Source organism: Cyrtonyx montezumae, unplaced genomic scaffold, assembly GCF_038088225.1.
Source record: "Cyrtonyx montezumae isolate F1298 unplaced genomic scaffold, pur_monq_1.0 scaffold_2, whole genome shotgun sequence".
NCBI lineage: Eukaryota > Metazoa > Chordata > Aves > Galliformes > Odontophoridae > Cyrtonyx > Cyrtonyx montezumae.
In genome coordinates, this window is record NW_027071936.1 from 28091926 (window position 1) to 28359933 (window position 268008).

At 44.4% G+C, this 268008-nt stretch overlaps 7 protein-coding genes across 9 annotated transcripts; 4 read left to right on the top strand and 3 right to left on the bottom strand.

The window, feature by feature from the left end:
* The first annotated feature begins 35705 nt into the window (after positions 1–35705).
* On the top strand, positions 35706–40776 carry DUSP4 (dual specificity phosphatase 4). The gene is made up of 4 exons (XM_065736717.1): positions 35706–36140; positions 38477–38613; positions 38725–38944; positions 39247–40776. The coding sequence occupies exons 1-4, from the start codon at positions 35756–35758 to the stop codon at positions 39630–39632; spliced, it is 1128 nt and encodes a 375-aa protein (XP_065592789.1). The 5' UTR covers positions 35706–35755; the 3' UTR covers positions 39633–40776.
* Positions 40660–152126, bottom strand: TNKS (tankyrase). The gene is made up of 27 exons (XM_065736706.1): positions 151637–152126; positions 143402–143626; positions 127074–127169; positions 96077–96113; positions 95158–95233; positions 76734–76828; positions 74421–74487; positions 73809–73995; positions 71594–71715; positions 71011–71102; positions 70855–70933; positions 65014–65185; positions 63207–63286; positions 62748–62893; positions 61681–61846; positions 59433–59652; positions 58816–58925; positions 55620–55808; positions 54408–54645; positions 53654–53736; positions 51159–51279; positions 50466–50563; positions 49052–49126; positions 48277–48382; positions 47233–47419; positions 46374–46530; positions 40660–45469 (listed from the first exon to the last, which is right to left on the bottom strand). The coding sequence occupies exons 1-27, from the start codon at positions 152118–152120 to the stop codon at positions 45383–45385; spliced, it is 3795 nt and encodes a 1264-aa protein (XP_065592778.1). The 5' UTR covers positions 152121–152126; the 3' UTR covers positions 40660–45382.
* Positions 152127–154593: 2467 nt separating this feature from the next.
* MFHAS1 (multifunctional ROCO family signaling regulator 1) lies at positions 154594–179069 on the top strand. Of its 2 annotated transcripts, XR_010622231.1 has the most exons (4): positions 154594–157696; positions 174458–174584; positions 175801–176229; positions 177027–179069. XR_010622231.1 is itself a non-coding variant. In XM_065736709.1 (3 exons), exons 1-3 carry the CDS (start codon positions 154594–154596, stop codon positions 175802–175804), a joined length of 3234 nt encoding a protein of 1077 aa, XP_065592781.1. In that variant the 3' UTR covers positions 175805–176230. The 2 variants fall into 2 exon arrangements, 1 of the variants encoding a protein (XP_065592781.1); XM_065736709.1 differs by lacking the exon at positions 177027–179069 and having other exon boundaries at positions 175801–176230.
* Positions 179070–180120: 1051 nt separating this feature from the next.
* Positions 180121–188138, top strand: ERI1 (exoribonuclease 1). 2 transcript variants are annotated; one of them, XM_065736702.1, is made up of 7 exons: positions 180121–180258; positions 180795–180970; positions 182412–182622; positions 183065–183148; positions 183792–183901; positions 185487–185601; positions 187489–188138. In XM_065736702.1, exons 1-7 carry the CDS (start codon positions 180214–180216, stop codon positions 187729–187731), a joined length of 984 nt encoding a protein of 327 aa, XP_065592774.1. In that variant the 5' UTR covers positions 180121–180213; the 3' UTR covers positions 187732–188138. The 2 variants fall into 2 exon arrangements, with proteins under 2 accessions (XP_065592774.1, XP_065592775.1); XM_065736703.1 differs by lacking the exon at positions 180121–180258 and adding an exon at positions 180400–180419.
* A 30962-nt stretch (positions 188139–219100) lies between these two features.
* Positions 219101–220063, bottom strand: PPP1R3B (protein phosphatase 1 regulatory subunit 3B). The gene has a single exon (XM_065736094.1). It carries the CDS (start codon positions 220033–220035, stop codon positions 219175–219177), a length of 861 nt encoding a protein of 286 aa, XP_065592166.1. The 5' UTR covers positions 220036–220063; the 3' UTR covers positions 219101–219174.
* A 25556-nt stretch (positions 220064–245619) lies between these two features.
* On the top strand, positions 245620–252107 carry LOC136048536 (very low-density lipoprotein receptor-like). Its single transcript, XM_065736186.1, has 18 exons — positions 245620–245734; positions 245864–246079; positions 246213–246451; positions 246529–246658; positions 246957–247135; positions 247230–247416; positions 247648–247866; positions 248256–248439; positions 248712–248913; positions 248985–249149; positions 249382–249582; positions 249662–250205; positions 250311–250439; positions 250581–250688; positions 250771–251007; positions 251096–251513; positions 251678–251813; positions 252051–252107. Exons 1-18 carry the CDS (start codon positions 245620–245622, stop codon positions 252105–252107), a joined length of 3666 nt encoding a protein of 1221 aa, XP_065592258.1.
* A 428-nt stretch (positions 252108–252535) lies between these two features.
* CLDN23 (claudin 23) lies at positions 252536–253767 on the bottom strand. The gene is given in 2 exon segments (XM_065736095.1): positions 252536–253646; positions 253648–253767. Coding segments are annotated over 2 exon segments (891 nt in total). The 3' UTR covers positions 252536–252875.
* Positions 253768–268008: the final 14241 nt, after the last annotated feature.

Here is a 268008-nt window from a genome sequence, read left to right on the forward strand (position 1 = left end):
ATGCCTCCCACATAGGCACTACTTTAGAAGCAGCCCTCATAATTTGCAGGGGCAGATCACAAGAGCTTTGAAAGGAGCATGATCTGTCAAACTGGAGAGAAGGCCTGAAATCAATGAGTAAAATATGATAAATGACAGGTGTAGCACTTTTTGTCAGAGAAGTCAAATTCCCATTGCCAAGCTGGATGGATGGAATTAAACATCTTGTGAGAATGAAATCTATGATTTTTTATGAATGGAAAATAATTGTCTGAGCAGTACTGCAGAAAAGTATCGGGGGAGCTGCAGAGGAACTCAGACCAAATGTGAGCTGTCAGTGTGATTTTATAAACATCAAGGCAGGGCTTTGAAATGTACTGACAGCATCACTGTCTGTCTTATACCTAGCATTCCAGGAGAGGCAAAAGAAAAAGAAACTGTGATTCAAGAGGAAGAATTTGATATGCTATGTGGAAAATCTATCCTCTTGTCTCCATTAAATATTTAATTTCTCCCCTCCCAAGATTAGATGCTGACAGAATTTTTGGGGGTAACAGAGTCTGGACTAGGTAATGAAAGGACTAAATAATGTAAGGATGTCATCACATACCTCCAATCCTGTGAAATAAAATCATATAAAATCCTATGAATTAAATCTACATTCTTATTAGATAAATAAACATTACTAATGTATATTGTATGATGCGATATATGATATGATTAATGTAATGTAATAGAGTACAATATATATAATAAAAAGTAAATGTAAACCTGCATCTTTAATGCAACAGTCTGTTGTGCTGAGAGTTTCAGTGTTCTGGACAGATAGAGTGCAAGGAAGCCAAATAGAACAGATCAATTTGCACACACTCCTTCCTTTGGAGACAAGCACTATCTGGAAATCTCTGCAGTAATTTGAAATGACATTAGAAAAAGCTCTACCATTTATCTGCTGTGCACAATGCAAAACAAATGAAAGCAAAACATTCTTACAGTGGACCAGACAATATTCAGGACTGTATTGAGCAACTCCGAACAGGTAACTGTTTGCCTACAACTAACTGATGGGAAAAGGATGGTTGTGTATCTTGTGAACTGACCACAGCTAAGGTCTGTTTGCATCTGCTCTGTCTCAGTCCTTCAAGGTGGACCCAATGGAATGGTATGAAGCTGTGTCAGGGGAGGGTCAGGTTGGATATCAGGAAAATCTTTTCACCAGAGGGTGGTGGGTGTGGAACGGGCTCTCCAGGGTCATGGTCCCAAGCTGCCACAGTTGAAGAAGCATTTGGACAAAATCTCAGACATAGAGTGATTTTTGGGTGATCTGTGTGGAGCCAGAAGTTGGACTCCATGATTCTTATCAGTCCCTTCCAACCCGGGTTATTCTGTAATTCTATGAACAGTAAACTGTATTGAGTCTTGATGCAAGCATTGGGCAATCTGTGGCATAAACACTTCTACTCTGGCCAAACAGAGATACATCTGAGGTCAGCTTTCAGTTCAGACCTCGGTGTGCCATTGTAGCATAGCAAATCCCATCTAGAGCACCTCCCAGTGTCCACTTCTTTTTCAGGAAGGCAAGAACCTTCGCGTGGCTCTTCCTCATTGCCACCAGAGGGCTCTGGGAGAGCAGTCCAACAGCCTTCAACAAGCAGGGAAGTCCTCAAATTTGGACCTTCAAATGGACCTTTGAGTTACACAGTCACCAAACCCCTGCTGAGACTAGGTGAGCCCAGAAAATACATTATTAAGGGTATGGAATAGTCTGCCAGTTTTAAACCTTCTATGTGTCTACACAGATGCTGGTTTTCAATACAGTAGGAGAACTGGAGTAGTTTGTGTGAGATAGGAAGGTCAGCAGTGGTACTAGTGCCTGCAAGCAAGATCTTTGCACAGAAAACCTAGCAAAGACAATCCAGAGTGAAGACACAGATGGTTACAAATGCAAGCCTAGAATGAGGCATATTTGCTGCTGATGTAGGCTGGAGGTGAGAGGAGAAATTCCCCTCATAGTAGAAGTTCCTCTGCTCTACAGACTCAAATTATTCTTAACACTGTATTACAGATGCTCCTGGGGGAAAAATCAGTCAAACAGGGTGATGTGGCCAAAGATGACTGGATGCAGAGCTGCATAAGAAAAGCTCTCCTGTCAGAACCATGGAGGTGTGATACTTAGGGACATGGTTTAATGGGCAACATTGGTGGTAGCTGTATGGTTAAACAAGATGGTCTAAGAGGTCATTTTCCAACATGATTCTATGATCCTATGCCATATTAATGGTTCTATCATTCTATGCCATATCTTGAGTATAGCCATAGGAAGGTGGCAGGAGAAAGAAAGGAACAAGTCTAGAGAATTGTCTAAGGCAGCAGAGGTTATTTGAAGAAGTAGAGGGACAGACTGTGTCTCAGCAGAAGGTGACATCTTAGCAAGATCAGCAACAGAATGAGATTTGTTTTAGTTGCCACAGAAGCTGATGGGAAACCTTCCATTGAGTGACCCTGCTTGTTTTTGTTGCCTATTGATTAAAACTTGCGAAGTGGAAGGGAACTAGACTCACCACTCAGAAAACTAACCCCAAAATCACCATCTGTCCTGGAGCTGGGACCTTCCCCTTCAGAGAGGTGGTCTCTGGGATGCCTTGTTAAGGGGCAGGTTCGTGAGAAGGTTTAACTCTTCATCATTTCAGCATCCTGTGTCATTCTGAGAGCTATGTTAAGTTGCTCCCTTTTCTCTCCTCAGAGGTTTTCCTGTGGCTAATTAATTACAGAGAGCATTCAGAAGTCTGTGGGTAGTTTGTCAACTTTGTTTTATGAGTCAAGAGGAGCACACCTTAGCAAGGCCTGGAATTTGGGCTGGGCTCCATGAAGCATTCCCACATTCAGCAGTTGAGCTGGGTTTGTCTGGGACATTTTGCATCCTCTCTGTATTCCCAGTCCATATTGCTTTTAAGGCAACACATGGCATGGAGTGCACAGCAAGTGAAGAGGGTGATGACAGGCATAATGGAGCCCCAGGGACACTGAGTTGTTTTCACATTCACCAATCAGATGCAAGATTGCCAATTCTTTCCTTTGGTTTGGGGGGGCGGGGGGGTGGACGACATTAGGTGGGTGTTAGGAAAAGGTTCTTCACTAGAGGGCAGTGAGCATGGGACAGGTTACCCAGGGCAGTGGTCATGGTCTCAAGCAACCAGAATTCAAGGAGCATTTGGACATTGCTCTCAGACATATGGTCTGATTTTTGGGTAGTCCTGTATGGAGCCCGGAGTTGGATTGATGGTCCTTGTGACTCCCTTCCAAGACTATTCTATGATTCTGTGCAATACTTTATCCCCAGAAAAGGCTATGTATTTCCAAATGAATGAAGCATTTTTTGGCATGACATGAGATTCATCTTTTTATCATCTGTTCAGCATCCACTTCTCCAGGAAGGGTTTCTTCCTGCTTCTATTCATTCTTTTGGTTCCGGTTCATTGCTTTAGTGTTGTGGAAATTCAAAATAGTCATTGTTTGGCTTGCAAAGGTTTGTTCATAACTCATCAAATATCCCCTGGGTACAGGCTGTCTTGTTTGGAGAGACTCAGGTCTGTGGGCAAGCACAGGTAGTTTCAACAGGAACTGGTCTTATTTGTGGTTTGTTATTATGCAGTGAGCTGGAAGAAATGATAGGTGACTTCAGTGACCAGTCATACATCCCAAATAACAAATGCACTGACATTCAGATGAAGTTGGACATCTAGAGAAGCTGGAGAAAAAGATCTGACAGCAATTTGAAGGCAGTAAATTGGTGAAATTACAACAGAAAAGAATTCAACAAACCCCATTCCTTGTGTCCCTGACTTCTTAAATGTTACAGTTTGTGACATGTGATGAATTCCCTTCTGTGCTTTTACCGCTGCAAAAATCCAGCTGGGCTAAAGTCTCATAAAAGAAAGGGAAAAGGTTCATTAGAAACCCAAATGAACCAGTCCACCTATGAATCAGTGATTCATGGTTAAGGATCAGAATTAAGATTTCTGGTGCAATTGTCATTTGGAGGCTTCTATTTTATCAGTATTTGGCACTTCAATTTTTATCATTTATAATCTATGAGCTTTTTGGATATGCTCTCATATTACAATTGTGAATCTTGGTTTTCAGAATCACAGACAAGAAAAAGAGCTGATAATGGGAAAACCTTAATACTCACAGGCTTAACACAGGAAAGAAATTGAGCTTATTTACACCATCTGTCAGTTTCCAGGCTATCAGAGTCACATAGATGCAGCTAAACTGTGACTAGATATTCTGAGTAGACTTCAGTTCACTGTCACACCTGATCTGAGCCAATTGCAGCTGTAGTGCTTGTACAACTGCTAGTACACAACAGGGCTCCAGTGTAATCCCAGGTCTCTGTCCTTTTTGCCCTTTCCCTCTGCCTGATCTTTCTCTTGGGAAGGTAGTTCTTTTCTGTCTTCCCCAGACTTGACTCACAGTGTGATTCTGGAACCTGTAAGAAGGATTCCTGGGACTTTTAGCTTAAGAGTGCAAATGTGACAGGCAGTTGGGGAACATGAGCAAAAGACTTGGACTGAAACAGCAAGGGCTGCTGAGACTGGTGCACATGGATAGTGGCTATTATTTGACTGTACAAGCAGAGAAGCTCATGTCTGAACCTTGAACTTGCCATTACATTTCCTTTCAAGGATTTTCAAAAGCCTCTGAATTAAATGGCATAGTCACAGGGGCATGTCAGCAATGAGGCCCTGCATTTTGGATGCTTTTCCTAAGCTGCCAAGAATAATGAACTGGAACTTGAACCTGTAAACAACCCAGGTTGTGAACATGTGTTGTGCTTACTTTTCCTGGGGCATAATTATTACAAATACTTAGGTAGCAGAATGGTTGCACAATACCTTAATTACTATATTTAGATGAAGCCTGTTCATTGTAAGAGTCATATTCTGTGGCTCTACTTTCTCTTCAAGGTGTAATTTGAATGGTAATTGCTAAGATGCATGAGTGGTCAACATGCATTAATGTTTCCTACATGGTCTTTTTTATTTATAAATGGAAACTCTTTACCCTCTCATTCAAGGTGCAGTTCTTTGTAAGCTCCTGGACTGTGAAAATGGTCTGTTGGATAAAAAGTGCCAATTCTTTGATGTAAAAAAAAGGCAGACTAAAGTACATGTGTAATGGAGAGGTGGTGATTCCTCTCACAGACATCTCCTGGTTGTTTCCTTTTTGGATCTAAACCATATGTGCATCTGCACACATTTGTACTACTAAAGCTGATTGATATCCAAATTGCTATGCAAGCAGAAGGAAATTTTCAGATCAGTCTGAGCAAGATTCTGGGATTGTGTACTACAAATATATCTGGCAGCTGATGGTACACCTGAATCCATAGTCCATTATTTTATTGTTTTTGTTTTTTCTTTGAAAGCCTGAATAAACCCAATGGTGCAGATCTGGGAGGGAGATCATTCTATCTAGCTTCAAGAGGTCTGTGATTTGAGGTTGCATCTTAGTGCCAACATAACTAATGGCGAGAAGGGGGCATAATAAGTGGTGTCTTCCCTCTGTGTGGAGGCATGCCTCACCCCAGCAGCAAACCTACTGCCAAAGCAGGGGATCATTATAGTCCTTGTCCGTTCTCATCGCAGTCTTCAGTAAAATTAAAAGTGTAAACCAAGTATCCTCACCCACTTTTCAATCCCTGAACTCAGAACTAAGTGTGAAGTCGCAACTGAGGATTCTGGGAGAAGATATCTGAAAAAAAGGGAGATTTCAGGTGGTCTCTTATTCAGCTCTGTTGGAGAGCAACTTGCCAGAAGTAAGAAGAGATAAGGGAGATAAGGAGATGAGAAATTTGGGAAGGAACACCAGCAGACAAAAGAGAATGCAAATGGATTGTGGCCAGCAAATGTAAGTATCTAAGGCTGAGATGCCTCTGTTGTATATCAAGGACTTATTCCAACTTCTCTCAGTCACGTCAGTGCTGTCAGCCACAAACAGACACCCTCAGCCATCTTCTAGGCTCATTCGAAGCAGCTGAACCTCTACCCACTGAGGCCTGCTTAGAGATCCCAAATGGGCCATTAGACCAGAGATGGGAACGCTCCTTTTGGTTCCCCCCTCATTAGGAACGTCTTCTGAATTCTACTGCATGGCATAGGGCTCAACCAAATGTTACTGTCTCACCTCCTCTTCTCATTCTGTAAGCTCTGTTGGCTCTTCTCCAGATATTTTTTTCTGGCTCAATGAATAAACAAAGCCACCCAGTTTAAATGCTTGTGCTACAATTTTTATCTGAGCAAGAGAACATTTCCCAGTAGGTACGGCCACGTGCATGAGGGTAGGACCTGTGGCAATTAGCAGATGTGGGAGAGAGAATATTGGGTCATGTTGAGGCAGGTTTTTCAGTAATTGTACAGGGGTGACAATTAGAAGAGGCAGGAGAGTCATTAGATACGCTAATCCCCCAGAGTAGGCAGTGGATTGCAGAACAGCCATCCAGTCCAAATGATTGCTCATAGCTCACAGTGTACCCAAAGTGCAGGTAAAAACACCTCACCCTCTTTCTGAGTGATAGTTCTTATGGATGCATGTCAGAGATGGGGTGGGGGAAGCAGTGTGGATTCTCTGCCTCCTGCAGTCATGACCCTCAACTTCTGCAAAGCAAAGAGAGACTGATGCAAAGACTGCTGTCAGCGTTCTACTGATGATTTAATTTGTTCCTCTTCTCTCTTTCCCCAGACCCCAGCTCAGTGCTCTTTGCTCTATGGCATACACAACAGCAGGCCTGGCAGAACTCACAAGAATGACACACATAGTCAGCTGAGATATGAGGAGAAGCACTTGATGTACCAAGAGATTCTGTGGGAGCTGGGTATGCCCAGCCTTGAGAAGAGAAAGGTGTGTGTATATGGGGAGAATCTAGCTGCTGTCTGCCTCTACCAAATAGAATATTTGGTAGAGGCAGGCAAGGAAGATAGAATCTGACTCTTCTCCACAATGAACAAGCCTAGATCCTTCAGCCTATCTCCTCATATGCCATGTGCTCCAGCCCAATGTTCTCTGGTGGACTTGTTCCAGCTTACTGATAATTCTTCACAATGGAGGATCTCGGAACTCAACACAGCCCTCCAAATGCAGCCTCATCAGTGTGAAAAAGACAGGAGTGATCTTTTTTCTCATCCTGCTGGCTATGCTTGTCCTAATCCAAACCGTGATATGGTTGGGCTTAATTGTCTTGAAGGCATGCTGTTGAGAACCATTTAAAATCTTAATTGCCAGGACCTTCAGGATCTTTTCTGCAGGGCTACTTCTAGCCAGCCAGCCTCCAGTTTGCCCTAGTGCATGTGACTGTTTAATCCCAGATACAAGGAGTCTCCACTTAACTTGGTTAAGCTTCTTAAGACTCCTGCTGGCACAGAAGTCCCTCTGAGGGACAACCCTGCCTGCCACTGTATCAGCTGCTTCCTCCAGTTTGGTAAAATCCATGAAATGGGCAAGGATGTGATCTGTGTTATTGTCCAGCTGATGAACAACATGATTTATGTAACACTAGCCATCACAAAACCTAGAAGAGGCAATAAAAGCCTTCAGAACAATTCCAGCTTTTTCCATAAAGAAGGAGAGGAATTTCTGTCTTCTGGATATATTTTTAATGATTTTCTCAGAACCAAAGGATTCTGGGACCTCAATGCTTCAGAGATTACAGCAGATACCATAAGATCTCACTGCACACTAACACTTAGGCTTACTTAACTTCATACCTTCTTGTGCTTTGTAGTCACCTGTTCTTCATGGGATCACTGTATATCTGTAATATACTGCACGCGGGCTACAGTGATGAACAGTAGGGTCGTGGGGAGGTGAAAGTTGTTTCCTGTGACTCTGCCCTGCCCAAGACTGGTTCCTGTAATTTCACAGGACAGTCTGTGATGCGGGACAGAATTGCTCTCTGGGAAGAGTCAGTGCTGCTGTTTCAAAGCCCCAGTTTTCTAGGATGTTTGGTTTCTTTTTGTCCTGAAAGGAGGCTGGTACTCCAAATGGACTTGTTTATATCTCTCTGCAAGAGGAAGAGGTTGGTTTGTCATGAAGCCAATAAGGGGTATGGTATAAAGGACAATCCAAAAGGAACTATTTTTGCATGTCTTTATCAGTGTCTGGGGCAGTGGCCATGATTAAGATTGCCATGTGAAAGAGATAAGCAGAACTAATGCTTGTAAGAAGTATGAAAAACCTTGCTTGAATCTCAGATTGACCACAGCTAAGTATTGAGGGTGATGCTGTATCTATAGGTGCTTGAAAGCTTTCCAAGTGCCTTAGTGGTGTGTCCTGCCCAGCACTAGATCATCACAACTGGAGCCAAGAAGAAATTTCAGGTTAAATTAGCTAGCAAAAGCAGGGTTGGGGTAGTTGCTGATTTACTTTATATAGTAGGAGTGTGATCTGTTTCCTAGACACATACAGGAATTTCACTTGCCAGAAGCAGGTATGCCACCAAGCTCCCTGACCAATTTTTCCCAGGCTCACTATGCATCCTTGTTCCCACCCAAAAAGTGCAGATGCTTCTTTGAAAGGCAAGCAAATAAACAGCAGACTTCATTTTGTGTAATACCTAATAGAAAGTCTGAGCCACCTCCCCAAATATGTGTCACGTCTCTCCACCTTTGATAAAACATTGTTGACAAATAGCAGGTTTACCATAATTAGAAGCTTAATAACTAGGAAGTGCAGCTTGGAACCAATTCAGGCATCTAACTCTCTCCAGCTGCTATTAAAGCTGATGTCTAAGCCAATCAGCTGCAAATGGGTATTATTTTCTAATTGAATCCACAGCTCCCTACATGTGAGATATGAATGAATGAGGTAAACACACGTGCAGGCAGCAAAACTCACAGCTGGCTGTCATCCCTTCACTGCCTCTATTAATATGGCTTTCATTCATCCTGGAAGCTGTAAGGACCTTGGTACAATTTCCCAGAGGCCTCAGGGTCCAACACAGTTAGCTAGAGAAATTGCATCTGCTTTGCTTCTGACATTTTGATTAAGGGTCTACTTAATGCTGCTTAGATATTCTGCAGTCGTAGGGGACTTTCAAATATGCACTCAGAGAGATTTACTGGGGGAATATCTGCAAGCCATGTTAAAAGAGCTGAGCTAGAAAACATGGAATAGCTATTCCAGCAGAATAAATCACTCTATATGCTTTATCTGGTCTTGTCTGCAACTGTAATTCTGGTGAAGCCTGTCCAGTCTTGCCAAAACCCAGGACAGTGTAAGAGTCTCAGCCCAACTTCTCTGGGGAGATCAGCAGAACCAGATTGATTGTTCGTGGTTAAGGTGCCTCAAACATACCCCACGGGAAGTCTGGCAGTGTATTCTGTACATGTGAATAGACAAAAATCATTTTTCTTAGCTCATGCTAGGTTTGTGATGCCTTTCCTAAGGTGGGACTATAGCATTAGCACTCACAAGTGCTTCACCTTGCTGGTAGTAGCTCAGAACAAAGGTGCCATGTCTCTGGTACCCATCAGCATAATTCAGGGATGCTTCACCAGAACACAAGGAATGATGGAGACTTCATTGGAAGCATATGGCAGGGCTGCTCCTTAGAAGATCTCAAATATTACATGTCTTACTTCTGACAACTGCTTGCTTGAGATTAAATGATGGAGGGCTCCCCATACTACCCAGGTATTCCACTGCCTTCTTTAGAAAAAGCATCCGTGGCCGACCTCTAGGTCCTATTTTGTATTTGCTTATAAATTAGAAAACTCTATTGCCAGAAACCATGCTTCCATATGGATACATATAGAGGAATGAGGTGTCTTTCTAAGTTAACTGGATGAGCCTCCTCCACCTCCCCTTGGGAGACAGGCTATCCAGACTGCATCTTACTGTTCTTCCCACTTTTCACCTGAATGCTTTCTGTGAGTCAGCAAGCAGCGTGACTCAATGTAAGTACACACAGGGCAAAACAGTAATGAACTAAAAGCAGTTCTTGCTAAAGAATGTGCAGGTGTTATTCTGGAAATCAGCAAACCTTCTAATGATCATTCTGGCCAGAGAGGTATACTGTCCAGAAGGGGTATGAGAAGAGGGCCTGGAAGCAATGCAGCAGGATTTGAAAAGATTAGGTGACTCCACGGAGGAACGAGTTTACAAGACTGAGAGCAGAGGAACAAAAAGAGCTACTAGAGGAGAACAGGAGGCTGTGGGTAACCTGAACTGGAATGGCTGCATGCTGCAGAAGCACCAAACAGTACAGTAACTTGACCCTCTGTGTTGCCTTCTTCAATTGAGATGTGAGGTGCTACCATTGCTCTGAAACAGCCTGAGGCACCTAGAGGCAGGCTAGATCCCATGGGTAGGACAGTGCCTAAAAGGGTAGGTGAAGTCAGAGCACAAGGTATCCCACAAGCCAGAAGAAGGGCTAGAGAAATCCAATGGGAAACCTTCCTGATTTTAAGAGAAGCAAGTCAGAGTAGAGCACTATGTACTGAAATAGCTGGGATGGTGAGATACTGATGCAAAGGACCTGATGCAATCAGCCCAGCACAGTTCCTGTTCCTTCTGGCTTGTGTGAGTGTTTCCTCAATGTATGAGGCATACACTCAGAGGGCGACACCACTCCTTTCTCTACCCTTCCCATGCCCAGGAGCACTTCTGACCGTGAGAAAGTTCTGACATGCAAAGAAGACTCCTGTAGCAACGCCTTGCTTGCTGTCAGTTGAAAGCAGGTGACACCCTTGCTAATGATTAGTTTCAGAAAGAAAGAAAGCAAATGCACATGGATGTATTCACTTATCCCAGGTGATCACTGTTGTCTCCCACAGGTGGTATTTGTGGGGTTATTCGGCACATTCACTGGTAGCTGTATCACCAGTGTGACGATACCTCCCAACAGAGGGGATTGTTTATCCTGGCAGATGCTGCTCTGAACATCGTGTATCTGGGTAATGCTTGTGCAGCTAGGTAGAAGAGAAGGAGTACTTCCCAGAGACTTTCCAGTTTGCTGATACATCTCACATGCCTCTAGGTGCAAAGTCCCTCTGTGATACAGTGGGGACTGGAGCAAGAAGTAGCTCCAGACTTTCCTATCTCCATGGTTCTGTAAGCCAAATTAGAATCAATGCTCTTATTGAAGACCCTGTTGATACCTTTTCTTCTTGTCTCCACCTGTACCTGGCTAATCATAGAATGTCTTTAGTTGGAAGGGGTCCATGAGGATAATGGAGTCCAACTCCTGGCTCCACACAGCACCATCCAAAATTCAAACCCTATGTCTGAGAAGCAAATGAAGGGATCTCAACTGCACCTTTTTTTTTTTTTTTTTTGCCTTTTGGACCCTTCACCATCTTCATAACCATACTGCTATGAATCCCCTACACAGGAGCCTCTAGCTTGCAGAAGGTAACAGGGAGCTGTGATTGATTATGTGAGGATGGTTTGGAAGCCTGGCTGCAGCACTCAGAGGGAGTGTCTGCCACCAGTGTTTCCAAAGAAGGGAGCTAAAAGCCACCCACATGGGTCACAGAGACCATGTCTTTCTGTTACATCCTCCCTTTTGCCCAGCCCCATCAGAGACCTGTGGCTCCTCACGTGTTGTTCTGTGTGCCAAGGAGGCTGCCAAGGCATACCAGGCTCTGTGGCCCAATGTAACACCAGACAATACTCCTAAAGAGTTGCTGGCAGGAGGCTGGGCAAGGGAAAGGATGAGGAGAGACAAGAAGCAAGACCACCAGCCCCTGTATTTACTCAAACATGAAGTATTTCCCTCCCTTCCTCTTGCTGTAACTTGCTGATTATAATGTGCTTGTTGCCCTCGCTTTCTCCCTCCTCTGTTCACATACATAAACAGGCATATGCATGTTTAGCATGATTCATCTGGCTACCTTCCTTCTAATGACCCTCGCAAGAAGCCCATCATGGCCACCTTGTGCACAGGATGCTGCAAACTCCCCACAACCACGATGTATTAACAAATATCCTTCAAATAGCTTCATGTGCCAACACATTTTTCCAATCTGAACATTGCTGGGGAAGGACAGGGACTTGGACTTTGATACAGCTTGACAAGAGGAGTAAGAATTGTAAGGTCAATTGGAAATCCACAGATCTCCTTAATGCAATCATGAGGCTACTTATGACAAGCAACAAACAAACAGAGCAACAAACAAGCAACAAACCAACAGAGTAACATGTAGGCTTGTGATTGATGGAGTGTAAAATAGAAGGGGCGCTTTTTGTTCAGTTCTTTGAAGTTTTTTCTCATCCCCACCTGCCCGTTTGTTTCCCCATGACCAGAGCTTTGTGATTACCTGCAGAGGTAGTGGCACTGTTATTACAGCATCACCCCCCCCCCTCCAAGATGTGTCAGCCTTTGCTCTAGCCTCAGGGACAAGTAGGCTTCATAAGACACAGAGAGAGAGCCCAGCGTGTATCCCAGGCAGATAGCTTTTGTTGTTTAAAAGCCTCAGGTTTTAAAAAGAGAAATAAAAAGATCTCCCTACAACTCCACTCAAGACCAGTTGTCCTTCTGGAGGCCTCTCTGAGGTTTCCTCTTATTTGGGGTGTGAACCCTGAAGTCTCTTTTTAGGCAGGATGTATGTGGTTTTGAAGCTAATCTAATAATTACCTTAAATGTTTAAAGTGCTGGTTTGCTCTCTGCAGAGGGGGCCACGTGCATACAGAGGCAGCCAGGAGCATTAATAGGAACACAGACCATAAAACAGGCTAGGAAAAGCTACGGGATTCCTCAGAAATTTAGACCCTAATCCAACTCCGTGCTGAAATGTGAGCTTAAATGTAAGCATCTGGATCAATTAAAGGCAAGCCAATGTCCTGATGAGTGGTGAGATATGGCTCTTGGAGTGGCACTTTGCACTTTTCAGAGAAAGAGGTCTCAAACTTGAACACGTTCAGCATCACAACACAGAACTGCAGCACCATTATATACATATATATATTTTTTTTTTTGCTTAAATGTGACATATCAGTAAAGTGCTGAGGAGTGCACAGACATGGAGTTCATAGTCTTTGCCTGCTCAGTGCTTTCTGCTTTGGAATTTTGCTGCTTTCTCCACCTTCAGTACTTCTGCTATGATGGTAACTGGGAATAGTTCCTGAAGACTGGAAGACAGCAAGTACCACTTCTGTCTTTGGGAAAGAAAAAGGAAGGTATGAAGAATGACAAGGTAGGCAGCCTCACCTCAACTAATCCTGGAAATAACTTCCAGAAACATGAAGGACAGGAAGATGATTGTAAGTAGTGACCATGGACTTACTTATGAAAGGGAAATCATCCTTAACTGACTCAATAGATTTCTCACAAAGTGCAGCATAGCAAGGTGCCATGCCAGCCATGCTATGCTGCTCGTTGGTGTGACTTATTTTTAGTTCACAGAAGCAAACAAGGATGAACATTTCAGATTTCTCAGTGAATGGACATTTTTCAAAGAAATCAAGCAGTCCTCCATGTATATGTGAAGTGTCGTCAGCACTCAGAAACACACCCAGGCACACAGATTATGCATGAGTACTCAGAAAGTATTCATTAGACAAAGATAATTTCAGATTCACAGAGGCTTATTTGAACACTGTAAAATAAAATAAACAACTATTAAGAGCAACTTCATATAGCCCTATTAAGTCTGCAGGAAAGATTTGTCCTTTCCGACAGAAATTATGCTTTTATTTTAGTGCTTAAACTGGTCTGTTAATGCAATCATTTTGTTCCCACTGCTCATTTCCACAATAATTTTAGGGCTGAAGATTTGCTGCTTAGATTTCGTTTTCTGGCCTGCTCAAGTGGAAGCTCCTCCATCCTTTGAGGAAGATGTGGGATACTCACAGGTTTGCAAAATTATAGAAGGGTTCAGGTGGGAGGGGAGGTCTCAACACCTCTGTTCTCCAACACTGCCCCATTCTTTATGGGACCACCCTCACAGCCAGAACAGGTTTGCATCCAGGTGAAAACTGGCATTCCCCAAGGACAGATATGCCTCCAGTGGGTTCTGATTCAGAGCCACTCAGCACTTCTGGAGCTGATTTGTTTCCCCTATGCCATTTGTGCATGCCTTACTTCTCATCTCTGCCCAGTTCTCAACTGGCATCTCAAGCATCTTCCATGCTCTTCGAAACGGAGCACTTCTGGCTGAGCTTTCTCCTGCCTTTGGGGGGAGTTGCTGTGGGATTATCCTAGCACAAGGCCAAGTGCACTCAACTTTTGTCAGATAAAGGAAAAGCAAGAAACAGCAGAGAGACCACCACTGAAATCTTGTCATTGGTGGCAAGAGCTGAAGCCAAGACGCATTAAAACTTCCACTTCTATCTGAGCATGCTGCAGTTTCCCATTTGGATAGTTCTGTATGTAGCCTGGTTTTTCTAATACATGAATCATCTAGGTATGCTTGTTAAAAATGAGGTCATTTAATTGAAATGCTAAATACAGCCTCAGATTCCACTTCTATTTTTACCACAAATCACATTTCTCCCTCTTTTTCTGGTGAGCAGAAGCCTGCTCAGGGCAGGTACTGTGTGGGATTGTTTCTATCACTTAACAGAACAAGTGTTGATAGAAAATTCATCACTCCAATTTTTGCTAGCTCTCCACTACCACACAGCTTTTTGTTCTTTTTTTCCCCTCAATACTTCAAGACCAGATTTCACTTTCAGCTGCGAAAGACACCAAATGCTATTAAATCAAGCAGACAAACAAACCAACAAGCAAACTGCATGCAGTTTTGTACATTCAGGTCTATCTTCTCCAGTGGCTGCGACATATCTGGCAGTTTCTCTAGAGGAAATGATGACTGAGGACTCCGCAAAAACCATGTCAGGAAAGGAAGCTGAGTGAATGCTACCACTATTTTAGTATGACTGCTTTCTTACTCACCCACTGAAAACACTGCGTCCTCTTTATGCAGAAAAGCTGATTCCCCATTGGAAATGTATGGATGCGTGCTGCTCACGTTGCCCTTGGGACATGTCTAAAGGTGTAATGGACCCCAGTGCTGCTGCTCAGCCAGGCACAGAGCAGTGGTCAGATGGGCTCTGGAGAGGTGGACAACAGCCACACCAACATCTGACACACTTGGTTGTGTGGCACAGGTACCTGGAGAAAGAACAAACAGAGGTGATAAAAACAGTCACCTAACCCAAGCATGAGATAAACGGGGAGAGAAATTTCCCATTAAATTGAATGTGCCCAGCCCAGATGCTCAGCCCTATACTGAGACCTCTAGGATCCCCGAGTAGGTAGAAAGACTAAAGTGTTGTCAGTGCCTTTTCAGGACATAGAAGCAATGCATGGATACACAATATTGCCATGCCATACCTGAGATCTCGTGCAAGGCCATAATAAGCCTTATGTTTTGAAAAGAACCACTACAACTTTAGATCTTGGTGCATTATTTTCCTTATCTCCTGCTCTATGTACATTTGCCTCATATTTATATACCCTATATATAAACCCTACTGCTACGATCACAAGTGTCTGCCAACGTGCAGCTGCTGATGAACAGCAAACCCAGCCCTGCTGCAGGTAACAGGAATTTCCACCCCAGCAACAGCAGCTTGATTAATTCCCCAAATCACATTGGCTCGGGATTAATTACTCAACCATGATAACATGTACGGCTCTATGAGATTGTTAGTGATTCATTTGCATTTAAGCCTCTGGGGAGAAAAAAAAAAAAGAAAATCAACAGAAGGTAGGGGTGGTGCCTTCAAATCAAAGGGGCAGTTCTGGCAAAATGGTGTAGAGCTCTTCTTTGCCTCCTTGCATAAGCAATAAGTCTTGCTGTGAAGGACTTTTCCACAGGGATAACAGATATGCAAATAATCTAAAAGTTGGTTTTTTTTTTTTTTTTTGGGGGGGGGAGGATGGGGCGCAGGTACATGCAGGACTTGGGGTGGAAGGAGAGTGGTTTTGTTTGCAGTCTGACAACACTGCTACTTGGAGCTGGAGGACTTCCTTTATAGTTAGTACATCCTCTGTAGGTCTGTGGTGTTCCCAGGTCAACATCCCATGGCCCCAGGTTAATGGGAGACCAGCACCTCTCAATCTACTATCCATCCTCTCTTTAGTAAGGACCAGGAGAAATAAAAGCCTAGTGTGAAGTAAAAGCATGGGGCTAGCATGCTCTGATACTATCACAGACTACTGTTCTGGTCCCAAGGTATGTGGCACTGAGGGAATTACTGAAGCAAAGATGCTGTCTTCACAGTTAATGGCTGTTGACAGATATTTCAGTCATGAATTTGTCTAAGTACTCTTTGAACCTGCTTGAGCTTTTAACATGCACAACATCCTGTCGTTCTGTGTCCGTGCTTTAACTATGCACTGTGCATAGATGTCCCTTTTTGGAAACTGTTACCCCACTTCTTTCGCTGCTTTCAATCCCTGTAGTATCATGGCTAACTAACATACAAGGCAAGGAGCCTGGTATACTCACCTCTGTGATTCTCCTCCTACTTACTCTCCTTTAAGAAACTTTAAGACTCTTTTGGAGCCAATCTTAACTTTATATGGCACAGAAGGCCAACATATTGTTAAGACAAATGATCGATTTTGCCAGTTTGGTGCTGAGCAGTACCACGGGTCTTATTCAACCAAGCGCTACGAATGTGCATAACTCTGATTCTGAATTGTCTCCTTCTGTGATCCTGCTAAGGCAGCTTCAGGAGCAGCAATCAGCTTGTAGAATGACCTTATCTAGGATTGGATCACCAGAATATTTATAGATACAAGAGGAGACAGCCTTTGAGCCCTGAAGGCAATCAAATTGCAATGAAACATTTTATCAAGATCTATGCCTTCAAAAGGAAGCCTAACTGCTGGACCATACAGAGAGTCTTGGTAGGTCACTGCACTTGCAACCTCTCTAACCATAGCCATCATATTAGTCAGAGTCCTTACACACAATTTTTCTGACAGCAGATTGAAGAGATGAATGGAAGGTGCACTGAAATCAATGGCAAGGACTGTGGCTTAATCCTCAGGAGAGGATTAAGGCTAAATCTCACACCTTATCAGCACCATCAGCTACAAACCATCCCTGGACAGTAACCACAATGCACTGTGTGGTAGTGATGTGCTAAGTGCAAGGCTGAGCTGCTGCAGTACTCAGTCCTGTCCAGGTTAAGAGTAGTATCAGGCAAAGGACAAGATATACATTAGAAGGAGGTTTGTTAGTAAGGCTATATTTCTGTCCACACTGGAAAAAGTGGTTTTCTGGTATCATTAAAATCACCAGTCTGACTGATCTTTTGTTTGGTTTAGGTTTTATTTGCTTTTCTGGTTATGATCACAGGTAGACATCATTAAGTATATTGATGCCCTCCATGTCTCTGGCTACCTCTCCAGCTGGTTTCCTCTGTCCTTTCAGTACCTCTTAAGCTATCACATAGCTTTGCAGAAATCAACCTCTAATCTATTTCCACAATTCAGTAGAACTTTATCACTTATGCGAGAGGTGCTCTCACTCACCACAGAGCAAATGGCAGTCCTCGTGTGAGAACAACCCTTGGCCTTTGTGTTGCCTGAAGTTGGAGCCCTTGTAGAAGAAATGAGAAAAGGCAGGTGAAGAGATGCAGTTTGACTTACCTGAAATCACCCAACAAGGCAGACAGCTGTTCTCAAGCAAGCCAAGACTTCTTATTTTAGCCAGCTGTGGTCACTTATATTGGTGCCTGAGCCAAAGCAATGCAGATGGTAGATATAACCCAGCTGTAGCCAGTGAAGCTAGTTTAAATGCATTAGTAAAAAAACTTCAAAGAAAACTTGCACAGAAAGTCAAGTGTTGGTTATGTATGTGTTTTCTATTCATCTAAAGAGTGCTAAGTTAGCATCTCTTTTTGGCCTGTCTTCACTGGCAAGTCAATGTAGCTTGTCACTTGAGCTCCCAGAAATCATTGTCCCAGCCTAAGTCCTCTTTGAAACATCAAGTTCCAGTAGCTCCATGGATGCTCAGTAAATCTGGACCTGATCTTGCTAAAGGTCTCACATTGGATGAGTAATACCAAAAATTCAGTGTCTCAAAGAAGGACAACTGAGCTCCTGCTGTGGCTGACGTAGAGGAGCAGATATCTTCATCAGATGGGATGATGATGATTCATCTGAACTGTCTTAGAAAGGAGGAATCACTGTCTGGCAGTGATGACTTATTTCTGAGTACTGCCTTGAGGAGATCTCTGCTACTGCTGAGTTTTCCATCTTAGGATACAGAAGAATAGTACATGCCCATGTTTGAAGTGGAAGGAGGATAAAATGAGAGATGAATTGATCCCTACTCTTCATGATTTGGAGTGGGCTTTGTATCTCGCAGAAACCACAAGAGTCTGAACATCTCTATATAGGACTGGCTGACCCTCCATCTCATGCCAGTGATTTTTCTGCCCCACCTGAGAAAAGAAGGAGTCCCAAGTACTTGGAATGAAGGATGTACTTCTCAAAATACTGGTTGCTTGCCAGCAGTGAGTATTGTCTAGCAGCATTTCATATTGAGGCTGAGCCACTGCCTTCTTAAGAAAAAAGGAGCTGAGATCCTGACAGGTTATAGTGGTCCTTTCAATTTCACTTTCTTTAATAAGGTGGGTGACATGCTTCCAGTGCTTTATTCCCAGATGTCTGAATTAATTACCTGCCTGTGTGTAAAAAGAACGTCCTGCCTGAGTTTGATGAGTGGCTGGAGGCAAGGGATCATTGTAAGAATTTCTATCACAAAATCACAGAATCATATGGGTTGGAAGGGACCTCTAGATGTCTTCAAGTCCAACCTTCCTGCTAAAGCAGATCCCTACAGCAAGTTGCATAGGAAGGCATCCAGATGCCTCTTGAATATCTCCATTATAGGAGACTGCATAACTTCTCTGGGCAGCTGCTTCAGTGCTCTGTCACCCTGAAAGTAAAGAAGTTCTTCCGCATGTTTTTTTTGTAACTTTCCATTTTTGTGCCCAGTGCCCATTATTCTGCTGCTGGGCACCACCAAAAAAGAGCCTGGCCCCATCCACTTGGCAGCTGCCCTGTAGATATTTATAAACGTTAATAAGATTCCCTCTCAGTCTTCTCTTCTGCAGTCTGAGCAGTCCCAAGTCTCTCAGCCTTTTTTCACACAAGAGATGCTCCAGGCCCTGTTCATCTTTGTGGTTCTCTGCTGGTCTCTCTCTAGGACATTCCTACCTTTCTTTCTGGGGAGTCCAGAACAAGACACAGTGCTCAACACCAGGGCAGAATAGAGGAGAAGGATCACCTCCCTTCATGTCCTGACCATGGGTTTTTTTAATGTACCCTTGTTGGCCACAAGGGCACACTGCTGGCTCACAGCCAACTTGTCATCCACCATGACACACAGCTATGTCTCTTCAAATCTTTCCAGCAGGTCATCTTCTAGCCTGTACTGTGGTTATTCATCCCCAGGTGTGGAATTCTACACTTGCCTTTGTTGAACTTCATCAGGTTCCTTCCTATCCAACTCTCAGCCTGTCCAGGTCTCACTGAATGGCAGCACAGCCTTCTGGTATGTCAGCCTCTCCTCCCAGCTTTGTATCATCAGCAAACTTGCTGAGAGTGCACTCTGTCTAATCATTAAGGCCACTGATGAAAATCAACAGTACTGGACTCGTTGCCAGTCCCTGGGGAACACCACTAGCTACAGGTCTCCAACAAGATTCTGCACCACTAATTGCACCCCTATGAACACTGCCAGTCAGCTCTTCAGCCTGTCCCTCATACAGCTTTGAGGCAACACCATGCCAGGCTGTGCATGGCACTAGTCTGAATCAGCTCATTTGTTTTTTTCTTCATCTCTTCTTTTTTTTCCTCTTCTTCCACCTTTCTTTCTAGCTTCACATCTTCTCTCTGAAGGGCCATTCATCACTGTGTGGCTGTATGCTATGTAAGGAGCAATCCTGTTTCACTTGTCCTGTTATTTTATCATGGTGTTCTTTTATGGTATTGTATCAACTGTCTTACAGAGAAGCAGTCCCATCATCTTGATGAAACAAGATTCCAACAATTGGCATATAAAATATATCTATCACTACCCTTCAATTATTTTCCATTGAACAGGAAGAGATCTGGCAGCAAAGATCTCTGAACGTTTCATTTCCTCTCTGTGCACACATTTCTCTACTTACAGGCACACCAGAGCCTATTTTTCTGCATGTAGGTCTGGTGCTGGCACATACAAGAGAGCTGTGAGGCATGTGTGCTGCAGTATCTCAGGATGGCTGAAGTCTCTGGTGCATGTTGAAAGCCATAGTGATGCAAAGCCAAAGGAAAATAAAACTTAGATATCATACAGAGGATCAGCAGTATAAGGAGAAGGAACACATGGAAAAAGCGAGTATCACATTGCACTTTGGACTGCAGTCCAGACTGCTGCTAGAAGAGAAAAACAACCTAAATGCCATGGCACTCAGAAGTGAGTGTTTATTTCACATCTTAAGTGATTCTTGAATAATTTTACTAGCAAATTAGTACAAAGAAAACTAGAAGCCTCATCCAAGGGCTAGTGATGTGTTTTTATCATCTCTTGACAGTAGTGCAGAGCAGAGTGCTACACCATTCTGCAAACCCATGTTCCCTCCAACTTTCTCTCAATTCACCTCTATTCCTTCAAGTCGAGGTGGATCCTTTGGAAAAATAATCTAATTTGCATTGTTCTTCTGCACGCAAAAGATGCACCTATCTCCTTAGGTCAGAAAAGATCCTTGCATATTGAGAGGTCAGGGTTACAAACACACCTTGTGCATCAAGATTCGAAATGAGCAGGATGGCTCTACCTGACTTCAAAGTGGGGTTTACTTTTAAAGAGAAGTGATTACATGGGACACTTCCTTGGAAGACTGCAGTGCACAAGGACACAGCATCATGCGGGAATATGAGCGCCACACAGGTCTTCTCAATTCTCCCCTCTTCCCTGAACCTTTAAGTTGTTTGCACATATCAATTAAGTACACCTCACACGCCCTATGAGACAACTAAGTGCTATTTTACTTATTTTATTATGGATGGGGAAACAAACGTGTAGAAAGGCCTAATGACACGTGGCTGCAAAGCTTCTGGCAGAACATGGGGCTCATCTTTCTCTTCTGTGTTCTCTGAATCACATTCCATCTCCAAGTGAGATAGGCTCACTGCTGGACCTTTCTGCTGCAGTGGAGCTCCTACCTCTGGAGAAAGCTCCAGGTCTTTCTTACACGACTTCGTCTGGGCAAAAAAGAGCCCTGCAGGGTCTCAGTCACCCCACACAGCCCGCTTTTCTCTCTCAAACTGCATGCTCTGGCCATGCAGCCTGTTTGGAGGCCCATGCCTGACCACAGAGGGCTGGATGAACACCAGAGTTACAAGCAGGGGCAGAATCATTAGTTACACTGATTAATTTTGGGTGTAGTGGGAGTTACATATTAGCAATAAACTGAAAATGCCAATTAGGCTGTGTTCTAGCTTGGTTGATGTGGCATGATTTAATTAACCCAGGCTTACATTTCAGCATTGCCCATTAGCATCTAGTATTAAAAACTCTCTGAACTGTATGAGCCTTAGCAGCCATCTTAAGGAAGTCATTCAGTGTCTATTCAGGAGATTTAATTGTGCCATTATGTGCCTATGTATGGCACTGAGCACCATTTAACCGTTGCCCCTACTAACTGATTAATTACGAGGCCCAAGTGAATAAATCTTGGAGCTCACTGCCTTGATCTCCATGGCTGAAGCAAAGCCAATCCCACATCCAACACAAACACAAACCTCGTTATGGCATGCAGCGGATAAGTTAGGATCTGCAGGCAAAACCTGTTTGTTTTACTGGAGAGGCAGAAAGTATTAGGAATTGGCATAAGCCAGACAGGAGCGGCACATGAGGTAACCCAAGAAGCTTTCCAGCCCAAGGGCTTTTTGGAGAAAGAGACTGGCACTTAAAATAGCTAACACAAATTAATTTCAACAGCAACAAGCTATCTGCCGAGAGGGGGAATGTTTCAAGAAACTTATTTAAGACACCCATGAGCCTAGATTGCTAGGATATTCTTCTCCCTTTGCTCTCTTGTCCTGGGCTCCTGGCCACCACACAGATGGGTTTGTTCAGAGGGCACTGCTCAGGCTGAAGATTCTCTCTGTAGGGACACTGATGGACATCCATTTGGGGAGTCAGGCGGAGACTTGGTGTGCACAGGCCTGGCAGAGCGGCCATCTAGCCTGTCAGCTGAAGTTGTTGTTCCTGCAGGCAGCCCTGCTCGCAGTATTTTACCATGAAGTCATGCATCTGTAGGAGCCTTTTGAGGAGGTGGCCTGAGTCTCCTAGCACTGCCAACTCACACCCAGGGTAGGTCCAATGGCACCCAGCTGAGCGGGAGCAGGCCTGGCCCAGGCACTCACAGGGCCCGGGCTGTGGGTGATGGACCAGGCTGTGGGTGACCACAGAATCAGAGAATCACCAAGGTTGGAAAAGTCCTCCAAGATTGTCCTGTCTGACCATCTACCTACCACCAATGTTTCCCCCACTAAACCATGTCCCTTAGTACAATATCTAAATGTTTTTGGAGCACCTCCAAGATGGTGACTGCCTGGGCAGTGGGTGATGGATGGCAGCAGGCTGCAGTGCCTGGGACTGCTGGAGGGGCTGGTGTGGTGACTGACAGCCTCCTTCAACCCAAATTTTGTTCTGTCGCTCTTCGGTCTCCTTTTGGCTTGTCAGCTCACACCTACTGCAGTCCAAGACATGCTGAGCTAGAGGTTTCAGCCTGAGCTACTGATGTATAAAACAAGATGCAGAGAAGCAGGGAAACTGGCAAAGAGAATTATGATCATATTTTCAGATGAACCCTATTCTCTCCTGGCAGGTCCATATATCACTGAATACCACAGATTTCCTCTCATTGCAGTTCCAGCAGTGATATTTAACGGGGAAGCTAAAAGTCATCTGCAAAGGTTGATTTAAGGGCTTGATGGGATTCCTAAATTGAAGACCAGGGAAAAGCATACTCCTTGCTCATTTAATTGACTGTCAGTAGAAATTTTTGTTCTTCACCACTGAAAACTATCACCTTTCTTTGACACCCATTATATTTATGTGCGATTTCCTTGACTTCATTCTTCTTCTTTTTTCTTTTTTCTTTTTTTTTTTTTATTTTTAGGTCAAAGCAAATTATTCAAGGAAATAAAAATTAATCAAAGAGAATTTCCTTCTCTTTTATTCTGGTGCAAATTCAGGCCAGCTCTATTACTGCTCTGAGACTTGGCTTAACAGTGTATCTTGTGTGTCAATGACTCTGGATGTGCCTGTACCCTCCTGCAAATACTTTGCTATCTACTTTCAGGGTCTGAAATGAGGAATGGGTTTCCTCTTTGCAGGTTGTCCAAGGAGCATGTTTGTTTTCCAGGTGTAAATCCCAGCAACAGGGCACTGTGTTGGTCTGCAGCTGGGAGAGAGACCCATAGGATGAATTTGGCCAGAGTGTCACAGACTGCTCTCAGGTCAGAGAAAAGGACCTGAGAAGACCTGACACTTTTTATTTTACTAAGCTACAAGTAGCTACTTGTTAGAAGTATTATGGCTATGGATTCATATGAGCAAGTTATGGTATATATGAGAAATATCAAGCTAGATGTTATAGTTACTAATAAAAAAGTATCACTAATTTATCAGTGAATATCGTGGGAAGAGTTGAACAAGCTCTCAGTTTCTGAATGACTGTGGTCTCCCACTTTCTCTGGTGGAAGCAGTGGTTGTCATACCCCAAATCTTGATGTGGAGCAGGAGGGACCTAGAGAATGCCAAATATTTTAAGTATTTGTGGAGGAGTGCACCTTGGCCAGAGGATCCACCTCTTCGAAAGGGAGCCAGGGTGTGGCTGATTCTGGCACAGTGGCAGCTGGGAGGGTTCAGCCACAGCATGTGTCCATCCCAGGTAAAGCCCCTGCACCCTAAAGACATCCCAAATCCAGGAGATGGGGGCGGGAATGATCCTTGTGAGGGTTCCTGCTTCCTGTGGGGTAGCACTGCCCCAGAGACTGTCACACGTGGGACATGGGCACCTCGACATCCAGCCAGACCCTGCCAGCACTGGGCTGAGCAGTTGCACCCAGCCTCACCCCCTGTCTTGCCCGCAGAGCATGGATTAGTGCACAGGTGCCAGTAATTAGGGCCATGTGCACTGAGAACACAAACAAGCCATTTCATCAGTGCCCAGCCCGAGCCCTGCCATGATCAGATGCCCTGGAAGATGTTGGCTAAGATGTGTGGCCTCCTTCTGCCACGTTTTGCAGACCACGGGCAGGAACTACACGGCTTGTCTGAGACTGTAGATTGCTTCCAGTGTTTGCCAGGCACTATAGAAAGCTGAAGGGCAGTGGGGCTTTAAGGCTGCCCTGCTGCAGTGGGCTGAGAGCACATTTGGGGCACATGGCCACTTGTGTACATGGAGTTCTGCAGCTGCCAGCACACAGCTAGGGGAGGTTTTTAAGAATGACACCAAATTGCCTTTATTCGGCACATGTGGAGCTGGAAGCAGAACACTGCCCAGTGCGGGATGGGTCCTGGGCCTTATTTAGGATTCACACCTAATAAGCTGTTCTTACTGACTTCAGAAAAAGACACCCTGGGAGAGGGCTGCAGAGCAAAACTGTGAGCTGTGACAGCCTGGACCAACCTGGAGTGCAGCAGGTCTCTGAGCTTACTTTGTGTCGGGGACAGCCTGGGGAAGGAGCTGAAGGGCAGACAAGACCCATGGGGCCTGGATGTGAGATGATAGCTGGAGACATATGAACATCCCCCATGCTACCAACTAGTTAAGAGAGGTGATGGAAAGTTAAGATCTGGTGGCAAGGCATGTCCCTCGTGACATCCTCTGAAATGCAGTGGCTGGGAAAATAGGAAGTACAATGCCTTGGATGTGGAAAATAGAATTTGGATGGGCAGTTAACCGCTGGGAATTTTCCTTAGGCGATGGAAAAAACCTCATGCCACCACCACGCACAAAGCAGAGCGAGCATGAGTCTATTTATACTGCTGCCCAGGGCTGTTCCTGTGCCTAGGATGCCATTTATTCTTTCTGCCACTAATCTGTACTCCCATTTTAACGATGGTTCAAAGCAGTGCTGCTCCTGGGTTTGAAAAATGAGAAGCTCACACCGGACATGGCATTGAGGAGGTGAACAGCCAGTTGGTGGGCACAACCATCTAGGCATTTCTGAATGATGTTTCTCCTTCGGGCTGCACAAACACCCTGACTCGTGACGGTACCTTTCTGAAAGCAGGAGTAGTGCAAATTAGGAGCAGCCTGCTGAAACCCATTAGCAGGAGAGCAGAATGAGTGGTCCCATCTGCTGTTTATTCCTTTCAACTTCCCCAGGGGGAAAACTAACTGCGGGGTAACAGCTTTATAGCCCTGGACTCAGGGCTTATCTCAGGGCTGCCGATTGTAAACCTCATCAGCACAGCTGAATGAAGCTCAGGCAGCCCCTGGGACCTTTCCAGTGCAGCCTGGAGAGGGATGGTGTGGATATGGCCTGAGGATGCTCATTGCTTTCAGCCTTCAAGGGAAGCCCAGGGCTGAAAAGCTGCTCCCCTCTTTCCGGCTTATTTCACACAGGAGAAGCCCAAAGCATTGCAGCTCCATGGCTGTGCGTTTGTGCATCCTAGAAACAAAAGCTCTGCAGTCAGTCCTGATGAGCCAAAAGTGGGTCAGGTGGAAATGCAGGAGACCAGTGACTCATCGTTTGGTTGACTGGGCAATGTTGGGGGGAAAAATATTTTTCCGCCTATAGGAAATGTGTCCGCCTCTAGGAAACGGAGAACATTTCCAGGCCTTTCTTTCCTCTGGCCCTTGTCCTAGCATCTCAGCCACCAACAAAATTGTAATGCTAGAGACTCATCCTTAATGCTAAAGAGCTGCATCAATCAGATAGAGCACTGAAGGGCCCAAATATACCAGCAGACCCAATATTTGTTGGAGCCAGAGGGTGGATGGGTGGCTGAGCTTCAGCACACGCACTCCTACATCATCACTGTGCTGGAGATGCAACAGTGGTTTGGCCTGGATGCTGTGGGGCTGAGGAGAGAGCGCTCCATCTGCCCCTGTGAATGGAAAGGGGGAGGGTGCAGAGCTAGGAGACTGCAGCAGCTCATTAGTGATATTTGCTCATTGCAGAGTAAGCAGCAGCATTCATGAACCTGGCCAGCTTTCCCTGTTGGGGCTTTGTCCCAGCCACAGTAAATGCCTCCCGTCCGGCACCTGCAAACATAGCAGAAAGCTCCTGCCCAGCAGTGGGTGATGTGGGGAAAAAAAGGGACAAGAAGAGGTTTGCCTGCCAGAGATATCAAACTGAGCCAGTGATGCTGTGGGAAGCAGTACTGCTGGGCAGTGAGGAAGCAGGAGGATGGCTGCCTGTGGTTGTGAGATGAGGTTGAGCTGACAGGCAGCACTGACCCTGGGTGCTGGGATGTCAGGTTAAGGGCCGAGCCTGACGTGCTTCAAACGGATGCTGTGGTGAAGTGGCCTCCTCCTCTTCCCCCACATTGGCCCCAGGGCCTCTTCACTTATGGGGCGGCTTTCAGAGAAGGGGATGTGGCCACCACCCACTTCTTCCTTTCCAAGTGGGTAGGAAACAGCATGAATGCAAGACAAATTTCTCCTGTGTCGGAGAAGAGGAAATGGGCTAATACAAAGGCAAGACGTGAGGGCTGAGTGTGCCTCTGCTCACCATGCAACAGCCACCAGCAGCACTGAGACGTGTGTGCACCCAAAAATACTCTGAGCATGAATCAGCGGGACTGTCACAAAAACTGATGTGTACCACAAGTTCGAGTGTATAACCAGCTATCAGTCCCAGTCCTTAATCCCATGAGACCCAGACATAGGCACACACACTTCAGTGTTTGCTCTGCATCCTGGTTGCAATTCCCTGGAGAGGAAGGATGCTGTGCCCTGGCAGTTTCAGTGTTTCCAGGTTCCTCACCGTACCCCATGATTTGTTTTGTTCCAACAGACTCACTCTTCCTGATGTGCAGGAAAAAAAAAAGACAGTGGTGCAAGTGGACTCTTCCCTTATTGCATGTTTATGATGGATGGGACAGGATAGGATGAAGTAGGACATCTCTGTTCATGATGGATTGGACTGGATAGGAGGAAGTAGAACATTTCTGTGGTGCAGAGTGGGATTCCCTCATCCAACCATCAGCAGAGCCAATATGGGACAGGTATGACACAGGGAGGGAAGGATGAGAAACGACCACTGCAAGTTTGACATGAATTGGAAAGCTCTGCTTCTTGTTGAGACCTTTGTAGACTTTCACAAGTGCACAGAGGCATGGGACTCTTCACCCTTGTAAGGAAGCAAAAGCCGATCCTTGCCAACTATTTGCTCTACAAATACAGAGTGGGAAAGGCGAGCAGGTTTTCCCTCGGCCCAACAGTGTAGCCCTCAAATTTTGCAGAGCCAAACAAACACAACAAACAGCTCTGTTGGAAATTTCTCTTCCATCTTCAGTCTTCAATCCCAGGAAGAGTTTTGAGTGGAACTGAAACCAGTATACCACTCAGGGACTGTTGTGGGTTGGAGTTCTCTCTCTGGCTTTGTTGTTTGTGGAGATCCCATGTGCTGATGCTGATTAATGAGGTTCCCTCAGCATTCTGGTAACTTAGCAGAGGCCCTTGCTGCTGGGTAAATCATCTCCAAGTTTCTCATCTTCAACAAAACCTCCTTGGGGTATCATGATGCTGGCAGATGGGCTCCTGTGAGCCCCTATTTCTGCCAGGATAGTCTCAAAGTCACCTCTGAGAAAGCGTTGGGCCAGTTTTCAGGTACCATTCTAAAGCAGCACACTTGGGGGACGTGCTGTCACACACCTTGCCCAGAGGACCCCCAGTGGAGGGCTGGTTGTTCCTCATTTTTTCCTTTTACTTCCTCTTTCCTGCACTTTGTCACCATTGCCCTGCCCTTTGGGGCCTCACTGTCTGCATCCTTCCTCCTCCATGTTGCATTTTCCGATGTCATGGTGTGCTCAGCATCACTGCTCACCACACCTTCCCTCAGCCACTGAGTAATGGTGAATCAAGGATGCTGAAAGAAGTAGAGGAAATCCTTCATTTTCCAAAGTAAAATGAGAACTAAATCCAACGTGGGGAGAAAAGTCTATAGCAGCTTCTCCGTCCTAAGAGATATGGGTGGAAGGGGCATTTTTCCTGCCCCGAACCATGCAGCCTTGCAAGGAGAGGTTTGGTATGAGGCTGGGGGAGCCTGGTGCCCTGGAGCATCTGACCGGGGCTGCAGGTGGCTTGAGCACAGCTCAAATCGCTGTTCTGAGCGAGTCTGGCAGTATGCTGGGTCCAAAGCAGGAAGAGTATTTGTGCTGGCCTCTATCTGCCAGCTGTCATGGCAAAACAGATGGCTGGGGCCGTGTCACTGGGGCTGTGCACTGGGGACATATGGCAGTGATGCTGAAAATAGGTGAGAACCCCTCCTGGACTGGTATTTGTGTACATGTGTGTTTGTACATATCTTGTCCCACACATGTATATTGCCTTATATAGCTAGAAAGCTTGAAATGAGATGGGAATGCTGCTAGAATCTTTCTGTTCCTTCCTCTTTCCATCTGGAGGTGCTCATTTTCCCTCTTCTCACTTTACTACCACCCACCGGTGGAGGAACAGCAATCTATGAATGCTGAATACAAACCTATCCATGCATCCTTTGTGGCACAAAACCAAAAGGCTTCAAGAAAGCACAGTATATCCCTAGATCAGTTGGGCAGCATTAAACTTTGCTCCTATCACTTAGTCTAGATCAATACTGCCAGTGTCCCACATAGAGCAAGGTGGGTTTTTTCCTGTATTTTTCCTTTTCTTCTTTTCTTTTTTCTTTTCTTCTTTTCTTTTCTTTTCTTTTCTTTTCTTTTCTTTTCTTTTCTTTTCTTTTCTTTTCTTTTCTTTTCTTTTCTTTTCTTTTCTTTTCTTTTCTCTTCTCTTCTCTTCTCTTCTCTTCTCTTCTCTTCTCTTCTCTTCTCTTCTCTTCTCTTCTCTTCTCTTCTCTTCTCTTCTCTTCTCTTCTCTTCTCTTCTCTTCTCTTCTCTTCTCTTCTCTTTTTCCTTTCCTTTCCTTTCCTTTCCTTTCCTTTCCTTTCCTTTCCTTTCCTTTCCTTTCCTTTCCTTTCCTTTCCTTTCCTTTCCTTTCCTTTCCTTTCCTTTCCTTTCCTTTCCTTTCCTTTCCTTTCCTTTCCTTTCCTTTCCTTTCCTTTCCTTTCCTTTCCTTTCCTTTCCTTTCCTTCTCCTTCTCCTTCTCCTTCTCCTTCTCCTTCTCCTTCTCCTTCTCCTTCTCCTTCTCCTTCTCCTTCTCCTTCTCCTTCTCCTTCTCCTTCTCCTTCTCCTTCTCCTTCTCCTTATTTCTCCTTCCTTCTCTTTTCTCTTCCCCTCTCTTTCTCTTCTTTGTCTAATAGCTGGAGGGACAGGAGTTTGAAGTGATTTGTCACTTCCAGGACAGAGACAAGGAGAAGCAGCAAAGCAAGGAAGTGGCAAGTTCAAAGTGATCCCAAGGAAGTGGCTCTTGCCCAATAAAGCACTGGAACTCCTTGCTGCAGGATGCTAGGGATGCTGAACATTTGCATGAGTTCAAAAAGCAGCTGGGCCTATTCATGAAGGAAAAATCTCTTACAGGCTATTAGGGATGCAGATCCCAGGGCTGGCTCAGGAAGTCCCCAGGCAAAAATGGCACAAGGCCAGAAGATTGACCCATGGTGACTGCTGCTGGCTGCAGTCACAGCCAGGTCATCATTTGGGTGGGCTTTTCGCAGCCATATGGTATGGCTGGAGTTCAAGTGCCCCTTTTGGGCTCCCAGTGCTGTTTATAAGTTCATAAGTTCATAAGTTCATAAGGTTGGAAAGGACCTATAAGATCATCTAGTCCAACCATCCTCCTATCACTATCTCTACCCAACTACTAAATTAAGTCCTTAAGCACCTCATCTAAACGCTTCTTGAACAGCGCTAGGGATGGTGCCTCAACCACCTCCCTAGGCAGGCCATTCCAGTGCCTGACCACTCTTTCAGAAAAGAAATGCTTCCTGAGGTCTAATCTAAATCTTCCCTGGCGCAACTTGTGGCCATTCCCTCTCGTCCTGTCATTACTTATCAGGGAGAAGAGGCCTACCCCCTCCTCACCACAACCCCCCTTCAGGAAGTGGTAGAGTGCTATAAGGTCTCCTCTGAGCCTCCTCTTCTCCAGACTAAACAATCCCAGCTCCCTCAGCCGCTCCTCATAAGACTTGTGCTCCAGGCCCCTCACCAGTTTTGTTGCCCTTCTCTGAACACGCTCCAGGGCCTCAATGTCCTTCTTGTAGTGAGGGGCCCAAAACTGAACACAGTACTCGAGGTGCGGCCGCACCAGAGCTGAGTACAGGGGGATGATCACCTCCCTGCTCCTGCTGGCTACACTATTTCTAATACAGGCCAGGATGCTGTTGGCCTTCTTAGCCACCTGTGCACACTGCCGGCTCATGTTGAGCCGAGCATCAACCAACACCCCCAGGTCCTTTTCCTCTCTACATTCTTCAAGCCATTCTGCCCCAAGCCTATAGCATTGCATGGGGTTATTGTGGCCAAAGTGCAGGACCCGGCACTTGGTCTTATTGAACCTCATCCCATTTTGCTCAGCCCAGCTGTTCAGCCTATCCAAATCCCTCTGAAGGGCCTCCCTACCCTCAGGCAGTTTGACACATCCTCCCAGCTTTGTGTCATCTGCAAACTTACTGAGGGTACACTCAATTCCCTCATCTAGGTCATCAATAAAGATATTAAACAAGATGGGCCCCAAAACTGACCCTTGGGGGACACCACTCGTTACAGGACGCCAGCTGGACTTAACTCCATTAACCACTACCCTCTGGGCACGGCCCTCCAGCCAGTTCTCCACCCAGAGAAGAGTGAACCTGTCCACACCACGGGCTGCCAGTTTCCTTAGGAGAATACTGTGGGAGACCGTGTCAAAGGCCTTGCTGAAGTCCAGGTAGACTACATCAACAGCCTTTCCCTCATCTACCTGTCTGGTCACCCAGTCATAGAAGGAGATGAGGTTGGACAAGCACGACCTGCCCCTGGTGAACCCGTGCTGGCTGGGTCTGATCCCTTTATTGCCATGCACGTGTCGTGTGATCTCCCAATAGGCTGATAGTTTGATAGGCTGGAACACCTCCTAAAGGCATCATTTAGCAGACTGTCTTGCGGGGACAGTGAGGTGTGACAGACCAGGGCCTGAATCCCCTTTGGGTTTGTAGGAGCTGAGAGCACTTGTGATGCGGGGAAGGAGGCACAGAGGAGGCCCACCAGAACCCCAGAGCTTCTCCTCTTTCTTCTTGTTTAATAATTCTGTTAACCTGGTGCCTACCAGCTGGGCCCTGGAACCAGGGATGGGTGCAACACATGCCCCTGCATGACACTGCTGGACACCAAACCCACTGCCCCTCGGGACAGCACAGAGGGCAGTCTCAGTCCTCACTGGCATGGAATGACACTAGTGGTCACTTCTGTTCCGCAGCTCAGCTACAGACTGCTGTTATATTCATAGAAATTAGGAGAGGATTTGTCATTCATAGTCTGCCTGTGCGCCTGACACGATGTATAAATAGGTTATAGTCACACTTACATAACACTGTCTTATTCATGATCTTAAGCCCACGGGAAAAATGTCTCTTCCCTAACGCTTTCTTCTCAGCAAAAAGCATCATTCAAAGCCCAGCATCAATCCTATCACAGAGGCACGGTGCTTAACCAAACACTGAGAGATTCCAGTGAGGCATTTTTCTCTCAGTTTGCAAACAGCACTGTCCCCGAAAGAGGTACCTGCAGGGATTTGCATGCTTGCAATGAAACCCTGCACTGGGGACAGAGAGCTTTCTGCAGCAGCCCCTGGCTTCCCCACCAAAAGGCAAAACACCTCAGGTTGGGTTAATGTGCCACATGCCTTCCTGACTTCCACCTGAATAATTCCCAAAGCTGCTCCCTTACACTGAGGAGGAGAGCATCAACCCGCTTCCAGGCATTCTCTCCCCTAGCTCTGCTGTGCTGCTGAATTCAGCAGCCAAAAATATGAGTTTAATCCCCACAGCAAGCACTTGGAATTTTGGGATTAAGATCCCTTGTGCTTGTTCTCTCCACCTCACTCATACATCTGTTTTATAACCCATGGTAACCTCTCAGCACTGCAGTTGGATCTCCCAGCATCTCTCCACCAAAGAAATAGCACAGGGGCTTGGGGAGAGAGATCTCTGTTCCCACTGATGCAGACCCTCTCCTACCCAGCTCTAATTAACAGCCTGAGCTAATCACCCAGAAGAAGACATATTCTCTTCACACCCTGCTCCTGTTCACAGACCCTGCTGGCTTTGAGCTACTTGGACTTTGGCAGGAAGAGAGGAGGCAGCAGCAAAAGGCAGTGGGGAGAGAGGAAACCAAACCTGAAGCAGAAAATGGCCCGGGTTACTTTGCATCCAGCTCATTTGAGTGTATCCTGCCCTGATCAGATTTGCATGGGTACAAAACAGCTGTAAACCCCACTGCTGTAAGAAGGGCTCTTTTGCTCTCAGCCATAAATGCTGCTTTGTCGATCTCCTCATCTATATCAGATCAGGAGCACAGCAATTCATCTCCTCTCTGCCTGATTTACAGCTGATTTCTCTATGAATACAAACCCTCCATCAGCTATCACAGGGCAAACATGACGGTGCTTGCTCTTCCTGAGATAGCGTTTGTAGGGCAGTTTGCTGGAGTGGGGATTACAAACACCAGCACAGAAAGCAGACCTGGTGTTTTCTATGCTCTGTCAGAGGTTTTTAGGATTTTTGTTTGGGGGCTGAGGTAACAAAGGTCGTGGTACTTCAAGCAGCCATTTGCAGCCTGGTGTGGAGGAACAGGGACAGGAGGAGGCGGAAGGGTGAGGGGGGGGAGGGGTTGGGCGATCTGGGACATGCTTGCTGATATCTGCAGACCTGAGTTTCAATAAAGGCAGGGCCATCCATGCAGCAGGCATGACCTTGGCTGGGCAGGCCCATCCAGAGCCAGCACAAAGGTGAGCAGGTGGGGCCGGATGGTGACTTGTGCTCAGGTGCTCCCTCAGCCCCAGGTTATCCCACAGGCAGCAAGGCTCAGGCTGCTCAGTGCTTTTGCAGCTGAAAGAGGAAAGCGCTGGAAATGAGAATTATCCCCTCCTCCACCTCCTCATCCAACCTTGCATCATTTTCCCTTTAGCCTCCCTAGACAGGTTCATTACAATTCCCCTCCATTAATATGCAAATATGCCCCAAAGAAAAAGAGTGCGTGGATTTATTAACATGACTCCCTTAACTCTTCCACTACTGCACTGCCCTTTGCTGATGGGAGGAAACATTCCCTACCTGGAAAAGTTGCAGGAAAGAGAGGTGTCCTAGAAAGAGCCCAGTGCAGTGCTACACGAAGACCAAAGGGAGATGAGACATGGGGCATGAAGCAGCAGTCCGGGACCCCATGTGTCCAGAAGCCAGGGAAGAGCCATGGAGGCCGAGGCCACCTGGGGAATTGCATTTCTGCACCTCTCTGAACAGGAAAAGCACGGAGAAAGCCAAACAAATCGGTATCAATTGGCTGGCAAATTTACAGCCTGCCTCTAATTTGTTTTTTTTTTGTTTTGTTTTGTTTTTGCCAGCATGGTGAGACAAGGTGTAAATTCCTCTTCCTTAATTCCAGGTACATATTGACATTTAATCATTCAAATATCTTTGACAATTCATTTCCCTCGAGCTTCCTTCCACAATTGCCTCTTCTGGCTGGGGCACTGTAAAAGGTGATTCTTTGAATCTGCTGCGAAGGAAATGGAGGAATCCCTCCCCCTTTCCTTCTCCTCTCCCTTCTGTATTCTCCCTCCTCCCTCTCCCTTTTCCCTCTCTCCTCTTCTCCCTCTCTCGTTGTTTGTTTTCCAGCAGGATATATTCCAGTTTGCACCATAAGGATGTCCTTTGCTAGGAATATGAGCTTTCACAATCTTCCAAGGTTGCAAAGGCAGGAAATGAAGCTGTGTGGACTTTCCCCCTCCTTCCCTCCCTCATTCCCCAAGCCCTCCCTTCCCCTCTCCTCAGGTAGTTGCATTCCTTCTGTTTCATTGTGGTTTCAGCCTCACAAGCTTTTCTGATGGCTCTTGCTTGTCCCACTGCAGTGCCTCCACAGACAAAGTTAATTAACTAGATTTCCTCTCAAGCTAATTGCAGCAAGGGAGATCCCTGCGACAGTGGAATCCCCATTAGATGCACAGGCACATGTACATATATCAGTGCTCTATCCTGAAGCAGTATCTTCCACTGATGCTCATGTGAACGCCCAGAGATGGGCAGCCCCAATTCCCTCTCCCATGCTAATGCTTTCTTTCTCTCCCAGCTAAGAGCAGCTGGGCTCAGCTACATGGGAAAAAATGGGATGTTGGGCTCTGGCTCCAAGGACATCAGCTCTGTGTCCTTGGTTAGGCAATGTTAGTACAAGGAAGAATGCCTGTTGAGGTCTGTCTCGGCTCATTAGGAAGAGGTTTCTTTTTTCCTTTTGTCTGGTGCAGGTTGAAACAGGAGCAAACTGAGCTCCCATCCCTGTCCAAGCTCAAATATGTTTGTGGCACGGGGAGCAGGCAGCAGGCAACTAGCAGCAAGGCCTGCCCATAGCTGGGTTGGGGTGGCTTACTGGAGAAGGACTGGCACAGCACAAGAGAGCCATGGGCGGGTACACACAGAGGGGGAAATCTGGCAGAGAACACAGTGTAAAAAAGCAGCACCAGGCCATGGGGTTGGTACGAGTTTGAGGCTTCCAACACGTGCAGTAGGCTCGGTTCATCCCAGGCTGGGATGCATAGCATGGCGTCATCTGCCCTGCCCGAATAAACAGCCGCTGACATGCAGGGGAGGGGCAGGCTGTCCGTCGTTCTGGGTGCTGCCCTCTATGGACTGGGGCAGAAGGCCTTGAAGAAGCAGCAGGCCCTTCACTTGGCTCACCCCATTCCTAAGCTCTACATCAGCACATGCACATCTTCGGACGGAGACCACCACGGCCTGGCAGTGTCTCCTTTCAGGAAGTGTCACGGCTTGACATTGGGTTTTGCGGCATCGCTTTGGAGGGCGAGCCGCCTCAAAACAAAATGGCTGCGCGGTGCCTGGGAGGTCCTCTTGGGGTCACCTCAGGGCTGGAAATCTGCTTCTTTTTGCCTAACGTAGGGCTCCTCCGTAGGAGAAGCGGAACCAGAGAGCCCTCAGTGCTGTGCTTCCCTGACGGCTGCTGTTTCACCGCCGCTTTCTGCAAGGGGAGGAGGGGAGAAAGGGGAGAGGAGGGGAAGCGCGCTGGTGGCAGAGGTGCGCTGACGGGGAGGGTCTCGTGCTCGGGAGCAATGCGCGCGAAAGGACAAAGGGAGAAGGAGCACGAGCGTGCGCGCGTGCCCTGAGGCCGGGGTGTGTGCGTGTGTGTGTGTGTGCCACGTGGGGGTGACCCACCAAGGTGGGTGGGGGGGTATGCAGGGGGTGACCCCCTCGCAAACCGGAGCCGCCTTCCCCCATTCACAAAAAACAATTCAGCGAAGATGGCGGGCGGGCGGCAGCCCTCTTTTTTTTTATGAATGGAGGCGGTGACGTCGGCCGCGCCCGCGCGCCGCCTTCCCTCCATTCATTCCCTCGGCGCGGGCCGGAGGGGCGGGGCGGCGCGGCGGGGTAGTAAAGGTTGGGGCGGCGCGGGGCTGCGAGCGGCGGACGGAGCGGGGAGCGGGTAGCGGCGGCCCCGCCATGGTGGCCCCGGAGGGGCTGCGGGAGATGGAGGGCAGCGCGCTGCGGCGCCTGGTGGGACGGGAGGAGGCGAGCGGCGGGCGCTGCCTGCTGCTGGACTGCCGGCCCTTCCTGGCTCACAGCGCCGGCCACATCCGCGGGGCTCTCAACGTGCGCTGCAACACCATCGTCAGGCGGCGGGCCAAGGGGGCCGTCAGCCTGGAGCAGATCCTGCCGGCCGAGGGCGAGGTGCGGGCGCGGCTGCGCGCGGGGCTCTACACCGCCGTGGTGCTGTACGACGAGCGCAGCCCCCGCGCGGAGGCCCTGCGGGACGACAGCACCGTGGCCCTCGTGCTGCGCGCGCTCCGGCGCGACGTGGCGCGCGCCGACATCCGGCTGCTGGCAGGTACCCGCCGGGGAACGGGAGCGGAGACCCCGCGGGGACGGCCCCGGGTGAGGCTGAGGGTCAGGGCGGGGGTCGGGAGGAAGTCCTGCTTCCGGACAGCGGTGGTGCAGCCGCGGTCTCCGGAGGTGCTCGGGAGCCGTGGAGATGTGGCGTTGAGGGACGTGGTCAGCGGGAGTGTTGAGGTTGAGCTGGGGGTTGGACTGGGTGAGCTCTCTTCCTGCCATACTGATTCTGTTCTTTCGTGCTCTCGGCACGGGGGGCTGTCAGTGACCGGAGCTGCTGGGCTGGAGAACCCCTGCGAGGTTGTGTAGAAGGAAGGGTGGTCGGTGGTTTGGTTCCGACCCCCTGAGAGGGAGTCTGTTCCGTGGTTTACTCGCAGCAGTGGTGAGAACGCGTGTGCGCAGGGCAGCAAACCATTTGGAGGCTTTGATGGACGGAGCAGGAGCACAACCTGCTTTGGGCGCCCATCTGCGAGCTGTCACTGTGCTGGGAGCTGAGCACCTTGGAGGGTCCTGGGCAGCCTCATCCCGGGGCAGGGGGTTGGAACTGGATGGGCTCTGAGGTCCTTTCCTAAGCCCTGTGATTCTATGCTTCTGTGGTGTCCCTGTGGTTCTCAAGCAGGGCTTTTGGGGTTAGCAATCTCATATTCCTAAGAGTGACATCTCACTTATTTTGAAGTACAGGCTCTTAGCTGTAACACTAGAAGCCTCTTGCTTACCATGGAATTGCTAAAATGTTCCTGCTCTCTCCAGTTTTGTAAGAGCACCAAACCTGGCACCGCGTGCGTCTCCAAAGGCAAATTTATTGGGTAGCACTTTGCTAAACAGCCCTTGAATCTGATGAGGAACATTGAGGAAAAATCTTTCCCCTTTTTGAAGGGTCACTTTGTCTTTCCCTGTAGGAAGCTGTTTTCCACATTACCCTAGGAAGCTTTTCCATCTTATAGAATCACAGAACTGCTTGGGTTTAAAGCTTCCAACCTGCTGCCATGGGCTGGCTGCCCCCCACCAGATCAGGCTGCCCAGGACCCCCATCCAGCCTGTCCCTGATTGCCTCCAGGGATGGGGTATCCACAGTTTGTGATGGCAGTGAGAACGAGATCAGGGAGATTGGGATGTCTACTCAGCACACTAGTGTTTTGGGTGTTCCTTCAAATTCAACCAGCAAAGGGCTTTTAGGTTCTGGAAACACAGCCTCTGCAAACTGTCCTGCTCACACGTGAGAGGCGATGCACATTTATTGGTGTGTACATATTCCTGCTGTAAGGGGCAGGAATCCTTTCTTGTGGAGCAGAAGGAAACCATAAAGGATGTTGAGATGGCGGATCAGTCTCCAGCTGCCTAGGGGCTCCTGGGGTGCTTTGTCTGATAAGCTTGCCTCCACCTGAGAGCCAGACTTCTCGTTTCCATTGCTCTTGGGAACATCCAGCCTTATTCAGTGTCAACTTAGAGCTAAAGCTGGTGTAAGGAACATGTCCTGCTGCGTGTGTTCTGCCAGGCTCAGGTTGGTGAGCACTGGCCCTGCATTTAGGATGAATCTTCAGCTCTCCTGGGATGTAGGGCTCCATCTGGCTAGATTCATGGCCATAGTGAAGTCCCTGACTTATTTTGGCTTTAAGGCTCTATATCATCTGACAAGGGTGTCAGGCTTGTTGATTTGAGCGAGGACAGGAAATTTGCCCAGAGGTGTTTATCTGCTGTCCTGGGAAGTCAACAGGTGGCAGCTCTGTTGGATCTTCCTTGTGGGGAGGCACAAGGTCATCTCTGATATCTCCTTGGCAGCAGCTTAAAGCAGCGAGCAGCTCTTCCACAGGCACTCACCAGTCTGTTCAGCCCACCCTATGTCCTTGGGAGGCAGGGACAGCTCTCTGCAGAGCAGCTTTGCTGTGGGTTTAGCTTCCAGGGCCTCCTGCCTGTTGTTCTGTGGGCTCTGGGAAGGAGCGTTGGGCTGAGATCAAGGGAATCTCTGCATTTTGTATGAGAAAGCAGAGAATTGAACCATCTGTGGTGAAGGAAGGCACTGAAGTCACATAACACTGGCAACAAACCCTCTCTCCATTGTCTTAGACTACAACCTTGGGTTTTGGCTGGCTAAGCCCTGGAACAGAGGCTTTGGATAGCTAGAAGCATTGGAGAGCTGTGGCCCACAGGTATGGCCCGGCCCAGGGCTTCTCCACTTGCTGCCAGGAGCTGGGTGCCTCACCCCTGGGCAGCAGGCCGCTCTCCATCCCTGTAGCATCATCTAGTGGCCAAGGGCACATCAGGATTCATTGACTCCAGTTGTGTGCAGCACCGTGAGCGTGGCTGTAATGCGCCTCCGGGCCTCTCTTCTTACAGGAGGTTACGAGCGTTTTGCCTCTGAGTATCCTGAATTCTGTGCTAAAACCAAGACCCTGAGCAGCATTTCACCCCCCAGCAGCGCCGAGTCTCTGGATTTGGGCTTCAGTTCATGTGGGACCCCTTTTCATGACCAGGTAGGTCCACCTTGCAGTATGTTCTTCCTGCTGCCCCCTCCCCTGAGACTCACAGGGGCTTTTTACAAGCCATTTCTGTGCTCATAATCTGCTTCTTTTTCTCCATCATAGGGCGGCCCTGTGGAAATCCTTCCCTTCCTCTATCTCGGCAGCGCTTACCATGCGGCCCGGCGGGATATGCTGGATGCACTGGGCATCACAGCCCTGCTGAATGTCTCATCTGACTGCCCCAACCACTTCGAGGGGCACTACCAGTACAAGTGCATCCCTGTGGAAGATAACCACAAAGCTGACATAAGCTCCTGGTTCATGGAGGCCATTGAGTACATCGGTGAGTGTCCCTTTGGAGAAGCTAGGTTGTAGTTTGCACACAGCTGGAGAAGGCCATGAGATAAGTAGGCCTGGAGCTTTAGGCTCCATCCAAGGCCGGGTCAAATGAGCCCTGGGCTGCCTGATCTGGTAGGTGGCCACCAGCCCATGGCAGGGGGTTGGGCACAGCTGGACTTTGAGGTCCCCTCCAACCCCTGGAGGGATGTGCACAGGTGTGATGTCAGCTGTCATCTGGTGGGTTGGCCAGGGGCTGGGCCTTGTCAGAAGGGTACAGGTCTTATCTGTCACTCTGTTGTCCTCCAGACTCAGTGAAAGAGTGCTGTGGCCGAGTCCTCGTGCACTGCCAGGCCGGCATCTCTCGCTCGGCCACCATTTGCCTGGCCTACCTGATGATGAAGAAACGCGTCAAGCTGGAAGAGGCCTTCGAGTTCGTCAAGCAGCGCCGGAGCATCATCTCTCCTAACTTCAGCTTCATGGGGCAGCTGCTACAATTTGAATCGCAGGTCTTGGCCACCTCGTGCGCAGTGGAAGCTGCCAGCCCCTCAGGGACACTGCGGGAGCGGGGCAAGGCCACCTCCACCCCTACCTCCCAGTTTGTCTTCAGCTTCCCCGTCTCCGTTGGTGTCCACACCACCCCCAGCAGCCTCCCATACCTGCACAGCCCCATCACCACGTCACCCAGCTGTTAGCTTGGGGCTAAGGCCAGCCAGGCAGGTAGCACAGAGGGGCACAGAGCCCCAGGATGTTAAGCAATAGTGCCGGACACTGCCATTGACCCTGGACTCGATGTCTTTTTCCTAGAGCAATTTCTTACCTCATCTTGTCCTTATTTTTTTGTTTGTTTGCTTTTTATGTTGTGAAAGCCACAGGTCTTGATGTTGTCCAGGCTCTGTTTTGGGGGAGGAAAAAATAGCGTACTGGGTTTTCTGAAGTGCCTGGTCTGCATCTCTTCCCATCTCTACTTCATCATCTTGTTTTTCAGAAAAACACCTCCCTTTCCATCCTGTTTCTGCCCCCTGTTCATTTGGGTGTTGACTTAGGTTGAAAAGGGAGCATAAGCTATTTCTGTTGCACAACACTTTCCCCTCTGCACAGAGGGACACTGGTGTGTGCAGTAGGTGCTGCATACCTGAGCCAGTCACAGTGACCAGCAATGCTGCAGCAGGGCTTTGGGGTGGCTGCGGGTCACCCAGCTCCCTGGGGACAGCAGCCCATGGCTGGGAAGCAGCATGGATGGAGAGATGTAATCCTAAGTGATGCGTGTGTGTATGTGTATGTCACTGTCTGAGGTTCCCCGGTTCCCATGAAACGTGCCAAACCTGTAGTTTAAAGAAGAGAAAAGGGGTGAGGGCAGCAATTCAGGCTGCTGCTTACTCTTGACATGTTCCAGTTCCCTCCTTACCATCCTATAGCTGCTCTTCCCAAAGAAGCAGGGTGGGATGTGGCTGGACCATGACGTGAAAAGAAGCAGTGTGGTGGAGAAGAGGTGCAGAGGTGTCCTCCATCTCACTTTCTGCATTCCAGGACCAGTGTGTGCCACTACCTGGGCTCTGCAGAGCATTCACCCACCTCCCCTGCAAGATCCCACACACCCAGACACCTGCACTGCAGCCTTTGGCTCAAGCCCAGAAAATGCCTCATCTCCAATCCCTGTGTAGCGTTACCTCTTTCCTTCTCCCCAGCCCACACCAATACAAAATGCCTGTGTGGCTGATGTACATATGTATGGTTTTGTTCCTTTTTAATTTTTTTTTTTTTAAAGATCAACTTTTTATTTATTGTCCGAGGGAGAAAAATTGTTTGGAGAAAATAATAATAAAACACTTTTCAACAGTTGTGGCTGAGATCAGGTTTGTCTGAGGGCCCAGAGAATCACAGATCAGCTCAGGTTGGAAGGGACCTCAAAGCCCAGCCAGGGCCCCATCTAACCCGGCCTTGTCTACCTGCAGAGATGGGGCACCCATAGCTTCTCTCCCAAACAAGGGGTGGTGCAAACACTCAGCTTTTACAGAGCAACTGTTAAAAATGTATTTATTGAGTTTTAAACTATTACAAGTATTGCAGATCAGACATTTAGCCAAGCACGTTTATAGATCAAACTTGGTTGTTACAACGTTACCTAAAAGTCCACCAAGTAGATAGGCTGAGAACCTGCCCATCGTCTTCTTTCAGAGAGAGGGTAAAGGAGGAAATAAATAAATGCTATCCCAGCTCCAAGTGGTCAACCACCAAGAGAGGAACAAAGGACTGACTAGCTGTGAAGACAAGTTATATAAAAGTCTAAAATCTCAACCCCAGGTACGTTGCCTTTGGGGTGGCAGAGCAAGCAATCAGAAATGGAGGTGCACAAGCTCACAGGACCGTGGCACAGAAATCCCCGCTTCAATTTCCAAAGCTGAAGCAAGTTCCACAGATGTTTAGAAGAAACAGTGTCAAAAATTACCTTTGTAATACAGTTACTCTATTCAAACTACATTAGTCATCAGCACAACAGAACCGACACCAAACATGGCCACCAGTAGGCTCAGTATGACAGAACTAGATAGATCAAAACCAGCCTGCTAATACAGCCCGACGGGCACACGTGTTCATTTCACCCCAGTGCACGGGCTCCTCCTGCTCCCTGCTGACTCACTCACCTTCCTTCAGCAGCGCTAACAAGTGCTGCACCGACCCCACAGGCTGCAAGCTCACTTGTACCCAAGGCACCTCTGACCATCAGCAGGTTCCAATCGGTAAGTTCCCACATCAGCTGCTACCCAGGGCTCAACTGAATCTGTACTTGCCCATGTCCTACTCAAAAGGGAGGCAGCTTAGCCTGAAATTACTGAAACACCAGCAGGCACACGTTCTTTTTGATATCAGTTAGATCTTCTAGGCTCAGGAAGTACAGGAATGGTGAAATACCATTAAGAACATATTCACACGCTTCCTGCCTTCCTGCTTCTGAGGACAATCACAATGTTCAAACTCATCTGCCTACCTTGAGCTTGAGACCCTTTTTTTTTATCCCATCTTTGGAAAAAAATGGTAGAAAGGTAAGAAAATGCAGGTAAGAAAATGCCTGCTGCACAACACGGTGGGATTTGATCGCATCACTTGCAAATGTTCAAAACAGGAGTTATCAAAAAAACAATTCTCATTCTTTGGACTACAGAACAGTAGTGGCTGGAAAACTGCCAAACCAGCAGAACAGCCTGTGAGTTTTCATGGAGCTGGGATCAAAAACTGGCAGAGAGAAGTAAGGATGAGAAAGCAAGACACTGAGGTGCTGTACTGCGGATTTTAATCCTAACCAAAGTTTAGCTGACAGCATTCAGACTGCAGTGCCACCCCGTGTCATGGGAACAGCCTTTGCACTGGAGAGCCAGAGCCTCCTGGTTCACACCCGACAAAGTGCTGCTCCTGCCTGCCCACTGAGGCCCTGCCACTGCTGCTTCAAAACACTCCTCTGAGGGTGAAAGGCACCAGATCAGGATGACTGCCATCCTCTCCCCTGCAGGCACCGTATCAATCCCAGGGAACGGCTCTGCCTGAAGCTGCTGAGAGGTGCCAGGCTCCCAAAACCTGGCTTAGCCCAGCACCTTCCTGCATCCTCGCCTCTATCAGGCTTCCGTTGGTGCCCCAGTGCTGCAAACAAGTGTCCCATCACCAGGGGACAGCCCTACTGAGGCCGAGGCGCCCTGCCACATCCATTCTGCAGAACTGGGAGCTCTCACATCAACTCCCTCATCTAACGCAGCAGCAACCCTACTGCAAACAAAACACTGCTGGCAGCAGCTCAACCACCATCAGCTTTTCCATGGGCAACACACATCGATGGGCAGATCCTCACTTTGTTTTCAGCCACGGAAGGAGCCTCGCACACACACGACATCTGCCAGCAGAGGTGCACGCTGGTCTGCACAGCCCCCAGGCCGGGGTGTCCCTCAGCTCTGGCCACAAACGGGCACGGGGCCGCCACGAGACAAAAGCCACTGCAAAACGATTTCTTCACACAGCACCTTTACTCTGCACAGAACATCAGATACGTAACACCAGCAGTTCCAAGATACCAAACAGTGTATTTTTGTACTCCAGAACTTAACGGCTCCTGAAGAAACCCAGATTTTGTTCTGTCAGCACACAGGAAACAAGAAAGAACAAAATCTGGTGCGGGCCTGGTGGGGTTTTCTTTTTAGGTTTGTTCTTGTTTTTCAAAGATGTAAAGCTTTCAACTTCCACACCCACACGAATCATTTTGTTCATTTACACAGCACAATGCATTTTTTTTAATCATTGAAATCTATGTCTAATGGGGATGGCGAGCCACACTCACTCTGGCTGCTACCCAAAACCCCAGTGTAGGTAGGCACATCCCCCACTCCATTCTTAACTAAATTAAAAACAAACCCCAAACTTAAATGATGAATACAAAACTTCAAAGCCTAGTGGTGATCTCTGCAATCCTAACACTACTAAACAAGTAGCCAAAATACAAGCAATCTGACTGTGTCAATTACGCTTGATTAAAAGGACAACTAGGCCAGAGCCTGGCTTGGACTGCAAAGCTGATTATTTCGTCAGGTCACAAAATGAAGTGAAAGCCACAGATCCAGTGCCAGTTCGAGAGAAATAAAACCCAAAGCTCAAGATCTGCTGCAGTATTGCTAATTCTAAGGTTTTCTTTATATGTATCACAAAGAGTGGATGTGCAGGCAGCCAGACCGCATCAGATGACTGATTTTACAGTGGGTGAGATTCCTCCAGGAGGATAACCTGCTTCAACGCTAAATTCTTAATGCTAAAAATGAAAATTGTGTCTTAAAGCTGAAAGTGAAAACTCTTTTGTTTGTTTCATCTAAACACCCCCAGCAAACCCCACTGGCAGGGAGCACGTCTTAATAAACAAAAAGCATGCTGTTCTGCCATCTCCTTGCTTGAAGGGTGAAAAAGCTGGAATGCATGAACCAGATCATCAGTTAATTCAGCAGCGTCGGTCGATAGAGAAATGGACAGCCTGTTCAATGGAACATTTTACCTCCAGCCATTATATGCTCGATGCTGGAAAACATCTCATATTGATGGTTTAAAAACAAAACAAAAACAACTAATAGTGGCCTGATCTTCAGCCTTCCCTGAAATTGTAAAAATAACTAAAAAAAAATATTGATTTCTGCTTTTGTTAAATCTATATCCTTCATGAGGGAGGCTTTAGAAGTTGTCTGATGCTGTGCTAGCAACGCTGAAATATAACTTCCTCCTACCCAGCAAAATAAACCTAGGAACTTGCATGGAAGAGGGGTTTAGAGTGAGTACATTCCAGCTTTGTCCTCTGGTATACCTGCAAGCAAATTGACTTCCCAACTGATCTTAAACTTTAAAAAAGTTTTGCTCATAAAGATGTCAAACCCATTTTCTAAAAAATTATTTCTGTAAACCACTTAAGCTGTTCGACCACGATGTCACCCAGATGTGACACAAAATTGCTGTAACACATTCTCCCTTACCAGTCTGAAAACATCTTCTGTGTCTCACAGTACAGAGGGATGCGACCCAGATACATCCTTGCACGTGTGGACTTCTGACCTGCCAACTGCTATCTCCCAGCAAAACCATCTGTAATGGGAGAACGTTTCACAAACAGCACGTACTTGATAGCAGCCTTGTAATATGTTCTTTCAGAGATAACAGCAGAGGGCATTGACCTGCTGTATCAAGTTCTTTCAAGCACAAGGGCTGGCTTTACACTTCTGTTGGGTTTCTCCAGAAAACTCACACAGACAACATGGCAAACCGAAACGTGATTTGTTTTCACTCTAAAGTAACACATATTAGTACTGTTTGCTCAGAGGTGTGCAAAAAAACCCCCTATTTTCTTGAAGAACTGGACCTAGCCCCTTCTCAGACAAATTTCATATTGCATTGTTAACGGTTTTAGTCAACTTGACTTTGTGCAAAATATCTTTAAGAAGGTTCTGGCTCAACTCCAGAATACAAAAGGAAAATAAATAGTTGACTTAGATTTCCTGAAAAGACAAAATTAATGCTGCATGCTGAAAGGAAAATTATAGACTTAATGCAGTTTATCTGCAAATAAAGTGAGCAGAACAGTAGTGTCTGAAACTTTAGCATGTGAGATGGCCTTGATAAAGATTTTTGTTTGCACAATAATGTTCCCAAAGTCTAGATCAAAATGTTACTTTCACACGGTAATGGCAGAGACTAGGAGCCTGAGATGCATTATTAAAAGGCAGTCTCTTGTAAACCTTCCTCAAAAGGAACAGTAGCAGTTGAGTATGCAAGAGTTACTCATAGTGTATTCATCAAGACAGCAATGCTTTATAAAAGACATACATCTTATTTCCAGATTAAGAATTTTAAATGATACTGATATACTGAACACGTATCCACCCAGTCCAAGATTGAAGTCACATCCTTCTTCACTGCTCTGTAGCTACTAGGTCTTTTGCTCTGCTGCAGTTCCTGTCTGCGAGGGAGCTTCTGGTTTCACAATCTGGTATGTAATAAGATATTCTGGGTATGCCTAAAAGTCAAGAAAAAAAAACAAGACACCTGTTTGTTGGAAGAGTACACTCAGTAACTTCACATTTTGGATTTCATCAAACGATGACAAGGAAGGATAATGAAAGAATCAGCTCTGTGTTCAAAGAGAGCAAAAGAAAAAGCAGATTTCAAGCAGGTGAATGAGATTAACAAATCCAGGGCAGGTTCCTATAGGATACAAAGCACGAAATTTTCTGCTTTGAGGATAATTAAGCAAAGGAACAAGCTACTGAGAGAGACTTTGAAACATCATTCTCTTTCAAGTCCTACCTGGTCAAAGCCCTCAGCAATCTGGTGCGCAAGCAAGGGTGAACAAGAGGTTGTTTTAGATGACTGCCCGAGGTTCTTTCCAACTTGAACTTATTTTGTAATCTTTGAATCATCCAGGGCAGTAAGCAAACCACTATTCTAGGCTAACAGCCTCAGCTGAGTAACTCAGAATAAAAAAAATCAGCTCCTGAAGACTGCTGTGCTACTTCTGCTGCCATAAGGGGAAACAGGAACATTGGCACAGCTGGGAATCCACAGGTAAAAAGCTCAGAATACTCACTATCTATAAAACCCCAGAAATGCACATGTTCTTATTACTGCAGTAATGTCAGCGAAATGCAGTGGGAAAATCAGTACATACTCATGAAAACTACATCTCTTAAATAGGCTCTTCTCAGCACTTCAGAGGAAGAATGAGGCCATTTTCCACAACGTAGATCAGAGAAGTTCAGTAGCAAGGAGCAGCATTTCCTGCCTCAATACACTTTACTGTTTATTTTTACATTTAAATGAAAAAACCCAAGACAGCACACCTGGAGTGGAAATCATATGCATCCCTTCTGAAACTCCAAGCTCTGTTCTTCTACAGACCCAGTCTTCACTAGCCCACCTACCTGTTCTCCTCTATAGATAACATACTCAGCGTATGCAAGTCCATTCACACTTGGCCTGCCAATAACTGAATGGTGTCCTGGAGGGGCATGTGCCATTTTCATCGTACTGAACTGAAGAAAGGATTTTCCAAGGGTCACTCTGCAGAAAAGCATTTGTCTAAAAAGAAGAGAGAAACACCATGTTAATATGTCTGAGAGATGCAAGCTTCCAGAATGATTTCAGACTTTTGTTTGCTACAATCAATTTCTGAAAGGTTTTTGGGAAAACAGTTTTAGAAACCAGTTCTAAGGCTGTGTCTAAAAATTCTTTCTTGACATTCAGAAGGGAAAACATTTGCTTTGTTTATCTGTCACACCGAGGCCTGCTCTAGTTCATTTTCTATAAAGCAGCTGTATGAAGCTGAAACACGTTGTGTTCCAACCAGCAGGGTGAATGTCAAAGCATGAAAAGCACAGTGATCTACTTCTGTACAAAACAAAGCTGTGATTAAGTCCTGCTCGCTGCCTCCAAAATTATCTGATCTGTAGTACCAAACTGTACTGCTGATCACCTCTTCACACTGCAGTTTTGTTCCAAGATTGCCTGGAGTTTAATTGCTTTTATTGCCTGACTCTTCATTTTCAAACTTGCTATTTCAAGTCTCTTCCCTGAGTCACCTCTCACTTTGATTTATACTCACACTGACCTTTCTGTGAGACTCACATTTATATCTGCTTCTGTTGAGCCCTGACAAATGGAAAAGTGCATTTTCCCCACAAAACTTAACTGGCTATTCTTTCCCTACAATTCATCCTGTGCAAGGGTCATAAAAGCCAGGACAACTGGAGTTACCTACAGGGAATTCTGCTGGAGACATACCTGTGACAGATATAACAGGACCTGTCTTTGTGTGTGGGACAGCCTGTTCCTCCCCCTATCCCATACACATATTGGTTGCTCTTTGAAGAGTTCTCTGCAAAGTAAATTCCAGCTCCAAACATTCCTCCAATGTATGCATGCCTTTCATCAAACCCTTTGTGAATGATAGCATTAATAAAAGGAGACCCTGGAACACACAAAAGGACGTGTTATCACACATTTGTTGAGAACTGTAGTAATACTGGGCTTTATGTCAAGAGGAGCTTTCTACTGCCTCAGATAGATCACTAAATACCAGAGTGTGCTCAGTCAGCTGGAGGGGGGCGATACCCAGCAGGATGCAGTGATGTGTGGGATTTATCATTCTATACCAACATCCCACGTGTGACTCACATCTTACTCAGTTACAGATCTCATTAAGTGGCCTTCCCACCCCCTTCCTCACATTTCAGCACCATTTATCTTGTCAATGCACACTTTCTTCAGCAGTCAGTACTCTCTAACAAAGGGTAAATTTATCGGGACAATCATACCCTGAAACAATTTCCTACAAAGGATCACAGAAGGAGCTAAGGGCAGGAGTCATTTGCATTAGACAGTTGTCATCTGCAGGCACTTCTGGATGCTTCTGGAGAACACCTTGCTTAAACTCATGGTTAGTTTTGATTCCTTTTCTTCATGGTTGCCTGAAGTGCCAGGGAAAAACGCTTTTTACTATGTGCTGCTCCCCACTTTCAGAGGATAACTTATATTTCTCAAAGCAGTGTATAGTCCTCCCAATAGTCACCATCAGTTTTAATGGCAATGACTGAGATTCAGCTTTTTATAAACATATCTTGTAGCTAGTGGAGCTTTACAGATTGCCGTAACCACACAGAATACCTTCACCATGCCCACACTCATGCATTTTTAGTGTAGAAAAACAATTACTGTACAGGATGGTGAAAACAGCCACGCTAACATTGCCTGCGAGTTCCTGAGTGCTTCTGGCTTTCCTTTTGTTCATATATTTTTTTTAAATACAAATAGTTATCACTTTATTACCATGAAACAGCATGCGTTCATTGTGATGGTTGTGATTCTCTTCAGAGACCTCCTTCTGTCTGTGACAGAATCTCTCCCGCAACTTCTTATTCACAACCTTTTGAATCTGCAGTGGAACAACAAGCATTAAGTATGCGACTCAAATTAAGTGAAAGATGGTTTCAAAAAGTTTGCAGAAATTCTACAGAGAAACACAGCAAGACACATGAATAGTACAAAAAAATCAAAAACCAAAGAACACGCTTTTTCTGAAGGCTGAAGTCTTACAATCAAGTCAGCTACATATGATTAAAGATGTTCACATTTATTGTGAATTGCAACTGAAGTTCTTGGGTTTAAAGCAGGCTTTTGGGCTTCACCCTTCAAAGTAGGTAATACCACCAAGAACTACAGACTGTCTGAAACACCTTCCCTCCCTGCTTTGGCCACTCTTGAACAGACCTAGCTTTTTTGAAGGTTTAGGTTTAAATGTTCACTATCTGGTGGGTGGCAGGGGGCTAGAACTGGATGGGCTTTAAAGTTCTTCCCAACTCAAACCATTCCATGACTTCCTTAGACTTCTTTAACAGCACAAGTAGATACTTCTTCCTCACCCCATATGCCAAGTACACAATCAGTTTAATTTTAGTACTCAGTGTTTGCTTTAACTCTGTAATTGATTATCAGATCAACAAGCAACTTAAGTTTAAAAGGTCGAACCATTAAATCAACTCTGTGTGCTTGCATAAGTACTGATTTATATTACTACCTAAAAGTAGGAAGATTTGAAACTTACCCTGATGACATTGTACCTATTGAAGATCCCACCAGCATTTCCACCATCTCTGTGCTCCCGGATTGTACTTTGCATCTATATAAATGAACACAAATGTATGTTCAGCACGTAAAACTTGTTAACAAGGAAAATTATTCATGCAGCATCTATCAATACATCACAGACAGCAACAGAATCTGGGTTGAAAATTAACTAAAAGGTGTCAAAAAAGTCAACTTTAAATAGATATATACTTTTATTCAGGCACCCAACACACTATACAGCTCTACAATACTGCCTGTGAAGCTGAATGCTGCGATTATTCAAATAATAAAAACCTACATAGGGAAGAGGACTGGCACTTGCTATCAAAATTAAGACTATTGGAAAACCTGCTTTAGATTAGAAAAAAATTAAAATTCAAACAAAAAGATCATTTTGAAGTAATAACAAGTGTATTTCTAATCACTATAGCCTGTATTTCTTAGTGATAGGAAAATGCTTACACTAAGTTTTCTTATGGCATAAGCAGCTCCTGAGAATTTCAACAATTCTACCAAATTTTTCCACTGGTATTTATTTGTAATTACAGCACCAACATTTAGTAACAACTCAAATAAACATCCCCATTTACACTAGTAAACAAGTCACTCTTTTTGTCAGACATGGTTACACAAAAAAAAACCTGCACAAACTCCAGTTTGCAGAGTAACTAACTAAAAAAATACTCCAGGGTACTGGCAGCCATCCTCAGTACCAAGACTTTTAAAAAGCTACTCTTCTGTGCTACAAAGGAACAACGCTACACAAGTAACTGAATGAACAATCGTTTATTTCAAACATAACTCTTCAGAAGGTCCTCTTCAGCTTTTCCTTTCAAAACGGTAACTGCTTGCAGTTGACTCAAATAAAAGAGCATGTGTGTGTGGGAGGTAAAACTACAGGCATCTCTCACTTATCCAAGAGCTGCTTATCTAGGTTACAGATTAACTAAGCCATGGAGACGAGAGAAAACAAGCTGGTTCACATGCAGAAACAGCCTAAGCAAAGAGAATGCCTACAGAGTTGTACGGCCTTGATCTCCCAGTCTCCACACACAGCCTTTGCTTTTCACAGGTGTGCCTTTCTCTTGATAAGCTGTGGAAGCCCTAGCTATGAGACGACATCCAGAACACAACGCCAGCAAGACGAAATTAGGTTAGCAGGAAGTGAGAAACAAAATCACGTATTTAAAGAAAAAAGAATGACAGGAAACAGCAAAAAAAGAAATCATCATCAGTATAAACTGAAACAAACAAATGCTCTAAATTCCACGACAGATCTATGCAATTCACCAAAGCATGTTTTATCACTTCCAGTGTGTGTTGCAAGATTTAGCTCTAAGAATTAGGTGAGGAGGAAAATGCACTGCCACTAAGAAAGATAATTGCAATACCTCCTCTTCAACGGACTGATACTCCTTATCGTCAGGCGCAAGGTCAAGGAGAATAGTCCCCTGACTCACGCAGTGGAAAGTTAAATAAGGATTGGTACCTGCAGAGGGAAGGAATCACAGAAGTTAAAAAAAACCAACAAAATCAAACAGGAGAAAACAACACCAGCCTTGTTTTTACTAAACATCACAGTTTTTCTGCTTATATAACCCCAATAAGCAGGAAACACAAAATAAACACAAGGTCTAAAAATAACCTTGGAGAGAGAAGTACTTTCATCGGCAGCAGGGTCTTAAGGGAGAGAAGGACAATGCAGGTGTGACAATTACATTTTATCATTTGTGATTTCAAGAGAAGAACCCAAGTAGCGTGGGGCAGCAAACAGCTCCATCAAGCCTACGTTTTAGGATACAGCTACCCTGTACTTAGGGCATATCAACCCAAAAATGTCCTCCTTGGTCAAAACCCTTCAAATGGACAGAATCTCCACAGCTGCCTTGGGGTTGTTTATTCTCCAGAAAGATGTATCAACTCAATATACTCCTTACCCATCATAAGCCACCATACCATAAGTAAGTATGTTTTCCAAACAACCATACTCTTTCAATTCCTGGTATCATTGCCTACATTTACAGCTGGGGACTTCTGGCAGCCGGTTCTGTTCTACTCAGACTAACAAGTAAAAACATATTTACCTTGCTGGCCTCCTAGAAGTCTCTCCACACCTTTTATCAATTTGTGCCGGTGGCCATAGGCATTAATCCCTATTTCTTTAAGCTCCTCATGTCCCATGTCTGCCAACACGTCTAGGGTTATCTGGAAAGTGAAAAATCACAAAAATCACCTGCCAAACCTGGCCTGATTCCCAAGGCTAAAGATAAATCAGTTCAGAAAAAGGATTGTATTCATGCTACAACCAAGAGAACACATTTTGTTTTACCATATTCTTAAATGCTGCCACCTTCTGGCAAGCCTCTCCCTGACACAGGACCATGCCCAGCTGCTACAGCCCAAGTTCTGTAGAACATTCACTTCTCTTACAGTAATTAACAAGAGCTCATTCTCAAATTAAAATCATTTTTACTTATGTAGGAAAGAAGATGCACAGAAAAGCTGGGACAAGTCAAAGCATGGGAATATTTGTGAAGCATTCAAGGTCTCATCTTCTAGTGTAATTCAGAATTCTCAACTGTGCAACCAAAAAAGATGTTTCACATTGGCATATAATAGTGCATGCATATCAACACGTGTGCATGCATGTAGATGATGCCAGTGAGTTGGCTAGGTTAAGTCAAACTCAACTACCCCAGCTATTTCCCTCACTCAAATCTGGGAAATAATTAAGTGCTGTGAGGACAGGCATAACTAGTTACGTTGTTGTAATATACAAATACATCCACAATCACCTGACATGATTTTAGACATCAAGGTCACAAAAATTGACAGTGGAGACACAAAAATAACAAAACAAGCTGTCAAACTATTTTCTAAGTTAAAAGAGAGGAGGATAAGTGCTAAATGAAATACAAATTTTTCATTTCTGTAAAGCGATCCTGTGCTGAGGCGTTCCTATGAAACAAAGATTTAATGTGATGAAGGTAACTGTATAAAACCTACTTCCAATTTTACATTAAATCAGAATTGGAAGCTCAGCAAATAATAGGAACCCATACAACTTGCATAAAAAGCAGGCAGACTGTTAGCACAACTGGACTTGCAGATATCAACACCATCAACTACAATCTGAGTACCACAGATCCAAAGGAAAGCAATTCAAGTAAGGAATTACAGATACCCAAACAACTGTGCAACTGAGCAGAAACACCTCTAATGAGATTGCTGTGGAAAAAGCCACTGAAGACATGGATCATATGCACAGGAACATTACAAAAAAACACAGAGAACACAGAATAGCACTAGCACAGACCAAATATCAACATGAGATTAGAGCTAAGTAGGAAAAATGAATATGAAGGTAGTGAGCTGATGAGCTTATTTTTACAAACCTACCAGAGCAGCTTAGCAGTTTCAGAAATTATAAATCTGATTTAAATTGTTAAAACTTATTAGCAGGGAAAGATCTCAAAAATAGGTTAGAAGTTAAGGAAGCAGAAGCCATACAAAAGCAGCATGGCAAGTGGAAGGTGTGAAAAGTAATAATATAAGAACAAAACAGAAAAGTAGAATACAGATTTGTTTGGGGTTGGTTTGCTTCTTAATAGAAGCAGTTCCAAGTTAAAGAAAAGAGTCTATGCTTATGTGTAAGAAGGGAAAAAATATTATATAGCATGGTAACTTAGGGGAGGGAGATACCTCTGTAATGTTTCGTGGAAGAATTTGGAGGCTTTTCTGTAAGTAACAAATTACATTTAAAATATTTATTTCCTGATCCATCACAAAAGATTAGCAGCAAAAGCATAAGGAAGAAACACCATCAAATCCAGCCTCCTTGTACTTTTTACTTCCACCAGTGTCCATCTTATTCACACAAATAATCTTATTAACTCTTAACTTATTAAGTCTAAAAAACAGTACATAAAATAGGTAAAATACCTTCCAATAATGTAAGCTTTTGGAACTATAATGAGTTGTATTCTTGTCATACACTGCAAGTTGTTCATAATTTTGCAGTTTCCCCCCATCTCTCAATTATATTTAAAACTTTTTAGCTCTGCAAATTCAAATGCTACAGTCCTAACCCACTAGGAAATCATGCTTCTGTATTCTCTGGACTGATGACATGCTACTCAACTAAAAGTTGAGCTCATCTTAGGGGTCAAACAGGAAGGATTCTAGGTCAACTTAAGGGTCATGCATAGCACTACAGATGGTGAAAAGTTTCTTCAAATATCAAGACTGCTACAGGATAAGTGCAGGTGATGTCCCAACCTAATTTTTTTTAATAGCCACTTATGTTCAAAAGTTAATTCAAAGTTCACATGCAGCTCTCAGAATACAAGTTAAATTAGCAATCATCACTAAGAAAGTGAAAACCACGGATATCTAAATCAAACAGGCAGAGATTTTCATGTCTGCTTCACTGAAAAGCATTTGCCAATTCACTCATAACTGCACTTTCCTTGGTTATGCTTTTTTTTTTCCTGTAGATGTAAAGTCATCTTTTTTGCACTCTTTTAAAATCAGAGAATTAAAGTCTGTATTTAAAACACACAAAACACTTGACACTTACCTGTTCTGTCTCAAAGATATCCCGAAGATGTTCAAGACCCAGGCTTTTCAGAAACTGGGTAATGTTCATATCAAGACCAGAAACTGTAATAAGAAAAACAATTTTATCTCATGCATCCGATTCAAATAAGTAAATAGACCAATAAATACCATTTGTCTTAAAATCCCAGTCTCTCATTCTTTGTACCACCTATTTGCCTTATAAAAAACAATCAATTTCCATTGTGAGAAACCTCAGTGCAAATACCAATTATTCCTCTCCCCAATATCAAATAATGAAAAGTACAATCAATCTGTGGCTAAGGCTCATATAGCAAGGGGAAGGAAATGAAGACTGGGTTTATTTTTGGTATGTAATCACACAGATGCTGATACACAGCATGTATTCCAGATACTAATCAAAAGATCTAAAAAGTCTTATTGAAATCCCCTAGCTTTCCCTATCATAACTCTGTTAAATTAATTCTCATTGGATCTTCTCGTTAAAATCATGAACAAGCATCTGGGTACCTAATCAGATATTCCTCTGTAACGAGAACTAATTGCCAACAGCAAACATAATTGAACAGCCAACAATGCTCCTGCAGAGCACATGAGAACAGAGCAAACATCAGACACTTCAAAACGTGGACAACAGTTCGGGCTGTGCAGTAATTTCTGCCTGGTTAGAAATGCTTTTCAGATAAAGCAAGAGTTGCTGTGAATCTAAACTACTGTACTTCTGGCAATGCAAACTTGTCCAGCAGCAAATGCACCTTCTCCCTCCTTCCTTTCAGTTCCTGCTGCTCCATCACCAGTATTTGATGCTCCTCCGACTGCTAGTTCTGCCAGTGGCCCAGTGAGGTTATCTATACTGCTGGCAGCAGAAAGGCAGGATGGCGTAGATGCTGGCGAGATCAGGGAGGCACTAACAACAGTTGCTTGAGGCTTAAAGCATGTAGGCAAAGCTTCTGGAGGCATTGCATCTATCAGCAAAGCTCTGATATCATCAGCCTGAAAAACACAAAAACATTCACCTTGAGGCTCAGTTATATCAAGTCACTCGTGTTTGTGAAGAACTTTTTCTTAGAATTTTTTGTTTTAATTGATCACTCTGTTTTCACAGTTACAAAGAAAACTGCCACACAATACCATCTCAATTTCTGTGTCAAGCATTTCGCACTGGATCAAAGTTTCAATGGAAGAACTCTACCCTTTCCTTTGTTATGATAATCTCTTAGTGCTTAAAACAAAAAACACAAAGAACTTCAGGAAGAGTATGAACTTAACTAACAACTGGACAGCAAAATGCCTTTATAGACAAAATTAAGAACCTTCATCCTCAAGAATTTCCTCTTGGCAGTTTCTTTTGTGACTCTTGCACCAGAAATGGATATAACATCCAATTTGGTTGCAGTTACCTATTATAACAAGAATTAAGTTCACACAACCTTCTTCAGTTCTCTTATCAGCTACCACCATTATCACTAACAAGGAAGTGTGAAGTGCCAGTTTTAAAAGATGTTTGACAGCTACCCAATCTTAGGATGTTGTTTTGGAGCTGATAAAAAAACACCTGAGGTAATATGCAAGCACCAATCATAATCACCCACTAAGTGATTCCATTCTGATAAAATCTCAACTCATTTTCCTTCTAGGTTCAATGAAATCATTACTGACAGTACACAAAGACTGACTACTGCTGGAGGTATTTTCGTATAGGTTAGCTTCTGGCAATGAGAAAACTGATTCCAGGAGTGAATCCTTCAGCAGAGGGGATCCTTCTATCACAAACCATATCAAAATCTCAGCCAGAGGAAATCCACAGGTAAAAGAAATCACAGATGCACTCTGGAGACATTCATTTCCCTGTACCTTGACACAGAGAAAGCTGAGGACTGCTGAGGCCATTAAGGCATGAAAAGTAATTTATACACAGAGGAAATCCTTCAGAGCACTCCGTGGTTGGCACTCCAACAAGAACTTACTGTTGCCAGGTCTAGTGGTGTCTGACCCTCTTGATTCTTCATGGTTGGATCTGCTCCATGAGCTAACAGCAGAGCACAGAGCTGCGTCCTTCCTTTTTGTGCTGCTTCATGCAATGGTGTGAATGCCCACTTATCTGTTGCATTTACACATGTATTGTATTTGATCAGCAATGCTGCAATATCCACATGCTAGAAAAAAAAAAACATTCATCAATACGATACTGATAAAAAAACGTATTTCCTACTTTGTGGTGAGGATAATGGTGCTCAGAAAACTTCGTAATTTCTTTCCTTTCTTCTACCTACTTACCTGCCTCTTTATGCAGCAGTGCACTTTTCAGGTGTGGCTCTATCCTGCAGCTCCACAATCACTAAATCTGGATCAGCCCTACCAGCCCATGTACAATTACGCACAGAATTACATTTCCATCAAATCACCTGAAGTACATGGTAAGTATTCTGTGCTACCTACAGAATCAGGCCTGATGCTGATCCAGCATAAAACAAACAGGTTTAGCCATCAAAACATTTGTAGATATTTGAACTGGAAACACAAATTTGTGCTGTGACATTTGTGATACGCCACTTCGAGACCTAAACATCAATGTTACACTACTGAGACACCATTTAGATGTCTGCACACAATTTTGTCACTGAGCCCACTCAAAGCAACACATTTATTCTTTCTTCAATCATATTTTGAGACATATGTAACTGATAAAACTCAGAGCATCATAAGGAACAACTGTTTTACAAGGGCTACGAAATTACTTATACCCCCATGCATCCATCAACGTTCCATCTTGGAAGTCTCCCAGATTAACATAAGGTAATAGAAAATCGGTGAATACAAAACTTCTCTTTGACCAGTAAAATTACACCTGGAATACAGCTTAGAAATAAAAAAAAATAGTAGGCAAAAGCATGAAACACAGAAATAGTACGCAGAAGAACAAAGACTTTTGCTAATGGATTTCATTTTTTCTTTCAACGGCAATTGGACTTAACAGCTCCAGAAAAAGCTTGTTCTGAATGGCTTGAAATGACTGCTGACATTATTTTTCCCTCTCTTCCAAACTTTTAAAGTAAATGCATTTCTTGCAGCTTCCCTGCCACGACACAAAACCCTACTGAGGCACACATAATGAAGTTCATAAGTTCATAAGTTCATAAGTTCATAAGGTTGGAAAGGACCTATAAGATCATCTAGTCCAACCATCCTCCTATCACTATCTCTACCCAACTACTAAATTAAGTCCTTAAGCACCTCATCTAAACGCTTCTTGAACAGCGCTAGGGATGGTGCCTCAACCACCTCCCTAGGCAGGCCATTCCAGTGCCTGACCACTCTTTCAGAAAAGAAATGCTTCCTGAGGTCTAATCTAAATCTTCCCTGGCGCAACTTGTGGCCATTCCCTCTCGTCCTGTCATTACTTATCAGGGAGAAGAGGCCTACCCCCTCCTCACCACAACCCCCCTTCAGGAAGTGGTAGAGTGCTATAAGGTCTCCTCTGAGCCTCCTCTTCTCCAGACTAAACAATCCCAGCTCCCTCAGCCGCTCCTCATAAGACTTGTGCTCCAGACCCCTCACCAGTTTTGTTGCCCTTCTCTGAACACGCTCCAGGGCCTCAATGTCCTTCTTGTAGTGAGGGGCCCAAAACTGAACACAGTACTCGAGGTGCGGCCGCACCAGAGCTGAGTACAGGGGGATGATCACCTCCCTGCTCCTGCTGGCTACACTATTTCTAATACAGGCCAGGATGCTGCTGGCCTTCTTAGCCACCTGGGCACACTGCCGGCTCATGTTGAGCCGAGCATCAACCAACACCCCCAGGTCCTTTTCCTCTCTACATTCTTCAAGCCATTCTGCCCCAAGCCTATAGCATTGCATGGGGTAAAGTGTTGGTTGGGAGAACTGACACTTCATGAGGAAAAAGTTTTGTCTGTGAAACCTGCCAGCCACAAACATCTGAAAGCAGTACTCATCTGCCTGCCTCTCATTACAGAGATCTGAATGGGCTGATGACAGTTCAGAAGTATGGGGAACAACAGGAAAAGCACCAAAACATAGCCTCGTTAACTTTCCCTAGACAGAGCAAGATAACCAAATTGGCATTATGATTTTTGAAGTGCTTATCAGCTTGAACCAATCTCTTACGATGCCACATGACAATAAAGAACGTTTTATACAGAATGTATGCTTTGGTTTGCTGTGCTTTAAGTGAGAGAGCACAATCTTTGCATCAGAATATATCTCTAGAACTAAGCAATAAGCTGGGCACTTAGTACTTATGATTGAGGTTGATGAATGATATTGCTTGGTATTAGAACCAGCTGTGTAAAATCATGGTGTTGTATTTCTAAACCTTGAGCAGTGTTTATAGGTTTTTTGCTCTCTAGGACATCAGAAGCCCAGTCTGACATAGAGAAACAGTGCAAATGATGCAGGCTGTATTTCAGCAATACACTCAGTAGCAAGGTGAACACTGTACTTGTACTTTCCCCCTGCCTTCCTTCTTCAGATCTCAAAAGAAAGCAAATCATGTGGATCCATTAAGAATGCTTCTCCTAGATTTTGCTCTTCTTGTTCTATGGCCCTGCAGTAACAAAGCATGTAATCAGACCATCACATCCACAAGTTTTTGAGTTTATGTCCTCTGTCTAACTTAAGCATGCTGCTAGGATCTTCTCAAGTACCATCTCTGTACAATTACTTGCAACAGATTTTTCTCACTTCATCTGCAATTAGCAGGTGCTTTAGAAGGAACTGTGCAAGTGGTATGCACACACATGGAGGAAAGAGGGCTTGCCTAATCCAAAATGGTTTTGATCAACTATCGTGGCCCCACTGCAGCAGACAGGATCCCCTCTTCCACACAAGTCTTTCAGTATCAACTTGAGACCTTTCCTAGTTCAGCAGTCACCCACAATTGAAAACCAAAGCTTTGCATCTGCTTGCTTGCATGAAGGGTACCTTACGTGAACTTTCCAAACTGCTACACCCAAATAGGCCTTATTAAGCTATATCTACGGGACTTAAAACAGGATGCACATCAAAAACTTAGCCCAACAAGTACTTCATGACATCAGAGGCGAAGGTTGCTCACTTCAAGACAACTGCAAAATAACCAGCTTTAGACATGAGTTTTAGGAGCTCCCTGTGGGTGCGTTCACAAGCAAAAGTGCTTGTACCTACCCCATAGGATGCTGCATTATGTAGAGGTATTAATCCTCCTTTGTCCTGGGCATTAACATCAGCACCATGCTCAAGAAGGTATTCAGCTACTTCCAAATTGTTGTAACCAGCTGAAAATAAACAGAAAAAAGAAACTGAGATTCAATGAACAAAAACTGTCAGGCAGTAGAGCTAAAGCTTTTTTTTTTTTTTTTTAACTGCAAAAGCTCTTCTTTTGTCCTAGTAATCATATTATTGAAATATAGGTGCCAGTTAACAACACTCTGCATGGAAAAGTTATCCTTGGAACTCTGCACCCCCATCTTATATTATGGGAAGCAGATAGAATGTACAGGTTAATGACAGTGGAGTTCAGTGCTAGTACAAGAAACAATTGGCACAAACAGGGACACTAGAGATTTCTGGTGAACACAAAGAAACATCACTTAGCAAGTAATGAAGCACTGACACAGGTTGCCTAGAGAAACTAAGGAGTCTTCTTCCTTGGAGATCACTTGGGACATGGTTTTATACAACCAGGTTGAGGTGTCCCCTCTTAAGCTGAGGGGTTTGGACAGATTACTTCCAGAGGTCCCTTTCAACCTCAATCACTTTGCGTAACATGGTAAGTCACTCACCTGCAAGGTGTAGTGGAGTTGAATTTCTTCCCTGGGTGTCTCTGCAATTGATATTTTCTTGAGTACACAACTTCTGCACTCGAGCCAGGCACCCTTTCTTGGCAGCATCCAGTAAAGCAGCATCTCCTCGCAGTAAGTCCTGGATATCTGTGTCTCCTTCTTTCACCAAATCTAGAGGAGTGTTCCCATCTCGATTCTTTTTTGTTGGATCAGCTCCATGCTGCAAAGAGCAAAGTACAATGCTGCTGTCATGACCATCAGAAATACACACAAAGTATGTCACTATTTTGAAGCACGGGATTGAGGCAAGGGATTTTGCCAATGCAGTTGCATACAATAAATAAATACAGAAGGACAGTACACCAATCTTAGCTAATGAAACCAGGATCCCAGGTTCACTGAATACTACCCTGCTTTTGAAAGATGTTTCTTGGAAATATAATCTAGAAAAATATTCATTTCTACATTTTCTATTATATAACAGCACCATCTTCAATTGTTTACAGGCCCTGCCAAGCAGTAAAGAAAACATTTTGGTGGGGCAGCAGAAAAAAGTGGATTTAGAAGACTCCTGGAGTATACATGCAAATCAATCACAGAAAAGAACAAACTACTGGAGCAGGGATAAAGAGGGGAACAAACATTCAGAAACAGATAAGGCATAGGCAGCTGTTGGCATTTTAGTTGTTTGGTTGGCTCCTACAAAACAATCAGTGGTCTAAGCCCTGCCAGTAAGTCTACCTTGACATTTCTCACCAGTGATGGTGGCTACATGCTGTGCTTCTGTGAGCCACAGAAAATGAAATGCAGATGGGAAGAGCAGGAGGAACGAACCATCTTGTATACTTAGAAGCATTACAGAAATGTTCAAGGTGAAAAGGGTAAGCAGTAAGGGACAGAAAGAGACAGGCCACTGATAACATAGAAACAGATCAGCATTTGTAGTGCTCTTGAGAAAACAGGTTGTTTTGTTTTTTGCTAAAAGCTTTTCAAAACCAGGAATGACTTTCCCAGATACAACCTTAGATTCATAATTTTAAACTCATCAAAATCAAATTATTCAAATATTGTCAAGGCTAAATATCTAACCAAAGAGGTAGCAACCTCTCAGACTCCTTCAAATCACAGGAGCAAACAAAGGAGCCGTTTTAAAAAAAGGCTTTGAAAGTCTCTCCAAGAAGTCTGTGTGTTTTTGTTTCATTCTTCACACAGAGCAGGGTGGAAAGAGTACAAGTCAGGAGAAATGAATCTCAACATTCACAGCTCAGCAGAGCTGACAGCACTGCCATTTGGCATGAGGCACTCAGTAGGAGAAGCCCTGAGTAAACTGCAGCCTGAGCGTGTATCCATGGACACTCAAAATCTTTACAAAACCATATCATCTTAAGGGCATATTCAGCTCTTGTACAGGAAAGATTTCTAAAATAAAGATTTCAGCATTTCTGTTTTTCCTGTGGTACGCTCATTCATGACCCTTTGAAGTTGAACATGAAAGATAGCCATTTTCCCACTTAAATGATCAGAAAATTCCGAAGATCTCCAGTGCCTGTAAAGTAATGCTGTGCTTGAGTGACTGAGTGCTCCTAAAGCTTGAGCTAACTGCTGTATTCAAGTGGTATCAACGTGACCATCATTGTGTCTACTCCACAGCCAAGTCTGCATACCTTCTGGTTTTCATTGCTGATGAGTTTTGAAAAGATGTGCTATCCCTCTGAATCTGACTACTTTTTTGGTAATCGAATGAAATAACTGATGAAATAGGTGAGAAATAGCACAGAATTGCAGGGGTTGGAAGGGACCTCAAGAGATCATGGAGTCCAAATCCCTAGCAGTGTCACATAGGCAGGCATCCAGACAGGTCATGAAATTTCTCCACAGGAGACTCCACAACCTCACCAGGAAGCCTGCTCCTGTGCTGCATCACCCTTACTGTTAAGTTCTGCATATTGTGTGGAATTTCCTATGTGCAGGTTTTTTGTGCTCCTTGTCCTGTCATTATTCACCACTGAGAAGAGCTTGACCTTACCCCATTTGCCTCCCACCAAGCTAATAAACTTACTGGAAAAAGCAACCATTCTGATGATTCTCAGTAAGTGAACAGACATTACACAATAAACTGACAACTATAAGATGAAAATAAATTGAAAGACACCATTAAGAATTCACAATGCAAATAAGCTTGAATCTGAGTTTCAACAAAAACAAAGCATATATTCAAAAACACATTTAAAAATTCCAGATCACATACTTTTAATAGCAGTTTGCAGATTTCGTATTTTCCTTTTGCTGCTGCTTCATGAAGAGGAGTGAATTTCCACAGGTCTGCTACATTGACGGAAGCACCATGCCTCACTAAGAGCTCAGCTACTTCGTAGTGTCCGTAAGAACAGGCGTTGTGCAAGGGAACTAAGCCACTAATCAAAGATAAAGCTTTAATAGCTACAGAAAATACAATCCATTATACAACCATACGAAATTCCAACAGATAAAACTTTCACTCAACAGTAGTCCACGTTTCAGTCTTTTACGGCTTTATTTCCTTGTGGTTATTAAATGAAATGAACACTGTCCTTGTCCTTCAGATCCCATATAGCAGGCTTCTAAATGCTTAACAAACGTCAATGTTGCTTTTGCTAGAAGCAAGTGCAGTAAAAAACAAAATTGCAAGAATCACTACAATCTGACTATGAATAGCTGAATTTCAGAAAAGGCACAAAACTAAGCAATGGATTTGAAGTATAGTTATTAACAACTACGCGCTCATCGAAAGATGTCTGAGTGTTTTTTTCAAAGGAGCAGTTGCTGTTGGAAATTAACTACCCCTCACTCTGAAGTCCAATATATTTGAGTGAAAGATCAAACAACCATGCTATTTCACATGGTCACTTCGCAAGAAATCAAATATTAAAAGAACATGTAAAGGATTTACTTTATCTAATCAAATAAATAAGTTAACAATAAAATCTAATAGCATCAGATAAATGATCAGACAACCCTGGAATTTTACCTTGTGTAATTCCAAACTAATTCTGGATCACCTGAAATAACTGAGAGGCTGCTTATAAACACACAGCAAAATCTCTCAAGTAGACAAAAGGGCGAAAAGAAGGATCACAGGCTACAGATACGTGATGGACTGTGGCTTTGAATTGATCTGAACCACGTCCCGAAGCACTACCTCTACCTTCTTCCTAAGAAGAAAAGAATTTTAAAGAGAAAACATGACTGTTGCTGAAATTCGAACCAAAATGAAGAGAGGAGGTTGAAATCTCACACTAATAGACAACAGAAGTATATCACAGGATGAAAATATACCCTTTATCTTTGGCATGCACGTCTGCCCCGTGGTGCAACAGATACTCCACCACTGATACTCGGTTATATCCTGCAGCAAAGTGCAGTGGTGTTGAATGACGGCCTTCCAAATCTCTACAATTCACATTCTGAGGGCTGCAAAGTTGCTGCAAAAAAAAACAAAACACCAAACACCTATTAAGAGACTGGAAAAAAAAAACTCACTCAAAACAAGAAAACACAAAACAAAACAAAAAAACCCTTAGCCTCCATCAAAAATCATAACACAAAATTTGGTTAATTTATCTAATTTCAAAGAATTGGTATATAACAATATCAGGAAATTTAACACAAGCAAAATCAAAAGTATAGCTTATCTAAATTTATGTCTGAAAATACTTTCTTAAATGATGGAAGCAGTATGAAGACAATCCTAACACATTAGAAGGGTCAGCCCCAACACGAAATGCCCACACTTACCTTCACAGTTTCCAAGTCTCCAGCTTTGGATGCTTCTAACAACCGGTAATCCACATCAGATGTACGCACAGGTGTACTTTCTATATACAGAAAAATATGGTTTTGGATTACTGAGTTCTACTAACTTGTGCTCAGTGTTTTCCAAACTGGGAAAAAACATCTGCTAGCATTTGTAAAAATGATGCTGGAGTTGTGATATTAAAATTCATAGACTCTAGTTGGCTGAATAAGGAACCTTAGTTTCAGAGAAAAATCAATCAGACTTAGGCTCTCAAGCTGACATTATTCTGTCATTTCTGACATTTCAAGGCTTTGCTAATTCCACATATGGTAACAATGTCATTTTTATATTCAAGAAATCTACGTGTTCACTGATCTGGATTCTAACTTTTGCTGAAGTTCAAAAGTAAACTGAAAGAGGCCCCAGTGCACACAGAGAATTAAATGTGCTCACTTCAGAATGAATTATAACCTAAGGCTGAGCGAGGATTCAGCTCACACCTTGAAGTTATTTATTTTCCCCCACTTCCACAGCACCACCACCTCAGCATCCTAAGGCTGAGATGAGATAAATGAGACTAAGTACTATACTGGATCTAAAGCTTCTCTCCTTAGCAATACTTTAATCTCCTTTTTGGACTCTTATCCTTGTCTTCTCTAGATAGTCAAGATCAGAAACACAATCTAATTACTAAAGGAAAGAAATTTGAATTCCACTGGCGTAACCAAAGGACTGCATGGAGCAAAGAAACAAATCTCACTTAAAAACAAAACTAGCAGCATTTCCTAATAATTATTCAGAAAAAGAAAATGGACCCTTGATGAGCTTTCTTACAACTCTAGCTCAATCTTACAGGAATTAGTACATTATATTTTGTAAATTATTTCAGCATTTACTTGCTAGCTTTGAATAACAACAAAAATGTAAAAAACACTACATTACTGATCCCCAAAAAATCCAGTATGTTTTAAGCTTTTGAATAGTTCAGCCTTGAACAGCCTAATGGTTGTAAGAGAAAGGCAAGTGAAAAGACATACAATATAACATCTGAAATGAGGTTTCACAGAGTAGACATTGTGAAAATGAGTTTGTAATTCAAAACGAAGTGACTGTTTCCTGAACACTTCTTAGTTTACTACGAAAAAACAGCACAGGATTTTTTTTTTTTAATTTGTCTCGTTCTTCTTTCTCAATACATATACACAGCCATGTGCACACTTTAAACAGGCAACACTATCCAAATAACCACTACATCTCAAGAGTGAGTGAGTATGCTTTAAAGTGCTGAAGGAAGTGAAGTCCCTAGGCACAGCAGGTTTTCTCATCAGTCTGCCTTCCTCAGTCTAAGCACATATTCCACTGTAAGATAATTGCTCTTCAGTAACTATTGATTCAATTATTCTCCCTACCCTACACCATTAAAAATGACATGGGTAAAAGGATACATATGCCTAAAACACTGCTATCCGAAGCTCTTTTACAGTAAAATCCTTCCCTGTTGGACAAGCAATAGATTAAAATGGTTTATTAACTATGAATATTTTTCTGTTTGTGCACTTAGGTGAGTAATGGCAGTGCTTTTTTCAATTCCTATTTTGCACTGAATTGAGCAGTTATGGGTTTTAATTTCCTTAAGAAATATCATGCAGAACATGCTGCAGATGTGTGTGCAGAATGGCAGAAGGGAGGAATGAGAAAACTGCAGTAAGTCCCTTGAACAGAAAAAGAAATAAGATCTTTCTTTTACAGCTGTAAAAGAAAGGGAGAAGCTGAAGTTCAAATACACAGGTTTTTATTTTTACCTACCACTTAGAATCTGTTGCACTGCTTCATTTCCTATCTGTGCCGCTGTGAATCCTTGTAAAGAGATGATGGAGGGATCAGAGCCATAATTCAGCAGGAGTCGGCAGGTCTGCAAGTGTCCTGCTAAAGCTGCCCTGTGCAATGCTGTTTGACCAAGTGTGTCCAGTGCATTCATCTGAAAAATCAGCAGCAATGTAAAACAGAACATTCTCAGAATTAAAAGCCTGCACTAGTCCCTGCCCTTAAAAGGAAGAGCAATACCAAGAACATCTTGGCATAAAAGTTTATCTATCAACATCTCCATGTGGTAACTAAACAAAACCAAATGATAAAATAAGTAAACATACCAGTGTAAAGATCATTTACTGCAGATGCTTTCTTGTCTTTTAAAAAAGGTAGGTTATTTCTACGCACGGTTATCATAAAAAACAGAATCCCCAAAACCATACTTGAAATATTTATCAAGTTTTGGAAAATTTAGTAAATTTGCCGAGTAAAAAAGAAAGCAAAACTCTCATAAAGGAAAAGAAAGAGGTAAATAATTAAATAATTCAATGAGTAATTAAATAATTCATAATTAAATAATTCCGTATGTTATCTTCTGAAGAGGAATTAACATTACTATCAAGAATTAAAGCAAAGATGCCGTATTAAGAATTCTACAGGGGAATGAGGAAGCGAAGAAGCCAGATACAAAGTCCTCATTTTTTGTAATTTTACAGAAACATTAAGTTAAAGTGGATATACATCTATTCAGTACAAGCCTGCATAAGCAGGAAAACTGAAAAAGGTATTGCTTTCAAAGAGTGTGATATAATGAAAACAGATCTGTCCACAAAGATCTAACAGAATCATTGGAAGCACTGCCACAGGTTCACTATCAAAGAAAGGAATAGTTCAGATACAGAGTTCTAAAAAGAGGGAAAAAATATATAGAAAATAACCTTTCAAGAAGATACTTTGTACCCAGCAACCCTTCATGACACATTTAAGTGCAGGTGTCCAACAGCTTTTTTTTATTTTTTATTTTTAAATCACTCTGAAATCTAGAACTACTCTGTATTCTCTACAACCAATTCAGAACCTGTTATCTATTTCAAAGCCTACAGATTGTAGGCTGTGAACCGCATGAATAATAGTCTGTTACTTTAAAATCCAGTAAATTCCCAAAGTCTTTGCAGTGCTAGCAAAGGTTTTGCTAGGTTATCTCACCAAAAATGCAGCCTTCAAATCCTACCACCTTTATTTCCATGAAAGCCAGTGAAAAAATATTCCGATGAAGAAAAAATTTGGAGCAAGGTAAGTATATAGCAAGTATCTATTACTCAAAAGGGTTAAAAATATACAAGTATCCGCAATATATTAACATCAATGCATCAGAAAAAAACAACAGAAAACAGACAGGTCTGACATTGTTTGAAAGCCTTTCATATCTCTGAACAATTCTACAGGCTGGTAAAGCAGGAATTTCTCAGATCACAAACCTCTCTCTCAGGAAGACGTAGAGGAGAACAGTTCTGCTTTCTTCTAACCATGCTCAGCTCCTGACACTCTCATGGGATTATCTTAAAAGTTTTGTTTTAAATAAAATCTTATTGCCTTCATAAATATTAACTAGATGCTACATGTCCCAAATCCATAATTTTGTTCAGGTGATGACCCTCATCTGTTTCAGGACACCAGATATGTTTCACTACAGATAAGAGCATAGACAGGAGCACAAGTCTCAAGCTACGCACAGTTAGTGATAGTAAAGACAGGATTAAGTGAGGACTGTGGATTCCAGAAGTAGATGGTAGCTCTGTGCTAGCCAGGAAAGAGAATCATAGTTAACATTTTCTGTAACGCTGGATTTATGTATTAAATACTCCTGTATGGAGCAAATTATAGAAGAACAGCAGTGAGGCATCCACACCACACAAACTGATAGCAACTGTGACCTGGAAAAAATGCTAATATTCACTTGAAAGGAACACAGGCAAAGTCATCAGATCCACCATATCACATGTCTTTATACAGGTCTCCTTTCACCTCCAAGTAACTATCTTTGTCAATAATCAACTCTTGTGGCAGAAGAACTGCAGGAGACATGCATGCTTACTTCTGGGCAGGGAGGGCTGCAGCTGACCAAGAGGAATGCATGCACCAAATGAAATTATGCTGTCTGAAAAAAAAGAATTAGACTTTGCAGGGCAATTTCCAGGGGAACAAGTTCACTGAGAAACACAGTTGCTCTCACCAATCATGCAGCACTTGTCTAAAACAAACCCAAAATAAATTAAAAAATGTATTCCACTAAAGTTGAAGACAACAGGATTTATTTCAAAATGAAGACCAATTAGAGCATTTAAAATGATCTGGCAATCAAGAGATTCCACTGTAAATTTATAATTCCTGAAATAAATACAAATCTCAAAAATCAAACCTAGCAAGGTATATATCTGGATTAGCCGCTGTACAATATTAGGTCTAAAAATCTAATATGCCCTATCAAATTCAAAACTGAAGTTTAAACTCCATCTCACAAAACATAAAATATTCAAGTTGTACTGTCTTATTTGTGTGTCAAGAATGTAAATAGTTCTAGTTGCAGTAAACAAATAAATTAAAAGCATTCAAGTGGTCCTCTTTCTAAGCAGTTTGGAATGAGGAGGCAGTAGTTCTTAATTACTTTAAATTCCTTGCAGATTTGTCAGTAAAAGTGACAGATTTGACAGGTTTTATTTAACATCACACTACCTCTGGATCTGCCTTCTTCACTGTTTAATGCGTACACAGTCACTGCACTGCTCAAACTGCAACATGAAAGTAGAATGGTGTTATCAAACGAAAAATGCTTTTAAGTAAGACTTCTCATGGAAAGATATCACTGCATACAGCATATCCCATTATACACAACTACTGTTATTTCATTTTCCTCATCCTAGCTATGTATTTGCTTAATACATCAGTGTCTGATGATAGGTAACCATTCTGAAGAGACTTTTCCTCCCTGAACTATGGTGACTCAGAGCATCATTCAGAGAGCTACAATATTCCCTTTGCTGTCAAGCACTTGTTGCAGCTCAACAGCTGTTCAGGAACCTTTTCTGCAAGACATCATAAGCATATCAGTTTTCTGTTGGTATCAAATACCCTAAATATGCTCACACTCTTCAACACTACAAACTGCACAAAACAACTGCAACTGCAGTATTCTACAAGGTCTTCCTGAAAGGTATACATTCTGAAAGTCTGGGGTAGAACCCATGCTCAGGCAGCAATCCCAGTATCAAAGTACCCTTTCCTGCAATGGCAGTGTTCTAACTGCTCTCTTTCTCCATTTAAAGACAATGTGCTTTTTAATTTTTTTTCCTCTTTGTGTAGCATTATAAATAAATAGGAGTGAATCTATGTCAAGGGAAAAAAAGAAAAAGGAAAAAGGTCTAGTTTCACCCCGAAAGCTCCTAAAATTCCCAGACATCTGTTTCACTGATGTCAATTTGCATAAAGCTTAATATTAATGCCACTATGCTATCCAAGTGAGAAAAGAAGAACTACACAATCACAAAAGACCACGCAGTTTTTCATGTTGTTAACTATCATAATCCAAAACCTACTTCATTTCTGAAAGCAAATTTAATTTTTTCTGTGCTTATTATTCCCTGTAAAAAGCATGTGACTACCTGAAATCTGGATAGGAAATCACAGAAATCACAAATGTATTCCACATTGAAGTTAGAAAAGCATCGAGTCTGTTGTGCGCAACTTCTGCAAGCTCAACCAGCTAATGAAAGCACAGGCACTCACTTCAGAATGGACACTGTGTGGATATAACACACTAATGGGGAAGTGGTGTAAAAGACCTCTTAACAGTACAAATTACAAATTTGGCCTATGCCCTCAGTAAGGGCCAGCAAGGCATCAAAACAACATGATTCTGTGGGTGTAAGCTGACTCTTGGCATTACTAACATTCTCAAATATTTCCACAAAATACATCTAGATCAAGTGCATGTTGTTCAAACGATCCTTTACTTTTTATCAATCTGACAAACTTCAAAAAGTAAGTTAACATAATTTAAAAAAATATCAGGATAATTAAATTCAGTTCTAGTTCATCAACACTTTCTTGTTTATTCCAAACAAACCCTCTCAAATACAGTCTTTATTGCCAGAACAAAATAGCATATTCAAACACACATACTTCATGTTATCTCACTTCTGCTACCCTATAGAGTAACTCTTCAGGAAAAAAAACAGGATTTCCTCTCCATTCCTGAAGCAACCTCAAATGACTCTCAACCCACAAAGCCTTACATTACTTTGTCTCTTAAGTCCACTGCTGGATGCTTTTCTGTGAATCAGTTCCCTTTGCTAGAACAAATGATTTCAAATTAAAGCAAATATGATAGGCCTCATCCATCCATTCAGTAAGCATTTGTTATGGGATCAAACGGAAAACATCTATGAAGACATGGAAAAATAAAAATTGGTTGAAGAACTATAAGTACTGAAAAGGGAAAGCTTTCTCAATGACTGGTTGCACAATAATTTTGTTTTATGTTTTCATTAATGATCTTGGCACAGAACTGTGTAGAGAATGAATACAAAAACAGCAAAAAAAAAAAGAATCAGATTCTCTGTGTATTACAAGACTACAGGCAGGATCTGTGTACTTCTGTGCCATATATATTAAAAAAAGCAAATGATCCCAACATATGTTGATTAAGGTATTTACATTAGTGAGATGGCAATGGGAAAATGAATTCAATTTTTGTTGCCTGAGCTCCAAGATTCACTCCGGTGTTAGTGATGTGAAGACTTGTAGGAATGACAGTGATGATTCCCTTATGAGGGAAAACCAAGAGTTGAGAGCATAACCCATCTGGGAACTTTACAGTGCTTCATAAACCTTAATGATCCAACTCTCATTAAGAACTGTGACTGCATTATCAGTCATTTTACAGCTAAGCAACTTAGGACACAGAAGGAGGGACCTGTTCCAGTGCAGTATGGAAACATGCATGTAATTTTAACAAGGAGTATGCACCTGTCAAGTGTTTAAGTGCTTTACTGATATGTGAATAGATTTACTGAGAATAAAATAGGAAGAAAATAACAGTAATGGCCAAGAATGAGTTTCAAAAATAATAACTACATCTGTATTTGCATATTGTCAATAAAAAACAAACAAAAGAACAAAAAATCAGCACAATTCTTTAAATAACTGTGAATGTTTCCTCAGCATCACTCAGTCCTCAAGTGAATCAACTGGAACTCAGAGAAAGATTAATTCTGAAATACTTCTGAAAGATGCTTAGAAAGCAAACTAAATAAGGAAGTCTCTAATTTCCTCCACCTTTATCTAATAAGTTGCTGCACATAAGCTCCAACACAGGCTTACAAATTACTTTGTCAAGCATCAGTCAAGGGCTAAATAGGATGCCAAAACAATGTGACCAAGAAAGACAGAAGGAAGCAAGTACTAAATGATGACTAGCATTAGACTACTACATTCAGCATTAGCAAACTCATGCATGTGATATTTTCAAGTTGTCAAAAGAAGGCAAGAAGCGTCAACCGTATGGTTACGTTCATTAAAACTGAATAAAGAGATTCATTAAAAATGAGTTAGAGGAACTCCTAAAGCCTGTATCAAGTTACTTGGAGAGAAGATACAATTTTCATATGGGATTCCTGAACATGCTGTACTGATTTAAGATAAACATCATTCAAGACTGATACAAGAAGCTCAAGACACCCAGAAGAAAAGGCAACAGCTATCATGAAACCTAACACTGTATTTAACTGATATAACCCTCCCTCTTGCCTTCTCCCATAAGATATATTTGAACATATTTACCTTTGCTCCATGCTTATGCAGAACTTCCATGACATCATTATGAGCTTTCTCAGCCGCAACATGCAAAGGTGTCATGAAACTAGACCAAGAAAAAGATGTTATTTTTACAATCCTATGACAGAGTCCTTTGAAAAAGTAATAATTTCAGAAACATACTCTTTGTTTTTCTCATTAACGTTGGCTCCTTTCCTGAGCAATAGTTCAGTAACTTGCTTCCGTTTGGGATGCACAGCGGCCACAGCACAGTGCTGCAAAGAAGTAAATGTAAGAACAACACAGAAAACAAAGAGCTCTGAGATTCACAATTTCATTCCTTAATTATTCTGCTAAACATATCAGACTAGGTAATTAACAAACAAAATTAGTGATAACTCTACCTGAACAGGTAACATACTGAGCTTTTTTCTCCTGCTATAAGAAAGATGCGTGCTTCATGTAGTACTTTTCAAGTCCAGCAAAACACAACTGACCAACAACAGAACAGTTTAATGGGGAAAAAAGCAAAAGAAAGTGAAACCAGGTGAGCAGGCCTGGCCAGAAGGTTCAGCAATGAAAAAAAGTGATAAAAATCACATAGTATTATTTCTATAATTGTGATTTATTTTTAAAATACGAACTGTTTGATGGCAAATACTCAATTTCAGATGATGAATAAATTTTCATAATGTAAAAATAATATCTCAACTAGTACCATCACCACATTTACCACAAAATAAATGGACTGTCCTTGTAATCTTACCAGAGCAGTCTCATGTGACTGTGGCTGTTTGAAATTGATGATCTCCAAAGCAAGTGTTTTTTTCACTTTGGCTAAATCTGCCTCTCTGGCTGCTTGCAGTAAAGAATGTCCTTTGAATTCATCTGTTGGAGAAAGCGATGCATTTAATATTCAGCACATCACCTGTAGAAGTATTACTTGAAGACAGCTAGAACATATTAGGAGGAAGCAAAAATATTTCTGTGCATCTTCGAATGGTGACTGTCCTTGGATGCAGAACATGGTTTACTGAAACCAAATTGACATTCTAAAGAAGGTCAGATTCCACGAGTAAAATGCTCACTGTTTTTCTCTCCTTTTCTTCAACCATTAAAAGTATATATAGATAATTCAGCAGTCACATATGTGTTCAAGTGAGCATACAGCTCCTACATGCTCTGCAGAAAGAAAACCTTAAAGCTGCTTTTCAAAACTTACTGCATTTATAGCTATAAATAATTCAAGGTAAAGCCCTGAAGTATCACTTAAATTTAACTTTTCGACTACCAGTCTCAAAGAAAGCTATGCCAGCTAAGCATTTGAAGTCAGTCTGCTTCAAAAATTGTTTTTAGTTTTATCTTTATACGTGCACAAAGGTAGTTTTATTTTTTGTGTTAAGTTTTTCAGCTCAGCAACTAGTTTAAGTTGAAAATTATTTTGAAAAGGATGAAAAGCATTTCTCTTAAAATATACAAATAAAAGGCAGGCTAACCAACAAGGCCTGAGCATGGGAATGAGAAACAAAAAGCTTAGCCATCACTGTATAAATATCAGTTTTGCTTAAATATTTTTCTCCATAAGCAAGCTCAAAATGTCAAACTTGCTAAGCAGGGATTTCTTCTCCCAGACCTCTCGACGTCCAGTGCATTTGTGGTTAAAAAAGTTTTCACGTCAAACAGCATTCAAATTTCTTTTTAAAGACAGCATTACACAAAGCACAACTAAAAAGAAATCCTGAAATAATGAATACATTATTCCTGAAGTATAAAACCAAAGAATTCAAGAACATACTCAACATGTTATTTTTATATATACTTATATATATTTATATATATTTGCAAATATAGCTTGTTCCATCAAGATGTCAAATTTGCCATAAAGTTCAGATTTCTGTACACATTTCAGCCGCTACTGATGGATATGAATCTTTCCCTAGCCCACTCCACTATTTATAAATACAAAAATAGAATAGATTTTAAGTAAAAATATATTTTTCCTTGTTAGTTTAAGCAGCTGGTAAAATCAACCTGCTTCAAAGTCAGAAGAATCCAAGTCCCAAGCCAGTCCAGAACAGCAAGATCAAAAGAAGCTGAAAGATATTAACCCCAACCCCTTCTCTCCTATAGGAAAGCACATGATCTCATTTCTGTGTTAACACTTTCAAAGGCAAAAAATAGTGACAGGCAGCAACCTGACTAGCTGTGATCTTGAGTAGTGCAGGATCACATTCTTAGTGCGTCAGGGGACTTTTACTATATTCAAAAGGTGACAGAAAATCAAAAGCCTACAAGTGAAGCAATATATAACTGAACTCAGACTGTACTTCTCAAGAAGATGTTCTCTGTAACTTCATAATGTCTTGCTTCCATACTCATCTCACTTTCACAGTTAATAACAAGAAAATAAAAGAGGGCAAACAAAAAGAGGGTAGATACAGTCAAATTAAAACTGAAGAATATTTTGTAAACAGCATGAGGATTTCAAAGACTACAAAAGAACGCCTACCTGTGCAACTTGATCTAGGGAGCCTGCTTTGGCAGGGGGATTGAACTAGATGACCTCTAGAGGTCCCTTCCAACCCCTACGACTCTGTGATTCTGTAAAAAGAAGGTGCTGGAATTTCTCCCTCTTCAAGTCTACACAGCAAAGCTATATACCTTCTGGAAGTTACTCTATGTGTTCACAGATCAAATATAGAAGTTCCTATGTGGCTTGACGAGACTTTAAGCATAAAAATTACCCTTGGAAACTGATTCAGCAGTGTCTCCTAACCTTAAACATTTTAAATGTGAAAAAAAAATCACAAGATATTAGGAAAAAAAACCATGGCATATTAGAGGTATCTACTTCAAAGCGACAAGCACATCTACCTTTATTTGCTGCTTTGCATTTATCCGTGACTTATAAGGCAGCTGCTTTGAAAGGAAAGCACTCCTTTACACACACCAATAACTGTTTCAAATCTGAACATACTTACAGGTCAGCCTCTCCCTTAGCTCAGGTGTCGGAGCCATATCAACTGCGCTCTTCCCGTGGCAGTTTACTAATGTGGGATCTGCACCATGACTCAGCAAGAGGGAACAAACTTCTACACGGTTCTTGGAAGCAGCCTCATGCAAAGGAGTAAATTGCCAGAGGTCCATTGCATTAACACATGCACCATGCTAGCACAGGAAAGAAAACTCTTTGTTAGTAGGAAGTCATCTTCAACTACTAAAAGTGCACACATTTTCATTATAAAAACTAGTTCAATTCTTTCACATATGAGCATGAACAGACAAAAATAAATTCTAGAAATCTGTGCATATGAAAACATGAATCCGCAACAAAAAAACATGAATCTTTCTTATTACTTTTTTTTTTTTTTTGAAGAACAGGTGATATTTATTTATTTATTTTAAATCATATTACTTAAGCTCTACTATCTCAAAATAAATCAGGTAGGGAAAAACCACAGATGTGAAGTCGCATGCTTTTGAAATTAGAAGATGCTTGAAACCCGATTAAGAAAAATCTTCCTTTTTAATTGTGGTATGAACAATTTGAATCATCTAAATTGACAATAATCACTTCCTGTCTTTCTGCTTACCTTAAGTAGTAGCTCTGTAACTTCATAGTGTCCATATGAACATGCGTTATGAAGAGGCACAAGACCACTGTATGAAAGAAGGCAATCGGCAAATTTATTCAAGTGATTTTTTTAAGTACTATTTTATCCTACTGAAAGATTAACAGAAAGCAAATTAAACCTAAACATTAAGATATTTAAAAATTAAGATCGACTAACTTAACTACAGGAAATATCTAAAGTTCTCAAAACATTATTTAAGAGTGGCATTAAAGCATTATTATTATTATTTTTATTGCAGATGTTTAATCTATCACTAAGATTAGTATTAATTGACTTCAAAATTATCTTTCTTGAAGCCAATAAGGGGAGGAAGGCAAATGTCCCATTCCACATTAGAATTGCTTAGGAGAAGTCAATGTTCTTGTTTTGTTCCTGCTTAAACATGCATTCCTGTTTATATAAAATGCTGTATGAAAGGCTGAACTCATCAGATAATGCTAATGTAACTCCTGGAATATTAAGACAATGTACAGATATCCATACACAGCAGACTGAAATCACTGTTCTAGACTGTGGAATTGGAATTACTTCATTTTACTGCATTTTTCACAGTCAAACCTATTCAACTCTGCAAGATACTTCTAAGAAGGTCCATGAGTTCTTTGCAAGGCTACAATATTGGAGGCCATATTTAAAAATAATACTAGTGAAGCACATAAAGATCTAGTTACAAGCACAAGATATGTAACATAAAAAAGATTATGCATTGAAAGGGAGAGGCAAAAAAGAAAGTTATTACAGAGAACAAGAAGAGTTTAATTCAAGCCAAGCAAGCTAAGCTTGTTATGGCTCAACAAATCTGAATGCATAATGCGCTGAAAACAACAACTAACCTTTCACTGTTCATGAAAAATAGTGGATACATACCAGAATTGCAAAATTAGCAAAAATAGCATTGGGAAAGCAAGGCCCAGACTAGCTAGCCTACTTATAAATTATGCATTAATACAAAACAGTGAAAACCAACCAAACAACAAACAAACAAAACAACCACCCCTCCCCAAACACTGTAATCATGTGATGCCACTAAAAAAGAAGAGAGGGAGCTCACTGGGCTGTTAAACATATCCTAGTATGTTTGAATTGTTTAAAGGTATGTGCAACTGTTTTTTCTTTCCTTTTCTTATCCTCTACTCAAGCTCAACTTAATTACTTCTCAACGTGGCAATACTTTCTAAGTAGATCATTCCAGCCTCATTAAAACATCTATGTGGGAATATTCTACCAAGTTGTACTCAAATTTCTGAAAGGTGGGAAATGCCTAAAATTTGCTTAAATAGTTTTAGATCTACCAATAGGTAGGTAGATGCAACTTTTACTGTGTTTTTGTGACTTGGAAAATGCGTCATTATGCATTTCAAGACAACTCTAATCAAAGTCACTATGGGTAAATGCACAGATAAAGTGCTACTATAATTAACCTTCAAGAGCTTAAGTATACTTAAGACTACTTTGGGGAGTTAATTTAAAATCTTCTTTAGCACTAGACTGCCTCATGTCTGCTGATAGCTAGAAAGCACACTCATTAACACCCCCCTACGCACCTCAAATACAAAATATATGCCTTTAACAGGGAGCCTGATTTCTGCTATGTTAGGACTAAGTTTCCTCAGTCCTATCTGACCACTGTGTCACTTCATATTTCAGTATCAAACAGCTAACAATGTACAACATGTAGCTCCAGATTTCTGACTCCTGCACAATTTTTCTTTTAATTTACTTCATTAGAGTCTTCATCACAAAAATGGATGTTTTGCTTCTAGCATATCTTGCTTTTTGCTTGCAGTGTTAATCAAGGTAGGTCTTTAAGAATCCACTGTTCTGAGCCCATGAGTATCACTGATGTTATTTGGAATTACATCTATGTATATATGCAACAACATAACTAGATTATAAAGAAATCTAGATTATAGAGAAATTTTTCAGAGCACTTTTTTTTTCTACTGAGCTCATGCATTTTCTCCCTACTACCTTTGCCAAAATTATGGCACACCATGATACCACAGTAAAGTCTTTGCAGGGAGGCAAGGAAAAAGGACTAGAAAAAATTAAAGTTGTAATAAGAAAATTAAAACAAGGGCAGACAAAGCTATTCTGTTATTGGGGCATAACAAGAGATTATTTATCGTGAAACATTTACTTGTAAAGCAAATCTCAAATTCTCAACCAACTATTTGAGATTACATTGCAACATTAAGCAGAGAAATTACTTATCATCTTGGTTAATAGCTAACCATCGCTGCAAATGAGTTTGTAAGTCGCTTTACATACCCTTTGTCCTTTGCGTGAACATCTGCACCATGCTGAAGCAGAAGTTGAACTATTCGTACTCTGTTATAGCCTGCTGCTAGGTGTAAAGGAGTAGACTGAAAAACAAAACAAACCAAGATGAAGAATGGGAGCCACAGACTTCTGTACATCACTTCTTACTATTTAAGTGCCCTTTGTTTATCTTATACATTGGATCAGGCTGATTTATATTTTCCTTCTGCCATTGGCTAAGTCAACAAACACACAGCACTTGCATGTCCTGCCTGCTGTCAAACTAAATCCATGTTCCTTAAGGCAGGGAAGAATCTAAATATCTCTTAAGGCATTAACAAACTCAGCATGTGGAATTATTTTAAATAGTGGTCCAACCTGTTCTTTGTTATGCTTTTTAATTGTTTCTTATTATTGCTAAATTATTTCATTTAAAAATAAAACTAAATCTAAGGTTTTTTTTTTAATCTTTATAAGCAAATTTATGCAGTTCAAGCTGCATACTCACAGATTACAAAATTGCTTGTACACAGCCTTCCTGCAGTAAGTGCATAAGAATCAGACTGCAGAACAAAATTATCCCACTGCAGGAGTGTTTACGTTCAGCTCTGCAGCAAACAAGTTGCACCTTGCTAGTGTACTATGCTAAGACACAGAGCAAACTGCATGCAGTTTGCAATTTTTTGCTGAATACACATCTTCAACAGAATAACAATAACACCTTTCTCCGTAGCTAATTACCAATAATTGAAAATGAAAGCTTTTTAAGTTGACAATAATAATTTCCAATACTCCATTATTTTTAAATTTTTATTATGAAACAAATTTTGTGTGTGGACTCAGTCCTAAGAATCTAATTACTTGCATGACTGGGTGATGCAGTCTGCTCCCTCCCAAGGCTGAGAAGCAGACCAGTTTAAAGGGATTTTTCTTCCTATTTATTTTGCAGGACACAACAAAACAACGCACTCTTATGCCATTAAAACCCTATGCTTAAATCAGCCTGAACACACAAAGACATACCTCACAACATTAAGCCAAGTATGGATTTACTGTAGGTACTAAAACATCCTTATACAGTATTACAGATGAGATATCACATTTTCACTGTTGTAGAGATTAAAAAAAAATGATTCAGACAAATGGTCTCATCTGTGGGAAGCAGCAGTAAGCAATATATATTCATAAACAGAAGATATTTCTAGGAATTAATATGCATTTAGTATGATCATACTTTGGAGTAGTCTGAATGTTTTACCTTGCTACTTTGCTCCAGAAAGAGCACCTATTTGGACACATACTAAGTGCCCTGTGTGCCAGAGTGATGACACTGCTTATGCTGTCAGTAGTGACAGCACAAGGTGTCTCTAAGAAACACACTGAGGTTCCTTAGTTTGAGAAAGCAGTTATGCAAGCTTCCATAACACATAACTTCAAAATTATCTTTGCTATGTGCTACAGACACTCAAAATAAGCATCCCCAATATTTCTGACCTGAAAATCCTTAAAGTGACTCCATAGCACAAAAAGACACCACCAAAACTAATCAAATCTGTAGATGTTTGGCTTTTCAAGTTGTTAGAATCTGTTACTCTGTTCCAGAAAGGTTTCTGCTACTGAATTAACAGCCTGGGATGATCTAGAAGTTATTAAGTTCTTTCACATCTGCTGCCATTATAAAATAGCTGGTTCACACTAATGAAAACGCAGACAAAAGTTATGCTACTGTTAACGTATTTCAGTTTATTCTGATTGCCTTGGTTGTCACATGAAATAAAGCAATGACATCCCAAATCTTCTGACAACTTACATCCCTGTCTTTCAGGAATGTGAGCTACTTCTTTCTCTCTGAGCGAGGTATTACAGACACCACAGACCAACGAACAAACCATGTCTTTCCCAGCACATCAGGAGTTACTGAGCTCCAGCCAACCTACTGATACTTGGCTTGCTTCAGTGAAGCTGTGTGCTCTGCTGCCTCTACAAAGCAAAGATAAATGCTGCTTCCTGCACTCTTCTGGAGATGGGACCAAAATATACCAGTCCACAAGCCTCTGTTGATATTCACATTCATATGCTGCAGGAAGGAGGAAGCTGGAAAATTACCTGAGTGATACTTTAAGGGCATGCTTTCCTTTCTCATGAGAAAGAACATTCATTAACAGGATGGACAGATTTAATAGTTTGAAGTACTTATCCAGGGCTAAAATCTGCATGCTAATCACAGGAATGAAGTATCTAAACCAATGTCATGCTACATGAACTAGTCAACATGTAGGGATTATAGCCTTTCTCACCTCCCATAAAAGTACATGATGTTAATGAAGATATTGCTATATAAAACCAATGCACTGTTTCTATAGTGCTAGAAAAGAAGAATCATGAATTGTTTGGGTTGGAAGGGACCTTTAAACATCATCTGGTCCAACTCCCCTGCAATGAACAGGGATGCCTACAGCTATATCAGAAGATGGCTCAGAGCTCCATCTGGCCCAAACTTGAGTGTCTGCAGGAATGGGGCATCCATCACCTCTCTGGGCAACCTGTGCCAGTGCCTCACCACTCTTATTGTAAAAAAACCAAAAAACTTCTGTAGGTTCAATCTTAATCTCTTCTCCTTTAGTTTGAAACCATTTCCCCTTGTCCTATCACAACAGACCCTGCTAAAGAGTCAGTCCCCATCTTTCCTAGAGTTCCTCTTCTCAGGACTTCCCAGACCCTTCTCTTCTCCAGGCTGAATAGCCCTAGCTCTCTCCTTCTGTTCTCATCGGGGACAAACTCCTCCCTTTAATAATTTTTTTTTCTGTCCTTCCTCTGGACACATTCCAACACGTCCATATCTCTCCTGAGGACTCCAAATCTGGACACAGTACTCCAAGTGAAGTTTCATCAGTGCAGAACAGAGGGCATAATCACCTCCCTTGCCCTGCTGGCCATGCTTCTTTTGATGCAGTCCAGGACACAGTTGGCTTTCTGGGCTGCGAGGACCCACTGCTGGCTAGTAGAAACCAGCTAACAAAAGCAACAGTACTTTTTACTTACTGCACCTGCCAGCTATATCAAAATAATCATTTAAAACTAAAAAGTGCCAGTTAACCCTTCCTCTCACATCTTGCAATTCCTGGCAAGAGACTTACTAAGAACCCCCAGAGGGCATTAACCTTTTAAGACTCACATTCACAATTACCAAAAGCCAATCACATTCTCTTACATTCTAGTGTAATTAAAAAGAATACAACTCCACTTTTATTAAGTAGACTCTCATGTAATACACTCACATTATTTTAAAGTTTTATGGCACCTGTAATTGAGTCAAAGCAAGTACTGTGCATTTCAAGTAAGATCCCTGTACACAAGATAGCAATCACTATCAGCTTGCATTCCTGCAATTTATACTCAAGTGATTTTCTGCCTGCAGCCTTTCTGAAAATGTATTGCCTGGGAATATGAGAAAAGCAATTCTGGATTTAAGCAATGTATGTACAATAGCCTGATATTATTCCCATTGCGCCTTACATGCTTTTCACACTGCTTTCTTTCTAACAGCTGGTTTTATGAGCTGCTCAAAGTCAGCTGTCTTTTGTCTTGTTATCCCCTGCCCACGTGCATCAAATCAAAGGAGGCACCAAGGAATCACCATATCTGCAGGCTGCTGAGCTACTATCTTCACCAGAAAGAAAACCAGTTTCAACAAACCACACACAGGCAACATGGCAATGCTGGCTCCAAGCACCACCAGTTTACCTGCGTATCTTTCAGAAGAGTTTTCAGTAGCTTTCAGATGGAAACCTGCCCCCCAGCCTCTGAACAACGCTGCATTTTCAGGTTCAGAGTAATTTTGAATAGCCCACTTTATAAGTAACATTATACTGAAGGAGCTTATGAAATGATGTTGTATCATGCATCATCAGCAACTACTAAAGAACTGTTTTAAGAACTAGTCATGCTTGTTCTTGCCTGTTCTTGCTCTCTGTCAGCAGAATCTCTACATTACACTATCTAATAACAATTTTCATTAGTGTGATCCCCTCATCCACAAGATGTCATCCCAAAGGCTATAAAAATACTCTTGCACTCTACCACTTCCTGAAGGGGGGTTGTGGTGAGGAGGGGGTAGGCCTCTTCTCCCTGATAAGTAATGACAGGACGAGAGGGAATGGCCACAAGTTGCGCCGGGGAAGATTTAGATTAGACCTGAGGAAGCATTTCTTTTCTGAAAGAGTGGTCAGGCACTGGAATGGCCTGCCTAGGGAGGTGGTTGAGGCACCATCCCTAGCGCTGTTCAAGAAGCGTTTAGATGAGGTGCTAAAGGACTTAATTTAGTAGTTGGGTAGAGATAGTGATAGGACGATGGTTGGACTAGATGATCTTATAGGTCCTTTCCAACCTTATGAACTTATGAAAATATCAACGAACAAGAATCTTATCATGTTTTTCTTGCCTTACATCTAATTTACAATTAGATTCAATAAATTTAAAATCATCATCACTTAAATTTAATCTTCTGTGAGAAAGGGTTTTTTTTTTTTTTTTTGCAAAGTAGAGGCAACACTGCGTATACAAAGTCCCTAAGGCCAGCTCTGTCCTTGATATGTTATGGCTACACACACGTTCAGGTGGTCCCCAAACACATGCACCAGTAAGGTGGCTTCTTAGACAAATAAGTATGACTTTGCAGAAGATACCTAAGGACATTTGTTTATTTTGAGCTCTTCTGTAATACCCTGTTAACAAAAGATGTCAAAAAAAAAAGAAAAAAAAGGAGAAGGAGGGATTAAAATAATCTTTGACATGCACTTTACTTGATATAACTTTCTTAACTATATCTTAAAGTTTGGTAATTTGGAAAACACAGATGGAAATTTGCTGCACGCCTAACTTTAGTCAAACAAAACCTTTATCAAATTCACACCACAAGACCCATATAAAGCAGTAGCAATAATGCTTTAAGCCATCGTAGTTTGTCTTAGATCTCTCCAAACAGTGGTTTACCTGCTCTGAATTGAGAGAGGAGCAGAACAGTTACTAATCACAGGAGGTATCCTTGTTTCGCAGTTTGCATAAAAGTGACTACAATGAAAGATATTCTGACTCCTGGCAAAATTACTGTCTGACTCAGGTAAGCTAAGGAAAAGCCTTTGAGGCAAGCAAACAACTCTTCATACAGCAGTAGAATTTATGAAACATTCTTTCCAATCAAAACAGTCTGCATCTCCTTGATGCTGCTGTCTTATAGACTTCTCAGAAATGAAGTGCATCAGTCAGGAGTGTGTGTGTCAGGAACACATTCTGGATACATAGTTCCTGTTGCTACTTTATCATTCCAATTAATAGGAAGAGAAAATAAGTTGCAACAACACTGCAATCTAGGAGAGACACTGCTGAACTTTTCCACAATAAAAATGATATGAATTTTCCTTCGCTGCTTAGATATCCCCTTGCAGAGGATGTCTTCCATTTCAGTTTTACCAAGATGCCCACCTTGCACCTTCATTTTTAGGTTTCATTTTAGGCTTACAAAACTTTCTTGGAAAAACACCTCATTCCCATTTGTTTGCATGACACTGAGACTGCACTTATCACATACAAGAAAAAGCTCTTCTAGAAACACATACTTCAAATAACTATGAATAATTATTTAATATCCATACTACACTACTCTTGCACAAAAGACCAAGCAGGAAAAAGAGGTTCTTAACCTCAGCAAGAGAATTATGCTCTTGAAGAGCAGAAAAAGAACTGTTCTGCTGTTCAACTGTCACATGGCTTTTAAATTTCAGCTACCCAAACTGTGCACCCAAATTCCCTGGTCGCGTTCCTTAATTTCACATCTTCAAGGACAAACATATAGACTTTGTTTTCCATGGAGTGGTGTATGAGGGCCTGTTGATGAACTATATACAAGAAGTTTAGAGACAAATAAACAGAGATGAAGAGTTCAAACTACTCTTCTCGCATTAACAATAACAGATTAAGAAATGTATAAGAAAGATTTCTCACTCTGCTGCACTTCCAGTGGTAATTTTAACTGCTTTATCTTCAGAACACAGACAAGAGTATTTCATTGAGCAGAAGAGATTTAGCATAGACATAGTGTTTTCTGAATTTTACTAAGAGTTCTCATAATGCTTTACAACTGGCACCAAGAAAATGAACTGACTGGTCACCAGTTCAGAACCTGTAAATCACGGAGTATCTTAATTCAGATTTCATTCATTCTGACGTAACAGGAAAGAACCTCTGAAAAAAGTAATCCCCTGTTTTGAGCTGACAAAACAAAGGAAGATATTCTTCCTGAAACTGAGTACCTTCAGAAATGCATTCAGGTGTTACAACGTCTGGGTTGTGGTACAAAGCATGTATCATGAACAGCATACCTTCCCAAAGTATTTTAAAGTATTAGAATGTGTATGAGATGAGTACTGACAAGTAAGAAGCAGAAAATTTACGAGCAGAGCTTTTTCAATTACACAGATTCCTGGGGTAGTGGAAAAGAGAAAATCATAAAGTCATAGAATCACAAGGTTGGAAAGGATCGACAAGATCATCTAGTTCTACTGTCCACCCATTACCATTGCTACCACAGGCTACTAAACCATATCTTGTAGCTCCTCATCCAGGCGCCTCTTGAACACTGCCAGGGACAGCGACTCAACCAACTCCCTGGACAGACCATTCCAAAGATGACAAGCATCACCATTCACAGGGGAAAACACAAGAAAGAATAAAAATCCCTCTGCAGAGCACCGTATGAAATGTCACAAGTGAAGCAGTCTACTTGCCCAGCAAAGTTTCTCCACTGACACTTAACTTTCAAAATTATAGAGATTATTAACCTTGATAGCACATTTGGAGTAAGGCAAACTTACTCCAAGTAGATAGCTTTGGAAGCTACTCCCTTTACAGTAGCTATACAAAAGAGAAAACTCTAGTTTTTGATTACTTCATAGAAGAGGAAAAAGTCAAACCTCAGGAATCATCATTACCTACAAGAAAGGTATCAGAACTAAATGAGAGGTGAGGAAAAAATGAGCCAATGTGAGGCACAAGGCAGCAATCATGTTCTGAATGAACTTTAAAAGCTAAACTCAATCTGATTCACAAGAAAAAACAGATAAGGCAAAGAGATAAAAGACACCTCAGCTTTCCAAAGGTTAATTAGGAATCTCAGTTCCCTAGCACCTTCATACTAAGATGCTGCCACTACTTTTAGAGTGAATATTCAAAGATCTGACCTGGAAGCAGAGACCAGAGGGGTAATAGTAAATGTCTGGGAGAGACACTTGAATCTCTGAATGGTTACCACCAACTCTGACCTCTGATACAAGTGCACTGCATGGTGCACTAATGACCCTTGATGTCATCATAAAAATTAAGAATTAAAAAGCAAAAGCCCTCAATTCTTGAAACTGTCCTGTATCTCACATATCTAGATTTACTACAAATTTGCTAGACCATTTCAACAGATATGTCAGAAAAGCTAAACAACATTATTCAGAAACCAGCAGTATTCTTAGAAAATTGGGTTTCTTGGAGAATCTGTTCCATTTTCATGTGCAAATTAAGGTTTAAATTGGAAACAAAAGTGTATTATGAAAAAAAAATTTGGGAGCTTTTACAGTCAATTAGCATTTGCCGTTTTTCAGAAGCTCAGAATATATCTCTGGCAGCAGCCAGTGACAAACACAGAGCAAAACGTGGAGAGAGGACTTTGAAACGGATTAGCAGAGAAGCATACACTTCTGCAGCAGATGCTGGCAGCTGAGGAAGCAGCAGCTTGCTGAGCTACAGAAAGATGAAATTAACCACTCTCTTCTGAAGGAGATGGTATGTTACTACCACTGATGATAATGAAAACAATGTTAATTAACACTGAAAGGACACACCCTGAGAGATAAGGCAGAACTCTACATGGGAATTACTTTCAGTATCACTGCATCTAGGAGGGCTATTTTTGTTGCTTCATTGTTTGGAATCTGTTAGAAATGTTAAGTCAAAAATGGGTAAGTCTGAGGTGACATGCTGGCTCTTGCCAGGGCAGAGGCTAGAAGAAACTGCCCCTGCAATGTCCTTTACTCAGGTCACCAGATGGTATTCAAATACGTAGTACTGGAAGGAGCAGCTAGAGAAAAAATACATGGGCTGGTGGACCAGACACACAGGAGTGAAGGGTTCTCACCTCAACAGCTGGAACTGTTATTTATTATAAGTAATCCCACAGTGGAAGATTTAAGTTTAGTGCACAAGGGAGAACAACTGACACTATTGCTGGTCTGAGCTACTGAGCAAGGATGGCCAAGTGCACCCTCAGCCTTCTGCCTGTAAAACTGTAACTGTAAGAGCTTACCTCTTCAGGAGAGTACAATGAGACAACTTTCTTCCCTGTTTCAGAACAAATACATACATTTTTACTTGCTCTGTCAGCCAGTCAGAAGCTATATAATCTTGTTCTATAGCTACTCACACTGCTGCTCTCCCTCTCTGAAGGAACACCTTGATGACAGCATAACTGTTCCTGAGAGCATCCTCTTCAAACAGCCATACCACGTGACTGTGGAAAACTGTATGCAGCTTTAACAAAACGTGAAAGGTATGCATGCTGGAACATCACAGAACCAATACTCCACATTTTTTGCTGTTTCAATCTCTTATTTTTACACTTGCTACCAAAATCTTCCTACTGCAGAAAACTATTCCATTTTCTTTCTATATCTCATTGGTTTTTTTTTTTACCATTTCTCCCATTCTATGTATTTACTCTTCTTCTTTGTGCCTCCAACTACAAGCATTTCAGCCTTAAGTGCAGAAATAAGAAAGAATCTCTAAAAATATGTTGCCTTGACAGGACATCCTGCTAACAGGACATTCAAGCCAGTACTTTTTATTCATTTTATTGAATGTGGAGTGAGAATGAACTCTGTTAAGAGCAGTATTTGCAAATTAATTGCATTCCAGCTCCACTTCTGAGAGGGGAAAAAAACCCTATAATTTGTATTTTGGAATCAAATTAAAACACGAAGTCTAAAATAATTCACAAAATTAGGTACAAAAAGAAGTTCTTTTATCATTACCATTGTGATAATTAACAAGTTTTAGAGTTTAATGCATTTATAATCCTGTCAACTAGATTTCATTGTTCTCCTGCAGAACTAATACAGCCTTGCAAAATAGCGAATCTGTCTTGTACTTCATTTTAATATGCTTTGAAATTAAAAAGTTATGGTTATTAGGAAAAGAACATTCTAAAGAATTCCATCTGTAAGAATTGAGTATCTTTTGTAAGCAGAAGTGTATTATATTACTTAGAAAAGACTAATCAAATAACCTCAATTTTCTTGTCCATCACTGACATTCATCATTAAGCACAATGCCATATTTTGGCACTTTCCTCACTTTTTACTGTTCATCTCCTCCCTGTTCCATCAACTTATTCCACAGTTTTAGAAACAGTTATATAAATACAATTCTCCTTGCATGCAAGTATTTGCAGTTCTTTTCATTTAGCATTAAACTGATCACAAAATTCTCCACCTTCACTATGAAGTCAGTGATGAGTTAGCAACTGGTAACTGATGTGCTGAGAGAAAACAGAAGCAGCGAAGGCATAAAGTACAAAGGTTTTGAGAAAGATTTATAAAATAATTGGGCATGGCCATGAAAATCTTCAGAAAGGAGAGCTGTGAAACAATTAGGAAATGTGGTAAAAATAGCTAGAAGTGGTAGCTTTTTCTTTTTAAAGCAGACAGCATGAAGACTAACAGAGACCACGATATAAACATAGTGCTAATCCACCTTCTACTAGGAAATGCTTCATAAAGAAGTCAGTGTGATTAAACAGCAAACTGAAAGAGATTATTAGGCTTAAGAAGGAATTATTCAAATAGCTGAATTTACAAGCTAAAGAAAAAATCGCAAGGATCGCAAAAATCTTGCAGACTAAAATACAATTAGACAGGCAAAAATAGTTTGTGCACTGAATGGCTGAAGGAATTTAAACAAGCAACAAATACTTCTTCAAACGTAGCAGACAATCTGGTGGGATGAGGAGAAGCTAGGGTGAGAATTTGGACAAGAGAGGCCACAATGAATTCTAATATCACACTCAAACGAGAAATATATCAAGAAAAAGATTGGCTTCTCAGTAACTCTCACATGCAAGAATTTTGAGAGGGAAGTGACATGGAGAACAGAAATGGCATCTACTGCATTCCCTGGAGTCAACCATATGCGGAAATGAAACTGAGTCCACAGACCGAACCCCTACATTCAACTCAAAAATAATCTCAGCAAGCTCTTTGAATGGAAGGACTCGACTCTCAAAATCATAATAGGAGAAACATCCCTACTCTGTCTCTGGATGCTCTGTGAACAGACAGCCAAATCCAGAGCACAGCATTTAGTTAGTGGGCATAAAATATTAAATGGCTCTGCTCAAATCTGCCAATCTGACTTTTTTCTCAACAGAAGATGAACAGCATAAAGCAAGAAGCTGTCCCCTGTGGGAATCTAGTCATCAAGGGGAAACAGATCAGGTATGGAAAGAAAAAAGTACTTCCAATAAACTTGGAGGTATCCTGGAAAGCACACTAACACCTAACAGATAAGATCTCCTGATTCTTAGAGATCAGTACACAGAATGACTACAGAGTAAATCTCCCCATCTTCAAAAGCACATGTTCTCTTCCTAGACACAACGGACTACACTTTGGATAGTATCTGAAAACAAGAATAGGTGAAAAGATACTCACTGAAATAAAGAAATATTTAAGAAAACAAAAATTAACAGCCTGTAACAGAACCTGAGCAGGTAGATTAGTTTTACATTTTATGTAGAATATATCAGCTTGGGCTATGCAGGGTATTAGGTGAGACGAGAGATAGAAATGAAGTCAAGTAATTTATACACTTACAAATTCAAGGGACAGATAATTATGCTGTCCACTTTGCCATGCTTGACTGTTGAAATAAGATGGGATCACATGGTATAAGAAAGTACAACGGTACATCTCTGATTCTGACACAGAATCATTCAGGTTGGAAAAGCCCAACTGCCAGCCCATCCCCACTGTGCCACTAACCACATCCCTCAGTGAGGCATCTCCACAGTTCTTGAACACCTCCAGACACAGCAACTCCACCACTACCTTGGAAACTACAGAAATAAAATAGGTTTTTTTTAAAGCAAAACAGTTGGGAGTATTTTTAAATGCTCTTCTCACTCTTAATATATGCATTGCACTGGCATTTCTGCATCAAGCATGACACATAAATTACCGTATTTGCTTTTTCACCTTTTGTTATGCTGCAAATTGCATCTTTTCCATAGAACTGTACTTACCAAACACCAGCAATAGCAATTAATTTTGAGGGAAGGCTTTGATTTAAAGTGTTTGACAAAAATATGGAGTAGCTGAGGAGTACAAAATTGTCTCCATCTGATATACGACACTTATTTTTACCGCTGAGGCACGTACTCAGTAAGAGAGGAGGAGCTGCTTAGAAGGACTTTAGTTCATCTTCCTCCCTCCATCAGTCCACTAAATTATAACAAATTCATGACCTAGACTCCAAGGCTGAGAAACCCTTCAAACACAGGCGGGCTGGGAGTGTAGACCCTAACAAATGTATTACCACAGTGTACACAAGATCACAGATTAACTGAGGCTGGAACAGATTTTTGGAAACCAACTTGTAGCCCAACCCCAAGCTGCTCCTTTTTCAGACTTGATTTACCTAGGTATTGTGAATGACTTTATATCTGAGATGGGACAAATGCACATACAGTGGTTGGCACAGTGCTCTTACTGAGTACAGCAATACAATTTAAGGCAACCTACACCTCTAAATCTCAAAAGTAACAAAAAACGCTATAGGGAATTTTGACAGTGACACATGTTTAAAACAATTAGTTTTCAGAATAGCATTTCTGTTTTCAACAGAAACAGATGTGCTTTCCACCCTCCCTTATTCCCCAGAAAATTAGCTTGGAAAAACAGATGTGTTCTGGCTCATATTTATCCCTAGGCAACCACACACTACCTAGCCATACCTCTGAGATACACACACATACATATTTAAACACACACACACACACACAGAGCTAGGTATATAGAAAGGTATATAAAGATAGATACCTATATAATTTAGAAATACATATGAAAATAAATGTATATATATTTATATATATATACCGCCCTCCCCTATACATATACCTTTCATATCTACAAATGTGTTTTATAGTACTTTATCAAAATCAGACTGAATCTTAATATAGCAGATAAGCAGTGCAGCAAAGGCTTGTTTGCACAGTTATTCTAGAATACCTGCTGTTTTGAATGCACTGTGTGGAGCTGTCTTTTTTCAAGGAATATTTTCTAGTTAAATGTTTTTTTTAAAAGCTATTATTATTAAACTAAGAAAGCACCTGTTCTGAATCAAGAAAATACATACACTGCCAGGATATGTGTGCTTTCAACAAAAATCCTATTATTTTTGCTCTCTGGTTTCTACGTATGATTACTTGGCTCATCTTCCAGACAAGTTTTTGTTGTTGCAGATAAGCCTTGGAACCGGAAAATTTTGACGTATCTACAAACAACATGCAATTCACATCATCAGAAATAACTCATAATAGCTTGGGAAATAATAAGCATAAATAGTGGCTCCAATATTTTATTATACATGACATACGTAAATGTATGTGTATGTGTAAAGTTCACATATATTGACAATTACTCTTGGCTAAGACAAAATTGCCTTGTGTCAGATATCTGCTCCTAACTGCTTTGCTCAAATATCCATCCTTTATCTTTACAAAAGTGTTATTTTCACAATATTTAAACAACAATCTTGGTATATATGTGAAATATATGTGAAATTTCAATAAATTATTCCAGAAGATATTCAACATTCATCTGAACAAAACCTGTAAATCATATTTATAGTACAAACAGACCTACAGATTTATGTGCTATTAATTTTCATTTTTGCTCCTGTAGCAAAAGAAAAACACAACTGTAAAGGTTTATAGCATCACTAACACAATTTGACCACAAACCCTGTAATACATAGATTTAAATTCATCTTCCCAGTTCCTATAGACAAGCTGATTGCCAGAGAATCTCAACCTCTGTCAAACTTTCCAGGCTTAACAAGTGCGAAGAAAAAGCCTGTGAAAACACGGACTGATTGATCCATACAGCAGAAATGGGAAAGCAAGCCAATTTTCTTTTGAACTGCAGAATTTTTCACGAAAACGGTAGAGTACAGTCAGAATATGTAACAGGGCTAGGCAAATCCAGTTATCAGCAGGAGAGTGGAGACTCCTTAGTAAGAGGAGAGGTTAACTTACCTCATTCTGGTATAATTTGTTTTCTGTTTTCTCAGCTCTTGTTTTATAGACTGATCAAGCTGGCTATACCTACAGAGGAAGTAGAGGAGAGGCAAGAGAAGGATCCTGGTACCTCATCCAACAGAAAGGCAGTCTGTATCAGAGACATCCCAAAGCAGGACTGTGGGACACTGTACCACTCCACTCAATTCTCTCAATTAGATGCACCCACACAAGATCTTGTGAGGGGTTGATACCCAGTACTGCACTGCAGACCTTCTCAGAGATGGATTTCTTATATCTGCGACCCTGCATCCATGAACTCAAATGATGCATTGCACACAAGAGTTGAGTGACCGAATGGCATGGAGGGAAAGAGATAAAGACACAGACTCTTTTATTATATAGTCAGAAGTCGAGTTTTTGACATATTAAAAGGGTTCATGCAAAAAGGCCTGCTTACTGCCATTCAGGATCCAGGGCTGCCTAAAGTCATAGGGAGAAAGCACTAGACAGGCACCATAATAAGAGAGTGGAGCTGGAAGCCAGAAGACTGCAATGAAATAAAATGAAGTAGGACCACATGTCCTCTAGCAATGACCTTCTATTAAATAAGTGCAGATTTGTTTTTTCGTGGGATCACTGCCTTCTTGTATACAGGCAATGTACAGACCTCCACTGGAGAAGGATGGCAGTGTGCTGTTCACAGGCTGCTTACCACTCACTGCAGAAATTTCTAAGTTTCTAGTTTCAAAGAGGTGGGGCAAGAAGCAAAACTGTAGGAAGGAAAATTAGGTAGCTGTGAAGGAATGACTTCCTGTGCCACTTTTTGGTAATAATCCTTGCTGCATGACAGACAAGTTCCATGACCATAGTGTGCTACCTGTGAACAGCTTGTCTCATCTTTTTTCCCCATGTGGTCCATACAAAACATAATACAAAACATAGGAAAAAACACACTGCCAAATTGCAGGCATACTTGTCAGTTAATAAGTCTTGGTTGTTTCACATTAGAGTACTTCAGTTCCAGCATGACCTGAATGCGTAGAATTTAGAACAGGAGTTGGATATCATATTCCAGCAAAAATCCAATTGAAAAAAAAAAGATCCTTCCACTGATGATAGCTATCGTATCAGCTAGATGTAGCTCACTTTGGAAAGTGTTCAAGAAACAACATGGGAAGTCTGCCCTGTAGAAAACATTTTTAATCTGAATTACTAAAAACAGTACGTTCTTACTAGTTCAGACAGTAACAGATGTAACATCAATTCCTTCCTGAGATACCTTTCAAGTTTCCATAACAGCTACCCAAAGGAAATGAGCAGGCTGAGAGATAGCTGTAATTCAACATGTAACCCTGATAGATTTTATTTTAAGTCTCTTTCTTGACACTAACTACCTGCTTAGGTAAGCTGTGACAGTTGTAACATCAGAAATACAGCTCTCATGGCAAAAAAAATGCATAGTTTTAGCTTCCAACAGAATACAGGATCCTGTTGTCTTAGAATGTTAGATAGTCAACATTCTTGGAAAATTCACCACAGTTGGGTTTTGAAAAGATACTTCTGGACAAAAAAAATATTTGAGGAACAGTAACAAAGAGTTTAAAGCAAATCTCCAAAGCCTATGTACCTTCTGTAGTAGACAAATACATGGCTTAACTTTTAACAATGTGAAAGTTCAGTACCATTAGCTTCAATATTGCAGCCTGTCTTCCAGAAGCCACTGTATCTATATATTAGATAAACAGTTTGGCAGAGCTCAGAAATAGACACAGTGACATTTTAGATCCACCAGGAATATGCATGTACCCATGGGAATTCTGTCCAAGTAAGTTCAATCTTGATTGACCAAATTTGCAAAGCACACTAAATAGAAGTAATGTAAAATGCAAGTTATATGTTAAACATTAACACCACATCCTAACATTTGTTATTTTTCAAGTGTTCTCTTGAAAAAAAACAAAAAATAACCCCAAAACTAGATGGCATAGAAATGACTATTTTAGCTTTAAACTCCTTTTAAAAAAGAATTGTTTGTGGAAAAAAAAAACACACCACCAACAAAACATTTCTTTTGACAACTTACCTTTGCATAATGCTTTAATTTACATACACTGCATTGCATAGCTCAATTCTTGTGCAGTATTGTTTGTGCCCTTGTATTAGCCTGTGTGCCTGTTGAACTTGTCAAAATCATCCACTACCTAGCTTAAGTAGACATTTCCTTTTTCAAAGCAAAACTCCATAAATTACACAAATTTTCAGTATTCAGTAACACTTCAGCTTGCGTATAAATTTTTTTTTCTTTTACTTGTAATTATTTTCTAGAGGGGGAAAAATAAGCAAGACTAGCAACAGAGTAAATGTTCTCTTCAGACAACAGTTCAAGATTTTCAGTAACATGAGTATTTCCACTGTGACCAAGTAATGTCACCTTACTCTTGTTAGAGAACAAGAAATCTTGATTTCCACTCCTCCTTCAGTCTTGACCTCTGTGCTAAGCAAACAGATGGAGTAATGGTTACCAGCACCATCAGTACGTGTTCTAGCAGCATGACCACTAGCAATCAGACTCTAGCTATCAATATATTTCCAAAAGGCTGCAAGAAGCACATAGCATGTAGGAAGTCTTTGTTACTTCCAACCCAAGCCGGTTTCAGACAAGAAGCTACTGTCTTGATGTTCTATCCCTTCTATCTGGCTACGATGCACACATTCCCAGCAGACTGGTGTGTAGGAAACTCAGGAACTCCAGCTATTGGCATACATGGGTCATTTAAAGATTCCACAGAAGAGATCTCCAGAAAAGAAAAGCAAACTGCACACATCAATAAACAAAGCAACGCTGTCACCAACCATATACCGACAGTTCTGCTATTTTGTCAGCAGTTCTAGTGCAATGGCTGTTAGATGACACCTGGAAATTCAGACCTTTAAGTATGAAAAACCAACACTGCAACTCACCTTAATTTCCTCACTACAAAACTAAATTGTTTCCTTTGAAAAATAGTGCTGGATTTTTCTGAAGTATAAAAGCAGATTAATACACAAAGTAGAGAAATGTACAGGACAGATGTCTAAGTTTCAGAGTTGGCCCTCACACCCTGCTGACTCTGTTGCTTTACACTATGCTAAGTTTGAGGTTTGAAAACCTCAAAGGATTGAAATCCATCAAGTAACAAAAAAAATATATCTCCTGAAATGGAGAAATTTGCAGCTAGGGGAAATCACCACAGGTCAACTGGAGGCAGCTATCCCAGCAAAGACTTGAACTGACAAGAAAGAAAAAGAAGTTCCCTTCATTTGCAATAGAACTTTGGGAGATTAAATGCCCAAGTGATCCTACACTACTATAGGACCTGAAAGCCATGTCTTAAAATATTTAACAGTTATATAGCACACTTGCTATGGAAAATTACTTCACCTTAAACAGTCTGTGCATAAATGATGAAAAAAATATCTGGCAGACATCATTTTAAAAGCTTATTAATATGTATCAATATGTATAAATTCTGTGATTTTGTGATGGTAAGCCATCTTAATTCTCAAGGATTTTTAATAACCAATAATTTGCTAACAACCAAACACACGAATTATTGAAGTGTACAAACTGAACAATCTTAAATTCAATAGGCTTGCTGAGTTTTGAGCATAAATTTTCAAACTGATTCAGAGGATACAATAATACATGAATTTCTTCTAAATTAATAAGAACTTTTTTCTTCATTTTAGAGCGAATCATTCCAGCAGACATCTGCAGGGCCTGACACCTCTCCTTATCAACAGAAATCACAACTCTGCCTTTGGCTTTAAATCAATAGTTATGGTGACTCAATTACTCAGTAATGCATTGCTACATATTGCAGCACTTAATTATTATAGTGCAGTGCACTATCCATATCCAAATGCAGTCTCATTTGAAGAGGGAAGTCTTTAAAGAAACGAAAAAGAAAAGAAGCCAAGAACTACAAGCAGTATGTTTAATCTTAAAATATGTGGAGTATTCCATCCATTCCAAAACAGAAACTAAATAATAAAGCCCCTCTTTGACTGTTCCTAGATCATAAAGTTAACTGTTTTAAAAACCTTAAAGATTTGAAACTTTGATCAGTGAAATGTAAACAATCTAAAAACTGACTGTTTTTTCCTCTTACACACTGGGTATTGCAGGTATCACAATTGAGAAAACAGTTTAAAAATTCTATTAAAAATTGGACTTACTTTCACAAATACATCCTTAGAATCAGCAACGTTTTTTAATGAAAAGGCAGTGTAAACTGGTGCATATCCATTGATTTCAGTGGAATCATGCAGCTCTACAAATTCTTCAAAAGGGACAGAGGTCTACACTATGCACCACCACACCATAAACAAAATAAAACACTCCCATGCTTTCCTCTCCAAGGGTGAGATGTATTGTTACATGAGAGATCTGATTAATAGATGCAGATTAGGAACATTCTGGTACACTTAAAAATAAATAAATAAATACCACAATGTCTGAAAATCCAACAGTCTAGACAGACCAGCATCTTGATGTCTCAAACATCATAAATCAAGCTATCTACTTCTCACTCTGCGTGCTCTTCCCTCCTCCAGTTTCAGTCTAATGCTTAATTTAACTCGTTCCAACATCCCTGACAGAGAAAGTCAAAACAATAAGGCAAATCTTAAGAAAATGCAGAAGGTGTTAATCAAATCAATACACTGCCAGTCTATATGGCAGCACATTAGGGGCTAAGCTGAATGCAAATCGCCTCACTCACAGGATGTTCACACACAATAACAACTTCCCTCCCTCAGTTATTCATGTGCAACAGTAGATTTAGGTTTTGGTAGCACAGGTCCTAGGGTCTCACTTTACACATATGACAGGGTCTGACATGTAGAAGAAAAGACATGCAAAATCCGCATCTACTGACTGCTGGTCTGTCACAACTGTCAGTGTCAGGTGCAACAGCATTTAATTTGATGGTTAAAAAAACAAAAGCATCATTTTGGTTTCACCCACATACATGGTCTGGATTTATATATGCTTCTCATTATGGTTAAACTGGGCTTTCTTGAAAAATGGAAGTATAAAACAGGTATTTAACTTACCTTGCGCCCATCGCTTGCATGGCAGTTCACATTTAAAGGAGTCAATAAAGCCATCAGTTTTTCTTCATTACCACTCCTGTAAATGGAGAGGAGGGAATTAGGAAAAGGGGAAAAAAAAGACAGCTCTCTGTTAAGGAGCTGGATATCAAAGTATCATATATTGAAATCTGTACTCTGACAGAGAGAATGTCAAACGGCCAAAGGATTTTCTGAACATTTCAAAACCAAGGGTAATCACAGAAAATAACACTGTAATAGATGATGCAAAAACATACTTCATTTCTTTCCTTAACCTCATCCTATGTTTCTTTTATCTAATTTTACAGAGCCTCTGAAAGCCATTTGCTGAGCTGCTTGTAATGAATTAAATACCTTTATCTCACACATGGCCCATAACATTTGGAGTAACTACATAGTAATATCCTGAAATTTTTCAGAAGGGTAAACAGCCTATAAATGTGGTCTCGTACAATGAGAAGGAAAAATGAAAGCATCTTCGGAATATAAGACTGAACTTTACACCTTTTCTATAGGCTTCTATATGTTCTATCTGGTAAAGCCTATTTTCAAAATAAATCCTAAGGTAGTAGTAAAAAAAAAAAAAAAACAACAAAGGATTATTTCTAATATTTAATTTGTCCCTGAAAAGAACAGTCACAAAATGATAAAGAGGATTTCAGCAGCTTAAAGCAAAAACCTCAATATTAACCTTATAACCACCACGATGGGGGATTTCAATTACATAAACAGGCTTTTCCATTTGTACCAGACTGGAAAGTCCAAAGAGATTTATGCTAATTAAGAGGTTTGTTTGCATCATTTCATGGAAAAAGCAACGATAAAACATCACTGTTCTGAAAATCTCTTCCTCTCCTCCTTCCACCCCCAAAATATGCTTTATATTCTAAGCAACACTCACCTAGCAGCTTCCAGGAGTTCGTCCTTCTTGTATTCACCTAAATGATTGCAAAATATCATGCTGTTAGCATTTGGCAGAAGACAGATTAAGAAATGCAGGAGGAAGCAAATACAGAATTAAAACAGAGGAGAGGAGAAAAAAGCCCACACCCCGCTGGGTGATGGAGCTGTGACGTTAGCCAGCTTGTGGAGGCAGCATCAGCAGTACCTTGGAGACGGGCAGCAAACTGACGCATCGTCTTGTCCAATCCTCAGATGGAAAGGCTTTCTTCGGACGACCAATGACTGTGAAATCTTACGGCCAGAAACACGGTCCCGCTGATAGCGGTGTGTCAGCTGAAGACAATGTCCCCACCCCCTGCCCTATTCACTGTGTCACATTATACTTGGGAAGCATAATAAATTCTGAGACAAAAGCAAGGCGGTGCGGCTTTCTGAAAGGTACAAATTGTCGTGTTCCAAAGCCCTCACCGGTCTGTTTCAATGGGAATATTCAACTTCACCTAGTTCTTCAAAAGAGCAACGACTGTTTAGGAAATCCCAAACACCCTATTCATCTTCCAATTTCCAAGAAAATATGCATTTAAAATAAATGGCACAGATGAAGCTGTTAAGAGATTTTGTTATGTGACTCGAAGATAACCATATTAAAGGCAACCATTAGTAATATTAAAGGAGCATTTAAACCTGAATTTCTGAGTAACAACAGATTGTTCAGGAACATCATTGCAGCACAGAGTAAAAATTATACAAATACTTCAAAGAAAGCATAGTACATGTGGAAGCGAGAGGGTAATACAAGTTAAAGAGCACTGAAGTTCAACATTTAGGAAGAAAAAGCTTCCTAAAGTCACAAAGAAGGTATCCTTAGAGCCAAGAGACGGAGGGCTCAAAAAAATATACCATATAACACCTGACAGAGAATCAAAGCCTCCAATGACAGTGCTGTAAGAAAAGCAGGAAGATGAGACCATCCTGCAAAAGACAGAAAACCTCTGCGCTGTCTGACAAGTGTATTTTGTAACGTGATGCTGTGAAACACACCTTGCAGGCAAGAGAGGCAGCCAGGCCATGGGGAGCCCCACACCAGCGACCAGCTACGCTGCAAAGCATCCCAGGAGCAGGACTCCTCAAGTAAAGCCCCTGTCACAGCTTTGCTTGTCTGTCAGTGGGCACTGAAGATCCTATGTTAGCTTTTGGAAGAATTGTTATGCATTTCATTTTGAAAACTAGCTCACGAAAAAGGTGAAATGCCACAAAAGTGTGCGTGAGGCCTTTGTCACTGCTACTCCCCAGCACCCTCTGGGGATATCTGCACACCACATAGCCCAACCCAGCCATCAGCCCTCTTTCTCCTCTTTAATGTTATGATGATGCAATATTGGGCACAGTAGTGTGTTTCAAAACAGTGGTGAATGAAAAGCTCTGGCCAGCATGTCAGTAGGAAAGAAAAGCCGCTATTACTTGTGCAACAATCTGAAGCAGCTGGATTTCCTGCAGGAGTTATTGGTCTGTACTGTATCAACACTTCAGAAACCTAATTGGATTAAAAGACCTGTTTACAGTGGTTTTGGCAGCACATTTAGCAGCCCTAACCAGACTCTGAAATACTACTACATTAGAAGTGTGTAATACCATTCCTTCCTTCCCACTCAGTAAGTTGTTACACAAAAGCCTGTGTCCCAAATACCACGATTATCAAAAACATTACTGACCAAAAGAAATGGAAGGCCATGGTTCTGGATTTCAAAATGTCTCACTGTACAACTAAGTAAATTAATCATTTTTACTAAGAGGTACTTCAAAAATAAAATATTACAGATAGCGTTGAAGTTCACGCAAGCTATTGTCAAAATTTATCACAGCTCTCCTACATCATGATATGCATTAGGAAAACAGTACATTTTAATTGGCTGTTACCTTCTAAGAGCTATCCCATTCTGCAAAGCAATACATGACATTGCACAGGTACCACACTGGCAGATTTAACTTAAAAAAAAAAAAAAAGAAAAGAAAAACAAACAACAAAAAAACCAAAAACAAAGAAACAAAAAACCCCTATGTTCTTATGGAGCCCCTAGGCCCCCTAGGCCACTTCTACTGACAGTAGGTGCAGAGGGAGATGCTAGTGGAAACTTGGACAAGCTACAAAATAAAATACTTCTTTGCAAAGCATTTAGAAACAAACCATGTGTGCTTATGGCAGAGATGAATTTCAAATTCTGAGCTGAAGTACAAAAAAATACCACCTACCTCAAGCAATGCCTCCATTCACAGAATGTCAAACTGCTTGACTTAAACCAAACTAATAACACCTCTTAAAGAGCACTGTTGGGCAGGTTAAGATCTATAGATTTGCAAAAGGGCATCTTCAGAAGAAAGCACAGGTAGCAGCCTGAGCTACTTTTTCAAATCTCTTAGTAATCGCAAGCTTTGAGAGAAAAACATCCTTGCAATCACACTATCAATACAAGGATTTTTAGCAGCAATATTGTGGACAGCACAAAGCCTCTTTGCCAAAGACGTGAAAGTTAATGTTGGTTTGACCTTGCCACTAAAAAGATGACCAAAATCATGGTCCAACAAATACAATGAAGCAAGCAATTTTCAACTGCTTGCTCTCTGGCAATACTAGGCTGGGGATGGATACACAAATACATAAGAGAACTGGATATGGGAGAATAGAAGACAAGCATGCACCAACAGAAAGCTTTACAGGTTTCTGAGGTATTCCTCTTGTTTATGCTTTCCAGCTTCATGACAGCAGCTGCAAGTAAAGGAGCACCTCCAGCCTTTTGCAGCTAATCTGCATGAGCTTTCCTCTGCCATCAGACTGCTCTTCTTGCTTCTCATCTTAAAGATGCCACAGTCCTATTTTTGTGCCAATTAGTTCTACATAATCATATGGTATTCCTACAGCTTGGTTACACTGAAAATTTCAGTGCAGCAGAAACCAACTCCACCGCTACAGTTACAAGAAATAATCTATTTCCAGTTTTAATTCACTAAAACCCTTAAATTTACCGTATGAATCTGAAATATTAGTCACATATGCATGTCTTGGAGACAGAAAAATTTCAGTTTCAGGAAAAACAGAATGAATCAGTCCTGAAGCATACTTTTGAGACAAGTAATCCTATTTCACTCTCTCTCCAAAGTGCTGAAATTTCATCTGACTACAGCAAGCTGAAAAAGCTGTCTGAATGGCACAGACAGTGCTTTTTACAAGGCAATTACACTAAGAAATAAGGTGAGGCACTCTTTTTCTCCCTTTCCCCACAATATTTCAGTCAACACAGAAATCAACAGGAGCTGAAACAACTTGAACAAAGCAGTGTTCTCTTTATCATGTACTATTCTGTGTTTTCCAGTGTGAGGACACCTCCCTAAAAATTAATGTCACACATTGGTTTCTTCATCCAGCTCTCTCTGACAAACAGATAAGTCCATTAGAATGAAAAGCCTGAGCAACATGGCTCAGTGGGGAAATGGAAAGAACTAGAACTGCACTAGAACAGACTTTAGTAAAGAAAGAATTATCATGAAAATGAACTAAAGCATACATTTTGTCTGACCCTCAATGGCTTCTCAGATCTAGAACTGAAGAGTAACAGCACATCTACTTAGGTTATGGCTTTCAAGTAATTAAACAAATACTCAAGTCATAATTGGAATAAGAAGCTTCCAGTGCTTGTGATAGACCATTAGTAGGCTGCTTTGTTGTACGGTTTCCTTAACACAACTTTTTTAGGAAATTACTATATTATTTTCAATAATATTGGCTGCTTTTGGAAGGATCCAATCACTCTATTGAAATATTCATCAGTACTGCCCTCTACAGTTAACTTTTCTTTTATGTACAGCAACAATTGAGAATAAAGTGTGAAGTTAAATCAGAGCAAGGCATTTTTGTCATCCAAAAAGCACAAAGTTGTGGGAATAACCACCCAACACAATAGGGAAAAAAAAGGCTATGTTGAAATATAATCCCTTGGGAAAAGGTACTTGTAATTAAAAAGTAGAAGAAATTTGCAAGAAGGATGAATAAAATAATTTTGGATTTTTGTATTACATTCCCTTAACATCTCACTTGTTGAGGGTTAGTATCTTTATGTCTCTTAGGTATCTGTGCTCAGGTACTTCTCATGGGCAGTTTGATTTTATAAGCTGATAGGCTGAAAAAACAGAAGAGCAAGAACCTAAATTTTAAGCTTGTCAAAGATGAAACATACCAAAGACAAAAAGAGGATGTTTCCAAGGAGGAAAGGTGGTACCTTAACTTTGTCTATTGCTGAAGACCAGTAAGGAATTGTGGATGTGGTTTCAACTTAGCAATTTGTAACAAAAAAAAATTAAAAACTGACAACAGCTCAGTTGACAGTGAAGTGTTTTAAGCAACACACTTTAAAGGTGAGTGGGAATTAGAGGGAAAAAACTACCATTCGGCCTTGGCTCTACCAAAAATTCTGGTTGGCAACATCCTACATGGAATTGCTTTCAGATAGGTGCCCACAGCTGGAAACAAAAGTATTTCTGATGTAGCCTTATGGAAACAATGCCTTCTAAGGACAGGCTGGAAGCAGCATGTCAGAAACTCTGCATCTCAGTACAGTGCTGCACTGCACATGTTGCGAAAACCTCTACTGCTGTCCTCAGCAGTGGAAAAGGCTCTTGTCAATTAAGCCATTAATTCAAAGCATGGATATCACCTAAACATACAAAAGGTATTGCAGTTGTTAGATGTAGTCCTATCTAAGGATAAATTGCATGAACATTCTGGGATTTGGTCTCCAAGAAGAATCAGGTGGTTTATCAAAAAGGGTCTTAGGTACATTCTGAAATTATAACAATACCAGTAAGTTTACATCTATCACATAACAGACTTTTGTTTCCCACAGGAGCTCTTTTCAGAAGCACTGTCCTATTTGTTAAAAATGCTATCAGATTTTCTTCACATTATAGAAGCAGGAAGATGAAAAAAGTCCCTTTGTCAACGAGTTTCAAGTTTCCTTGCTCTTAAATCATAAAATACAAAGACAAAGCTAAGGAAAGAAAAGGAACCAAAAGAGAAGAATATTCCTGAGTGCTAAAGATACACAGTAGAGAAAGGACACAACACATTACACTGCAAGATCATAACTTAACTCCACTCTCAAAAAAACACATGCAGAAACTCAGCACACCCAGCTGTGTGCTAAGTCATATAAATATCTCAACCTATTGGCAACTGGGATGAGAATTAACTATGTCCCACTGAAAACAAGGACAAATCTAAACATCTACATTTCCAAGCTCTTAGCCCTCACTAATAGAGCATCTATTAAAATACTAACTGGGGAAAATATATTTGTTATTTATAGCCAGGTACTATTTGCTGTTCATTTTGGAATAATATATCAAATATATCACAAGATAGAAATATTACAGTAATAATAGTTATACAAATATGCAGGAAGTCTAGTTTGAAGGATGTTTGTTTTGTGTTGCTTTTTTTAAGCAACAGTGAAAGAATGAAATACTATACAAGTCAAATTTTGTAACATTTTCAGTACTTGGTATCAGTTAGTATCAGTCACACTATTTTAAATATATTGTAGGTAATATGATTATAAATATAATTTCTTAAAAACAAACGAACAACTCATTACCAAAACTGCAATACAGCTTGCTACAAAATGCAGAAACAATAGCTCCACAGAAAAGGAAGGCTGGTACTAACTTATTAATTAAAGACAAGAGCTTTAGTTCACCAGATTGCTGTCATTACGTTTCAATTCCAAAGGACAGCATTTGTCTTCAATTGTTCATTTATGCATGAAAAGTTTCATCTGATGCAATCAATACAGGGCTGCCTGTTCCACAGATACCTTACAGAAGATGAGCCAGCCACTGGTTATGTCCAGCTGGACACTGCTGAAATACCACGCATACTGTATTTACACTGCACTAGAAAACTAAGGACTTCATAGTCACAAGCAGACTCATGCATCAAGCACCATCCAAACCAGAAATCTTTTTATCACTGCAGGCTGGAAAAGAGATAAAATGGCTTGTACTCTCACCAACCTGCAGTGCAAGTTAGTTTAATTATGTTTTGCAAGAAGAAAGAACAAACACTGCTTTCCATTCTCAGTTATTTCCAGTAGTTTTCAATAGTTTTAAAGACTCAACTTACTTCAAAAAATCCAAAACGTAACTGGCAAAAAAGTACTCCTGCCTTCCTCATTCATCAGAACCATTAATGATCTTAAATATCCCCATGAAAATACATTTAGACAATACCCTTATTAGATAATAGATTGCCAATGGCTTTATTTTAAAGTCCCTCTGAAGTATGTTTCACTCTTAACTTCCAGAGAAGTGTTATTTTAAACCTCCTTCTGTCCTAAAATGAAAGAGAACCACACAAGAGTTAATATAAGCTTTCCCTCCCTTGCCCCAGGTGTGTATTTTTTCAGCATGAGCTAACTCAGCATTGCTATTCCTTCTTTAGAGCATATGCCATCAAGAAGTATTAATACTGTACCTTCCCCATCATGAGCTTAGGACTCCTGCTTTTCTCTGTGTTAATTTCTAGTTTCCATCATAGGAGAGTATAAGATCTTGCTATCTGAGACTGACTTTTTTCTACCCCTGGAGCATACCTCAGCAAAACAGAGCAAAGACGTCACATCAGAACCGGGTCTGTCTTCAGAAACCTGGACAATGAAAATCGTCAGAGAAAGGGCACTCTCACCAGTTTATGGCCCATGCTAGAATGTAAAATTGAGCCTTGAAATAGACAAGAAAATAAAGGGAACAAGTACTGGCAGCTTTTGTTTTCCCCGCCTCTGTCGTAATGACTACCCCCATTTCTTGCTGAGACTTATCTATGAGTCAAACAGCATAGATTGGATTTTCTTTGTCAGTACATTTACCATTTTGGCCTAAATATGCCTAGATATGGAGATACTCATTTTTGAAGGTACAGACAGTGCTTTACAAGAACATTTCCCTCTAAGTATCAGCAGTGTCCTCTGGAAACTTAAACCACACTATATATTACTTTCTGCTTTCAGGGAAGGATGCCTGGACAGCAGCTAAGAAGCGCAGTCAAGTCACACTCATCCCTTTCTTCTCTTTTTTCTCACCTCATCCAAGATACTGCTCCCAACTCAAGGAAAGACAATAAAAGCATAGGGAATACGCTATATGGTAAGGTCATGTATTATAAGGAATCACAATGCACATAAGCCACAAGTAGTTTTTCTCTGACTGGCTAGCCGTTCAGGAAGGAAACACTCACTCCCTTCTGAATGGAGTACCAGCAGCATCTTGTAGTTGTGGTGATGGACAAAAGCACAAGGATTCTTGCAATGGAGCTACATTTTCTGTGCCAGTGATGAGGCTTATCTATGAAGTCTGACATAACTTCAAGAAAAAGGGAAGATCCACAGAAGGTTTGACTGAGTTAACAGACCAATAACTTCCAGAACATTCCTGAGAGTTCTCATCTAGTTCCCTGAAGAGTCTCAAAATAATTCTGTTCCAAACTCGCATGAATTGCAGTGTGAACACAAATTATTCTCTTAGGTAAGTTAGATTTAATATGTAAATATGATGCTGATTGTTCTCCAATGTCTTACTGAATCACAGAATTGTATGGTTTGGAAGGGACCTCTAGAGATCACTGAGTCCAACCCCCCTACCAAAGCAGCTCCCTAGACCAGGTTGCACAGGTAGGCATCCAGGTGGGTCTTGAACATCTCCAGAGAAGGAGACTTATAGAGTCATAGCTCTTTCCATTGCCCTTGATCCATCATCAAGCACTTTTTTTTATTCTTTTTTTAAAATACATGTGATAACACACAATTGTGTACTGGTAATTTCTCTACCATACCAAATAGACACAGCTTTTTGAACAGTTCCACTAAAACTGGCAGCAGTTTCTCAGCCCCAGATCACCTGTTCAATTCCAGTACAGAACTGCCTTTACCAAGCAAGACTTACACTTCAGGGAAAGGAGAGCTGAAATTTTGACACCTTGCATTCTTTCCCACAATTGCCTAGCCAAATAAGAGGTCAACTCAGAGGAACAATGCTCTGAAACAAGACTGCTCCTGGCTGCTCTGTGTAACACAGCATGTCAAATTAGGACAAAGTACTATGAATCCTAAAATCAGCAAAAGTAATTCTGAGAGGAATAGAACACATGGCAATCTGCATACAATTTTGGTTATGGCATTAACTGCAGAAAAAAGTAATATTTAACTACAGGAGTGATGACCCTTAATCCTCCAAGCAGAGTCTATTAGAGTAGTAATTATTATTACTATAATAAAGTAGCAAGAAGAATATGACCATCCAAAAACGTATTTTATAAAAATATGAGCGTAAGCTTGAATTTATTACGAAGTAATTGATTCAGATAGAATCAGTTATTCAGCGGGGTGGTCCCAAGGCTTATCCACTGCTGGCCTGAACAGAGCTCCTAAAGAAAAGTGCACATTTGATCAAGTTCAGCTCTCTGGATAAATCTATTAAAAAAAAAATCAGCAGCAAATAGCCCTTTTCCCTGGATTTAATAACACCCCATCTTTGGCTTTTATTATTTCTTCCACATTACTGTACCATACGAAAAGCAGACTTTACATGGAAATGGCACATAACTGGTCATTTTTTCATGGGAAGCAGCTGTTTTATGGCTGACAGGTACTAGGATTCAAGAGGTATTCAGAAGTACTGGCATGCATCAGTTTTTTTCTGCTCTTTACAACAGTCACATTGACAAGCTCCTGTACCTACCACCATCTCACTATGCTACCCCAGCACAGCAGGCAGCCTCATCATCCACTGATGTCCTCCGGCTTTTCATATATAAAACACAGACACAGAAAGAGGTGATGATTTTGGTAAATACTGCAATCAGACAAAAGTTACTGGCAATGTCAAGACACCAAGTCTACTCCTTGTGTAAGGGTAGAGCTGCTTCCCTGTCCAAATTGAAATAATTCACAGAATTCTAAATCTCTGCCAAAATATTCATGGCAATGCACAAAATAAAGTACAAACAAACAGTAAGAACATCATTCTTAAAAGGAAGCCAAAAGTGAATTGCAAAAATAAATTTGCCGAGCACAGAAGGAGGTGGACAATTATGTTCTAAGGCTAATAAATAAATGAGTTTGTACTGTAAATGGTAGTAAAACAGCAGAAAAAGTGTTTTAATTTCAACACAGAAAGGAACGCCTTCAAAAGAGTAAACGCCCATTTAACTGAAGAAACAAAAATAAAGAACTACAAAGAACAAATGTGCCATTCAAAAACCAACACCCTGAAGAACAGGTGACTATTTCATAATATGTTGGAAAGACATTGAAAATGCTGTAGCTTTTGTACTCATCTCATTGCAGTGCAGTACAGAGTTTTATGTAATTTCTATTCAACAAACATATCTGTCAAAAAGGAACAGTATCTATTAATAACAGATACCTGTAGATGTCTTTTCGGCATTCTTTATTAGTAAATTTCATTTACACATTTCATTAGGAGTCTCCTCCCCTCCCATCCTCCAGAAAGCCTCAAAGCATTGGTTTTACTCTCGTGAAGAGTAAAATTCCACACTCGTCCTTCCCAGACATCATAGGACATTGCTCTCTGGAGTATGAGCTTTCTCCTTTTCCAGCTTCCCTTGGCTCACTCATTCACCCAAGACTGGTACCTCACAATCTTAACTACTTTTGAAAGATGCTCCATCTGTGTTGTACAACAGACATTTTATTGAAAGAGACTACTAACTGCAATTTATGATACTCTAACCATGTGGATACCTGGGGAAATATTAGTTCAGCTGGTAATTACTACAGGTTAGAAGCATTAAAGAGCCTGAAGGGAAGATAAAACAAGTTCTCCTAAAAAAGGTAAACCACAAGGCTCAGAGGAGGTAGGCAACTCTCCCTGTGGCATGAATGATTTATTTCTAATACCTTCAATTCATGCAGGGATCTGTCACTACATTAGCAACAGCAATGCCAAGGATCCCATTAGCCTGAGATGCAAACAGCAAAGTGAAAAATATTCATTATGAACCCAAACCACAGAATTGTGATATGATGGAGAAGAAATCCAGAATGACCAACATCTATGCTGTCTGCCCTGCGGGAAGAACAGTATCAGGCTAGGGGATTCTACTGTAGATGTCTCTACTCCATTATTCATTTTAATTTCAACATGGAAGCATGCCAGGAATCCTTTTACACTGTGCTTCTTTATTAGTCTTCACATATTTCGCATACTGAAGAGCCACCTTCCTTTTCCTTACTGGACTTTCATTACCAACTGCTCAGCTTACTGATACAGCCCTATGCCATTAACTCTATGAGTTAAGAGAGAAGTGCAATATTCATAATATTCTTCAATGATTTCTGATGAATATTCAAGCTTAAATATCAAGGCAAAATGTTTTGTATGTCCTGCTACTTTGATGTCAGGCTTTTTATCTTTAATTCACAGTCACATTTCAGCCCCCTTGTAAATCAGGGTTGAGCGACAGAGGACAGGGAAAAGTCTGTAAGCCAAATATCACTGCTGGCAGTGGAACTAATAGCTATAAAATGGCTATGAATATCTTTGGGTTAGAAACTATTAGGTTCATAGCCATCACAGGACTTACTTCTGAGCTGAGTTCTCAGATGTTTTGTCCTTAGTACTTGATCTTACAGTACTATTAATTTATTAAATGGATTATATGTTGTAAACATCCGTAACTATAGAGGTCTCAGCCTTCATGATAAAGAAGGTTCCATGGGGCTCCTCTGCTTCAATTTAAACAATCACCCTCTGTTTCCTTGGTTTTCATAGACCTTGTCCTCAAATGTACAAGAAACAGTTTACTCTGTTCTGGCAGTGTGAAAGGGATCCTGAATGTCAGATGTGATGATCCTTTATGCTACTGAAGTAGCAACAACATAACTTTAAATGAGAGAATGAAAAGCTATTCACTACATATTAACTTATTCACACCTTTTGTCTTCAGTCCTTCAAGCTTAATTGAGCTCTTTTTCATCTGTACTTTTCCCATTTCATCTACATCTTTCTATTACTGAGAATCTGATTAGATTATAAAATACCTATTCTGAGTCCTGGAAACATTATGGCTAGAATACTGAAGTACGCTTAAGTTCAAGCATGCATGTGAGTATCCTGACTGACCTTCATGTTCTCGTGTAACGGGCTTGGTTGAACAGGAGCTACAAAGAAGTATGAACACATTTCTTTGCTGCAAAGCCACATCCTCGTCTCTTTGACTTAAGACTGCACTGGAATGAATTCTGGCCTCCTGCCACACTCCACTCCAGATATACGCTTATTTCAATAAACACCAGTTAGTCATTCCTTTCAAGGAAGAGGGTACCATCTACCTATAATATCTGTATACCTATAATATCTGTAGACCTCTCTTTGCATAACTGTGTCACTTTTTCCTGAACACAGAAATCAACACTGCACACTGCTCTGTGAATCTACTCATGCTACCCTAGCTCAGCTCATGCCCATTTTGCCTCTTCAGCAAGCACAAAGCAGCATGAAGCTCAAGAACAACACACCTCCGCAGCCACAAAACTGCTCTACCTGTTGCCATTATCATAGATAATCTTCCCTCTTGACATACTTTATACATGCATTGAATAACAGTGAAGTACAACAATAATGGAGTTATCAGACCTCCTAATGCACTCAACCCTCTGTAGGAACAATACAGAGAGCACTAGGGAAGACACTGCCTAAGATGCTTGGTTATTTAAAAACAGAGCTGATGCTGCCTGCTCTGCCTCCTATTCCTGCTGTATCTCACATCAAAGCGCAGATCCTACAACTTACCACTAATGGACTTCTACTCCAGATCTGCTTCATTCCACCTCTACGAAGGTCTGGAGCTATCAAGGAGCATCAGTCACTGGCTAGGACAGACAAAACCACAGAACTGAGCACAGTTACCAGTGCAACTTCAAACTTGCTGACCAAGTTCACGCGCAACTTTCAGCTTTCAGATATTCCAACTTTCTTGCTCCCTATTCCCTTACGTGTTCCTCGAGGACTTTGACTTTAGTTTAAGTTAACCAAAGCTACAGGCAAATTTTGAATGGTGTCCTTTCACACTAGCAGTTTATGTTTGCCAGAGCTGAAGGAACTAGTACTGGATGAGTACTCCTAAATCCTGCCATTTACCAAATGTCATTTGGAACAATTGGTGTTTTTCTTCATGACTGATGAAACCAAGAAACAGCAAGAATATCTCAGTGAATATCTCAGTTTCAGCCTTTTAAGGGAGAAGATGTTAAGTGATGTCAGGGAAGAAACACAAACAAATGCACCTAAGGAGAGCGGAGTCTACACAGACCAAGAATCAGTAACTCGCAGACAATTGCTTCCTTCATTTCAACTGAATAACCCTCAAGTAACAACAATCAATAGCAAATCATCCTTGTTAAAACTATTTTATTGCTCAAAGTAGTTCATGAAAGGTTATTTAGTTCTGCACACCATATTTACAAATAATGACTGCTTATTTTGAATAGATATTTAATGAACTCATGACCAGTTTGAAACATTCAAATTTAACTCTATTTCAAAACTTCAGCAATTACTACATAGACTTAAAGCTTGTTGGTATATACTTGCATGGTTTCCTAAGTTTACCACCATTTCCACGCATGGTAACATTCTGCTGTGCAAACAGAACTCTTCCTTAAGGATGCATGCCACAATAAATGCTTCCTATTGCAATGAAATAGCAATAAGCATTTTTCAGCAGTAAGATAAGTTCTTGGAAGATTCTGCAAATGGAATTTTTCAGAAACTTAAAATTTAGTCAAAGTGAGGTGGACTACTATAGGAATAGCTAAAAGCAAGGCTTTGAACCCCTGCATGAATACATGCCAGATTGGAAATTCCTGCTCTAACAATGACAATGCCAAATTTAGGAAACAGCACTGAGCTGCGCCAGGGGGTTCAGTTCAGATATCAAGAAAAGCTTCTACATCAGAGGGTGGGCAAGCAGTGGTCACAGTCCTGAGCTGCCAGAGCTCAAGCAGAATCTGGACAGCGCTCTCAGACAAAGGGATTGGATTTTGGGTGATTCTATGAAAACACATGTTTTCAGACACTAACAAAACAGCTTCTTCTCACTCAGTCTGTCTATAACAACTCGAGTAGAAAAGAAAGTTAAAAAAAATTCCCCTGCAGCAAATGTAATCTGAGAATTTTAGAGGGAGTTAAAGCTAAAACTGTTAAAGTTGTAGCAATCAGAAGTTTAGTTTTAGCTTATTCAAAAAACATTAGTTGGGCTCAAAAATAAGTCCAGTTATCAACATCATCAAATCATGACAACCCAGCTCACTAGACATGAATGGTTATGAACCTAAGTTCTCTAGGATGTATGAAATAAGTACATCAGAGTGAGGAACATGGAAAAAATGAGGATCTTCCCTTTGAAAGGCTAATGCTTAATGCAACTTTAATCACTTTACAGAAAGGCCTCTCATCTTCAAGAATGTAAAATACGTGCTCTGGGTTAAACCTTTTCGTGTTTTTCTGAGTACCTTACCTTGCAATTAGAAGAAGAAAACTGTATTGTACAAGGTTCCTCTCTATCCCAAGCCATAGATTTCTTTTTACTGCTCCATTTGGGAACAACATTAACCTGTGTAACTAGACAGACATTAAGATGGGACTATCCCGCAAGAGACAAAAGGTACAATTACGGAGTCCATAGACAAGAAACCACCGCACAACACTTTGTAAGGCCACACAGCAGAGTACTTATCACCATACTGAATACAAACTCAGCTGCGGTGCTTGAATGCTCAGCAGAGCAAACTCTGCAGGTGAAGACACTGCACTGATCCCCAGCATAACACAACTCCAGATAAACAATTGGATTTCAAAGGTCATGCCAACTGGGAGAAGATCTTGAGAATCAGATAAAACAATCAACTCCCTCTTTGAAAAGAGAAGGAATAAGATTCAATGAACTATCAATCGCCAAGCTTCACTTCCATCATGTTGAAAGGTACAGAGCAAATAACTCTGGAAGTCATTTCTAGACATGTGAAGGACAAGAAGGCAATAGGGAGTTGTCAGCATGGAATTATGAGCAGTAAGTCATGCCTGACACAACTGATAACCTTTTACAATAAAATTATTGGCTTCTTGGCTGACAAGGGAGTACTGGGTATTGTGAATTCTGACTTCAGTAAGGCTTCTGACACCTTCTCCAACAACATCCTCACAAACTGATTAAGCACAGGCTAGATAAGGAGATAGTGTGTTGGGCTGAAAATTGGATGAACTGCTCAGCTCAAAGAGCTGTGATCAGCAGCATGAAATCCAAGTGCATGCCAGGCATGATGGGATTACCCCAGGAGTCGATATTACAATCAATACTATTAAATATCTTCATTTATGACCTAAGCAACACGGCAGAGGGCAAATAAATAGATGACAGAAGACTGGGAGGAGAGGTTGATAAGCCACACAGTATAGCCTTACCATTCAGATCCCAGGTCCGGAAAAGAATTCTCTTTTAGCAGTCAGTAATCTTGATAGTACCTGAACTTCAGAGGAAAACCTGCTTCTCAGCACAGGACAGTTTTTGGTGCACTGCAAATATCACTGTTTCCAGCAATGGGGTTCTCTTAATGCACCAGAAAAAGCCACAGGCCATTCTGTGCAGGCCTTCTGCATCATAGCGTCTACACATTAGGATTGCTTTATTATAGAGACATTTCAAGATTCCTCCCCTACAAAGGTTAGACCAAGCCAGTCATGGAAAAGACGAAATAAAAGATGGGAAGCTATGCGCTTCCTAGTGATCTCCCATGAAGAATGAGGGGGTAAAGAAACATTTTAAAAACGTATCAGTGAGCATTTAAAGGATTATAGCGGATGTTAGAATCCAGAAATTATTAGCTAAATTACTAAATTTGCCATGAAGCCCCCCAAAAATGTTTAGAGAGTTACTGGGGGTAGGAATGGTGCCAGGAAATAAAATCTACAGTAGGTAGTTTGACATTTTCATTATCCATTATATGCGATGCTTAATGTCCTCGGTTTTACTTATACTTTCTCTATAAGAAAGAGCAGATCCCTGCTTTAAGGTAGAAAGCATTACATTAAAGGTTTTTGTTTTGACAAATATTAGCTGCCACTATTGTTGCCGTGACAAGGGAAATCTAAGTACATTTTTAAAACACTCACCTGACTCTAGTTGGCATTGCAAAGAAAAATGCAATATAACTACCTAAAAATTATGCCAGTCAACTTATTGAAAATGATGGCTGTTTTTAGTGCACAATAACAAATTACCATTATGTTTTGAATTTATATCATCTTTGAGAAACTGAAATATCTCACTACTTACAACAGTGTTGATTTTGTCTTAAATTGCATGCAAAGTTCTCAGGAAAATATCAGTTACCCTAGAACTGGAAATATATATATTTTCTAAATAGGTTCCTTTAAAGGACAAGTACAACTTGAGAAAACAGTACCATTACTCATGTTCAGCAGTAATTCATTACAGGGCTCAAATAAATTATTTAGGCAATCTTTCAAGCCAAACTTCAGCAGGGGCGAAGTATTTTCCTTGGTAAATTACAATGAGAAAAATAAAATAAGGTATTTTAAAAACGTTTAAAAAAAGAAACGCATGTAAAAGATACACTTAAGGGAAATGCAAAACAACTCCACAGACACAGGTCAGGGAAGAAGGGGCAAGTACAGTAGCTCTGGGTGCACGACATTCCTTGCATCCTGTAGAGATGCCCATGTGGAAGAGGCTGTCTGCCATCCAGAAGCAGATGCTGTGGCAGGAATTGCAGGCCAGGGGAATAGTACACAACAGATGGAATTAACCTTTCCAAACTGAGTCTGTTAAGCCTCTTAACCACCAAGCATTTTCATTCCATGTTCTCCCCCTGTACTTCTGAGGATGGGCAGCAAGTGTGGGTGCTAACAGCCTGGCAGCCAGCCCCAACACAAAGACACTCTTGAAAGAAGTGACTGAGACTTACAAGTGCCAAGACCTGACCCACAAGCAGCCTTGGTCAATCTTTCAGGTGCTCAAGAAACCCTGAAACAAACATCATCCCATGGCTTACATGTAAAGAAAGCTGAGTGTACTGGAACAAGTATTACATGTAAAAAGGAGCATGTCCAATTCTTCAATATTAGTAACTATCTCAAGAGTTAACTATCTACTAAACTCCTTCACTAAACAGATGCAAGATGGATACTTGAAACAACTGGCCATACAAAGGAAAAAAACAAAAAAAGAAAGCGCACATCTAAAGCTCTACAAAAAGGCTCAATTCTACAGGGTCTCTAAATTACCAGCAAAAATTATCATTCTACTTTGAACAAAAACGTAGCTCCTTTTGCGGGGCAGGAATAGAAACAGCATCATAGAAAACTGGTTTCTGATACCTGTTAAGTAGGTATGAAAGATAATAGCATAATACACATGCATTCATTCCTTATGGTCTGCTGTTATTTTTAATTCTGGTTCTCTTGAGAGCTACAACATAAATGACTATAATTTACCAACACACTTCCAAAGCACTAAGTGTTTTGCATAGTTTATGTTACAGCTTGCCAGATAGAGAAAACTTTCCATTAATAATATGGTAACAATTCAAAACTGTATTCCTAGATGTAAGGCTGACAAGAGACTATTATGCTGAAATTAGAAACTGTTCAAGACCATCAACAAAGTAAAACATTTAATCATATAGTTCTTTAAAGCCTAAGAACAGTCCCATTGCACTAGAGGGAGGAATTATAAAACGTGATTAAATGCTACTAAGACTAGGTACAAATTGCAAAGAAAACCTTCATTTCAAAAGAAGAATCTGAAGCACATCAAGTAGTAAACACATGAAACATGCAAGGATGCATCATTTTTGGCAGAACTTCTCTTCCATATATTAAAGTAGTAACAATAGAAGATAAACCACAGCTGATGCATTTTCAGTGTAATCATACCTTTTTAAATTGTCTGTAAAACAATTGCATAGAGGTTTAAGTCTTAAAGTTAATTTTGGCTGTACGACAGATTAAGCTTCCTCATCAGTTAAGCACTGGATGAACAGTATGGGGAAAAAAAATCCACTGCTTAGAAGAATCAACTATAGTCATAAAATCAGAAAAATTGTCAAACTAAGAAAAACAAGATAACATCCATTTCTACAAAAGGTAAACAGACTGCTAAGGAGAGAAAAGAATACTGATCTGCATCTTTCTTGAGACGTGTACAGTAAAAAAAAAAAAAATCAAAGTAGGATGATTTCTAAGGCTGGTTTTAATGCCCTTGAATCTCAGAGGCTGCTGTCAATACCACCAAGAAGAACAGCATGTCCAAAAGAGAAGACTGAACATCAGTGACTGCAGGGGGCTGTGGGAAAAAGTCTGTGAAGAAGGAGCTGGTGATAATGTCTGCACTAAAAGCTGCAAAACAGCAAGAGGGAACAGACACTGACATCTTGGAACAAGGAAGCAAGTTGGATGGACAAACCAAGAAGAGCTGGCTCAGAGATTCAGGAGTTTTCAAGGATAAGTTCTGCATTTACACATCTGAGCCCAACAGTTTCATAAATCCCTTTCAGGGATATGGTTAAGTTTACAAACTTAGGAAAACTCAGTGATCACATTTAAGACATACTAGATACTGCTCAGAAACACTGACTTCAATTTTTAAACAGAGAATCCCACCCTGTGTTCCCTGGTCCAAGAAGACAATAAAAGTAGAAGATGTAAAAACAGATGTCTGCTCATTAACCTGGTGACAAATACTGCTTTGACCTACCTCCTTTCTTTTTACAACATACTATGCTTTTCCTAACTACAAGAAGAAAAAAAAATACACAAATAACTTTTATTCTATTTATAAAATGGTTTATCTGCTCACAAGACACAGACAACAGCTACTGCCCTCAGAAGTTACCTGCAGTACCAAAGAGCAGCAAAGGCCCAGTGAGGCCTTCATCTCCACAGCCCCAGCTTTACCCCAAGATGATGAACACTATAGCATAGGTCCTGTAACCAACCTTGCAATCTCTTGAAACTTCAAATAAGCTACAAATTTATTTTCCTACTCAAGGACACTGAACAGTATCAAGACACACCAAGTTTTCTGTACTCAAAGAAAACATTAAATTATTCTACAGACTGATACATCCTAAAAATATTAAAAAGCTCTATATTTGATAATTAAGTTTGGAAAACGTGTTCTAAAAAAATTAAATGTAATCTGATTATCATACTTCAATAAAGCATATCTATTTATGAAACAAACTTATGTTGGACATTTTCACAAGAATTGTTGACCACATTAATTCAGATCTTAAAACAAAGCTAATGAAAAGGCAATGATAAGGAGGACTCTTCACAGCAGAAGTTATCTAAGTAATGAAAAGTCTAATTCAGGATTCAAATAAATGCTATAATCACTGCATGAAAAAGATAACAAGCTGACAAAGAAAGTACTGGTGAATGGACATCTATTTCAAAAGAAAAGACCACTATTTCCATGAAAGCACCCAGAAATCCAATACAAGTCATCTACAGTCCTTACCATTGTGACAGAATACCTGTGCAATGACCGTTATATTTACTGCATGGCTTACTATTCATAAATCTATTACTCACCTTTACTAAATCTGTAATCTTAGTAAATACAAAGGCTACAACCGTTGGTTTGCTAATCCAAACAAGATTACTTCTGAAAACAGCAGTGATTTCATTTCTATGCTAGAAATATGAATAAACTATATAAAAAACATTCAAATAGTTGACCATCAGAAGGGGGGGGGGGGGGGGGGGAGAATAAATCAAGAACATAATCAAATAAAAAACATAAAAAACATAAATCAAGAATTAAAGTCAACAAGTTAACTTTGAAGTCCTTAAATTAATGATTTTCAAACCTGCCCTGGAACTTTTCAGTTCAGTAAAAGAATTTCAGGCAAACAGAAGTACTCTATCACTATGCTCTTAAAAACTTCAGCACAAAGTCTCAATGCTTTCACTTTGTTTAGCCTTGAGTTCCTTAGTCTCTTAAACCAGAGACAATTATCCAGCTTGGGAATTTGTAATCGGAGGTCACAGGGTATTGTTATGTGATGAAAACTGCATTAAGCAACTAATGAACTCTTTCTGTTGGTGATGAGAAATGACTTACTTTTTGAACCTTTCAGTAAAAAAAATTCTTAGTGCAACAGTAGAATTATTGCAATTTCAGCTACATGCTTCTAACTGGTTACAATATACAATAGTAGATGGTAGACAGCAATATCTTGCCCACACAAGCCTATTTTCAAACATTAACAAATGCATAATAGAAGGCAGAAAAAAAGCACTATAATCATGGCTTTTTGTTCTTGTAGATGTGCAGCTCTACTCAACAGATTGTTGAGAACTAAGACCTTAAATTAGCTGTTCACAAATGGCACAGAATATGCAACAGAGAAAACAGGTGATTTGGAAGACTGGAAATCAAATGCAAGAAAGACTTTTCATAATTGTTAACTAAAAGTGTATCAGAATCTCAGAAATAAATCTGTCCCCCCAGCAAACAAACAACTAACCAGGCCTGTCAAACCCATGTTTCAAAACCAACAGAAAATTTGCAAAAATTCTGTGAGTTCTTTTGTGTTTACTGTCTACCCATGGTAGCAAGAAGAAAGATATTCAGAATGGAGATATCTACTTTCATCACTACGTTCCTCTTGTGATGCTCACACTCTAAATTAGATATTGCTAGGGCCCCCAAGAGTACATCAACATTAAATAAAACTTCACAGAGGTAAGAAAGGAGGTTGAGGGGACAGAAAATGATTTTTAGCAATTGTTTCTCTATCACTAGAGCAATCCAATGACTAACAGGAATCAGTGTCTGATGAAAAACTGGATGCTGTCAGACCAAGGTGAGAAAGATCTTTCCCTGAAAAATAATTTGCAGGCACAAAACCTAACATAGACTGAAAGCATAAGCAGGTTTCCAGTCTCCACAGGCTAGAAAAAAACTTGAGACAGAAACAGGTTTTCAAATGGATTTGTTCCCTCTTAAACTAAGTTTTCCATATTCTTCAGCCTCAAATCAAATTACTGTCACCACAGAACAAATTAAAATAAACTGAAATGCCCAGCTACTTAAGTTCTTTTGCTTGCTTGTTTTTAAGAACTTTTTTAGTTCTACCCATTTATCATATTCTATGAAGTTCAAGTTAGCACATCAGATATTGATCAGAGAATCTGCTTGTTTTCCAACAATAAATTCTGAACTGAAGCAAATGCTAGATGGGTAGTTTTTCTCCTTCCTTACTTTAGCCTCCTGAGAGGATATGCAATTTGGTTTGTTTGTGTTTTAGCACTTCTAAGCTATGTCACACTTTAAATGACTACATTTTTCCCCTGGAAAAGATGAAAAAAGCATAAGCTCACGAGACTAAAACCTGTACGCTCTGAATCTTAGCAGTCATTAGTGATAACTTAAGTGAATTTCCCTTACTAACTCTTTTCAAAAAGTATTTTGTTTCATGGCATAACATTCAATAAATACACACTACTTCCAACTGAATGTCAAAACAGGAGGCTATCCATTATACCCTTTTTCCACCAACTTTTTTTGATAGCCTTGTGCAATACATTGCTGAGCAATTTAATTATATTAGTCACCACTAAAATGGCTACTTGATTTGTTTGTGTCAGTTGCTTCAGATTGCCTTCCCTCAATCAAGCCACTTCAACAGATAGTTTGGACACCAGGTTGGGGTCACGAGGTGCAACATATGCTCATATCAGTCGTATAGCTAGACCCTGGTCTGGCAGCCTACGCCATTCAAAGTGATGCTTTAGGTTACATGATGTTAAATGTAAGCTTCTAATATCTGCTCAGTCATGTCTGTAAAGTTCTATAGAGCACAAAGAACCCACCTGTGTCCATGTGAAATGTAAACTGCAACTGAGCCTGCTCATCCACAGACCACCTCATCAAATAAACCCAATTAACTCAATTCTATGACATTTTTTCAGTTATAAAAGTCTCCTACACACTGAAATTAATTCCAAAAAGGCCTATCAAAGTAGGTGGTCTAAAAGCTGGGAAGAACATGAAAGCAAAACGATCTACATCCCAGAAATATGACTCTTTCCAAAATCCTAATTGTAGATGGAGCTGGTAGTAATTCTGGTAGCTGCTAGGAAACTCAAGGTTATTTAACACTTACAATTTAAAAACTAGCTTCCATTGTAATTCTGCCAAGTTTGATTCCTTTAGGCTGAAATTCTAATTGCATATCTCAATCTAAGTTTTAAAATTATGCAAGAAGAATAGCACTGTTGTCTTGTAGACAAAGAAGGTTTGTGCTATCCACAAAACTCATACACAATGCTCGATGTTTTAACAAAATATGAAACCCCTTTGAGCTTCTTTAACAAGAAACTAGTATCTACCTATTTCTGATTGGAGACTCAAAGTATGATAGAACAGCAGGGTCATGAAAAGTTAGAAGAAACGTTTAGCATGGTCAACTTGAAAAATCCAACCCCATCTGTCTAAGACGGAGGTTTCTGAAAACTGCCACTTAGATTAGACTGGCCAGAGGAAAAAAAAAAGAAAAAAAGGATAAAAGAGCCAAGAATGTTGAAGGAAGCTTGAAATAAGTGATCGCACTGGTTGGGGTGTATTTACATTAAAACCATTACAGTCTTTTGTCTGGAAGAATTTCCATGCACGTTCTGTCTGTACGTATCTGCATTCTGCTATGATCATACCACCTTCCTTCCCATAGGATCCCTGACTTGCTCTCTACAAAGGATAGCCAGCATTCAGCATATCAATGAAGACTGCACAACAAACTAAATCTTACTGCTAGACACCTGCTTTATTTAGTGCATAAATGAAAAGGCATCTAAGAACCGGTAGTGGCAGCAAACATCACCGCAGAGTCCAGCACACATCCCATTCCATTTATGACCCAGCATCCTACAGTAAAATTGGGTATTGGAGATTGATGTATATGCTGTATTTCAATCCCTGCAAGGAGAACAACAGCATCAGCAAAAGGGCAGGATAAAACCTGGAGCACTGAAGGTTCAAAGAGCTGCAAATATCCCAAAGGAGAATGTCACAGATCTAAGTATAAGCTGTCTGATAGAAGCCAGTTATATTAACTTGAGAGTTTCTGTAACAGCTTTCAAAGAACAAAGTCAATCAGCAGGTGAAAACATTTTAAAATAAGTTGGACAAGAAATTATTTTACACATTTAATGTATCATAAAAAAACAAAAGAAATAAAAGGTAATTTTATTTCTCCTTCCTATACTTTGCCCTAAAAACACTCGATCTTGTATATTAACAAAAACATAATTCAGGAGCCCAAATCCCTTTAAATTTCATGAGTATTAACTACTTATCAAAGTCTTGTCCTTGAATTTAAATTATTTTTACTATCTGTTGTAAAATTAAAAGAAATATGATTCTCACCAAGGTAGATGCCCTGTCCAAACATATCTCTGAGCACAGCCTGATGCCTGGCCAACCACACAGAGTAGGAGCACCTCATCACTGACATTTTTGAGCTTGGCACTGCCATTGACTACAACACTGCAAGTAGTATATCAGAATTATGCTTCTTACTCAGATTATTCCAACAGGACCGTTTCAAGCCACAGCCACTAGCTAATAAGTTGTTTTAAAAGAAACAAATTGATTAAAACATTTTAAATAACTCCTAAATTTGCACTGCTTTCCAAATGCAAACAGCTCTTGGAAAAGCTAAGAAACTCACGGCACATAAGAGGGAGGTTGCTTAGCTGTGACTCTCCAATCTCAGTTGTAACTCTGCAGTCTCTGTGAAACATGATAATCTGCACATTTCAAGACTCTTAAAGGTGTTATTTTGCCAGTTTAAGAACAGAAGAACAGAAAGCAGACTGAGAACTGGGAATATGTAGGCAAGGGGAGAAAAAGAGTATGGGATATGAGTTGGATGGAGAAGCTGAGGCGAACACAGACTCTGGATAATGAATTTATATAACAACAAGGATTTTAAGTAGGGAGGAAGAAACAGAAGGCCTAGTAAAAGAAAGAATAAGAGATAGAGATCCCAAGTACAGAACGCGCATATGTATGTTTGATTGTTCACAAGAAGCAAGGACCAAGACAAGAAGCTTAAGGAAGGCAGAGCAGAACTGGTACCAAAGTTAGTTATGATTGGGTGAAGTAAGACTACAATGAGAACAGGCCACAGGAGCAGATATAACTATGTTCAGAAATAACATGCAAAACACCCTACCACTGACATGCCCGACCTTTTGTAGCAGCCCTTCCTTGTCTGGCACATTAGAAAAGAACCTCAGACCACGTGGATACAACAGTATACAGGACTCATACACTTCCAAAGTAAATATTTAGTTGCTTTAACCATACACACAACCCTTTTCTTCCCATCTTGCAGCATTCCCTGTTGCTTTCTGCAGCAAAAGAAGCAGGAACCAGACAACATTCTGCTTCACTCCGCAAGTTTGATTCGTCCTCAGAGCAAAGCCATTCTTATCAGTTCTGCTGAATGAGGCATTGGGGAACAGTCAGCAGTCCTACAAGCAAAGTCTGTATCCTTATAAGTGCATATAACATAAAATCAGATGCCACTCTTGTTTCCTTGTTGAAATATTTTCCTTACACAACATTAATATTCTTTCAGATTGATCCTTCTAGCTTTAAACAAATGTCTTGGATATTTTACACACACAGACTCCAAGGTTTTGGTTGTGAGCGTTCAGCTCTTCCAAAATTTTAACATGGCTCTACTTGAGAAGAAAACAGCACAAACACCATACTGCTGTTGAAGTTACAGTACAAAAAAATAAAACCAACAGCAGCTTTATTTTGTAGGAATAATCCAGTTAGCTAAGGGAAAAAAAAAATCAGGAAAGTTTCATGCTTGCTTAAATTAATCAAAGTTTGCACAAAAAGAAAGTCCATTGAAATAGAATTGCAATATGGTTATCCTACTTATGAACAGAACCAAACAAATAGTTCTACCGCATCACTCAGTCTTCACCCACTCACTAGTAGCTCCACCTTGGTGTACTGTCCCATGAAGCATAGTAAGCAGTGTGAAAAGGCCATTTTGGTACAACAATCCAAGGATAGTGGGAAAAAATGTAAGTTGGGACCAAAACTGCATGTGCTTGCAGGATTGCCAGAAGTTGCTGTTAATAAGCAGAAATTTACAGCATTGATTACAGTATAAAAAACCAGACTCAAAATGAACAAAAAGTAACTTAAACAGAACAAATAAAATTATACAATCAACATTTACTCTTTTTTCTTCTTAAAACTATGAGATTGGTCATTGCTCAAGGCAAAGAAGCAAACAAGACAAGAGCTCTGATGCACTACAGAAATAGAAATGCTTCTTACACATTTCTGCAATCATCTTCCCTAGGGCATGGAAAATACATTTGTGGCTCTTACTTACAAGTCAGAGAGATCTTATCAAATGGACAGAATAACAAATAACAGATTTTAAGAAGAAAAGTTTATTTCGAGTTTGATTTTAAGTTTTACTACGGACTAAATAAGTGTACATCTAATTTCTGAAAGCTTTCAGATCATCCAAAACTCTATGCAAAAAGCAGAGTTAAAAATCAGCACTAAAAGACTGTACTTAGGTGCTTTGTGATCATTTTAAAAGAACTAGTTTTCCAAAGGAACAAGTTAAGAGGTGGACTCTACACTCAAAGACCATTTATTAAAATGGTGCTCATGAACATCACAGTTAAAAAGAAAGCTGAAAGACTGAAAAGGGGATGGTGTAAATTAAAGCTATGCTTTTCATCAAAGCACTAATCCTGAATCCCACAATGCCTCTGATCTGACCACCTAGAGTCTCTTTTCAACTTCTTACCTAAATCAAGAACACAAAAAGTACAAGATGCCTGATCCGAGTAGATAGCTACATTCCGAAGAAGTCATTTCAAGATACACAACTGAACTGAAACACAAAATGAGGAGGATAGGGTTCACCTCTAAAATAAGGAACAAAGAGAAAGAAAGGAGAGGCTGCCATTATTCTGAAACTAAACTCTACAAAAATATCATCTACAGATATAGTTACTCTAGGAAGAAGTCCAAGCTTATTAAGGCATGGAAATGGAAAGTTTAGGCAGCAGAACATATACACTGGCTCACATAAATCCTTGAAGAAGTCTTTCAGTGCAAAATTAGGGAAGTTACATAGTCATGGAACGGGAAAAGAAGTACTTTCAATGACCAGATTCTTCAAAGTATGATTAAAAGCTGGAGTTACTTTGTTTACTTCATGACAAAACACATTGGAACTGATGTTAAATAATCTACAACATGGAAGGAAACATTTACGTGACATTTATTAGATAAAGCTAAAGAAATTAGAAACATTAAGACAAACTCAGGGAATAAGCAATACAAAGGGTACAGAATACATGAGTATCAGGAAATAAAGCCAATAAATGCTACATCCGTAATATAACCAGGAGTTATACTCATGAGGAATGCAAATCAGAAAATTAAGAGAAATTTAGAATTCCAGAGTTTTCATGAATTCATTTCATTTCATTTTTATTAACTCTGATTTCAAAACTAATTTAGACTGAATAAAGCCTGGAACAAAAAAATGCCACTAACACTATTGAATCTTTGCTACAGAATTCAACTGGATGCTGTAAAAGAACATAATGCTCAAATCTACACATTATCATCCTGAAAGATAAATTTAATGCTGGAAAGTGGAGAATCATGGACAGGAGATCCTAACACCTGTGAAACATCATTTCCACTAAAGTAAAACTTAAGACCAGACCTTGTTTTGTACCATCTACATGTTCTCGTAGAGGAAACAAGTACATAGAGTACCACATAACAGCTAAAAAATGTTCATTCCTCTCTTCCTGAAGTGAAAATGAATGCAGAATGAAACTGAAAGACGCTGATGTTAGAACTGAGAAAGGAAGATGCTTTCCGCCTAAGACCCTAAACTCTGTAATTCCTTCAAAGAGTAAAGAGGGAACTAAATCACACATAAAACAAATAACAAGATAGTTGTAACTATAATATCCTCTAAAAATAGGGGGTTGTGCATTAATTCAAGGATATACACATCCACCTAGCTGGAACTTATAGATGAGGGTTGTTCCTATGATAGACTTCATGTTACACTGGTGCCGCAAGTGTATTTTATTAACATCATGCTAAAGACTGGATGAGCAATGCACCTGCATTCCTGAAGGCAGGTCAACAGTTCTAATAAACCTTCAGAAAGTAAAGAAAACACTGCAAAGGACTCCAAATGAACAAGCATCATATCGTATCTGTAGCAGTGAATTATGCAAATGGCCTCTTTCCTTCCTGACAGCAAACCTACCTGAATGCTAAACAACTAATCACAGATTTATTCCAGTGCAAATGCTTTTTCCAGTACTTGCTTAATACTGCTTGCTTCAAGATGTATTCCAACAGCTTATCAGAAGACAAGGATACTCCTTACCTCCTGTATTTCTCACACACATTTCTCCTGTATTTCTCTTTCAGGCTGCAGACCCCGGTCACTTGTCAGAAGATATGACGATTTTAGAAGAATGGAGAGCCCAAACCATTCAAGCAGTATCTGTCCTCCTTCCCTTTACAAGATTTTCTCTTTTTCTAAGTGCTGTTTATGATGCTGATTTTTTAAAGGCAAAAGCTATATGTTGTCCAAAAAACTGATTCCAGGGGATGCTATATATAAGAATTATATCAATAAAAGGAAAGGGGGAGAAGGTTTAGAGGTGAAAAGATTATTGTAAAGAAATCAAAAGGAAATGCTAGTATCCACCTAGTACAGAATACCTTCTGGATCATAAGTGCAGCTGAAAAAGAAATATCACCAACTCAGAAGGAAAGATTTAGGGATTTAAGACTGTCAAACAACAAAAACCACACACAAACTATAATCTTCTTCTCATCCCAGTAATTCTAAAATTAATGAGTTGTGCCTATCATCCATTTTCTGTTCTGTAATGTTCCATAAACTTCTCGCAGTGAAACACTTCATTTTCCCCTTCCTGGCAGGCAGCTCACTTCAAAAAAATTTCTGCAAAAATATTTCAATAAATACACTTTGCTCCTCACTTCAATTAAAAAGTTGACATGACAAAGATAGAAATATGAATCCTCATTAACACTTCTGATAACCTTAGCCTGGCTGTGCTTTCACTCAGCTCTCCTTCACATCCAAAAAAACCTAAGTGAGAAGAGCTTAACAGCACCTAACTGCTTTGTTTATAAAAGACTTTTCCACAGCAAGTAGGAAGATCAAGAGTCTTGTTCAACTTCAAAAATTGATTCTATTAACAAACAAGACATTTTTTCCCCCTTCCCCAAAAATCTGGAAAGGCAGCAGTAAAGCTTTCTTCATTTGGACCTCTTTCAAGATTTAGTGCTTTAAGCCAATCAAAGCCAACTTTGCAAAACAGTGACATGGAACAGTCAAAAATATATAATCAAGCCTAAGCACCCCCAGCCCCTGCTAATAGCTCAAGTGCAGAAACAACTATTCACATACAGAATGCAGTTCTAGACAGCAGACAATATGGGGAGGTGGCAAAAAAAAGCATCAATACGTGAATACTCAAAATAAATCATTCTCATTAACAATATTGCTGGCTCTTCATATACTGCGCAGGAAAGATATAAAGGGATATCAATGTTTAAAGAGGCAATAAACAGTTGAAGAGAATAATGAAGACTAATAGGACTTGAACTGCAATAGCTCCCAAAGGCCCTCTTCTGGATGGGAGTCCCACAGTGCCAGGCACAGCCACAAGGATGAGGCCCCAGCTCAGAAACCACTCATTTCAAATTAACAAAAATTAACTAGGATATTAATCTGAAGTAATAGCTCTGTTTATCAGATGAGATAATTTTAGAGCTTGCACTAGCACTTTAGCCTAGAAAAAAAGATGCTTACAACCTTTTTCTGACAACCCAATTCAGAAACAGTGAGGGAAGCTAGAGAAGAAAAAAAAAATCTTTGCCCTCTAAGTCATGAAGTGCTTGGCTCACACAAATGGTGCTTATTCTGCAGAAGGGGAAAAAAAGACTGCTTTCCTGTTTAAGCAGTAAAATGCAGGTTCACCATTTCCATATATATGTATTTTAAAGAAGTTGGAACTAGGTGTTTATTGTGAATTACAATGAATTTGATGGAAAATAAATTTTTAAAACCATTTCCATCTAAACATTAGCCTATCCTTTGTGTTATGTAACCTTTTCAATACGTTTTAAGAGAACAGACTAAGAAAATGGCTGGAAGTCATCCCAGAAACTAGTGCATTATATATCCTTTCTGTAAACTGGGAGAAAAAGATACTATACATTCTTGCAGCCTGAAAGTCAGAAAAGAACAAATCATTGTGGATTCAGCACCTGCTCCCAGAACAGCTAGAAACGTTCTTCATGCAGAGGGAGCACCCCTTTTAAAACCCAAGCAAAACACTTTGTCAAATTGAAAGAAGTTTTTATCAGTTATCAACAAAATTTCACTTTATTTCTAAACTTCAAGTCAAGCACAGACTATTAACATATTTCATTCACAAAGTGATTAACATCAATGCATGAATTTGATCAAAAAAAGTGATGAAAGGAATACTGCTCTCCAACAATCAATAGAGCAGCAGAGTGGAAAAGTCTATTAAGGTCAGACACTTGATAGAAAAGGTGCTAAAAATAGCATCTTAAGAACAGCTCAGACATGAATGCTGTTTAAAGACACAACGTAACAATCACAGACTGTGCTTTCAGAAGCGCTTCACTTTAAAAGCTCTAAAAATCCCGCCCTTCAACACTAAATACTGGAAATCAAGTTAACATCCTCCTCATTCTTAATCCAGTAATACCTTTAGAGTCTTGATGCACCTAATTACAAAGCACTGCTATAGCTAAAGATTATCCCAAGCCAGATACAGCCTAAGAAATCCCTTAAGCCTCCTTCTTCCAGGGAGGATGAAGACAGACATGAAGACGATAACAAATGGAAAATGAATGAGAAAGTAGCAGCCTAGCAGGGATACTAGAAAGCAGGGCAGCATCCAGAAGAATTAAGCTCCTAATAGGAAGCTTCCACTTAAATGGAAATCCAAAATCCAAAAATCAGTTTCTTCAATGTACTGGAAGCATACAGTCGCTAAAGCAGGAATCAAACACAGCCTAGAGCTAAGGTGCACGACACAGAGAGAGCCCAGCATAGTCAAGAGCCACCTTGAGGACAAAGCTGATAAAACCAAAACCTGATTTTCTTACCTGGAAAAATAAAAACACTCGAATTTACATCACCTTATTAACATTAAACACCTAAAGATCAGCAGAAGCAAATTTGTGTGCATGTGTTGATACGCAGAACCTGGCCACAACCATTCATTACAGAAGCTTGCTTAGTGGGTGCTGATACTCAAGTGTTAGGGGTGTGGATGCTTCTATTAGGGTAGAAGACTGCTTCTAACCCATCACACTGGGCTGCAGTGACACCCTGCCCTCTGCCATGCCTAAAGCATGAGGCACTGGTCCATTGCCCAGAGAAGCCAATGCAGAAGTCACGTGAAGTCATCATCATAGAACTTACATCTTCTGTTATGCCCTGCAGTTCTCTGAGCAGCCTGAGAATAGATCACAGCCAGCATCCCCCCAAACTGTATGCATACCGAGCTCCCACAGCCAAGTGTTAAACATCCATTAACACCTTTTAGTGACTTTGACTCCCAGATGCTCTTTCCATTCTCAACATCTGTACAACTGCACCTATTAACAGCCAAAAAAATCACATTAACCTGCTTAATACAGCTAATGTAGGAATTAACGCTGTAGGAATGTGTTTAAATTTGACACTGAGTGATTAAACTAAACCATATGTATTTAAAGTGAATTGTTCCAAAAACACTCTCAAATCACTGCAGAGATTTAGATAATTACGTATAGCAGTCGTTGCGGGCTGGAAAGAGAAGATGAAGAAATGTTCCTGACAAAGTGAAAGGAACATCATCTGAAGAAATAATTTGGTGTTGGATAGCACATAACCTATAAATTATGCTTTCAAAAAAAAAAAAAAAAGACAAAGAGATAAGGGAAATAAAGGTATGAAAACAGCTATTTCATTAAGTGGAGCTTAGCTGCTGAATCCTTTTCTGTAAATCTAATTCTGAACATTTTTAAATCCAGGATTACTCTGTTCTAAACATTATTCCCTACATGTCAACATCTTCACAGAAGAGCATGTATTTCTCAATGTTTATTTGACAGGCTACTAAATTAAAATTTTGATGCTTACTGGTATGCTACAACAGTCAGTTTACAAAAAAAGCTGGGTACAAAGTTGCACTTGAATAATATTTTCAAGAAAAGCACTATTTAGCAGCTAGTAGTCCCTAAAAAGAGAAGAAATTGATAGGTGACAGAATTCCATCAAAAATGACTAATGAAGAGAAAGAAGAATGAAGCAGAATGTGGATCTGCAGCAAAATACAAGGTAACTGTTAGTCTCTGCAGTCAGTAGCAGGTTGTCTTTCAGATCACAGGTACTTTTATAGTTATACAATTGTCCTTGCTTGCTCAACACTGAAGGTCTTAAAACAACTGACCTGATTATTATTATTTTTATAGGCTGGGGGCTCATATTCAAGGCTCACGTCGGATAGCAATTTCAAAAAGTAACACAGAAATGCAGTGAATAATGAACGATTTTATTACAGTTTAAAATAAGCAAACCTTCAGCAGCATAGCAGATTAACGACAGTTACAACAAAATGAAATCTGGTAAAAGACAGTTTCAAAATTATCTAACACAACAGATAATCAAAAAAAAAAAGAGCAGAATGTTTTTAAGATGCTGAACTTGCACACGCAAAATGAACGAGAGGGAACACCGGTGAGGATGTACGCATCTTACCCGTGAGCACAGCTTTTGCTGAAGGGTCTGCCAGATCCAGCGCGGATTTCCCATCGGTGTTCCGAATGTTTGGATCAGCTCCGTGCTGCAGCAGCACTGTGCAGGGAAAGCAGAAACAGTATCTTACCTCAGGGATACACAGATTATTTACAGTTAAGTGTCTCCTCGGCATGATGTAGGCATAAACACACATTGCACAATTTTATTTCCCCCTCCTTTTTCCTCCCCCCCTACCCCCCCACCTTTCTCCCTTCCCCCTCCCCACCCCCCCCCCAAGCACTGCAGCAAAGAATCTCCTCCAGAGTAAAGCTAAGTTGGCAAGTTAAGATGTAGTAAGATCACATGACTCCTCCTGATAAACATGAACCCCGAATCTCTTGCAGTGCTCAGGTCTGGGGCCCCTCCTGCCAGCTGGGAAGCTGCACATTCCCTGACTCACATTGCTAGATCTGCTAAGTGTGAAACCGGCTCCTGCCTTCACCACTGCTGCTGCCGCTTGTTACCAGTCCTCTTCCTTTTTCTGCTGAATACCTACAGGCAACCGTGCCTCTGTGCAGCAGCAATGCTCCAGCCTTTTAGGGGCTCATCACTTAATTGCAAAATGTTAACCATAGCATAGCAGCCTGCCCTGAAGAAGCATAACAAGTAAGATGTGTCTTGGTACCTGCAGCCTCTATGTTTAGAGGCTACTGTTCTCATTGTTCCCCCTGTACATACACTAAACCTATCACACACAAAAATCCAGTTACGTTAAAAAAAACAGTGCAATATACAACTGTATGTCTAGGAAGGTATTAATAAAACAAAGGACCATCTATGAAAGCTCATCCAAAGAAATGGAAGTGACAAAGAAATCCAGAACAAAAGCCACAGAACTATATTGCATGCACAATTTTAATTAGGAATAAACTTATTTTCAAATTAAAATCTGAACTGACACTATTGTTCTTATTCAAACCTCTCCCTTCTTTTACAATTCCAGCTTTAAATGCTTATAACACTGCCAAATGCCAGATATTCCAGTTTAATGCGTTCTATGCTAGATACTTGCCTCAGGCTGGATTTTTGCAGAAGTTTGGTAGTTTAATAAAGTAAATTGACTTGTTTTATGCTTTGCCAAGAAGCTGCAATTCCTCCATGGTTTTGAAAGAAGATTAAAATAGACAGATTGAGCTTTTACTAGGAGGGCTGTGTTTTGTTTTGTTGGTTTTTTTTGGTTCAAATTTGCCACGCCAAGAGGAAGACAAAAATGAAAAAGTTCAGCTAGCATGTGCTGAAAGAGCCTTGTTAACACCTGGCACCCTCATCTTCTGAAGATGCTATCTGTGACACCACAGGCAGAAACGACTGCCTGCCAGTGTCACAAGCCAGTTGAGCACCCCAGCAGGAGGCAGTAAACAGGATCTTTTCCACACTTTCTTAAACACAGACAACAGAGAAGGTAAGTACAGAGTAAGTACAGGTAAGTAGCTGTCTCTCTATTCCCTTGTATCCTGCACTAAGGAAAGTTATTTATCCCACAACACATCAGGGGAAGAGTGAGACCCAAAATGATGAAATGGCATGGCCTGGATGAGAAGATGGGAGGATTCATGTGGAAAAGAGATTGGAACAAAGAGCTATGGGGAAAAAAACTGAATAAGATGTTGCGGAGACCCTCTCCATCATATGTGGCAGTACACTGAAATTCCTGCTGAAAAGTGAATCACAACCCCTCAACTTTATAAACAGGAAGAAAGAAGAAAACCCACAGAGGTCCAAGCCAGTATTACTTCTGTGATCACCAAGGTCACAGAGCAGATCCCTCCTGGAAATCACGCACATGGAAAGCTGACCAGTGACAACTAACATGGCTTCACTACAGCTAAATAGAGCCTGACAGATTTGTTGTCCTTCTATGACAGGGTTACAGAGCTGATGGATAAGGGAAGAGCAAATGATGTAGTGTTCCTAGACTTGTGCAAAACATTTGATACTGTCCCAAGTGATGTCACTATGTCTAAAATGGAAGACGGATCACTGTGGATAAGGAATTGGCTGGATGGTCACATTTAAAAGTTGTGGTTAACGGCACAACACTGAGGTGGAGACTAGTGGTGTTTCTCAGGGGTCTGGATTGGGACCAGGTTTGTTTAACATCTCTGGCAGTGATTGGGACAGTGGGACTGAGAGCATCCACAGTGAGTTTGTGAGTGACACCAAACTGAGTAGAACATTTGACAAACTGGAGAGAGAGGGATGCCACCCAGAGGGACCCCGGACAGGCTCAAGACATGAACCCATAAGAACCTCAAAATTCACCATGGCTAAGTGCAAGGTCCTGAGGTCCTGCAACTATGTCACGGCAATCCCAGACACAAATACAGGCTGGGTAATGAGTGTATTAAAAGCAGCTGTGAGGAGAAATACTTTGAGACACTGGTGAACAAAATGCTGGAGATGAGCCAGCAATGAGTGCATGCAGCCCAGAAGGCCAACTGTAACCTGGGCTGTAACAAAGGAGAGAAAACAGCAGGCCAAATGATGTGATCATGCCCCTATACTCTGCCCCTGTGAGTCCCCATCTGAAGTACTGCATCCAGATTTGGGGTCCCAAGTATAGTAGGGGTGTGGAGCTGTTGGAATGGGTCCAGAGGATGGTCACAAATATGATCAGAGGGCTGAAATATCTTTTGTACAAAGACAGGTTGAGGGAGCTGGACTCGTTCAACATTGAGTAGAGAAGGTTTCAGGGAGACCTCACTGCAGCCTTCCAGTACTTCAAGAGAGCTTATAGACACAGTGGAGACTGACTTTTTACGTGGGCAGATAGTGATAGGACAAGGGGGAATTTCATATTAAAAGGGGGAATTTCAATTAGATATTAGAAGGAAATTCATTACTTAGAGAGCAGTGAGGCACTGCACAGACTGCCCAGAGATGCTGTGGATGCCCCATCCCTGGAGGTTTTCAAGACCAGGCTGGATGGGGACCCAAGCAACTGTGCCCACAGCAGGAAGGCTGAAACTTGATTTTCTTTAAGCTCTCTTCTCACCCAAGTCATTCCATGATCCTACATGGTAAGGGAAGAAGTAAGCTTAGATAAGAGATCCAGGAAGAAAGACCAGGAGTCAGGCTTTTCAGAAAGGAATATCTGAGATTTGATCAGAGTTTGGGGGTTTGGATTGGCATACAAAGCAAAGCTGAGGCAGGTTAAGGGGCAAAAATGACAACCTCAAAATGAGAGGTAACAAGGTTAAGGGGATCTACAATCTCCTCAGCCAGAGGCTAAAAGAAGAATTGCAACTCTATCAAATCCTTTGTCCTATGCAAGCCAGCAAGGAATACCTTCCTGCTACTTCTCCTGGCACAAAAAGATGACAACTTGCTGCACCTTTCAGCTTCTCTCTTAGCCCAAATGGCCAAGGATTATGCAGTGTACTTAAAGAGTCTAGTCACGCTAACGAATTCCAGGGACTTTTGGTATGACCTAACAACATACATTTTAATGTCAGGTTTTTAACCTTTTTTTTTTTTAATCTAAACATATACATTAAAAATTTACTAAAAGTGCTTACTCTGGATGCTTACAAAAGCCCTGACTACCTGTGGAACAAGCACTTGAAGGGACCAAACTGAGTTGGAAAAAATAATTTGCCACCGCAAAGGTGTTGCGACCATGAGACCTATCCTTCTGTTCCTTCAAACCTCTCTATCAGCCAAGGATACAGCCTTACTAACAGCTTCCTTATTCAGTCCCACAGACAAATCTGCATAATGACTGAAATAGCATCTCAAAAAAATCAATTACATAAATAAGGACTGGATTAAAATACAGATTAATACAAAAAAGCAAATGCAGATCAAAAGTAGTATTATCCCTATACTATTTGATGTCATCCTTTCTACACTTCCTCAGTACATAATCACACAAGAAGATATCCAAGTGAGCAATACTGTCAACAATATGAATTAACAAAAGGAATGCAGCATTTGATGTTTAGCCTATTGGTGTAACAGCTGTACCTTTACACTTGGCAAACCACAGGTGGCTTCTAATTGAATGTTCTCCTGCTCCCAGAAAACCTTTAGCACTTTAGCCTAATAAAGTCTTTTCTAACCACAGAGTATTTGGGATCTAGACACAGTGTGTTTCTAAATTTCCTTTTCAATGCACCAGCACTGTATAAAAAATGTCAAGATAGATCTCTCGTTTGAAAAAAAAAATATTCCCCTTATAATGAAACACAACAGAACAGGCCATTCTAGCTAACAGTAGCTATTCTGGACTTCAAATATTGCACACTGATTTTAGAGGACGTTTTTTGAGTATTGTTAAGAAAAAGTGGCAATAGCTTGAATCAAGTGCTTGCTGTTAACAGGCAAGTATATGGATTGCAAATACACAAATTCACTCCTGGAACCTTGTTAATGAGCAGATTTTTGATATGCTGCTTTATTTCCCTTGGACAGAGAAGACATTGGGGTTTGTTGTTTTTCTGCAATGCATGCAGAGCCTTTAGTAATCGAACAATAGTACCTGGCTGTCACTGCCTATTCTATAAGCCGCATCATACAGAGCAAAGAAGCTGCTCAAGTCATTGAATCTTCACGTTATACACTGACATCAAACCTCTGTAAGCCTAACTGCAGAACACAATTCTGTATAAAGGTGCTGTACAATCCATTTTTATCCTCATTATATCTGCTAGAATACTTTTTTTGATTTCCTGTGCCACCTGAAATACTTTAATTACACTATTATTCCCTATCAGCTCTAGAGACGACAGCCTTCCCACATAAAAAAAATGGTTTCAGTATTGCACAGATCATGAACTACAACCACAAATTATTTCAGATACTGCCAACTTGCTACAGCAGGATGAATCCTAAAATTACACACTTGGCCCTCAGCCTCCTGGCACAGCTGTTTTGAACTGTGAAGCGGACACTAACTCATTTGGGTCTCAAATGGTAAATCTACCAAGAACAAACATTTCCACTTCTAGGCCATTTCAATCTTCACCAGGAAAGTACAGCAGAAACTTCCATTATTAACTATACAGCAACAAGGGAGAAGTAAGCCTCATGAGAGGAAGAAAAACAAAAAAGGGAGCTTGTCTAAACACAAGACATGACTTAATCAGATAGCCCTTCCTCCTACATACTGCCTTGGCTAAAAGTGCAACAAAGAAAAACATTTCTTACTGAAGGCAGGGACACAAACAGAATGGGAACAGAAAGGGAATAAAAATCCAATAACACGATCAAAGATCAGAATATTTCTGCTACAGTTTGTCAAGGGCTGGCATCCACAGATTCCTTAAGTATACTCATATAAATGCTGATGGAAAAGTTCACATTTTGTTTCCAGTCAGATGCATGTAAGTACAAAAAAGAATCATCCAAACTCTTCAAACTTCTGCTGGGAATGAAAAATACAACAGGTATACCTTCCAGAAACATCTACACTTAAAACTGCTTACTGTTTTTAATTGCATTGCCAGAGTCTTCAGTTCCTCACATTTTTGCCAAACAAAACCTCAGTCCTGCCTCACGCTCTCCCCCCTTCCCACAAGATGCTTCACCACGTTGTCCCACAGTGCTCACAGTCCCTTCCAGCTACCCTAGCCGTAAACATTCATTTTTTATTCCCCCTTTTCAACTACATTTTCTGGAAAAGACCTCCAAAGGTCCTTTCTGAACTAAATTACTGCAGCTTTATCTACTTACTCCCAAAGCATTGAGGTACAGAGAAAAATAAATGCCTTAAGAAAAAGCCCTCCTTTAGTCTCACAATGTATGCACAACTCCCTACCTCCTTAAAAAAGGGTACCTCCAAGTTGGTCAGCCTTTTACTAATCTTAGGTCCCAGGAAAGTGAAGATCTCAACACCAGTCCCATACAGGTCATGTTTCCAAATTATACACAACAAGAAATTCAATGTCCTCATCTATCTCCACGTTCTAAAAATATCTAGACAGCAACACTGGAATCCAATTAATTACTATTATTATTAGTTATTTTTTAAAACTAAGGCTAAGTGCCTCATCTCCAACTACTTCTATATGTAAATCAAAAGTTCTTACATTGCAAAAATGTGAATTTCTTGCCTAGAAATTAGATTTCTGTGACTCAAACCTAATAATCCTAATCCTTTTTGTTAAGTTAGTAGAAACAAGTGTTTTTGCAAAATGACCTAATTCAAAACAAAAGCCATAACATCCCATCCTTAGCTTCAAAAAGTAGACTATGAAAGACAATCCTATGCCACCCCTAATAGCCACCCCCACAGCTGCATCACTGCTCAACTTCTACTTCTGTGAATAATTCCAGCCCTGGCTGCACGATAAAAATGCAACTATTCACTAGTCATCAGAACTACAAGGTGAAAACATGAGAGGCAGTGTCACTACAGAGGCTACATACAGCTCTAAAGGTAAGTGCTACAAGTGTCCACTTGATCTTTTCCCACGAGCCTGGAACACCACTGCCAGCTCATCTAAGAGGAATAGGAAGAAGTAAAGCAGTCCTATGCTCTCGAACATCCTCCTTCTGTAACAAAAGCCATCAAGGTTGAACTGAAAGGACTACAGAGAGGAAAGGATAAGCATGCTGAAGGATTTATTTAGACGTACAGCAGAGGAGAGAACTGGGCATATCTGGGAGTACTGCTGGTGGTTTTTTGGTAAGAGAGATGCAAAACAGATAGCACAGGGACAGAATAGGAATGCATTTGGTAGGGAAGAAAAGGGCAAACAAAAAAAAGCATACAGAAGAAGCAAAAAGGAAGAATAAAGATATGGTGAACAACTAAATCTCCAAGGGAACTCACAGAGAAACATAACAAAAGTTACCATGGGTACAGGTAGGAGAAATAAGAAAAAGCTGCATAAGACTGGAACTCCAGCAACAAAGTAGTTTGTAAACAGTTAACTGCTGAAGACTTCAAAGATCTGCATTAGCACAACAGCTTTGCAGGGTTTCACTGCTCAGATGGCAAACTGGAATGGACTTTTTTAGGCTGAGAGCTGCTCTCTCTGGGGCAAAGGCTTGATAAACTGATAAATTACATCTGGCTAGTCTCAACACCCTGGGACAAATAGGCTGTGCAGAGCAGTGCTTAATTTAAGAGGGCAAAGGGAGACTGCCCACAATGCAGGGGGTAAAGGTACACCTCTAGCAGGACACGAATAGGCAACACAGAACATGCAATGCACCAAGACATAGGGGCAGGAAAGCCTTCACCACCTGCTCTCACACCACTCTCAATATAAAACAGTACTGTTCTGCGGAAGTCTGCTTTACAATCACAGGTTACAGTTTCGTATAACTTATGTTGGCAGCAACCACCCTCGGCCCTATGCTGCCCACACTCCCTTAGGTGGCTGCAAATACTTGACCTAGCAGAGGAATATCAGGAAAGCGATCAAGTGCTCTCTTGCCCAGTCCAATTCATTTTGCAATTACATGATGTAGCTTGGTTGGCAAGAGAAAGGACAACAGAACATTAGCCAACAACAGGAGTTGAAAAGAATCATTTCACTGTTAGTAACAATTCCTACAAAGCGTATCTCCAGCATTACCAGACAAGGACCTGGTGAGTCAATGCTGGCTCCAAGCACTTCCAGCTGTTTGCCTTCCTGACTGCCCTTGTTCAAAGCATCCCACTTGCCCAGTACCCCAGACAATGGTTCTACAGCCAATGAATCACCTTGTCAGCTTTGCTCTTTATTGGGGTCAAAGAGAGCAAGACATAAACATGCAGACTGTAGTAGCACAAAGCAGATGAGCAGAATCTTACAAAAGCAACATCAGGCATTGCTACACTGAAACAAAAAATAGAAAGCAGAAATAGAAAAGCACTTTCCAATAACATGGACAGAAACAAGAGTCCTGTTAGCAGGAGAATGAAAGAACTAATCCTGCAAGTCAGTTCCTGGAGAAATGTAGCTTTAAAATACATAAAGACACATGGTCTTACGTGTTGATTTTAAGTGACAGTAAGCCTTCTAATGAAGGCAATACAGTACTTCATATTGAGAGTAATCATGAAGGAACAGTAGAGGAAGCATTACAGACTGATCACCATCCCCATTCCCTTGTGCTGCTGTGGGGGAGGGTGCAGAGGAGAGTGAATAGGAGGGAAGATGTTTTGGGGTCGGTTTTTTTTTAGCTCTCACTGCTCTAGTCCGTTAGCAATAGGCAACAGATTGTGTTAATCTTCCTGTCCTTATCTCGACCCTTAATTTTTCTTTTCCCTCTCCATTATATTTTCTCCCCATTTATTTAAGGTAGGGAAATGAGACAGATTTAGTGGAGTTCCTACCAGCTGTCAGGGTGAAACCATTACATTTGCTTGCACACTTCCAATATCGCATCACTATATTAGCAATAGGTGCAATGGACAACAGCATTAATATATGCAAAGGGAATCAACAAGTACACAGCTTAAAGTGTGGCTCCTTGCAGAGATATTGATTTCTTCATGGCCAAAACAACCATCCAGGCCATAAGGGACAAGGGCTAATCACACCTCATCTCACTTTCTTTGGCAGCTACCAAATGAAGCAGGAGCCCAGTGAAACCAAAGATGTAAACAACGTCTACAGGTCAGACTTCCAGCTTTGATAAATACACCACAGCAATGGGCAGCAACAAGAACACCATCAACAACTGGCATGATCAAGGTCTATCAAATAGTTTTCTCACTTACCTTTTGTGTTTGTTTTGGTCTGGGTTTTGGATTTTTTTTTTTGGGAAGGGGTAAGGAAGTATCTAGACAAGACTGAAAATATTAAAAAGCATCACTTGAAATGGGCTTGGCTCTATTTTTATGCAAGCTCTAATTTTCCAGAAAGACAGTTTGTCCCAGCGTTTCCAATTTTTTGCTCCAGAACTACTTTTAGACTCCCTGCTGCCATTTCAATTTCTTAACAAGATTGCCTGACTCCTGGCCTGTATATATACCATAAACCTCACCTCCCAAGGCATTAGAAAATACTTCAGCATGTTCTATGATTGCTTGCACTAGAGATGGTTTTTTTATAGAATGCACTGATTGCATCGATCTGATCTTCACACTTCAAAGTAAGGTGGGAGAAAAAGGATGTGAACCAGAACAAAAATATTTTCTAAAACTCATAATTGCAAGTTAGAGCTCTCCCAGCAGGACAAGATGTCTTTAAAGGTTCCCTCTGTGAATGCTCACACAACAGGCTCCTGGTAAGTAAGCATGTATTAACACAGATTAGTTTTCCGTACGTAGGAAGCACTACAAAACTGTTCACTGGAATGCAAGTTTTACCTAAAAGTGATTAAATATGCATATAGAGAGAGAACAAGCAGAAAGTTCTGAGGGCTGTAGGCAGCACAGCAGGCAGATTATATCCTTCTGCCCTCAGAGAACGAGCCAGAGCTGGTAGATTGCTCAGCCCACGTGAACAGCAATTAAAAGCCTTGATCTTGCCTGGACTTAACGAAGTAAATATTCCCATTCCCTTTTTTGGGCTGAACACTTCGCAAGTTAAAATTTTCCACCTCAGCAAACTAAGTTAAGCATAGTACAGTCTTCTAAATAGTGACACCAATTTTAGCATCACTCGCTTTGGTTTCTGATTTTTTGCATCATGTAAGAGATGGCCCCATCAGGCCAGAAATCTTCCCTGAAGCATACAAACTGAGCAGTGTAAAGAAAGCTTTGCGATTACTATGGTGAACCTGCAAAGAGTTCCAGGAGAGTCATGTTAAAGATAATACGTCTTTGAGCCAACCAAGCAATGCGAGATCATACATTTATGGTCTTCTATTTTTATTCATTTAATCCACCTTATTTGCACCCACACATAGGCACTCCTTTTCCACAGGATCAGAACTGTTGGGGATTGCTAGGGACTTCTGGGTCAATACTATCCAGCCCCCACAACAACAGGGACACCCAGAACAAACTGCAAGAGATCACATCCAGACATCTGAATATCCTCAAGGATGGAGATTCTATAACCTCTCTGGGCAACTTGTGCCAGAGCTTAGTCACCCTTAGACTAAGAAACTGTTTCTGTATGTTCAGGAGAATCCTACATTACAATTTTTTCCACTCCACAATAGGGCGTAGGAGCCACATTCAGGTCTGCTCATTTGAAACACCAATGTTTGTAAGCACATAATACAGAATAGTAAGCTCTTGAACCAAAAGAGCTTTTTAAAAATACATTTTTCTACATTAGTCTTCGAAAGCATTTAGGATATTTACTGATGGTACAGGCTGAATCCTCAATACATCACAAAAAAGTTCAAGCTCCTTTCCTTGCAAACAATTCTTCTGTAGCTATACAGTTTCTAAGCATTTGTTTTAGTGTAATACTTAATGAAAAGGCAAATCTTAACAGCTGTCCTAGTGACTGAGTAATTTATGTTTTCAACTATATCCCAAACTGAACGCCACTTTAAGGACAAGTCTTCATCGGTTGGTCCTAATTTCATTTCTCTGAATAAATTCACCTTTCTGCTTCAGCTGTAATCCTCATATCCACTGAAAGTAGGGTTCCCAATCTGTGTCTTTGACAAACAAAAATATTAAGGCAAATCAGGTCAACAGGTAGCATCACAAGAAGAAAAATAATAGAGGGGCAATAAGACTAATTTCAGTCTCCTTTAGCATATACTAACCACTTCTTTCACATGAAGTTTTGAGGGGAAAAAAAAAAGATCTTGGAAGTCAAATGATAGCCACATAGCTAACTCCACATGCAGTCTATCAAAATTCATTATTTCCCAGTGTGTTCAATTGAAAGCCTACTCATTGCTTCTTAGGTTTAAAGATTTATTCAAACCAATCCTGTAGATTGGTAGAAAAAATCAGATCTTTTCAGCATTTAAAAATCAAGATCTTTTCAGCATTTAAGGGATTCAAATCCTAACAGTAGCTCAAAACCCAAACTTCAGTGAGGAAAAAAAATAAGCTACCTTACTTCAAGAGTATTCCCTTTTGACAATGCCCATCAAGGATGCTGCCAATAGGACCTGACCCTCAAGGTTCCTGATCAAGCAATGAACTCGAAGATAAGCATAATGCGTAAGAAACCTTCCAGAACAGCTTTATAAGTAATCACACTACTCTATCTCAACTTTCTTCAAAAGGGGAAGTTTTGCGCTGGACGCATCTTAAGCTAACAACTTGTAATAAGCACATTTAACAAAGAACTTCATGTGAATTAACAGAAAAAAACCCACCATGCTGTATGAACCAAAAGGACAATTTAAGAGTAGGAGTATTGTCTCTTACCACAGCCAGAAGCGGATACCTAGCAAAAAGCACGTCAAGAACAGGGTAAGAATATGCTATGTCTTTAGAGATATCACCCAAGTTTTCAACAGTACTCCACTTGGGGATGACACATTAGTCAGACAGCAAATACATTAGCATTTTGATATTATGAGGAAAAACTCTTCTCAAGAAGCCCCAAATTCAGTGTGTTCTGCAAAAGACCTGAAACGTTTAATTTTAATTGAATTTTAATTAATGTTAATTAGTTAAACTGGCATTAGTACGCACTGTAGTTATCAAATATTTAAGAAACAGAAGTACAAGAAATCTTAGGGATACTAAACTGGTCAGTCCATGAAACTGTAGCTTAAGCTCCAAGCTGGACAGAAGATTCAGCTATTCTCAAAAACAAAATCTGTTTCCGAAGCAAACCTCAGGAAGTTAAGAATGCACCAATTTCAAACAGATGTTGAACAAGCAACTAGCAAGCAGTACTACACATATCACTTATAAAAACCTTTGCCTCCTACTCTCCTAGACCACATTATCATGTAAAACAGTTGCATCACTTCCTATTTTTAAACAGTAGGCTATATCCATTTATCTTCCAATCCCAGAGCTACTTTCTATCATGCCTTGCTGATACAGAAGAGTACCAGTTTTATTATTTTTAGCAATACATCTTTAACAAGAGAATATTCTACAATGTCAAAAACCCTTAGCCTGTCAACTAAACATGACAGCCACTGTGGATACCACAGCAAGGAATCATTCATTTAGATCAGTCTGAGTGGATTCCTCTTTTAGGTTGTACCTTCCTTATATCACTCCAACAAAGAAAATAAAAACAAATTTTTACAGCCACTACAGCCACTTACTCTTGGCTCCTTCTTTCATCATTTGAAATTCCCTCTTTTAAGCTTTGCTAATTTGCAGGAGCAAAAACAATATAGTAACTGTAGGGTCAGCAAACATTCACTTTAAGGGCATCAAAAAGTCAACTGACTTGCTTCATTTTAAATAACAAGGATGAACATTCAGTACCCAATGATCATAGTGAAGACAAGGGCACAGAGAAAAATCAAGACCAGAGAACTTCTCTGCTTGCTTAGACATGGTATCACGCCAAACCATTAAGAATACACAGCAGCACAAACAGCAGGATTCATATCAGACACCTCAGCCTTTCCCAGAAAGGAACAGCTTTATCTAAGAGACATGGTGCGTTTATGTAAGCATGGGAAAAATAAGGATTTACTGAAGTACAGTAATCTACAGTCATCACGAGTACTACCTGTATGCAAGACAAAAGCAAAGAACAGAACAAGAGATAATCACTCCATGTTTTCAGTAGGCTTCAATCACACAAAATGCATTTTCTGAACTTGCTTCATGCTGGGGAGAAAGCAAATCGTTAAAGAGAGGCACCTGCCATTGTTTATTATATGACAAGTATTTAACTGCCCACACATTTTACAAGCAAAACCCTTTATATTCTATAGTCATACTTTAATCCATGCTTTCCATTAGATTTGGAAGAGATCCAGAAGCTCTGCTAGATCTGGCCACTTCAATTTCTAGATAGATGTGTAGCTATTAAGGCACAGTTTTCAAACTACATATGAACTGCATTAAGACCACATGGCTCCTCTGAGAAGCTAAAAGCAGAGACTGCTACAGTAATCAGAAGTATGATCCCTTAAAATTGAGTATTTCTGCATAATACTTAGAACATTGTCATAAACTAGTAGCAGGAATCTGCAAACAAACAGTGCCTGCAAGAGCAGCATCTGCTCCATTATCTGATCCATGCAATACAAAGCAGCCTGTTCCTTTCTCCCACCTTCCTTTGCTCTGTTTGCTAAGAGTTACTATCAGCACTTTAGGAGACCTTCCTTCCTACAAATACATTACACAAAGTTTTCCAGCAGTATTTCAGACATTACTGTACTGTACTCTATGATGCAAGTAGCCAGACTCCAATTTAATCACCATTTGTAAAGAAGTGAAATAAACAAAATAAGTGAAGTGGCTTATTGTCCTTTGTTGATTGTGCTGTGCCCAGCAGGCAAACAAGGAAAACTCACTTTCTTGATACACGAATTTTAGGAAAGGGAAAAAAAACCCCACAACCTGGGGAAGTCTAAAACCCACAGACAAGCTGCAACACATCAACAGCAGCAAGGCACTACCAACTCGCTGCCCACATCCATTGGTTTAGAGGCTCCTCATATTTCAAGACTGGCACAAAGCTATGCAAGGGGAAGAAAGAATTAAATATGAGGAAAAATGTTTTTATTATGAGGGTGGTCAAACACTGGTACAGGCTTATTACTTGCGAGGTACGTAGATAATGCCCACAATAATAATCTTCAGCTTTTGGTAAGTCCTGAAGAGCTCTTAAGCAGTTGGGCTCTTTGTTGGTCCTTTCCAACTGAACTATTCTAAAAGCCATACTAAGAAGCTTTTATAGTTCTGTAGTATTTCTGGTGTCTGACCCCTCACTCCCTCATACCACTATTTCCTTATTCTTTAAAAAAAAAATTATGAAGAAAAAAAATAAAAGACCATTCAACAGGATAAAGGGTAAGTTTTTCAGCTTGGAAAAAGAAACATCTGCGGGAAGAAAATATAAGGGTCTATAAAATCATGAAAGATATTTGAAGGGCAAATAGAAATGAATATTTTCTCACAAAAGACTGAAATCGTTTGCAGTAAGTATCAGTCAATGTTTTAAAGAAAAGAGGTTTTGTTTTTTTAGCTGCAAGACAAATTGTAAAATTACACTGCCGCAGAACACCTTTGATGCCTGAAGTCTGGTATTAAGTAGTTATTAGATCCACCCTTCCAAAATTGTCTATCACTGGCTGTGCAACACCATCTGGATTCAGTCTCTGCTTTTATAAGCTCCTAAAATGCTGATCACCACAAGAAAGAATTGTACACTCAAGCTAGAGTCTCTGAGCATCAGCTACAAAACACTGGAGAAAAGTGAGCCACATGAATCTTTGTTAAGAGCCCAGTACAGGCTTTGAGATAAATAAATACACCATCCTTTCCCCCCACCTGTCCTACAGAACAGTCATCATCCTTACTTTGCAAAGTACATTTGGAGGAATGCTGCAAAGCTCTCCATTCATCAGTTATTCCATGAGTTATTCCATAGAGACATGGTTTAGTAGTGGACTTGACAGTGTTAGGTTGATAGTTGGACTTTGTGATCTTAAGGATCTTAATGATTCTCTACTATTAAATTGGTAACAGCACATGAAGCCATAGGTCACTGTCATTTGCTCATTTTCAGTTTAGATTCTAGAGACATGTACAGACTTGTACATACCCTGAGTTTCTACCAGCTTATGACATTTCCCATTTCCAGACAAGCTTCCAAGTGGCAATGCTCCCAGGCAGCAGTTTAACCCCAGCTTGTAAAGCTGGCCATTGATGGTACACTTCGAGCACAAACACATACATACTCATACAAGGCTAGTGCTAGTCAAAAGTGTATTCTACAGTCCTACTGCAGTCACCATCTAATTTCTGCTCGTCTTCCTGCTCTGCTTCAGTACCTTGGGTTTTTCTCCAAAGAAACGCTGTTCATGAACATGCCACATCCCTGCACTCTGCTCAGTTATCACTTTATCCCTTTTTGACCAGTAAAGTGGCCAAGAGAACAGTATACTATGCTAGGGAATGATAAAAAGTGGCACAGAAAAACAGAAGGTGAGAAAATAAATTGCACAATTATCCCACTGCATCATTTGGAAGATGCTAAGAAGATAGACAAAGATATAGCTAGATGATAATTCCTATGGAGCCTACTGCTTTTCAGGTAGGCACCTAAGCTCAGCAATAAACTTCACATTACACTGGGATTTCCAGAGAATATTCTTCAATTAAATGCTTTTTAAAAAGCATACCTCACTTGTTTAAAAAGGAACACTAAGAATGTAATTTTAATAGACCAATTTCCTCCTTCACATCAATTGTAACAGTCCACACTTCAGATGTAAACAGTATTACTGCACAATATATTCCACAAAGCGATTCAAGTATTCGTTCCCAGTATTCATACCCTAAGCAATCATTGTTCATTTTGCTTGTATATACTCTGTTCCTTCACAGAGCCTTTTGAGATAAAGGCTGAAGACCTTAATATAAAAATTACATATAAAGCCATTAAGGAGAAATAGGATCACACCAAATAGCTATCCCACTAAATATAAATTGTAAATAAACTTAATGCAAAGAAGAAATAGAAGAGTCCAAGGACAGCGAGGCACGTGCTGCCCAAGAGACACTGTGAATATCCCATCCCTGGTGATGTTCAAGGCCAGGCTGAATGGGGCCCTAGGAAGCCTGATCCTCGGCAGAGGTTGGAACTATATGAGCCTTTAAGGTCCTTTCCAACTTCAGCCATTTTATGAAAATAAAAATAGAGGTTTTGATTTGTGGAAAAAAAAAAAAAAGGAAGTAATAGTAAATACACTGAAGGAAAAAAACACTATAAAAGTTAACAACATCTTGACTGAAAAGCCCTTTATAGGGTCTGGATACATTTAAAATGATTGAAGTGTTCCATTTTATTTGAAATTGCTTTTGCTCCAGGCTACAGCACACACTGAAGATATACAACCACTGGGAGCAGTGGTATCCTGCAACTTGAATTTGAAAGCTCCAAAGCACAAACATTTCTCCACACAGTACAGAATAAAAGGTTAACCATCTTTCTAACCACTAAGATGACATACAGAGCAGCCTGAAAAGCAAAGACACTTACCAGGGTGCTGGAAGATTTCCACACTGAGGGTCTGAAAACCCTAATTTAGCAGGAAGAGATTTGACCAACTCCCTCTATATTTGTTTTTCTAGATGCAAGTTCAGCAAAGGTTAAACTATACAGAATCACAGAATATACAACATGAAAAAAGTCCTAGATGACTACCTCTATACCTATGTGATGGCTTAAAAAAAAACAAACTACCTTTCAAGAACAAACTCTTATTTCATATTTGTTAATACGCTGAATGTAAGTGCAAAAAACACACATATGGTGAAGTTCCAATAAGTGACAGACACTTACCAATACACACATCTATCTTCCCCTTGATAGCAGCTTCGTGCAAAGGAGTGTAGTTCCAATTGTCTCTAGCATTGGGGTCTGCACCTTGGCACAGTAACAGACTAACCACTTCAGCATGACCAAAGGAGCAGGCGTTGTGAAGGGGTATCAGCCCTCCATCATCACGAGCATGAACATTGGCTCCTGTCTGTAGCAAGTGCTCTACAACATCCTTCCTTCCAAACCCTGAAAGAGAACAGAATGCTGTTCAAGTGCTTTGCAAAAATAAAAACAATAATATTTAAAACAAGACATTCACTCTTCCTGTAGTGTACATATAGCAATATCATTATTGACATTCATCCTCTACTTAGTTTCATTCTGCCATAAGGAGAAACTACATTCACCTGCTCAAATGATAGTCGGAAGATTCACCTTGAGGTGTACAGTAATGTATTAATCAAAGTCCAAGTACCATTACCTCACATACAAGTTCTACACTAGGCTTGCCTATCTTTTTCAAGAAAAACTTTTATACATTGTACCAACGTACTATCATCAAAGAATCATTTTATTTGGAAGGAACCTGTAAAGGTCATCTGATACAACTATCTTGCAATGAACAGGGACACCTACAGCTACAACCTGAGGACCTCAGGTTGCTCAGAGCCCTGTCCAGCCTGACTCTGAGCATCTTCACGGGTAGGGCGTCCACCACTTACTGTAAAAAAAAAAAAAAAAGAAAGAAAAAGAAAAAGAAAAAAAAATTCTTCCTTAGATCCAACTTAAATCTCTCCTCCTTATTTTTGAAACCAGCTTCCCTGATCCCATCACAACAGGCCCTGATGAAGAGTTTGTTCTCTTCTTTTTTATGCCCCTCCCTTCAGATACCTAAATGACACCCTTACATCTCCCCTGAGCCTTCTTTTCTCCAGGCTGGATAGCCCCAGCTCTCCCATCCCATCCTCACAGGGAGGTGTTCCATCCCTGGGATTGTTTTTGGGGCCTTCAACAGTCACCACTATAACAATTCACTCTTGCCAGTGGTGAACAACAGCCTGCGCACCAAACTTGTAAACATCTGCTCCAGTGGAGATGACTGTCACCACTAAAGAAGTGCTCCGCTCATCATGTCACTGAGCTCACAGCCACTGGTTGGTCTCCATCAATGTTCAGCAAGTGTCAGTGGATGTCATTGGGTGTCACTATTCCCACGTGGAGAAATTCAGTGCTACCCTTTTACTTCATACACACTTGAACATCAGATGCTATTCTGTCTGACTGCCACCTGCTGTCATCTGTCATATGGCAACAACACGTAATGGAATATTGGTGGGAAGGTTCAACCTCTGCTGCCTTACCACCAACATCCACCTCTGACAGTGTGCCAACATCATAAAATAGGAGGCACTACCTTCAGAGCAGTCCTCATATGTTTATAAGTGAGGTTTTATTCCAGAACAGAAAATAATACATAACGCTTGAAAGATGTAAGGAAGAAGCTGTATGTTCACCTCAGGAAGAGCTGACAACACGGCTGCAGTGTCATGCTGCTGAAGCAGTGACAAATGACTGAGCAGCCAGCACCCTCTGCAAACAGAGGTGGCAATTCATGTATGAGGACTTTCCAAATGTTTTCCCTAACTCAGAGAAGTAGCTCTTGCCCAGGAGCTCCATTTCAGTATGTTCAGCCCCTTTTTAGCCACAGCAGGACAGCAGATACAACTGTCAGACTTTCAGTGCAGAATTAACATGCTTTACCCCTGCCACAGTCCATATGGCAAGACGTCTGGATCAGACATAGCTGCTTGCATCCACACTGGCTTAATCACTTATGGGTAATGCTACAACATGACCCTGGTCCTTCAGCCAAGCTGCCGACTGGCCACTGTGAAGGGATTTGCACTGTCTCTTCACTGAAGCCCTTCAATACACTTCCTTGGAGAATTTCCTAGAAGTTAACTAAGACTGTGCTAAAGACAAAGGGTCGTATCAAAAAGACAGTTGAGAAACATCCCATGCAAGTTTTCATGGCAGTTTAAATAAGTACAGCAGCAAACAAAGGGCACCTGGTCCCACAGCAAAGCTAGCAGATCTGAGAAAATAAATACCAAGAAACAAGCCCTCAAGGTTCCCACATTTATACTGTTTCTTCGTAGCAAATAAAAATTTGGCAAGATGAGAATTAGAAACGGATGTCTTCCACTAAACAGACAAATCAATTATTAGCCTTCAGTTTTTAGAGACTGAGCCCCTGCAAACAAGGCTGGAACTGCACAAGCATTTACTAATTTACACGTTCTTGCCTGTAGTGGAAAAACAATCTGACTACCTGAAAACCTTTTTCAAATCATTCACTACTACAATTTTCAGGACTATATGTAAACTTTGGTGTGCTGCTTTACATGGGTTCTGTGACAAAGAAATCTTATATCTGATGAATAAACTTTTCTTTTTCTTTTGGAGAAACCAATGTGATTTCACTGAAGATAGCTTTACAAAAGTCTCCTGTATGTTACCAGTGAAACTTTTATGTACAAAGTACAAGACGTCACAAGGAAGAACCTTGAATCAGAGGCCTCTAAAGAAATCCCATCAAATGTTCCTGCAGAAAATATTTAATAATAAAGGCTGACTGGAGAGGAGAATCTCTTCTGGAGGCCCACGCATACAAGCCTGCTCTGATGAAATTCACCTACCAGCTTCTAAAGTACTGAGGACTCATCTCCAGTCTGTCATCTGAACTCATTTTCATAGTGCTTGGTAAAAAAGAAACAACTAAATACACGCATTTCCCACTCGAAGTAGAACAGTGCTTTCCCTGTGAGCACAATATATCAAGTAGGGAGTGTGACCAGCTTAAGTGCAAGTGCAGTGTTTCAGCTGCTGCCCAATTAATGTCACTTGATCACAGCACAGCATCAACTCCTCCAAATGCTAATTCTATCCTTTACAAAGTTGCTGTTACATGCAGAGTTTAATTCATCACAAGAAAGACTTCTGCTTTCACCTGGCATTTTCCTCCTTCTTTCACCTGCTTGCTCTTAAGAATGCAGACTCCAAAAGGACTTCCAAGTCTAAGAAAGCATATAACAACAGGTTAAGTATACCTGCAGGTCTCACTATGACATTAAGCAAAGCAGGAAAGACGTTCCCATTAAGTGATTGCACTTTTTAGAGCACTAAACATAGCTCATATTAGAACACAAGCCCTTGAAATAGAAAAGCACGTATCTTAGATGCTCAGCCTTTTGAGAATTATTTCAAACTATAATCAAATGGTATAGGAAGAAGTCCCAGCTAAGTCATTATATTTTTGCTTCAGTACTGCACAGTGTGAGGTCAGATTATCCTCCAAGATACAACAGCTCTTCTGGAATCTGTAGACTGTAGGGAACCTGCTTTGGCAGGGGAGTTGGACTCGATCTCCTCAGGTCCCTTCCAACCCCTATGACTCTATGAATCCAGCAGCACTTCTACCACTTTACTATGAAGAACACATAAACAGATTCCAATAAGCAAGTTGAAGAGCCTTCAAGCTGTGGAAAAGGGTACCCTAACCCTAAAGGGTTCAGTATTACTGGACATCTGAGGCTTTGTATTTCTATTCTCTTGTAAATCCCCCTTCAATTAATTTCCTCCAGTGTTCTTTAGAATGACCTTACAACAAGTTAAAAGTGAAATTTCCTAGAAAGCAATAAGCAAAAGCTTCACATAAAACTAATACAACAAAGCATAAAGGAAAAGTTACATAGTCACTTAGTAATTGATGAACACTTTTCTTCACAAGCAAGAGTCCTAGTTTCACAAGTCCTCAGCCCTTAAGGCTGGCAGGAGATTTTTTAACCAACACCACAGTCTATCCTGATCAGCACCATATGGGTGAATCCAGCTGCTAGTAGTCATTAGCCCTACTTTACATTGTGCAAGGCAGAATTCATCAGTGACTCAGCTTTACAAACACCTGTTTGAGTAAGGGCACAGACATCTCTTCTGTGGCACAGATATCCCACACAACCGCAGCAAAATCATAGCAGAAGTTTATGAATATGCATGTCCCTGTTCATTGTTGGACTAGGCAACCTTTAAAGGTCCCTTCCAACTCTAAGGATTCTATAAGGACAACCAAAAGCAAGGCTTTCCAGGGCAAATTAAGTTAGCCTCTTTTACCTTGTCCCACAGATGGAACAGTCAGTCCAGGTATCTCTGCATAGAGTGGAGGTTTGTGTAATAGACCACTGACTGATTCTTGCCATTTTCTGTCTCTCTCTTGTAAGCAGCACCCAGCAGCTAGCTGTATTATGTCTGCATTCTCAATTCCTTGGCTGACTTCTACATATCGAAGCAGATTGTGTTCTTTCAATCTTTCAATCTTGCTAGCTGACAAAAAAAAAAACCTTCAGCATTAGTTGTTTATTCCAGAAATCTTCCAAAGAACAGTGACATCTGTTAGACTTCATAAATGAAGACTGGACTTCCAAACAGCTACCACTAGTAGTAGGCATACTTATTGAAAACTCCTTTTCACACACAAGCTTTTCTTGGCATTATTGTAGATCAAAACTGAAAGAAAACAAGGAACAGCACTGATGATGTTCCTTAACAAGTGATCGAGGAGTGGTCTGGACAAACTTATGACTGGCTATATGTAGAAGCTAGCAAGGACTCAACTTCTTTCCATCAGGTTCATCCACATTTCACAGCTGAGAGCCTGCTATTACTGATGACATACCACTAAGAACTAGACCTAAACACAACTCAATTTGCCAGCAACAAATATGTACATTTTCTTTTGTAAGGCTAACTTTTTTTCCACACGGGAAGAAGCAAGTCCATTACCAAGCAGGCTCCTGGAAATTCTTGCCAGCCCTGGGATTTGCCATGAATTCTGTTACCTCAAAACCACTCTTAAAACTAGTGTAATCTGATATTTTACTTTGCAAGAAAAAGCCCTTGTCAAACTGAGAAACAGACCTCTGATGGGGAAACAAAGAGTAACAGCTGAGTTTTCTCCTAGCAAGCCATTAAATACTGAGAAAGGAAGTCCCGAACAGCCAGGTGTCATCACAGGAATCCTTGCCTTCTGATTCTACAACTAGGTAACTAATGTCAGTTCCCACACAAGTGAACCTCTCTTTTGCAGATGAGCTTCAGTATGTACAATATATTTCAGTTTTAAAGTGCACACCATCATCATAAAGACAGTCGGAATCGCAGCACAAAGTTTGCTATCTTGTAAACAGAATAACATGCTGCTCATCATATCTCTTACTTTCTCCCCTTTTCTACCCTCTCCTCCCTTCCCTGACACGCTGAACAATTAAAGACAGTCTCAAACTCTCCAACTTTGCAGCTGCATGTAAACACACACCCAATCATTTACACAATAACATGTATTAACAGGGCAAGCATATAACTCTTCCCTAGACATCTGCTTTTAGCCAACAGTACAGATAAAGCCTTGAGCCAAACAAACCTTTGTTATGGCCTAGAGCAGTTGCTTAAGTTTATGTTAGTTTGCACTGAAAAAAAATGAATACAAGAAACATACAAATACATTTACACTTCCACTTCATCTCTTATTTCTATTTTTAAGTCAATCATTTGCAAGTCTTTAGAATCTGTTTTTCATTCTAATTCAAATAATGTTCACCAGCATTCGAGAAGTCCACAATGATATCAGAGACCCAAATATCTTGAGCATACCACACAGCCAGCAGAGTCTTCCTCTCTAAGTAACTCTACAAAACAATGCCTTGAACCACCTGACGAGAAAAAGCAGAACAGAACACCTCCTGAAAGAGGCTCAGAATTTCAAGACAGGCTGTGCTCCAGCCAGTCAGAGGATTGGGGGAAAAAAAAAAAAAAAAAGCCTTTTTTCCAAATCACCCTGATTTAGCTTCAGCATTAACTCCAAAGCAGGGCAGTCTTAATCATCAGCATCATCATAAAGATGTTCCAGCACCAAGTTCAAGAACTGATTCCCCATCATTCAGATCAACTAACAGCTGAAGATACTCCCAAATGAAGCAATAGTATCATCATTTTCTTTTACTTGATTTGACCATGCACATTGTATCCACAGGTACATAAAGGACAAACAGTTTCAACTTCTCAAATCAGGTTAATAACCATTTCTAGTTGTTTTTTTTCCTGTTGTTTTATTGTTTGTTTTTTAAGTAACTGACTACAGAATTTCAGTAGTCACTTCACTTTTTTGTAAGCTTATGCATGTGCTAAGAACCCTGAATGCTCCCAAAGCCACTCCTTTTTACCTTCTTCGTGCCATGAGAAAAATATGAGTGTTTTGGAAAATAGAACCCTCTGAAAGTTTAAGGAAACTCAGAATTAATTTTTATTTATTTAAAGAACAAATAACACTACACTGGAATTAAAGCAGTCATCTCCTCTAACAGTAAAAGCACCTTAGCTGCCTCAAATTGTTGTCAAAAAGGGTATCTGAGAAAACAAGATTTCTCTGTAGTCCAGTAAGATCCCAGAAAAAAAAAAACAGCAACAAAAAAAAAAAAAAGAAAAATGAAGATTCACCAGCTACTAAAATAATCCCTCTGCCATAACCCATAGAAACAGAAGTTGAGCTGTCTATTTTTGTCTTAACAGTTTAGCTTCAAGAGCATGGGAAAAAACATACTGCACAGTACAACTCCTATTCCCTTATAAACAGCATGTAATTTCTATTTAGATAGATCTCCTAAAACAGGAGCTATTACTCACAACATAGCTTAATATACACAGCAGACTCCTGTGCTCATAAGCCTATGGGAAATCAAATCAACACTGCATTATGTACTGCCCAAGATAAGTTGCATTCAACAACATGCATGCAGGCTTCTCCAAAAGAAAAGACCTCGAAATCTTTATACTAAGAATAGCCTACTGCTTTTTACATGCCAAATCCATTTGGATCCGATATATTTATTGATTTGATGGGAAATATGTATAGTAGCTAAGAAAGATATTGAAATCTGGAGAAAGAAACAACAGATGTCTATAAAACATAAGAACAACACCTCATGTTGCAAGGAAGCATTCTTCATTACTGTTACAGTAACATCTTACGGATACTGTCAAAGCATTATCTAAAGTTTTGCCTGCTTCCTTCCTAATGTTTCTACCACCACAACTTCAGTACTACAGTCTGCGCTAGCCCTGAAGTTACAACCTGAGACCCTGGAGTTTAAGGGGAAGCACCAAGGTATTATTAGAAGTTTGAATCCAAAATAAGAAGCACAGACTCAAGATTAGCCTTGAAAACATCAGGCACTTCACGTGCACATGTGTGGTTGTACCAGCATTACATTTCAGTGCCCTCAGTCGGAGTTCACACGAGATCAGAGTTTACAATGCAGCTCGTAATGGAGTTGTGCTTCACTGTTGAAGCTCACACAAGGCTGCAACACTACGGCAAATATCAGAAAGCCCTGCCTGACCACAGACCTAGCATCTCCCATTTTACTTCTATCATAAAATTAATTTACCTTGTGCCCCCCTCCCATAAAGACTAGTCCCTGTACCATTTGTTCTCTTCATAAACTACACTCACTTCTGACAGTTATGCTTGTTAAGAGGCAAGCACAGAATCATTACAGAACAGCTTGGGTTGGAAGAGATGTTAAAGCCCACCCAGTCCTAACCCCTGCTGTAGGCTTGTTCTACCCAACCAGATGGAAGCTGCCCAGGGCCCCATCTAGCCTGGCCTTGAACACCTCCAGAGATGGAGTAATGGTTACTGCTTGTTAAGGTCACCTGTTTTATCTCACTGTCAGCTTCTCTCACAATATAATTTTTGGATATGCTATCTCTTGCCTACATGATTCAAAGCATCTCCTCAGCACATCCGTGACTTTCTAACCAAATTCAGCTGTTCCACTTCACCTTTTGGTACCTGTTCTGGTACAAGTGAGGTGAGGAAAGAATAACTACAAAGGAAAAAGCTACAGGTTGCAAGGCACTGGCCTCGATTCTTGGCATTACAGGTGTCCTTTGTTTTCAAAAGCTATCAGAAAAGAAGTGAAATCCCTAACTCCCAGAAAACTCCATTCCAGATTTCTTTCTCACTTCCAAAGCAAACAAGAGAAAGTTTGAAGGCCAAGTGAGGAACACCGAAAATCCATCGTTGCCTTTATGCTGCTGTCATACACAGAAGCTACGCTCTACGTTGACATAAGAAATACAGAGGTCAGATAGCTCCCTTCTCCCAGCACCGTCCGAGCCCCGGCCCCCGCTAGCACTCACCAGCGGCGAAGTGGAGCGGCGTGGACTTGCGGCCGGCCATGTCCTTGGCATTGACGTTGCCAGCGTCCACCAGGCGCTTGACGCGCGTCACGTCTCCATTGCGGCAAGCCTCCAACAGCTCGCGGAAGGCTCCGCTCGGGCCTGCCGCCTCGGGGCTCTCCGCCGCCGGGCTCGACGCCACCGACGACGACGTGGACGACGAGGAGGAGGAAGAAGAGGCCGAGCTGCCAGAGCTGCTGCCCGAGCCCTGAGGCGGGCCCGGCGCGGCGCTCTCCGAGCACTCCGGGACCGGAGGCCGCTCGGCGTCCGGGGGAGCCTCGCCCTCGGGCCCAGCCAGGCTGTGGCGCTGAGTGGCGGGGCCGAGCTCGGCCGGCGCGAGGCTAGGGCTGCGCGGTGGAGAGGCAGCGGCGGGCGGCGAGCCCGGCCCGGGCGGCGGCCCGTGATGATGGTGGTGGTGCTGAGAGCGGCGCGGCGGCGCCGCCATTTTCGCCCTCCTCCCTCCCCTACCTCCCTCTCGGCTCCTGTCACTGCGGCAACGGCGACAGCTTCCGCCCGCGGCTGACCAATGGCGGGGCGCGGCGACCGGAAGTCACGCTGCGGGGGGCGTGGCCTCATCGTGCCCCGCCCTCGGTCGGGCAGCGGCTTGTGCCTGCCCCCTGGCGGGCTCTCGTTGTGGTCCCGCCCTCGGTAAGCCGTGCCCCTTTCCACAAGCCACGCCCATTCAACGAGCCACGCCCCTTCTGCAAGCCCCGCCTGCGCGGAAGCGGCCCGCCTCTGTTAGCGGGAGGGCAGGTACGGCTGCGGGAGTTGGGCCTATGGAGGGTAAAGCTTTGAAGCAGTGGCTGTCTGATGCCTGTCATGCTGCCCCATTGCCAGGACTGGGCTTCGTGAGTCCCTCCACCAGTGCTTGGGGCCGGTGCCAGGCCTGCCTCCTGTCCCTGACAGTAGCGGGGAAGCAGGCGTCGTTTCTCCTGAGCTCCCGTTTTCTGTGCCCTCAGCCTGAGGCCTGTTCATCGCTCCGCCGGCAGGAGGAGCACACGATTCCCATAGCCTTCATCTTGCCCTGGTCTTCATTTGTCAGCAAAGCCCAGAACTGGGCTCTAAGGTAGCTTTGACGGCGCAGTCTTTTGTATCTGACCCAGGAGGGGTGTGTGTGTTACAGACAGATCTCAGTGAAGTGGGGCACCTCTGACTTCAGCTGAACGACTAAACCCCATCAATAGGGCTTTCCAGGGCCCCTCTTAAAAATGATTAACTCCAAATGCAATTCTGATGTATCTAATGGAGTTCACTAAAAGAGGATTTCTTCCTTTTGCTCTCTGCTTTTAATAAAACGCTTCAAATCACTGCTAGCCACTTAACAGCCACCTCCCCTTCAGCCCCAGCTGGTGACAGCTAGAAGAGAGTCTTGGGATACTTTCTGGCTGTTTTTAAGCTCCAAGGAATAGGAAACAACATCAAAACCTGCACTTAGCATGCTGGTGCTTATGTTTAATGGGATTCCAGCATGCCACTAGTAGCAGCGAAAAGCTGCTTCTCACCCTTTTTTTTTTTTTTTTTTTTTATCTTGAAGCATTCCTGGTGGAGGGTTCTGTCCAGCTGTCCTCAGGGGAAGTGAACGGATGCAGACAGGCATCCTGGATCACACTTGCCAGAGTAGCTTTTCCCTGCAAAGATCTTGCTTCCTAGAAGCATCATCTTGATTGAAAAATGTTATTTTTATAGCAGGAAACCAAGTCATGAGCCTGGTATCATAAGAGCAATTGGGCAAGCTGATGAAGAGGAGCATTGCTCTCTTTTCAAGGGGAACTGAATGTTTATTTCTGAAGTGGGGAAGCAGCTCCTGGTGTGCACAGGGAGCCTGCTTCCTCAGTGATCTTCAGGAAAAACAAAGGCACAAAATCTGAGTTAGCCTAAATAAAAACATGCTGTCAGGATGCAAGGATGCTCTGAAAATAAACAAGGACAAGCCTAGAAAACAGCTCTGACTGGGACAATGCCGTGAGAGGCCACAAAGTACCTGTGTTTCTCAGCAACAGGATCTGATACCAGCGCACGGGGAAGGATGGGAAGGGCATCCCAGATCATGGTGTCTCTGCAGAGCTGTTCCTTCAAAGCTGAGTGGCAGTCTCAGTGCCAAAAGGTGCCCCAGGATCACCAGTGATGCTTTGGGCAGCTCCAAAACCCAGCCTGGTGCTGGATCTTACCTGCCTGTATCCACACTTCCTCCCTGCCCCCGTGGACTTTCCTCCCCACCCTTTGCATCCTGTGTTTAGCTTTGCCAGCCAACACCCCCATTTTTTCCCTTTTCAGGATGACTCCATGCTCAAAAAAAATTGAACACGGCGAAGATTTGCTAGGACTCAGAGCACCTGAAGAAACGGCTTTGCTCCAGCTTGTCACCGACGGGAAAGATGGCCACCGAGCCTGCAGCTTTGCGACGCGCGGCTGTAGCAGTGGGTAAATGCGGTGATTTAGCGCGGTGTTGACGATGTGGCCAGATGCAGGCGGTCGAGGGAACAAAGCCCGGCAGGAAGGTGGCGGAGTTGCTCTGAGTAACCGCAGGGCTGCCGGCCCTCCACGGCACGCTAACGGAAGGGCAGGTTCACGCCGGCTGCCGGGCTTAACAGCCGTCCCCCGCTCGCTGCGGGGGTGCCGCACGCACCGGCGGCACAACGCAAAGCCGCGTTCCTCAGCCCAACCGCCGCCGCCCCTCGGGAGGAGGTGACACACGCGGCTCCCCTCGGCGCCGCTCTCGGCGGGGGCTGCCCTACAGGCGGGCCGTGCCCGTGTCCCGCCCCCGGCGGGGCGGCGGCGGCTACGTGCGCAGGGCGGTGCGGTTGGCGGTGCCGGCGCGGAGCCGCGGTTCGCCCCGAGCCCCGGCCGCGCCCATGGCGAGCAGCAGCGGCGGCGGCGGCGGCAGGTAGGGCGGGCGGCGCGGGGCCCGCTCCCCGGCCATGGCGCAGACGGAGCCCCCGAAGGCGGCGCGGCTGTGGCGCGACGCCGCCCTGCGTGCTCGGAAGCTGGGGGGCGGCCCCGGCGAGCCCGAGCCGGAGCCGGACGAAGGGCCTCCGGGGGGGCCGCCGCCTCCCGCGGCCCGCCGCCCGCCGCTGGGAGAGCTGGAAGCGCTGAACCTGAGCGGGCGGGGGCTGGAGGAGCTGCCCGAGGAGGTGGGCGCCGCCCTGAGCGGGCTGCGGGTGCTCAGCCTGCGGCGCAACCGGCTGTGCCGCCTGCCCGCCGCCGCCCTGCGGCACCTGGGCCGCCTGGCAGAGCTGGACCTCAGCCACAACCGGCTGCGGGGCCTGGGCGACGGCAGGGCGCTTGCGGGGCTGCAGGGCCTGCGCAAGCTGAGCCTCAGCCACAACGAGCTGGGCGCTGAGAGCCCCGGCCTGCCGCCCCGCCTGGCCGACCTTGCCCGCCTCGAGGAGCTCGACCTCAGCTTCAACCGCCTGCGCTGCCTGCCCGAGGGCCTGGGCTGCCTGCGGCATCTCCGTGCCCTCGACATCGACCACAACCTGCTGCCCTGCTTCCCCGCTCCGCTGCTGGAGCTTGCTGCCCTGGAAGAGCTCGACTGCTCGGGCAACCGGCACCTGGGGGCCCTGCCCGAGGGCATCGCCGCCCTGCGCCACCTCAAGATTCTCTGGCTTAGCGGCACGGGCCTGGCTGCCCTGCCCGAGGGCCTCTGCCAGCTGGGCGCCCTGGAGAGCCTCATGCTAGATGGCAACCAGCTGCGGACTCTTCCCGCTGGCTTCAGTGGTCTGCAGCGGCTCAAGATGCTGAACCTCTCTTCCAATCTGCTGGGTGAGTTCCCCGGTGCTATCCTTGCACTGCCAGGGCTGGAGGAGCTCTACCTGAGCCGCAACCAGCTTGCTGTGCTGCCTCCTCACCTCTGCCAACTCCGCCAGTTGCGCACCCTCTGGCTGGACAACAACCGCATCCGCTACCTGCCTGACTCCATCGTGCTCCTGCACAACCTAGAAGAGTTGGTCCTGCAAGGCAACCAGATTGCCATCCTGCCCGAGGGCTTTGGACAGCTCTCTCGTGTCACCCTGTGGAAGATCAAAGACAACCCCCTCATTCAGCCCCCCTATGAGGTCTGCATGAAAGGCATCCCCTACATTGCAGCCTACCAGCAGGAGCTGGCCCACTCCCAGCCTGCCCTCAAACCCCGCCTCAAGCTGGTCCTCATGGGGCTGAAGGACGCTGGTAAGACCCTGCTGAGACGATGCCTGATGGAGGAGGATGGGCAGAAGGAGGATGCAGGAAGCCTGGAAGGAGGGAATGCTCAGTCCCGAGGGTGTTCTGGGCAGCAGCAGGACAGTGGGAGAGCTGTGGGGTGCTGCCCTATCCCTGAGGGTGCTTCTGAGCAGCGGGACATACGTTCTCACTTGCCATCCCACCAAGGGAAAAGAGAAAGGCCGTGCCCTGCGCCTTCACTGCCTCCAGATGCTTCCCAGGTTTTGTCAGGACTGCGGCTGTCCGGCAGCAAGGGCATTGAGGTGATGGACTGGACTGCAGATGCAGAGAGGGGCCTGACATTCATTGTGTATGAGCTGGCAGGGGACCCAAGCTACGATGTGATCCAGTCCTTCTTTCTTTCTCCCGGTGCGCTCTATGTGCTGGTGGTAAATCTGAGTGCCTACGTCCCTCAGCACTTCTATCCCTCCGTGGGCTATTTCTTGCACTGGCTGGGTTCTAAGGTGCCCCACGCTGTGGTGTGCATGGTGGGAACCCATGCTGACCTCTGCGCTGAGCGGGAGCTGGAGGAGAAGTGCCTGGACATTCATCACCAGATTGCCCAGCAAGAAAAGAGGGATGCTGAGGGCCTCCAGAGCCTTGTCCAGCAGGTAGATGAGGCTCTGGGTCAGGACTTTGACCTGCGCTGCTCCAGCCCTCACACTGCCTTTTATGGGGTCTCAGACAAGAACTTGAGACGGAAAAAAGCCCAGTTTCAGTACCTTCTCAACCACCGGCCTCAGATCCTCTCTCCTGTGCTGCCTTTCAGCTGCTTGGACCACTGCCAGGTGCGTCGCCTGCGGGACAAGCTCCTCTCGGTGGCCGAGCACCGTGATATCTTCCCAAACCTGCACCGGGTGTTGCCCAAATCCTGGCAGGTACTGGAGGAGCTGCACTTCCAGCCGCAGGCTCAGCAGCTGTGGCTGAGCTGGTGGGACTCTGCCCGACTGGGCTTGCAGGCAGGCCTGACGGAGGACCGGCTCCAGAGTGCCCTGTCCTACCTTCATGAGAGCGGGAAGCTGCTCTACTTTGAGGAGCACCTCACACTGCGGGAGTACGTGTTCCACAACCTGCCGCGACTCATCGACATCCTCAATGTTTTCTGCCAGCGGGATGCCACTGTGCTGCTCCAGAAACTGCTCGGTGACGCCCACGTTGATGAGCTGAAGGCCACTCAGCTCCATCATTACGTGGAGGGCTTCTTGCTGCATGGCCTCCTCCCTGCCCACGTTATCCGCCTTCTCCTCAAGCCCCATGTTCAGAGCCGGGAGGACCTGCAGCTCATCCTGGAGCTGCTGGAGAAGATGGGGCTCTGTTATTGTGTCAACAAACCCAAATCCAAGCCTCTAAATGGGGCTGCCGCTTGGTACAAGTTTCCCTGCTACGTGAAGAATGAGGTGCCCCATGCAGAGGCATGGATCAATGGTGCCAATCTGAGTGGCCAGTCATTTGTGGTCGAGCAGCTGCAGATTGAGTACAGCTTTCCCTTCATTTTCCCACCGGGCTTGTTTGCACGCTACAGCGTCCAGATCAACAGCCATGTGGTTCAACGCTCAGATGGCAAATACCAGATCTATGCGTACCGGGGAAAGGTGCCGGTGGTGGTGAGGTACAGGCCTGCCTGGGGAGCCCTGCAGCCAGACACACTGTCTATTGCTAGCCACGCATCCCTACCGAATATCTGGACAGCTTGGCAAGCTATTACTCCCTTAGTGGAAGAACTGAATGTCCTGCTCCAGGAATGGCCGGGCCTGTACTACACTGTGCACGTCCTCTGTTCAAAGTGCCTTAAAAGAGGGTCACCCAACCCACACAGTTTTCCAGGTAAGGCACAACCCAGCTTGCCTGTCACCCCTTCTGGGGCTTTGCCCCTTCTCTGAGGGGATTCTGTCATGTCTATGTGAGCTTGATCTTTTCTTATCCCACCCTCTCTCCTCCTTGTCTCCCTTTCCTGTTAAATTGAGTCATAGGAGAAAATATTAGGGTAGCTCCAAGGAAATAGGCTTAAAATAATCCTATTCTGAGATGGGGGAATGTTACATTCCCCTTTGCCCAGGCCTTGTTTCTCTGCTTTTCAGGTTCTTGTCCTAAGCAGAAGTCATCCGTCATTGGGAAGGCCCTATCCTGTGTTGATACTCACTTCCTTGAACGGCTTGACATTTTTTCCTAAGTCCTTTACCCCACAGCTTCCTTTGTTTGGAGCTGTTTGTAAACACAGAGATACCTAACAGCACCTTGGTGTCCCTACTCCCAACCAAAAGCATTCGGCTGAGTGCAGGAAAGCTCCTGCTGGTATGCAGTGGCCATGCTGAGCTTTGTAGCCCCCTGTAATGCCCTCTTTTTTAGACTGACTCTAGCAGAGGCGCTCCTCCCTGCAAAGAGGAGGATGCTCCATCTTCTTTGTTTAGGTCTCCCACCTGGAAACTCTGCATTTGGGAGCTAATATTCCTTAATAAATAAATGCTGTTTGTTCTTTCCTTCCTCCCTCTCCCTTCTTCTAATAAAAAAAACCATAATCTCTCTCCTCTGACATGTGACTAGCCATGGTGCTTTTTAAATCTTTTGCATATAAACTCATGATTTTATCAGCACTGTTTTCCAGTAGCATCTGTTTTACTTTGTGCATATGCATTCTGTGTCCTCCTGCTCCTCTGGGTTTGCTTTGGGGTTTACTGATGTGTGTATCTGTTTGAAATGAATATCCACTCTGAGCTGTAAGTAGTGCTCCAGAAGCATGCATTTTTATACAGCTCCCTGTTGTCCCCCCCCTCCCCATGCTGGAAGTGCATTGAAGCATTCTTTATTTGCAGGTAACCTGAAATTGTGAGGGAATTGGAGTATGTGCTAAGTTAAAGCAAGCAGCGATGCTGAATGGGTTCATAGGCAATGTGAATCAGAGTCACAGAATCATTTGAGTTGGAATGGGCCTTTAAAGGTTATCTAGTCCAACTTCCCTGTAATCATAGAATGCCCTGAGTTGAATAAGTCCTTGAAGATCATCTAGTTTCAACCCTTTGCCATGGGCAAGGCCACCAACCACTAGAGCAGGCTGCCCAGAGTCACATCCAGCTTTGCCTTGAATGCCTCCAGGGATGGGGCATCCACAGCCTCTCTGGACCACCCATTCTAGGACATCTACAGTAATAAGGTGTGTTTAGATATTTGTATTTGTTTTGTTAGCTGGTTTCATCTTCTAAATGTGCTTTCTTCTGTAAGGAGCATTGGACTAAGGGTGAGGGGATCCCTGGCTATGTGAATTGGGAAGTTATATTCCCATGATCTATCGTGCTGCTGACATGCTCAGGGCAATGTGATCTGCTTTCAGAAAAAGAAAGAAAAAAAATACTAAAAAAAACAGCTGAGAGAGCAAACAGTACATTTGGGTGTTAGTGTGGGTATTGAAGATTCAGCTTTTGATGAAATCAGACCTGCAGTCACGCATCATTTACCTGCGTGTGTGTTCCACAACTGATCTTTTCTGACCCTGTGGAGCTGCAATTAAATGAGAAACCTGCTTGTCTGCTTGAATGTTATTTAAATGGAGCCCAGCTATGACTTGGGTTGAGTGAAAAATGCAACCCCCAACCATTTGGAAGGGTATAGTCTGCATTTGATACAAAATAATCTTTGCTGCATATAAGCTCAGTGAATAAGAGGGTGCTTACCATCTCTGTGTGAATTGTGGAGCAGAGGGGCTTTTTTTCCCAATTTTGTTGAACAGGAGGTGTGAATATTTAAAGTCATAGTGTTCTCATGTGAGCATGTCACGGTTGGTGTCACTTGTGACAACATGTGGGAAGGAAATGGTTTCAGGGTAACATGCAGCAATAGAGATGTCTGTTTCTTTCCAAGCTCTTGCAGTGGAAATCCTGGCAATTACAATGCTGCTAATTCTTAAGTAGGGCTGTGGTCTTTTTAGGACTTCACTGAAGAACTGCTTTGCAGCCTGTTGACCTTTATAAGGGAAATATTTCAGAGGAGACAGTGCCAAATTTGTGCTCAAAATTGGAAGCGTAGTCTGGCTGTGTCTGCTTGTGCAGTCTGTGTCATCATTCATGAAATCGTTGGCACATTTTTGGCCATCCAACATTTTTGTTGGAATCCCCTTCCAAGAGGGGACTTGCCTTTTCAAGAGTTGAGTGTTAATGCTTGCTTCTGCTCCAAATCTGCTTATGCACGTTTTCATTGTTTAATACACAGAAATCCTTTAAGAACAGTCTAGTGTGAACAGTAATGGTTAATAAGAATCAAGATCCTGAATTTGGTCTTCTGAAGGCTTATTGCAAACAAGCAGTGAATAAAAATGATCTAAAAAAGACCCACCAGAATCCTTTTAAGGAAGCTTTCTTGTTTCAAACGGCTTTGTAGTTGGGTGAATCAGTAACCGAATTGGCATCTGAGTTGGAATGTGTGTGCTTGGAGGCTGCAGTCATCTGCTCAACCAGTAAGTGCTGTGCTGAATGTTTGGGTGGGTTTTTTTTTCCCCTTTATGTTTGCAGTACATATAAATAAAAGCATCTTTTCCAGGCTAAAGAGGACAAATCCCTACATGTACTGACCAAATAAAATTGTTTGCCATGCTGACATGAGACTGTGGTTGGATTGTCAGAGACTCTGTGAAATGCTTTGATTTTGTGCGTGATTTGATGTTCCTGGAGCAGAGGGCTTTTGGATGGTTGGTGGTGGTAGGTGAAGGATGGACTGTGAGAACTTACCTCATGTTCTTCTGAGCTGTGCTCTGCACAAGGTATTGTTATATATTTTGCTGCCCTTTATAGTGGAGAAGCAATTCTGTTTGACCAGTGACTTGCTTTTTTCCTGCCTGTTGCTGGAAACAGAGGAAATAGAGCAAGTTGCCTGTATGAACATAGTTTAAAAGAAAGCCAAGAGCTGTGTTTGCTATAGAAAACTGACAAGGTACTGTTTTAAGCAAGACAGAATGATCGAGTTTTCACAGATGAAAATGTGCCAGCAATTGGAAAGTTAAGGGCAAATATACTGTGTGTGATCCTCTCAGCCTTTCCTAATAGGAAAGACACTTCAGTCCCTTCATCACGTTTATGACCCTTTGTTGGACTCCTTCCAGTATGCCCATGTCTCTCCAGTACTGGGGCCCAGAAATGGACCCAGCACTCTGGGTGCAGCCTCACTGGTGCTGAGCAGGGGAGAAGGATCCTGTCCTGCTGGTAATGCTTTGCCTAGTGCGACCTAGAGCACCATCAGTTTTCTTAGTGACAGGGCATTACTGACTTACATCCAATGTGGTGTTTACCAAGACCCCAGTTCTTTTCTGGGGAGTTATTTCCAGCTAGTGCTCCCAGCTTGTCCTGAGGCCTGGGAGATCACAAATCTCAGCTCTGCCATTCTTGCATCAGAGTAAAAAGGAAGCATGAATTTCCATGGTGGCTGGGATGGAGTCAGGAGATGGCAAGATTTCTCTTTGTCATGCTGTAGAGTCCTGCATAAGGTGGAAAGGGAACAGGTGGGACTGGTTTTCTCAGAAAGGGTCAGAAGCTGCTCCCAAGTTTGAACAGCCTTCAAATGAAAGATTCTTGTCATGTATCTAATTGTTCTTTTAATTAAATTATAAGCAGCTGGCTTTTTTTTTTTTTTTGCCTGATGTTAGCATGTAGCAGCCTTTTCTCATCTGTTTGAGGGTAGAGTTGTTTTTTTGTTTTGTTTTTCCTTATTTTCAAATCAGATTCTTCATTATTTTGGGGTTATTACAACTCCTCTAAAAGGTGCCCAGCACAGTGCGAGTACTGGACACTGGTTATCTGCATGGCTGGAGAAAGCTGAGCAGGATCCCGTGAGTCAGGAGGAAAACGGGCCTATAATGAAGGAAACAAGGTTACAAGCTTCTGTTGGCTTGATGTGTTGTTACAAGAATGATGTTCAATATATGGTCAGATCTTCTAATTTGTATCTCCAGATCTCAAAGCCTAGGAAAATTGGTTGGTGGTTCAAATGGGCATCTCACTTAGCAAAGCTTCCCCCCAGGCTGTTTGTTCCTTAATTGCTCATCTGGTCCTACTTCATTCCAGTGGAGAGTCACCTCTGGACTTGGACCTGCCATCAGGGAGCCAGAGAAATGCCAGGTTTCTGTGTGTGCATCTATGGTTTGGTTTGGTTAGTGTAGAAATACAGATGTTTTGGTCTTCAATGCATTAGTTTTTTGTTCCACTTTTTTTTTTTTCTTTCAGTTACTGAAATTCCACTTTGCAGGAAATGACCTGTAAGAGAGGTGCTCAGTACCAAATGATTCTTTGTGCGACTGCAAGAGAACTGTTTAAAAGTAACTGACTGTAGGCATTGTGATTGCTCAGATAAAATACTACTGCAGGTTTTCTCCTTCCCAGAGTCAGTTGGTTTGTGCTCCATGCACAGATATCCTCAAATGTGCTTTAGTTCCTGCTATCTGCATGCACTTTCAGTGAAAACAAAACACATAAAACTGGGAACTTTTCCCGTGAGACTTTGGTCATGTCCTATCGTGTGTGTTTCACATGTGTGATAAAAATGCTGCAGAACATAATACCTTTATAAAAGGCTACAGTTTTCATCTTCTGACACGAATCCTTGTGTGATGTCAGCTTTCCATATTTAAGAAGCTATTGGAAGTCTGTGCCTTTGACAGGAAAGCTCTAATGTGCAAGTATGTTGCAAGGTCCTTTTGCCACTCAGAAGATGATGGTGGGAGACTGCCAGCCTTGAATCTTTGTTGCTTGGTGTCATGCACCTTACTTGACTTAGGCATAAAGCTCTGAAAAAAGCAAAAATCAGTTTAAATGTGGAATATGGCTAAATCTGTCTGGTAGTTAATTCTGCACAGTGCTGTGTCTTGTTGTATTTGCAGCTTTGAGCAGGTAGCTGTGGGCAGCCTTACATGCTACTTGCTAATTAGTGATCTGTTAATGGTAGCACAGGCTAGTTGTTTGGCTCTTGAAAGCCATTTGCCAGGAGAGAAAATGTACTTAATGAAAAGCTCTGTGTCAGTGGCAGAATTACCAAAAGTAGAAACACATGCTGCCTGCTTGCAGAACCCAGTGGCAGCAATTGGATTTCATTTGGGATGTTGAGCTGCAGTGACTTTGAGATTCTGCTGCATCAGGCTGAGGTCGTACTGTACTTGTGGTATTTTCCTGGCTGCAGCTCAGACCTGCATGGTCTGGTCATGCTAAAGCTGTCAGTGGCATCAATGTGTGCACTCACAGGTGCCATGGTCAGGGGCAGCTTGCTTGTTGCCAGTGGATGGAGGCCATGATTGCACTGAGCTGTTTGCGTTGGTTGTGGTTTAATGCATAACCCTGACTGCAGATTATTTTTTTTCCCCAGTTTCTTCCCACAAGTATTGTAGGAACAAGTAACCTTCAGAGCAAGCAAAACTTCATCTCAGACCCTGTTCTGACCCACCTCTTTTTTCCACGTGATGACGTGGAGGTGATGCTTGCATAGTTTGGGAAGGAGTTTGGTTATCATTGATCCTGTAGCTAGGAATAGTCCTTTTGTGAAAGCAGTCATCTCATGCTGACCATCCTAATGTTCATGTTTTTCTGCCCTCCATGCTGTTTTCATGTCTGTAAATGCTGTCCATAGCTCACTAGTTCCTATGCATATCCTCCTTGTCTATTACATTACAGGGGAAAATAGCTTCACTGTCTGCTAAACATTGTGGGATTATGTCCTCAACAGTGAAATACAACTGTACCTACTGCAGTCTGTAGTACGGAATGATTCAAGGTATTGATATCCGACACATTTGTTTTTCCTTAAAGGGCTGAGCAGCTGGGAGTTTGTCTGAATCTAACATAGGGTAGTGACAACAATGATGTATCCCCTTCTTTTTGTAATTCCTCAACCTCTTCTCTGTGAAGTGGAGGGTGGCAAACAGAGTCCCACCCTTAGCAGGGGTCTTTAGTAGTGGTGGGGACCAGAGGAGCCAGAGCAGAGGAGATACTGAGGAGCTGGCAGAGCTGCTGGCAGGTATGGATTTGTGGGCTGGAAGATACTTTGCAGTTGGCAGACTCACCCAGGAGTTGCCTAGGGGCGTGAAGAATTGTGCATCCAGACAAGCTGGTTTCAGACTGAGCAAAAGCTATGTGGTGCCGTAGCTCAATGGGGAATGGTTCCTGGTCTCAAAGTGGTTTTAAAGTGCAACTTTGTGCTGGTCAAGGCTGTGTGTGCCAACCTGCTTTGTGGCAGGTTTCCAGGGTCGGCAGCCTGCAGCCAGCACCAGCCCTACTTCACCATGTTACACAAACAGGCAAATTTCAGCTCCCTCTGCATTTCTCTGGATCTTCCTTCTGAATACTTTGTTTTGTTTTGTGTTCTTGTTTGTTTGTTTTGAGATTTTGACACTCTTGTTTGAGATAATGATGCGCTGGCTGGATATGGAAAACCCTTGTGGCCAAATGACTCAGGATTATCAAAGTGGCTAAATTCAGGGAATTGATCAAAAAGAGCTTCTCCTTGTGATCTGACATTACGTTTTCCAGTCACTGTTATTTTTACTGTGGAACTGCTTACATTTGCTTTGGTTGGGCACTAAATGGTGACTTAAAAGAAATCCATCCCTGTGAAGTAACACGGGTATGCTGCAGTGTCAAGTCTTCGCAATTCTTTTAAGCTTCTAGTAGCCAGCTGTGCAGAATATCCAGTGAGTTGAGATAAGTCTCCCTCTGGCACTTAAGGCATCCCAATTCCTTGACTTTGTGAGCACATTACATGGGGAATGACACTCATGTGCTTTGACCTCATTGACGGCTGCAGTCAGTTCTTTGCACCTGATTTTGTAAGCATTGGACAAGGGCTCTCACTCAAACTGGTGAAGCCTGTGATCATCTTGCATTAGTGGTGGTTGTTCTTTTTATGCCAACTTTAGTAAGTGAGAAGCTTGTTGTTTCACAGTGGAATATGCATACGCCCAGAGAAAGTCCTTCAAACTCTGAGATGATCATCATTGGATTTTGGGAAGATCCTCACTGATGCTTATGTGGGTGAATGGCTGCTGTGGTCAGCTTGGAGCCTCCTAGGGAAAGATGCTGAAATACATTGTAGAATCAAATAATCATTTGAGTTGGAAGGGACCCTAAAAGGCCATTTAAACCAACTCTTCTGCAATGAACAGGACCACCTACAGCTACATCAGGTTGCTCAGAGCCCCATCCAGCCTAATCTTGAGGGTCCTTCAGGGATGGGGCATCCACCACCTCTTTTCCCCTTGTCCTGTCACAACAAACCCTGCTAAAGAGTCTGTCCCCTTCTTTCATAGCCCCTCTATAGAAGCTGACAGGCCGTTATCAGATCTCCATGGAGCCTTCTCTTCTTCAGGCTGAACAAATGATCAGGAATTGAATCTTATGTAGGTCTCTTCTCAAGTGATACGTTTGTCCTTCAAAAGCATAGCCAAAGAGTTTTCTGGATGAAAGGAAACTTTGAGATCCTTCCTTTGGGTCTTGAAAAAAGTTGTTATCCCTAGCTTCTTTTTTGTAGCAGAAAGCTACTATGAAGCTTTTGAAGTTGCTTGCTATTTTTAACTTGTCCCTTTTACTCCTTCAAAATAAATCACATCTTTCATCTACAGCAAGAAGAGAGCCTAGCGCATAATGTACATGCACACATGCGCTTTTTGGACTGCCTGCAGTGAAGCTAAACACAACGTTAAGGTTGCCAAACAAGGCAAGGCGATGCTGCAAGTTAGTGATCCACACTGGGAGCTGATTTTTAGAAAATAAAAACCCTTGGGTTGAACCAGGTACGGTGAGAGCAGTTGCCTGAAGCTGCGCTTTGGGTAACACAATGGGCTGGCTCTGAGCACAGGGCTGGCATTTTTTGGCACTGCACGCTGTTGTATATTGAGGTGTGCCCCCCTTCAAAAACTGCAGTTTTGCTCTGAAACAGCACCTCTAGTAGAAGGCTGTGTCAGAAAACAGCCTCTTGTCTGCAAACCTTGCATGTGGTTCTGCTCCTGTGGCCATCCAAGCAGTGCAGGTGAGTGCTGGGCTGCGAGCTGAGTGAGAACTGCAGCACTTCTGCTTGCTAGTGTACTCCTTTATCCCCCATTGCATAATGCTGCATGATGCAGTTAATCCGGTCGTTGTTACAAAAGGATTTAAAACTCATTTTTCATTTGGCAGTCATTTTTAATAAAGCCTGCCTCGCTTGAAGAGCTGTTCTCCTAGTTGTATGTTTAAGAAAAGTGCAGAAAGATGAGAGATGAAGGATGAGAGACGGACAGGAATGATGAGATCGTGGAGAAGGGGCACGGGCACTTCTGGCTGCCAGGAAGGTGCTAGGGAAGCCCAAAAATGTGGGGCACAAAGCTTGCAAAATTTTTAGGTATGTAAATAGGAACATCAGTGTGACTGTATTTTGTTTGCATTTTTTCCTTACAGGACACACTTTTGTGGGTAGTAGAGAGAAAGGTTCTTTCAAATCTTGTCTGGCTTGCACTCTCCTTTGGCTTGAGCCAAGAGGGGGCCTGCTCCTTGTTTTTCTTAAAACAGTACGTTGTGTGATTTTGTATGTGGTAGATTTGCATCTTTGGCTGTGCTACTGCTTTGTGGAAAGCGCTCTAAGGTAACTCGTTGCTTCTGAGCAGCCCTGAAGCTTGCTGAAGCCCTGTCCTGGAGCCCCACTGCAGAGCATGCAGCCCCTGGGGAGATGCAGGATGGTAGAGGAGATGCTGGAGGGGTGAAATGTTCCCCTGGGAGACTGATGAGTTCCTTTCAGCTCCCAAGGCTCTCTCCCAGTTCAGTGGCAAACGGCTGCTATGGGAGAAGTGATTTTTAAGCAGGAAAGAAGGATGCTGTGCATTATTTGGGGACACTGAGAACCCAAGACCAGATGGCATTTAGCAGGTGATGAACTCTGCAGGAGTTAAGCAGCAAGGCTATTGTTTCTGAACTCGCATGACTTCTCATTTTGGAAGGCGTTCCAGTGGCAGAATAAAAGGGCCAAGAATTGCTTTCAACAAAGATAGTAAAACAATCTGCAATGTTGTCCATAAATAAGCAGTTTCCCATAGGGGAAGTGTGCTTGCAAGCAAAAGTGAGTTATTGCCTTGATTTATAACTATTAGTTTCACTAGTTTGGATATTAGGGAACAAGAATGTTCAGAGAAAAAAAAAAAAGGTCAAATGATTGGGAATACTGGGGTTTCACTGAAAAAAAAAATGAAGAAGAAAAAAGATTTAAAAGATTAATCCTCATCTATTCTGGAAAAGAGGACAAGAAGAAAAGATTTTGTAAAGCTCCTACTAGTAAAAGGACAGACAGAGCTTTGTTCTTGACCACTGAGCAGTGCAAATTTAGCTGCTTGCTCTGACTTCAAAACCAGCAACTTTGTTAATAATAGAAGTACTTTGAATCAAACGGTACCTACTCAGCTGAAGCCATACCTGCCTTCAGTTTGCAGTGTGATGATAGTTATTAACCAGGAGAAACAGGGTGACTGTAGAAAAAGCAGCAAGATGACGTTTTGCTCAAATTGAGCGCGCGTCTAGAATAAATCCTGTGATGTATGTGCATAGATTAAATTCCAAAGTAAAGTGGCTTCTTAATAGACTGAAATGGGGCTTCCCTTTCATCTTTAAGGGATGAGTGTGAGTTGGTTCAATTAACAGGTAAAATACCTATTTGATGTAAGCCTGAATGGGATTTAAGCTGATTAAACAGTGCTCCTTAAACCAGTTGAATGCTGGTGAAGGAATTTGCTCCTTTGCATAAGTGGGCTCCCTGTTTTTTTTTTCTGGTGAATGATATGCAGAGAGCATTCTAGAGTTTTGTGTGTGCATCTCACCTTACATGATCTGGAAGTGAATGCTTGCCATGCAGGTTTAAAAAAAACTGCTCCATCCAATTCGTTTTACTGAACAAACTGTAGCCTTGGAATGGCCCTTAAGGCAAGAAGAGCAACCAATGGTGCCAAATTACTTTTGCCTGGGAGAAGTTTATTTAAACTCAGGAAAAACTGTTGGGAAGCACAGGTACACACGTTTTCTGTGTGTGTTTTGGTTTTGTTTTGTTTTAACTCCTCCCAGCCTTTGGCTAGCTTCTGCCCAAGGAAGGCATCTTAATGCTTGCTTCATTCTCCTCTGTGTTTAGCAGGTGGTCAGACTGGGACTTCCTCCTGCCTTATCACTTGCTAGCAGTTCATAGGATAGAGTCTGGTAAGCCTCACACCTCTTTGGTCACTTCCAGGAGCTGGCTTTTCATGTTGCCAGCTTTTAATGTGTTGTGACCCAAATCCAAGGTTCAAAGATCAAAAAGCTTCCACACTCTTCTATATTTCAGCAGAGACTGTTGGTTAAGGTGCTTTCAGATTCTCTAGCTGTAGCAAGATACTGACCAATCCTGATAATTCCCTGCAAACTTGGGAGAATTTTGCCTCTTTGCTTTGCTCATCAAAGTAAGGACTTTGAGAGCTTTTTTAGACTCCATTTTTTCCTTCAGTGGGGCCTGCCACATTCTGATCATCTGGATGGAGGAGAAAGCTCAACATCTCTTCTGTGCTGGAAGTGTAATAGCTTTGGGATTACTTCTTTCAAAAGGTAGGGTTGTAGCTGGTGGGTACTGTCCATTTGTACTGTCTGAAGCTGCAGTGTCTGGTATTCAGGTGGCTGCTGTGTGCGCAGCCCTGCTGTCACTGGATGAGTACAGCCAGACTGGTGCAGTTGGCAGCTTTCTCTCCAGCTGGTCCCTGCCTTGGCAGGACAAGAAAGTGCCCAGTTATGGTCAAAGGGGTGGAATTAAAAATAACCAAAAGGTAGATTTTGGGCTTGGTTACTCAGTAACAGACCTCCTTCTATTTTGGGATGAAGATAATTCTCACTGAGCTCGTTATACTGTGACTCGCCCTTAAAATGCCTTGACAGTCAATTTCGTTCCAGCTAATAAGGTCCTAAAATGTTAATGAAGCAAATCAATTTTTCATGGCTTTGTACTGCAGTCATCTAAAAGAGCTGTGTTGCAGCCCACTGATTTCAGAATGCTTTTTAGGGCAGATATTAAAAGCGTGGCAAAATACTCAGCAATTTGGAGGATTTTTCATTTTCTGTTTCAGCTTTTCCCCAGCACCCACCCACGCTCATTTTTCTGACCCTTTTTTACTGTCCTATTTATTTGTTCCCTGTTGCCATCTTTCTCCAGTGTTTGCTTTCATGAGCAGGGGCTGTTTGCTTCCTCATGCCCGTTTGCACTGGAAAATGCAAAGGCTGAGTGCCTGACAGGACAGGGGACAGTGAAGCTGGACAAGGGAGGGTACTTATGCTGAAATACTATCTGAAACAGATGCAGTATAACAGATCAAAACAGAGAAAGTGTGTCATGTTCATGTAAAAATTCAGCCTTCTCTGCTTTTGACCATCTGTTAATGAGATGGCAGTGCAACTCCATGAAATTTCTCTATGCCCAGTGTGCTGTGAGCTGCAGAAAGAAGAGGTGTTACTGTGTCGTGGAGCCACATTAACAGCTACCTGCACTGGCTTAGGCATTATGCACTTCTGAGCTGTTTGTTTCATACCATCATAAGTTAGAGAAGGGTCCAAACCTTCACAACTTCTCTGTCAAGACAGAGGTCTCAGGAGTTATTTTGATTATTTACTACTGCTGCCTCTGTTCTGGTTTGTGAATATGGAGATGGGAAGTGTGAAATCGTCTGTTTTTGGAAATGTTGCTTTTTGATTTTAGTTGAGTTTCATTTCTAGCTATAATTTATGTAAGCCTGAGGAAAATGTTATTAAATGATGTTTTGAGACAAACATAAAGTTTTCCAAATTTTATTAGCATTAGTAGAGCTGAGCTCAAATAACTCATGTCAGGGAAATCGCTGAGATGTAAATGAAATGCAGATTTGCATTTTGAATAGTTGCCCTCCTTTAGCTGCTGAGTTGAGCATCTGAAATGCCTTCTGCCCAAGCTCTCCACCCAGAGATACTCAGTCCAGTGTCAGATGCTTCCCCAGAGCTTTTGCAACCACTGAGTGGTGTCAGTGTCTTCTTCTGCTGTGACAGTGAGGGGTTAACTGCCAGCTGACTCACGAATTGGAAAGGAGGGGGTGTTTGGTGTTCCTGTGACTAAGCTAGTATCTGTATGACCAAGTTTATGGCTAAACCTGGAGGCTGTCGTATTCAGGGAGGATGTCTTTCTGTGTGTGTCACCAAGCTGGCTTTCAGGCAGGCCTTGCAGAGCACCTGCCCTTTGGCAGCTTCCTTCCAGGGTGGCAGTCTCGGGGCTTCTTGGATGTGAGGAGCAGCATGGGTGATGTGAACGAGGGCAGTGCTGGGGTCTGAGCTGAGCAGGTCATGGCCTCTGCACTGGACCTGGGGCTCTCTGGCCTTGCGTGTGGTGGTTCTGCATCTCAATGGTCCTGTCTGAAAAGCAAGGGAGAAGATAATTAAGTCCTCACTTGGAGGTCTCTGTGCACCCCCCAAGCAGGGCCAGCCCCAAAAGGCAGATAAGGTTGCTTAGGGCCCTGGAAATATATGAAGGATAGTGCAGAGTTCTAACTTTCTATTTTTGTGCTTCAGATGTAGACAGTGCTTTAAGGCATACATTAAAAATTCATACCAACAGAGAGCAGTGCTTTTTAGAGCGCAATCCTTGAAAATAAATATGCGTGCTGCAGAGCAGCATTTGCAGGAAGCAGCTTATTCATTTCATCCAAGCCAAGAGTGGTGCAGATGAGATTTAAATGGCATGGAATAGTAGCAGGATTGCTATGAGACACCATCTCCTTCTTCCTGCTGCTAAGATGGCTCACAGATTTCTCATCGTTTGTGGAGCTGCAGAGTCCCAGGATGTGAGTGTAATGCTTGGGCTTATAGCACAGGGGGAAATTGTGCCTGTGGCTATTCAGCCGGTCCTCTGATAGGTTTGGTCACAATGTGTAAATGTTTCAGGTGTTGAACCCCAAGGAACTAATAAGCAGAGAACCTACAGCTTTTCCAGCCTAACCTCTCTGTGGCTGTGTGGATGAAAGGGGCAGGACTGTACGCGAGTCCAAGTCACACCTCAGTGTGCCCCAGGACCTGGGGCTCTCTTGTGAACTGTGCCATCTGGCTGCAGTAAGATACCAAGTGTGGGATGGGCTTTGGTCTGCAGAAACTATTGGAGTGTTTTATTCTGTAATTCTCTGAAGGGATGACCCAGAACCTTCTGCCACCCTTGTAGCTGAAAGCCTTCGGCACAGAAAAGGGATTTGGGTATGAAAGCAAGAGTGGTAGAGCTACAAAGCCAAGTATATGATTGCAGCAGTTTGGGGGCATGGGATGGAGTGAGGGAGTGGTGACAAGGCTGGACAGGATGTAGGAGTAAGTCCGTGTTCCTGTTGTGAAGCATGACTGATATATCAAGATCCCAAGAGAGAGAAGGATGTGAGCAGCAGCATGCAGCCAGGGCTAGGATCCTGCTTGTCCACTGCTTGCTTGTTGTCCCTGATCATGACTGACACCATGGAAATACCATTGGGCTGGTACTGTGCAAATGTATTCTCCTGATAGCTCTAAGAGAAAGGAGATGGCCTGGCAGACTGCAGCAAAGTCTCTCAGCCCTATGCCCTTGCTGTAGATCATTGATGTGTGGACAGGGAACCTTGTGCCACCAAGGACACCATGACAATGGGAGTCGTGTAGAAAATGCAGCAGAAAGCAAAAGGCCTGGGTGGGATTTTCCTTCCTTTATGCAAAACCCTTCTGTCTGTTTGACAGCCAAGTAGGCTTACAGCTGGGCTTGTCTGTCTGCCAGCATGGAGCAACTGAACACTGCTGCAAGTGCTTTAGTTTCTTACAGTCAGTGTCTCTCTGATCCGTCATGGGTATCTGGCATTTCATGGGTGTTTCCTACAGGCCAGGGAAGTGTGCTTTGCAGCATGCATGGTCTGATTGCTGGCAAGGGCTCTGAAAAAGGCATCTCAACCCAAATCACAGCTTGAAGACAGAAAGAATAATGGACCTGACTCTGCATCTGACCAAAAGCTGTACACCAGGAACACAGGAAGCAAATATAGCCATAGAAATGTGTTCCTTGTCTGACGATACATGACTGCTCTCTGGTGCAGGCAGTTATCCACACCTGTCTGCAGACATTGGATTGACCCAGGTATCCAGCACAAGTCTGTGTCTGTGCTGTTGCAGGGCAACCTTTCATAGTGGAGAGGCAGAACTGTACTTTTCAGCAAAATTTGTGACACACGCTTGGAGGAGTGTGCAATCAAAATACAGACTGCTTAGTCTGTATGTAGGGGCAGAGCAAGTGCCGCAGGCATGGACTGCTCTAGGTACAGTTATACATAAGTTAAACCAAGCAAACACCACCACATGCCAAGGATTTAGTTTTTTTCCTTTGTATCAGTGCAGTACTTCGTTTGATCTCGGGCTCACTGCTGAAAATTGCTTGAGCATGAGGTCAAGTGCTTAGGTTCACAGTGGCCTCAGTGGCAATCTACAGGGGAAGGTAAGGCTGTGAAGAAGAGGACACTTGATTGAAGAGCTGTGGGGAGAGGTCTGCATGCAAACCAGGCATCTATTTTACACTGCAGCAATCTCTTCTGCATGAGAATTCTCCCTCTAAGGATTCTTCAAGTGGGGAGACAAAAATGGGAACAAAGGCATAAGCAGACAGTCTTACTTCACTCCTCTGGTTTAAGATCTAATGGATATTAGCCCTGCCTTCAAAGCACATAATGGTGTATGATTTCATGACTCATGTTTCAAAGCTGGTGTTTTCAGTACTGTTAGCAAAACTGCAGCTGGGAAGTCTACCTGGGGCTGGAAACCTGGGAGGCACCGGACACGGATCCCTGTGGTGTGCATACTTGGTGAAGCACGTCACTGCTTTCAACATGCGACAGCTCATAATTGAGGACGCTGCCTTGTAGGTTTAACTTTGAATTGCAAATACTGTCACGATTCATCTGTTTTGGGAGATGTGTCTTGGTGGCTTAAAAGCTTCTCTGCCGCTTCAGGTTTGAGTGTGGGTGTGCGAGGAGGGTAGGAAATCAAACCAAATGTGATTTCAGCTTCCAGACTGGAGGCTAAACCTAATCTGCTGATCCCAAAGGTGGGCTGTCCCTCCAGAAGGGCTGTGTCTGTTTGCTGCCAAACCCTCTTCACTGCTTTGACAGTACCAAGCAGTGTCTTCTGAACCCACTGGGATAAACAAGGTTTTTCAGATCTGCTTTTTCACAAAAGTAGGAAGAGAACCAGTGTGAGGAAGAGTGGCATTTCGAGGGTTTCAGGAATGGTCAGGCTGATTGGTAGTGTACTGCTGTGCACAGGTTGGGCAGTCATTCATGGAAGCTTGACTTTTCTTCTGCTTTTCCTAGGATACCAGGCAGTCAAGGCTAGACACTTGAAGCCATTTTTCTGCTGTTCTTTGTTTAACAGCAGAAGGGTTTGTTATAAGTGCATTTTACAGTAGGGAAGTCCAAGAACCTGTGTTCTGCCCTGGACTACATGCTGCAAGGGTGCCAGCTTGGCACTGGGACAGCAGAGCTGACGTAGCTCATTCAGGAGAGGAATAACACGTGCTGTGAGGAACCCCTGCTGCTCCTGATTCACAGGGCTGGTATCGTCTCCATGAGGGAGCAGCTGACAGCAAGGAGCCAGGATTTGCAAGCTCAGCAGGGTATGGGCTAGCTCAGAGCCCTGGCAGGGAGCAATAGCAATCCCACAGCAGCTGTGCCCAGGGAGAAGGGAATCCTATTGCCTATTTTGACTTTGCTTTTAGATATGAATCTGGAAGCTGGAAGGGGCACACTGGCTGCTCAGCCATGACAGGACAGCAGGATCTCTCCAGCTCCTGGGTACCTCTAAGAGGGACAGCTCAGAATTTGCAGTGCTGAAGCCAACAATTGGGTAGGCACAATGGCTAGGGTTTGGGAATAGAGTGGGAGATATCTAGTGTTTAAAAAAGGTCAGGCACACTGGTTTGAGGTCCTCCTTAGAATTTATTAGAGGCAAAATACCAAAGTGATGCAAAAAACAGTCTCTGTGGGTACTCCTATACCATCTGTTTTCTGGCTTGTACCAAAGAAGGTGGTCTTGGCATGGCCCTTGTAGCAACCTTCTGCTTGAAGTGAGGGACAGATGCTTTTTTGTGGGTGTGGATGGCTGTAGTATGCAGAGATGAACAGTAAGACTTATATCTGTAGCTTGATCTGTCTACTAATTATCCTGCTGATGCTACAGGTCAGCATCTTCCCTTGCGTGCAGCTTGTAGGTAGACTTCTGGATCCCATCTGCCCCCAAAGCCTAATTAAAACACCTACTCCTAAAAACTTCCATCTCATTAGGCTCCACATAGTTGCTGTGAATCCCCAAGGAGCTCCCAGGTCTGTGTGATGATTTAAAGCAGACACAGGAAAGATGGCAGATGTTACTTTTCTGAGGAGCAGTATGTCTCCAGGCAGTAATCATCAGGACGTTCACCATGGTTACGTGGATGAGACGTGCTGGGGTTGCAGGAGCAGGGAGCCCTCATGTAGCGCTTACTTGCATTGACTGTGGATGTTTGCATGGGGAGAAGAGCATGCTAAAAGGATGTGCAAAAACTTGCCTTGTTCTTACTCTCTTGCTTTATTCACAGGAGAACTGCTGAGTCAGCCGAGACCAGAGGGACTGACGGAGATCATCTGTCCCAAGAACGGCAGCGAGCGAGTTAATGTTGCCTTGGTTTACCCCCCCACTCCTACTGTGATCAGCCCTTGTTCCAAGTGAGCCCTGAAAGCAGCCCCCACTCCTCTCAGTACATATCAGAAAGCCTGTGTAATATATGTCCTCACTAAGCATTTTTGGAAGGTAGCAGTTCTGCAGCTCAGGGACAGTTCTAATTATGTGTGGATGTAGGCAGCCTGCTCAAAGGAGGAGAGTCAAAGCAAAGTGGGTCGAGGTGTTCCCTGAGCTGTGTTGTGGCAGATGCAAGACACGACAGATCAGCAGATAATAGCATCATGCATAAGTTTAGGTAGAAAGGAATCTCTGGAGGTCTCTGTCCACCCCCTGCTCCAAGCAGAGCCACCCTCACAGATGGGTCAGGTTGCTCAGGATCTTGCATGGGTGAGAGATGATGATAACGATTGCTAAGGATGGAGGTACCACCACTGTGTTGTGCTGTTCTCTTTGGGTAGAGTATTTTTCCTTCTGTCCCATCAGTTTCTTCTACTTCAGCTCAGCCTTTCATCACTGTGAAGATGTGCTGCTAGCTTGTGTTGGAATCTGGTGGGGAACATGTCAAAGCCAGGTGGTCCTTAGCCTGTGATAGTGCATGGGGCTGCCTGTTCTAGGTGTGGGGCTGTGCACTAGTTGTCCTTTGTGGTACAAGGAAATTTGGCAGGTAGCATTGAGGAGCAAGCTAGGTATCTTGTAGGTAGTTGGCACTGTGCTGCATGTGGATGCCACTTGCTTTTACCTTAGCACCTGAAATTACTTTGGATGCTGTTCTCGCTGCTCGGTAGCTCAAAATAAGCTCTTCTGCTTGAGAGCAGCTTGGGTGATAGATGACTGTTGAACTTTGTGTTAATGAATCCTGAAGTGCCTGCTTGGGGCAGGAAAGAATGTAGCTGCTCTGATCCTGAGCCACAACTGCTTGTGCTGCTGGTCCTCCTGTGTGTGTGCTTGGCACAGCATGCTTCTAACCCCAGGTTGCAGTGTTTGTTATACTGTGCTGTCACATTCATGCCTATGTGCTTGTCCCCCCTTCCCAGCCCCGTCCTCCATTCTGACCTCCACAGTGTCTTAACAGCCATGTCCCAGTTTCACAGTCTGTGTGCTGGCAGGAAACTTGTGTTCTCAAAATGGCCTGTCTTATTTTTTAAGTGCTCTCCTTACTTAGCAGTTTAGAGAAAATTGTGTTGTAGGTTATTAATCACAAGGATTATGAACCCTGCTGCTCTTGCTTCATCACTGTTTCTCTTTTCTTTCCTTCTTCAGATAAATCATCAGTACTGGTGCCAAAGGTTTTCCACCGGGAGGAATGTGGCTGATGCTCTACAGTGCTCCCATCTCCAGTTGTGGAGTTGCATGCTGACAGGGATCGGTGGTAATTTGGGACTCTGAGATGCCACGGGGCAGGGGCAGTTCACAGGTGGAGGCTTCATGGCTGGAGTGGACATGGTCACCTGCAAGCTGGGGATGACAACGAGACATGAAGCAAAGCAATTGCTGCAGATGGCAGGGCTGCCGGCCAGAAGAAAAGCACTGGGGACAGGATTCTGTGGACCCATTGATTGCGTGTTGAAACTCGTTGGGATCTCATGATGAATGTAAAAATGTTCTTGATACCATTTAATTCAGACCTGCTTGGAGGAAAGTCTCTTGAAATGAGCTGTAGCAGAATTCCCTGGATTTGTTCCTGGACAAGTGAGTTTTGTGGCAGTTGGCCAAGGCTTTGTGGGAAAGGGGGGTTGGTTCTGTGAAGCCTTTAAAGCACTGGGCTGTGTCCCACACAACAGGCTCTGGTCATAGCCTGCAGTGCAGGAGGAGAAGCAGCCTGGGAAATGTTTTCTGCCTTACGTGGTCGCGTATGTTCTGCCACACGGTGGTAAGGATGTGTTGGAAGAGCAGGCAAGTTGGGACCTGCTGTGACATTCTCCTGAATTCTGGTCCTTAAAACATCAGCCTGGCTGTAAATAGCCCCTTTGTCAGGAGCTTAACATTGGAAAATGCGGAGCAGAATCTGTTCTAGTGGGAAACCGTGGGGCCCAGGTGTAAAGAAGAAAGCCATTGTTCCTAACTTCAGCATGGAAAGCGGACAAAGAAAAGCTCACAGCTCAGTCAGCTTGCTATCTTTTTGGAGTATCATTCCAGCCAGGAGGGAGCCTGGGCTCAGCCTTCATGTGTCAACCTGCCACCTCCAGCAATGGGCTTTTAAACCTTTATTGCGCCAGTGAGAAACATTAATGATTGTGCTTTTGTATTGCTATAGCTGAACTCACTACAGATTGCCTGTGCTGGCAGGAAGGAGGCGAGATCTCTCCAAATGGTGCTCAGAATAGTGCTAGGAAACTTCCATGTCCCAAGTTTTGTTGCCTGTGAAACGTGGAGAATCCAATATAGTTAGAAACTATGTTAGAGCATTGTCTACAGTCACTTCTTATGCTGGGAGGGCTTCTCTTCCTGTCTTTGCTGCTACTCACCTCTCTTTCCATCCTCTGTAGGAAGAAAACAGTGATTTATTGCCAAGCTGTTGCATGGAATCCATGTTGCAAAGATACCACCAACTGGAGTCCTTTTCCAGACAAGGAATCAGCTTCCCAGTGCGCCCAGCTGATGTGGGATTCAGGAGTGCTAAAGGGGCAAGAGGACAGAGCAGACACCTTACAGCCTGCTCCATGGGATTGCAGCCCTGCTGCCACCTCACCGGGAGCTCAGCGTTACCTGGCCTTTACAGGCACCCAGCCTGTTCCATGTACTGAAGCCATAATGCTGGGAGTATGGCAGCATGGAGATCAGTTATGTTATTTAATATGAAATTGGGATCACTCATCCGTCCACTGTTTAGTAACTGTTTTCATCTGTATTTTTTTTATATGCAAAAGCCATTTAATTTTCTATGCAGCTCAGAAGTGTCTCCCCTTTGCAACTGCCAAATGAGAGATCTGTGCAGGAAAACAGCGCCAAGCAGCTGCTAGCCCTTTTGGTTTTGCTGCAGCTCTCTTTTAAGGATGTGTCCTAGAATCCTCTGCACACAGCATCCCTTTGCTGAGCTCCTGTCTCTTAGACTCCTCACAACATCACTGAGCCCCAGGGATGAGTGCCCTGTATGTTTGAAGGAACTGTCATTTTTCTTGAGTCAAGCCTTAAGGAAAGAGGGCTTAAAGATGCTGCTCTAAGAACAGAGATACCCAGTTCAGAGCATGTATTCCTACTTTGCTTTTGTCCTCGCTCTGAGAGTTATTGTTAGAAATGGCCAAGGACTCTGCAGAGCACCCTGCAGACTTAACAGCAAGTGCACAATGAAAGAAGAGGGCAGATAGGACTGGGGCATCAGTTGTCTCCCTGTGGAACTGACGATGACTGTACCCCCTTCGGAAGAGGAATCTCCTGATACTTGATCCTCACTTCACTCAAGAGAACCACGTACTGGTTTTGATCATTGGTTTGCAGACCTCTTGCTTGCTGACCAGTTGATTTCATGATGATTTGAAAGCAGAGCTGTAGGGCTTTCAGCACCTGGAGCTCATCCTGGAGTATACTGTGTTACACGTGGAAGCAAAACATGGGATTGAAATATGCATCCGTCCAAATGAAACTCTCACAATAGCAACATCGCCTTCTGCTGAACTTCTGCTGAACCTGTGTAACACTGAAGAAATTACATGTCCCAAAGCAGCATCCAGATATGTTGAGGTAGAGCCCAAAGGGTGATATTGTTTATCTAGCTCCTCTTAGGGCTTGCAGGAGTACTTGGAGGCCTCTGCTAACTGCAGAGGATCCTAGGAGGTGGGGTCACTCTGTTTTAACTCTGCTAAAAGCAAAAAAGGACATAGAAATAAGATGGGTTTGGCCTGCTACACTGCCAAGATGGATTTGACTAGTCCTCTTTCTGCATTCTGTCTCTGCTCTGAGTTTGGGGAATTCAACTTTAAAGCAGAACAGAAAAAGACATCAGACTGGGGGTTACCCTGCCTTGTGGCCTCTGAAATCAAAGGGATGAGACTGGGGGCTGTGGAAGCACACGTCCTCTCCCTTGTAGCATCCTCAGGCGTGCTTGGCTGTGCCGTAGCACTAGAGCTTACATGGGGTCCCTGTCCTGTTCCCGTTTCTCCTTTGTTCCTCTAACCCGGTTAAAGTTTGTCAGAGCAATGGGGTCCTTTGCTGTGGAGGACAGATGTGGCTTTGTTAAAGGGGACTGCAGATGTTCTTTAGGAGTTCACTAAGTGGTGTGGAAACGTTCCTGCAGAGCCGCATGCTGGAGCTCAGCTCTACTCTTTGCTTGGGATCTTGGGCTGGCATCCTTGGAAGGGCGGTGTGGGGAGATGGAGATGTTGCACTGCAGTAAGCACAAGAAGAGTCGAGGCCTCAGTGTAGCACTCACCACGCACTTTGTGGCTCAGTTAATGAACTGTAATTGCAGGTATTCACATAATCTATGTACCTGGGCAGGACTCTGCACACACACACATGCATGCCCAGACGTACACACACCACACCCACACATCCTCGCCAAAACGACAAAATAAACGTGATCTAAATCTCAAGGAGAAGCTTAGCTGTTTGGTTGTCTTCCTGTAACAGCATTGGGTCCTGACTCTGGGGTGGTCTGGAGCTAAATACAGCCTTGATTTTTTTGAACATGCAATGGAGCTACTCATAGGAGTGCTGGAGCAGGCTTTTACAGGGAGGAAGGAGCAGCTGGGAACTGTTGCTGTGCTCTCCTGCAGACTTCTGACAGTAGGTTTGTTGCTGCAAATGGTGTTTAGGAGCAATTGGCTTCCTGGGTGAATGTGCCCAGGCGTGCCTGAGGTGGGGCCTGGCTGGAGCTCCTGAGAAATAGTGCTGCAGAGAAACTTCCTGGGTGGGATTTCTGCCTGGGTGGCTTTCATTAGAGCTGGATATGTGGATTTTCCACCCTGTCTCACATTCTTTTGTGGGTTTCAGTTGGAAGATGGGGGGGTGGGGGGGGGAGACAGGGGATGCCACCCAACTGTGGCCTCCTTATGATTCTGAGATTCCCCTTGAGAGGCAATAGACAACCGGTGTTTGAACACGACTTCTGTGCCTGACAGGGCTCTTGGCTCCTGAAGGGTGGACCTGTGCACGGGGTCTGGCCGACATCTGTCCTCGTCAGGCTGATGCCTCACTTCTGCCGTGCTTAGATTTCCCTGGGAGTTACCAGTGTGCTTTGAAGTAGGGCTAACAGGGAAGGGATGTACGGATGCTGCTCTGCCATCCTCCTGCTGCACAGGGACCTAGATGCCCTACCCGCTGCTCAGATTTGAATTTGTCCCAAGGATCTACATACGTTTTTTCCCAAACTCATCTCGTCTCCCAAAACAGTAACTGAGTAAAATCTACTCGGGCTCTTTGCTGTTAAGCATACATTCATTAAGGGAAGAGCGGCTCGAGAAGACAGCAGCAGTGTGCCAGCGTGCCAATAACACAGGTACCTGAGCTCCTCTGCCGTCTCTAGCATCTCAGCTCTCAGGGAAACCCAAGAGAATGCTGGCGACAGCGGCTGCTGGCCGGACGGTCCTCCACGCCCATCCCTGCAAGCGCACGCGCAGACAAACCGCCGCTGCCGGCACCAACGGCCCGACGGGAGCGGGCGGAGAGCTCAGCCCGGCCCCGAGGCGGGCCCGCCGCTCTTCCCGCCTCCCGCGGGCCGCCGTCCGCGCCGTGGCCATGGAGGAGCAGAAGGAGAACCGGCCGGAGGCTGCCCGCCCGCCGGTGAGTGCCGGGCCCGCCCCGGGCCTGCCCCGTCCTGGGCCGCCGCAGCCCTCGTCGCCCCGCGGGCCCTGGCGCTTCCGGCTGCGGCGCCGGGCCGGGCTGGGCGGGGGAGGCCCCGGGCCTTAGCGGGGCCTTGCGGTGCTCTCCTCGTTTTGTGCGGAGTACGTGCCCTGCTGCGCGGGGAGATCAGTTAGCACGAACAGGGGTTAATGACGATATAGGGAGAGCGCTCCCGCTTCCAGAGAGACGAGGTTTTCCCTTAAGCTCGGGCTGCCTTGCTCTGGCTTCGTCCTTTAGGCTTGACGTAACTTCGGGCACGTACTCTCATCCCTTTCGTCTTCTGCCCTTTGTTTTCCTGTAAAAATATGCAGGCCTGTAAAAATATGCAGGCCGACGGTGCTTTAAGCAGTCTTGGATGCTGAGCTTACTTACCGTCCCCAATTGAGCTCACGCAGTCTAACCATGACAACGGTGTGAGGTTTTAATATGCTTGGGCACCAAAACGTTTTGACCTTCAGGCTTTTTTTTTCTTTCAGGGTAAGCCGCAGTGCAGGGTCAGTGATCAGGAAACCAGTGGGAAAGACACAGCTTCCAAACCAAATGACTTCAGCGATCCTGTTTACAAAGAAATTGCTATGACCAACGGCTACATCAACAGAATGACCAGAGATGAGCTTAGAAGTAAACTTGCAGAGTTCAAACTTGACACCAGGTTAGGCTGAGCTGCAGACCTTCGGATTTATCTTTGAGTATGGTAGAGCCAGAAGGGATGGCTATTTTAAGGCTTAAACACACACCACGAAGTGAAACAGAGGTGTGCCATCTCACACTGGTAGGCTGATGTGCAGTCTTGCTGGAGCTTTTGTAGTAGGATTAATAAGTGTGGTACTGCTTAATGCAGTTTCAGAACTGTGTGCTGCCTCAACTGGTGATGCAAACAAATGAAAGTTATCGCTATCTAATAGAAATTCAAGTTGTTTCACCATAATTTGTACAGCTATCCAGCAGTTATCCTGCCCTATTTCAGCAGATATCTTTTTTCTTTTAGTCACTATATTCAACTAATTAAGTTGATCAGAATAAGTCGTGCATGTAAGCAAATGACACATCACCTTTGATGTAGGGAATCAAGCAGATAACCACACACCATCCTTTCCTCTGAGATTATTTCAGTGGCAGAACATCTCCTCTTTCAAATTCTTTTATAAGTTGGTTAGGGGAAAAATTGGATCCCACACTACATTGAATTAAACCAGAAGAATAAACCAGAATGAAGGGCAGTTCAGTGTTTGTGGAAGAGGCTCCAACTCAGGTTTAAAAGTCCAGTTCTGTTTTTTCTCTGTAAATCAGTGGACTGCATTTCTAACAATATCACTTGCTGTAAGTAGCTATTTCATTTAATTTCATTTTAAATATGTGACTTCAGAAATAACTTCCAGAAATAATTTGTCCTTGTCTGTTCGGCTCTGGTTCAACGTGTGGCAATTCTGGCACTTGTACCTGGATGTTACAATACTGGTGTTAAAAAGAAGCAGTAACTACATTCACTTGTCAGAGTGTTAGTCACAAACCTAAAACCAGGAAGTTTTTCTGACAACTGAAATAAGTTGTAAGGTACCTCAATCAAGTTAATCGAGTGCCATTTTAAAATTTAAACTGATGCAAATTGATAACGTGGGCTATCTAGCTGGATTCTAGATTAACTGTACTACTGATACAGAAATACCTGAAGTGCAAGTCCCTTCAGGCAGGGGACACAGAGAAGAAGATGAAGCAGTACTGCTTCCAGAGCCAACTGTTACTGATGAGCAATTGATAAAGACTTGAGCTGCAACAGCAGAGAGTGCTGAGGTTTGCTGAACTGGAGGTGATTCTGCAAAGACACTGGGCATCTGCACTGTGCTTCTGAGCCTCTCCCAAAACACTGGTATGATCTGGGCACATGGGTTGTGTGGGATATTGCAGCCTCCACGTTATCACAGAAAATGGAGTGTTAACAGTATGACATTGAATTCAGTCTTCATAAGTGCTAATGCTCAGAATGAGGTTATAAATGATAAGCATTTAAATGCTGAGGATAGCTTTGGTTGTGCAACAGTGCAATAATTGATGAAATGAGAGTGTAACTTTAGTTACTTTCCTTATCTCTTCAGAGGAGTGAAGGATGTGCTGAAGAAGAGACTGAAAAATTATTATAAGAAACAGAAGCTGATGCAGAAGGAACCTGTTAACGGGGACAGCTACTATGACTACATCTGTGTTGTTGACTTCGAAGCAACATGCGAAGAAGGAAACCCACCTGAATTTGTACATGAAATAATTGAGTTTCCTGTTGTCTTATTAAACACACACACCCTGGAAATAGTAAGTGACTTAATTAATGAGTCAGTGTTGCTGTTCTTTGTTATAATTTCTTTGCTTCAGAAAGTCTAGATTATTTCCTAGATAGATGTTGAACTTTATTAAAAATTACAGGCCATCTCTGCAATGTACCTTACAGACTGACAGCTGTCTCACCTGGTTTTAAAAATATTTCATAGAGATTTTGCTGTCCTAAGTTCCTGCACATCCTGCTTGTAGGAGAAACTTACCTGCTATCTGAAACTCTGCTACTGTGAAATTGCAGATTCCTCTGACTAATGGTACAATAAATTACCAGGAAGTTTTAATTGGAGGATTTCCAGTAATCTGTGATGCTCCATGAGATTGTGGACACTAATTATCATCTTTTGAGCTATGGGCAAGCTGAAGAAGTTGCCTTGCAGGCTCCGTAGCATGCTGCTGCTGACTGATTCTCTTATCACAGGAGGATACATTCCAGCAATACGTGAAGCCAGAGATCAATCCCAAGCTTTCAGAATTTTGTGTTGGTCTGACAGGGATCACTCAGGTAATTTGTGCTCGTTTTTCTTTGTGGAAAAATTAAGGAAAATGAGATGTGGTGCTGATGTTTCCAGACTTGTTTTGTAATTTTTCTGGAAGATGTTTTTTTGTAGCCCTTGTTTTTTTCCACCCTCTCAGCTGCTTCCACAGAACTGATAGTGAATTCACTAAGTTGGTCATCCAGGCATATTTAGGAGCTGTAGGGATGAAGATTCATTTTCTAATCAAGTGTAGAAATGTAAGCATTAGCGCGGGAATGCACCTTCTGAATTGCAGCAGTTCTTTTTCTGATACTTTTCTTCTCAAGAGTTTAATGAGTTCTAGGGTAACAGTTACTTATGGTGAAGAAGCAGGAGCCTGAGTTATAAGCACAAAGACTTTAATCCAAGTTCAGTGGGTGACTAACCTGGTTACTTTTATAGGTGCCATTTGGGGTCTGTCTTTTTAGTGGTAATTTTGTGATGCTTTTTTTTTTTTTTAAGTTTAGAAAAATCTTCCCACCTTCCTGCTTGTCTTAACGTGTGAATTATTGTGAAGGCAATTTAGTGAGTGACTTGGCAAGTGCCTGCATACCAGTATAGTTCTTACACTTCACACAGTGTTTTCCTAAAAGAAAGTATTCCTCACTTTTCCTTTTCTTGTTCTCTTAGGACATTGTTGATAAAGCTGACACATTTCCTCAGGTCCTGCAGAACGTTGTAGACTGGATGAGACAGCGAGAACTGGGAACAAAGTATAGCTATTGCATGCTGACAGATGGGTATGTCCTTATGTAACTTACAGCGTGCTCTAAAGCTTCAAAATAATGTTTAATCTTTGTAACGGTGTTGTTAAAGGTGGACCACCACACTGCTGTTTTATTCCGGTATTAAACTTTTGAGTGAGGAAAGCTGAACAGTTTGAAATGAAGCATCAAGTCCACTAGATGGCAGCGTTTCCTTTCCAAGTTTGATCGTGCAGCTAGATCATGATCAGTAGAATTCTTGACCTTTCTATTTCTTGTAATTCTGTTTCCATCTAGTTTTCGTACTGCACCTACTTCTAACCAGATCTCATACTACCCTGAATCTGAAGGTGGTGCTGTGGTTGTGTTGCATCCTGTGTACGTTAGTGTTTGACTGGGGTAGCAAAACACAGCACTGTATTGAACTAAAGAGGGATAAACCCAGGCAGAAGACCAGAGTTTATAAGAAAGAGCACGGGGAGGAGCCTTACTGTGGTTCCCTAAGACTTTTCTCAGGTAAAACACAGATTTTCTAGTCCATGGCACGAGCAGTTCGAGAAGTAGTATTGCAGTAGATGAATTAGTGCATAGCAAAGCACTTGATTAATCCAGTTTATCAAGTGGGAAAATTCTTTTGGCTGCTGGACTTTATTTTCTGTAGAATTTCTGAGGGTTTGGTTAATGTCAGCGTATTGCAGGCCTCTTCTAGTTAAGAACCTTTACATCTGAAATGTGGTTGTGCCCATTGTGAACAGCAAGGCCATTTAGAAGCTGTCACACAAGACTTGATTTTTACAGTGGTGCTCTGTGTACACCTTAAAAGTAAGGAATGAATTACAAGATTGAATTACGTTACTATAATTTGGATAATTGTCAAATAATCCTATTTGACTAACTTTTTCTCTGAGATTGGGTTTGTGTCTCTGAAAGCAGTAGAAGATTTTTAAAAAGATGGTACTCAGACAAAACTAATATAAGACTAGTTATAGTATTGGGCTAAAAATATGTCTGGAATTCTCTAGGGAAATCCCCTCAGTGATACTCCTCAAGGAAAATAGGTGCAGTGAGATTGTGTAGACAGCTGCAGGAAAGAGAAAAATGGCTTTACTTTAGCTTTAAGCTTACAAACTTGTTGGAGTAGTTCCCTTTGGGAAGGAAGGGTGGAAGTGTGTGGGCTATAACATCATCTACTTTCCATAAAGGTCTGGTTCTCCTAAAACTAAGTGCAGCCTTGTTACATTAACATTAGTTAAGGAGAAAGAGGCATGCATACTGAGTGCTCCAGGACATTTAAGGTGTCATTTGCTGTGCAAGAACTGTAAAAGCCTTTGGTGTGCTGGCTGTGTTAGAGTTGTGTAGGTGAGGAAGTTGGCAGGCCACTTTTTTATTTCAGCTATTCTGGATCTGAATAAAAATGTTTCTTGCCTTGTTATTTATTTTTCCTATCATTAACAGCGTAGCACTAAAAACCTCTGCAACTGTAGTTAGTTTTTCCTAATCTGAGCTGTTATCCTTCTCCTGATACCAAAGGAAGACATTTTGTGCTTCACCTGTGTGGTAGTTAAAATTGAGGGCGTATGAATTATTCATTATTAATGTATTTTCTCTAAAACATGTTAAGGTCTTGGGATATGAGCAAATTTTTGAATATCCAGTGCCGTGTCAGCCGTATCAAACACCCTTCGTTTGCCAAAAAGTGGATCAATATTCGCAAATCGTATGGCAACTTCTATAAGGTGTGTATCGATCATTGTTTCTCTTGCAGGATTTAGTTTGTCTCACGTGTCTTGTACCTATGATAGTTACCTGTGTCATATGAAACTATAGTACTTAGTCTAATTGCCTGAGGCTTAATTTTTAATGTTCTTCATACTCAGATCTCACTTTACTAATTGAAAATCATATAATGTGCTGCATTTTTATTTTGATCTTGTTTTTAAGAGGCAGGAGAACTATTTATTGTTCCATGAAGGACTGCCTAAAAATATGATGGTGCTCCTAGGACAAATCTCAGTCTGGCTGGAAAGAATCTGCATTGATTTTGCAATTATTGTTTCCTATTCTCAAGTAATACATCACTGCTCTTGAATATCTCCACTTTTGATAGCGTGATGGAACAGGAGAAGATTAGGATGTATCTAGTTGCATCAAATTATGAAAAGTAATACCTGCTTCAGCACTGGGCCTTATCACTGCTTTCTTGCACTGTCAAATAGCTATAAGATAAGTTATTGGGGATTCTAGTGAATTGCTAGTCAGTGTAGCTAAACCATTGGTTTGAATATGATCTGAACCTGGCTGACAATCTCCTCTTTAAGGGATTGTGGTATCAAATGTAAAATTGGGGGGAAAAAAACCATTTAATAAGATCTTTACTTTGTGCTGGGCAAGTCTTACATGGTTATTCAGTTCAATCCTCTCTTACCTTTTCTACTGGAAGCACATTAGAACACAGAACTGTAGACCAATGGGATTCAAACCAGACGAACCCTTTTCTTTCTCTGTTTAGCAGTGAGAGTGCTACCTACTTTGTCTAAGCCAATGAAGATTATAACTTGGAATTAATCAGTTTTTTTAATTCATGGCATTTTTTTAAATGCAATCATTTGAAGAACTTACAGTTGTTCATGTGTTTGTCATGTGTTCAAGTACATGTGTTTAGCTGTTCTGCAGTTGAATCTGTTGCTAAATAATGCTGGTAGACAAAATCAATGACAAAGATGCTATTGTAACTCTTCCTGTGGAGAATACCCCACAACTTGTAGGTGTGTCTCCCCTGTGCAGTTTGTGGGTGTTTCTACAGGAGTTACGTGTTGCTGGGTTTTGTTAACTGTGTTGTCTCTGTTCTGCCTAGCTGTTAAATCTAGTAGTAGTATTGTGCAAGATCTGGAAACTATTTATGTCCTAGGCTCATATAATCATAATCCTAAGTTGGAAGGGACCTGTAAGGATTATCAAGCCCAACTCCTGGCTCCACACAGCAGCCCTCTCCCCACCCCAAATGCCACCACCAAGAGAGCAAACTAAAGTTCTTGTATCTCTTTGCTTCTCTTTGACCTTTCTGGAGGATAAATACATATTTAATAGTTAATCAAGAGAGGAGTTGGGCATTTCTTGCTGTAGCACTTTGCATGGGTAATTCAGCTAAACCTCCTTGTCTATGCAGACATGGGCAGCTGTAGGTGGTGCAGCTCTGTTTCCTGTGGTATTTGAAGACATTCATAAACTTGATGCCAGCAAAAGTCAGAATCCTGATACTTCTTAATCCCCTAGCACTGAAAAGAGGGCAGAAAAAAAAAATAAAGAAAACCTGATTCCCTCTGCTGTGCCACTTTGGTAATTCCTGTTTTATGAGGGTTGTTAAGCATAGCTGGACCATGACCTCCACACTGCCCGTGCTGGCACCTCTTGAGCTGATGATGGTGAGAGGCTCTTGAGATGGTCCTGAGTCTAGACAAGCTCAAAAAAATGAATGTCTGCCTCAGCGAGTTGCTTTGAAGTTGAAGCATTGATTCAGCAACAGGCAACATGAAAGCAGCGTGTGGTACTTAAAATCTGCATCTGTTTATGTTGCAGTGTGTTACAGAACCTCATTTTAAAATATGGTTCACTTCTTCCATCAGGTTCCCAGGAACCAGACCAAGCTGATGATCATGCTTGAAAAACTGGGGATGAGCTATGATGGGAGACCTCACAGTGGACTTGATGACTCTAAAAACATTGCAAGGATTGCTATAAGGATGCTGCAGGACGGCTGTCAGCTCCGGGTGAATGAGAAAATGCATGCAGGACAGCTTATGACAGTCTCTTCCTCCACTCCCTTAGAGGGAGCCCCAGCTCCACAGATGCCCCGCTACAGAAACTAACAGCTCAGGAGTTGTGCTTTAGGAACCCCTTGCAGATCCCCACTACAAACTGTGAACAGCTTATCAAAAATGGCCACCTCTGCAAGCCTGTCTGCAGTGCAGAATCTGAAAGCACCTTAACCAATGGTCTCTGTTGAAATACAGAAGAGCATGGTAGCTTTTTGCTCTTTGAACCTTGTTTTACATCTTTCTTTTGAATATGTACTGATGGCCTCGTTGTTTGCACCTTTTCTAGCAGTAAGATTGATAGATGGAATACAGGCAATTTTTGAGGACAAGTAATTCAAACATATGCATAGATTGGCTGGGCCTGCATGCTACTGTTCCTCACTAGCCTGTATGTGGTATTTAATTGTTAATGCCCTACTATAATGATATCTAGCACCTGATTATTAATTGCATACCCACTGGGTTGCAATTAATACCCATTGTTGGAAGAACTGAAATGTAGATTGCGTAGGCTGGCCTCTCCTGGTAAGGCATTCTTGTTGGGGTTCCTACTGATAAACTTATCTCTTTTTTTTTTTTTAACAAGTCCAGGAGAAATAGGAGCATGTTCATCAGTCCTGAAGCAGTAGATAAGTACTGCAATCATTATTTTAAATTTAAGGGATATGATTTTCTGCATCCACATCAAAAAGAGCTGTGTATTGAATAAAAATGTCATTCATACGGTATGGTAGTAAATTTTTTGACTTGTATTTAAAAAGAGGAGATGCTTTGGGACTGAACTTTGAGGATCATATCTCCTATGCCCGCTCCACTCAAGTGGGACAGTCTATTTAGACATTTGTCAGCCATTTTGACTTCGAAGTTAAATAAAAAGTTTAAAACAAATTCAAAATCCCATGTTAATGGTTGTTAGGAATTAGAAGCTTGTTTTGTTTTAGATACTTGAAAGACTTGCTTGACTATTTTTGGTACCTTCTCCTACCTCCATTACTGTGAAACTATGCCTTTATCTGAAAATCTAATGTTGGAAGACAAATGTAGTTGTTATCAGTGAAGGCCACATCTAATAACAACTGCTTTCCTTTTAGGTCAAATGTGACCAAAGTGTTCATTTACTTTGTCTCAATGGACCCTTACTAAGTGATGTATTTTGATTGCTCTTAATGATTAAAAAAAAAGTGAATTTAGTATCCCTGTATTACGAGTTCATTTGTTATTTCAGCCACTTAACATTCAGGAAACAAAACTGATAATTCTGAACAAAGCCTCGTTTGTTAAGAACATTCACTGGCGGCTAAGCAGGCTCCTCTTAGCACCTCTTTCTCTTCTGAATTGGGTCAGCAGCACCTGGAAATTTTATTTTTCAGTTCTTACAAGGGAGAGAAATGCTGATCAATTAATTCTCCATTGCTTCATTTGTAGGAAGAAGGCAGCTTTTTTTCCAGTCACAGATGAAGTCACCACTGGGGACAGCTGCTTTAGAATGATGTTTGGTTTTTTTTCTGTTAGTAAATATTTATTCTACTTGTAGCCTGTTGTCAATTTTTTTTTTCCCTGCAGTAATACTAAACGTATTTTATAAAGGTACAGCTCTGATACGCTTACTCTTACAATACCACTTAGGTGTCATCTCTTATATTGTACAAATTGTTAATTATCTGTTTGCTTTTCACCAGAGAGCTTGTTCTTCACATGATTCCAGGAGAGAGAATGCTATGATAACTTCTTTTGTCTCTGAATTGCCATGGTGAGGGTTTTTATGATAGAACAGAGTCCAGCTCAGCAAATCTTCCTTCAGGATACTGGCAATGTCATAGATTTAATCACTGATCTTATTTACAGGTCTGTAACCAAGCTCACAGCCCAAAGAAAAGATGATTTTTCATCATTTAGGTATGGAGTCATTTATTTTTATAAAATAACTTCAAAATGGTATTTTGAGATAAAGGTTAAACATTAATGATGGTTTTCTGTTTACTGCTGGAGTAGTTTTGTATCAGACAGTTGCTGAAATCAGAACCATTCCACACACTTCTTTTGAACTAATATCAGACTTTAAATGTAATTATTTTCACAGAATCATAGAATACTTGATTCTGTGATTTTTTTTTTTAAGATGAAGTTTGTTTTTTATTTGCTTGAAATGGAAGCAGTATTATTTTAATGAGCTGGTATCTTTTAAAACATAGGGTAGTGATTTAATTCCAAAGAACTTGATTTTCTCAGTATGGGGGCATGAGCCTCAGTATGGCCCCAGTCAGGCTTCTCTGGTGTAACACTGCACAGCTTAGTAAAAGATACACTTTCCTGGATGTTTCCATGCTGATGGTGAAGGAGAATTCTCTGAGCAGTAGGCTCTGATTTTTGGGTGGTGCTGTATAGAGCTGAGAATTGGATTTGATGGTCTTTGTGGTCTTGCAAATTGGGATATTCTGTGATCCCATGGCTTGAGTAAATAATAACAAACGTAATAATAGAGAGGGGTATGGCAATTTTGATAGTGATGCTTGTGTTGCAGACAAACACTTTTTCAAGTCTCTAGGTTTTATTTGTTTTTCCAGAGGACAACCACGCTGGCTGCGTCTTTGCTGTAGTGAATGCTTGTCTGTTCCAGGAGTCCTCCCATCCTGGAAAAATTAACTGATAACTGTGTAAGGAACAATCTCATTTTTATGCAGAGGCAGGGAAAAAAGATGCAGGCATTATCCTGCTGATAGTAGCATGAGGCCCTGTAGTTTATTTGTTAGTTTTTTCATTTCACATTTCAGGAGCTGCTCTTGAGCAATAACTACTACAGCTATAGAACAGCAAACCTCCCTAAGCAGAGAAGCCATGGACATTTCAACATGAGCACACTTTCAAGTAGATTTCTTAATATGCATTTATATGAATGTGAGCAGGATTTACAGAACTGTCAGGTTGTGTTAAGAGGGGGAAGAAGATTTCTCAGAAAGGTTAAAGAGTAATAACCTCTCTCTGTCAAATTGATGCAGTCTGAGTAACTTGCTAGCTGCATGTAGAGGAAGAGGCTGCATGGTTTGTAACCTCCCCTGAACCTCCCAACAAAGTGTGGCTGCAGGGACAAGTCACAGCCACCCACTTGTCCATAGCAAATGGTGTTTGTCTCAGGAAGCTGCCAATGGTGTTTCCACATCTTGTTGCAAATGAACATAGCAGTGAGCAGGGGGCTGTTCCCAGTGAGAGAGCTCCTGGTGCTTTGCTGCAGGCTTGTCCTGTCCTTTCCTTGAGCCTCTATCTGCTACATTGCCCTGTGAAAGCATCAGCATGGATTGCTGAGCAGCAGCAGAATATCTCTTTCTGAGCATGCCCTGGAAGAAGGAGGCATTTGAAGGAATCCCCTGGTCAAAATGAGTTTCCTTGCACAGGATGTGATTGCATGTATTGCATTAGTTGCTACAAGTGAGGATTTTTTTAATGCAATGTTTGTGATGTGACTGATGCCAACTTCCTAATCAGAGAGTCTTCTGAACTGTGCAGCTGTACTTGGAGGTGTGCATAAGATGAGCAAAGGGAATTTTGTTTCACTGGGCTCTGCTCTTTCATGTCAGGTTTTCACAAACGCCCCACTTCATTTAGCCTGAAGCATTAAGGAAAATGTGGTTGTGACTGCACATACTACCTGTAAATCTTGTCATTGCTGTTTGCAGATGTATAGTGTGTTTTCAAAACTATCGTAAATTCTTTCTTATCATTTTTGTTGCCAACTGAAGTGAATGGTAGTAATGATTTTGTGTTGGTAGATTATTCTGACCTATTTTGTGTTCCTTGTTTTAACTGTTGATTTTCAAAGAGTGTAGGTTGAATCAGATGAACCTGTGTGAGCCAGGGGTGTCTCAATAAGAATTGCTTCACCGGTGCTTGTATTCAGCCCTGGGATGGCCATGCAGCATGACGTACCTTTGCTGCTCAATGCTGAGCAAAACACCCTGCTTGGATCCTGCTTGTTTTTACTCATGGCTGCAATCGGTACAATTTGGAGGTCTCCTTTCTGTGGAATGTCCCTTTCTTTATTTTTTAACAATTTGTTATTGAAGTTGGTAAATAATTGAACTGTATGCAGGATATGAAGGCATTTTGTATGTTATTTATGCAGAATTTTTAGACTGCGTGTGCCTCTGTTTTTTACACTTGTATATCTGAGACTGATTTAGAATCACAGATTCATAGAATATCCCAGGATGGAAGAGACATACAAGGACCACTGAGTCCAATCCCTGACTCCCCACAGCACCACCCAAAATTCAAACCCTTGAGAATGCTGCCCAAATGCTGTTTGAGCTCTGGCAGCTCAGCGCTGTGCCTGCTGCCCTGGGCAGCCTGATCTATGCCCGCTGCTCTCTGGTGAAGAACCTTTTCCTTACGCCCAGCCTGGCACTCCCCTGACACAGCTCCATGCTGTGGCCTAGGGCCCTGTCACTGCCACCACTCCCTGCAGGCACTTCACTGTCTTTGTAGCCCTTTATATTCGTTCAGGCGTAGAGTAAGACAGCAGTGACCTAAAAATAAGGGAGAAGTAATGTGTTGTAGGTGATCTGGGCAGGGTGGGCCTGGTGTGTGCCCACACCTCTATCTGGCACCAGAGTGTTTAATGTAGCTGGCGGGCTTTGGGAACAGGCCTCGTGCCATACACAGAGGGTGTTGCAGCAGCTATAACTCAGTTAACAAGCAATTTTCCACCTATTTCTGGCCACAGAAAGCTGTCAGACCTGCTTTTCTCTTCAGAGAACTCAATTTCTCAATTCTGATAGAAAGCTGGGCCTAACTGGAAAGCCAGGCCATGTCCTGCTGGAACAATGGCGGGGGATTTAAAACGGTCAGAATCCAGAAGTATCACTCAGTCCTCGTGATCAACTGCTTTGAAATCGGCACAGCCGGAGCTGCAGTGGCTGATTGAGGTACAAGGCAGGTTTTCAGGAGGTTCCAGTCTCTCGGGAACCGAGTGAGAGCGGCCAAACCTGTAGGCTGTTCTCACGAGAGGTTAACAAGGCGTAGGCCTTGCCAGGGTTTCAGCGCCCTCACCCTCACCCCTCAGCTGAATAGGGCTCAGGGAGGGCAGTGAAGTGTCACTACCCACTGTTTGTTTGTTTGTGTTTATTTTATATATATATATATATATATATAATTATTATTATTTATTTATTTTTAAGATTACAATTCATATCTATATATATTATTATTATAAACTATTTTTAATTTATTTATTTACTTTCAATTTTTCATTTATTTGTTTTTATTCTTTTTTGTGCCACGGTCTCTACTAGACAGAGGACTTGCCTTAAAAAGGCTGTGGCGATCCAGACAGAAGGTCTGCCTAGAAGCGTGGCTACACAGGTCTCTGGTTGCAAGGAGTGCCAGAGCCTGCTACTGCTGGATGAGGGTGCTAAGCAGTTCTCCTGTGCAAGGTGTGAGCAGGTGGAAGATCTGCTCAGCATGGTGGTTGAATTGAAAGAGGAGGTTGAGAGACTGAGGGCCATCAGGGACTGTGAGCGGGAGATTGACTGGTGGAGTAACTCCCTAGAGTGCCAGAGAGAAAGGCACCAGGGAGATCCCCCGCAGTTGGTGGTGGACTCCCTGACCTGTCCCCGTTGGGCAGAAGGGGGATATCTGAGGGACAGGGAGGGCTGGCAGAGAGTCCCTGCTCAGTACCATGGGCAATCTCCCCCTCTGCCTCCCCAGTGTCCCCAGATACCCCTAAGCAATAGATTTGCAGCATTGGATGTTGAAGAGATGATAAGGGGTGAAGTGCAGGAAGATTCCCGCAGGAGGTCACCAATGGCAAGGCAGTCACCTCCGTGCATTGAGACTGCTGCTACTAAGAAAGAAAGGAAGGTGATCGTAGTGGGTGGCTCCCTTCTAAAGGGAACTGAGGGCCCCATTTGCAGACCAGACCCAAACCGCAGGGAAGTGTGCTGTCTCCCTGGGGCCAGGATCAGGGACATTGCTAGAAGACTCCCAGATTTGATACGCCCCACCGACTACTACCCATTACTCGTAGTTCAGGCAGACTGCAATGAAATATCTCAGAGAAGTCTGCGAACTATGAAAAGAGATTTCAGGGGTTTAGGGTGATTAGTTCAAGGGGTGGGAGCACAAGTGGTGTTTGCTTCCATACCTTCTGGGGCGGTGAAGGACACAGAATGGGCTAGGAAAACACAGGTGATGAATAATTGGCTGAGAGGTTGGTGTAGAGACAGACACTTTGGGTTTTTTGACCACGGGGCAGTTTACTCAGCTCCTGGCCTGTTATCTGTTGATGAGATGCACCTATCTCAAAGGGGGAAACGAATCCTAGCACAGGAGCTAGCTGGACTCATTGAGAGAGCTTTAAACTAGCTGTGATGGGGGAAGGGGATAAAACAGGGCTCACCAGTAAAGAGCCTAAGGAGGCTGTGCTGGAGAAAGGGGTGAGGCAGATATCTCAGCTGAAGTGCATCTATACCAATGCACGCAGCATGGGCAATAAACAAGAAGAGCTTGAAGCCATTGTGAGGCAGGCTAACTATGACCTTGTGGCTATTACTGAAACATGGTGGGACCTCTCCCATGACTGGAATACTGCGATTGATGGCTACAAGCTCTTCAGAAGGGATAGACAGGGAAGAAAGGGTGGTGGCATAGCTCTCTATATCAAAGAGTGTTTTGATGTTGAAGAGCTTGAGGTTGGAAATGATAAAGTAGAGTCCCTATGGATAAGGATCAGGGGGATAGTCTCTAGGAGTGGGGTCTGTTATAGACCACCTAGTCAGGATGAAGAAATAGACGAGGTGTTCTATAAACAACTCGTAGATGTTGCACGATGGCCAGCACTCGTTCTCATGGGGGACTTCAACTTCCCTGATATATGCTGAAAATATAATACTGCACAGAGGAAGCAGTCCATGAGATTTCTAGAATGTGTGGATGATTGCTTCCTGACACAGCTGGTACAAGAGCCTACCAGGGGAGATGCCTTGCTAGACCTACTTTTCACTAACAGGGAAGAACTAGTAGGAGATGTGAGGGTTGGAGATTGTCTTGGACAGAGTGACCATGAAATGGTGGAGTTTGCTATTCTGGGTGACGTCAAGAGGGTGACTAGCAAAACTACTATCTTGGACTTCTGGAGGGCAGACTTTGACCTGTTCAGGGTGCTTGTTGCAAGGGTCCCTTGGGACTTGCTCCTGAGGGGTAAAGGGGTCCAGGAAGCCTGGATGCTCCTCAAGATGGAAATCTTAAAGGCACAGGAGCAGGCTGTCCCGGAGTCCCATAAGTCGAGCCGGAGGAGAAAAAGACCGGTGTGGATGAACCGGGAACTTTTGTTGAGACTCCGAGAGAAAAAGAGAGTCTATGTCCTCTGGAAGATGGGACAGGCTACTTGGGGTGACTACAGAGAACTGGCCAAGATTTGCAGGCAGAAAGTTAGAAATGCTAAAGCCCAGCTTGAACTTAGACTGGCTACTGCTGTAAAGGAGAACAGGAAACCCTTTTACAAATATATTAACAGCAAGAGAAAAACTAAGGAAAATTTCCCTCCTTTACTCGACGAGGCAGGGAATGTAACCACAGATGATAAGGAAAAGGCTGAGGTTCTCAATGCCTTCTTCACATCTGTCTTTAATAGACAGAGCAGTTGTCCACACGGTACTTGCCCTGACCTGGAAGTCCGGGACGGGGCGCATAATGCACCCCCTGTGATCCAAGCAGAGACGGTCAGAGATCTTCTCCTCCATCTGAACTGCCACAAGTCCATGGGGCCAGATGGGATCCACCCAAAGGTGCTGAGGGAGCTAGCAGAGGTGATTGCTGAGCCACTTTCTGCCATCTATCAGAATTCCTGGTTATCTGGAGAGGTCCCACAAGATTGGAGGCTTGCTGATGTGACTCCCATCTACAAGAAAGGCCGTAAGGAAGACCTGGGGAACTACAGGCCTGTCAGCCTGACCTCGGTATCAGGGAAAGTTATGGAGTAGATGATCTTGAGAGAAATCACACGACACATGCATGGCAACAAGGGGATCAGACCCAGCCAGCACGGGTTCACAAAGGGCAGGTCGTGCTTGTCCAACCTCATCTCCTTCTATGACTGGGTGACCAGACAGGTAGATGAGGGAAAGGCTGTTGATGTAGTCTACCTGGACTTCAGCAAGGCCTTTGACACGGTCTCCCACAGTATTCTCCTAAGGAAACTGGCAGCCCGTGGTGTGGACAGGTTCACTCTTCTCTGGGTGGAGAACTGGCTGGAGGGCCGTGCCCAGAGGGTAGTGGTTAATGGAGTTAAGTCCAGCTGGCGTCCTGTAACGAGTGGTGTCCCCCAAGGGTCAGTTTTGGGGCCCATCTTGTTTAATATCTTTATTGATGACCTAGACGAGGGAATTGAGTGTACGCTCAGTAAGTTTGCAGATGACACCAAGTTGGGAGGATGTGTCAAACTGCCTGAGGGTAGGGAGGCCCTTCAGAGGGATTTGGATAGGCTGAACAGCTGGGCTGAGCTCAATGGGATGAGGTTCAATAAGACCAAGTGCCGGGTCCTGCACTTTGGCCACAATAACCCCATGCAATGCTATAGGCTTGGGGCAGAATGGCTTGAAGAATGTAGAGAGGAAAAGGACCTGGGGGTGTTGGTTGATGCTCGGCTCAACATGAGCCGGCAGTGTGCCCAGGTGGCCAAGAAGGCCAACAGCATCCTGGCCTGTATTAGAAATAGTGTAGCCAGCAGGAGCAGGGAGGTGATCATCCCCCTGTACTCAGCTCTGGTACGGCTGCACCTCGAGTACTGTGTTCAGTTTTGGGCCCCTCACTACAAGAAGGACATTGAGGCCCTGGAGCGTGTTCAGAGAAGGGCAACAAAACTGGTGAGGGGTCTGGAGCACAAGTCTTATGAGGAGCGGCTGAGGGAGCTGGGATTGTTTAATCTGGAGAAGAGGAGGCTCAGAGGAGACCTTATTGCACTCTACCACTTCCTGAAGGGGGGTTGTGGTGAGGAGGGGGTGGGCCTCTTCTCCCTGATAAATAATGACAGGACGAGAGGGAATGGCCACAAGTTGCGCCGGGGAAGATTTAGATTAGACCTGAGGAAACATTTTTTCTCTGAAAGAGTGGTCAGGCACTGGAATGGCCTGCCTAGGGAGGTGGTTGAGGCACCATCCCTAGCGCTGTTCAAGAAGCGTTTAGATGAGGTGCTAAGGGATTGGATTTAGTAGTTGGGTAGGGATAGTGATAGGAGGATGGTTGGTCCTTTCCAACTTTATGAACCTATGAACAATCCATGCAGCTGTTCAGCACACCTGCCAGCACTGCAGACAGGGGGCTGGGAATGCTCTACAAGAAACCCAGCAGCTCCTGTTGTGTCCCAGGGCATCACTTTGGCACCCGCAGAGCCTGAGGCCTTGGGGAATGTTTTCTCTCAGCTGCACATTGTTTTGTTTCCTCTGCTAATCTGCAGGGCCACGCTGGCATGTTAGTCCTCCAGACCCTTCTTCAGCTCTTCCAGTGTGCTGTTTGGGGGCGGTTTCTCTGGAATTTACAGGCTCGTTCCTGTTTGTTTTGCTCACATGGAGAAGCCCTTCCCTGACCCTGCCTGGATGGATTTTCTAACGACCCACGTCTGGAAGCAGCTGTACTGTGTGCTGGACTCTTGACTGTGCTGTTATTAGCAGGTCTTAACAGAACCTTATCAGATTAGTGGTTGTTGCCTTCTTCAGCACAGTGGTGTGGTTCCTGTAGGCTGCAGATACACGAGATGCAAACAGTGGGGAAGACACTGTAAGTAAATGGAGAATCCCTTGTCTTCCTTCACAGTCATGGTAAAAAACATATGATCTTGCTGTAAGTTCATGGTGCTTTCATTCCTGATTGCCATCATATGCACATCTATAGGGTTGATGCCACCACTGGAAATAAAGAAATGTGGCAAGGATGAGGATGTTTTGATACTGAAGTGAACTGAGGGGTAGAGGAATGCTTGAGTAGGTTCACTGCCCACTCATATGCCTTTTTTTCTGACAGATACATCATGTGGCAAACCTGGACTCTGCTGGGAGCAAGACGTTCGTGTGAAAGCTGTGTGTAGAGAAGAACAACCAGTTAGCATTTAAGTGTGGCGCAGGAAAGGTGTGGAGGACTCAGCTCAGCCTCTCTGTCTGCTTCTGTGGGACAATCCCAGCAGTGGTGCAGCTTTTAACATGGAAGTGGTGTATTAACAGGTAATCAAAATCACAGCACATTTATGTTTGCTCACACAGAATGAGCAAGGGGAGTAGTCTTAAAGTGACATAAACTGAAGTCTCAAGGTATAAAAAGGTAGTGGTTCAAAGATGTTGTAGAGTGATGTAGGGTGAATACCCAAGTGAATAGTACCCTGTAGGATGATGACCCAAAATGAATAGTACCCAAACAATATAATCAAGATGGATAGTACATTTTTGGACAGATTATCCAGATGGTGTAAAGACATCTGATAATATAGGAAGGGCTCACCTGTCATCAAAGGTTGAGGCTTGCCTGGAACTCCACACAGGAGGGATCTCTGAAAAAGAGATCCTTCCTCAGTGGTCATCAAGTAGAATATTGCACCAGAATTCTCTGCCAATAAATGCTCTTGGGTTTATTTTATCTTTCTGTAACTGTGGGAGGCAGTCTTATGACCATGAGTGCAGCCAAACCTTCAGGATGCCAGAAGATGTCTGTGGACCACTTATTGCACTGCTAAGGCACCAGTGATCTGCTGGCCTGCTGGGATCCCAGCCTATGTGGAGGATAATTGGCTGTGCTAGAGCCATCCTTCCAGGCTCTGCAAATACAAGGGCAAGCTCAAAGGGCAAGCTTTCAGAGCAGGGGGGTACAGTGTCTCACTACAAAACAGGCTTGGTGATCCACTTTGCAGGCTGCAACCTCAAATGGTGGGTCCTGGGATGGAAAAGGAGTCTGTGAATCTTTCCAGACATAGTCTACAGAATATCTCAAGGAAGCATGATGAAGTATGTATTTTGGGGCAGAGTTTAGTGAGCAAATTAATACAACTAGGAGGTAATTTTTTCAAGGAAACAAAGATGCATCTTGATTAGAAATGGTTCCTGCTTGCCGGGTTTACCATAGATTGCTTGTTTTGGCTCCAGTCCTGTCTCCGATTCCACTTTATTTCTTCCTACCTTCAATAACTTGGCATAAATAACACAACTCACCCTATCTTCAGCATTAGACCTGTAGGGCTTGCTATGGGAAAGATTTTGTTATCTAAACATAGCTGTCTGGTGCCTGGTATCTGAGCTGTCTGCAAAGCTTGCACACCCTACATGGGAGCTGCAGGAGTCCTTCTGAAGCAACATCTGGAGGCCAGACCTGAGATATCTCCAGTAGCACCAGTGCTCAGAGCTGTGTGTGGGCACTGGAATGATGCCTCTAGAGCAAGCCCACTGCCCACGCAGCCTAAGTGCAAGAGACAAGTGACTCCTCAAGCACTTTTCCCATTGGCCTTTGCTGCCTCTTAATATAGCTTAGCTGCAAGAAAGAGGCTGTGCTGCTCAACAGTGCAGTATGCTAGCTTCCAAAAACTCTTTGCAAGAGAGATGGGGATTTTAAATACCCAGGAGGAGGGTTTGAACAGTGAGGCCAAGGCATTATCTCACAAAGGACGTTGACAATGAGGCCGTTATCTGGGTTTGCTCACTCAGTAGCCTTGCTAAGGAGGGGATCACCTTCTGCTGTGCTGCCTGTTTGCATAGGGATGGTGAGGAGCTGATCTTTGTGGCAAATCACTTACTTACCAAGACCTTCAGTAGCAGATTAGGGTGCTTAGCCTTTGACCATTAGTCTCAAGCAGATTCACAGCTGGACACTGACCCCAGCCTTGCAGGGTACTGCCATAGCTGAGTGTAGGTGAAAGGGGCTGGAAAAAACCTGTCTGCCCACTGCAAAAAGAAAAATGGCAACAAAAGAAGGGGAAAAGGTGCAAGAATACACCTTTTTTCCAAGGGGCTTGGAAATGATTTTAAGATTGTTGAAGACAGAAAGGAACGCAGCACTGTGAATAGAAAGACAATAGCAGGGGAATTTAATCTAACAGTAGGCTCAGCACTGCCTCCAGTCTGCTACCCCAGACAGGCAAAAAACCCGTTGGGGAAAGAGGATAACCTGCCAGTGGAAAACAAGGAAGAGTGGAAAATGGATTGAAGCAAACACATACATAAGCATCCACAATAAAAAGGGCAGTGGAATCTACCCACACAGTTCACAGGCAGAATCTTCCTCCCCAGGCTGCACTGCTCTGTGAGTTGTGCTCTGCTGCCTTGGGACACAGCACAGCTCCAGAGCGGAGACTTGCGGAAGCAAAGGGCAGGCAGACAGCTCCTGGGCTGGGCTGGGCTTGGCATGAACAGCTCTGTAAACAGAAAGGCAGTTTGCCCACAAAGAAGGTTTGCCAGAGTTTGCTTGCAACGAATAATTCAGTAAGACCTGCTACCCTTAAATTTAGGTAATAATGCTGCAGTCAAAGGCTTTCTGGATTTAGCAGCTAGTGCTATTGTGGCTTTGTCTCAGTGTTTGGCCCGTGGCCAGCACTATTTCACAGGTGGCTCTGACCTTGTGTGACAGCATCATGGCACAACAACCCTCATTTCCCTGCTACACTGAGAACAAATTTGGGGAGAATTGTAAAGTAGCCAGTGTTACTCAAGAAGAGATTGAAAATAGAGCTGGGAGGATGCAGCCACCTGAGTCACTTTCCCAAATCCCAGCACAACAACACATTTTTTCCCCATCACCATCCTACTGTTGGTGGTGGTTTTCATTCAGGGTGCAGAGAGCTCAGTTATTAACTGCATCTTGGACCTTGAAATCTCTCAAGGTTTCTGCGCATCACACATCCCCTCTCTGCCTTTTCTGATGGCTGCAGGACACCCTCTCTCCTCAAAGCTATGGGTCTCATTCCAGTCTGTCTTCGTGGACATTCAGAAAGAAGATGAAGAAAAAAAAATAGAGTGAGTCAAGCAGAAGTTACATGTAGATAGGCCCGGAAAATAACGAGTTGGCAAAAACCACACTCCTCAGCAGCACGGCAGGAACAACCCTTGGACAGATTGGTTTCTGTTAGACACAGTGTACGTGTGATGGACAGATACATGCCTTTCTCTTGAGCCATGACTGCAGGGGAGAGGCAGGGTGTGGGGAAATAGTGCTGCTCCTGTTAGTTACTCAAGGTGCTCCTAAGATCCTTACACCTGCAAAAATGTCACGTCAGTCAGGGAGAGTCTGAATGTGCTTGGAGCGAAGAACTGAGGGAAGGGTCAAGGCAAGGCATTGAACTTAGCAGATTTGCTTAGTGTCCACCACCAGCCCTCTTTTAAGGGTTCAAAGTGATCTCAAGAGCCATTCCTAAGGTCATTCCAGCGGGCAAGGATGAAAGGGACAAATGCCTTCCAAGTAATGGCCAGTGCTGAAAGCCATCCCTGCAAAAAAGCAGGAGGGTATGCATAGCTAGATGCATTACCTGAGATGCTCAAGCCAGTTTTAACTTTCAGCCATTACTGAGGCTCCTAAAAAGAGAGTACCAGAGTTTTTCCCCAAGGATAGGTTGGTTTTTGGTTTTGTTTTGTTTTGTTTTTGGCATATGTGTGTGTTTTTGTGTTTGTTTGTTTTTGGTTTTGTTTTTTTTTTCCCCCAGCCCTAGGTTCTTTTCTGAATTTCTCAGTGTTTGATATAACAGGCTCTTGATCTGTCTGGGGACTACTGAAACAGTGAATTCTTGATTTATTCATATATAGAAAGTCTTTTGATGTTGAGCAAGGAAGATAGAAGAAGGTGTCAAAGTCATGTTTACTCAACATGTTATTCCAATTTTCGGGTATTTGCAGTCCCTGAGATGTACTGGTCCTGCCCAGGCTTTAGGCTGTAGGTTGTTTACTTTATAAGAATCAGCTGAGGATAAATTTCCACATGCTCAGGAGAGCATGCCCTGTTCACTATTGTTTGTATTTTGCAATGACCTTTCCCAAGATGAGACCCTCCATCATGCAGAGGACATTTTCAGATGTCCTTTTTCCAGCTGTAACTGGATCAAAATGTTGGCCAGGTGAGTTTAAACAATATTTTGTGGAGAGCCAAGCGTAGCTGGCAGAGGAGGATAAAAAAAATATGGATACCTTTGCATCAGCACACTGTAACATCCAGTAAATAGCTTCCAATGGATACTTAGACCATTACTGGCATTTTCACAATGTCCATTGCTGAAGCCAGCTGCAGTAGTTTCTACTTCCCTGCTGGAAATGCTCCTAGTTTGAGGGTTGCTCTCAGCACAAAATAGAATCCACAAGGGAAATCTTGAGTTGTTGAGAAAACTCTTTGAGGTCCTCTGGGCTACCTCAAAGGGCTTTAAGTTGTTGAGTTGTCTGTTGTTGAAGAGAAAGCTTAAACCAGACAGAATTTCATTTATTTGTGTTGCCACATAATGCAAGGCTTTAGGCATGTATATGTTTTGAAGGACTTATAAGAGTGTTTCTCATTTTGGGTAGGCCTCCCAGTTCCTGGTCAGTTGCTCTTGTTCTGGGTTCTGCTTAACGTGGCCTTTCAGAATGGATTCAGTGGTGGTCTGTGTTCTTTTCATTCTTCCTCTCAACAGGATGAGAGGGAATGGCCTCAAGTTGCAGCAGGGGAGGTTCGTACTGGACACTGGGAAACATTTCTTCTCAGAAAAAGTGGTGATGCATTAGCACAGGCTGCCCAGGGAGGTGGTGCAGTCCCCACCTCTGGAGGTGTTCAAGAAGCATGGAGATGAGGCACTGAGGGACATGGTTAGTGGGCATGATGAGGATTAGTTGGAGTTGGACTGGATGATCTTAGAGATCTTTTCCAATCTTAATGATTCTGTGAACATAGGGGAGGTATTTGGGCAGGAAGGCAGCAAGGCTGATCTGCTTCATTCATCATGAGTTGAGAGTAGAGGGCACTCATTCTGCCAGAGCCTCTCACCACCAGTGGTACTGCACCAAACCAGGTGGAGTGTGAAGTCCTAAGAAAAGGTCCTCCTCCATTGGCATTCTTAGCCTCCATTTTTTCATTGGAGAACACTGAAAGCCTACTACACCAGGTCCTTCCTACCTGCAGACTTCTGCACTTCGTAGGATCCACCTCAAGTGGATCTGTCTGACAGATAGACTTGTGATAACTTATATATTTCTCCTGATCTGTTCTTACAGCATCAGAAGCTGAGAAACCATCCAGACTTGGTGTCCCTACGCACAAGTGGCCATCCTGAATGCTTCTATCTTCTGTTTGTTGCCTGCGTAATTGCAAATGCATCTGAGCCACTGCTTCTGCAGAAGCAGACACTGTCATTTTTCTCATGAATTTTGCAAGCGCTGGCTTTGTGCCCATGTTTGCATACTTCTTTCTCCTGGAGTGCACATAAGCCAAACATACAGGGATCCAATCAAACACTGCTGCCTTTTGCTCCTTTGCATGGTGATGATGATTTTAGAATGTAATTCAGTACACTCCTATAACAAAAAAGAAAAAATCAAAGATGTTAGGACTTCAGTAACAAGCTCCTAGTATACTTAGTGACTTTGGGGGCTGATTAATTAGAAAACATTTTTCTTCTTTGCCAGGCACCAGCTGAGGAAGCAAAATCTTTGAATGGTAAAGGATTCGTTTTGCAGCCATTTTTACCTCTCCTGAGGTCACCGAGTTTCTGCACTCCAGTTTTACAGTCTTTCAGTGTACACAACTCATGTCAACACTGTTTTGGATAGCAACGGTTCCTATGGTTTTCAATAGGGCAGGCTGAAGTCAGAAACATCCTATTTTTAAACTTTAAAAAGGATTTAGGAATGAAGGGGTAGGGAGGGAAAAGGAGTCACACAAGGTTTGATTCCCTATATGGAAGATGGTGAGATTCTGGCTCCAGTGCAGTTCTGTCGGATGACTTCACGGGAAAATTGTGAGTCTGGAAACCTTGCCAACAAGCTTAAAACCTGGTAATCGTTACCAAAATGTCCACTGTGGCCTTAATGTCTTGTGCATGCCTTTGCTTCCCAGCATTCTTCTGCAGTCACGTTTGGGTCCATTGGCATGGACTGGGCTGGATGCTAGTTTTCCTGTCCTGTACACACAGCTCACTGCAAAAGCAGATGCAGAAAAGAGATGCTGGGTCTTAAAGTTTTGTAGGACTGATTTTTCCTTGTCAGGCCACTCCCTGGTAGCCTTGAGCAGGCAGGCATCCAAACTTCCCTCTTTCCTCCTATTTCTCTATCATTCTGTTGGCATTCTGCCACTGAAGCCATTCCCACAAAAGTCTGCGCTGCCTGTTTCCCTTTCCTAACCCCTTGATCTGCTTACATCTTTCATCCCAAAAACCTTTGAGGTCCTCTTGGCTAGCTTAAAGGGCTTGCTTGCTACTCTCAGTAGGTAGCCAGTTTGCCACCTCTTTTCATCACTGGGCTTTGCTGTGAGTAGGAGTGTTGGTGAGCCCATAGAAAAGGGCCTCTGTTGTAAGGTGTGTACTGTCAGGAGTCAGGAGAGCTGCCATGGTCCCTGGCTTTTCTTCAGGGCCTGCAGGCTCTGTTAGAATTATCTCAGAGATGTCTTGCAAGCTCATGCAATGGAGGGAGGAAGAAGGAGGGCTGTCTTCTCTGTCTTTAGTGGGCAATATTGGCAGTAGCTGGATGGTTGGATGAGATGATTTTAGAGGTCTTTTCCAACCTTCATGGTTCTCTGATTCCTCCTGGGAGAAACGAAAGAAAAAAGGGATTCACACCAAGCAGGAGGACAGATATCCTGTGAATTCTCAACTGTCTCTGGTCTAAGGGTTAATAGCAGAGGAAAGGCTTTTGCAACAGATGGAGAAAATATGACTGGTCTAAACAGAAAATATTTAGAGCCACAAAGCAGTAATAACCCTGCCCCTGCTTAGCAATTAGCAGGCTCATAGCCCAGCAGAGAGCCTTTCCAGACAAATCTCACTGAGATTTTTAAGGTCTCTGGGGCCTGGGTCCAACTCTGAAGTCCAGCTTGGGATTTTCTGCCAATGCTGTGAGTCAAGAAAGCCTTTGACTTTGGCACAGTTCCTATTAAGTCTTTTTTTTTCTTTTTTTTCCTGTACCAAGCCTTTTTGGTTAAAAGCCTCCCTCAAGAGCAAACAGAAGACCTAAGTCAAGTGTTTGGGTTTCAGGTCCTTGGACTGAGCTAGTTGTGGAGCTGAAGGAAGAAACTACCCAGTCCAGACATCTGAGGAAATAGCTGCATTACAAAATGTCACCGCAGGGATCGTCCATTCATGATCATCCAAGGAAGGTGTTCTTAACATACCCTAGATTCAGAACTATATGCCCACCTTTAGGGGTGCTTCCCATGGGCCTTCTGAGTGGAGTTGCATGTGCTTTACTAAATTAATTTTAGAGGAATGGGGTTTGGCTTGGCTAAGCCACATGGTTATTCTGAAATTTTATGGCAGTGGATCCGAGTGATTGTTGGCTAGCTTCTGATCAGGGCATAACACAATGGTTTTTTTCCTCCTTTCCTCCAGGGAATCTGTTTAGCAGAGCTGCTCACTCTATGGACAAGAAATGTACTTCCTGCCACACATCCCCCTACATGGAGCAAATAATGCTGGGAACCCACCTGGCAGATGGGCTTTCTCTGGGGATTACACCATGGAAAGAAAGAGCATGGCTTCAAGAGCTGTCTCCAGGGACCTCAGCCCCCAGAAGGCTCAGCAGGCAGATGTATTTGGTCCTGAAGGCAGCCTGGCTTCATTTAACTGTGCCATACTCTGCCCTTTTAACTGCATGCCAAGCACTTCCACAAGGAGATGAAACTTGAGCAGAATCTTCCTCCCATTCCTGGTTGTACTGAAACTTGGGAAGGATTTTTTGGCAAATCTAATGACATAATTTCATTTCCTAGTAATACAGCGAAATACAGAGCTGCTTTTGCTTCTGTAGAAGCCAGCTATGGTTTACAGAAGAGAAAATACTGTTGGAAGGGAACAAGCCTTTTCTCTGCATGGTGCTGGCAGGAAAGGGAGACACTCAGACTCCAAGGGATGAATGGTTTGTGCTGGATATAATCTCACTGAGGGGAAAAGAAAGGAAAGGGAAAATCTTGAGGTACAGCATATGTGAATTATATGTGAACGCAGAATACTCAGGGAAAAAGACATCTGAATTGGCAGTCCTGATGATGGAGGGATTTCCATGGCACTGCAGTTCATGGGCAGGCACACTGCCAGTGTAACATCTTTTGTTCCCCAGGGCCATGATCCATGCAGAGGTGAGCACAAGACTTGCCTCTCAGTTTGGCTGGTTCACGGAGCTTCCATGTGCTCCTGTGCTGCTCTTATCATGGCAAGGTGAGAGCTGCCAAAGAGGCTTTTGGGGTAGTAATTGCCTAGAGAGAGCTAAAGGCTCTTTTAGTCTGTGTCTGGGTATGCTAGCTCAGCTGAGTGAGGATTAATGACAATGCCATCATGGCATCCTCTGAAGTGATAAGAGTGGGCACAGGGCAAGGGGGATGTCAGTGGTTAGAAGCACTCCTGGAGGTCCAGAGATGTTTCCCAAAGACATCACAAAGCACCATGATATTCAGTGTGAAGCTGTACTGCAGGTCCTCAGGAGGGAGGGTTTAATGTGCCTCCTGCTCAGACACATTCAACTGCACATACCACAGGCTGGCCTCACCAGGAGGCCCTGTGACACAGCCTTGGTGTGGTCCACAGGTTACATCTCACCTGTTATTAATAGCCCTATCCTCACATCTTTCCACAGTACTCACAAACAGGTTTTTTTTCCTTCTTCTTCAAGCTAGTGATCAGACAAGAAGCCAGGCTCTTGAGCAGCATGGCCATCATGGGTCTCATGGCACAGCACAGCTCAGCCTGCAGGAGCATCCACTTACCTGTGAGACCTCACAGGAGAAACTGGGGGTATAGATCAGCTCATGAGAGAAGTGAGGGGGATGTAATGGGCTCCTCTATGTGCAGCGAGCAGGCGAGAGGAGGCTGGGAGGGCAATGTGGCACCTATCAAAGCACAGGCTCCTATTGGAGGGATTGCCAGGGGAGATCACCCTTTCTTCCTCCTTCCAGTTCATCCCCTTCCCAAAGACGGATAGCTGTGATCATCATTCCCTTACTCATCTTTTCATGGAAGGGCAGTAGTTCCTGTGCTATGCATGTCAATTTAAATAAGGCTCAGATGAAGCGGAACTAGGTCAGAGAAGGCAATTGAACCTGCCCTTGAAAGCAGGTGTATTTCAAGCCTTCCAATGATAAGGCATTGGGTGGAATGCTGTTAATAATTCACAGCATGGACATTAAATAGTGATATCAGGTTACATTAGAAAGTCAGATGCTGCTGGTTCTTTGTTGCTGAATGGATGGACTTTGACTCCTGTGCAAATTGCACAGTGCCTCATCGAATGCCATGGGGCAGAAATGGTTGTGGCTTCTTCCTTCCAGACAGATTTGCTGAGAACTCACAGTTGTTTGGAGAGAGAGGCCTTGTCCATAATCCAGGCTCGCTGGAAAGGTTTTTGTCCTGCTTGGGCCCTTCAGCGCTTGGATTTTTTTGCCAGCATTGCTAGGCTCCTCTAGATAGCATGTAACGCCTATAGGGGAGATGAGGAGTTTGATACCAAAAGGCACTTGTAGATTAAAAATCAACTACATATAGAAGAACTTCAGAGGGAGACCAGATTTGTGCTGTTTAGTTCAGAGAACTTCCTGCTCTACATGCAGATGAAGATCTCGTGCTCAAACTTTTGGCTGCTGATCAGTGTGAGTGGGGTCAGAACCTGTGTTGGGCTCTGAAGCTCAAGCTTGTCATTTCTTCTTCACCCCTTATAATCAAGTTTCTCAGCTCCAGCCAGGTCACATTCTGCCAATGATACCCCTTTGGCTGCACCTTCAGATACTGTGGTTTGCACATGCACAGCTGATAGGTTATTATAAAATCACCTAGGACAAAACACCTGCTCCTTCTGCTAGGCTGGTTCTCATGGTTTAGAGGAGCCACTGACCTCAGAAGATCTGACTAGGATCTCACACAGGCAAGTCATATATCATAGAATGGCTTAGGTTGGAGGAGACCTCAAAGCCCATCCAATTCCAACCTCCTGCCATGGGCTGGCTGTCCCCACCTGACCAGGCTGCCCAGGGTCCCATCCAGCTTGGCCTTGGAGCACCCACAGCCTCTCTGGGTAGCTGTGCCACCACCTCACCACTATGTAAGTACAGGCAGGTTTACGAAGTAATTTACCATAGCAAGGCTTTAACTTTAAACTTCTTTAACTTAAAGCAGCAAATTTTAACAAACAAAAAAGCAATCTAGCATTAGGGAAGGGTAAGGGAAGAGGAGACTATAGCTTCACATTATTTTGAAGCCCAAAGAACAAGGGTAATATACACTTGTTAATATACGAACACTGCAGAGAATAGCATGATTATCTAGCACTGTGTAGGTTGGTGTCTGTATTGCTGCCTGACATTACTGGAAAGAGGAAGGTACTCAGTATATCTAGTTCAGGTTACGCATCAGCATGGGATCAGTGAATCTGATGAGAGTGCAGGAAGTTGAAAAACAACTCACCACCAAAATGTGTTATCTGGAGTGAACTTCTGACCGTAAAGAAAGTCCCACTCAAAAATATGTGTTAACCATAGTGGGTTTGGCCTTGTGTTCAAAACCAGAAGCATAAATGTCCTCCCTCAGATACCATCCTGTAGCACATGGGTCAGCCAATCTTCAGTGGTTGTGTTTGCCTCTGGGTCAATTCCCAGTGTGCTGGCATCTCCTACCAGCTGCTGCGGGGGCAGCAGAAGTGACAAGAGGGCTCTGTGGATGTGGCAAAGAAAGATGAGCATGTTGCAGCTCAGAAGGCTTGTGCCCACTATACTGGCCTGCAACATACCAGATATCAAACACGAGGAAGCTCCTGGGTGCCCCTTGCCACACGTGATGCTCACAGGCAAACACCAGGCCTTTGTGCTGTGAGTCTTTCCCTTAGCTCTTCCACTCCTCTTTTCATACAGTTGATGCTGAGGTTGTTTTCCAGCATTGCAGGCAAGGAGTAATAGTTTCCACGTAGGCTGTCATGCCAGGAGTACATGCTTAGCACTTCTGGGAGTGCTTCAAGCTGGCTAAGCAGAATAGGCTAAGAAAGGGATTCCAAGAAAATCAGTCATCATCAGATGAAGATGCCTACAAAACTACTTCTTGGCATCTTAACTGAAGCAGAGAGGGCTGCCTGGCAGGTTAGCAATGCAGTGCTAAGATAACTACGGCCTAGCCAAGCCCACAGCCCAGGAGACCAAGGGCTGTCCAACAACTGAGGTTTTCTCACTCTCTGGTGAGGGCCTTGCAGCACCAAGCTGGGGAGAGCTCTGCAAACCACAATAGGAAAAATAACTGAAACTGCCTCAAGATTGCTGAATAGGGAAATGCCATCCCAACCATTCAGAAAAGAAAAGAATATGAGGAGACATTGGAAGCACTTTCAAAGTAGCACAATGCCAGAGCCAGCCAGTCCAGAAAGGTCGTCAAGATCTAATTATAGTCTTCAATCAATGCTGCTCTTATCCATGCTGTTAATGAACATACATGAACCAAGCAGTTCTGCAGCTCCAGGGTTTCTTGCAGTAGCAATAACAGCTTGGTAATAACTAGCAATCTTTCATGATGAGAGCTCGCTTTGCCTTCTCTGAGTTTCCCAGCCTTGGTGCATGCCCTCGGGAGACATGCGAGCTGTAGTGAGGCTGTTCATGATGAGACAACCAGGCCAAAGCATTGGAGAGGCTCTGGAACAACCACATGTTATTCCGTTAATGGCACACAGAGAAAAGGATAAAGAGCTGGAAAATGCCAGAGTCTCTGGAGCATCCCTAGGTCCAGAGGGGAACTGCTGCGCTGGAGTCTGACCTGGGAACCAGCTTGGAGCTCACTCCTGCTTTGCAAGCACACACCTCTCAGAAGACATCCTGGAAGCATCTGGCCTCAATTTTCGCATGGCTGGTGACATTTCTTCTCTGCACCGCCTGGAGAAAGCTGCTTGGACGATTATTCATCCCTACAATTCAATAACTGCACCAGTTTGGAGCAGTCTGATCCCCTGGGGCTGTAGTTACTGCCTGGCTTGCTCAGCTGCAGAACTGCCCTGCACTGAACAGCCAATTGCCTGTGAAGTGATCACTCCCGCCCATCAATGGAAAACTTTGAGTCCTACGAATCTCCCCAGGCTTCAGATTTTCAAGACTTTTTTGTTATTTTGGGGGGGTCTGTATGGCATCTGGGAACTCTCCTTGCTCACATTTCATCTATTCTCATCTGCCATTTAGAAAATCTAGCTGCCAATTAAGGCTCCTCGTTGCTCTCATTGCTCAACCAGTACAAGTCATGATAAATTGCATCTACTTTGGTGTCTGTAAGATCCATACCCAAACTTAGAATCATAGAATCCTCAAATAATCACTGAGGTTGGAAAATAACTCTTAAGATACTGCCAATATTGCCCTCTAAACCATGACCCCCAGTGCCACGTGTTTCCCAAACACCTCCAGAGACAGTGACTCCTCCATCTTCCTGGGCAGCCTGTTCCAACGCATCACCACTCCTGAAAATCAATTTTTCCTAATATCTGACCTGAAACTCCCCTGACATGTCTTGAGGCCTTTACCTCTCACCTGATGCTATTGCTCTTCCCTCAAGATCAGGACAAACTCAAAATCAAAACTCATTTGGGTGGAAGATCAATGACTCCTTAAATTCATAAATTCTTCTTCCTTCTTCATTTTATTAAGGAAACAGAGGCAATGCACTACTGGAATTTGCAATGGGAGAAGCAGCCAAGTATGAACACAAACCGGAGAGCTGAAAAGCAATGGCAGACAAGCTAGCTTATGACCTGCGGTGCATTTCAGAAGAAAAGAGCCTTTTCTTTCATTTGGCTGCAGTGAGAGCTGGGTGGAGTCCTCCTTAGAATAAGTTAGACAGAATTGGCTTGCAAGTCTCTGCTTTCAGCTTACCCTGCCAGTGTATTCAGACTGAGTGTCAGAAATGCAAATCCCCGGAGGCTTGAGCTGTGGGGTCCTGCCAGTTGCCTGCTTTTTCCAGACACTGGTAGAGCCTTCATTTTGATAATTAGTAAGGATCAGGTAAGATACCTGCCGCTGTTGATTCAAGAAAAGATGAATAACTGCATGTGCTGTATCTTTTTGTCCCCATTTTGGCAAATGGACCACTGAGATAGGCAAACTGAGGAGTTAGAGGATCAGCCAGGTTGAGCTGCAGCCCATTCCCAGCCCCACAAAAAGCATAGCTTGAGAGCAAGCTTAGGGATGCTAAGAGGATCTGTACCTTCTGTGGCATGGCCATGCATTTGCGATGGTACTGCTTTAATGTTAAGCATGATCTTACACAGAGTATTTAGCTTCCTTGGAGTGTGTGCAGAGAAGAGCAGTGAAGCTGTGAAGGATCTGAAGCACAAGTCTTATGGGAAGTGGCTGTGGGAAAGGGCATGGTTCAGTCTGGAGAAAAGAAGGCTCAGGGATGTCCTTATGTCTCTCTGCAACTGCATGAAGGGAGGTTGTGGTGAGGTGGGGGCCGACCTCTGCTCCCAAGTAACAGTGACAGGACAAGCAGGAAGGGCCTCGAGTTGAACCAGGGGAGGCTCACGCTGAGTATTATGAAGCATTTATTCTCGGAGAGTAGAAGTGCCTTGGAACAGGCTGCCCAGAGATGTGGTGGAGTCCCTGGAGTTGTTCAAGAAAAGAGTGAATGTGGCACTGAGGGACATGGTTAGTGTACATGGTTGTGAAGGGTTGATACTGGGCTGGATGATCTTAGAGGTCTTTTGCATCCTTAATAATTCTATGATTCTATTATATCATTCCCTGAGATGACCTGAAGCCCTGACTTCCCACATCCCTTCTTCTTCTTCTTTTTTCTTTTCTTTTTTTTTTTTTTTTTTTTGGCTTGGGTGAGAGGTTTTATGGTCATTTGGAGATCAGTTAATGCAGTCAGAATTCAGCCACCTGCAATCAGCACCCACAAGCCCATCTGCCAAGCTATTTTTATTTTGCAAGTTCTGGCTCATATTTCTGCAAGAACTGGGGGACCCCACTTGATTCATTCTACCTAATGAGACATATCCAGCTGGAGAGCAGTACAGCAGCATGACAAGCAGATGCATCCTTCAACATTACTGTGGCTCAGACAAGGCCCTCAGGGGCCTCCTCTCCTTGCTAGTACACATTGCTCTGACTTCAGAGGGCCATAACTCTGCTTTCCCTCCTAGCCCCTCTAACATGACCCTGAGTTGCCAGTTGGAGCCATCTCACAGTGCCCAGATCTAAACTCAGCCTTGGGTTCTGGGGGTCCTAAATGGTATCAGAAGGTTTTTCAGGTCATGTATGTAGCATCTATGTGTGTTGAGGTGAGTGGGTAAGCACTAAATCCAGTTTAATGCAGAAAAGTAACAATAAAAGCTTTGTGTCCTAACCAATAAATAGTTTCTCAATTTTAGAATAGAATGGGACACCTATTAGAAGAAATAACACTCGTAAGACTGCTTGCCTGAACAAAAGCTGTGTTTCTTTTCAGTAACACCAGAACTTAAAAAAGAAAAATGACTAAAACACTCAGTCATCCTTGTGTTAACCCGCACCAAGTGCATTCCTGCTGTCTTTGTGGCTCACTGTTTACCAGGCTGTTATTACAGGGCAGAAGTACTGAAAGATTTGTGTGTAGATTCATTGGTTGTCTAAGAAATCTTGTTGACTTAAAGGTTAGTATGAGTCTGCTAAAATTTCCTGCTTGGCTGTAAAGCACTCAAGTGATCATTGTTTTGGGCTCTGAAGTGAAGTTCTTGTGCAAATGCTGCCTTGGGGGAAGAGATGAGTTCAATAGATTTATTTGGTTTAGTTTGCCTCCTGTTTTGAGTTGAACTGCTTGGAGATGGCTTCTTGTAGAAAGTAATGCTGGGCTGTGATGGTTCTCAGCCCCAAGGGGAGACCTGTTTCACCCTTCTCCAACACCTGCCTCAGTGACCAAGCATGCAGTTGAGCAAAGGGTGTGAGGTGCCACGTCGTCTTTGTCACCTCACCACCTATAGATTTGCAGAATCATAGAATCGTTACAGTTGGAAAAGACTACTAAGATCCTCTAGTCTAACCATCAACCCATCACCACCTGAACCCTGGCTTGCCACGCAATCAACAAGTTCAGCTGAGTTCACAGATGAAGAACCACACTGTTTCTGCTGGTCACCCAGAAGTCAGTTAATCACAGCAAGCAGAGAAATGCAGAAGCAGTACCTACCAGGTGTCCAGGGGAGCATCATGTGAAAGGGGGATAGCCATAAAATCCTGAGTGAGGCTGGAGAGGGATCTCATATTTCTTCCTATAAAACTGCTTGTCTCCATAGCACTGGAGCATCACTGCACAAACACTGAGGAATTACAGTCCTGCTGGTAATGCAAAAGTTTTGTTCTGCCAGTGGCCGTAAAGATGGAAGACAAGTACAGCATTTCATGAGTTCCCTACTGCTGGATATTTATAGTTGGGAATAAAACTGGGGCCCAAGGGGTTTGCTGTAAACTCTGGGATCTGGTTTGCACAGATGGACCCCAACAGGTATCACTGGAAGGTGCCTTGTAGGTCAGTTGTCTTCAGCTCAACAGCAGGGCTTTCTTGTAACTGTACAGTGATTGAGGCTATACCTTTTGCCACAGGATGCCTTGGGAAATGGCAAGTACCTTGCTGGATGTGAACAACTGCTGCTGCCTCAGCCCAAACTGCTGATGGGCTAGAACTTTCACGCCTGAAATATTTTTGCTTTGTGGACATCTGTCTTGTCCCCTCACATCCATATGTCCTGAATCTGGTGAGGGCTGCAACAAACAGGGATTACGATAAGACTGCAATGTTGCTAAGAGCTCTTTTGATTTGTGAGAACCACAACTTTTTCCAGGAGAACAGTGCAGGCTAGGGACAAGGCACAGAGATTTGGTGGCATCTCTGTCCCTGGCATTATCAGCATCTGCACGGATGAGGCCTTGTACAACCTGAACTGTCTAAGTAGGAGACACCTAAAGATCTCTTCACATTGGAATATGCCTAGGATTCATTAAATGTTTTGTAAATGTCATATCATGTCATTAACTGTCATGAAAATGTATTCATCACTGTGGTCTTAAGAAGATCCCCACATCAGATAGAAGTTATGAAAGCATTTATAGACATATCCTGAAGATTTCCCTTCCTTATGTTCGAGTAGATTTCTCATAGGCCAGGAAGTTGGACCCCTCCCTCCTCCATAATTTTATTCAAAGATAAAAGACTACAGAGCAGAGAGGAGGAGATATGTGGCTCATGCATCGGCTGGAAGGACTTGCCTGCATCCATGTTCCACAAGCCGAAGCACTTAACTGCTCCTTGGTGACCACCCAGACTTAACTGCACTGAGTGTATGTGCCAGCTGCAATTATTTTCGAACAAAGACTATATTTTCCTTTTTGTAAATGTCAGTAATAACTCCTTAAAAACAGCTAACTGCCTGGCACATCACTGCTCCAAGGGGGAGGACAGGGACAGGCCAGGAGCGTCCACAGCTGCAGTGGGGTATAACTTTTGCTGGCCAGAGCAGTTGGTTTGAAGCTTCACTCCATCAAAAAGCATCAGGAGTACAAGAGTATAAATAAGTTTTATTGCAGTAGTTTAAAACTAGCCAAGTTGGCCAGTTAGAGCAGAAACAGAATAGTTTGGGCACTTTGAAACCCACACCCATACTGCTGACTTTATGGCAAAGTTGTGTGTGTTGCTGAGAGTTGGGTCTTCCACACAGCCTCCTCTTTTTGTTCACAAATGTCCTCCCTGAGCTTAAGGTTGGGGAGGACACTAACCCCAAACTTATCCCTCAACTTGGTGTGGGATGGTTGTGCTGGAAGCAGCTTCACAGCAAGAGGGAACGGAAAAGAGTAATACCCTGTTGCAGAGCATGGGGTAGGTGACACAGAGCAATAGGAAGCCCTGTGCTATGTGTCTGAAAGAAAGCACTGCGCTTCCCTCCACTGCTCTGAGAATGGGACGTGCCACCAAGCAACCACCTCTTAGCTGAACGCTTGTGAAGGGGAAGTGATGAAGAAATGCAGCTGCTGCTAGGAAGCAGCGCAACTCTGCCTGCCTGCTCTCTGAGGCATCTGACCAGCACTGATGTCTGGTGCTCAGTTAGCAACAGAGTCTCACTTTCTGGTTAAGCAGCACACAAACTGAACCCAAGGACTCTCTTTCACATCTGAGCAGCCTCAAGAAGAGCTCGTTCAGCCTGTCACCGGGCTGGACACAACTCTGGCATGGAGAAGACTCAAGAAACCAGACCCTCCCAAGGCCACTCATGTCAAACACCTCAGCTAAGAGCAACACAGCTGCCCTGCTTAATTATCTGTTATGAGGCAGCACAGAAAACCCCTAAGGTTACAGGGGTTGGGAGCTTCAGAGCATAGGCTACATGACACCTGCCACCAAGGGCTCTATAAATGCAAAAACCCCAGCACCTGCACCCTTTAGAAACAGGGTAACCAGAGCAAAACTCACAAGCTCTTGGCCTTTCTAATGTCTCCTCACTTCTGAGATGTCCATAAGTTCAGCCTGGACTTCCTTATCTCTCAGAGTGAAACTCACGAGTGTTTTCAGCCACAAAACTGACACAGGAAATGCCTGGCTGTGGTCATTTCACTCATAAACTTGTGTTCAAATATGGAAGTGGTATTGGCCTGAATTGCTTGTAGACGTGCAGAGGCAGAGCAAAAATACTATTAAAAGCTGTCTTGTTCCCATGAAACCAAGAAAGCAATCAGACAGCCTTTTGAAAGAGGTGACTGTCCTGTGCTTGGTTAATAGAACAGTAGTTTAAAAAAAGTAATAATAATGAAGCACTTCCAACTGTGCTTAGCCTTAGCTACAGAGGTGATGATTTGGGGAGAAAAGGGAGTGGTAGATGGTTTATTGAGAAAGCAAAGTCCTCTGCCATCATGCTGTTTCTCCTCGGTTTAATTGCTGCCAGGCATGTGATGGCTCTCTGCATTCTGCTCTTCCCCAGCTTTCCTTCTTACCATACAGGTAAGTGGCAAAGACCACCCCTAAAGGTAAACAGCCCATTGCTTAAAATGCAGCATGTTCAGGATGTCACTAAGCCTAGTGAAAGGTAGGTGAAACCTGGCCTTTCTGGCATTTCCACAAGAATTGCTCCCCTCCTGCAGAGGGGAAGTTTCCTGTGGTGTGGATTTCTTACTCTCCCACAGCAGAAAGCAACTTTAAAGCTGTTTCTATTTCACCCTGTCAGCGTGCTTGTTTTTGTGATGCAAATCCTGGAGGAAGTACCTGACAAACCAAGAGCCATGCTTTACCATACCCAGCTGCCATAGAGAGCAAAACAGCCTGAAAAAGTTAGTGCTATATAAGAGACACAGAAATAGCCACAAAATGAAGGTGCTCAGGTTAATTTCTATGTAGAGACAGGTCTAAATTTGCTCTGCAAGATCAGAAATGTTGTCAGCTTTGTGCTTTAAATCCTCCTGGTAGCTATCCTTCTTACTTCATCTGTAAGTGGCAGAGGCCACCCACAGTGGAGTCAGTAGAGTCGATTACTTAAAAAGCAATTCTCCTAGCACTGCACCTCTCCCGGCATTCATCACACACTAGCCCCCAAGCAGAGTGAAAACACTGATCAGGCTTGGCAAGTGGGGAAAGGTCTGAATTTGACAGAGACAGACCTGACATAAATGCAGAAAAACCTGAAAAGCCACTGCCCAGACAAGGGCCTGGCTCCTCTCCTCCCTCCCCTCCACAGCAGAGACTCTGGAAACATTAATCCTGGCAGGAACAGTTGTGTGGATAGGCTACTCTTTCCTGCTTTCAGCAGCAGAGTCCAATGCAGATGTGGTTCCTCCCTGCCAATGCTGCTTGCAGGAAGCTTGTCTCCTGTGTCCAAGCCACATTCTCCTCCCCATGGCTATTTAAATATGATAAAGTACACAACCAACATTGTTCCACCTTTATTTTAACAATCAGATAAAAACAGAACCACGGTTTTAAAAGACTTATAACATTGCAATTATAAAGTGCATTTTCCACTTGAAGGCTGTGTACAAAAATATTTTAAAAACAAACATGCAAACAAACCCACAAGGCACATCCAGGCATAGAGTGAGGAGAGCAACCCCTTACTTCTATGTTCACATTGACAATGGAAAAAGGGAAAAGGCCACAAGTAGTATTGGTCAAACTGCTATTGGTCAAATAGTTCCCAGCCTAGCTTTTACTTATGGTATTGCTGTTCTAGTTTATCTTCCATGCTCTTCCCTAAGCACACCGCTTCCACAGCCTGAAAACTCAGGCCCCATAAGGAGATACCACCATCCACTGCACCCCAGACACATGCCTTGTTTCAGCCCACAAGCAGCCCTCCCCAGGCATTGGAGCATGCTAGGAGAGCACAGCTTCTCTACAGTGTCTTACAGCACTAACAACATTCACTAAATCAAAAAAAAGTGTCACTCAAACTTCAGTTTAAAAATGGGTTCAAGCCAAGCTGGGCAACAGTCCCCTCACAAGAGACCACAGCAGATGAGGGCTGACTCAGGAAGCTGTAACAGAGAGAGGAACTAAACCTGATGAGCTCTGAGCTAGCAAGTAAATTTATCATCCAGAATTAGCAATCAAGCAGAGTGATGAGCATCAATGTCAAGTTCAGAAAAAAGCAGCAGCTGAAGGCTAGCTACTCTTCTCACAGGCTCTTTTGTCTCTTTCAGCATTCAACAGCTATTATAGTATCCCTTCTAAGTTGGGTAAAACAGCTTCAGTATTTTATACAGACATCTCCCGATCTAAAAACTAGATTTAAAGGCTCATCAAGTAGTCTAGCTCACTGCTCCTCTCCAGCCCATCTAGAGGCTACTATAGGCACCCAAAAATTTTATAAAGCTTATGCACTAGGAAAAGTAAAATTGCCTTGACCTCTACTTCTACAGACTATTCAGAACGCTCCCTTTGACTGAGGGATTACATTTTATGCTCAACTATTATACAAGCAGCTTTGCAAGGCTGTTTGGCACCGAATAAGCTGGCTACCTCATCTCAGCACAGCCACCTTGTTCCAAAAGAGTGATGGCTCATATCGGTTATTTGTTTCACATTTGGAGGTGGCATCAGAATAACCCCAAATATCACATTCCTGTGCATTGATGGGGTGAGCCACTTTCTATGGCAAGAGCAAAACAAAGCTTAGACATTCCCAGGTTAAAGTGGCAGCAACTGCTAGAGCAGTGAGGGAAGCACAGCATGTCACTGTTCTTCAGTATAGCCACAACACCCTCGCACATGAGCAGTGCCACTCCATCTGCTGCCAAGCAGTCCAAGGCATGGAGTAACAAACCACTACATTTCTTTTCTAATTAAAAAAGCCTGTTTATCTCAAGCCATTGATGGTGCACATGAGCCCAGCACTTTATCAGCCAAGGCACTTCCATCACAGTAGGTGCATGACAGCCACCTCCTCTCAGCATGACACCGCCACATGGTTCTCTCCCACTACACCTGAGAACAGCTGCCTGCATGGACCTCATGCCCAAGCCCAGCAAGGTTAACAGCTGATGTCAGATGTCCAAAGGATAAAAGCAATATTGGTCACTTGCAATTAAAAGAGAGGAAGGTTTTAAAGAAGGCGGTCAAGGCTGGCAGCCTACAGATGCTTTACAAGCACCATGAAGCTACAGCTAACCTTTATTTTTGGTAGCACCAAGTATATGATGAAAGCTTATCAAGATCAGCTGATAAAAGAACTGGTGACTAAGCATATCAGACTTTCCCCCACAGGCACGTAAGTACCCTAGTACAGCAGGCTGTAGGGTCACATCTCATCACAGCTGTATTCTCACTTCCAAAATACCCTTCCTGCCTCAAGCAGAAAGGGCCTCACACAAGGAATTACATGAGAAGATGGCTGTTCCCCACAAGCCAATCACTTCACTTCCTGACAGGCACAGGCCAGCCCTTCAGGAGAGCCCTGCTGCTGACATTTAAGTGCAGCACACTCAAAAATAACACTAGAACATTTTAGAAAAACAAGAAAACCAACACCAAAACCCTTTTAACACTAGCAAGCAACACAAACCAGCCACCACTACATGCTTCAGCAGACAACCCAAGCACTGTAGTGTTTCCCTGGAAACTAGCAGCTTTACAGAAGAGGAAGGAGTAGCAGCACTGAACAGACAGGCAAGCAACATCTCCTTTTCTTTTGATCATCCGGAGAGCCAGCTATCTGACTTGAAACAGGGAAGGCAGCCCTTTACACTAGAAATGATTGCAAGCCAACTGCCAACAGAACACTGCACTTTTTATTTCTGGGAGCCTTATATAGAGCATCACTTCTTCCACATGCCTTATGTTCAGAAGGGCTCCCACGCCTGCAGACACCACCAACAGTCAGTCAGAACGTTAGGTTCTTTATGTCAATAGTAGGGCCACAGCTTTTCATATCCCGAATAGCTTGGCCACTCAGCAAAGAAGCCATAGGCACACTGAGGACTCCCATACCGGTCAAAGCCACTGCTGAAGTCGGAGCTGCATGGAGGGCGGAGAGCTTCCTGGGCAGACTTCAGCTCTGAGCGTATGATTCTGTAATTTGTGCCCCTGTTGTTGTCCCAGTAAACTTTACCATTACACTCAAAGGAGATGGCAAACTCAACTCTTTCGTGGGATTGAATTCCATCGGGCAAGCTGATGTCAAAAGAAAATGTGTCTTGATCTGGTCCTGCATACAGATCCTTGACATATTGGCATGGGTAATCTACAAAGTTTTTCCAGGTGTCAAATGTCATCCTGATCCTCACAGACTTTTCAAAAGCCAGATTCTTCACTTTCACTGTGCCCACAACAGACCGTTCCTTTAACATACAGTTTTCAAGGCACACGCAGTCTGTCTGAAGACGGTTTCTGAAGTCCAGGTAGTCTGCAGAGGGCTGAACGAAGTCCAGGACAAAGCTGTCCTTCTCTACCGTTGTCAGATTCACAATGTTGTCAATTAGCTCAGTGATGTTGAAAGGAATATCTAGAGGATCATCGAGCTCTGAGAAAACCTTCACCATTGTCAGAGCAAAGCCTCTGCTATCTGCAAAAGACACCTTCTTCTTCACCTTCTTGTGTGTGAAGGAGTTCTCTGCCTCTTCTGGTCCAGTCAGTACTGCCTTGCTTTTCAGCTGGATGCACGGCCGCAATGGCTTGTTTGGCTTTGGGGCAATTTTATAGGCACACCTCTCTCTTCGCAAGGGCGGGGAGCACAAATACAGCTGCATTGCTACATCCACAGCCATTGCTTGTTTGTGAGGAAAATAGTCTATTACTCTGGAAGATCAAAAGAAGGGGCAGTTTATGTCAGAGAAACATTTCAATGACTTGTCAGATAGTTGCTACACTTCTCCTCATCCACCCTAAAGAAGCTTAGTTTCCATCACCCCTCAGATCCCTCAAAGTCTTACAGAGGCCAGGACTTGATTTATGTGGCATGATTTACAGACATGTTGGCAAATATGCTACCATACTTGGCTTGACCATAGCCTGTTGCATCCCTTGAAGGGCAAGCTGACTTCCCATTGCTTGCTAGAGTCACCACGCTAAAGTACGTGCAGGCACTGCCCTTCTACACTTGCGACAGCAGGCTCTGGAATACTTCAGACCTAAACCAAAATCCATGGCTTAGTCCTGTTGATGTTCACCTTGCTCTGCACCTATAGAAGAGCAACTTTCTTCCCTCTATGGAATTTCAAAACAGATACCAGGCAGGCTAGAAGGTTTCACCTCCATTGCAGAATGTATACCTTAAGCCTACACAGTACTTAGACAAACATCAGAAAAGCTAAAGCTAAATGAACAAGTTAGAGTAGACAAGCTGTGTGATGTACTCAAGGCTGACAGAGGTTTCGGAAACAAGTCCTTCCCCCAGAGGGGCAGACTACGTGCCTCTCCACCACAGCATTTCCTCCTCTAGCATCCAGCCCTCAGTGATGCAGCACAATCCCTCTGCGTACCCACATCTTGAAGTCAGATACTTCCTTAATTAAAATTCCCTATTTGGCTGCAGACCATACTCCTAAGCTGGTCTCCCTGTGAGAGCAGCAGCAGCTGACCACACAATGCACAAGGGCTCACGCTGCCAAAGCCACATGCAGACAGCTCTAGTACTTGATAGCTGTCCTCGTGCCAAAATGAAGCAACAGAGCAGTACTCTCCAAGTCTGTGCTTTACTTTCCCACCCTGCAGCACCAACAGAGGAGCTACAGTCAGTCCTGCACAGCATCCCTCCGACAAGAGGACCTGCTTAATTCAGAGTGCATGGGCAAAAGCTTGCCTCCCAACACACCCACCGGCTACCTCCTGCATTTCTTCCTAGAACCTTCTTTGAAGCTCAAGGGCACCTGTACAAGGACAGACAGCAGATCCACCTGTCTGCCAACACCAAGCTGTTCAGCTCTTCCTGGTTTCACCAACATTCTCACGTACTCTATATAGGCCATTTCCTCCTTTAAAACAACACAGCTTCTCACCAAGGTCAGCTTCACCTGCACTTCTCAGCTGCACCCCCTCCCAGCAGCAGCTTCTCAGCTGAACTCCCGCTGAGTGCTCAGTCAGTTCTGTAAGGCTCGCTAACTCCCAGCGATCAACATTAAGAGGCACGAAGCATCCTGCCTGGTTTGCATGACTTGGAGTATCTTCTATCTGAGGAGCAGGGGAAGAGCCTCACCTAGCTATAATGGAATTCAGCACTTGCTTTTGCAAGCCTCAGCTCACTTCACAGCAGATCTTTCCCCTATTGGAGCCTGCCGGCCCCCAGGTCACAATCACAGCAGCCCCCCACCCAATCAGTGCTGCTGCCTGCTCTGACGCTGCGCTTCAGAGGTAGGAGCACAGAGGCAGCACCAAGAGCTGAAAGGGATCGAGCAGGGCAGCCCCTTTCAGAAGGGGAAGCCTGAGTTCAGCCCACAACCTCCCTAGAGATGCCTGCTCTCCCTCCTCCTTCCCTTATTTCAGGAAGGGGAAGCAGCTCAGAACAGAGTAATCACTTCTAGCAGCCGAGCCCAGCCCCCGCTCACCCCAAACCCAACAGCTGCCACCCCAGAGGCACAGAGCTCAAGCTGTCCCCGGGACACAGCCCAAACCTCCACCACCCCTACGGGATACCTCCGGTGACAACTTACCTGCGCGAAGCCCAGAGAGCACTGGCCCCCAGACAGCCTGTAACCGACGAAGCGAAGGAGCCCACACCACAGCGTCCGACCACCACTGCCGCCACCACCGCGACTGACACCACTGCCTTCACAATCGGACCCTTAACGGCGCCGCCCGCCACGCCCACCCTCCCAGCCGACCAATGAGCGCTCTCCTAGCGCGGACAATGGGCAGCACGGAGCCCTCCGCCTTAGCGGCGACGGAGCTGGACGGCGTCGTCGTTGCCGGCTGTGGGGCGGTGTTCGCTGGGCCGGACTGGGGGGAAACGTGTGGGGCGTGGTCAAGGGGCTTGGAGCACTTTGGCTCGCAGGGATCTCTTGGGAGAGTTTACTGTGCCTGAGCAGGGGTTGCGTTCCTGTCAGGTACAAAACTGGTGTGCCTCAGGAGGCTTTGCCGCCAAGCAGATGAAGGTGATAGGAATGTCCTGAGGCCTTTCAGGGGACTGCTCTCCTCAGCGGGGTGATCAGTGTGCAGGGAGGGGAGGGGTGGGGTGGGACGAGGGTTGCTCACACGTTCTGTCCCATGACTGTGGCTCTGGGGCAGAAATCCCAGGAGACAATCCCAAATCCCATTTCCTGGCAAGATTTAGGGCACCGAGTGGAAAAACTGAGCTGCTCACAGACACAAGAAAGTCGTCTTTGACAATGACTGAGGCAGCGTTACAAGCAACCACCTGTGGGGCCCAAGTGGCCCAGGAGCCCATCCCAAGGCAGTGAGCAGACACAGTAACATGTTTCCAACACTCCAGAGTTGGGCAGCTCCGTGCTCCGGCAGCAACATCTCCTCCTCACCTCCTGAGAGCTGGGAATGGTGACAAGGCTGAGAGTAAAAGCCTCTCGTTGGACACATCTGGCCTCCGAGCGCACCACTGTGAGCAGTACTGCTCTCCCGACTCCCTCTCAGAGCATAAAAACGGGATTGAAATGTCAACATTTGTTTTTAATTACCCGGTGGAAGCACACATGGCTATTGTTAAAGCCATGGACTTCCTGCTGTAAAGCTGCTGCTTAATTGACTCGCTGCTCTGCAATGCAAAAGGGTTGTGAGGAGGGGAAAGACCATTGTTTTAGCCTCATAGGTTCCTGCTTTTAGATAAAGGCAATGATAAGATTTAAGGAAGCTGGAGAAATCCACTGCAAAGCCCTTAGAGATGTAGATTAATATTTTACGTACCAATGGCAGGGTGGAATTTCAGCAGAACTCATTGGTGATAAAGTTTGCAGCAGGGATGGGGGTTAGCAAGGATTTGCCCAGGAGCAATGGACAGAGACCTCAAAAGGGCCTTGGGTCTGCATGGCCATCTCCAGGCAGGGCCACTATGGCCTGGCTCAGCACAGTGGCTCACGGTACATTTCTGCCCCATGATAGAAGCTCTGTTTGCATTGAGTTATTTCACAATTGCTGCCTGCTGTTTGCCTCTGAAGCAAAGGTAGGTGGAAGCCCGGGCAGGGCGTTGTGGCGGGCTGTGGACATAGGCTCTTATCTTTTGTGAGCGGAGATAATGGCTATAATTAGCTCTGCACTGAGCCCTTGCACAGTGGTCTTACTGATTCCACCCCTCCCAGCTTGTTGGGAGATGAAGAGCAATCTTTCCCTTCCTTGCTTGGTGCATGGCATGGGGAAGAAGCTTCTCCCTAGGGGGAGAACAAGCCCCATCTCTGATGGACACCTCTGCAAGGAGGTTCCCTGTGTCCCTCCAGATCTCATCTGGGGTTTGCTCATCGTGCAGGACTGCGTGAGGACTCCTCCTGGTCCTTCCTCCCCTGACGTTCCCACAGTGCTAGCTGAAGCATCCCCTCCTTGCTATCAGGAGCTCAGATCCCAGCTGCCAGGCAGGAGACAGGGGCATTGTGCAATGTGCCCACACTGCAGTGGCTGTGGGGCCAAGGCTCAAGGGCGAGTATTGTAAACCTGTGGGGTGTCTGACATAACATCACTGCCTGAGGACCCACTGCCTCAGGGCACCTCCTCAACAGCTTCCTGCCCCTTCCCAAATCATCAGCAGAGATAGAAGATGTCCATGGTGGTGCGTGGTGCTGTTGCAATGCTGGCAGTTGTCAGAAATTTCCCAATTAGCCGTGCTGCCTTTGAGCCAGGTCTACAATGTGCGCACCAAACAGAAGAGAGTTTTGTTTGTGACAAGGCCAAGAGGGTAACTCTGAAGTAATTTTAATGTGGTGTTGCCTCATGTCAAAATACTGAGGGAGAAGCTAAATTTGGAGTCATTTTTTGTCATGATCGGGAGGAAAACCTGGCTGACGTGGAAGAGGTTATTTTGGGCTGCCCCAGGGCGAGGGGTAGGGGCAGCTTGACTTGCTGCCCTCCAGATAGGATGCATCCAGGTGTATGTCTGGCCATCAATCATCCCTCAGCCCTTCTGGATGTACAGGCAGTACCGACCTCTCTGGAGGGTGAGAAGCTCACAGACTCCCTCTAGATTTCAACAGTGAATCAACACAGTCAAGCACAGAAAGACCTAGTGAACATCCTTTTTTTTCCATAGGTCTCCAACTCCTGCAGCTACCCCAGGAAACCAGGCAAAGAGCACACAATGTGTCACAGTGTTGAAGGAAATCCCACTTTGGGTTATGACTCCTGCTCCAAGGCAGAGGCCCTTCTGCCACTCCTGGCTTTATCCCAATGGAATGAGTTAACTTCAATATATTGGCTGCTGGCCTGCGATGGAATATTTACCTTGGCATGGCTCCGTCAGAATCTCATACGCACTCAGATGGTCAAGCACGCCAAGGAACATGTACTCTGCCCTGGAGAAGACTGAGGCACCTTCCGTTCTAGCCCAGCATGTGGCCAGGTACAAAACCTGGTGCTCTGTGTCCTCCAAAAAATATCGAGTAGTGTAAAACTATTGGTTGCTAGTAATAAAAATGCCCAATAATGGGAGGCAAGAAAATCCATGCAAAAAGGAAGGCTGTGGGGAAGGGAATTAATAGAAAAAGGAAAGCTGCTGCTCACAAGGAAAAAGAGGATGGGCTTGGACTTGGATCTGCCCTAGATGCACAAGCCATAGTGAAGCAAGGCATTTTAACTTCAGTGCCCTAGAAAGTTTGCAAACATTTGATGGGGTAGATATCTTGGGAATTTACACACATTTAGGGCTAGCGACTCACTGGGCAAATCTCTGCATGAGAGACTGTGCTTTGCTTGAAAGTCGCTTCTGTGACTGTCCATTCACTATGAAGGGAATCTAAAAATTGGGGGGAAAATGGCTGATGCGATTCCTCAAGCAAGTATCAAAAGCAAAGTCAACAATAAGGCAAGTGCTGTGTGAAGGATGCTGAAGAAGGTCAGCTAGTGTTACTTTCATTGTTAGCCTTTGCATTCTTTGAAAGTATTTTGCCTGGTCTTTTTATTTTAAGGTATTAATTTAACACCAGGAAAAGAAAAAAAAAAAAAAAGATGGTATTCAAGGGTTAATTCAACTAACCAAAAAAGTTTAAAGTTTTCTTCTTGCAAAAACTGTTTGCAGCTAAGAAACTAAATGCAGCTAAGTAGGTCACTGGAGACCCCAAGTTTGGTGCATTCAAATGCCTCCATTGTCTACAGATGCCTTGGCATTGTCTGCTCCCTGAGAGAGTATCCTGTGGAGATGGATCTCTCCCTGCCCCATCTCCCAAAGTCTAGCTGGTCTCCTTTGCACCCAACAGAAGCCAGTCATGCACAGTATCTTTGTACCAGAGCGTGTGCTTCTAAACTTGGGTTGGAGGAGGCAAAATTTAGGAAATGTGCCTGCAAACAAAGACACACCCAGGTCAGGAATATCTCTGATGAGGTCTGGAAAGCAGGCTAGTTATTCATAGGAAGCCAGGGAGGAGGAACTCAGGCTGTTGAAGCAGCAGGTACTGGCAGCTGGGAATATCGCATGTCCCGAACCCATGGAGCCTGCAAGCATTTTTGGCTGTCTCCTTCGTCCCCTCCTCCTCTAGACTTCGCTTATCCTCTATTCCTGATTCCAACAGTATGGAATGGCATGCGGAAGAGGAGGGTGCTGGCAGGCTCAAGCAGCAACCACAGCAATCCTGCAGCAGCTGATAATCAGTCTATAGAAAGCACACCTCAACATAGGTACAACAAAGTGCTGGGTGTCCATCATGACTCAGTGGATGCCACAGGTCCTAAGCAAAAGCTGAAGTGTAGGACTGGCCAAGGTGGTACAGACAAAGCAAATGGAGAAGGAGGATGTCCTTGGCCTTCTAAGATGAGAGATCAGCCTACAATGATCTGAACCAGGTGGCATCAGCTGGGTTTAGGGGGGCTGTAGGATAATTGGTTAGTTGAAATAAATAAGATTGTGTTGAAAGTTATCACAAGTAGGCTGAGAATTAGATTTGCTGACATATCTGCTCCTGTTAAAGGAGATACACATCTAAAAGAGGTGCAATATGGTATAGTAGCTGAATATCCTTCTGGGTAACTTCTGGTTTTAGGTGACTGTTTTTTGAGGTAGGAAGTGAATGCAGAATTGCTTTTTCACTTATTTTGCAAGATGACAGCAACATGGGTGTCTATGTGACTTTCATATACGTGCACACGTGTACTCATATGGACACGTTCCTGCCTACAGATGTGTGATAGTGATAAGGATCTGTCTCTATGGAAAATATGTTACAATTCTGTGTTGTGCTCTATGCTCATTTAAGCTCAGAGAACAAATCATCTACTGTTGAGTTTTTCAGCTGCGGAGCAGAAGAAAACTGGTCCCACAGATTTTCAGCTCTCTTAGGTTTTTATCTTTTTTACCCCCACAGCTGCAATGATAACTCAGGTAGTTTATCTGAAAGTCAAATTCCCCCAGTCTCTGTTGATAGGCCATCTTTCCTAGTCTCTCAAAAATTCTTTGATCCCCACCCCACTGACTGTCCAATTTTGTGCAGTACCACAGCATCAAAACTAGTAGTGCAGTGCTGACATGCTGCGGGCAACACCAAACTCTCTGCGCTAATTATTTTCATTGATGTAAGGACTTCAGTACACAAGGTTTCCTCTGATGTTTTAGCTCCAAGTGTGGAGACAGACAAGAAAAGAATAAACACCATTTTCTAAAGCTGGTTGCTGAAGCCTTATCATCTGAGTTTCACACAGCACTTCAGATTTCCTTGATACCATCTGAGAGACAGGAGGTTGCTGTCACCTCCCAGAGAAGGGTTGTATGTCTAGGCTTACTACTCCACAGAAAACGGACCCATTGCAATTGCTGCCAACTTTCTCAACTTTCTTTGGTTAGTTGGTCTTGAAATGACATGCATAACCATCCTTCCGATTTCCTCTTCCTTAAGCTCTCTGTTGGTTCTTCCGTGGGGTCCCTCACAAGACCTAATGCAGTTCAGCTGTCTCTGCTTTGAGCTGGATTTGAGCTGGTTGACAACTATGAGTCAACCTTTGTAGCCCCTATATCACATAGCCAGTAGACTTGTGGTTGTAGCACAGGTTGCTCAGGGTCCTCTGACAGGTGTGCAGAAGTAGTTTCATCTCAATCCAATCACATAATTGAATATTATTTGCCTAACAGCTTAACTTATGCTGCGTGTGTCAGCTCCCAGTGACCTCCCCTACCAACAGGGCCTGATCCAGCTTGTGCAAAAACACAGCTTGGGCTTTGACTCATTCTTGTGCTGCCTATACAGGACAGAGCTTCTCTGGCACCCCAACTGCCTCCAAGCTTTTTAAAAACCTCTGATAAAATGTGAGCTAGTGTGGCTATAAATAGCAAACAATGGCTCTTGGTTAATCCAGGGGCTTTTGGTCATGGAGCTGGCTCTGGACTTCAGTGCTTGGCATTTCCCAGCCTCAGGTCTCATAGCAGCTGGGTTCCAAGTTCATTAGCACTGCTGTCTTATTGCTTCCTTCTGTTCTGGGCAGCAGGAGGCACATGTTTCCATAAATATGAAAAACATTTTCATACACATGAAACGTATTTCATATACATGAAACATATTCCATACATGTAAATATATGTATTTATATATTGCATGGCAGTAAATATTCTTGCACTTATCTACAAAGGTCTACTTGAAGTTTGGGTGGCAGTTTTCTGTTTGTCTTCAAAGATTTCAAACTCTACTACTTCATGGTCCCTGTGGCCCAGACGGCCTCCAGTTGCCACTTCCCCCGCGAGACTCTGTTTACCTGCAACAGATCTAGGAGGGCACCTTTACCCTTAGTACCTGCACTAAAAAGTTATCATCAGGGTATTTTAGGAATCTCTGGAGTCTGTTTGTATTAGATATGTGGTGTTCCCACTTAATGTCTGGCAAGTTGAAGTCACCCACACAGACAAACTAGGTCACAAAGTACATAGTTTTCTTCCCCCTCTGATATGGATGCTGCAGTGGACTGTCCATCACATGCCTGTGTATCAATATGCCGCTGTCCCCCAGCATTTCTTATCTGCACAAGCATGCTTCCTGTTTATTGAGCAGACTTATTTTGTTTTCCAGGTCACTCTTCCTTATGGACGTATTATTGCTGTTATTATTGGCTGGCATGGTGTGACATGTCAAAGGTAACGTGCTATACTGAAGGTTTAATCTCAGGGGAATGGGGGCAAAAAAGTAATTACTTAAAATTGAGAGTGTGTTATGTAATGAGCAAATACAGAGTGATGAGAGGCAGCTAAGACATGGAAAACTCACATATCAGTAAGGTATGGATCTGTTATATGCTGAGAGAGAAGAAAGAAAGAAAGAAAGAAAGAAAGAAAGGAAGAAAGAAAGAAAGAAAGAAAGAAAGAAAGAAAGAAAGAAAGAAAGAAAGAAAGAAAGAAAGAAAGAAAGAAAGAAAGAAAGAAAGAAAGAAAGAAAGAAAGAAAGAAAGAAAGAAAGAAAGAAAGAAAGAAAGAGAGAAAGAGAGAAAGAGAGAAAGAGAGAGAGAGAGAGAGAGAGAGAGAGAGAGAGAGAGAGAGAGAGAGAGAGAGAGAGAGAGAGAAAGAGAAAGAGAGAAAGAGAGAAAGAGAGAAAGAGAGAAAGAGAGAAAGAAAGAAAGAAAGAAAGAAAGAAAGAAAGAAAGAAAGAAAGAAAGAAAGAAAGAAAGAAAGAAAGAAAGAAAGAAAGAAAGAAAGAAAGAAAGAAAGAGAAAGAAAGAAAGAAAGAAAGAAAACAAAGATGAATCTCAAAATACTTCAATAAAGGTCTTAAAGAGTTTGCAGGTAGGACGTAGTATATGAGTGTATGTTCAATATACTGTCTCAGAGCAAAGTCCTTCTTTTAATTAATTACTAATATAAAAATGTTCTAGTCTGTATGAAGCAATCAGATATTCTAAAGCTATATTAGCCCAATCTAAGGTAAGCACATGTATCTATTACTAATACAAAGGTATTTTATTCAGCACAAAGCAACTAAGCCTATCCATGGGCTCTGTGCAAGCAGCCTGGCTCACAGACCTTTGCCATAGACTGTGATGTTACTCTTGCACTTCTGAAGATTTGCACTCGCTTTATGTCCCATTACAGACAAGCTGTGCTTGTGCTGGCTATAACTGTTACTTTTGACATGCTCAGCTGCAGCCTGTGCTGTTGCCTTAAGTAATTTTGGCTGGTATATTTCACTTCTCACCCTGGTTTAAGATTTACTGCACAAATGAAGATTGTATCAAAGATCCTGTCATCCCATCAGCTGCTAGCATCACACCGCTCTTAATTTTTCCATTTGTAAAGGAGGTGTACATAGACTCTCAAACTCCTTGTCACAGGACCTCGTAAATGCTAAAAACTGACTTGATTTCGAAAAAGAACCAGACACATTCACAGAAGGAAAAAAAAAATCCAACAAATCCTTGACCTGCAAATTGAGCTGGCTGAGAAAGTAATCTGAAGTTGAATCACTACAGGCTTGTTCAGCTCTTCTCTTCCTCACTCTTCTGACACAGCTCTGTGCCAGACAGGATTCAGGAGAAGACAAACCACATTGGAGCTTAAGGACTCAGAAAAATGTTTCCACGGTGTCACAGATATATTGGAATTTCTCCCTGGGAAGCTTCACAGATGGCAAAATCCTATGGGCCAATGGCAGAGGTGAAGGGGCTGCTCCAGGGAGAAGAGCAAAGCTGCCTAATTCCCCCTCGTATCCCAAGGGCTCCCAGGTAGGAACATTCCTGAACTTTGCAAATAGCTTGAAACCACCTGTGGGAACAGGTAGTGATGGCCACCCTGAGATGCTGCTTCCCACCAACATGCTCCAGCCAGAGAAACCATGTTAGAGTGGCCTCTGGCACTGGTAATTCCAACCACCCTATGTGGGAGAGCTGAGACATGTAGGGAAGCATTGGTGAGCATTACTGGTGTAAAAATCAAAGATGCCAGCCTCAGTGTCTGGAGGAGGCTCTAATAAATAGGGCCATTAGAAGTAGCAGCCTGAGAGTCTTGTTTCTGTTCTCCTCTGAGCAAAAAATCAGCAAGTCCTTCAGAAGCTGCCAGTGTTAGCCCCTGGCTTCTGTGCAGGGGGCTCAGAGCATATTCAGGGAAGGGCCCAGATGTGCCTGGTGACATCTGAGTTCAGGGGCTCAAGTATCTGGAAAAAGCCTGATAAGAGCCAGGAATTCAAGTGGTCCTGAAATAGTGGTAAGGGCAGCTGGGGAATGCCTCATATGGACACATAGGCCTCAGCAGGGGGGCTTGGTATGCAAGGAGGTGACACCTGCCCCATGCACTCAGTGTCACGTCTCCATCCCAGAGAGACTGGCATGGGGCAAGTGACAGACTCTGCATCCCACATGTGCTGGGGAGCTTGTCCTCTGCCTGCCCTACCTAGGGCTGCATGAGAAAGGAGGACCTAGTCCCCAGAGTGGCTTCCCCTTCATTCTGAGGAATGGCCCTGCCTGCCAAGCACACATGCTGGACCACTTTGCCCAGACCATGTGCTTTACAGCTGTGTTTTGTGTTGCTTCTTAGAGTGTCAGGCATTCCTTTGAACACTGTGTCTCCATGGGGTTAGGTTTTGGAGACACAAACAGCCATAGCATTCTCATCAAGGGTTGCCACTGTACTGGCTTGGTTTAGGGAGCATCGCAGGGAGAGGGGAAGAAACCATTTCCAGAAGTTTTTATGTCTCACAGTTTGTGCAGTGGTGCTCATCTTCATCCTGCCTGCAGGCAGTGTTGTGGAGGCCAGGCTGAAGTGTCTGACCCAAAGCCAGTGCAGGTACTGGTGTTAGAGCAAGGTGCAGAGGCAATTCAAAACCAGGTTTCAGCTTCAAAATCTGGAGACACACTCAGTTTGCCTTTCTTATGCTGGATGAGTTTTGCTCTTAGTAAGACCCATTTCCTGTTTGAGTCCCACAGTGAACCAAGGTCATCCAGAGGAGGGCCTGAGCTTTCCCATGTTCCTTTACTGGGTCATCTCAGACACCTTTATCTACCACAGTATGACGTAAAGTATACTTCTGTCTGGGATGAACTGGAGACTGCTAGAGGCAGGCATAGGTTGGCATCTAGGGGGAGAATGCTAGATAAGCCTAGCATCAAAAACAGTGACAGCCGTGTGACTGGATTTTCGGAGACTACTTTTTAGCCAGTGGTTGAATCAGTTCCTACCCTTGCCCCCCTTTTCACACCCTGGGACAAGGAAATTTGGCTTCCTCCAAATTTTTGCAGTTGTTAATGACTCTCAGTCTCCTCCTGGACTCAGTTTGGTAGGAAAGGCAACTAGGTGCTTCAACTGGCTGCACTCACACTGAGCTCATGTAGCCAACAGAGATGCATGCCACATGAGCACTGTTGCAAAATTCCCTGCTCTTCCAAGCAGACAGGGCTGATGTCCAATGAGTTCAATTTTAACTCCAATCTCCAGACAGACATGGTGAGCAAACAGCTTTCAGAAAAGGCCTCAAGCAAGCCAGCACTGCAGTTCCCTGTGTCTGGGTTCCCTGGGAGGCTGCTGCAAATCCACCTCAGGCATGGGTTGCTGTGACTTGTGCCAGTGTCTCTGTGCATCCCTTTCCTCTGTCTGTTCAGGGTCTCCCTAAGAGAAGGGTTTAGTCTGATGCAGACTTCTCCTCCAGGCAGGCCTGGAAGGTGGCAATCAGAACCCATATATCCCTTCTTGCAAATTCAGTGGGAATGTGGGAGTCACAGGTCTTCTGAAGATTGAAAAGAGTCCGTAGAGTTGGAGTGCCTGTTTCACATCCTGTGGAGATGCAACATGAACACACTGAAAATCTGAACACAGACCTATTGGGAAACCAGACACAGTTGCTCAGCCTTCTCCTTTCTTCTCCTGTTTCCATTCTCTCTACCCTGTAGCACTGTTCAGAGCAAGTCAAACAAGGGCTTGAATGCAGCAGTAGAAAGCTGTTCTACTCTCCAAAGTGCAGGAAATAGACTCTAAAGGAGCATAAATGAATTTCAAACTAAATCACTTTAAATCTGCCTAATGCTGAGCTGATGGGAGTAGCCTGTCTGCTTAACCTTCTGCAGTATTGTGAGGTTGAAACAGTGGATCTGAGGAAGGGTCTGGAAACTCTCTTGGGGTAGATGGCATGTATTACAGGGTCCAGTAGGGCCTGGCTTGAAGCACTGCCTGTGCTCATGGTCTGAAGAAGCAGGAGGGTAGCTGCAGGTTCCACACTGGGCACTGATCACATGGAGGCTGTGTGCTGTTGAGATCTGCCAGCTTTGTCAGTGAAGTCCCAGGTTTGTTCTGGGAACAGCTGCTGCGTGGGGAAGCGAGCTCTGTACACGTGCCCAAGCAGCCCTGGAGCATAAAATCAACACAACCCTCAGCCAGGCCTTGGGCTGCAGCTGGAGAGAGCAATCACCAGGCTGTCATGTCCCCTCTGGGAAGCCAGGAAGCTCAGACCCAGCCCCCACGGAGGCATCTACCCCCAGCATCCTATTGGATGCATCCAGGCTCTGTAAGGTGCACCACTCTTTGGCACCTTTGGAATGTAGCGCAGCAAGTCTTGTACAAAGTGCTCACTTTGCTGCCCATAAACCCACTTATTTGCCATACTCTGTGGTCCTCATGTGCAGCTCCTAGTGTGCTGTACTGTGTTCTGCCCTGCCCTGCAGGCTGGCTGGGCTTGGGGCTTCACACTGAGGCTGAGGAAGCCTGGCAGGGTCAGACTGAACTCCTGCGCCTGTAATCCCAGGGATATCTCTAAAGAAATCAAGTACCTGGCAGGTCATATGCATATGCTTACCACCACGTGCTAATAGGAGAAGAGCTTTCACAGCCCTTGAACCTGTCCCAATTACTTTTTATCCCCTGTAGCCTTTCTCATCACACCAGCAATCTTGGGACAGCCTTAATTGAAAGGAATTGACCTTATCCCAGTAACATCACGTCCTTTGATTTGATTCCACATCACATCTCTAAATTGGAGTGATATGAGTTTGAAGGCTGAACTGTTCAGTGGATAATTAATTGGTGGGATGGTTGCAGTCAGAGGATTGTGGTCAGCAATTCCATGTCCAGGTGGAGGTTGGTGATGAGCAATGTCCCTCAGGGTTCCCTCTTAGGACCAGTATTTTTGAACATCTTTGTCAATGAGATAGACAGTGGGATCAAGTATATCCTTGGTAAGTTTGCTGAGGACATTAAGCTTAGTGGTGTTGTTGACACAATTGACAGTTGGGATGCCATCCAGAGGGACCCGAATGAGCTTGAAAAGTGGTCCTACAAGAACTTAATGAGACTGAACAAGGCCAAGAGCAGAGCACTGTGCTGGGGTTGTGACAATCCCATGAATGTATATCAACTGGGAGAAGAATGTGGGCTGATAGTGATAAGGCAAGGGAGGATGGTTTTAAATTGAAAGAGGGGAAATCTAGATTAGATATCTATTCAGAGAGTGGTGAGGCCCTGGCACATGCTGCCCAGAGAAGCTGTGGATGCCTCATCCCTGGAGGTGCTCAAGGCCAGGTTGGATGGGGCCCTGGGCAGCTTGATCTAGTGGGTGGCAGCCCTGTGCACAGGAGGGAGTTGGAACTGGATAGGCTTTAAGATCCATTCCAACCTAAGCCATTCCACGCTTCTGTAATTCTACGATAATCTCTAAATCACTCATCCAACTCAGGGCAGCTTCTTCTCTCATCCACGTGGGATCAATTGCGCCCAGTGTTTCCTGCATGACAGCATTTACCACACCCTCTCCATCTCTGCCTCAGAGGGATGGCAAAATGCTCAGCCCCTGACACTTCCACATTGCTCTGTTGGGAAAAATGAAGCTTCTCAGAGGCAGTTATTCTCTGGAGCATGGACACTAGCACTTTCCAGCACAGTGGGCACCTCCCAGGAGGCTCCCATCTCTGACACCACCCCACACAGCTTAAACATCAGGGCTTCAGTAGCCTCCAGGTGATATGCCTGTATAGAAAGGCCGCATGGCAGGAGATTTAGAAATCTTCCCTTAGGTTTTCCAGGCATAGCTGGCAGGGCGTCTCACCAGCAACCACATAGATGAGATAAAGTTACATGAAGCAGTAGTGAGCATGTAGGCAAATGTTTTGCGTTTATTCATTTGTTTAAAATTCATTTGTTTAAAATTCTTTCATTTTAAATGAAAGAAAGCATACACCTTGGAAATAGAAACCCTGCCCTGAGAAGGGAAAGGAGCCTCCAAAGCAGTATTGGCAGGACCATTTGAATCTTTTTTACATTAAAATGAGGCAATGCCAGAGCCACAGCTTCAGGGCTCTTTTGTCCATTTGTTCCCGGTCTCATCCAGGTGAATTTGCCACATTTTGTCCCAGATGCTGTGCTCCAGATGCAGATATGCTAACTGCAGGGCTTGCTGGAGGTTTGAGGCTGTTTTAAATAATGTGAGTTGCTTGTTTAGCTGAACCAGCCTCTGTCTGCCAACACAGTTGCTACACATGGTAAACACTACATTTTCGGCTCCAGTCACTCTTTCAGTGTCATCAATGCAAAAAATTAAATGTGTGCAATATGTCATAAAAATAAGAGACTACTACAATCCCTCCATCCCCAAAAACACACCCTAAAAAAATCTCTGATTTGTTTAGCATTAGAAGAAAGAGACCATTTACTAGCTACAGCAATAATACTAATTTATCTTGGTTGCTGTGAGCACTGGAAACCTGATACAGCAAGTTCTTCTGTGAGATGGTGCTTGTTTCTATTTTTGCGGGACAGGAATTTGTGGGATTAAGTAGGATGCTGTGGCTGCGGCCCCAGCTCACCAGATGCCTGCCCTTGGGGCAACTTGGCAGCAGCCATACTTCCTAAGGAACTAGGAGTCTGCATAGTGCAAAGCAGTGTGCAGTGCAGTATGAGCTGGCAGAGAGCAGAGCTGCCATGAAGTGCAACCAAAATGTTCATGCTTCACAGCATGAATCCTGCAATCAGCAGGATTTAAGCAGCGTTGTTTCAGAGAGGGATAACAACCTTGCCTTCTGTTGCTTCCATCAGATCTCCTCAGAGTGCTCTTCCCCTTCACCAGAGCACTGGAATTTCTCTGCCTGTTCCAATCCCAAGGCAAATAGACACTGCATGGGGAAATCTAAATACAACACATACCAAAGCTGATTGCAAAATGCAGGCTCTATGACAGCATACACCTGCAGCTGCATGGGCTGATGCCTTTCTTGCTCCAGTTGTCCATCCACCTCGTATCTGTTAGGTCTGAGGAATGCTGCTGCTGGTTGATTTTGGTAACAGGGACTGCAGGGTGATACTAGACTTCAAGATGCTGACCTCATCTTACTGCTTTTTATCTCTTAATCCTATGGTTGTAGACTTAGCAGGATGGGGGAAGGTGACAGTTGTCCCTGAGCAAAGCACGTGCTGAGAAGTCAGATTTGTACCAAGTCCAGCCAGTACAATCACAGCTGTTGAGTCTTATATCTTCAAGGTGATCTGAGGAAAACCTGTTAGTACTCTTGGAACCCCACATCAAACTGTTTTCTGTGCTATGTGCAATACAAGGAGCAGAGACATCTTAGATGCTTTTCACAATTCTGATCTTTCTATGGCCAGAGGAGATCACCACAGGAACAAGCAGATAAGGTACGTCTGTGAGGAAGTGTATTTCACCTGGTGGAACTGTTGGGTGGCCTGGTGAAAGGAGGTGTGTGGAGCTGGCTTCCTCCCACAGTGCAGAGCTGAGAGGAGGAAGTTCTTTGTGCTGAAGTTTGTAAGAGTTCAAAAAGGGACAGCTTAAAGAATAAGCCATTAAAGACCATTAAATGGAGACACCTTGTCTGGCTCAAAAAATGCTGATCAACATAGCCTGGGCAAAGTTTTGGAGAAACTGGCACGTTTTCACAGTTCCTTCTCTTCTGTAAGCATCATTTCTTCTTTGTGCCTTTTTTCCTCTGAATTTTATTGAGAGCTCCTTGAGGAACAAGAAAGGGAGGTATATGTGGAGCACAGGTTGTCCCAGGATTATAATGCTTTATTGCTCGCTAGCAGTAAATAAAATTGGCTGTGATAGCCTGAAAGGAGAGCAGATTGGCTTGTTTTATAGCCTTCTTTGTCTCCCTGAGCTCTCAGTACTGCTTGGAGTCATTAAATGGGTGACCCTGGAAATGTTGGCAGAGATTAGCTGTTGCTCAATGCATGGGTGCCCTACTAGTGTGCCTCATGGTGTGATGGGCTGCACTCTTTCCCAGGTCTGGAGCAATCAGTGTCAGTGAAGTTTTAATGTAGAGAACCTGGGCAGGCATCCAGGCTGATATCTTCAGTCAAAGAGAACATCCTGATCCAGAATATCAATGGTGCTGCTGGCAGTGGGGGCTGAGCACAGCCAGATCCTCAGCTGATGTTTGTGGAGGGAACATGGGTGAGCAGTTTGGATGAGCTGCTCCTTGCTATGGCTAAGCCTAGCAGCAGTGGCCTAGTGCAGATGTAGCCTCGAATATCCAGAGAATGGGGAAAGATGTGCATCTGCCAGAAATCAGGAGGACAAACCCTCTTTGGAAATTTAGCCAAAGCTGGGTAGGGAGGAGCTGTTCTTAAAGCCAGGTTCATTTTCAAAGCAACGATGAATCATTTCTTGTGAAGTTACATGCATCAAAAGAGATGATAAAGATACTTATTTTTCTTGCTAAGTCTTATTAAACATCTAAAACCAGTGATGTGATACTGGTGCAAAGTTGGGTTGATGGCTTCTGGAAAAGGAGTTTTTTCCCATTTTGCTTCATCAAGTAATAAACTGAGCCAAGGGAAAAAAGCCTGAGTGGATGGGTTTTGCACTGCATTTGTGCTCAAATAGGGATTGGGATGTTTGGGATCCCAGGTGCTTGGCATGTTTACTCTGTGTGCTGAATGAAGAACTAGGAACAGGGTATGATCAAGGTGAAGCTTGGAGTAAATAGAAAACCAGAATCTGCCTTTTTTTTTTTTTTTTTGTAGATTTATTTGTGTTAGAAGAAGAAGGTGTGTATATTCTGGAGTAAGGAGCTGGGGGACAGGGGTGGGTCTCCCTAAGCCTCTCAGCTAGCTCTTAGAAGACCTGGAAGAAGAGGATGAGAAGGCAGGCCCTTTCTGCAGCCCTCTGCTGCTCCCCAGTGGCTGTATGAAGAAGGCATCACAGTAGGATCCCAAAGGGTGAAGCCCTGGAGATGCTGAAGGGGCTGTAGCATCTGTAAGCAGATTTCCTTTGCCTTTCCCAGGTCTCAAAGATAATTCTCACGGGGCCTGGAAAAAGCAGGACAAGGATTTGCGGGAGATACCTTTGCTGCCGCTTGCTTTGGGGCTGGAAAGGTATGGATTTGCAGCTGGTATGAACTGGGAGGATATTTAAGAGAGAAAAAACCTGCTCAGACCAAGGCAGAAAAATGCTAAGTGAAGGACAATGTCTCCAGTTGCTTCCTATCCCTGCAAGTGTCAGGGGAAGATTGTTTGTGGTTAGTGTGGCAGGTGCTTTGGCTAAGCCACAGGAGAAGATGAATGGAGTAATGTAAGAGGAAATTACAGAGCCAGCCTTTGCCATCCCACCGTGTGTTGCTGTGTGCAGCTCCTGTTGGCAGCATTTCCCAGCACAGCACAGCACAGGCGGTTTCTACACTAACCTCACTTGTAATGCACACAGAAGCAGAGCAAGGTCAGATCAAACATTTCTCCACCCGACCTCCCATCTCTGACGATGACTCGTGGGAGTTACGCTTGGAAAAGCAGGTTTTTTTTATTGTTCTTTCCTTTGCCTATTTACTGACTTTCTCTTTTCCCTTCTGTTCCATTCTGGACCAAACTGTTTTTCTTCTTAGTTCCTGTTGTGTTCACAGGCATTTACCATCTTGTTTTCCAAGATGCAGCATTGCCAGAAAACCAAGCTTTGAGACTTTGCACCTATTTTCAACTTCTGTTTCAATTAGCCAAGTAATCTGATATGAAATACAAGGAGATCAATTGTTGAAATGCTTTTCTCAAGGTTTTCCTTTGCAGTAACAGTAGGTTGTATGCATGTCAGAGCCGACCCACATACACGTATGGTTAACGTGAAGGGAGTTGGAGAACAGCACACCAAACCTACATGATCAAAAGATGAAGTTTCATTGCTCAAGGGGCAACACTGAAAGAAGAAAGTGATACCATGTGTCATTAGGCCACAGCTTAAAATGGAAGGAAGGGCATCTTGCGATGGCAACCAGTTGCAACACATCCAAGGCAAAAGGCACTTTGAGTTATGGAAGCTGCTAGATGGAAAAGGTCTAAAGGCTCAGTGACACCTCTCATATCATCTTTTATGCAACAAAAATGTCTTTGCCACCTGAAGGATGGGGTGTTTGCTGCTCTTTCTGCATATTTCTGAGGCCTTTAATTCAGCATATTTAAATAGGATGAACAGGTAAAATTAAACTATAGGAAAAGAAGTTGGAAATGATGTCTTTTCAATAGCGTTTTCAAAATCCTTCATCTTTTAGGGAATATTGCATTCCTTTGACTGAGAGAAAATAACCACTGAAACTTATCCAACACATGGGCTGTTTTCAAATGATCTAAAATGAGAAGAAATAGTTAAAAATTGGGAAAGTGGTTGAAAAAGTGCAGTGCTCCCATCCTCCCTCCCCCTCCACCTAGCTGGATTATGAAATGTTCTGTCTGAAGTTTGAAAAAGGGGAAATCTATGACCAAAACCCCACAATAGGGGATTTTTATTATCAGGAGGAAGCTTCTGGTTTTGAAATTGGAATGAAAACTACCTTTATTAAAATAGTTTGGGATGCTCTGCAATTTTGTTTGAGTAGCATGTCTTCCCTGGAAGAAGTGGGTGTTTGATAAATTCCTTTTTTTTTTTTTCTGCCACGAAAAAAGAAAAATAGACACTGGGCTACTCTGAGCTTGGGCACACAGCACAAAGTTAAGCGGAACTGTACCTTCTTTATGGGAACTAACTATAATAGCTCTCTCATCTTTAAAGAAAGTGGTTGAAAGTTACTGGAAAGGAAAAGGTGTACTAGCTGTCCATCCACCTGTCCCTCCACTGGCCACCAGGACCCACTGCTGTCCCTGCCCCAGGGATTCTACTCAGCCAGGTCACTGTCTCTGGGACCTGTACACCCCTGTTCCCTTAGGGGTGTGTGGGGAATGAAGTACACAGGGCCACTGGGCTGCCACCGGAGGTGTCCCCATGGACTGCAGCCTGACAAGGAGGTGCACAAGGGCTGGGCTGCAACACTGTTGGATGGGATACCACATCCTGGGACAGAGATCCTCTCTGCCTGTGTCACAGGCCCGGGGCATCTCCCTTGTGCCACACAGGCACTCTGCCTAAATGGTGGCACCACATCTTGTTCTCAGGGCGGTGGTGGCTGTGGGCTCTGTTCCCAGACTGTCGCAGGTGCCTTATCCTTCTGCAGGGCTGTTTTCCTCCCCTCGCTGTGCTGGAGGCATTTTCCCAAGCCTGATGGCCAGCAGCAGCCTGTGTTTTGGGACGGTGCCCCGGTGTTCAAGGTCCGCGAGGCCGTCCCACGCTTGGTGCAGCTGCACGCTGGCCAGGTTCACACGTTGAGATCCCACAACAAGCCCACGCCGATAACGAGGGCTGGGGGCACCCAGCGGGACCAGGGACCCGATGCCCTCCACGGAGCCCCGCACTCCGGGGGCAGCGGGCCCCGCACGTGTCCTGGCAGAGGACGCCGCTTCCCCCTGCCCCGGGGCCCGCATGCCCCCGGCCAGCGGCATGGGGGGCGGCCCACGGCGGCGGCCGGGCGCAACCCCCGCGGCGCAGCCCTTCTCGGGGTGGGCAGGGCACGGCCGGGGTCCCCCTATAAAGAGGCGGCGGCGGTGTCGGTGTCGCGCTGCCCCCTCCAGCCCGGCCCCCGGAGCCGCCCCTGCCGGCCGCCGCCATGGGCCGCCCCCCGCCGCTCCGCCTGCTCCTCCTGCTCCTCCTGCTCTTCGCCATCCTCATCCTCCGCTCCGCCGCCGGGGCCGCTGCCCGCCGCGCCCGTAAGCCGGGATAGAGTGTGGCGGGATGGGGAGCGTCCGCCTGACAGCCCGGGAGCTGGGGGTGGGGGGTCAGCGCGGCCCCTCCCATGCCAAGGGGTTGGCTGTGCCCTTCCCGAGGGGTGCGGGAAGTGGCGGCTCGTAGCACGGCACTTGCTCCTCGAGGCCGTGCTGTGGGGGGGATGCTCAAAGAGCCTGGGGACCCCCCCTGGGCTGACCGCGGCTTTCTCTCACAGCCCCCGCCAGCCCCACGTGCGCAGCATCACGCCAGGCCACCTGCGGGGATGGCTGCATCCCCGTCTCATGGCTCTGCGATGGGGAGCAGCAGTGTCCAGATGGGACGGATGAGCTATGCGGTGAGTCAGGAGACGGAGCATGGGATGGGCTGAGGGGGCTATGGTACATAGCAGTGGTGCAAGGCAGGACAGAAGTGCTGATGGTGGCACCTGTCTTTGCAAAGGCACGTGTGCCCTGGAGCAGTTGGGGGTGGTCTGTGGCCTGGGGATCGGTGTGGCACGGTAGGGCCTGGTGATCTTGTGCCGTCCCTGCAGATGCTGCCTGCGGTGGAGACCCCCATGTCTGGCAGTGTGATGACGGACGGTGTGTTGCCAGCAGCTGGCGTTGTGACGGTGCTGCTGACTGTCTAGATGGCTCTGATGAGCAGGACTGCGGTATGTAGCCCCCAGGGTCTGGGGGACTAGGGCCACACAGCACAGAGTGTGAGTGTTTCTCTGTCCCTGCAGTGTGCGGAGTGAAGAAGCTGCAGTGTCCCGGCACTCACCACTGCATTCCACACTGGGAGCTGTGCGACCGGCACCAGGACTGCGAGGATGGCTGGGACGAGGAGGGCTGTCCCCTGCAGCCTTGTCTGCCTGGGCAGTGGCAGTGCAGGAACCGGGTGTGTATTGTTGCTGAGTGGAAGTGTAACGGGGTTGATGACTGCGGCGACTCCTCAGATGAAGATGTCTGTGGTAAGTGATGGTCCTGTCCAAGGGATGTGCAAAGACACTCTGTGGTGCACCTCACGAGGCTGGGAGCCACCTGGCATTGCTCTGCCCTCCTGACATATGTGCACCACAGCCCCATGCCCACCTGGCATGGTGCGGTGTGATGAGGGGAAGTGCATCCTGGAGTCCCTGATGTGCAATGATGAAGATGACTGCCTGGATGGCACTGACGAGCCCAGCACCTGCGGTGAGTGGGCACTGGGCAGGAGGAGCCCCAGGGTGGTCCTGTGTCACCTCATCTCCCTGCTGCATCCTTTCCTGCAGGACGAAGCTGCTTTGTGCGCAATGGGGGCTGCGCAGAGTCGTGCACTGACACACACTGGGGTGTGCAGTGCTCCTGCGGGTCTGGCTGGGTGCTGCAGGCTGACGGGCAGAGTTGCGCTGGTAAGGAGAGGTTGGGGCATGTGTGCTGCAGCACTGAGGGTGGGGATGCCCCTGGAGACATCTCTGCTCCTGCCCACGTGCTGTGTCTGGCCTTGAGAAGGCTGCTTGTGAAGCATTGGTGGGAGTGGGTGGGTCTGGGGAGCAGGTATCTATGGGCAGTGGCGAGGTCTGGAGAGTACTGGCTGTGGGCTGCAAAAAGTGCCTGTCCCTGCAGATGTGGATGAATGCTCCCTGGAGTACAGCCCCTGCAGCCAACTGTGCAGGAACACGCCAGGCACTTTCAGCTGTGCTTGCCTCAAGGGCTACGTGCTGCGACACGGCACCCTCTGTGAAGTAGCAGGTAGAGAGGGGACCCTGAGGAGCTGGGCAGTGCCCACAGCTAGCCCTGCTCACCATGTGACATCCCTCTTGTCCTGGCAGACAATGCAACACAGCTCCTGGTGGCTGTTGGGGAGGACCTGGCTCTTCTGGATGTGCGGACCCAGGCATACCGGCCTGTGCTCTCTACTGGGTCCGAGCTCCGTGCCCTGGTGTATGACCTGCTCCGTGAAACCTACTACTGGCTGACAGAGGAGGGCGAGCTCTGTGCACACCTGCCAGGGAAGGATGTGCAGCTCCTCTATGCAGGTGCAGAGAAGCAAGGGTGCTGGGTCCTCCAGCAGGGCTGAGATGGGTGCTCAGAGCTGGCTTGCCCCTAACCTGTACCCACGGGCAGCCTGGAGTTTGCCTTGTGTTCTGGAGCAGAGGCTGTGCCCCTTATCCTCTCTGTCTGTGTAGATGCCGGAGAGGTGAACAGCATCTCCGTGGACTGGTTCACAGGACAACTGTACTGGGCCAGCAGCCACCCTGCAGCCATCTGCGCAGGGCTGGGTGATGGCCGTGGCTATGTGACAGTGCTGGGGAAGGATGTGGCACCGGAGCAGCTGACAGTGTACCCATCTGCCAGGTGAGGAATAAGTGATGTCTGTGCTGACTGTGGCAGGGCTTGGGGATGTACTTAGGGCTGGGTGCTTGGTGCCTGCTCCCAGGTCCCTCTACTGGGTCAACCGTGGGCTGAGAGGCCGGACAGTCATTGCTGCAGCTGGCATGGATGGCTCAAACCGTCAGGAGCTCACAGTTGTGTCCATGGAGGAGCCTATAGGGCTTAGCCTGGACCATGTGGCTGGCAGACTGTACTGGATCAGTGAATACAAGGAGGTAGGGACGGGGGTAGCAGCACTCAGCCCCGCCAGGTGCTGTGCTGGGCCATGTAGCCATGGCTGACTGTGCTGGGGCATTGGGATGCCATGTGGCCACCATGCCCTCGGCCTGTCTCCTAGTCCATCGAGACATTGCGGGTGGATGGCAGTGGACGCCACTCCTTCCCTGCTGTCCTGCGGAGCCACACAGAGCCACTGGGCCTGGCTGTGTTTGAGAGCCGCTTCTTCTGGGCTGACGGCACTGAGCTGGTGTCAGCCAGCCAGGCCTCTCCACAGGAGCATGCCGTACTGCTCCGGGCCCCCGTCTCAGCCTTCACTGTGCTGCATGTGCTGCAGCAGCCACCACGTGAGTACCATGCCTCAACCTTGGTCCTATCTGGTGGTTCTCCTTGTCTCTTGGCAAGAGCTGCTTTGTGGGGATGGGACTGCCTGAGCTCTTAAAATCCGCTTTTCTCCTAGGAGACACTGCTGCATGTGCTCCAGGCTTGTGCAGTCACCTCTGCCTTCTGTCCCCTGTCCACCCTCGGGGATACAAGTGTGCATGTCCAGAGGGACTCTACCTCCAGCCCTCAGGGAAATGCATAGGTGAGTATGGTCCACTTGGCTGCGTGGGGGCAGGGACATCCCTGAATGTATGGCCTGGTACCTGGGCAGCCCTTCACAGGGTCAGCCCTGCTTGTCCCATGCCTCGGCCACGCTTACATGCTGCTCTTGCACCCTTCAGAACTGTCCATCGTGTACTCATCGGGGACAGCCATCTCCCTGCTGCAGGTGGGCCCTGGAACACACAGCCGACAGGTGCAGGAATGGCAGGAGGCCTTCCACCTGCAGGATGTAGACTGGCAGAGGTCAGTGCTCTATGGGACAGATGACAGTGGGGCACTGCTGCGTGTTGTGGGACACCCTGGGAAGAGAGAGACCATCGTGACTGGTGTGCCAGGTGAGACTCTGTGAAGGGTCAGAGTTCTGGGGCATGCTTGCCTTCTTGGGGCTCTGCTGTATTCTGTACCATGGGCCCTTGGTTCCCATGCTGGGGCTGTGCTCAGGCACAGATCAGCTGTGTCCTACCTTTAGGGAAAGGGGGGGCACAAGCAAAGTAGTAGGGTCATGGGGCAGCCTTGTAACTGCCTGCTTGCCTGCTGTCACCAAGTCTGCTCTGCCCATGTGGACATCCGTTCGGGGAACCTGTACTGGCTCGCATGTAACCGGAGGGACATTGGAGTGACCAAGGTGCCTGACCTGACCTCACACATCCTGCATCGTGCTCGCAGCAGCATCCAGCACCTCTTCTTGGACTGGCAGCGAGGAGCTCTCTACTGGCTTGCCCGTGGGCAGCCCCTGCAGCAGCTGAGTCTGGCTGGGGGCAGCCCATGGGATGCCTGGAATGAGACGTGGCCTGGAGAGCTGCCTGCAGCCATGGATAGCAAGGCCTTCAGTCTGCTCTGGAGCTCAGCCCTGGGTGAGCTCCAAAGGGATCTGGAGCAGGGAGCAGAGGAGGTTGCTCTATAGAGAGTAGGTCCTTGCCTGGGTAGTGGGATGCTCTTGGGACGCACTTTATCCCATGGGTGGGTTCCTGTCTTCTGCCGTGGGATCCTTGCTATAATGGTGTGTTATGGGAGCACAAGGTCTGTCTTATGAACCTCAGAGCCTCAACAGAAAAAATTTCTTCTGAGAAAGAATAGTGAGATATTGGAACAGGCTGTCCAGGGAGGTGATGGAATCACTCTCCCTGGAGACATTATAAAAAATGCGGAGATGTGGCACTGAGGGACATGGTTTAGTGGGCATGAAGGAGAGGTTGATAGTTGGACTGGAAGATCTTAATGGTCACTTCCAGCCTTTCATGATTCAGTGATTCTATGATCTCTCTGCCTTATAGGCCTGAGGGCACTGAGCCTGACCAAACAGCAAGCAGTTACTCTGGCACCCAGCTGGTCCCATGGCCTCGTGGCTGCCTTTGAGCCCTACCTGGTGTCAGTTAATGAGACAGCTCTGCTGCTGTGGGACCGGAGGACACTGGCCCTTGTGCTGTCTGTGCCAGCAACAGGTGTGCAGGGTGTCGTGGCATTCGTGGGCTCAGAGATACAGGAAGGTAAGAGCAGCTCCATACTTGATGGGGTTAGGTGGCCCCTTGCTGGTCCAAGGTAAGGTGCCATCTGGGTGCTGGGGCCACGTAGGTTGGTTTTGGAGGTGGGCAGGGCATAGTCCCAAATCCAGACTCGTGTTCCAGTGCCTGTGCCACTACCAGTGCCAGCAAGCAAGGGACCTGCCCTGCCACTTCCTCCACCTGTGACCACCACTACGAGGACAACCACAGCCACCACATCTACTCAGCCCACCACCTCCACGACACAGCTTCCGCTGAGCAAGACCATTACTGCACCTACCACACCTGCAACAACCACCAAGGCTACTACAACACTGACCACCACCAGCAGGTCCACCCCAACCAAAACCACCACCACCAGGCCATCCACCACAACCACTTCTGCACCAACCACCACATGGACCACCCCAAACAACACCACCACCGTGCGGGTAGCCACCACCAGCACCACCACCACCCGGTCCTTGCCAACTAAGCCTGCTGTCCCACAGCTAACCACCAGCACCCAGCACCCAACCACTCCTGCACTGGCAGTTCCCCCTACTCCACTCCTTGGGCCCAGCTCTCCACACCCCCCAACCCTGTTCTCCCACCTCTCTTGTCCTCGCACACACATGCCCTGCCGAGACGGTACTGAGTGCGTGGCCCAGGAGTATGTGTGCGATGGAGAGAAGGACTGCGTGGATGGATCTGACGAGGAAGGGTGTGCTCAGCTCTGTGATTCCCCAGGTAGGAGAAAGCCTTTAGTGGGTAGTCATGTACTAGGGTTTCTGGCTGCTTCTCAGTGGTGCTAGTGGGATCAAACCCTGAGAAGGCTCGTGATCGCAGAATACTGAGAATGACTCCTTTCCTTCCCAGGGGCCTTCCACTGTGCTAGCAGCACCATGTGTGTTGGGGCCAACGAGCGCTGCGATGGGGTGCCGCAGTGTCCTGATGCCTCAGATGAGATGGGCTGCTGGAGCCCCACGCAGGACTGTGCCCTGCGCTGCGATGCTGCCACCCGCTGCGTCCCCGAGAGCTGGCTTTGTGACGGCCATGCTGACTGCCTGGATCACACTGATGAGCAGGGATGCGGTGAGACCCAGGGCTTGGCTGGGATGCTGTGGGTTCCTGGGGACCGTGTGCCCTGCATATGGGTGTACCAATGGGATGGTTACCGATGGGAGATAGGGACACTGTGCCCCTTCATTCCTGCCCCTGCCCACAGTGCCGAAGAAGTGCAGCCCATCTGAATTCCCCTGCCACAGTGGGCAGTGTGTGGCCCTGGCTCTGCGCTGTGATGGTGATCCTGACTGCCGGGATGGATCGGATGAGGAGGGCTGTGCCATGCCCCGGCCTCTGCTGTGCCGCCCAGGCGAGGTGGCCTGTCCCCGCAGTGGGGAGTGTGTGCCTGAGGCCTGGCAATGCGACGGTACAGCTGACTGCAGGGACAGCACAGATGAGCAGGTGGGTGAGTGTTGGGAATGCCCTTGTCCGTGTGTCCTCAGAGGGCTGATGGCACCACTCATCCCCTGCTTCTGCAGGACTGTCCTTTGGAGGACCAGCAGTGCGGTGAGCAGCAGTGGGGCTGCTCACATGGCCATGAGTGCATCCCTGACACATGGCGGTGCGACAGAGAGAGCGACTGCAGTGACGGCAGCGACGAGGCTGGCTGTGAGCAGCACCTGCATGTCCCCTCTGTGTCCCCACTCATGGGTCCTCAGCATGGTGGGAAGTGGGAGTTCATCCTGCTGCAGAATGCTCCTTCCCAGCACCAGTGGTGGCTCTGGATCCAGGGTGGATGGATGTTGTCCCCATTGGGCTGGTGGCCTTGGCGTTAGAGTAGCTTGGAAGTAGGGTACAGGCTTCATAGCTTTGAGCATCATTGCTATGTGTTCTGTGTGCTCCCTAGCAGCTCCTGCTGAGCTCAAGGAGCTAGTAGTTGAGGCTGAGGGCAGCTTCTCCCCTGCAGGCCAGCCTGCCCCCTGCCTGAGCCACGAGTACCCCTGCGGCCTGGGGGTCTGCCTGAATGCATCCCTGGTGTGCAGCGGCCAGCAGGACTGTGCAGATGGCTCAGATGAGGGTGGAAACTGCTCCCTGCCCTGCCAGAGACACTGCTCGCAGCTCTGCTACCCATCGCCCCAGGGACCTGTGAGTTCTGGGAGTCATGGCTGGGGGTCTCGTCCCACTGTGCTGCCATGGATTGGCTTCAGCAAGGAGCCCCATGTACTCGCTGTCTCCACAGCGTTGCTGGTGCGCCCCGGGCTATCAGCTGGCTGAGGATGGCATGTCCTGTGTGGATGTGGATGAGTGCACAGAGCAGGGCAAGGGAACCTGCAGTCAGATCTGCCTCAATGCTCCAGGGACCTACAGCTGTAGCTGTCTCTCTGGTTACCTGCTGGAGCCTGATGGCCACATCTGCAAACTTGGCGGTATGTCCTAAGGAGGTCAGGTAGCACTGGGGACCTCCTGGTATGCCAGGAGCCAGTGAGTACCTCCTCCTGTGTGCCTCCTGCCCATGGACCCCCCCTGTCCCATTGGCCATCATTGCTACTCATCAGCCTACAGCCATGGCAGTAGGGCTGGATCCCAGCAGGCTCTGAAGCCTGAGATGGCTCTGGTCCTTGGAGTCACGAGTGCTGAGAGGTTCTGTGTCATTCCAGGACCAGAGCCCATGCTGCTGGTGGCTGTGCAATCAGAGGTGTTATCCTATGGCCTCCGGAGTGGGCGCGAGGAGGTGCTGCTGACCACTGATAAGGAACGGACTGTCTTCTCTCTTGACTATGACCTGGTGGAGAGGAAAATCTTCTGGATGGACCTGGCCACAGAGAGCATCTCCTGGCAGAGTCTAGACTCAAGCAAAAAGGGCACACTGGTGAAAGGTAAGCTGTGATAGCTTGGGACTGGTAAGGCTGACCTCTCCGTAGTTTGGATGCAGTTGGGGTCCCATTGTATGGGAAAATTATAGAACCATAGAGTGGCTTAGGTTGGAAAGGACCTTAAAACTCACCCAGTTCCAACCCCCTGCCATGGGCACAGATGCCACCCACCAGATCAGGCTGCCCAAGGCCCCATCCAGCCTGGCCTCAAATGCCTCCAGGGATGGGGCATCCACAGCTTCTCTGGGCAGCCTGTGCCAGTGTCTCACCATCTGCTGGTGGGAGATGGCTAGGAGGACTCTGATCTAGTGAGGTGGTGGGGATCCAGGATATGATCATGGTGCTCCATGCAGCTGTCACCCTTTGGGTGCTGACTCTTGGGCTTCTTGCAGGTGTGAGATCAGACTGCATTGCCGTGGACTGGCTTGGGAGAAACCTGTACTGGACAGATGGCGTGGCAGGGCAGGTGCTGGCCACTTCTCTGGGGGCTGCCTGGCGAGGGAAACCAGAGTACACCGTGGTGCTGGATGGAGACCTGGAACAGCCCCACTCCCTGGTGCTTCAGCCTCTGGCTGGGTAAGGCTGGGGCCGGAGGACTTGCGGACCTTCTTGCTTAGCCCATTTTCCCCCAGAGAAGCAGACAAGAGGCCGGGGGAGGGTTGGGTTGGCCTCATCTGGGTGCTGTTGCAGCTGTATGACTGGGGAAGAGGGAACCCAAAGCATCTGCTTCTGCCTTGCACGGAGCCCTCACTGCATCCCTGATGGGATGGGAAACCCTGTGCTGCCCTGTAACTGCCCTGGTACTGGGCTGTAGCAGGTCTATCGGTCAGCACCCCTCTTCCTGCCAGGATGCTGTACTGGTCCGAGGTGGGGAAGCAGCCACGGCTGATGGAGGCCACCATGGATGGGAGGCGGCAGCGTGTGCTGCTTGCGCAGGGCCTGGGCTGGCCCACGGCACTAGCACTTGACCTCCCCACATCAAGGCTCTTCTGGTTGGATGAAAAGCTGAGCAGTGTTGGTTCCACACATCTGGATGGCACTGATGTGAAGGTGTGCAGTGGGGGTTCTGGTTATGGGGCTGGGTAAACTGCCAGCGTCGATACTTACAGCCTCTCCTCCAGGTGCTTCAGCTGAGATGGGTCCAGAGCCCTTTTGCAGCAGCTGTGTGTGAGGGGCAGCTCTACTGGTCGGAGGGGAAGGCATGGTCAGTGCAGCAGGTGGACAAGGCCACGGGCAAGAATAGGACAGTGCTGCTCAAGAGACATGGGCAGCCCCATGGTCTTCAGGTACCTACATGGGGGAGCCCAGATTCCCGCTGCAGTCCCTGCTGGGTCTCCCAGCCTGCCATGGTGGCACTGTGAGCTGCACCTGCTCCACAGGTGGTCCCCATGTCTCTGCAGTCCCTGTCGTTGAGAATCTCTTAAGGAGAACCTCCTTGCCGGGCTGGTAGTCTGGCATGGCACTGGTTGTGCTCAGCTCTGCTGCTGGACACTGGGCTGAGCCTGCCCTTCCCTGCAGGTGATGCACCCAGCCCTGCGCCTGCCAGCTCCCAGCCCGTGCACAGCCCACGGCTGCTCCCACCTGTGCCTGCTGAGCAGCCAGCATGCTGGGCAGTGCAGATGCCCCCTTGGGCTGACGCTGGCTGCCGATGAGACCACCTGCCTGCCCCTCCACACTTCGGCCTTCGCCCTGCTGGTGTCACCGGCAGCTGTGATGCAGGTATGCCTGCAGGGCATACATCTCTTAGCTCCATTTTGAGGAGCAGGCTCTTGGTGCCAGCGCTGACTCCTTGTTTCAGGTTTACCTGAAGGACATGCCACCAACAGCTGGAGTCCAAGGCCTCCCCCCACACCGGGCCCTGCCTCTGGCCAAGGTGGGACGCTTGACAGCTGTCGACTACACAGTGAAGGACAAGAGCCTGTACTTCACTGAGGTGGGGGGCAACTCCATCGGGCTGCTGCGCCTGAAGGACTCTGGCCGGCTCTCCTGGAAGCAAGTTGTGGCTGTGGAGGGCACGGTGGTGTCCCTGGCCGTGGACTGGCTGAGTGGAAACCTGTACTGGATTGAGGGGCAGCCCACCAGTATCCGTGTGGCCGCAGCAGGGGGGCGGTGGACCCTGGTACTGCTCAGCGAGGGGCTGCGGGGCGCTGCCTGGCTGGCCCTCTGCCCTCGTGCCTCCACCATGTGCTTCATCACAGCAGCAGGCAGCCGCAGGCCTGGTGCTGCAGTGGAGTGTGCAGCCATGGATGGCAGTGGCCGCAGAGTGGTGTGGCGCAGAGCCCACTCTCCTGCTGGCCTCACTTTTGGGGGTGCCAGCACCCGGCTCTACTGGGCAGACCAGGGTGAGTGTGAGGCAGTATGGAGAGCAGTGGGGCTCAACCCAGCATGTCCACAAGGGGTGGCTTTCCATGTCCCATGCCTGATATTCCCTGTGTCCTTGCCTGCAGAGCGTGGTGCCATTGGCAGTGTAGAGCTGGATGGTTCCCACTTCAGGCTGGTGCGAGAGGGACTGCATGGCCTCAAGCTCTTTGCCATCGGGGATGGCTTCCTGCTCTGGTCAACAACCACAAACAATGGTGAGGCTGTCTAGGGGCTGCTGGTCTGTCCAGCTTCTGCTGCTCCAGGGCTTGGGGTCTCTGCCGGGCCCTGTGGAGTGATGGGTAGAGGCAGGCCAGAGGAGCTCCATGCCAGGCAGTGATGATCCTGTGTATCCCCAGGCTCCAGCAAGGTCTGGCACAGCCGGCTGGAGCAGGCCAAGAGCTGGTGGTTCCTGATGGAGCAGGAGTTGGTGGCCTTGAGGATTTACAGCCCATTCTCTCAGGAAGGTGGGTCTGGTGCTGCCCCAGTCCCTGGCACCTGGGGCATCATGCTCTGCACAGATGCTGCTAACAGATTCCGTCCCATCAGGTACCAATGGCTGCACGAAGAGCAACGGAGGCTGTGCCCAGCTCTGCCTGCCTAACCCTGCAGGGCGGCAGTGCCGCTGCTCCCCTGGATACCACCTGGTACGTGGGGTGACCTGTGCTCCAGCTCCACCATGCCCAGCCCTGCTGCAGCCCTGCGCTGACCTCCAGAGCTGCATCTCCACACAGCAGGTCTGCGATGGACACCCTGACTGTGCCGATGGCTCCGATGAGTTGGGCTGTGAGTGCCTGTGTGCTGCTAGGAAACACTAGAGATCCCTCAGCTTGGGGTCCTGCATGGTGCTCTGATCTATGCTCATCCCCTCCAGGCACCTCTGAAGAGGCAAAGACGCAGGTCCCCGTGGTATCATCATCAAGGACATCCCTTGCAGAAGAGGAGAAGCCAGCTGTGCCCTCAGCTGCACCTCAGCAGCCCAGCCCCAGCCTGCCTGCAGCCCCAGGCCCCCAGAAGCACGGAGAACCCTTCCTGGTGACCCCAAACACAGAGGAGGTGCTGGGGGCCATGCCATGCAGCAGCGAGACATGCAACCTCCGTGGGGAGTGCGCCATCGAGGCTGGGCGGGTGATGTGCCACTGTGCCCTGGGCTACCGTGGGGACTACTGCGAGGAGGCAGAGGTGCAGCCATTGGCAGGCCCCATCGCCCTGGGGGTTGCTGTGCTGCTGCTGCTGGCTGCGGCAGCTGTGGGGGCCCTGGCCTACATGCGGAAGCGGGATAGGAGGAGGAGGTGAGCTGTGAGGCTGGGCTGGGGATGGCTACATGGGGAGCTGCAACAGCCCAGCAGGCAGATGCTGTGGGTTGTGACAGGACCTTGGGATATGCCCATGTCTCTTAAGATACAGCTCTGCCATCCTGTGCGTACCTTGTTGTTTTCTTTTTTTTTTTCCTCAGGACCTCAAGCACTGCCTCCACCCGAGTGCTGACCCTATACCACCGCGAAAGTGACCCTGAGGAAGAAGATGAGGAAGAAGAAGAGCTTCCACCCAAGAGTGATACTTTTGTGAACGAAGCTTATGATGGGAAAGAGGTGAGCAGGCCCTGGTCAGGAACCTCCTTGTAGAATCACAGAGTTGCTTGGGTGGACCTTAAGGCCCACCCAGTTCCAACCTGTGGCCATGGGATGATTGTCCCCCACTGGATCAGGCTGCCCAGGGCCCCATCCAGCCTGGCCACGCTGTCCATGCCCCATGTGCTGGGGTACAGGCTGGGCCCAGGGAGGCTGATTCAGACCCATTCCTGATGCACTTCTCTGTGGTCTGTGCAGGAGCTGCCAGCACGGCTTGGGAAGGGACCATCTCGCCCCAACACTGTACTTCCATAAAGGAACATCGTGCAGCATCTCTGTGCTGTGGTGGTTTGTGTGGGGGACAAGGAAGAGGGAGTACTCTGGGCTCACACAGGGTGGAAATGTGGCCTAACCGTCCCATAGGCAGGTCAGGCCAGGCTTGGTTCCTGCCCCCCTTTGTGGGGATTTTATAGCACAGCTGTCTCTCACAAACCAGTGGGACCAGTTCTACTGCCTCCCACTAAGCTAAGATGGAAAGAGAAATATGTGCTATTTCTCCTCTCTGTGACTGCCCCCCACCACTGCACCCCACCCCCCCGCAACGTGACTCTGCTCAAAGAGAAACCTTCTCCTGAGCTGCTCCTAACCCTGGGGGGAAAGTCCCTGGGGAAGACACCTGTAAAAGCCACCTGTCCTCCTGCAGACCTTTCCTCCCTGCTACAGGTGAAGCATAGTGGGGCAGGGTTGGCCACACTTTTCTGGCTCTCAGCCCAGCGTGCCTGGCACAGAGCCCATAACTACCCTGCAGCACAGAGCTGTTCCTCCTCATTTATTTTGATGTTTGCACAGCCCTGAACTGAGCAGAGACATGTGGTTCCCCACACTGCAGGCTGCACAGCACTAACCGGTGGCCTGCTCGCATGAGAACACCGCAACTGCCTTAGCCCTCTGTGGCACAAGGACTGTGCTAAGAGCTGCACAGAGGGGCTGGAGCCAGGGCTGGACCCAGCACAGCTTTGTCACAGTTGCACAGCTGGGAGCACAGCTGGCTGCAGAGCTTCAAGCCGTGTCACCGTGTTGGAGCTACAGGTCAGAGTCACAAGGCAGGGTGCTCCTCCCACGCCGCCCATCTCGCTCATCCTCCAGCACGTCCCAGGGGTTGCTGTAGGCTCCAGTGATAGAGCGTGGCCCAGGCTCCAACACTGGGCTGGGCGGAGTTTTGGGGCTCCTGCACTCCTTGCAGCAGCGGTGGAAGCTGAGGGTGAGGGCCAGCCCCCCCAGAATCTCCAGGCAGCTCCCCAGGTAGCTCAGCACTAAGCTGTAACCCACAGCCAGAGTGGCACCAGAGGGTGCAGGCAGTACCTGCAGCTCATGGGTGTACCAGGAGGCAGGCACGAGACTCAGCAGCCCCGAGAGCAGCAGCACAAGCCCTGAAGCACCAGCCACTGTGTGCTGGGGTTCCTTCTGCCAGCACCGCACCCCCAGGGCGGCTACCACCAAGCCCAGCACTGTGAGCACCAGTGAGCTGGGCATCAGGCCCCGAGCTACCTGCACAGGTACCTCCTTGAAGTAGCCCAGCTCATCCTCCTGCCCACAGAGGCGATCGTGGGTGCTCTGCCGCTCCCTGCACAGGTCCCAGATGCCCTGCTCCAAGATGAGGTCGGAGGGCTGGTCGGGGATGAGGCTCACCTGCCTCCAGTTGGGTGCCAGCGTGCCCGTCAGCGTCAGCAGGAGCCCACAAGGGCACAGCACCAGCCCCACGATCATCACGGCTGGCGTCCGCATGTTGGGAGGCTGGGCTCCAGGGTGGCCGTCTGAATCCTGCTGCTTCTGCTTGCTGAAAGCTGGGGTTCTTCGTGCAGCAGTGCCCGGTGAGCTGGGCAGGCTGCTGGAGCTGTGAGCTGCAGGAGGAAGTGCAGGCAGGGAGGAGCCGGCAGGGAGCGGGCAGGGCTGGCTGGCACTCAGCCAGCACCATGGGCACGTGGGAGCCCCTGGTGCTCTGCTCGCCGCTTGCAGGTATGCTGGGGGAGTGAATTTATTGGTGAAAAGCATTAATTCAGCAACTCACAGCATTGGTAAGGAGCCTGCAGGTCTTCACCAGCCCAGCTGACCTTCCTGGCATTTATCTCCTTGCTCTTCTTCCCCGTGAGCATCTCCTGTACATCACTCCTAGCTCCTTCTGTGAGCCTTTGCTCTATAAAAAGCCCGAGTCTTGGGCATCTCATAATTTCCCTGAATTTGTGCCAGTCTCGCTCGGTCCAAGAGAGGGCAGTGTTCTCTGATTAATTCGGGATGATTCACCCCAGCGGGGCTGATTGTAGGGTTACACCAATGCATGCTTGCACCGGCGGCCTCAGGCACCTTAGAATCATAGGATTATTAGGGTTGGAAAAGACCTCTAAGAATCTCTAGTCCAACCCCAATCCATCCCCACCATGCCCACTGACCATGTCCTTCAGTGCCACATCCATCCTTTTCTTGAACACCTCCAGAGTTGGTGACTCCACCACCTCCCTGGGCAGCCTGTGCCACTGCAGCACCACTCATTCTAAGAAATTCTTTCTAATATTAAACCTGAACCTTGAGGTTCCCCAAGGGTTCCCGTTGGCTCTGCGAGTGCCACACCACTGGGGAACTCATCGTGGAACTGTGAGCCACAGAGCTCAGCTCCTGGTGCTGGGAGCTTTGCCATTAAGCAGTGCGTTCAGGGTTAAGAGCCTGGGCCCTTCCAGGTGGGTAACCTGGGAGCACGGGGTGTCTGCCCTTGGGCTGGTGCCCGGGCTCCTGGTTGTAGGCTAACAATAAGCAGGTTGGGTGATGCGGCCCTGATGCTTGGTGCCGTGCCCTGAGTAAGCTCAGGAAAGGAAATAGAATTAACGGACCTGTTTCCTGATGCTGCATTTATGGATTGTTCATTTCTTCCCTTTTACTTTTTAATGAGGGGGTGTGAAAAGCCATTCAAAGCAGAGCCTGGCCCTCTCTTGCTCTGGGGAAGCATTCAAAGCTGTCTGGACACAGAGATAGCGTGGGCTGGCTGACACAGCCTTCCTTCCCCCACTTCCCCAGCTGCTGGGTGGGAAAGCTGCCTTACTTGGTGCTTCCTCCTTCTGCAGGGCTGTGACTGAGTATTTCCTACCTTGGCAAAGCCATCTTTTTAAGATCCTGATGAAAGCTTCATCTAGGCCTATTTGAGTGGGCTTGTGATTATCTAATCCTTGCCTCCATTAGTGTATGCTTCAGGCCACGGTGATGATAGGATGTAGCTCAGTGTAGGAGGGGTGGCTTTGGGGTCGCATCCATCTGGAGTTGAGCTTGGCATGAAAGATGAGCCTCGCTTGATGGAATGGGCTTCCCAGAGAAGTGGTGGAGTCGCTGTCCATGGATGTATTCAGAAATGTGGAGGTGTGGCACTGTTGGTTAGTGGGGATGATGGAAGGAGGTGGGGGGGTTGTGGGTTGTCAAATAGACGATCTTAGGAGGTCTCTTTCAACTGTAGTGGTTCTATGATTCCACAAATGGGCAAAGCATGCCCACAGCAGCCCCCCTCTGCCACACTTGCTCTGATCCAGGCTCCCAGCTTGAGCTGTGTTCCCTTTTAGAGGGAAGAGGCAGTCCCACTCTGTGCTGAGCATGGGGTGCTGAGACCAGCAGGATGCATTCTCCCCCCTCCTCCCGTTCCACAGGTCTGCAGCAGCAGTGGGATCTCAGCATCCTGTTTGCTGTGCTGGGAACAGCCAGGCTTGTTTAGCAGCAGCGTGCAGCTGGCAATTCCTGTTTACATCCTGCTGACCCTGAGGCTTCACCGGCCTCGTGCACAGTGAGATAGTGGGGCTGTGAGGCTGGAAGGGGCACCAGGCTGGCTCAGTGCCCTGTGGCTTGAATCCCCCTGAACCTTTTTGTGATGCCAGCTGGGTTGTGCGTGAGCCCTGAACATTTGCTCTCTTTTTACAAGAATTTGCAACGGTGTATCATATGCAGCCTCCTGCATTCAGGGTAATTTAGGCTTGGTTATCTGAGCCTCCATCCCGCAGGGAAATCTCCTTAGGTGTCCAGGTGGATGGACCTGGTTCTGGCTGCTCCATTTGGCTGCTTTTTCTTCTAGAACGTGGAGTGGGGGTGTTTCTAGGAGTGTGAAATCAGGGTTTTCTGCCAGCTTGCCTTTGAGCAATGGCCTGGCTCTGCACCATGCGCCCAGCTGCAGCTGCAATGGGCTTCTCTCAGACAAACTCCTGCCTGGGCACACTGCTCTCTTTGTGCCTGCCTGCAGGACACTGAGGATAAGCTCCCTGGCAGGACAGGGTCTGCAGCCCACAGGTGAATAAGGAATGGACATTCCATGCCCTTCCCACAGCTTGGGCTCTGCTGGGTGCCCAACACAGCCTCAGGCCACGGCTTCTGCCAGCAAATTTACTGGCTTTCCATTTACCCATTGATCTGACACATAGGACTGCACTTAAGGGGGGGGGTTATCAGAACCCAGGGGCTGTGCTGGGCATACAAGACCTCTCCTCCATGACCCAGGACCAAGACCCAGCACTGTTTTACCATACATAGGCCATGGTCCATAGGAGTCCTGGCTGCTCCCCCCCAACTGAAAATTCAGTGTGTGGAGTTGCATATGCCCCTGCAAGCCGGGGAGTGAATCCTGTGATGCCTGCAGGGTGCAGCGGACCTCAGCTCTGCCTCTGCAGCCCAGCTGTGACTGAGAACCAAGCAGGCTACATCCTGGGAACTAGTTGTTGAAAGCACAATTAGATACCCCCAGGTGTTCATTCATCTGTTAAACTCCCTTGCTTCCAAACCGCTGCATTTGGGCTTGTCAGACTGCCCAGCATCTCTTCAGAGCCTCAGCTTCCTGTTCAGACAGCAATGGAAAAAGCGCTTTTGCAGCTATTTCTATTTTAGTCTGCCTCACTTCTGAAATGGCAGAGAGCGGTTTGGACGTGAGGTTACTGCTCTGGGGTTTTGGGGTGCAGACAGGGAGAAGAGAGCTGTTGTCTGCTTGCTGTGCTGTAGGGAGCTAAGGGCAGTAGCGCCAGTGCCCACGGGTGCTGAGCGTGTGGCAACAGGCAGAGTGTGAGCAGGGCTTTGTGACGGGGCTCACTGAGCTGCTGTACCCGTGACTCACCTGCACGTACTTTGCTCTCTTTGGGCTGAAAGGCCTGAACCCAAAGCACAGCTGCTTTATGGCTGTGGCTGCCTGGGCTGCTCTCTATGGGTGATATGCTTGGCATATTACTATGCTGCAAGAGGGAAGAGCTGCTTAACCCATTCCTATTGAGAACGGATGGGTGAATCTCTTGATTTAGTCCAATGAGGTATTCCCAGGGCTGCTTTTTTTTTTTTTCTTCTAAATTAGTTGCTAACTTTAATTTTGCCCACTTGGATCATACTGTTGAAGCTTCAGTATGAATCACAGGTAAAGATATCTGAGATCATCGGATCATCGTGTCCAGACACCAGCCCATCCCCACCATGCCCACTGACCACATCCCTCAGTGCCACATCTCCACAGTTCTTGAACACCTCCAGGGATGGTGACTGCTCCACCTCCCTGGGCAGCCTGTGCCAATGCATCACTGCTCTTTCTGAGAAGAAATTCTTCTTAATATCCAACATAAACGTGCAATGAACATGCAATATGGATTAGCAGGGCAACAAGGGAAGAAATGTGATGTCCTGGAGCAACAGCAACTTCAGAGAAGCATCAAGCTCAAGCAGCAAGACAAAGCATTTTACAGCTGTGTGTCACACCCAGCATATGTTGCTAGACAATAGCAATAAATTATTATCAGAGCTTTGTCATGAAAGAAGGCATGGAAAACTGCAAATCCGTGAGCTAGTGGGGGAATATCCCCATTCACCATGGTTTCTATCTTCTCATCATAGATGAGGGAGGTACCACTGGCAGCCCTATCTGGAGGACATTTTGCTGCTGAATTTCAAAGGCTGCTGCAAAATGATCAGGGTGCAAAATCTCTTTATAAAAAGGCACAGAAATCATCACTTTTCCCTAAAATGAAGAAATTAAAATGGTGCAAAATGGTTCTTAAGAAGAACCAGTTGTCTGCTTCTTAGCCTACATATCAGCCCCTCAGTGTGTCTGAATGAATCCTTATTGCAGGTTGATTTTCTGGGCACCAAGTTACGGATCTCTAACTTGCCTTTAACCCTCTCAAACAGGGTACTGTGCTTATTCTTTGCCTTGGTCCCGCTCCAGCCTCCCCACAGTTCTTGGAGAGCGTGGCTTGGGAACTGGAGATGGCTCCTCCTCTGATCATGGGTGTTGCTATAGCTCACACACATTTCACCCAGCTAAAAGTTCGTGAACCTCTTCTTTCGCAATCCTGGCCTATTTCCCGACCCCTTTTGTGCTCATCATCAAGGCTAAGTGCTGGGGCAAGGTTTTGGCTTAGTAACTGAAAGTGCCTAAGAGCGAGACTGCAAAGTTTCAGCTGATTTTCTTTCTATCATGGTGGAGGGTAATTGATTCTTTCACTGAGTTATTTACCTCTAGATCCAACTTCCATGTGAAAGATAAATGCAAGAAAGGCAGCAGTCATCAGCTTCTTCCATTTACTTTCCTCACACTTGCAACAGTGATGGTCTCACCCACCCCTCAGTCCTTCCCCTTTATGCTCCAGTGGTTGCTTCTCATGGCCATCACTGGCTTCGTAGCATCTAACCTATCTTCCTACTGGTTAGTGATCATTGGCAAGGCAAACACTGAGCACAGAGCTAGCCTTAAGTCTAGCTAAAGAGCTTGCTAAAATCAACTGGAAACACTGGAACTGTGCTAACTCTCAGATCTCTGCTCTTTTTTCTCTCTCCTCTCCCTCTTGTAAAAAGCCACGTGCAAGGAGTTGCTTCTGCAGCACTGAGACCTTTAGCCTGGACATTAAGACACCGAGTCCATAAAAGAAAATATTCAACACGTGCCAAAGCTGGGTTATTTCCCCGCAACAGGAGCGCATCTGCAAGTGCACTTGGTCGCAGCACTCCTTTGCTCTTTGCATTCTCTGGGCAGGTGTTGGTGCTCTGCTGAGCAGCCACATACTGTGGAACATGCCATGGAAACACAGCACATGCAGAAGAGCTGGCCCTGCATTCTTTCCTCAGGCCTGCTGTTGCATTGAAATAGCCTCACTGAAACGTCTGGGCTTGCAAGCTCATTGCTGAGCTTCCCAAGCAATAGAATTTGAAATAGAAATAGATTTTCTGGCTGGGAATGCTTGCATCCTTTCCCAGGTGTAACTGAGTGCTGGTGCCTGTTCCTTTGTTTTGCTAACATTACTACCACAGCAGCAATTAGGATAAGGTATAATTATAAAGTTTGCCCTGGGACATATAAAAGGCCATTGGGCTGCCTTGCAAAGTCCCATGTTTTAAGCTCTTTTATGTCCATAACAAATACTTGACTGCCGGGTTAAAGTGAGAAGTTAGAGATTAGGAAACTATGAGTTGGCACTGAGATCCATGCTCCCTACTTCATCCTCCAGACCTTAACATATCTCTAACCACCTCAAAGTAACCTGCAGGTCCTCCTGACCCCTACCATCATGTTGAAATTATAGCTTAACTCCCTGTCAGAACAACCAAGGCCTGACAACATGGAGATGTGTCCTAGGAGTGAACGGGAGAAGGGAGAAAGGGTGTTCCCATCTTTTGGAGATGACCAGGATCATCCAGGCAGCACCAGCAAGGCCTTTGATTCCTCTTGCTGGTACACAGAACCATAGATTCATAACATCCTTAGAAAAGACCTCTAAAGTCATGCAGTCCAAACACCAACCCATCCTCACTATGCACACTGACCACGTCCCTCACACCACATCTCCACTGGTTCTTGAGCACCCCCATGGACCCCACCACCTCTCTGGGCAGCCTGTTCCAAAGGACAGGAACTGTTCCCACTGGACACATCTCTAGAGGTGGCAGAAGGGACTACATGCAGAAAGCTCAGCCTGGCCTTTGGGGGATAAAGCAAGAGGCTTGTTTCCAAGGCACACTACAAACCTAGCAGCAAAGGAGCCTTCTTATGTTTTCCAGGAAGCTCGCTGCAAACTTGGGAAATGGTGTTAGTTTACAGCTCAGCCTCTGAATAAACTCTTGGGTGCCCTTGCTAACTGCCACTGATATCCTTTTCCCTCAACGCTGATTCACATGGCCCTGCCTTGTTTTCACATGCCAGTGACGTCTGAGGATCTGGGCAGTTATCAGGAGGCAGTGAATCACCTGAAGAATCCGCTAACCTCATTCTGCCAGAGCTCGCCTTACTCACAGGACAAACTCCAGCTCTCAGTCACCTTTGAAAATGTTCTACCCGGAAAATATGCATTTCTGGTCACGTTTGCTCCTGTCTCGATGAGAGCCAGGAGATGAGACCAACAGCTGTACACCTGTAGGGCCCTGTGCTTTCCTTTCTGACCAGAAAGAGACTGTTCTCCATTCCTGATACTAAATTTTTTGAAGATGTATTTATTTTAATGACAGAAGTTCCCTTTCGTTTCCAAGCTTGCTTGGCCCAACAGTCTCAGTACTGATGGGACTCAGCCTGTACCAATCTTCTCTCTCCATAGGTGATGTATGCTGAAAAGGGAATGTGTGTGTCCTGTAGTTGCAGCTTGGGAAGGACAATCTGGAATGAAGCTTCCAGGTGGCGGGTCCAGAATGAGCCGTGAGATGGTTCTTCCCCACACCCAGTGTGAGGCTTCAGAACTTGAACTGGGATCTAAGGAAGAAGTTTTTTACAGTAAGAGTGATGATGCACTGGCACAGGTTGCCCAGAGAGGGGGTGGAAGTCCCATCCCTGAAGACACTTTAAGATCTGTCTGAACAGAGCTCTGAGCAACCTGATGTAGCTGTAGGTGTCCCTGTTCCTTTCAGGGGAGTTGGACCAGATGACATTTTAAGGTCCTTTCCAACTCAAACAATTCTATGATCTGCATGCTGTAGGATGTTGTAGAAGGGCTCCTGCATTTTCCAGGGTACCACAGAAAACTGAAGACATTCATGGAAGAGAGGTCTGGGAACAGTACATCCAAATATGCCAGCTATGATGCAAGAAGTCCTGTAAGTTTGCTGGGTGCCAGGAGGCTTCCATTCACCCATATATTCGGTCCATTGCTGGAGTTCTGCTTGTGTGCTCTTGAGTGGGAGTGTCACTTCAGGCCCTGGAAACCCTGCTGGGTTAGAGCTTCAGAAGATGCTTCTGAAATACAGAGGGTGTGAGCACGTGGAAACTCTGACGTTTCCTCGCAGACATGCCTGGCTCACAGGTGTGCCAGCTGCTCGCAAGGTGTGGCCGTTATCTAGCTGAGTGCTGCTGTTCGCTCTAGCTGTGCTCCAGACACAATCTGCATTCAGTTGTCTCCATCCTCCTGCGTGGCATTGCTGACTGCAATCCTTCAGGAGCAGCAGGCCCTAGGATAGCAGATTGCTTCCATCTTGTATCCTCCTGCAACTGAGACAGCATAAACCGGGTGTAAGATTTGTCTGATTTACCTACAGCTCTGACTACCTCCATGCTGCTGAGGGGAGGAGGTGGTGCTGCGCTGTGCATTTACATTTATAAGAAAGGCATTCTTGCCTTTCTGAGTCCTCCTTTCTGTGGCCCAGGAGGCAAATCACTTCGGAGCACGGCATAATTGGCAAAGAAAAGCCAGACTGTTGCAGTACCTGCAGGAGTCCTACCTACCCTGCCCTCCTCCCAGAGAGCTTCACTTCCCTTCCTGACAGCAGAGGAGATGGAGGGCTGCAGTTTGCACCTTCCCAAAATCCTTCCAACAGCCCCAGGCTGACGTGTTCCCCTGGGGCCAATTTGGCAAGAAAATAGGCACAGATGCTCTGGCAAGGAGTGATGAGAGCTGCTCATAACCGAAGTGGTGCCATGTTGCATGGTGCTTTAAGCTGACATCCTGCCCACCGTGCAGGGGCCTGAGGACCAGCCAGCTGCCCTGCACGGGATGTCTGGTGATGTGGGGCTCAGCTCCATGCTTTGGCTTTGACATTCCCAAGATGGGTTCGAAGGACCCATCTTACAGGCTGCCCGGGGAAGTGGTGCAGTCACCATCCCTGGAGGTGTTCAAGAACCATGGAGATGTGGCACTGAGGGGCATTGTTAGTGGGCATGGTGGGGGTGGGTTAGGTTTTGGGCTGGATGATCTTAGAGGTCTTTTCTTAATGATTCTACGATTCTATGAACCTGAGGCATTTCCCTGCGTGAGGGCAATGCTGTGTTGTTATGGGTCCAGACAGCCCTGGGGAGCCAGTGAACCATGCCTGATGCTGAAAAGCAGCTGACTGGTTGGGGGGACTTTCCTTAGCTGAGCTAATGGGGAGCAAAGTACCCTCCTCTGATCCTTCAGCTTCATCCTGTTCATTCATCTCCTACCACCACTTTCGGGGATATTGTTTTTTATCTCTCTTTTGTTTACCCATCCTGACCATAGAGGAGTCAGTCCTTGGGTGCTATCAACATCTCCTTCTGTTTGGGCTAACCCCAATGCTCTGCCTTATTTTCATACTTCTCCTATCAATGCAGGCACTCTAGGGCACCAGGAACTCTCCCCTGCTTTTCAGCCCTGGAAATCATGGCCGGGGGCACACCACTGGCTTGCAATGTGACCAGGGCTCTAGCCATGGGTCACAGCACTCCGTGGGCATCCGATAGGTGCCACCACCATGGTTCAGTCCACACACAGTGCATGCCATGGACCACCCCAGACTGCAGCTCATCCTTCTGGGGAACTGTGTTTGTAGGCTTGCTGCCATCTCAAGTCATGTCAAAATCAGTCCCAAATATTCTCTTTGAAGCTTTTTGCGCAGTGTTGAAGTGATCTTGCCTTCAAAGCAGTTGCTGGAGACAGGCAGGCTGCTTAAAAGGCATTTGAGTGCTCTCACATCTCATGTTCAGGCTGCATTAAAATTTTACCGTGCCGTTTCACACCTCAGATGAATCACAGTTGCTCCTGAAAAGGGTGAGAGAGGGGGGAAAGCGTGCAGGGAAGGGGCTTTTGAAAGGGCTTATTAATGCACGGAGATGCTTTGGTGTCTGAGAGAGGCCCTGAATGGCAGCTCCGCGCTGTTTTTCTCTGCGCTCATTATCAGGGAGCACAGGGAGGAGAGGGTGAAATGCTGCTCAGTGGGGAGGGGACGTGAGAACAGAGGGAGGTGGGTGCTGCTGCCTCCCCGAGAGGCAGTTTCGGGTTAGGAGTTGAACATCAGCCTCCCTTTGCGAGGCTGCAGTACGGCAAGTCACTTCTTGACATGCAAACAATTAAGAAGAGGGCGTGGGGGGGGGGGGGGGGGGGGGGAGAAGGCAGAGAAAGCAAACACCTCCATCAGCTCCATCTGGCCGCCTCTGCAGCTGCTCACCTAAGGCATCTCTCATGGAAGGAGGTTCACACAGGAAAAACTGTGCTGGGGGGCCTCGTGTGTTTCTTTATCTGCATGAGCACCAATGGCTCCACGCATCCCCTGATTTAAATTGTTTCATTTGTTTCAAAGGAGAGGAAGATGCACACAGCCTGCGTCGATGCCTGTCACCCTGCTGACAGCATAAGAGACAAACAGCGGTTTGCCTTGGCCAGAAAACTTGCCTTGCAAAGAAAAAAGCCAGCTCAGGGCTTTTCACTTGGAGAGAAAGGGAGAGAGAAGAATAGACTTGAAAGCAAATTCCCGTGTTTTTTTGCTTTGAGTGAGAGCTTTTCCCACGCTCCATTGGAAGGCGTGCAAGGAGTGAATGTTCCCCAGTGCCTGTAAACACCAAACACCGCCGGGGAACAAGAGAAAAAGCAAGTCATTTTGGAGAGAGACAGGAAACTGCTCTCCTGCAGCACACCGTGTCTGCTCCTTCCATGGCAATGGCTCTCCAGACCTAGCAATGCTCTCTGAGTGTTGCTGGGGTCACAGTGTCACAGAATCACAGAATATCCCAAGTTGCAAGGGAGCCACAAGGATCATCAAGTCCAACGGTTGGCACCACACAGAAGTCAGAGCATGTGGGATGAGGCAGCTCTGTGATGGGGCTGGGAAGTGCCTGGTGGGTTGGCTGCCCAACAAACAGCTGGGAAGGTGCCCGACAGCATGGCCTGATGAAGATCAAGGGCAGTTCACCGGCTTTGCTGACCCATTCTCTTCCAGCTGAGGGGACCTGGGGTTAAACAAAGCAGCAGTGCCCCATCACTGGTGCATCTTCTTCCCACCGAGGAGAAATTGGCTCCCTCACCCCTTTTCTGCTCGCCTTTGCTCTTGCTCACAGACAGCCGTGCTGCCGAGCACCACAGGCTGCACGCACCCGTATCTGCCCCCAGGATCTCCCTTTGTTTGGCTGCCAGCTTTCTGCACCTGCATGCACGCCTGCTCTTGCTTCCCAGTGTGGTTCATCCTTCCCTCTCCTGTGGAAGTGGGGTTTAGCCGGGTCTGAGGGGACCAGTGCTCCCATTGGAACCCGCTTTTTAATAGCAGCTGTGGGTGGCATGGAGGACACAGCCGCCTGGCAGCTTGGCTATTTCCAGATGAAGTGCTCTTCTTCTACCTCGGGTGGGAAAGGAGGCCGGGGCAGCTGCGGGTCTCCATGAGCACAAGGCACAAAGCCCACTTGTTATCACCACTGTCATACTCCCCCGCACTGCCTCCCCCTTCCCAGCCCTGCCACGACCGCTGCATCCCAAAAGCACAAGCTGAGCATCCATCAAAAGGGCCATTATCTGTGATTTCTTAGCAGCCACTGTTGCTCTTCTGCGGGGAGAAGCCAGCTCCCCCTTTGCCACAGTCCCCCAAGCAAAAGGATCGCTGTGCCAGGCATGGATGGGCACGGGGCTGCTGATTCTTCATGGGATTGTGTTAGCAGTTGAGATTCTATAAGGGAGATGGTCCCTGTCTACACTTGGACCCTCCAGATGTGCTTGGTGATTGACTCCCATGGAGCATGGTTTAGAGTCTACATTAGGGTCCTAAGGTTAATCCTTTTTATCAGGGCTTGGATTTTAGGACTTGCTTGGATCCTGGTACCTACATACAGGTATTCTGTACAGGGTACATTTTCTTCCTACAGCAAGATGGAACGTGCATGGGGCCAAGGAGAAACCTTGGAGATGGGGCAGCAAGAAAGGGAGAGATGGGGGAGGAATGCTGTGTGGGGGCTTGCAAAAAGGGCCATGACAAACAGAACAATTGGGGTGGGAAAAGGTCCAGAGTGCACAGAAAGTCCAGTTCCAGGGGTCTGTGCCTCAATACTGCAAGCTTTCTTGGCCACTGATGAAATGCCATAATGAACAATGATGAATGCTGTTCTGAAAAAAACTGGGAGATTACAGCCACTCCAAAACCTGTCACTGTTGTTCTCAGCCCTTGAAGAAGTTTGTCTGAAAATCTGAGGGTGCTCTCTTTTCCTGAACTCTTCGGACATGAGAAGAAAATGACTTTAGAATGAGAGAGAATAGCCTCAAGTCGCCTTCAGAGAGGTTCGGGTTGGATATTAGGACTAATTTCTTCTCAGTAAGAGCAGTGATGCAGTGGCACAGGCTGCCCAGGGAGGTGGTGCAGTCACTGTCCCTGGGGGTATTCAGGAGCTGTGGAGATGTGGCACTGAGGGTCAGTGGGCATGGTGGGGATAGGCTGGGAGTTGCCTTAATAATCCTAGAGGTCTCTTCCAACCTTAATGAATCTATGACTTCACTGGAACAAATGAATTTTCATTAATCTGTAATCCTAAAGTTTCTGGCTTCAGAAAGGACTTTCCACCTGGGGTGGATATCTCAGGACACTCTACTGCAGGGCCATAAGAGCGCTTTCATTTTCTAAAGCAGTCTCTGGCTGGGGTTGGGTGGACCAGTCGTGGGGCCTGGGGAGCTGCCACAGAAACTGGCAGTGAGCATAGGAGCTCCTGGCAGCCCTGGGATGCTCCAGCTCCATTGTCTTGCCACAAGGGTCCCCGTGGAAAAGTTGTGGTGTCGAGGCACCTGTGCCCTCAGGTGTGTAACCCAGGTGGTGTTGATGACTTTCCAGGCTGATTTTCCCCTTGTGCAGCTGAAACGTGGCTTCAGTCATGATTAATGCGTTTCTGTGCATGAATGCGCTCGTTTGAGGAGTGCACTGGCGCTACAAAGAGATGCAGTGAATTGTTGGTGAGCAAATGAGTGCTTTGCTTGAAAGGCAGAGCGGGAGGCGCGTTGGGCAGACTTCCTTATGGCAGAGTAGCTAGTGAAGTGGAGGCGTCCTGTGTTTTCCTGCGATTCTCTTAACGTGGCGTTTCTGGGCTGTTTTAGCCCACGATCGGGCGTGGAACTGGCAGCAGAAGCAGAGCTGCGGCGAGGAGTGCCCCGAGCCGGGTGGGGAGGCTTTCCTTTTCCTCCACCCCTCCCGCCTCAGACCCCCAATTACTGAATCGCTCGGCACCGCGCAGCGCGGAGGCGGCGGTGGGCTGCAGAGCTCCGCTGCCTGCAGGCGGGGTGGGGTGAGGTGGGCCGGGCCGGGGCGGGGCGGCCGCTACCCCCGGCCCACGCGGAGCAGCGCTCGCAGTCGCCCGTCGGCGGCAGTGCGGAGCGGAGCGCGGTGAGCGCGGCGGGGCCGGGGGCGGGCAGCACCGGGACAAAGCCGGGCTCGGGGAGACCCCCACGGAGCCGGAGGGGTGGGGGTGAAGCGTCCTCCCGGGGAACTTCGGGCGGTCCCCCGCATGGGGGGGATTTCGTGGCCGGAGCATCCGAGCCGGGCTGGGCTGCTGCCGCCCGCGGGCTGGGAACGCTGCTCCGGCTGCGAGAGAGGATCCTGGACTGAGCTGCGCAGCGCCGGGAACGAGGGGCTTCCCCTGTCTCCGTTCCCTGCCTTCCCTTTGTGTGGCGTTTTTGTTTTTTTCTTTCTTTCTTTCCCCCGTTGCTAGCTCCCTTCAGGACACTTGTTAACCACCTTCGGGTGATACAGGAGCTATGAGCGCCGCGAACTTCCCGGCTTCCATCCTGGCGTTCAGCATCCCTGCATCGTAGCACGTTTATTTTTCTTTCCCCGGTCGGGGGGGTAAAATGAATGGTGGGGCGCTTGGACCATCGCCTCCTGACTTGCTGAGCAGCCCACAACTGAAGGCAGTGCCCGGCTTGATGGAGGGTTGGATGTCTGAAGGGAAATGAAGTGAGTGTGGTTGTGCTTCAAGACATGTGGGGTTCTGTTCTTGGATTTTTTTCTTTTTTTCTTTTTTTCTGCCAGATAATGTTAATTTTGTAGCAGCATGAGGTGTTGGGTATGTGTCTAAGAGTGATTGGAGTCCGTGAAATCTATGGAAAAACCTGTCTAAAACTGTCTTCTCTCTGCAAAGAGTGAGGCATCCTCCTATCTGATATGTGAATCTCATTGATACCCTTTTTGTCACTTTATCATCCTGCCAGACAGTGCCAGCCTGCGGGTACTGATGCCTTATGTAATCAGAGTCCCTTTTACAAAGGGATTCAGCTAATGCTTTTGGGTCAGCATCTCTTTCCCATTTGCTTCATCCCCCCTGAACTCTTACACCCCCACCCCCACCCACCCCCCCTTTCATTTGGAACAGTGCCCATTCTGTATCAGGGAGGATGGAAGTGTAGCTGAAGTGCATCTGGTTTTGAGCAGTACACAGGTGCAAAGTTGTCTGTAGCTATGGTGCTGTGCTTGAGTGGTGAGAGCGTGGCAGGATCCAGCAGTAAATTTTGCTTTGGTGCTTTTGGTTTGGGGATGGAAAGTGCATGTGCAGAGACCCTTGGAGGAATCTTGGTTTCGTTGGTTTGCAAGCACAAGCTTGCTGGCTGTGAGCTGGTGCCCTGAGGTTGGTGATGCAGGGAAGAACCTTGGAGCGACACGGGGTGCTTCCGTGACAGGGCACTCACAGCAGCCAGCTGCAGTTTTCCTGATCCAGTTGCATTTTCTGATCTTCTCTTCCCTAATCCACTGAACTCTGTGGGAGTCGTCGTCTGAAGTATCTCCAAAGTTGTTAGCTGTAGATAGCTACCGGCTGAGCGCAATCAGATCTGGCTGTGCGGGGAGGGGGCACAGGAATGCAGGAATGTCTTGCTCCTGGGGCATTTCCTCCTGGGGAAGGAAGATGGGAAGGCATACTTGTCTGTAAGTAATCCAAGAGCGAAGCGCTTCTCCCTTTGCAGACAATGAATCGTTTCAGCAAGCTGACACTGTTATTTGTGGCTCCTGGCAGAGCGGATGCGAGCTTTCTGCCAGGCACTTGCTGCAGTCA

Bases quoted from the DNA above. Each gene is read 5' to 3' on its own strand.
- DUSP4 (XM_065736717.1), top strand. From the start codon at position 35,756: ATGGTGGCCCCGGAGGGGCTGCGGGAGATGGAGGGCAGCGCGCTGCGG. The intron at 36,141-38,476 runs GTACCCGCCGGG...CTCTTCTTACAG, and splicing joins CGACATCCGGCTGCTGGCAG to GAGGTTACGAGCGTTTTGCC. The intron at 38,945-39,246 runs GTGAGTGTCCCT...GTTGTCCTCCAG, and splicing joins GGAGGCCATTGAGTACATCG to ACTCAGTGAAAGAGTGCTGT.
- TNKS (XM_065736706.1), bottom strand. From the start codon at position 152,120: ATGGCGGCGCCGCCGCGCCGCTCTCAGCACCACCACCATCATCACGGG. The intron at 58,926-59,432 runs GTGAGTGACTTA...GTTTATTTTCAG, and splicing joins AACTCCACTACACCTTGCAG to CTGGTTACAACAATTTGGAA. The intron at 47,420-48,276 runs GTAATAAAGTGA...TGTGTGTTCCAG, and splicing joins TGAACGCATGCTGTTTCATG to GGTCTCCTTTTATTAATGCT.
- MFHAS1 (XM_065736709.1), top strand. From the start codon at position 154,594: ATGGCGCAGACGGAGCCCCCGAAGGCGGCGCGGCTGTGGCGCGACGCC. The intron at 157,697-174,457 runs GTAAGGCACAAC...CTTTATTCACAG, and splicing joins CAACCCACACAGTTTTCCAG to GAGAACTGCTGAGTCAGCCG.
- ERI1 (XM_065736702.1), top strand. From the start codon at position 180,214: ATGGAGGAGCAGAAGGAGAACCGGCCGGAGGCTGCCCGCCCGCCG. The intron at 180,259-180,794 runs GTGAGTGCCGGG...TTTTTCTTTCAG, and splicing joins CGGAGGCTGCCCGCCCGCCG to GGTAAGCCGCAGTGCAGGGT. The intron at 180,971-182,411 runs GTTAGGCTGAGC...TTATCTCTTCAG, and splicing joins GAGTTCAAACTTGACACCAG to AGGAGTGAAGGATGTGCTGA.
- PPP1R3B (XM_065736094.1), bottom strand. From the start codon at position 220,035: ATGGCTGTGGATGTAGCAATGCAGCTGTATTTGTGCTCCCCGCCCTTG.
- LOC136048536 (XM_065736186.1), top strand. From the start codon at position 245,620: ATGCCCTGCCGAGACGGTACTGAGTGCGTGGCCCAGGAGTATGTGTGC. The intron at 247,136-247,229 runs GTGAGTTCTGGG...CTGTCTCCACAG, and splicing joins ACCCATCGCCCCAGGGACCT to CGTTGCTGGTGCGCCCCGGG. The intron at 248,914-248,984 runs GTGTGCAGTGGG...CCTCTCCTCCAG, and splicing joins TGGATGGCACTGATGTGAAG to GTGCTTCAGCTGAGATGGGT.